The sequence below is a fragment of the Anticarsia gemmatalis genome, chromosome 13 (assembly GCF_050436995.1).
Source record: "Anticarsia gemmatalis isolate Benzon Research Colony breed Stoneville strain chromosome 13, ilAntGemm2 primary, whole genome shotgun sequence".
Classification (NCBI taxonomy): Eukaryota; Metazoa; Arthropoda; class Insecta; order Lepidoptera; family Erebidae; genus Anticarsia; species Anticarsia gemmatalis.
In genome coordinates, this window is record NC_134757.1 from 9,184,328 (window position 1) to 9,415,405 (window position 231,078).

At 33.4% G+C, this 231,078-nt stretch overlaps 3 protein-coding genes across 4 annotated transcripts; 2 read left to right on the plus strand and 1 right to left on the minus strand.

Annotated features, from left to right (window-relative positions):
• Nucleotides 1–58,220: 58,220 nt before the first annotated feature.
• On the minus strand, nt 58,221–217,141 carry LOC142977806 (potassium channel subfamily K member 18-like). The gene is made up of 7 exons (XM_076121900.1): nt 216,813–217,141; nt 209,919–210,322; nt 61,631–61,819; nt 60,562–60,749; nt 59,477–59,696; nt 59,058–59,286; nt 58,221–58,983 (listed from the first exon to the last, which is right to left on the minus strand). Exons 2-7 carry the CDS (start codon nt 210,151–210,153, stop codon nt 58,506–58,508), a joined length of 1,539 nt encoding a protein of 512 aa, XP_075978015.1. The 5' UTR covers nt 210,154–210,322; nt 216,813–217,141; the 3' UTR covers nt 58,221–58,505.
• Nucleotides 217,142–217,510: 369 nt separating this feature from the next.
• On the plus strand, nt 217,511–227,636 carry 128up (GTP-binding protein 128up). The gene is made up of 7 exons (XM_076121903.1): nt 217,511–217,707; nt 217,876–217,996; nt 218,515–218,690; nt 219,178–219,417; nt 219,880–220,048; nt 220,850–221,102; nt 226,072–227,636. The coding sequence occupies exons 1-7, from the start codon at nt 217,666–217,668 to the stop codon at nt 226,172–226,174; spliced, it is 1,104 nt and encodes a 367-aa protein (XP_075978018.1). The 5' UTR covers nt 217,511–217,665; the 3' UTR covers nt 226,175–227,636.
• A 382-nt stretch (nt 227,637–228,018) lies between these two features.
• On the plus strand, nt 228,019–230,794 carry LOC142977762 (uncharacterized). Of its 2 annotated transcripts, none has more exons than XM_076121851.1 (4): nt 228,019–228,159; nt 228,791–228,948; nt 229,146–229,212; nt 230,396–230,794. In XM_076121851.1, the coding sequence occupies exons 2-4, from the start codon at nt 228,878–228,880 to the stop codon at nt 230,777–230,779; spliced, it is 522 nt and encodes a 173-aa protein (XP_075977966.1). In that variant the 5' UTR covers nt 228,019–228,159; nt 228,791–228,877; the 3' UTR covers nt 230,780–230,794. The 2 variants fall into 2 exon arrangements, with proteins under 2 accessions (XP_075977966.1, XP_075977965.1); XM_076121850.1 differs by lacking the exon at nt 228,019–228,159 and adding an exon at nt 228,302–228,520.
• The last annotated feature ends 284 nt before the right edge of the window (nt 230,795–231,078 follow it).

Sequence of the window (231,078 nt, forward strand, 5' to 3'; positions counted from 1 at the left end):
AGGGCTTAATAGGTAACTTGACGGAATAAAATAATAATTTTCAGATACAGGTAGGTAAATATTTTTGTAGGCTTATTGATTTAGTATCTAGCTCGTATTGAATTATTTACCTTTGTCTAGACCTGTATATCTGTTCCAATTTAATTATTTGTTGTCTAATTAACGACAGATATTGGAATAGATGTAATAAAACATAAGTTATACCTTAAATGAAAAGTTTTAATCAACATTCCGATGAAAAGTTTTTACGGTTGGCTGCAAAAAATTCACACATCCAAAATATTTTTGTCGATGTATGTAATAACGAGTCACGACTTTTCCACTGGACGTGCAAGTTAATAAAACGATGTCCATTGGATACTATTGAGCTATTGATAAAAATTGCGCTGCGCTTTTTGAGCCGGCTGGGGCCGACCGGGGCAGTCGAAAGAGCTGTAATTTGTCGCTTCTCCAGTTTATTTTCACTTAATATCGGATCTCAATCCATGCTGATTGCTGACTAGCAGTTTTATACGATTTCAAAGAGAACTCGAATAATTTTCACGTAGACGGAGACGTAATAATTTGGGCCCGATATGAAATGTTCAATTCTTTTTTATTTATCGTTACGTTCGCGAATGAATGCGTTGAATTGGTGCTATATTTTCAACGCTGAATGTAAATTGTGAGTTCGTTTATTGTGATTATGATCGATGATCTCTTTTTATTTGGAAACTCTATTGTAGAATATATATTTTATTTTTGGCTGTAAAGGCTTAATTACCATTTTTTGCTTGATTAGTTGATACGCGTAAATTACTTTTATTGTTTTAGGTAGGTACATATCAATAATAATATATTCTGAAACTAGGATTGTTATGTCTGTGATAGAACGAGAAAGTCAATACGACCGTTAGTGTCAGACTAATTGAAGTTTTTGACGAACTTTTGACCTCTCATAATTAACCAGCTACTATATTTCTAAGAGAAAATACTTTAATATAATTTCAGCTTATAAAGATCGTACCAAGTGGCGTTCTCTGATCTCTACCTACCTCTATGAGAGAAAGGCATGATTTTATGTATGTATTACTAGAAAACACCATTACATTATTAATACTATATAACAACATTTGCCACATCATCTCTTCACCTAAACAGAGTTTGTTACCTTTCGTAGGTGGAACTAAGCAGCATCACGTACATAACCGTTGCATAAATACCTCACGGCGCGGGGGCGCTTCAGTAACATCGGTAACAATGACAAATACCTACGTACGTGAGTGCTGAGTACGCCGTGGGCGCGTAAAAACCACTAGTCTAGGAGATAGAACATGTGTACTTGATTATGAAAAATTTTGCTTAAAGCTTGTAAGTTTTTGGAGAGAATACCATGTCTGCTGCTCGCTTCATGTAAAACACTGGTATTCAGCTCCATCCGGTGAGACTGGAAGCCGACTCCAACATAGTTTGGAAAAAGGCTAAGCTGATATACCATGTCTGTTGGTAATTAAGAAGCTTAAAAATGCGGACCTGATATTATGTACCCATTTAATCAATGTAGTAATTACTCAGTGAATATAATAAATAACTTAAATACTTACTAAAATTTATGATTCACATGCTAATAGATTTATGATGATTCCGAAAGTTGCCATAAAAAGTGACAATGACAATAAAGTTGTTGTTGTACTAGTTTTACCTCTTGTAGGTAAATAACGCGATAGCTAAAGAAAAATATGTGTAAATTCCGCAATTCAAGCTTGTTTGGCTTATGTCTATCTAGAACCTAATCTTAGTATCTAAAATGCCTTTAAATTGTTTGATTTATTATAGAAATCGTTACCCATCTTCCACACTAGCTCTTGTCCTACACGCCACAACGGTACAAAATGAGTGTTACTCTTCATTTGTGGATGTTAATAGATGTCATAATTCTTTGCTTTATTACTCCAGCAATGGTTTATGTACTCCGCAATACGATGCTCCAATGTATTATTAAATCTAAGTGCCGGTTGTTTGTTACGACCAATAACACCGACGTTAGTGTTAGTTCAATTTTGTAGTACACTTGGTTATTTTTTCATATAAATTATTTTCATATTGGTTGAGTATTTGAAAAATGTTGCGATTTTTTTGGTTTTATATCTACAGTACGAGCATTGCTACTTACATAGCGTTTCTTTTAAGCAATAAATTTTACTAATATGAGTGAACTTAAGCTCTAACTTAACCAAGCAATGCGAGGTTCAGTGATTTCTACTGCTTTGCTTACCTTAACTATTCAAAATTGCTAAGCAGAAAAACACTGATCTTAAGTTTAACGACAAGTATAGTCAGAAGTAAAAAATAACGTATAACGTATAGAAATACGTTATAAAAATGTCTTCAATGTGTCTCATGCAATGTATTATACGAAATACGTGTACCATTTGAGCTCTACTGCAAATTGTAGACTCACCGAGAACTTACGAAATAGCACTGTAAATCTGTCAAATGTAGAACTTTGCATCCATAATACAAAGTTACTTACTACGCGAAACTAGGACTTAGAAACGTTTGAAATATAGGTGCGACTGTGCGAGTTTAGTTTACGTTTCAATTATTGTCTATTGAAAGTGTATATTTTGTTACGAAGCTAAGAGTTTGTAAGTTAACTCAACTAACTATTCGTATAGGATAGATGCGAAGTATGTATAACGTCCAAGAATGTGCAAAAAAGTTAATAAAAGTATCTATGGAAAGATCGTTACAGGTTTCATTCTGTAATATCTGAAAAAGTTATCAAAATTAATCAAAATCCATCACTCTAATTTGGTCTAAAATTAAAGTGGCCTTTTAAGTTTCAATGTAACTAATAAGCACTTCAATCTTCTAAAATATCTGTACCTACTATATTTCAACGCATCTATCAAATGAAACGTTTTTACTAAGAATAATTTTCAAACCGTCAGCGAATCATATCTGTATTTAGTGAGATTTTCTTTCGTACAATTTACTGAGACATCAGACGGGAGCAAAACAGCTGGTAAACTGAATTTAATACTTTTGAGCTTTCATTTGAAGAAAAACTCGACGCTCGTGTTAATAAGATTCTTGCTACGATTTTGTATAAATTAAAACTGAATCTTCCACTGTAAGATATTTTTATTTCTTATTTAAAATGAATTGATTCTTAATCTATATACGTATTTTATTTTGCCTTATTCAAAGCCTCCCTTCCTAGTAATTCAAACCTATGCCCAGGAGTAGTTCTTTAATTCATTTAATGTTAGCTGTTGCAGGTGTTTCTCAGTACAAAATTTTAGCAGTTCTAAAAAAGATATATAAACGTAGTCTACCTCTACGATAGTTATGTTTAGAACTGCACCCCATACATCAACGTTTCAAGAAAAATCCCAGGATCGAGTTCCGTTCAAATTAAAGCGTGTAGCAGTTTCCAGAAGCACAATACCATTTCAAGTCGGTACATAATGTCTAGTATACACTTATATCGCACAGGCAAGTTTAAATTGAATCCATGAACTACTCTCGAACGATATACTAGCTGATCTCGATTGATCCCATGAACTCTCCCCGAAATATTCGTTTAAAATCTTTGAAAAGTAATCTCATCGGAAACTTTACCTAATCTGTAAGCTTTTCGGCAGAGTAGAGGTTTTTCGTTCTAGGGTTCTATACGAAAATTTAGTTCGATAATGCAAAAGTTTGAATTTGTTATAAGATGGCTTAAGTTTGGTAATTTAGTGCTTCATAAATTATTATTAGTCAATTATTATAGATAAAAAGTTAACGCTACATTTTACACTTACTGTCTACTTCTATGAATCTTACCCTAGACAATTTGTGATGCAGGAACGTATTAGAAGATCAAAGTTTTTAAACTATCACGGTTTTTGCACATAATATTATATTATACTAAAGTTGAAAATTGGCATTTCGATCAAAATGTCCGCCAGTAAATAAGGCATTGTAAAACATAAAGTTCCTACCACGATTAAAATCCGTTAAGTAAGAATTATTTTCAAAGATCATTAAAGTATTTTTATTTTGACAATCCATCCGCTTTCTTTGTCCTCAACTAAGTAACGAGTGAGTAGTTAATTAGGGAAACATACAACATTTGTTGTTCGATATTTCGGGCAATTATTCAAGCATTTCCTCCAACGTTACATTGTCATGTTCAAAGCAAGAATTAGCAAACATTCGCCTCAATATTGCAACCACCTCAGACATAACTTACTTGCTACTACGTCGGAACACTATTGCAGTTTCACAACTCCGCAACATTTCAGTGTATTTGCTGTAAAATCCTTGCAGGGAATGGCGTAGCTAAATTGTTAGTGTGAAATCAATCTTGCTGTGTTCCTCGGTACAAATAATAAAATTGAGAAACGTTTTATAAACTCGAGCAATTTTGCTTTTCGGGTTACGATCTAAAGTTAATTAAATTATAAACTTTTAAGGCTCTTTTTGCAATGCTAAAAAAATTATAGTAGCAATAATGGAGCATTGGTTATTACATACTTTTGTCAAGATCATTCCCGTAACATAAATGATTAGCTTGTAAAGGAAGCCCTACAACATACAATTTGTTGTATTTGTGAACTGCAACCAGATTGATTCAAATTAAATTCCATCACATTTTTTTTTGTTGGCGTCCTAATGGTATCTGGTGCATGCGAAACGTGGCTACCAAAGTCCTTTCGAGCCTACAATTCATTATTATTTGTGATATAAAACGCCTCGATGACCTAAAAAGGGCCACTACAAATTTAAAAACGTAATCTATATTAATTAATCATTATAATAATCCATACTGAATGTACAGTTCGTGCCAGCGTTGGTTCGGCGGAGATTACACGCCGGTAGGATCCACAGTAAGCCTCGGACATTCACTAGTAACGCCGTACTAAACCCACGATTAGATGAAACCAACGAGAAATTGTTGTCTCCCAGATTTATTAAATTTAAATCTTTTCATCCATACTCTTTTACAAAAGCTGGAAATATTTAAGATTATTATCTAAACGGTAAGTGCCTTGACATAAGAAATTATTGACTAGATAGACTATACTGAAATGCATCATCTACAAAATGGAGTACAGGGTCGCATCATACACAAAACACCTTCCGATTTTCCGGCATTTTTTCTCAAGATGAATTTAAAGAGATCTTCAAATACACTTCACATCATGCCTTTACATTAATAAATCATCAGAATATCTAAGAACGCTACATTAGAAGAGAGTTTGTAACACAAAGAATTACTTACCGCCGCGTCTCTGGGGTGGAGCCGGATCATCTCTAAATTATACATTTATATTCCCAGAACAAAGTGCTTACTGGGAAAAATATAATTTTTGATATTTGCTGAGAGTTGGACTAGCAACAACTGAAGTCTGGCCTGATGGCTTTCCTCAAGAATACATTTCATAGACCTTCTATGACAGAAATAGTTCGGCATGCAAATGGCTACAGAAATGCAACTGTGGATAGCTAACGAACAAACTAGCGATTAAGTAAACTGTTTGCGTAAAGTTCTAGCCATCTTACCTCCATACCTACTTACTAGGTACTTATACTTTATCTACCTCAAGTTATATGCAGTCATTTCTATTATATACAGAAGGTGCTTTGCAAGAAAATGTGATGTAAGTGTTATAAAAATGTAGACAAGTTTATTTTAGACTCCACCGAATATCTCTAAAGTAAAGCTAAAATTCATAACTATTGAAATACTCGTAAATTTTGTGAACACCAAAAATGAGCTCCTTCCGACAGTCTATTCACTAAAGTGTAAATTTTACCTCGATTTAGTGAAAATCGCTACGAAATTTGTTTTAAAGGTATCTCGTTCGTTGGATTTTGGGAATGAAAAGTGGCTGTCTGTAGTTAATTAATTTTATTTATCAAACTTGACATTTTCAGCTTTCCGATATAAAATATTGTACTAAAACTGCATATATAGTTATGAATCTAAAGTCTATGAATGTAGTACCTACGCAAAACAAAATTAATACGTGCAATAGGCAAGCTCGTACATTCACGCTTGAAATAACACTACACAAGGAAATGCTATGCAACGAATAATCTCATACGATCTCGATCAGCTGCGCTCTCACGCGTAATATAAGCCTCTTTAGAGACGTGTTTTATACCATCCGATATCTCAAGCTTAAACGTTTGAACAAAATGTACATGTAAGAAGAAGTAATTATGCTTTTTATGTGATTTATTCATAGTTACTAATATCGTAAACGTAGAATTAATATTGTTTTTTCGACTAAACGACTGAACCGTAATCGATCATTTTGAAGAGTATGATGGATTACTTTAAGTAAAATACATTTACTTATTTATTTTTAAACCAGTAAGAAAGTCAAAGTATCATCACTATCGGTTAACTGGTTTAGCTGTACAAGCGAGATAGGCAGACAGACAGACTATTGGATTTCTAATATTAGTATAGTAAGGATTATGTTCACAAAACAATCTTACCTGAATTCTCCAATACCTCAAGGAGTGGCCGTCGTTCGCAATACCTTGTCACTTATTCAGTGATAATTTGTTCTCACAAATTGAACCGCGTATTGGTATCTTCAGGGAGCGGTTGCATTATCCCCGCTCCGAATCTATCTTTGTCTTCTCGAGCAAATACTCGAACATTTGCAGTAGTAATTGAATTGTTCTATTATGTTGTTTAGTTTTTGATATCGCTTGGATTTGTAGGCTATTAGTAAAAGTATCATTCTATAGTATAGACTCTCATATCTTTAGAAAAAGCAAGCAAGCAATTATACTAACACAAGTAATTTTTCGACTCTCCAATCCAGAAAGGCTCGGTCTTAAATATCTTTCCTTGCAAGTAGTAGGATAATTCTCGGCGTTCTTGCTCAAATTCCAGCGAAGTAGTGTCCGTAGAGTGAGAGTCGTACTGCGGTCATAAATCTACGAGAGGCGACCATCTCATTTATTCCCAACGTGATTGCAAGCTTAAGTGCAAGTTGAAAAGTGGCAACTCAATCTTAAGACGAAAGAAAAAGTTGGTGTGTTTATTTAACTGCATCGGAGATACGTGTATTAGATAGTTATTACGTAAATAATTATCTACGTTGATGCAGGTGTTAAAAGTGTTGAAAATTACGTAAATATTCATCTATTATGAAAGCTCTAAATCTACTATATATACTTAAAAAATTATATTCTTTTTAATTTAACAACTCATAAATCTTGTATTTTTGTAATTTTTACCATACATTTGTCTCAAAAAATTCCTAAGTTTTCGACATTCCTAAGGGAATTTTGATTCTGTAATAACAGGAAGTCGGGACCACTCAAATCTTCATCATCTAACTTCATTAAACTCATAACTGGTACAGCTAAATGCCATTTGTTCTTAGCTTACAGTCTTTGAAGGTTTAAATTCTTTATTTTGTTCCCCGTTTCTTTACCTACTTAAACATTATTGAAGCACGTTACTTAGCTGCTTAGCTTACAGTTATCATTTCAAACATTTGTAATAAGTATAACATCCATTCCTTTATCTTTGAAATCGGGAATAACTGAGGACTTCACAAATCTTTGCATAAAATACAAAGCTACAGAAATAAAAACAATACCCAAACTATTTTCTCGTTCCATCTCAAAAAATATTAAGTTTTACATAACCGTATAATTTGTCAAACAACAAGATAAAACCAAAAACTAAACAAACAAGTCAATACGCAATCGCATCACCAAATCTACGAAGCAAAAATAAAATTTATAAAACTGCATCCCGAACTTCAAAAGTAAAATCAAATGGTATAGATTTCCCCAACCATTGTACAAGTTTGTTAATTAAAAATGTTAGGTATTGATGGCACTGCGAGTGTCGGGTGGCGATGTTAATTAGTGCTACGACTGCTATGAATCCCGTCAGCAGTTCGCTACTGACCAACACGATCGTCTTGCAAGTTCGCCTTTCTTGAGGATTCGAGTTTACGGAGTAGTGGTTCACTGGAAAAGACTGTCGATGTAGAATACTCTAGTTTTTAGTATTGGTAAAGCTAGTTTATTCTCATATTCCAAAAAACCTGCGAATTTAAATTTGTAAATTTGAAGTTGATTAAAACGTGCTGTTAATTTTGATATAACTTGGTTTTTTGCCAAGTAGGTAATTTTATGGACATATAATAATAGGTAAGAGCTTTGTAACAAAATTGTACTTACAAATCTTTTTTTGAATCTATTACTGCAAACTCTCTGATTAAAGCTTTTGTGTTTCATCACTAGTTTGTAGTAAGCGAACCTTTTATCTTTTTAGGAGTATTTTTCATAACCACAAATTACTATCTGATTTAGGATTGGGACTTTCGCAAACATCAACAGTGTACCTAATACTACCGACTAAACTTCGTAAGTGAGTAGTCCTCCAAGTTTTGGAACAGCAACTTCTATCCACTATCCAGAAGGACTCTAGATCTTTGTACGAAGAGATAAGTTTTGAATAATAATCGTCGGTCGGGGCATTCGCCGGACGTCCAAGTTTCGCGGATATAATACCGACGCTTGTGAATTTGCAAGAATTTGCATTATTAATTCACATCCGTTTATCGTTCGTATATTTTATTGATATCTCTATTTTCAATGCAATATGCAATTTGAATGAAGAAATATGATTACTGTTTGTTATGTAAGATAAGATCTTTTTCTACTGCTCTAGATATAATTGCTTCCAGAGAAGTGTCTCTGAAAGCACGCCGTAAAATAATAAGTACAGCACATAGTCAGTGGACTATGTGCTGTACTTATTATTTTACGGCGTAATTTCAAAAGAGTTAAATAGTTTTTATACGTTACGTTACTTTTATTAATAAAATTTCTTCGTATTCTTTAATACATGTTAAAATAGAGTACATTTCTTTATAAAATATTAGTTCATAACTATGAAAAAACAACTCATCAACATAAAATATTTCATCTTAAACCCTAATATTCTAAAATATGAAAATAAATAAGAGCAACTTTGCAAATTACTGGATTTACAACCTGCAAAGCGTAAGGGCGTTTACACGCTAGGCTTATTCTCAACGTGGTTATACGATAATGTACGGGCATGTAAGTTTGTATTAACTAGAATATTTTATATTAAACTAGCACTAGTATACGTGTTTGAAAGCTAACGCTCTTCGTTAGCAGTATAATCCGAGTTTTTTATGTTCCTCATTACGTCACCTAAGAGAATGAGTCAAAATTATCCCCGTTTTTGTAACATTTTTCGTTGTTACTCCGCTCCTAATTACCGTAACGTGATGTTATATAGCTTTGATATAGATATAGAGCCTTCCTCGATAGGCTATCTAACACTGAAAGGATTTTTCAAATCGGACCAGTAGTTCCCGAGATTAGCGCGTTCAAACAAACAATCAAACAAACAAACTCTTCAGCTTTATAATATTAGTATAGATTAATGCTTTTAGTTACGGTTTACGTGTTGAGATTTACAAGCTCAAGTTTTTCACAAGTTTGTTTTACCTTTATAGCTCAATTCTCTTCTACTATTGACTGCCGACAACCGGCTTATCATCGAGAAATTTTGTATGAAAGTCTGATCAGCGCCTCTGTCGGGCGTCGTAGGAACTATTTTGGCAGTATATTCTAAATGTCGATACTCGACAGTACAGAATGGCGCTACTGTTTACAACTAGAAAAACATGTAACACGTGGCAGTTGCAGGCATAAATTTATGACAGCGTAGCATAACGAGCATACAAGTGGCGAAAATAAGCTCTACGTAAAACGGTCTCAACTCGCTCCGTCGTTCGCAAAATCCCGCCCAAAAGGCAAAACGACTCGCAATAAATCTAAGTTCTACAATGGACTACACAAAAAAACGCCCATAGATTTTGTGTACCGACAAAAATACACCGAAAGTGGAAAAGACTGAGACATTTTTAACACTCGTGCTAATCTCCCAACAGGCATTCATCATTCCTAAAATACTCACTCTTTGTGCGCACTTCTGTACAAGTTCTGAGCAAAAAAGTTAAACACGAGGTGACTATGTTCATGTTACACGATATTTTTTTGTGTGCGATATTATGTCTCTTACTAATGTGCGTAAGCGATGAATCTAACAACCACAAAGGTTTTATATAAACACTGCAATTCCATCTAATCCAACAAAAGATTCTGAGACACAGTAGTAAAATTCTACAGACCTTCTTGTAGAGCCACAATAATCATACGAAAATGCAGTGTCTCCGTAATAATCTTGTGTATTCGTGGCTTAAATTTGTGGTCATTGTTAACCGAATAAAAGCATACAGAGACAACCATATTACAACAGTACAGGCAAGCAGTAACTGGTTTTAAATGATGCAAAACATGACCATTATTTTAGTTAAGTGTTGTTTATTCATAATTTTATGAACGAATGCAAAAATATCGAGTGTTTGACTAATACTCTCATATTCGCAGTATTACAGAATACGTTCACCACAAAGTCTGCATCCGTGGCAACTTTGTTTCCCATTTCCAGTTCGCTTTTTATTTCACTATTTCCATGTGTAATTCATATTGACGTGAGTTGGAGGTTTGTACGATACATTTGAATACTTTTAGCTGTATTTTTTACTTGAAATAAAGGGGTGGAAAGTAAGCACTTAGGTGTATGAAAAGTAGCTAGGCTAGGGGTTTTGGGCTAGACTAATACGAACACTTATTTAGATGGATATGTTCGCATTTGAGGTCTTTTAAAATGTTCTCTATCAGCGAGTTTTGGGAAAGGCGTTTATAAATTGAATGAGCAGATTATTACACGTCTGTTTTAAAAGCGCTTATAAAATGTACTTTAAAAAATTATCATGAACTGGAAAAAAAAAGCGTTCAGCGTTAGTATATATATAAACGATTTCACATCATAAATCATTACGAACCACAACTCTATGAAAAAGGGTAACTACACACTACATTTACAAAATTTCATGAAACGAATATTGTAATAATACACAAACGGTCATTTACAATCCAATTCACAGCCACCACAGAAGTATACTAAAACCAAAACATCTAGTTCTTTACGTGTGCCCTTTGAAACACTAGTGTATATTTTTTCTTTGTACGCGGCATAATGACGATAGAACCGCAAGCGTCCGAGCCATGCCGTTTCATATCTTTTCAAAGTTTTTATTCATTTAATATTCCTCTTATTGATTCTGCTTTCTGCACGAATCGCGGTGTAATTTCTAGAATCCTTTTGACGACATTTTATTGAATGGTCTAGTTTTTTCAATGTTTTCTTTGGCACTAATTAATAAAGGTTCTTTATAGATGGAACTAATTGATAAGTCCGATGTTGAATACGACTATGTTCTTTTTGTTAGGAGTGAATTTATATTAGAAGGAAGGCCTAATTACATTAAATAACAAACAACAGTTTTGGACAAATGGTGTCCAAAGTATTCAAATCATGCATTCCCTTAGTTGTTGATAGCTAAAGAAATTTCACACATAGTTTGGTTGTAAAGCTCCACGTTTGCCTGTATACAATTGGATACCACAGAACTTTTAACCATAGTCACTTTTCTCTGTGGACATAAATATATAGTTTTCACAACAAACAGATAAAGCGTAAGAAAACTTGGATAATAAGATTAAAATTTTCCATCTAGTAATTTAAACACGTTACCATTCCAAAGAACTAAGTAAACATAAAATCAATAAAGTACCAAATATTTAATTAAGTAGCTTTTAGTACTGAACAAATTAATCTTCTTTAATACTTACGAAATCTTTTCTAATTGAGATAAGGCGAGGCTAGAAAATTCCGACGGAAAATTTACAATTCACAAGTTTTGTGTACTTGTTTAATTAATAATAAATATATAAGAAAGTTAGAGGAATTATTGATAATTAAGTTTGTTTAGTAAAATTGTGTTTGGACAAAAATGAAGGCCTAATTATAGCATAGATACCTACTAGTAGTCGTAAAGCTATTTTTGTATTATATTATTTAGGTACTTATTTATAATATTAAACATACAATTAGCATTAGTCCCATTGGAGCTAAACGGCCTCACTTTAATTTTACCACGCGTTTCTGACATAAGCAACTGTCTGCCTCTATTACCTGAAGCGCGATTCTCTACCACTACCGACTACCGACTATTAGCATCCCACTACCTATTTTGTATGAAAATTTGATTAATGCCTCTAGCCCGCTAGATGCATTGATTGCCATAGGAACTATTTCTGAAGGTAATTTTATATTATTTCGATACTCGACGTTATATAGACTGTAGAGAATCACGCTACGGGACGAATTACATGACAATACATAATATGTACATTATTGTACATATAGACCCACGTCAAGAATAAACCTGGGAACCGTAATTGATAAAGCGAGTTAAATTATAATAATTTTATTACTAGCACACTATTTTAAAATACAGTTTGCGCGGTAAAACCTTGTATACCACAAATTAGTCAGTTCAAGGAAATAAGGCTTTTATCAAAGGCTCAATTCTACAAGTACCCTGTTGATCAAGTCTTAAACAGTTTCAGTTAAGTCCCACGGTTGTTAGAACTGAGAAAATAATTCCTTTATTTATACTAAATTAACTCGTTTACGGGATTAATATTTGTTTCGCGTCAGGGGGACTAATGGACACAATTAATATTCAATTCACTGAATATTTCACAGTTTACACTTAATAATCGATGTTATTTGGCTATTATTTGTATAATGAGACGTCGTCGTTGTCTTTACAAATTATATTTACACGAGTTTATTAAGATTTCAGGACATAAATCAGGAAATAATCTCAGTTTCAAACCACGAATAATGTTTTTTTTGTCAGTAGTAAATAAAGGACTGTTCCAGACACTTTAACCAAACAGATGTCTACAAAACTAATGGACCTCGACGCACGGTACAGGAACATTTGATAACGGTATCAGTGACATCCTATATGATACTATCTATCAAAGTCAAAGTGAAAGTCAAATATGCTTAATTTCATAAACTTTAGCAAGTATTAGAAATCGTCATAGTATTTTTTAGTTTCCACCTTTTCGGAAAGGCTGTTGCTCGTGAGAAAAACGGCAAGAAAATGATTTATGTACGTAACATTATCATTAGCATATATTCAATTATGTTCGTTGTTAAAGCTTTAACAGAGCAGTTTGAAAAGGCTGTAGAGTTACGAGTGTTTTATAGTTGTCCTTAAAATCTAAACAAAATATCACCTTACCTTGTTGCACCTTTTCTCAATAAGCACAAAACATGTCGTCGTAAAATACCTATATAATATTCACGTGATATCTAACGAAATGCTTGACTTCCTCATCAAAATCTTGACTATCTTTGTTCATAATAAACAAAGTTTCTAGTACCTTCGACAGGATGTGAGGTGGTAAAAGTTTTATGCAGAAATGAACCGGTGCATCCAGCATTCAGTGCGCAGTGGATGAAGACGAATCGTAAATGTGATTTTATAACAGGGATCATATATGCAGGTCAACTAGGAAACAACAAAGTTTGCTAAACCTACAATCTTTATTAGAAACCCACCTGCGCAAAGCTGGGAAGAATCTTTAACCCCCGTTTTCGGAGGTACATTTAGTCCATCTAGCGGTAGTTTATCTATACATAAAAAATAGTATATATAATGGGATAAACTACCGCTAAATGTACTCGGAAACTGGGCATAAATCAGTTAAAAAAAATTCTATGTTCATAAGTTACTAAATCGTTAGGATATATTCGTCGTTCACATCGTCGGGATAATAGGTAATGAAAAGCTCTAATTTTAACCGACATTTTAACGTGACAGAAGCACGTACTACGCCTTTTAATTGTAGCTATTTTGTCATGTTTAATAGTCTAACAATGTATCGTAACTTAAGACTCAGAATTGTTAATTAATAACATAGTCATAATAATATGACGGCGCTAAACAAATTAACCCATCACTCAAAATCTCAACATGTTAGATTTAAAATCTATTCTTAAAGAAGTTAGATTTTCAAAAATAATTCTATAATTACCAGATGAATGAACAAAACCAAGAAATAAGATATTAATCTTAATTAGCGGGCGTCTTAGTCAAAGCCGATTAATTTCTTTCCGTCATAAAAAACTGGATCGCGGATCCTTGAAAGATGTCTTTTTGTATAAAAAGTATTTTGCATTGTGATAATGTAACGGCATTGTGTTCTTGTAAGACAGCCCTTGTCTTGAAGCAACATTTTAAAATTTTCATCGCTGAGATTTTTACTTAACGACATAAATGGGGTAGTAGGTTTATGTATTTTTATGAGGGATATTTTAAACGATGCTTTTATGCACTGATTATTAGATGACAACGTTTTATGCGTACCTTAGTAATTTTATTTGGTAGCCTTTTGTGCGATGACATGTGTCTTAGCTTTTAAAGCGCTCTCATCTCGTTATCTTGTTAGAAAATAAAGAGGGCAACGGATTTTTCATGATCAATTTAACCATTACCTATGTAATGAATCATTGAAATATGCCAAAATGTGTTTTAAAGCTGAAAGTATTCTTCGTTGTGAAAATGGACGTAGTTATGAAAGAACGTTCCAATCCACAAGGTGGTCAAAATTGAGTTTTTGAGCCCAAGCTAGGTATTTTGGATCGTCCTATCTAGTGGTGAAGACACTGACTCTTTTACGACAATAACTACTGAAATAATTACACGGTCTAAATGATAAAACGTACCAAAAGATCTAAATTGTAATCGTATAACGTGACATTACATTTGGATCGTACTATTTTTATTTGTTTTGGACTGAATGCAATACAAATAACGATCCAATCCATCTTGAAACGTTTTAAAATAAATAATTTTAAATCTTAAAAAGTGACATTCCATTTGGATCGTTATATTTTATTACATTTTGGACTGAATAAAATAAGAATAATGACTCAATCAACTTGGAAGGTTTTTAAAAATAACAATTATAAATGACAATTCATTTGGATCGTACTGTTTCAATACGTGTTGGACTGAATAACATAAAAATAATGATCCAATCATCTTGTTTGTTTTTCTTCTTCTTACTATCTATTTCTTCAAAACATTCCATGTAGGTACTTTATATATAACGTGACGATAATAAATTCATATTGGTAAAAGTAAACCTTAGTCTACCTATGACCCCAAACGCTGTGGGTTAGTCTCTGAGTACCCCGATCCCCGAAACCCCGTCCCGGAGTACCCCAATTTATTTTTGTCTTGATAAACGACTAAAAGTCAGTTTAGCGTAAAAGTACCGTCAGCAAATGCTATGTTAAATAAATTTTTGTTAGTTAATACTTAACTTTAAGGATTAGGAAAAGATTATAAAGTCGTGCTTGGTTAAGGAAAATATGGTTGGGGAAAAAGTTTTTTCGCATTATAGTATGTATGAACTTGTAATAAAATCTCTTTGGCTTCAAGAATCACAAATGAGTACACGGTTCATTAGGTTTCTTTCAGTGAGCTCGTGAGGTACCCAAATATTAATAATATATAATATTATTAATACCCAAATAGCTTATTTGCGTAGAGAAAAGATTTTATTACAAGTTCATACATACTATAATGCGAAAAGACTTTTTCTCTGACCTAATATTATAACCAGAGAATATAATTTAGAGCCTCCTAGAACAATCGCAGGCTTTAATTACTATCACATTAGTTCCTTTTTCAATACAGAAAATCAAAATACGAACTCAAAATGGAACATCAACATCATCATCATTGCCTTAAAACGCAAATTGTCTTGTGCCGTATCGTAGGTTGCTTTATCAATCATTATCACTGTTTTCCATTATTGCCAATCAACCATCTTCTATTTCATGTGACGGAAGACATGCGAGACAGATGCACATTCGCACAGATGATAATATTATGTAATTAAGGCCTGTCATTGCTCTAGGAGAGTACTCTGGATTGTATTCTCTGATTATAATATTTACCTTAACCAAGCACGACTTAATTATGTTTTCCTAATCCTTAAAGTTAAGTATTAATTAATAAAAATGTATTCTACATATCATTTGCTGGCGGTACTTTCACGCTAAACTGATTTTAAAGAATCGTTTATCAAGACAAAATAAATAGGGGTACTCCGGGACGGCGGCCTCGGGGATCGGGGTACTCAGGGACTAACCCAAAGCTGTAGTGTTCAAAAAGTCAATTCACATATTTCACATACATCACATGTTATCTATATTAATATTATAAAGCTGAATGAAAAGAAGAGTTTGTTTGTACGAGCAAATCTCAGGAACTACTGGTCCGATTAAAAAAAATATTTCAGTGTTAGATAGTTCATTTATCGAGGAAGGCTATAGGCTATATATCATAACGCTACTACTAATAGGAGCAGAGTAGCAATAAAAAATGTTAGCTATACTAATATTACAAAACTGAAGAGTTTGTTTGTTTGTTTGAACGCGCTAATCTCAGGAACTACAGATCCGATTTGAAAAATCATTCAGTGTAAGATAGCCCATTTATCGAGGAAGGCTGTAAGCTATATATCATCACGCTACGACTAGTAAAAGCAGAGTACCAGTACAAAATGTTACTAAAACGGGGAAAATTATGACCCATTCTCTCTTATATGACGCAAGCGAAGTTGCGTGGGTCCAGCTATGTATGAATATTTCTTAAAAAATATGTTTCAATAATGTTTCATTGTTTTACTTATGTTTTAGAAAATATATATATTAATTACCAAAATATAGCAATTGTAACATATTGGAACGTTTTTGCAAAATAAGTTAAAATCTACTTCCATACATTAAGCCTTTTTTAAAAAACGTTCCAAGTGCATTTCTTTCATAATTTGTATGAGAAATATGAATAAATTTTAGTGACAAGTATATTTAAAAATAAAGATTATTTATTTAGTTGCAGTGATACATACTACTTAGCTGTACTCGCTACCAAAAAAAAGCGTACCACAAAATTACAAAAAAGCGATTTACTCATTTCGACCTGCGTGTGGATTGGAACGTTCTTTCATAACTACGTCCAAATTATCTGTACCAATAAATTTATAACTAAAACTATTTTCTGCTTACATTTATCGTACAAAAGATACAAATGTATTTTGCTTTTTTTTAAATAATCCTTCACATAGTATACCAATCGTAATTCACTATTTAATAGTTTGAAATTGAAACAGATAACTAAATTATGAGTTATTACATACAGTTACAATATCCGTAATAAATTATATTATTTGAACTAGCTCTAGATAGTAGGGGTCGGAACAAAAACGTTGATACGGTGTATGAAACCCTCGCAATTAGGATCACTATACAGATTGTTTATCTAGCTGTAAATATGAATTCAATTATACTTGTACATATAAAATTATTATTTAATGTACTTATTAATTTAATGTTTAGTCGAAATTATCATTCTTAAAATAGATTATGGCGTAAATATAGTAATTAAAAAATATATATTTAAAAAAAATATAGTTGTTATAATATTAGTGTGTATTGAACCCTTTTCACCCAATTTTAAGTTGACATTGTCTAAGGATTTGAATACTTACTTCGTCTATGTTTCTTGAAATTTTATGCCATTTTTTATAGTAATAGTTCAATTATTACTAATAGAATAAATCAAAGCAATACAATGCACTATTTTAAGCTATAATTTGAAATAGTTTAGGAAACTTTTCTTTTACATTTCCTTATTAAAATCCGTCACGTAAGTACAAACCGGCTAACGTCATTTCCGTTGCGCGAGTTCAACGAACTTTTGACAAACGATCTAAAATCACACCTGTGACTTCAACGAACCAAAACAAAGCGGACTTTTGTCCAAAATTCTATTGAACAACACAATAAGTCGCGATATTAATTCTGTCGTCAACTCGCCCTTTAATCATCTATTCATAACTGAAAACAATACGTCACACTAATTAAAAGTTTCAATAAAATTCTTTGATATCACACTTTTATTTACTATCTAAACTCGACTCTCAGCCTCTTGATGTAAGGTTCAATTTGCCTTGTTGTGTTAGGTTATTATGACAATTCAAGTTCCCCAATTAGCAGAGATAGCGCGGATCACGAGGTGTTGCCTAATTGTAGCTTTTCATTCAACTAACTAGTGGATATTTGTAATGCATAGTTACAATTTACATATTCGACGATTTATGTAGAATGGAATAGTACCTAGGAATTTTGAGTTGCTACACACTTATTCGGTTCCACATTTATCGGACCAGCCGGGCGGGAAAACCGAATATGTGTAGATGAACCCGATTGGCGCAAGCCGAACAAGTGAGTCGAGTCGGTTTTGTTGTTCGATAAATATTGTCGAACTGATCATGCCGAACCGAATATGTGTGTAACACTAAGATGCCTTATTTGATTACATCTATAAATCTCTCAATATTATTATCAATAAGAGCTATTTAGCCTTTCTTCACAGTTGTGCTAATACTTATCTTTAACACATGGGTAAAGGCTTTCATTCCGAACTTAGAGTAACGTCAAAAAGGCATTGTAATATAGTATCGTGAGAGAAATAGAGAAGTCAAATCAATATAAAGTTATTGTAAGTAGGTTTATTTTTAATTTATCGACCCGTATTTTTCTTGGAAGTTATTATTATAATAGAACGAACGGTAAATGTAAGGCAGTTTTACAGCTAGTGAATGAGTCTCAGATAACTTTTCTGTAAGATAAAATGACAGCAAATGTGTTAATTGAAAACAGCTGTCAATATTTTATCTGAATGGGCCTAAAACATTTTAACGTGATTTTTTATTTGTTTTTTTTTTATTAAGACTACTCCCGCACTAAGAATTGCTCTTGTGTCGCGGGGACTTTTACAAACATACAAACAACGGTCACAAAGCACAACCAGACCCGAAACAATTATTTGTGGGTTGCACAAATAATTGCTCCGTGTGGGAATCGAACCCACGACCTCCTACTGCAGTGGTGTTGGCGTGGTGACCTAAACCACTGCGCCACTGAGGCAGTCAAACAATATGAGTTGTTTGTATGAATAACTATTAATTGGTTGCAATCAATTAATAGTTTATAAGCGTATATAGATACCGTGCAACATTGTATACAGAAACACACGCTTGACTAATGAGTAATAGCCTTGTTACACATGCTATGTATTAAATCAAGCAATACATTATGTATGTAGCTCGACCTAGGGCATTGTGGCCAAAGATTAATAACTCAAATTATGATTATTGATATTAATATGTATAATAATTTTCGCTTTGCTAGCTACATTTACGGATAATAAACACTTGTTGCAGTATCTAAATTCTAGTCGTATATAGTTCCAAGCATTCGTAAGTTAATTGTTTCGTATTTATTGCAGAAAGAAAGACATTGAAATAAATTGTAAGTTTTACCACCTGTAAGTTTTACATTGTCTTGTAAAACTTACAGGTGGGTAATAACTTTTAGCCGTTGGCCATGCATGACAAGATGTAAGGATGTGAATGAAGCAAGGGGAGTTTGTAAGGATCGTACCAATTGGCGTTCTCTGGTTTCTGCTTACTTCTATGGGAAGGATGCTTGCTTTTATGTACGTTAGTATTATTTAAAAACAGTTTCTTATAGACTCTTATCATATTATCATCCTATCATTACTGCAGTTTACTCTACTTTTACTATGAAGTCCATTATCCATATTCTTAACACTATAATCAGCCTCATTAATCCTTTTTACAATTCCAAACTAGGTGAGCGCAATTTTCTCCATACAATTAAGAGTAAAAAAGCCGCCGTAACAATTATAAATCAACAATACGGTTAATACAATGGAGGCTCGGCTCCCTCCAACTTTAATTATGTTTAAACGCATTGTTGTGGATCCAACTTATTAAGGTGACTGTACACTTCGCTGCATGCTTGACATGCGAGCATGAATAATCTCTGAGGATTTCAAGCGTTTGGTTTGTTTTCAAGATATTGTAATGTCGCTGAAGCACTTTTATCGATGTTCTTGTTTAAAACCAGTTATTTTTTATTATATAAAGAAAGGCTTTTACTCGTTAGTTTTATATTTTTAATAGCAACTATGCTATCTTTAGTTCACTTTAAAAAACTTGTATGATATCACTTTTCAGTCGCAGTTTCTTACCTGCAAATTTATGAGAAATGTAATATCACTATAACTTTGTGTAAAAAGAGAAAATGTTTGTCAACCAGATTTTTCACAAAATCGCTTAATACTATTGCTTAAACATGCATGTTAATACAAAAAGTATGCAATAATGTGTACTATCTCCTTTATATCGTAAGGAGATTTAATGCGTATGAATGCGTCAGAATAATTCACGCTAAGCGGTAATGATTAGTCTTTGTTGTCCAAGTTTTTGTTTTGTTCTGCAATATAATTGAGTTTTAAGTCTCTGTAACTCTAGCCGTTATTTATGAGAGTAAATGAACGTCGATTGTACAGCGTGAGGCTAAAAGAAAGCAAAGTGCGCAGTCACTTGCGAAGAAATAAAATAGTTGAACAAGAGTAGGATTACTGAACAGTTTGCATTAATGTCTAAGTGTTTTCTGAGTCGCGTTCAAAGGAAATACTTAGTATAATTATAGGTTTTTCTTATCTTTCATTACTTTTGATGAGCTAGTTCTTTTGTATTAGATTCTAATGAAAGTATTATCTCTGCAATATGCTTTATAATTCAACTAAGTATAAGTGCACCCGATGTTACATTTATGCAGCTAACCCATTGGACTCAACACCATTAAACTTATTAAATATTATTATAATTATGTTTAATTATTTCTAAAAATAATAATAAATTCACTCTCTCTCTTCCGTGCTAGGAATCCCATATAGAAATGGGATGAGCCTTCCTAACCTTTCTTTTCCACTTCGCTTCTCGACATCGCGTTTCATTTTTTCATTAATAATTATAAATTCATATTAAACTAAAAGGAAAACTTAAGTAATCTCACAAAATATTCAGCCAGCTTACAGTTATTTGCAACACTCGAATACTGAATCAAAAAAATAGCCGTTAGCGTCTCACAACTCTGTTTTTATTTCCAGTCCGGTTTGAAAAATTCAATGCTTCGGATTTCTAAAAGCTAGAAAACTGCAATGAAGAATTCTTTGCTTGTATATTCAGCTGATTTCATCTCGTAGTTATTCGAGCACAATCTCGCCTGAATCTGGCAGCTTTCGAGACGTTGATTAAGCCTTAATCAGGCGACGGAGGGATATTATACGATATACTTAAATAAGACTTGTTTTACAAGCTATACAGTTTTGTTTTACATGATGTAGTCTTATACATACATAAGATCGCGCATTCTTCATTTAGGGGTAGGTAGAAACCAGAGAATGCCAGTTGATATGATCCTTACAAACTTATTTGCTTTATTCGCATCCATACATCTTGTCATACATGACCGCCTGTTACGAGTACTACGTACTTGACCTTTTTGCAAAATATCACTGATATTATCTGTGTATGTCTTTCTTTTACAAGAAGTTTGTTAAAAAAGTCACAGGACGAAGGTTAAGGTGACATTAGTGTAGGTCACATTAGTGTTTAAAATAAAATATGCTAAATTTATTTTCATTTGTGTTTTGCATTATATTGAAAAATGCCATCGTCATTCATGAATAATTATTAAAATATTGTATTATTATTTCAATAATGAATGGCAGGGCAGCTTTTTTAAAATAAATGTTTAAGCCATTTGTATTTTCCCAGAATATATTGATTTAACGTACTGTACCACACAATTAAAGTTATTATAGGTCGTTTAGCACTATTTCTACGAAAAAATAATTACTACCTTAAAAAGTGTCTGTCATCGATGTTGGTACGAATATAGTTTGTATAATTTGGTTCAAATTTGAATAACCCTCATTTGGACTGCAGAGTCGGGTAAAAAAAACTGTCTCAATATATATACATAATACGTAATAATATATACTTCTATATTTAATTAATGGAGAAAATAATCATCGTTTCCCCCGTACTCATCAACGTATTAATTAGTACTGAGAAATTATTAACCATACCTACGGATAGTTTCCTGATATCAAAATCTATACAAGTTCAGTAAGTCTCCTTTACTAATTCCACAGAATCACAGCGAGAAAACACTTTGCCAGTACCAAATGAACCGGCAAATGGCGATCCCATCGAGGTACATTCATAAGATGAATATTTCATTTAATTACACAATTACCTTCACATTCACTAACAAAGGTTTCTTACCTTGTACGTGAGGAAAGTGTCTCATTGCTAGCGGACGATTTAGCGATTAGTACGCTACACTTACATAATAGGTACATCGTAAATGTTTTGTTGTTTAATAGTACTTCATACGCTTATAAAATAGAACTCAGCTATTTAATTATAATCTATCAAAAAACAAAGTTTTTTCATCAATATAATGCCCTCTATATTATAATAATAAATCATACTAAGACTTCGTCGTTGAGTGGTTTTGCTGTGGTAAAAGAAGAATTCAGTAGATGCTTGAAATCGTAACAAACATATCCATCGTCACAGACTTTCACGTTAATAAAATTATAATAGTAGGAATATGATGTAACATCTACATAATCAATAGTAAAAGAAACCAAGGATTGTAATATGACAATTACCTAATACTTTACTTGTGAAATACTGTACGCATTTCATATGTACATAAGTATAATACGCTATAACCAGACATTGTTATAGTGAAGTACTGAAATCGCTTTCCGCTCTCAATGACACTTCAACTCAATACAAGGACAGCAACAATTTTTGGACTAATGAGTTAATTAAGCTAAATGGCATAGCCCGGGATCCCAGTAACGTCTGCTTTATATGTGCTTAGGTCCTTTATTGAGCCTTGAGATTGCACTGATGCCCTTAAGATGTAATAAATTGCGTTTTTCATTTGAACATGAACTGGGAAGAGGTTCGTAGTAATTAATTTCGGTGTGAAGTAAAATTGAGAGAGTATTTATTGCGGTAGTCGATTTTAACTGGGCAAGGGTTAATTTTGCTACGTTCGGTTTACTTTATTTGAAGAATTATTTTGATATTTTATTTCAGTATTGTTGCCAATATTTTTTGACTGCCTCCGTGGCGCAGTGGTTTTGGTCGTGGGTTCGATTCCCACACGGAGCAATTATTTGTGCGATCCACAAATAATTGTTTCGGGTCTGGTTGTGCTTTGTGTCCGTTGTTTGTATGTTTGTAAAAGTCCCCGCGACACAAGAGCAATTCTTAGTGCGGGAGTTGTCTTTAAAAAACTAAGAATAAAGTCATAATTATTTTTTGATTCAAGTTATTGTTAAATAATCAGCTTCTAGTATATTTGTCTTGTGTTGAGTAGTAAAGATCATATAAAAAATGTATATCATAGATTTTTGACATGAAATACAGAACTTTAGCTCACAAAAAGTTCTCGCATTGGAATTGAAAAATAGCAATAGTGGACGAGAAAAGATGCCGCCAAAATAAATATTATATAATAATGTCTGCTACTAAAATAACGTCTGTATTTTGTTATTCTAAGACTCAGCTAATTAAGTTTGGCCTAAAAAAGTTTCTGAGTAGCGTAATGAGAAAAATACGCTCATAAAATAATTATATATTTCATCTAGTCAAAGAAAATACAAGCATAAAGAAAGTTAATCAAGGCCCAATTTCTATTAATTCGAGTTCATTGCTCCTAACAAGACCTACTTAAATCGTAATTTATCATCTATTTCAAGGGGAAACTTCCTGAATCACTAGGACGGCTATTGAAACGAAAGCCTTACAGCTTTACTGCAGACTTTATTAGAAGGCTGTTCCTAATTTCTTTTGTGAGAGCTTCGTAAAAGTCTCAATGATCGTAGAATTTTATTTGCATTAGTGGTATAGCAGAATGCTGGTTTGTCGAGAAACCATTTTGTATGGGAAAGAGATATTTTTACTTACCAACATAATTAAGTACAACTTTAGTATGATATGCTAATCTTGACACCGGAAACATACAAAATGCGGTCCGGTAGCCCCTACTTGTTGATAACACTTTAAATTATTGTAGGAAAGCAAAATAATCATTGATGGCAGTAGACCAAACACTAAAACCACCGTGCCATACACGCCGCTTTAATAATGCAAGCCTAAACGTATTTCACCAGCAATATAGGTTTCTATGTTCAGCATAAAGGCATTACCGACGGGATGAAGTTTCATAAAATTCCGTGGAACAAACTCAATCTGAACCCCCCTCTCTTCATTCATTTCCCCACCCCCGCTGCCTCCTCGCTCACGAAGGCTATAGATTCTGATTAAAAATTAATTAACGGACTAACTCTGCATAAAAGGCAACATTTGATGTCTTTGATAGCCGTTTTCAAGTTGTAAGGAAAATTTGGTTAGAATACAGTAGAGTCATTGGTTTATTTTTGGGAATGACTTCTTAGGGATTCTGATTTTTCGTTAGATAGTTAATTAAGCTAACACAAGGCCAATAGAGTGTTATTAAAGAAAAGTTTCTCAAGTATGTTTTAAGATGAATTAGGACTGCAGTGGGACATTTGTTAAAAATTGCGATTTTATTGGCAAAATTCAATAAAAACTAATTCATATCTGTAATTCTGTACTGTACAATTATAATTTATATTTCTCACATACTAGATCAAATGGTATCCAAAGTGTTTGTCGTATGGTTAGTGGTCAACCTAGTGTCAAAGTTGTTCAAGCCGCCCGAGAGGCCTTTGACGTGGCTTAACGACTGTTATCTTAGTAGACAACAACCGGGACCGACTTTTAACGTGCCCTCCGAAGCACGGAGACGCCCAGTTCAAATACCACTATGCGGTCACCCATCTATGGAATGACCGCGCCAATGGTTGCTTAACCCACAGATCGTTTACCGACCGGTGAGCGCAACTGGCTATGGGCGCCTCCAAAGTGTATGGTACATTTTTTTTGGACAAAGTCTCTTTAAAAAATATTTTTTCTTATATAAAACGTTATAAGAAAATGAACAATGAACAGTGAGTAGCTTCATGAACATACTCGTAAGATTAACGTCTCTTTATAGTCAGAAGCTAATAAAAAACTATTTAATCAGGAACCCTAGTAAAATTCAACATGGTTGCAACGTATGTGTTATGCATGACTCTGCCGCGGTCGCCACTCTACCTACTTCAATAAACTCTGATTAAAATTTAATCAACCGTGTAACTTCCTAAGCGTTTTTGCGAACAGCGGCTGCAATCTTTGACTTGTGCTAACATTGTACTGCATATATTATGGCTTCATATTTTAAGGATGAAGGTGAAGGGTTCTGTTGCTTTTAACTTGTGTTTATGTACCTACTTATGATCACAGAAAAACTGAGAACTTTGTTCACTATTTTGATGATCATGACGATAATTAGTTGACCTCTATTAAGTATCATTGCCTTTGTTAGTTAGTGTTGACAAGAAAATGCAAGTATAATAAAAAATAAGCGATTGTTTAAGTCAGCGAACGACCTTACGCCATATTATATTATTTATTTATATAAAATTTTGTGAACATTTTTTTCATAAACAAGGTACAATTGTACCAAATCTTATACAAAAATGTATGCGAAATAGTATAGTATCACTGTATCAATAAATAGTAAAACTGGCCAACCATATATTTATTTAATCCTTTAATCACCAAAGGGTGAAAAGGTACAAAGACTACAATTCCGCATTTCATCTTCCGTACCTCAAGTCACCATAAATTAGTTCCAGGAAGGAGTATTTCCTCAGGTCACTACACATCCAAGGTACAAAAATATAAATTATATATGTTCGTACAAAGTGGGCCTGTGGGGTCCGAAAGGACTTAATGACCCGTGAACACTTCGACTGTGCGACTAATCGGGGACGAACTCGAAACGCACCGTTATGACGGGTTGAAGGTCCACCAAAACTTAGGACTTGGTAAAAAATAAATAAGAGTAATGCTTTTCTAATTACTGTTCAAAATTCTTGTGAATTGAGACTTTAGCTCGACACACGGGTCATGTGAAAACTAAGGATAATGCCTTAGAAAAATAGGTATTTTGGCTACCCCGTTTTTTATGTTTTTGTATATTCAAAACTTAATTAAAGGACTAGGCCTCTGAAATGGGTCACAATGATTTGGTCTTTCTATATAATTTCCGTTAATGACGTCAAAATATATTTAAAACCCATTATATTGTAAACAACCGAAGTGCTCCTCGCAAGATCATCAATTAGGTCTGTAATACGTCCGTCGTCCGGCCAATTACATGCTGATGTTGTATTAGTAGCAGAACCCAAGAGCACTTAAGAGCTAATGTCAAAATAATTGACAATAGTTGCTGAAGTGGCTTGTAATAGCATCAAAGCCAGATTGACAATGTGTAACCATACCAATAATACCGATGTTATGTAATCTGAGGTCTTATTAACATGGAATAGATGACGGTTCTCGAAGCGTAATTGCTTTAAATATTGACCATAATAATATGGTTATTCCTTGAAAGTGAACTTGCGTTTGTTTTTGAATAATAATAAATTAAATTTTGTTTTCAAAGATTTTTGATATATTTAAAAAAATCGAATGGTCCATGTCATTATTTATTATGAGTCTTCGAATATTTTTAAATCAATTTTAAGTTTTCCCCTGTGGTCATTTTATTTCATCCTGTAAGAAAATAATATGTAGAAACTCAATGCAAGAACAATTAATAACTTAAAGTCCAGTGATAAGAGGTATTTCAGCAAAAAAATATTTGTTTTAAAAGTCGCTAGTGTTCGTAGTCACATTAATGGAACGTCGTAAAGTCAAGTTTGGGAAATTCGTAGCTTAAGATATCGCTTTGAAGTCGTAAAGTATGTGTGAAATTGGTAAAGGACACAATACTTACTGCGATATTGTTACAAAATCAAACCTTGCGCACATTTATTTATTTAAATAAGTATGAAGAATTTACTTTCTTTAAAACTTGTTCGAGCAAAAAATTCGTGGATGCAACGCATAGTCTTGAAAATTATTCTAAAATTGGATAATTATCAAAGCCTTTTTACCCGACTGCGCGACGCAAAGGAGGGTAGTGTGTTTTTATCATGTGGGTTTTAAATCTTAGTAAAATACTTTAGTGAAATGAGTACTTTAACTTTTACATCGTACGTGCCGTTTATGTAAACTTATATTCTTACTAAGTCCCAACATCTGCTGTAGAAATTGTGCATGAACGTTGAAAGTTATTCATGTAAAACTTTGTTACTTATTGTTTTCATAAAACTGTTATTTGACAAATTTTGTATTACACGGGAACTTTGTTAAGAAACAAATATGCAGAATAGTTCATGGTAAGTAAAATGCATGGATGTCTTCAAGGTTTAATATAAATACATTAATTAAATCGAGTTGTTATTTCCGTTTTCATAACATTACATTAATTGTAACAATCCTAGAAATAAATCACATTATTAAATGCAAGAGAGCTACAGAAAAAAGTATACGGTAGTCGGTTCAAGTTTGTAGTAGTTTGTAGATAATTCTACAAACTTCAACCAAAATGATAGAAATATTATGCAAATTGTATTTCTTACTCCTTGGGGTGTGTAAATACGCTACAGTTTTCTATTGACTAGGACCCAAAAGCAAAGAGATTCTAAGAATTTCACAGCTTTGCAGTCATATCTAGATCAAAGTAAGATGGTCTATAGATGAGCTATGTAACGCAAAGGAAATTGTTGAGGATATGCCAGTCGGATGGGAACTTCATGAATGGCTATTAGAGCATCCGGGAGTATACAAACATTATAACATTACGTAGCTATATTGATACCGTGTACAAAATATTCGGAACGTAAAAACTTATTTTTGTTAAACAAATGAAGATAAACAAATAAATATTTTACATAGATTTTTCTCAAAAACATTTTTTACGGGCATTTGCCTGATAATTGTACAATCGGCTGCCTAACATTACGTCTACCCTCCTTGGGAATCAATCCGCGGTAGAAAAATAAGTAACAAAGTAATACACAACTAAATTCCGTGCAAACTACAAAAAATTGTTCCTAATACTTCCTTTCCGAATCCACTGATCCGCAAACAATTATATGAGTTGTTAATGTTTTTATATACTTGTACAGGAAGCTATTTACTTTGATTAACATCTTTCAAGCGCTCGTTCAACGAACGTAATACGTTGTGGCCGTATAAAATACTGTTATAGGGTTATAACTAATATTGTTACAAGAAAACAAGGAGGTTTATGAAAAACAAACTGTAATTTAAGTTTGGCGTGTCTAAGGAAGTTATTTTAAGTTAAGTTTGTTATTTATATGGTTCGCATTAAATGGATAGCGGTTTTATAGCGATGAGTTGTGCTTTATAAACTTTGCAATGATTGTGTATTATTTTTAGATTGTATCGAGCATCTACATATTTTATGTGCTGTTAATGTGTGTATGTAACCGGTTTTATGAAAAAACTTTCATTAAGTTGTGATTAACAGTATTTTAAGACCTTTAAGCAACTTCATCAGTCATTATTTTTTCTACTACATTTGCTCGAGGCTTTGCATGCCTTCAAAAACTGTGTCAAGATATATTCTCCCTTCTTCCAGGGGGAGATTTGTGCAGTTAGTCATGAGACAAAAATGGTTCTTTTTAAATCTCCTTCTTCAGCAATTTTCTCTAAAAACAAAATGTCTTTAGTCATCACTGATGTCAATTGAACCCATTTGATGGCAGATAGAACGTTTTTAGGTCTAATACTACTGCGCTGTTAAATCTAAATGTCTACCAAACTTTTTGTATTTGATATTGTGATTACAGTCGGTAGTTTTCAAAACAGAAAAGTTTATCTAACCATAAAGCCATACATCGCTGTTCTGTATCTAATACAAACTCGGACGAACTAGTCGCTGCGTTAATAAACAGAGTCGAGCAACAGTTACTGCAAGGATGGCAGACGAATGTTTTTATATCGTAATACTGTAAAATATTACGAGTGAAGAAAATTCTTTGAAGTAAGATTTGTTTAGAGATATTGCATGAGCTTTCGTGGAAAGTTGTTGATTAAAAGATAAAAAACATGTATATTCATGTACATATATTAATGTATAACCAGTCAACTCAGGTCTAACAGAGTCTTCTTGAGTGCATTCTAAGAAAACTCTTCGGGTCTGACAAACAGTTATTTGTCTACACACTTTTGACTCGAATTATTTATAATTCGTAGTAATTTTGACAATTGTATTGCTTATTATTTGCATAAAAGAAGCACTATCACTAGAGCTTAGAGCCATTTTTCAACGCAAATAAATTTTATACGAGACTAATTTTCCGAATTGCGCAGATTCTCCAGACTCGTCTGTTAAATCGGTAAAATGATCTCTTTTTAGTATTTTAGGATGAATTTCCCGTCTAATTTACGTTCTGCAAACCCTATAAACAAACGGTGTAACAAACAGGAGTCCAGTTCGTTATCTGAACAACAAGTTGTCTCTCGTTTCCCGCGACAACTTAGATAATACAACTGCTATCTGTTGTTTTGCTTTTAAATAACCTTATAATAGCAGTGATGTTGGTAAGCTTTTGTTAGTTTGTATATGAAATGAATCCTATCTGACCACATGTTGTGGTACCTTTGTGAATGAAACTGCAATGGAGACGCAGAGGCTATCACTTCAACTCTGTTATCGAATACCGTCAATATTTGTATGGGAAAGTTGGCAGACGGTCAGTGTCGGTCATAACACTGTTGATTTAAATGACCATCAACTTTTGCGATTCAGAATAGCATGTGCATTGTGCAATGCTTAGGAAATACCACAAAATATATAACAGTTTAAAAGCAATTCTATGGATAGGTGATCGCATATTGGTATTTGAGCTGATCGTTTCCGTGCTTTGGAGTGTGCTTAAAAAACCAATCCCTGCTGTGGTCGATTTAGATAACGGTTTATAGGTTATATCGAAGGCATTTTGTAAGTCGATTCTCCACAGTCGGTACTGTTGAGTAGGTATCGTAAGTTTGACATTTTAAATTTTCTGTCAAAATTGTTCCTACGCTGTCCGTTAGAGGCGCTGATTAAATTTCCATCAAAGAAATTTTCCATAGCTTTTCATAGCCGGTTGTCGATATTTGATAGTGGTTGAGAATTGAGTTACAGGTGGTTTGATTAACTTTGACACTAAGTTGGCCACTAACCGTTTGATGACTGAAAGAAAAATAGGACTCGTAAAAAGTGAACGTTCAATTGTTTTGATGGCTACAAGCTTATGAAAATTATAAAAGCACATGTTATTTTCTAATTAGATAAAATAAGTGGCACCATTTGGGAAGATAATATAAACGATGGTTAATGAATAAGGAAACATGAATAACTCAATATTTTAAGACAAAAATGTAGATCATTACTTTAAGAATAGACTTGTAATTATGGCGGAAACGTATAAGTTTTTGCCTTCCATTAATCACATCTGAGCCACAATCTATTAAGTAATCCCGAAACTGTGGAACTAACTTTGATAACAGTCACAAACTGACGCTAGGAGTATAATTGGCGTGGCCAAAGCCGTCTCGTAGTCGACACGTCGTCGGCACGACGGTTACCTCTGTAATTGGCAGCTCGGAATGACCCGATTATCGACGCCAGGGGGAAACTCTCACCTCAACCCGATACCGATCGAAATTTCATTGACCATTAACGAATTTAAGTTTCGGTGGATGTCACCACAAATCGGGATGTTTTTGCGCTGGTCATTGCGCTATGGGAATTGGAAGTTCAACTCCCAAGCCATTACGGGCCATTGGATAGCGACCGCAAACCGCAAGCGACATTATTTTTAAAGCTATAGAAGTGTCAGTATTGCCACAATTGAAATCAATTTTTTTTTTTTTTTTTTTGAAAAAAAGACAACTCCCGCACTAAGAATTGCTCTTGTGTCGCGGGGACTTTTACAAACATACAAACAACGGACACAAAGCACAACCAGACCCGAAACAATTATTTGTGGATCGCACAAATAATTGTCCCGTGTGGGAATCGAACCCACGACCTCCCGTTGCAGTGGTATCGGCGTGGCGACCTAAACCACTGCGCCACAGAGGCAGTCAATTATAATAAGTCTAACATTATTTCGTTAAATCATTTCTAATTTAAGGATAATGAATAGTCTGGAGGAAGACAATTTCCGACAGCACTCAAAGATCTAACACTACGAAACAGATAATTACTAACTACCTTACTAATCAGATAGATAACTAACTAAGTACATTACTTATAATGTAAGTAATTCGTTTTCGTTATCATTAGGATGGCACTTATCCATTTATCAATGTTTCTGGTGCCATTACCTTTCATCTTTCGTTTAAAGACCTGAATTTATCGTTCGTAAAATTAGGCAGATTTGTACTGAAAAATACATCTGCAGAACTGTTCCAAAAGTTAAAAGCTAATTTTGGACGCCAAACGAAGTTGTGTCCTATTAATAAAGTAGGTTGCTCTTGTTGCTTGTAAACTGTTGATAATACAACTAGTTATAACTAGATTCGTAGGGCGTGCGACAAAGTATCCGACGGCGACGTAACGAGTTGCCGACAGTGTGTTCTGTAAAGGCAACGCTGGATAGCCTAGCTATACTATATCGCTTTAAGAATAGTAGATTGTACTTTGGCTCATTAAATAGTTGTTTCAAAAGTTTCTAGTGGAAAAGAGAAATTTTAGTTACTCTTTGGGGTGATTTAACCATATTTTTCATTCAAATTCTTGACTTAGCTCTTGTTAGTGACAGCTATTAATTGGCTATCTTATTTATTCACTGCTATTTCTTCAGATTATGCTTATAGCAATCATTTACCTTGAGAGGTAGTATTAGTGGAAAAGGATTGATGGAAAATTTTATTAACACCTACGTTAAGAAATATAATTTACGCATATAATCATTATTTAACAATCCTTATCACCTCAATATCTTATATATCTTTGCTCCGAAATATAAATGATATCTTTACTTTCAATGGAACTCAATCGTCTTTGAGTAACTTTACGGCTCAATTTGGTGGCTTCAGTTGTTTTAATTTTGTATCGCGATCGTTACAAAGTTGTTTTAGGTCTTCTACGTTTACAAGAAAAATACTTATTGCTTGTTTTTCATCATCTGTTCTTTTTATGTTTTGTTTGGCGTTTGACATTTGAAGGTGACGTTTATTTAAGCGGAGACCTTAGATGTTACAATTGAACGTAAATTATAAATTAGATGTATTGTTTTGTTTTTCTTTGAAGTGGTCAGGAAGGTTAAGAATTGTTCGTTTTGTATTTATTTAAAGCTTTTATGAGAAGCGTTTCCAGTTTTAAGAAAATTATAATTGACAGTTTGGCAAAAAAGTATATCACTATTGCAATTGCAAAAAATTGCAATACTCCTGGTAGTAGGTACATATTTCAAATGTTTTTTTTTTAAATTTAAATGTTATTTCTTTTAAGAAAATATTTTTTTCAAATCCTGCAAAATCTTACAAGATCCGATTTCGTTTACCTCGAGCAAAATATAAGCACCTATTTAATTATAACAAAACAAAGAGATTTTGCCAAAGCTCCTTTATTTACCGCAAGGAGGTTTAAGGAAACAAAAACAAAAAATATGAATAAAAATCTCAAACCTGTCACAGTTAGTTCAAAACAAAACATTAATTTCGTTCGGCAGGATCCGTATTCCTTGGAGCTTAGCGCGAATGATACAATAATCCTATAATCGCCAGTGGATGAGAGAAATACGACTTTGACTAATACCCCATTATCTACTTCTTCGTTCCTCCCATTCTTCGACGCAAAACAATTTTAGATATAATTGCATTGGATCTATAGAAAATCCTGTCACGTTTGTCGCGGGTCTCGTAAATATTGGGAGAGAATGGAAAACGAGCTTGAATTTGTAGACTACTGGATATTTATTTGATAGATTAAGAAGCGTGTGGAAGAAAAGAAAACAGTGTCTGAGAAATATAGATAGCTTTGTGATGGATTGATATAGAAATTCAATAATACGATCGTGATTTTGAAGTAGACACGCGAGTTTCTCAATATAAAAGGATTTGTCACGCCACTCCTAAGAAGAAGAGGCGCGACAAAGAGCCTGCAAAGTTGAAAGTCCATGTCTATTTAGATGACATGTAGGTAATTTTATGAAAAAATAATAATAAGCAGAAAGTACGATTTTAACTTTGTATAGTTAATAATTTTCTAACCAAGGGTCTATTTTATAACGGTTAGCTGATATATCTTCGACCAAAACGTCTACCAAAAACCTTTGTAAGTAAAGCTAACATAGAACATACAAATAAAACAACAATAATAGCTAGTTGATAAGACGATTGAGGCATCGGCCGAGTACCCCACAAATACATCAGGCCCATATATCGGATATATATTGGACCATTTGTCTACACTCGGTGGACTTTCGCTCGATTGCCCTTTGATTGCTCCCTGTCTTGCCGTGTTCAGTCTCGTGGAGTCTTTTGTTTCGCTAGATTAATGATTACAGTCGAATACTGTTGTTCCTCTTGGTTTTTCTACGTGATTATCTATTGCATGGATACTGGGTCGATTGGCCTTTGAGGCTCGGCGTTTATTGTTTCAGTATTGGGCGGCTAAAGTACATTTTCATTATGTGGTTTAGAATCTATGGAAAATGCTTTCCCTGTGTATGTTGTTGCCAAACCGAGTTTAACTAATAGTCAAATTAATAGTCTAGCCTTGTTACCAACTGGCGTAAATTGTACTTTAAAATTTAATCATTGTTTTTCATAAAAACGCATACAATTATGATCAAATTAAACTGATGTTAACATGAATAAGAATGGCGTCTTAAGAAACCTTAAAATTTAAAATGAGTGAGTTTCCTTTTTTAAAAGCCATGTCACAAAAATATAAGGATCAACAGCATTGCAACGCCATTACCACTTCAAATTATTGTCTTCAAAGACACATGTTCTATTTTTCCATTCCATTATTTAATACGAACCAAACAGACACGAAAGCATCTCACGGCTTCATTACCGCGCCTACCAATCTACCAACATATGAGAAAACTTCCAAGTGAGTCGGCGAAGTAAATTCATAACAAAATTTGGAGACAACAAGCGAGTCATTGTGTGAAAAAGTTTTGTTGCGACCAGCGCGGTGGAACGTCTCTACTTTAGTTGTGCAGTTTGTATTAAGGCGTCTTTCTAGTGTAGTATGTTCAGATGGTTGGGATACACTTGTTCTTGAAGTCTAGGTATGTTGTTGGCTCTGTTATTTTTTAGGCTACGAGTTATTTAATTACGACAACAATACGTTAAAGCGTAGTAGTGCAGATGTCATTGTCGTTCGAAGATGGATTTTGAAGATACACAGACATGTGTTGCTGCCATATTGCCGAATTGGTGTGCATAAATGTACAAAGAAAAATATTTTTTTAAAGATCATAAAACATTTGTGACCTTCTCTGGCCTATACTTTGTTGTGGAAAAAAAGGCATGATTTTATGTTTAGCGCGTATTTACCGAAATATTTAACAGTGCGTTGTAAATGCATGAAAACTAACTTACTATTAGCTAGTTATAACACCAAAAGCTTGCAATCGCTATTGTTCTAATACACTCGCATTATTGTTTACTAGTCTTCGCTGGCGGAAAGAGGCGTCTCTCCACAATACTATTGTACACAAGACACTGAATGCTGCATAATTCTAGCTCTCTATAAAGCCAGCGGTATCAGACTGCACCGGCAAGTCCGATATATTTATGATTGTGAGTTATCCACAATGGTATTGTACGCGTCAAATCCATTGATATGTCGATAACTTGTGGACCGTGTGCTCGTATTCGGACGAGTTTTGATGTCGGTATGTTTGTATCGTTGTACTTGATGTGTGATATTGGCCGTTTCGTGAAGTACGGTTTTATTTTATAGCCGTCTTTTTGTTATGGGTTTCAAGACTACATATAATTCCATGTGCATAGGGATAATTGGTATGTGTGGGGACAGGTTGAAGTGTTACTTTTGTTCAAGACTGTGCATCTTGGGTTTTTTTTTATCAATGCTCTTCATATTGTAAGATTTAACACAGCTATTATAAAGACTAAATTTAACTTTATTTTAAAATAAGTCTTTTAAGATTATCGATTGAAGATAGATCCATTTACCATGAGGTACCACGCATAAAAAGTTGTTTGATAGTATGAAAATAAATTGCAATATTTAATCTGAACCGGTTAACCTGTGGATTAGTAACATCGACCACACAACAAAGTACAATGACGGTCGCATAGCGATTATTCTCATCATAGATTTTTTAACTGCACGTTTGGCGCAGTGGTTTAAGCGGTCACCTCGCCGCAACAACCGTAGCGCCGCGTGTGGTGGGTTCGAATCCTACCCGGGACAAATCTTTGTGTGATGAGCACGACTATTTGTTCTGAGCCTGGTTGTCAATTTATCTATATAAGTATATATTTAGAAGTATATAAGTATGTTTATCAGTTATTTGGTTACCATAGTACAAGCTCTGCTTAGTTTGGGATCAAATGACCGTGTGTGAGTTGTCCAATAATATTTATTATTTATTATTTATTTAGATTTTGTCGTGATGCCTTGATGTCCCATTACTAAGTATCATTTCCACAAAATAACTTTAGTTTTAATAATAATCAAAACACTAGTAAGTATATTAAAATATGTGTATCATTACAGTAAACTAGGTGTAACACGTAGTAATAATGCGTTCATCTGTGACCATTTAATTTGCCATACGCGCCGCATATTAATTCAACTCCGATATTAATGTTATTATGTATGCGCTCATTGTCCCATTAACGGCAACTGGTGCACCTTTGAACTCATTTTGACCTCGTAATATAATTATAGAGTATTAATTATATTTGTTATAAAATACCTGAAAATAAATCACGAATTTATTACAACACGTAACAGTAATTTTAACGATTTTTACGAAGATATCGATGGCATATTAGCAGGAGCATTATTTTGGTCTATTTTTTAAAGGATAGAAACTTCTGTCAACTAAACTGCCTTTTACAGACACTGGCGCTAACGTAGGTAGGTGAAAGAAACTAAGTTTAAACGTGGTTTAGGCAGTTTCGGCTTAGTTTATTCTGCTTTTATTGAATTAATCATTAAAATGTTATTATCTAAATAAATGTTTAGTATCAACTACAAAGGCTTATCTAGAAAAATGTGTCTCGAAATTATACGCCAGTAAAAATTAGACAGAAGTTTCAAATTAATAACAATTTTTTTGCTCACAGTGCTTTTTGTATTATGACTGATATTTTCAAGCATTTTTAAGGTCATCCTACTAAAAAAATTACTAGTCGATATTTTAGTACAGTTTTTGAAAACTTTTAAACGCATTTCTATCAAATTACAGGGTTTCCTAAATCTGTTCAAACGAAATTGATACTGCTCATTTCTAATCATGTAACTAATTCTTGTGGTATTAGTTCAGGGCTGGCACGTCCGTATTTGTTAGTTAATTCAATTTATATCAATAATGAACAGCTTTGTTTACCGAATGCGGGAATCATAGAGCTAATTGAATAATACCGTGAATACTATAAACTGCTGATCTATTCAATTGAATTATTAAATTAACGGGAACTAGATGAAAATGGTTGGATGGCGTTTTGGGGAAATTTGAGTTGTGTGTATGAGGTTTCATTAAATATAATTCTGTAAAATATGATTGAAATACACTATGGTGTTGTGGGAATTTATTTATTAATTCTGGAATAAAATTAAATTAATAATATGTTGTAATGCCTTTTTTATGCCTGTACTTTAAATACCTACCCATTTTTTGTCAAAGATCTCTCTAAATTTCCTCCACCGGTTGATTTTTGGCCATTTCATGCCAACTATCCAGATTGGTGTCCACATCGTCCATTCGTCCAATCCGAAGTTTCTTGCCTATCAAATACATTGTTAAAAACGTAAAAGTATTGTTTACTTTGACTCTGCAAATATGTGCTGATTATAACGTATTGCTCCCTGAAGGCTAAACTTTAGTATCATATATGACAAAAACAAATGACATAACTGGATACGCCATCGTACTTATATTAAAACATATTAGGTCCGGGAAAAAGTATTTTCGCATTATCGTATGTATGAACTTGTAATAAAATCTTGTCTCTACACATAAAAGCTCGATATTTGGGTACCTCACGAGCTCACTGAAAGAAACCTAATGAACCGTGTAGGTACTCATTTGTGATTTTTGAAGCCAATGAGATTTTATGACAAGATCATACATACTTTGATGCGAAAATACTTTTTTCCCCACCTAATATATTAAGTACAAAGTATTATGAAATGTCAAAAAAAAACTGTAATTTATCATCTGATCTAAAAAGCATTACTCGGTCATTAGACCTGTAATTACATAGAAACTTTTAATTCTCTGAGGACGGTGGATAATTTGACTGATTGCTGAATTATCCTTCGACTTATAATTACTAAATTACTCAACGCCATGACAGTTGTATGACAATTGTTATAAGTTTTTATATTTGACCTTAACCTTGACCTCAGGCTATTTAAAAGTTAATAACCTTAATTTAGATCTAGAAATTATATTAATTTGAACTGTTCAAAATATAAATTTATGTTCAACCTTGTTCAAGTTCACGTGATATTGCAAACCAATTTATAGCAATTCTGCTGATATTTGATTTGAAGCTTGTATTAAATTATAAGGTTTTTTAACCTCAATTTTACATTCAGGCATTCATTTTACAAAATCCATACTAATAGAAATTATATTATTAATGCGAAATAATTCTGCCAATAGATTATTAGTTTCGCATCTACGTCGCAACAGCAGATATTTATATGAAAATCTTAACTACATCATAGATTAAAGCAGTATAAAGATACATTTTTCGCGTTAAGTCTCAGTCTATAGCTATATTCGTAGAAATCAGTTAAATAAAGTCAGTTTTAAACCGAAGAGCAACCAAAATGAGCATCGTGAATATTTAAAAAGTTTTTCCATTCACAGCCCTATTCCATCAATAATTGATCGTTGGAATTGAGGCGGGAAATAAGATCCCACCTGAAGTATTATCTTTCATGGGCTGATAAACGAAAGGATTTGATATAAAGCCGCCGGCTATTGTATCCCCGCTTAAGTTAGGGTACGCCTTCATTGTTGGAGCACTCGTTTTGTACACCTGATTAATCGGGGTGTCGTGGAGTGGAGTAAATTGATTTTGTATTACAGATTATAAGTATTTTGAGGAGTCATTTATAGAGTTCGTTCGGTTGGTAACTAGATATTTATAGAGTTATTTGATTAACATATCTAATAAAGGCGGAATGGATGTCTTAGACACTTTCTAATAGAGTTGATGACGGCTTCCAAATTTCATTTGAATGTTGATGGTTTTCAGTTGCCGTTAATTTTGAAATTGTCCACAGTACGGTTAATTATATTCTATCCATTTATTCTGTACACCCAGTTTCTTGCCTATAGTTTCATGTTATAAATCAAATCTTCTCCGCCAATAAGCTAAACTTTTACACCTCTAAGTAATCCGGTGCCCTTGAAAAATTATTTCTTTTGAGAAAATTCTAGAACTTTACAAGTTTCACCTCAACCAAAACGCGGTCTTTTATTTATCCGCTAAGAGCCTTTAATTCCCTTGTATTTTAATCAACATTACCTAAAAACTTTGTAGTACTTGTATAATTTATGTTCAAGAGTATCGCGGGGTTTATGCTAATGAATTTTGTACCACAATAAAACAATAAAGGGTTAGTGGACCTTAGATAACACTATCAGTAATTTATATCATAACTTTATTATAATTAATTTATTTCTGTTTTATTTCATGTATATATTTGTTTTAAGATTACTACTTTATTATTTATGGCCTGTCAAAAGCGCTAGTTAAAATGTAGGGCCTGAAATAAAAGCCTATTTTTGCGGTCTCGGGGATTAACTTTTAGGTTGTATGAGCGTTTTCATAATGTAGCACGCAATGTTAGGTGTAGAGGTTAATTATTCAATCGTTATTAATACGCAATTAACTGTCATGGCACCGGTTTATGAAACCGAAATATTATTTCATTATTCATATAAATTAGTGATACATGTCCGATACATAAATATAGTATCATTTTACATCCAAAATATGCACAATTTTGAAGCTGAATGTGTTGTAAAGATAATTTTGTTGAAACAGGTTCAGCGCCGTGTGACTCAAGTAGGATGCAGTGCAAAGTGCAAACATTACCATGATCTGCTAAACACTGTCTGTTCACGTGTATCACGGCACATCCTTAGTATAATGTGGCCATTAAATTAGCGACCTACAATACGTATTTTTGAACTTCGCTGCTGGGAAACATTACAAAATTGCAGCCATACCATTGATAAGATATTAGAAGCGATTGCGTTGACTTGTATGAAAAAATACCTCAAGTGCGTGTTAAAGAAACTTTTTTTTTAATATTTACCGTATCTTAAAACTTTAGCATGATGAATAATTAAAATACAATAATGTTGTATCTGAGCCTCTTTTATCGTTTGGACAAATATTTAGTAATCGAGTAAAAATACTCAAAAAGTGCTTTTAATCAGAACTCTCGCGTTGCACATTTAATATTCAATAGGATACAGGAATTAGCGCGAACACGCATTTTACTTTGAAATGTCTAACGTTTCGGGGCAGGTCGCAGGCAGCCTGTAACCACGGCGAGTAATCTTCCTTACAAATAGCATATGATAGAGTCGAAAGTGTTCCATCGCTCATTAAATAGTCGTTTATTTCATGGCCCCATATTTAAGATCCACAAGTTTTCTAGTACATGGAGAGCACGAATCTGAGACGAGATGTTCACGAACACGTAATTAAGATTATGCAACTTAACTAGTTTGTACGCTGAGTTTCACCTGCTTTTCCGCTTGCGTTATTTTCTTATATCTTATACTGTTAACACACGGATCAAGATACCTCTGTTTCATTTATGCAATTATCAAGTCGATAAAATTTATATTCGATAGATATGAATACTAAATTATTTTTTTGTCTGACGCCATTGACTGTATAAACGTTGTTTTTTTGTCAACGCTTTGCAATGTTACTAGATTTTGGTAAGTTACTGAAATCCGATCTACGGCACTAAGAAGTACAAAAAGCTTTTTAATACGGTAATCAACCCCTTCATACAACGTGTAGGTTTGCCAGAATTCAACTCATAATTTCCTGGAAAAAAGAGCCCCTTTACAAAATTTTCGTTCTCCTATAAATAAGACAATGGATCATTAAAATATTGATACACATGACAACCTTCAAGTGTCAACAATATATCGATGTCACACTATTTTGTACGAAACTATCAAACTTACGACGTAACTTGTAATATTTATAGTCAATAAAGTATAGTTCAGACTGCGATAGTACTGCTATCTAGGGGGTAAGTCGTTAAATGTAAATTGGGGTCAAATACCCTATATAATAAAGGAAATTGGTGAATATTATTATCAATATGTCATAGTTTTAGTAGTATTAAGCCCTTAGGGCGTGAGTTGATTAGGTATCAAGTTTACTACATTTGATATACCTGATCAAATCTGTACATAACTGGCTTGAATTGGCCCTCAAAGTTAGGGAATAAAATTTAATGGGAAAAGTTTAAGCTAGATATAAAATAAGTTGTATATTATACTTTGTCAATCCTTTTTTTCTAATCTCATGTTTAATCAAACATCATACACGGGTCATTTTGTGTAATTCACAGGCTTTATTCAGTTGAAAACAGATGTTTTTTTTTCTAAAGACAAGCAATCTTTGAAACCAATGTAAATTGATCCAAGACATTTTTGATCAGGAAATAATGCGGTTCAAATTATCCGTATTTGAGACACGTCTAAACTCGTGTGAACCTGCCGTAACTTAGTCGAACCGTAAACCTTGAGATGGGATCTCATAAAATATTAATAAATAACTTTATTCCCCAAAACTCCGTCTAACTTTGACAAAGAATACCTAATAAAATTATGAAGATAAACTTTTAAGACGAACGGTATCTACGCAACGTGAAAAAAATCATGGATTTTCCTCCTATGACGACGTGTAGGTACATTCTACTTGTTCTGTGTAATATCATAATTGATGTACGATGCCAAAGGTGGGAGAGAAACAGAGTACGTGGTCAGAATGCTCATGTTTTTCCAGTCCTTTTTCTTTTACTTAGTTCTTAAATGTTTGGGAGCTGTGACGTAAAAGTTACAGGTGTTTACAATTATTTTATCTGCGTATTTACTTGTTTTAATCCATAGACGGTTCAAATTACACCTGAGTCTAATCCACTTTAATTATCAGAAGAAAATTTGCAACATCTGCACGTATTTAAAAATTATTGCGTAGCACAATTTTAAAAATTATTTAAATGTCCTCAGCTACCGAAATGCGGTCAACTTTTCAGACTTTCACATCTCACCTTGTCCGGAGAACTGGTTTAGCTAATTACAGGTAATTTTTTAAATAAGTTTCTCACTTCACTTCAAATTCCTGGAAGCTCTCTATAGCAAATTTATTTTAAGATCAAACAGCAAACTATCCAAAATCTCATTACCTCCCACGCTCCAACCACCACCTAAGTATAGACATTCCATCAAAAATTGTGCTTCGACGATGTCTCATCGAAAATCGTTGAGCGGTGACCGCTTTTGTTGTGTCGGCACGTAGTGAGCCTACGTGTTACGAAAGATATCGTACAACGAAATGAAATGGAGCGTAGTGGATGATAGTGTGGATTCTGCCTTCGTACAAGTATTCAGTTTATTCTTGGCATTCCTATGTGCTAGTTGCTTGAATCTGCACAGTGATAGCGTCTAGGTTTCGTTTTGTTACTTGTATATTTGCAACTTAATCGCAAAATATGTGGCATCATTTTATTTTGTTTACTACTTCTTGTACCAACATTTCTGCAAGTATGTAATTTTGAACTGATATGAACTTGAAAGCACGGTTTGAAGATCCTATTTTAGTATTTCGCCCCAATCGTAGTTTGCCATAGTTGATAACATTACACTCGTGATAAAAAATACCCCAATATTTCAAGATACTTTTCGATTTCTGCTCATCCCTATGAGAAAAAGTCGTAATTTTATTTTGGTCTCTTTTGTACGTATTTATTTATAGTTTTATTCAAAGGTGTAGGCCGAGATATATGATATACACCCACGTTTCACCGTTTACTATGTTAGTTCGAAGATAAGTGGATTTGCTAGAACAGCATTATCCGTACTCTCTTGATTTTTTTTCCAATATCGAAAAAGCCCGAGCTCTGAAGAAATGAATGGTCAGTAGCAAGTCTGATGATTTTGTACAGCAAGAATATTATATTGAATGATGGTTGCCTTCGTGGAAAATATCTTCTTTTAGATAAATGAAGCTTGAAATATTTAAGAAATAGTGCTTTGCTGCAAAGGTAGAAACCAAACAGGAAAAATATTTATTAATCTTGGCATGTTTGTGATGTTTTTACGGAAACCCACAATCAATTTTCTTTTGTATGCAAAGTTTACTACTATTGATTCCTTATATTTTTATTATATTTATTTTACTAAGGAACAATCATACTGAATTACAAATTCACTAAAATAATTACTATTCTCCTGTATTGTTTTTGATCTTGACCGTCCCACTTTTCAACACAGGCAACGGTCGCTTCCCGAACGAGGGCATTGAGTCCAGAAAATATTATGCAAGTATTATAACCGTGTCAAAAAGCAAAAGCCACAAAACAAATATATCAAACATTAAATAAATAATTCTATCCACTTCCTTTTCAAAACTTTCACCTTCCCACGATGCGTACAAAAGTCCTTTATCACATTTGAAGGCTATATTTTACGTCACAATCGTTGTCTTTGAAGAGGCACGTGTTCGCAAATGGCTCGAACAATTTGTGTGTAGTTTGTGGATTGCCTTTGAACCACAATATTGAAGCTTGGTTGAAGCAATATCATGGTGGTTTGGTTGAACGTTTTTGATGGCTTGTGTATGGGTACAATAGGCACGTTTTGGTGGACTTATGTTGAATGTATATGACGTGAAATTCAAGCGGCTGGGACATCTTGCCGGTAATAAAATTGTGTACGCTGCGGAATATGCTTTCGGTTTTGGTAACATTTTAGGATAGAGCCGATTTTGATACTGCACAATCTGGAGGAACTTTTACACTTACAACATGACATATTGATGTCATGTTGTAAATCAATAAACTAAGTTTAATCGAAGGCACAACCACATTGTTCTGTTCCAATGAACCTTAATGTCTTTGGATGTATAAATGGAAAAAACACTGAGTACTTATTTATATACCAAGAGTACATTCTTTTTGTAGATAGAAAACGATATTAATGTTTGGATAATATAGAATTGCCCGCAAAAAAGAGTTTGTATATAGTCATAGTCGAAATCCAAACTAGCCACATAAAACTATATTATATTCTGTTGTTATCTAGGATATTTAAAGGAAATAGCCTATTTTTCATCAAACCAACTATTAGAGTCGAAACAAAAGGTGTCATTACAAACTCATAATTGTTCAACTTACATATAAATGAACTTAATTTTAGTTCACCGTGCATTGAAAACAGCGCTCCTTGCTTATTAGCCATCATTACGTATTATGTTACATAATTTCAGAATACTTTGTATGAGGAAATATTTTAACAATCGTAGTAGAAGTCGGTTATATTAAGTTTATGGTTTTTGTTATCGCTATGTTTGCCGTATCAGCATGTCGTCATAGAAGCATTACTAAAATTAATTGCACGCATAAATGTTCAAAACTCCTGTTTAAAAATAAGAGAAGTTTATCATTCTATTTCAATGTCGAGACCAAAACATTAAACATTTTTAAACCAATTAATTGTTTCTAAAGGCTAAGACAAATTGCAGGATTATTCTTTAATACCTGTTACAACAAGCTTTCATAAGTCCTGCAACTGAATCGATCAAAGTGAAATAGATTCTTTCACATCTAAACAATATCAGTACAGTGAACGTAATCCGCTCATAGAATGAAGGTTCTATTTCAACAAAACTGAAAATATTTGTTTTGAACTCGACTCGTAATACGGTGAAGCCTCATTTTATCGACAATAGGCTTTTGCTATTGCAATTCTTTTGCCGAGATTCCTTCATACGTGTGTTTTTTGTTCAGGCTTTGTGAGAACTTGCATATTGTGAGGAATGTTTGGAGTCGATGGCCTCTACGGCAGCGAAAATAAGGCATTTTTTTAGGCTGTTGATTTAACGCAATCATACGCTTATTTTTTTTGGTTCCACTGTATGTCTTGCAGAATTATTAAAAGGATTTTATTTCTTTAATAAACTTTTTTGTGAAATCGATGACTAGAGACCCATAACACAAAATTTGCAATTTTTTATTCATAACATCGTTTTATGTTATAAACGAGAACACAAAATGAATAACAAAATTCGTTGTCACATTTTTCACCAGTTCGCGCATAGAACTATAAAAGCTTATTACTTATGAATCTAAATCAAAAACATAACGCCGAGACTAATAAAACGTAATAAAAAGGGAGCACCAGCCATTATTTTGTAACCTAAGCCGCAAGATTAAAAAGAAAACAGCACTCGCCACTCTAGAGGCCACTAAACTTATCTTTAAGAAATATATACAATGTTTATACAATCCATTTCCCCATTTATATACTAAGGAAATATTTTTTCAAAGTCCCTTTCTACACCCGAAAAAGTTTCTAAACAGTTTTGCCAACATACACATGCACTTACACTTCACACAGCCGCATAACCTAAACCTTAAAACGCTACACATAAGGTTCATATTTCGGGTGGGTTGTGTATGTGATAGTAAAGTAAAGTTTGTCATCTATCCAAAAGCACAGGCGTGTCTATTTAGTTCGCTGAATGAATACGTGATTGATGTCTTACTGCGTTACCTGTCAGCTGTTGTATTTGTGTAATTATCTTTTGCACTGAAAGGATGTGTTAGGCTTTTTAGTCGAACCCGAGGCTGATGGCCTGTCGTGTTATCGTGTTCATTCAAGGTTAGCTTCATATTTACTAATAATATTATAGTATTAGTTTAAAAATAGAAACAAAATTGTAAAGAAATAGTAATAGTTCATCGACCTAAAAATGCTCGGTAGTTTAATCTTTGCTTTGGTTATAACCTGAACTGAAAAACCTTAAGTACCTGTAATTGTGATCCCAACCGTTCCGCTTTATAACTTCTCCAAGTGTAAACAAAGCCTAACTAACATATAATATTGTAAAGCTGTCATTTTATCAAATGTTATTATTCACTTTATATATTAAACGTCGTAAGCTCTAATTAGTTATACAGTGCTTCGTCTTTTCCATCATATGCACTTTCAAAATTGATTGAAAGTGGCAAAACACTGAGCTTACACGATATTTTTTTGTAAGTCAGTCAATGTACAAGCCTTACAACTAAACAGGCTTTTCACTAATTTCAAATGCAACAAACACATAATTTGAAATACAACTGCCCGATAAAGTAAGTGCATGAAACATGAAATGTAAAGTTAATGTCACGCTAAGCTATTTAAATTAATTTTTGAGGAAAACATAACATAGATTGAAACAAGGCACGACACTTGTTTTACTACTGTTTATAACCCTGCAGTATGAGCTAAAACCATAGAATGCTTTTTTACAATTTGCAGAGTAAACCGGCGGCTGTATAGGATTTTTGGCCAAGGTATCTTGCATGTGATATTTCATAGAACGCCTGTGCACGCGACGTGACGTGGAAATGACTGTGAGTGATGCAAAATCATATACCTATATAGTTTTAACGTGAAATGTTACATATTATGCTTCATAGTTGGTTGAACTTATGCCTAAGTGCTTCTCTCTGTGACAAGAAAACTTTAATGGTTTTCAGGACAGAATAAGTTACTCAGTGACTTTACTCATAAGTTATTCATAAAAAGTTTGACGTATCCAATATATTATTCTTAGATTCAGAGCGTGCTATTTCTATCGCTATAAGTATATTTAGGTACACCGCACACTACGCTGCGGCAAAGCTTTGTGTCAAAATAAAGGAATGCAACGCTCAACATCAAAAGTAAAACATAAAAGAAATTCCATCGTTAGCAAAGCCTTAAGACGATTAAAATATTTTGAAAATAAATGCGTTGCGAGAAAAAACTCAATGAATTTAAACGCACCCATTATTTGGGGATAATCTACTGAATTCATAATGCCTGCTTAGATTTCAAGATTTAGAATTTATGATTTCTTATATTTCGGGGTTTGTATAAATTGAAATTGCACATTTAGAATGTCGGCAAGCAAAAAGCCAATTATTTTTATCCGCTTATGTCTGTAAATCGTTCCTTTTGGTATTTGGCTCCCCTTGGGGATCCCTAACTAGGTACTTACAGTAAAGTTGGCTTATTTATCGTTGAATACATAAAAAGGTTAATGATCAATCCCTCTGGTGCGGGAAATTCGGCCGATAAAACGTTTATATGTAGCTGTTCTATTCGTGATCGGTGAAAATGTATACGGAACATCCGAACACTTTCTGCGATACTATTTTTGTATGTTTTTAGAAATCTTTTCTTAGCCACATTTCTTTGATGAATAAAAACTTTAGGCAACTAGTTAGTTTAAACTACTGAATTCACTGTGATTTAGATATTTTATTTTTATAGTTGACGAATCAAAAAACATGTAAAAAGATATTTACGCGAAGAGATCTCATATCTAGTTCTGTACGATATCATAAATCCTGTGGCAAGGAGAAGAGGTCGTTTCAACAATACACTTGGATCTCGAGATCACGTGAACGGTTGAGAGTTCCAAAACGTACCTGTCGTAATTAGAACAATTAGAAACTTTGTAAATATTGTTTATTGTTTGTTTCTGTTTATTTATGCAGGAGTTCGCTTTCAGAAAGTTCTTGGTGTTATTTTATTCAGCCTGTGATCAAGGGAAAGGTATCCAATTTAGCTTCCATTTGTTGTAATTTTTAAATTAAATATTGCGTTCAATATCTCATATTCGTGCACTGTAATTAAGTGAGAAGTATCGGTAACATTTTAGATAATCAGTTTTTACATAGATAATGTAACGGAAATAATTTTATTTTAATCAATTTTAAGTCCTAAAGTTAAGCTCTAATAAAATCTGTAAATGTTAAAAAGAAAATTATAAAGAGAAATATGTAATAAAAAAGTAGAGTTATCTTACTATATGCTTGTACGAGCTCAATAACCAATTCGATGGAAGTATGTATTTTAGTCACCGGAACCAAAAAGGTATTATTGTTTCAAAAATTTGCTCTCGTATGACTAAAGTAATATGCAAGTACATAATACACGTGAGCGAGGCCGCACGGGTTCACTAGTAGTCATATTTGAGCCATGATTGCAAGGTTGTCAGTTAAGAAAACAGTCTTCGTAGTATAACGACCCTGTTTACGTCGTTACATGATACGTCGCTTTTGTTTGTTTGTTAAACTTCAGTCAGTTCACCTGCCTGTTATTTTTACCTTAAAGTAACATTATCAAGGTTCCAAAGTACCAACCAATGTCAAATTTCACAAATAATAATAAAGTTAAAAAGCACTTTCGTAAGAGTTTAGTGTAATATAAATTTTGTGAATATTAGTTCTGGACCAAATGCTTATATCTGTTTGCCAAACTACCAAAAAATATCGGATCACTGACCAGCAACCAGCATAGTGGGTACTTACTTTATGGTATAGAAAAACAAAATCCTTCAACCTTTTGAATTGAACTCATAAAGATTCACACCATTAATTAAACAAACAAACTTTGCAATCAACTAAAACGGCGAGCGAAAAACAGAAATGGTATATCGGCATTCCATTAATAAACAACTTATAAAAGATTAAAGTTGCGCTGTTTGCTGAAGTTTTGTACCTATCAGAAGTGCACAAGGTAGCGGCCATTAGTATTAATAACGCAAACGTTTGGTCTCATTAAAGCCTGTACCGGCTGTAACGCCTCTAACCCCCTCGACGCCGCGGCCGGCTTTTCATACCACTAGTACAGTTATTGATATCGCTTTTTATAGACACTTGTGCGGCGACTTTGAGAGGAAATGTGTGAGAAATATGGTGTAGGCCGGTTGGGGTAAGGTTTTTCTTTTTATGGATTTGTATTGCAATTTAATGGAAAGAAACTCATTGATTAATTTGCTAAAGAATATACTTTATATTTGCAAGTCGCAAACGGTCTTCAAAGATGCACAAATTCGTAATTTCATTGATTTAAATTGTATGAATGTTCTACTGCTGTTAAAACAAAATAAATCGTACAACATCTTCATGATAAATAAACAATACTATCACTTCGGTAAAGAAATCAATTTGAGTCATTTATTCCGTCTAGCCGAACTCGCCAAGTCAACCCACTTACATCAGGACGTCAATTGAATTCCAAACGACCACGAAAAAAAAACACTTCATTTGTGAAAACACGAACGTCTATTTACTTTGTCCCTTCATGGTTAATTCCATACATGTGCGGCCCTATTACCATGGGCGAAGGTGCACGAAATCACAATTAACATATAGATGTGACACTCGACCCGGCCGGCCCCTTTTAGCAAAATTACAAAAGACACGCTTTTAACAAGGTCTTATAAAAGTTTCGTCCCTACGCTAAATAACACAGATTAAAATATATCGTGTGGAAAATGAAGTCTAGGCACAGCATGACAGTAAAAATGGTCGGGTATTTTTTTTCCTGTGGCGCGTCGGCGTGCAAGGGTTGTCGAAATTGGAATAGAAAATGAGACGGTGTTTGTGCTTTGACAATGGAATTCATTAGCACGCCCTAGCGTGAGAGCGACTGTGACTTGGGTAGGTACTTTTTATTTGGTCCGTTTTAATAAGCAGCTCAACAGTTAATTGTTTGAGAACCCTATCTCGTTGACAATTAAGGGAGCTTTTTGGTACTACATACAAAACTCTGAAAGAGGTAGTTTGATTAAATGATATAAATAGACCTGAATCTAAACTAAAGTTTGTTTATAATAATTTAACTTGGATTTAGGAACAACCCTATGTTTTAAAACTTGATGACAGCTTCGAAAAACTAGGCACAGTTTCATGCCGTCTTATCTTATCTAACCAACTGTTAAAATAAATATGGGTCAAGCGCATAAAATGTATAAAGCATAAGTTTCTTGCCGGGTATTTTTATTTGCTCAAAATTCCGTATCTATTGATACTTATATACCTTTGACTTTAAATACTTACCCAATTTATAAAAGACTAGAAGCCACCCGCGTTTCGCTTGGAAACCCTTCCCGTGTAAATCCGGATCCCTGGGGAACTCCGGGATAAAAAGTATGTGTTATTTACCTATGTGTTATTCTATTCTGGTTCTTCAGCTACCTACATACCAAATTTCATCGTAATCGCTTCAGTAATATTCGCGTGAAAGAGTAACAAACATTCATACATATATACTTTCTCACAAACTTTCGCATTTATAATTAGTACGACAAAAAAAATACGTATACATTGAATTGGTACCATTTTCTATATTAACCTCTCGAGCGCCCCACGTCAAAATTCAAATATACCGTTAAGCGTCCAGGCCAAAAATGGCGCGCGAAATTGAATTGGCGGTTGGCGTTTAAGCGCCGATTCCGTCATATTTTGATACTAACACCCTAGTCATACCTTATATATTTGAAATCTACATAAAATTTGCTATATATTAAAAAAATAAATCACAAATAATATTTGATAGTGGTGGTACAATAGTCGGTTTAATCTGAATATTGTGTGCTTTAGGCATGTGTTTGAAGAAAGTCTAAAAAATATTTTTAGGCATAAAAAATAATATGACGGAAGGTCTTATCGTGTAGTTAATGAATAATGACATTAAAATCCAACTGTAAAATATACTCAAATATTTAAAATTAGTTAAAAAAAGTATTTACAATATTGGTCATAAAGGAACATGTCGTTGGGTCAGATGTTGTTTAAGGTGCTCTCTGGCCTATATCAACCACTTATTCAAGTGTGTGCATTAGATCGTCGTCTCGTTTCATCAGCTTCAATGTCAAATATGTTTGAAAGGGATAAACATAGTTTTAGCATTTAATTTCTACGTTTTTTTAATGTAAGATCGTTTTGCCGTACCACGGTGGCGGGACGCTTGACGGGGGTAGCACATTCAACCGTGACACGGTGGCCGGGCGCTTGAGAGGTTAAAATGTTTTAGCGCCAAAGTGTATTTATTTTCCCGGTCCATATTTGGTAAAGGTAAGAGTCACAGGGTTAATTTAATTAAAAATCCTTCAGGTATTCCGCAGTGAGAACATAACGACTCGTCTAAATAAACGTAACGGAATGGAACATTAAAAATTAAAGTTGCCATTTGGCGAACCTGATTTCAGATAAATAATAAAATGTGTTCTAACTAGTATACATTGTTTTTACCTGTCACATACATTATTTAAGTACTTTGCAATAATGTATTTAGGCAGGAGAATATTATGTATATTATTGTTTAAATCTACTTGTATACAAGAATACATAGTTACATTTCGAAAGGTATACTTAGTTATAATGACTACGTTGAATATTAAAATATTTCAGTCTAGCTTAATCTTATGTTAGTAGCATTATTCCTACTAATCCTTATCTAAAGTTATACTGCGAAATTTTATCTGTCTGCCTCTTCTTCATGTCTAAACCACCGAGCCGATTTAGATGAGATTTTGAGACCCAAGAACATAAGATAAGTTTATCCCGAAAATACGTTAACGGAGATGTATAAAGTCGAGGGCAAGAGTTAGTTTTAAATAAACAAACATTCAAATATTTTTTACAAAAGTTATGAAAATATGGCCTCTAGTCTAACTTTTTATGTGTTATCTAAGTAATATTTCAAATTCACACTCAAATAAAACAAACGTTCATATTTTACGAGCGTTATCAAATAGTGCGGGCTTCGTCAAGGCTCTTTACAAGGTCGTAATAATTTAGTTTGACAAATACGAATGATATTAACTTTAAAAAATACTGCTCCTTTACTAAAAACAAATCTAATACAAAATCTTTAGTAAACAAGAAAATATTTTTTTAGACATTTATATCATTTTTTATGTCCAGTAAATAGATGTATAAAAAAACAATTATTATAACGCGATGTAATATGTATATATATGTAAGTAAGAGCAAATACAGTTTGTAGAACCCAAACGTACGCATAACTGTGAACTAATAGAAATAAAAATAATCTGTATGTGCCAACGAGAAGTTATTTATTTTCTTTTCCTTTTTATTTATCTACAATTAAAACGAATATTTGCCCCATTTACCGCTCAATAAAGCAATTGGTATCATATATTTATATCTTCTCGCCTAGAACAATAATAATTTACTACGTGCTTTCAGTACATTAACCATAACGATTTTTTCACCCTCTATTGGTACAAAAGCTCTAGACTAGTAAGATAAACACCTAAAATGTAATCTAGATATTTTTTATCCTAATTTAAAAAAGCTATTAAATAAAACTACTACTACTATTTAAAAAAGCTATTATTGATAAACTTTTAGATATAGAACTTTTTTTTAGAACAAATTTTGTAATTTAAACTAGCTCGCCCGCGCAACTTCACTTGCGCCACATAAGAGAGAATGGGTCATAGTTTTTACTCCTTTTGGTCGCAGCGTGACATTATATAGCCTACAACTTTCCTCAATACATAGGCTATCCAACAGTAAAATATATTTTCCAATTTGCACCAGTAGTTCCTGAGGTTAGCGCGTTTAACCAAATAAACAAACTACAATATTATAATATTAGTAAATTTTAATTAACTTCAAGCTGATTTCTGCAAACTGCATAATAGTAATGTATAACTTAGAACTTCAATGGGATAAAGAACACCTGTTACCCAATCTTTTCCAACCGGGATAAGAATGAAAACTATCCCGTAAACGTTAGTATAAACGTATCGAGGAATCCCCAAAGATCCCGGGATTATGGCTGACATATTTGAATCAATTTGAAGGATCCGATTAGTGGCGAATGTGGGTATATTGCGGCCCATTGTGAACCTTCCTTCACAAACAGAATTGAGCTCCTAGACTACTTTTGTAGAGGGATTATTCGATAATACGTTTGTGGTTGTATTTTGTAATTGTTTACTTATTAATATTACTGGAGTAGGTTATTGATTTGTATTAAAATATACCGGTATGTTTTAGTTAGTAAATAGTCAATTTAAATGTGACTCTATGGGTGAGAAAAATATTAGCGATTTCGGATTTCGGGGTAATTTTATAAGATAGTGGCCTCTGCCTACATCCTTGGGGAAAAAAGCGCGATGTTACGTATGTATGTATATTTATTAATTTGCTCAGTGGCTATATCTTAAAAGCGTAGAAAACACATAGAATCATATCATCAGAAACATCAGAATGTTTTGTTTTGGTTACCCGTTATTAAATTACTAGGTCATAAATTGTATAGACTGTTGTATAAATAGCGACACCATTACGTCATCGGTTACTATAAATAAATACACAAATTCGTCACAAAGTTAGCTATTTTCATAAACAAATCTATAAACAGTTTTCTTTGAATACAACACCTTTTCCGACTCGACGATTCAGAAAGAACAAGTGGGACGATAAGTATTACACATACATGAAATCACGGTTTCTTCCAATAAAGGTAGGTAGAGACCAGAGAACGACTCTTGGTATAATCCTTGCAAATTTCTCTAACTGCATTCACATTCATGTATCTTGTCACTGCCAGTGACGAGTACTACACACCTCACATTTTTGCAAGACATTACATACATTATTACATTGATCTCTGTAGGTATGTCTGTCTAGGGCGTCCCTGTCCAGCGTTTCCATTTACGTCCACACTGTAAATTATATTCGTCATTCTATATTCAATCACAACATCTCTAGAAGACCAAACTCAATAAATACAATTACCTACATAAATATCCAAAAGCTGTTGTCACAATCTATTTGCGTTTACAAAACAACATCGTACACAACAAAGCAGAAAACAGGGCCCCGACACAGACGCCAATCTCAAACCAAGATAAATGACCGAAAAAATAATGGTCGAAAAAAAAAACAAACAATAAACACGCTAAAACAGGTGTTTATAAAAACAGGGGCACATCGATCAAAGTTTTTGTAACTTGTCTTCGCGAGTAAGACAAATGAAAGTTCGCCAGTGTTCGGCAATCTATCTCGTACGGCGCAGTTTTAGTAAACACGTGAAGAAAAGCAATCTAGAATAGAATTTGTTGTTTTACATGTTTTATTGCTAAAGTTGAATATTTATGAAGTACGAAGGTATTTGACGTGACGCGATAGCTAATGAGGCTGCCACGTTACTACTGCCTACTGTGTTATTAGTTCTCACACGGAATAAAGTTATTTACGATCTGCATTTGGTACTTTAGAATCCAACTTTTTAAATGTTACACTGTTGTTTTATACCTAAAATGACGCCATTCTACCATGGGGGTAAAGACCAAAAAAGTTTCATTTGAAGAGTATGGATCCAGTTTGAGTATGTAAAATATTTTTAATGTTACATATTACATGTAGGTATGCATAATTTTTTAATTATATACAATATACATAATATTATATACATTATAAAGTTCCTTATAAAGTTAAATCAATAAAATATCAGTTAAATATGTACTTTAAAGTAGGTATTGTTGATGCTACACTGGTAATTCTGTTCACCTCCCCCGAAATCAATTTCATGTACTAAATCCCCGCAAATCTCGGTTAAGACCTCCAAACCATTACGTATTCAAATAATACCGATTTGAAAATCATTACTATCGCGATACTAGTTATTTATCTATAACTACTTTAGTTGGTACAAACAGACGAATATTTTGCCAAAATTTCCTTATGAATGTTAATTTGCCATTCTGGTCACGTTACGAAAGTATTCCATTGACTACCCCTACGAAGGTCGATATTCTGGTTTGCAAATTCTGTTTTGTTGTTAAATAACTCAACTACTACTAGTGTAAAATTATTCAAATTAGACGAGTCCATTCCATTAGTAGATTAAGATTAGAGAAAATTTTAATATTAATTAAAGTATTGAGTATCTATTGGCAATATTTAAATAGCAAATTGTTCAGCACCTTGATTGTATTCAGTGACATTTTTCTTTGATGAAGTCTGTAATGTCAGTACGACAGCTGTCGGCAAAATCACATCCACATCTATACCCTCTGTTTGAAAATGTATAGCATTTATGTTAGCTAATACGCAGACGAATTAGCCTCTAAATCGATACTCTGGTAGGGGTTTTTAGAGTACCTAAATAATTTATCGCGATAATGGTGTGTTTCGAGTCTAGGGACCAATAATATTATCCGCATTGCCTTGTATTTAAATTAGACCCGTTTTTGTATCTATTTGAGTAGAATTTTAAGGTTTGTCAGGGGAAATAATTGCGGAAATGTTGGGTACAGTCCGGTGTGGGGATAGGACCACGAATGGACAGTCCAGTGTGCTCCCCAAGGGATCGTAAGACGAACGCTTCGGTTTGTTCTGTGAAGATTAGTAGCCGTGTCCACTTGTTTAATTTGGAGGTACTTTTAAATAATTCGGTTTGTCGGAATGGGAATGTATTTTTTATGCGGTTTTCCTGTGTTTAATTTGTTAAATCTCTTTTGCCTGTGCTTTCTAGAAAATACATGGCTTTTGTATGTACTTATGTAAATTTGTTACTTGGATTCTTTGAAATACAACTTAATTTTTATACCTTTACAAAATTAATATAAATCACTAATTAAGTGGTTCTCAGCTAAATCTGCAAATAAAGCAAAATAAATCGAATAAATACTAAGAGAATAAATTATATCGTAGAGCCTAATAAATAACAGTCTAAAGTAAACTCTCAGGTGTAAAGGAAAAACAATTAAGCTTAAAAGCCTATTTAGGCTCGCCTTAGGCTGATATTCAGTGTCCCAAGAATTGATTAGTCTTTAAATCATTAATCTTATTCACAAAACTAGTCTCGGTTGACGAAACGGTGGATTTAGTTCTCTGAAGGCTTTCTAAACCTTAATCGTGCCATTCTTGATCCACCATGTTTATAATTACCACTTACTTTTATACATCCGCTGCAAAAATAGAAAAGCTAATTATGCAATTAATTATTTAGGTATGCTTATTGTTAAGCGCATTTTTTGTTCAAACTAGGCATAATTGGAATATCGCCATGGTCCTTTATTTATGACAAAGTGATTAAATTGTTGTTGTTGGTTAAATGAATTCAGGTTGCCGAATAAAAAATGTTTTCATAATAATCGCAGCTCTGTTTCTTCCTTTCCTCAACTCTTCACATTTCTAAAAACAATCAGATAATGTCTGAAATGTCTGCTCAAGTAATTTAGTGTCTACATTACACTCGAGTTCTCAACGCGAAAATTTCAATTCAATTTAAACCTACCGTCATTGTTGGCTCATAAATCTTTGCAATCTTTGGACTAACTTTGTACCACCAAAGGTTGCATTCAAAAGTTTTATTAAGTTACCTTCGAGGCGGAAACAGGTGGGGACGTAATATTTACGAATTTCCAACTAGTTTGTATGAGCAAGTTCACGTTGGCGATTGCTGTCACGCCTCGGAACGCTGGTTTATTCATTCTTCTGCACTCGGAAGCATATTTGCTTTGCATTTGTAAAGAATGTGACTATTTTGTTGATGTTGTTGTTTGGTAGTTTGTATGTTGCATACGTAAAAAATACTCTGAATAAGAACAGACGATCTTTCAGTATTTTTTGTGTCATGTCTTTATTAGTACTCGTGGCTTAGTTAACAACAGGTAACTGGGTTGTGAAGGTCAAATAGGCAGTCGCTTCATGTAAAATACTGATATTCAGATGCATCCGGTGTGATTGGAAGCCGTTTCCAACATAGTTTGGAAGAAAGGCTAGGCTAATAATTATATCTTTGTTTGAACTGCTAATCGATTAGGTCACTTGAATTGATGTTGCTGAAATCAAGTGATGTTTGATCAGACCGACTCTTGAATCAGATTTTTTCTTCTTATTATTATTTGTTTTACCATATCCGATTATTTTCTAATAATTTTACGATTTATTCATATACCGAGTATGGCAAACCCGTGCGATACATGCAAATACCGCAGTTAGTACAAAATGTCGTGTAAATACAGTATCACGTAGTTGCGCCAACGACACACGCTAAATGACTACTTGTCCACAGGCTAACGATTATTACTTCGCCCATTTAAATATACGATTACCGTGCGTGGCCAACACGTGATAGAGAATATCGTATATTAAAGAGAAACTACGCATAAAGACTTTAAAGATAAATGTTAGTGTGAAGGTTCCAAAGACGATGTCCAGGATAGAGCGAAGTGGAGGATTAGCAAGGCTGACCCAACTTCCACATGGGATTCATAGCATGGAAGAGATAGACAAAGAAAAAGAGTAACTACGCATCAATGTATCCGATCAAAGGTACATCAGCGGCATAACTTCCTTGAAATAAAAACCCAGCAACATGAAGTAACCAACATGTGTTCGCGTGTTGGTGATTTTGGTGCGTAGACACCATTATCCATACATTTTAGATATTTAGTTTTGTACGGACACCATGTAAGCTTCGTGAGCGCTAGTTAGTTTTATGTCGGTGCTGTTTCATGTAGCACATGGTAAAGCTATGTTTTCATTAAGTCGTTACGGTTAATATATTGTAAAACTATTATCGTCTAACTGTGTCTATTATCTACTGTTCAAAGTATTAAACCTTTAGGCAAGTAAAAAGTAAATCGAAGTTACATGTTCGTGCTCTACTATTTACACCACGTATCTTCATTTAAATGAGCCACGACGTTTCAGACTACACTACTATCTATCATCACGACAAACTTGATCTGGACTTATCCCAAGCTAGATATTAAGAAGAAAATCTACCTTCAAATAGGGACTGCATTATCTCTGGATGTTCCTAGACTTCCTGTCTAGAAAGTGATTTATAGAAGCTCGATAACTGGAAAAGCGAAGATTTGTTTGAGCATGACTAGAGATTTTACTGAGAAATCTATTTTGAAATCGTTCCCACCTTTAGTATCTTGCATTCATAGAAAACTTAATTGACCTACTTCTAAGATAGCTTAGAAACCTATATTCTTGACACGCAAACAAACAAAAAATCAAATTTTTCCTTTTTATTATAATAGATTTTAAGACTACCTTAAGATTAAGATTGAAAAAAAATATGACGCAACTTTTGATAATTGAATTTTGTTCACATTGACTAGATTATCTTCTACTTAAAATAACTAGAGCTTACTAAACTGTTACGCTAGTTTTATTCAAAATGCTTCAAACTATCAACGTTGGCGACACTAATTCAAGGACATTGCTGTATCAGACCGCACGTAATCCTCTGGGGAGGTTTTACGCGGCCCGCTCGAGTTCACTCGTCCAGCTAACTCATGTAGTGTGTTCAGAATTGTTCCAATCCTTTGCGGTACCACTACATGGATTATACTCTATGTCTATTTGTGGTTTTCAATTAGGAAGATTGGATTTGTATTGTAATTAGATTTGAAGATAGTTATTGTTTGATAAACGATTTGCGCAGAATTGTTATTGAATTACGCGTAGGATGCTGCAATGACCAATGCGACCGATGCGATAAGACTTCATACAGAAAACAAAATGGACCAATATGTCGGACTAAAGCATATTTTTTAGTGTGTGATTGTCTTTCAATCAAATTACAAGATTGCAAAAAAAATAATATGTCTTTGCCTCTATGATATTGTCATCAGTGTATTTAATTTTCGAGGTGAACTGTCTACGTCATTGAGTATGAATAATATAATTCTGCCGTAGTGTAAATACCGTAACCACATTAACCATATCAAAGGATATTATTTACGTTCAATACATCACTATGTCTCTTGGCTTGGGTTATTAATTTATTCAAAATGCTACAGATAGTACTTGATTGCTACTGTATGAATTATTATCATACATGTTCAGACGCCTAATGAATAAGGATAGTTTGCATCAGGATTTAGATTGATTCAAATCAAACCAGACCTAGATCAACACAATTTTATTGTTTCATTACAATTTCAGCCTTGCTTTTATAAATAGTTTTATACATTATTTACATCACAAACATCTTTCACTTTTTGAGTACAAATTCCGTAAAAAGTTTTTTATTTTTTTTTCAAATTTTGTTCATATTTAAATTATCATTACAATTTTGTGTAGATATGAGAAAATAATTTATTTATAATACAATGATAACATGGATTACAATAAGTACAGAAATGGATCCAATGAGAAAATTAAATGACGTGGACCCTAAATCAATTGCTTACAATAACGATCATAACATTCTTAAGTGATTGTCTGTTGAGCTACAATCACTCTTCTCGTACTGTCATTGACGAGAGAGGCCTAAACTATTCGCTAACTGGGAACATCGAGTTACGACCTCGTCTTGCAGGAGGCTGAACGACATAGCTATCAATATAAGTCCAAACACTAAGTATGCACAACACGCGATCATTTGTACGTATTCACTTTTGGAGTTCTCTGTGCTTTGTTTAGATGTGAGAAAGCTTGTTGGGACGAAATCCCCGAAGCCTATGGTTGCTAAGGCGATGAAGCAGAAGTAGGCTGCGTCGAGGAAGCTCCAGTTCTCCCAGGCGGAGAATATTGCCGCTCCTACACAAATGTAAGCAAGGAGTAGGAACAGCACGATACCGACTGGTATGTGGCAATGTTCTATGCCGTGATGGATGTGATGCTGGACGCTGGTGGAGGCACTACTGCTGGGCACGGTACAACTCTTCATCTTGTGGCTCTCCTCGTTCCATATCAAAGGCACTCGTGATGGTGTGTCATGGGGACATATTCTGTTAACAAATGAAATAATTTTTAAAGAATTCTTTTGGGCAGAACAGATGTCAAAGTACAAAATGATACTTACGATTCTTCAGGGTCTTCAGAATCATCCAAATCGTCCTGACTCCTGTTCATCTGCAGTTCTCCACACTCCTCAGCGATGAGCTGTTCTATGACGGCACCTCGTGGCCTTTGGACAGTATTTCTGCCTCGTCCTCGACCGGGACCGTGGACTGTCGCCAGGCACTTGGTACTGCCCATCGTCTTCTTTCGGTCCAGCGTTTGAGTTTGGAGGGCTGATGATGTATGGGGTTCTAGAGAATACAAAAATTACGAATATTGAATTTGCTATTAAAGTTGCATTAAGATTCCCATTGTTAATGGGGACTAATCACAATAGATTTTTTATGGCTTAAAAAACTGCTAACAATGTTTTCTCATGACTATTCACTCCATTGAAGTTCTGATTAATATTACTATGTACCTTTTGTTTTCTAGACTTACCATCAGCCAAGGCACTGCGCTTCACTCTTCCTAACGTAGCTGACCGTGGACTTGCAGGGGCTCTCTCGAACACTTGAGAGTATTGACCTCTGTCGCCAGCTCTGGCTTTAACGGTGCCCGGAGATCTGTGGGTCCTCGGCGGGAACGACGTGTACTGGTTGTGTTCAGCTGGCTGTGGTAGGAGACGCTGTTGTTCGTGGAGTTGAAGGTAGTTCTCCGGCTAGAACAATAATGATTGGTTAGTGCTTCCGAAACGATTCCGCGCAAAAAGTTGTAAAAATACGAATATGCCTTAAACTGTACCACTAATTTAGTTTTTAAAACCACTTTTCGATATTAGATATATTTTTATGCAAAAGTTTCAAATAAAAATTAAACGGGATCGATTTCAAGACACAGCAAAAGCAGACAACGGCCTAAAGACAACAAAAAGAAACCAGATATCAAGGGCAGCATTAAACGTTACATAATAACCATTACAGTCAGCCGTTATTAAATATGAACTAACCGAAATGGAGCAAGGAAATCACTGGAACATTTTTGTTATTCGCTCCTTTTACTGTTATTTTATGTTAGTGGCTCGGTGTCCTGTGGCTTAATTACCTGTTTTTAAGACTGAGGGTAGAAACGTGTTTGTATTTTTGAAAGCGACGCTTTGCTGTGTAATTACAAGGGGAACGTTTGCTACGTAGTGATTAAGCCAACTACTCGTCATTGTTCGTGAGTAGAGGTGTGCGGGTTCTATGAGCATATTCATGCGTTGTGACTGCTTCTAGTTGCGTGTTGCTGTTGTTTATGAATATTGTTTATGTTGATTGAATTATAAGGCAAATTATGTTGGTTTCTATAGCGCTTTGTTGGTCATTTCATGAACTTAATTTGTGAATTTGAATTAAAAATCGATTATACATAACATTTCAATTTTCTTTTAAAAAATAACTAGAATAAATAACCATACAAACCAAAATCTTTGCACTAAAAATATAAATAAAATCTCTTATAAATCAACACACTAATTAAATCTCACAAATCATTACAAAAATCTTCTCAATAGAAGTTAAACAGGAAAAGTATAAGTTACTTACTTCCCCATCCTTTCTCCAAGTGTTAGGTACTTTTCTCTTAGTAGCTCTCAGCCAGGCCAATCTTGCCAGCCTGGCAAGTGAAGCACCGAGTCCTGCCAGACATGCCAGCGTGAGTGGCACGCCTGCAGCTGCATACGCGACCGTTGCAGCCCGACCCGCGGCGGTGCGAGGTGACACGTTGCCGTATCCTAGGAAAAGAAAATATTATTGATCTCTCCTTTGACGCAGTAAGGAGTATTGAAGGGTTAACGTGTTTATTAGCGTGTCTGATTGTGGTAACTTCACCCCATAAAGCATAAATCAATTTTGATGGCTATATATTTTGCAGATGGCGTTATTTATCAAAATTATTCGAGGAGCATCAATTATAACTCATACATTCATTTGTAATTTTTTCAAAATCCTGAACTTTCCAACCCAATTATTTCGAGACTCATGCAGTTTTAATAATATACATTTTTTATTTCCATCTCAACTTCGTAAATAAAACAAGAATAACAGCACGTATCTTCACAATTGGAAATCAATACATCTTTCAGGGTATTATTTACTAATTGCAAAGCTGACATTGAAATTTATTTACCTAGGCAACTCGTATATCACAATTCCAATTATTTTATTCTCAGTGTTTTGACATTTTATATTGTTTCAAAGTCGACCTACTCAGAATGTGCCTCTCAAGTTTATAATGTGATGATATGTGCCGTACATAATGGTGGCGGACTGCCAGCATTATTTATGTTCGCATGCACCATAAATTTGACGACAAACTTAGATTACAATATACTGTGTATCCGTTATTTCATTTCGCAAGATTTAAAGTCCTAAAGCAGGTCTATATGAATGCAACAATTGCGCGATTTTCTACAATTGGTACTGTCGAGTATCTAAAGATTTAAAATGTACTGCCAAAATAATAATAAAGTCCCTGCGACACCCGCTAGAGGCACTGATCAGATTTTAATACAAAATTTCTTCATGAGTAACCGGTTGTCAGTAGTCAAGCTACTCTTGTCTCTCTAATCCTCTCACGAATTTCTTTGACCAGTCATGTATCCATCTCACTCACCTATAGTAGTGATGAGCGTGATGCAATATATCAGTGCTCCTGAGAAGGTCCACTTGGAGTCCATGGCGAGTTCAGGTGGTTGTGCGTCGGGCGACTGTCTGGCTGCAGCCACGATGGATGATTCGAACTTTCTCAGCTGCTCGTGGACTAGGCGCGTCCAGTTGCGTTCGTAAAGAACGTTCAGACGTTCTGAAACAAACGAAACAGTCTTTAATTATATTTCTAATAGGTATGTTAAACTGACTCATTAAATCGTACTTGGAATGTTTTTGTTTTTTGTTAATTAAGTCCTTAAATTAATGTATTGTATTTTTATTGTACTGTATACTAGTATTGTCGTCCTGTTTACCGATTTCATAAGAACACAAATTCTGTTATGAAATATTGCCTTGTAGAAAAATCATGCGTTTTTACTTCTAGTTTATACACTTCTCTAGTTCTTAGCTTCTATTAGCTTCCTAGTCAATTAAAGTTCGAATATAAAACTTTTCTAATACCAGGTAGAAAACAAACACACAAAACCAAAGTAATGAGTTGAATCGTAACTCTCTGTTCTAACGGATAAAGCGTGACTTATTCACACAATCGTCAAACGTCTGCCATTTTCTGAGCCGAAGTAAAACCGTCTCGAGCATTTACAATTATTACGAAGATTAACTGTTACCCCCCAAACTGGAATTGGCTATCAAGCACCAAGTATTTGCGATAAGATCTTCAGTGAATAGACTATTATAATTTCGATGGGCCAACACTCAAATTAACGAGGCCCGCAATCAAGCTTTGTTTAGTTTAATCAAAAGTGAAAAGTACCATTTAACTTTTAAGGGTAGGAGTTGGTCTTTGAACAGATATTTTTTGTGTTACTTTGATTATCGGCGTTTGAAATTTATAACAAAGATTGCCTTAATCGATTTAGAGTTCACGACCTTGGGTTGAAGCGATTAAGTGACATTAGCGATCTGACGGCGCGCGAGGGTCTTGTGAAAAACGTCAATATGCAGATTAATGGATTCTTATTGTGTTTTTTTCTTAACTATTAAATTCCACAGAGTTATTGTGAATATTGATAGATGATTACTATGATGCAAATTGTGTTTACGATTAATGATTTTCAGTTACTAATTTACTGTCATCAGCATTAGTTTACACTACTTATGATCGACTTAGAAAAAAATATTTTGAATCTTTCATAAGTCAAAAGACGTGTGGACTAGCCGTCTTTTAATACATTTCATCTAAAATTGTCTTATTAAAATTATGTTGTAATGTTTATGAATACAAAAAACTGAACATAAATTCATTAATTTCCTTAAGGAAATTAATTCTGTATTTCAAGGCAACAACAGAATTTAACAAGAACTGGTAACTCATAGTAATGTAAATTAAGGTCATGGAAGAGAAAAATCTATTTAAAAGCAACATTGTAACATGTTTTTTATAAATTGGATTACTTTGGGACAAGGAACAAGTACCTAATAAAATATCAAACGATTTGTCTCAAGGATAGATAAGATTGTCGAACAGTGTTATTGTTTCGCTTTCTTGCATAAATTTAGTTAAACCGTTGATTGATTGTTTTTATACTATATTTATTAATAGTAGTGACAAGACTCACTCCGCTCGTTACTTATAAATTAGCTCAGTGTACTATTCAATCACGATCACACAAATCGAATTGATTGATTATTTTCTGAAATATATTCACCACCTACATTTTTATGACTGAATACTTGAAAAATAATTAACTAGTTTCAATCTTAGTACAGAGGATTAAGCCACTTACTTAAGACAGGCTTTAGTTTAAATATGAAATATCTTAATTCCCAACCATTAATCTTACAAATCCAAATTTCCCTAAGATCCCAAATATCTTATACAAACCTAATCTATCCGTAAATTCGAATTAAACTCAATTAGCGAATCAAATATTTACAAATACCTTTCATTGGGTACAGTCGCGTCCAGTTACACAAGTTATTTTCATTAAGGCTCAAAATCTTTTGTACGTGATCGGTCTTTGGAGCGGCTAATTTGAATTCCGACTGATTAATCTGTAAACAAGCAAGCACTTTTACTTGGCGACTGTACTGTTAATTGGATTTTTGTTTTTTTGACGTAACGTTAGCTCATTTTGTTTGTACTGAGCTTGCGAATTTGGTGTGGGACGATGTTTGTTAAGCGTGTCTTTTTGTTAGAGATTTTAATAAACTTAGAATTAGAGACATTCAAATCATTCTTTGGGTCATTGTTTCGGCACATTTCCATTGTAGACTCACATAGTTAGATGACATTTTTTTGCGATTTAAAAGGTTATTTTAAAAATTACAAGCTACTTTGTCCCATAAAATTGTTAAAAGATTACGCAAAACGTTTCACAAGGCACAGTACAAAATACTACATACCGACATTCGGTATACACTGCAAGCAGTCAAAACTCCGTTTTTTATTATAATTATTTTAACCTAATTGGAAAATATTGTGTCTCAAATAAAAATTTTAAAGCTTTAACAGAATTTCTCATAAAATATTTCTTTTTTACGATCTCACTTTCTTTCTGTTTACATAATCTCCTAACTCTACGTGAGTTCATCTAAAAATTCAATCAACCGTTGTTGACTCTCTCTAGGAGTAAAAAATCACGGACGTAGGTAGAAAGCATGCGGTGGCAGCCCTATCTCGATCTGTTTACGATCTGTGTCAGAATTGGTTTCGTGTTCCTGCATCGCAGGGGTGTCACGTTACCGGTAATTGATATTGAGCTTCGTGTTCGGATAAGCAGTAAGTGTATTACGAAAAATTTAAGACGTGTTGTACTTTGGTAATCTTTCTCAAATATTTACTAAGTTACCTTCGTAACAAAGGGACTTTTATTACTTACAATTTTTATGTACACATTATTTCCTATATACAATATATTTCTTAAGTCTAAAATTATTGTATTTGTTTCGAAGAAACGCGAATAATTAAACAAGTTATTCATATAATTTATTACTCCTAAATTATTCCATTCATCTTCATTTTCTCATTCAAAAGATATTATCAATAAACTTTGCTGCTTCATCTAAAAAGATACAAAATTATTAGAAAACAGAGTCCGTGGAGGCTATATTTAATATTTTACGATATCCGAACGTAAACTGAAGGCAGGATTATTTCGCTCGTGAATTCGAACGCAAGAACGCCCTATAAACTTTATACCTTGGAGCTATATTTGATATTTTGCGTCGAATAATATATAGAAGTAACATTATTATTAATGTAGATTATAGATACCGGTTCCACTTTAAACTCCTACAATAGTGTACGAGTACATTTGTGATTCTTGAAGCCACCGAGATTTTTTTACAAGTTCATACATACTTTAATGCTGAAAGACCTTTTCCGAGACCTAATATGTGTTTACTTTAAAATACATGTGATGACTCAGTACATATGCTACGGTAAGTTGAACTGTAGCTGATAGCGTAGACTACGTAGCACTGCTACGACAGTAAGTTGTGCTGTAGCTGATAGCGTAGACTACGTAGCACTACTACGCCGCAGTCATTCGTGGCACAGGTCAGATCAACAGATGTATTTAGCTCGTAATAAGTATATACCAAAGTTTTAAATCCTATTTCCAACCAATAGCGGTAAAACTGTGAATTGTTTACTATTCGTAGTTTCCTCCAAAACTACACAGAATAAACTAGCTAACACTTGCAAATAAACCTCAACAAAAGTAATTAAACCAAAGCACATGCAACGTTGACAGAAACTCGATTTCAAAACCGAATTCAAACTCGAAAAAAGGAATAGTTGTAAAAAAGTTTTATCAATTCGGCAATTCGGATATTTCGTCGACGCTAGCGGATGGATGTTCGGATACACATCGGTGCAACTTATATCGCCACCGTTTCGAGATTTATTCACCAACGATTTTTATTTCCGAACCAGTCGACTGTGGAGATACGCGCGCGGGCATTTTGTAAAATGCCACCAATCGCTGAGGAAATGTGGATGAAATATTTCAAAGTGCGCTCCTTGAGTACATTTTAGTGATAGAAATGTGAGATCCAACAGGTGTTACTTACCAAGAATTTGCTTTGAACAATACTTTAGATTTTGTGTTTTGACATAGACTGATCATTTAAATTTACTGAATGTAATTTGTCTTAGAGACCTCCTAAACTTGTGTTTAATTGAGCAGAACTAGGCTCTAATATACTAAAGTAAGTCAGGCTAGTTAGGAATTAGGTAGGTTCATATTTAAGCTAAGTTTCTTAGCAGAATGTGTAGTTCTTTTGCAAAATATTTTTTTCTGTGTCACTCTTTCTCCTTTATTTTCCCTTTCACAGCTAATAAATGTTTCACATACTAACAAAGTATCATAAACCAATTTATTCACGTCCATACTGTTCAATTGAAAACGTAAAATAGTTCGCATTTCGCACGATTACTTCGCGATACTATTTCATGGTCACGCAATACATCGCTCCATCTTGTCTTCCTATTTCCTTGTTTTATTCCACTTTTACAAGGATAATAATACAAAGTTTGTACGTAATTATTGAACATAAAATATTCAAATTGCGCTGGAATATCGAACAAACTAGCTTCATTTATATTCTTTATTGTAGTGAAATGGAATTTACTTAGACAGTTTGGATTGTAAATAAAATAAACTTTGCTTATAACTTTAAGTTATTACGTAGATTCATTAGTGTTAACTTAGTTTTATTAGTATTTCCTTCCCACGCTTGTAGACGAAAATTTAAACATATGAGATGACATTTGAAATTACTTGCATATAAATAGTGTATTATTCTGAAGCAAGTGTGCTTTACAAATGAATAAAAATGTCGTAAGGAAACCTTGTTTGGATGATATAGTTCATTGAACAGTACTTGAAGAAATGCAGTCTTCTACACACAATTAGCTTGCACGGGAAACCCAAGACTTAAACGCTACCTTATTATAGGAGGTGATCTTTGCTCAGCTGTTTGATAGTCGGTAATAGGTTAAAAATCTAATTTTATGATTATTTACTAATTAAAAAGTGAATATCAACATATAGGTCGTGTTATGTAAGCACAGATACGTAACAGTCTGGGTCTCGGTCAATATGTAAACAGCGGTGATCAATCCCGAGCTTGACCGCGGCATCCGATCGTAACCGCACAGATCAATCCACGCAGCCTCTACCTTTAGATAAATACGTGCAAAATGTGCTAAAAAAGGTCGACAAGTGTTATGTAATGACTTTAATTTTGAAAAGTAACATAAATTGATAGTAATCGTCATAAAATGCAGAGCTATTTTTAGATTTTTCTGTTCCTTTTATCGTATGGTTAGTGGACGAAGTTGTTCAAGGCTTATTACTTGCCCTCCAAAGCACGGAGACGCCCAGTTCAAATAACACTATGCAGTCACCGCTCTATGGAATGACCGTGCCAAGGTTTGTTTAACCCATGGATCGTTTGCCAACCGGTGAGCGCAACTGGCTTTGCGCCTTTTCTGTTAAAATTGTTACATAGCTTGTAAACTGAAAATCTGAAAAAAAGAGTGGGCTTACTGTAGACTCTAAGCTTAAGAAAATTGTACCTAAAATTATACTTTGATTCACTGGATATTTTATGCGGAAAGATTAACATTTTTATCATATTTCGCCCAAAACGGCGCTGTAACAGATAGCACGGATAATAGTGTTACCAAACATTTGCATTTCCACATCACTAAATTGCACATCATCCATTGCTTCCACTCCACGACTTTTAAACTAAACAACAAAACAACAAGTGACAAACCGAGCAATGGAACAGCGCAACAAAGAAATGGACAGCAACTTCCATCTGTGTTTCCAACTGCAATCAATAATCCGACCGCTCAGTGAGGAGATTAAGGCATTACGGAGCATTACCTTTGCCGTCCATTCTGACAGATTGCGATAAAAGTACAGACATTCAGTGGATGCGAACTTAAAGATACATTAAAAGGATTGCTGGTGGGGAAACAGATTACCTGGTTTGAACCAGTTTTAGATTTGTGATTTGTAAAGAAAAATAAACGTCTTGGTTCACTGGATGGAAGCTGAGGCTATGCATAGGTTGCAAATAAAGTAAATTGTTAGAAGGAGATATTATTCTGCTAACTTGGTGCTGCTCCCGTTCCGTAACTGTCATTGTTTTCAACAAAAATATTGTTAGCTTGTAGAGGTCAATGTTGAAAAGCTACACTGTGTTACGTGATAGTGGGTTTCAAAGAAATGGGCCTTTATCATCGAATATCCATTAAATAGGAAAACACAACTATGATATCTAACGAAGAGAAATCATGGGAATATATTTGATCAAATAAAAACCATTTGGTTGACTATGACCAGCCAGTTATACAAACTTACTCTTTGACAAAACAATCTAATAAAACCTTATTATACTTACTTAGTTCAGTGGGTTCTTTTACATCATTACCTTTCTTTGTTTTTCTATAAATATTATGTTTGAAAGCATTGTTTAACAATGGTTACCAATTATTATGTTCAAGTATGTTGCGACATAAAAGCCGTGAAAGCCTTTTGATACTGTTTCCATCAATTTGTATCGTTTACAATGAAATTACTATTACCTTTTTGTTTATGGAAAATAAGGAATAGAAACGAAATGGAACTAACAATAAATAAATATTACGACGCTACAAAATTCTATATATCTTTTGGTTTTGATATGAAGCTCACATTTCTACAAATTAAATAGTAAAAGTAAAAACAATAAAAAGTTACACATTGTCCCATTGCTGAGCAAGGAAAGCATAGCTAAATTTATAAAATAGAATTCTGGAGCAGTCAAAGTTGATTAAATACTAAAACATTTCATAAGGCTTAACCAGGAAATGTTCTTTTTTATCAATACGGATTTTCATTTACAGATTTTAACATACATATTTTTCATGAGAATAGATTGCATCCCCGATTCAAAATAAAAAATATTTACACATTTGATGTATCAAAGCCGATGTAACTAATATCCTAGATTGGAAATACTAAAGGCAAAGGAAATCTATGCACGTTTTCCATTTCACTCTGCGCTGATCACAAAACAGCGAGAAACGAGCTTGTGTTATTAAATTGTAGAAACATATCGCTGTCGCTTGCTTTGCTACCGGTTGAAACTTTGACATTCAGCAAATAGAAATGCTTATTGAGATCCGTATCGTTCTCTTTTACAAATTTGTAATTACTTTTTGTATATGGCTCTACCTCAATCGTGGAAGTGTATAATGTCAAAATACCCAAATGTTCTGTAAAATGATTTCAAGAGACTTTTGTGTTATAACATTTTTCTAAAATAAATATCAAATTAACAAAAAACATTTTTATTAAACACGTGTAACATAGTATTGACTGATCCCGTCTAATAGGCATACTTGTATCTCTACATTTGAAAATCAACCATAACGGAACGATTTAAAGTTGAAATTTCTTTGTTTTTCGTGTCAAAACTAGCGTGTTTCGTGTAAACATATACAGGGTGGTTTCGACATGCGGTAATCGGTAAACGTCCGGTAGGGCGCGGCGTCGCCTGATTCCCCAGTTATAAAACCTTTATTAGGGTTCGCGATGAGATGAAAAAAGGGAAAAACATACTTTGATGTTCCATACACATTTTTAAAGGACAGATTTTTTGGTTAACACGTGGTTGCTGAATGTAAAGGGTTTCCCAATTAAAAAATATTTGTAATTTTCTGGGGATCTCAATTATGGATTGGATTTCTTCTTTTTTACAGGTTTCATTTAATGTCATTAATTTCAATCATTTTCATGTCATCAATTTGACGAGCCATAAGTAAACGAATACGATTGAAATCGTTCAAAGATCACTAGGCGATTTGCCAGTTTGACATTATGAAAAAAATTACCAAATGAACAAAATCAGCAGCTCAATTCTCTACGACTATCGACTACCGACAACCAGCTTGTCATCGAGAAATTTCGTATAAAAATCTGATCAGCGCCTCTGACGGGCGACGTAGGTATTATTTTGGCAGTGCATTCTAAATGTCAAACTTTCGATACTTGACAGTAAAGACTGTACAGAATCGCACTACAGGCTTTTCAATTTGGATTTGTATCCTAAAATAAATCGCCAAATCCAGCCAGTTTGGAAGCCTGCGAATTCAGTCCATCAATAATTAAATACCAAATAGATGTGGGTAAGCTTTTTCAAGTGCGATTTTATTAATGGCTTCAAATATTCAAACCTATTGAGCACAATCCAGTGTCGAGTGGAAAAGAGATAAAACATTTAAATCAATTTGGAAACGTTAGAAACCGTTTAGGAGTTCTTTTTCTTATTCGATTTTATCCGAAATACGTTTAGGGTCATATTTTATTACTAACCTCAAAGTGGTCTGTTAAGAATGAAAATCGGCTAAAGTAGCAGCCAAATGTTTCGTTCATTTGCTCTCAACTTACCTATATAGAAAAAATCGATATCAAATTCTACTTAAAATAAATCCAATATCATATTAAAATTTCGGACTAAAATAATATTAGGTAACAATTTTTTCGAATACCTTATTAAATTTGCTGAAATTCAGTTCATTGCACTATTTCAAACTACACTACTCGTCAATTTCATGAGGCAGTTGTATTTCTAGCAAATGAAAACAAAACAAAATAAATGAAATAGTATATTTTATTTAAATTATTCAACGTTGACGACCTCGGCCATATCTGATTAGGAACCCCGAAGATATTTTCCACTTGATATACACTCTACAACATAAAATACAATTCACGAAAACATTTTAAAATGCGTAGGCTTTTTAAAAATAAACAAAAAAATAACAAAATGTTTGTTATTTTTTTGTTTATTAAAAAATAGTTGACGTTGTTCTACGATCAAATGAATTAGGTTTTTGTACGTTTTGTTATTTTTTTATATTTTTCATTACGCTACAGTCGTTTTTGCAACAATTTTACTTCATTTCAGTTTTATGATACACCTAAGGATATTTTGACGAATCGTTCCCGACAATCCAGTTCGTAAAATATGAAAAATTATTTAAACAGAGCAGAATAATACTATCCCCGACTATTTTTTTTAGATTTTAAACGTGAAAAGGTACTGCTATAAAAATATAAGCTTTACTGCTTTTCTTTCATGACATTTTAAACCGTTGTTAAGTAGTCCTCTAAATGTATTTTTGTAAGTCTCATTTTGTAAGTTTCGTTTACCAATATTTTCCGTAATTTACTTATAACGACTTCTATTCTTAACAATTTATTATCTTTGAGGGTTAAGTTTTATTGTTTATTGCTTATCTCAAGTATCCCAGAAAACACATCTTTAAATCTATACAAATCCATTCACTGTTTACTAAACCCATTCAATATCTACCCATCAATCTTCATTCAAATTAAAACGTACGCGAGCAATACCGTAACAAATCAATAGTAGGTAGGCTTGTGGCACCTTGGCACACAGTTCTTGGAGGCACGCCAACTAATTAGTCATGTAAATGGAAACTACACAACGCACTGTTTGGCGACATCAGTTGCCGCGAACTACGGATGATTTGGAAGGTGCAAAGATTAATCATTAGATTCTTTATACCGACATTTTACGCAATATAAAGTATTGCACAATGTTATTTATCGGTGGGGGGTGAAGGTGTAATAAAATTGTAAAAATATATTGCGCAGTATTGTGGTTTGGTCTAGGAACCACTTTAGAAATTAAGCTCTTAAATTTAGCAATTTTCTGTGTCAGAAACTCGTACCATCATGGGCAAAACGTTATTTTAACATTTATAAATTCTGAAGCAGAATTCTGCCGATACGTGCTGAACAATAGATTAAAACAAAAGCAAGACTACTTTCGCAGTATAAAAATAAGAATGTCAAAAGTAAGACATTAAAAAAATTGCTGCTAATTAAGTTCAAACTTTTTGAGCAAACCTATTTAAAGTTTTTGTACCTACTTTGAGTAAGCTAAGATAAAGATTTATAATGAATTTGTAAATGTAGTGTAAAGTAGAAGAGGGATAAAGAACCAAGCGGTCTACATCGATTGCTTTTGTTTACTTAAATCCGTACTCTTTTATCTAGCGAAGAAATATCTAGCGAAGAAATACTATTCGATAATAACGTAATAAAAAGTGTGTAGCTCCTCCATTGGCTCACTAACTCGACGACAAATCGTAATAGACGGATTGCAATCACTGATTAATCCGGAATCCGTGCAGCACATATTTCAAGTCGACTAAGTATCGACAATCTATTAAGTTTGTTAACGTCTCCCTAAAGTTTTCCTAAAGGGAATTCCTGCGAGTACTTGGATAGGAAATATTGGTAGCAAAATATAGATTTTGTGAGCAATTTGGAGTTAAACTTACAATAAGTTTGGGCCTCGCGTTCAATTTGTGGGTACTCGACGGTTAGAGAAAATTAGATATCCATAAAGGGAACTCTTCCCAGGACGACAAAGTAAACATCAAAGTGTATAAAATATTGAATAGAAAAGGTCAAGCAAGGAGTCGTGTATAAATTGATATTTTATTGACAACTTTTTCAAACTAAAAAACAAAGGCGAATTATCGACTTGTTTTTCATCATACTGAAAGCCGCTAAGGTCATCAACTGGCTATAAATTAATAAAACGCCCTTTACTAAAATATTTGTTTTAACAAACTCAATAAATATAAAATGAACAACAATCGAAGTTGAAAATCGTAAAATTTTAACAAGAGAATACACAAAACAAATCTCAATAATTCACGCCGACGACCGACTAAGTTTACAGTTCTCAAACTGATTAAATTATTTGTTGTCGAGTTCTTCAAAAATAAAATACATTTTTAACGAATCAGACGGATAATGAATTTGTCATTTGGACGCCCAACAGAGCCCAACAGACATTTTAATTGGCCTGTATAAAACTCAAACAAAGTTTTTATTGCGTCTCTCTTAATCAAAATTTTCGCCACCCGAAACCGGGGAGTTTTATTAGCACGAAATCTCAAGCTATCTTCAAGACTCATGACTTTTTGTAACTCGGTGTTATAATATTAAAAACTTCGCCTTTGATTTAAACTTTGCACAGTTTCCTTAATAAGAGAGGAGGAGCTTTTTTGCAGAGTTATAGTTTGAATACGTCGAGTGTAATCCGGGCAGGTGTCGGGATTCAGTTTCACGTAAGCCTTTTTATCAAGCCGTATCAGATTTACAGTCTCACATTCAGGGAAAATTTTAGAAAACTTGTACGCTAGTCTCGGACTATTGCTTCAGAATTATTTTTCACTGTTTAATTATAAATGGACAGAGATTAATATCTTGTGGCTTAGTTAACAAGCCGCGCGGATCGATCTCAGGATGGGTTTATCGGAGGGCACGGTAAATGGTGGGTCTGGGCTGTCATTTTCGAAGATCTTCGTTAGTCGTTACATTACATTAGCCAGAAACTTGAAAGTCTGACAACTAGTCTTACCGAAGGGTATCGTGTAATAACCCAGGTAACTGGGTTGTGGAGGTCAGATAGGCAGTCGCTTCATGTAAAACCCTGGTTTACAGCTGCATCGGGTGAGACTGGAAGCCGACTCCAACATAGGTTGGGAGAAAGGCTAAGCTGATATAATTATAATTGAACATCACTACCCAATAGTTTTATAATGTAAGTTAAATTAAATCTGATTCCACGTATTCCTCTACGACAATCGTTGGTTTCAAATGACGGTCGGTTCAGCCAGGCCGAGGCATAACCTATAATCATGCTGATCCCAGTAAATCATGGCAATCTACATGTAACATGGTATACATTATATAATTTAGTTGGTTACTATAAATCAATGAAATTTGTAGTGGATTCTATTAGAAAATGTGCAAAAAATTAATATACTCGGTATCGAAAACGGTATTAGATTGAACGAACTTTACAAACTAGAAAATCAATTTTCTAGTCCAAAACTTGCACCGGAGGGCATGTAAGGTGCAAAAACGTGGTTTATTTTGCATCTGTTTCTGCTTTTGCATAGCAGTTGAAAGCTTTCGAATAGAAAACCCATTTTGAGCCTTTGACAGCCGAAATTTTACTGTTCGAAAATGTTTGTGTTCGACAATTCAGTTAGTGAAAATTTGTAAACCTTTTACTTGAAGAATTTAATTGGTTTTCGTGGTAAAATAAATAGTTTGTATTTTCAAACGTAGCATTTCGTAAAACAAATCTTAGTTATTTAGTCAAAACAAGCTAAACGTGTAAAAAGTAGCCTGCTGGGCGTATATTTTTTGAGCTAAAAAATCTGAATTTTAATCAGACAATATCTAAAATCACTAAGTTCGTATCAAGCAGGCTCAGTAATTTCAGAAACACACAGACACACACACACATACAAGCAACGTAGCTCTTTATAACATCAGTATGACATTAGTTAATGCCTCAGGGAGACGAGTTCCTGTGAACGTCACATATCGATTCTCGTACATTGTGCGACAGTTATGGGACAGCATTATACCCGATCCATTTATAATATCCTCGATACATTCACCCTAGGGTCCAGGCCTACATTAATTAGTTCCGTAGGTAATACCTATTGGGTTATGAACGATAGCTCATTTCGTATGCGTCGTTTATGAATTTGATCATTGTGATTTGAAATTTAACGAGGCGACGATGTGTGGACAATTTGTTGTTTTGATGATAGCTCTGACTAATAACTATTGAACATTTGCTTTGTATGTTCAGTATTTAATCATACGGGAATTGCCCATTTTGAAATCTCTGTATATTTCCTTAAATATTTATTGGCATGTCAAAAATACGTCTACGTATATCAATGTGATGATTTTTTTAGAGAGTTTTTAAAGGATTAAAGTTTTCGGGACCCATGGATTGCATACGTTGTGTACTCTGACCTGACTTCTATTACGGGAGGAGTCCTACCCACAATATTTTTATTATAATGGATAAAATTAATTCTGCACGCTGTTTTTAATTCACTTCCATTGTAGACACTCTGTTGTCTCTGTGTTTGCTTGGTCAGTATTAATATTGTGTGCATTTCAAAATCCTTCTCTTCTTTCGATATTGATAAGGTCAAATAAGGGATCCAATTAAAAACTTTTACTTTAACGAAGGCAGTTGCGTAGGTTTTGTACAGAAGTCTAGGAATGTCAACCGTGCGTTGGCGTGATAATTGTAAAATATTTCACTTGTGTCAATGACCTCAACCATCGTAGGTTCAAAGTACGTTAGTATACGCATTGAAATAGGTTTGAGTAATGGTGAAGAAATGACGAGACACTATTCAAGTTCGCGAACCTAAAGACGTCGTAGATGACCATTCATATTAAATAGTTCTGAATATCATGTCCGTGTATTATTTGCAATATTTATTTGCCCCGGCCGACCCGCACAGCTCCCTTGTCTATCATTTAGTTTAAAATAGGACTAAAAGTAGTCTACATATAGCAGAGTTTTATTACTCACGTCCTGAATTCCATGACACTTGATTTGTTGGTAAGAGATTACTATAGCACTACAAACAGACACAGTCATGAACTTCCGTATTTATTATATCAGTATGGTATATCACAGAAAATTTCACTTTACACTTGCATAGACCAGGTACTTTTTGAAATGATTCGTGTCTACCTTTGACCAGATTATCCGATAGAATCAATAGCCTCTAACTTTCAAAAGAACTCCGACAGATTTCCAAATAAAAGTTCGACAAGTCTGTCACCCATACAATTGTGGGATCGTTTGTCCTTTGGCATTTGTCCGGCGCGGTTGAACTAGTGACGTCACATAACGGAACGAAGTGGGCATGGCTCGGTGGACGGATTCCGCAATCATCGTGTTTGGACTGTCATCAAAAATGAACGGAACTGGGGTTATTGTTGCGTATGTGTTGTGGTTATAATAGCAAGCTTGTTGATTTGGTATATATTATTAGACGGTTTTCTGGTAAAGGCTTTACTTTTAAGGTACAAAACAAGATTTAGGTTTAGGAATGAATAATTTGCTGGAAAGTATTTAGTGGAATATTATAGAAAACTTGATTTTTAAGCCACTAACGAAAATAAACCGGAAAATTACGGATTAAATAAAAGGTAACATTATTACTTACTACACACGTGTAGACTATGTAATCAGCTCAATTAGTAAGAACCAGGAACTTGTATCTTAACGTTAACATCACGTAATCTTCAGCTTAAACTTGTTGTAGTGTTGTAATATAATTTTTATTCAAAATATTAGATTATAAATTATTGTATAACGATTTTATTTATAAGCTAAAGTTGCCACGAGCCTTATTTGAAAAACATAACTAAACAACAAATTATATCATTATAGATTCATTTCTAAATATTTACTCAACTATAAAGCTAATAAACTATTCGATACTTTCATCTATTTTCCACTACGACATCAAAAAGAAATATCAAAGTTAAACGGCAAATCAATTCAATAAAACTACTTTAACCTCGAAGTTTCCTCATGCAATGAAACCGCAAACATAAACTATTGTTACCCAACCATTTATTTGAATTACAAATGCCATTGAAACGATGAAAGCTGACATTTTTCCAACAGAAATCCGTTTCAGATGTAAAGGAAATTAAATCGACTTAATAAATTAGATTTCCAAATCATTGGCTGCCTAAATCCATTATCGTAATGACGTTATTAGTGGGGATTGATACTAGTAATGGAAAAGTGTGAACTGTACGTACTGAGGTGCGACAAATAATTGAGTAGGTAAGTATCAGAATTTTATGCTAGATTTTGGTAATAGAATTATCCGTGAAGATTTATAAATTTTGATCAGCCTTATCGAAAACACTGATGACAATTGATACGATAGTCGCCATACTGTGACTGTGACTGATATGTGCTTAACATGTGCCATTCGAACTGTTTCTATATTTCATAGCCCGAACTACATTTATACCTAGCGAATTGATTCAATAACTGAGGGGAGAAGAAGTCGACGGAGACTTTTAGGCGGGGACCAGTAAGAAAATGCAGAGGTAGAAGGTGGAGCAAATAAGCCCTGAAACTTAAATCTCAATTACTTGCTTTATACATTTGCTTTTGACTGTTGCCCAACCAATATCCGTTCAAAAAGCCAAAACAAGTAATAAATGCGCATACATCTCCTCGAACTAACAGCTTAACTTAATAAACACAATTTGAATCTCAAACACGTTATCTGAGCCACTGAATCTACCGCACAACCTAATCTCCTGAGCCTAACTTTTAATAGGAAACTAAACTTGCATGCAATATCAAGTTTAATCAAACATGTTCTGTATGTTTTTCGTTCATTTTAATTCGAGAACTTTGTATAAAGGTGTTTAAGTAAGGCTACAGAAGTTCAAGAGAAAACAGAGGCAGATGCTTCAAGGCTGCTTTGTTTCGTTCAAGTTTTGAGACTGCTTTAAGTAGCAAGTAACTTGGTAGACTTCTTTAGAGTTAAGGCTTTTAATGTGATGATAAATAGTTTACATTGTAATTTTTAGGTTATCAAAGTGACATCAAAGTTTGTTTAGTCCGCAACGGATTTCCAATGGTGATGCAACGTCTGCTATTTGTACGATTGACTTTTATAATCCTATCCTGCTTGTAACTGTAACTGTGTTATCTTTTCTAAATTAGTAAGATTTTAAAAGTCTTATTCTAATAACTTATTACTTTGTTTGTAAAATTCTGACACAACATTTTACGCCCCACTTGGATTTTTTGTATTATAGACTCTTACCTAGGACAATATATTTGAAATTTAAGCCTACAATCTAATTTCAACAAACTTTAGTCTTCAATTCAGATCTCAAATCACTATTAAACTCTAAAACTAGACTCCAAAGAACAATACATAACAGTCAAACTATCCATTTCATAGCGGTAATAACGAACACTAATACGCGAAATCCTGTACCATCCCACAGTACAATTGTAGCGAAATAATGATCTATCTGTTATACCCTCGGTGTCAATTATAATCCGTGGTTATGAAGCTTTATGCTCGTATTATCATTAGTGCGGATTTCATTTTGGCCCGCAGCCTAATGTTCGCTATCGGAGCATATTTGAACTGATCTAGGATCAGTTATACGTTCTCAGATTTTGGGAAGTATTGTGTATTGGAATTGGATTATTATGATGAGAGGTATAGATTTGAGTTAGAGAAGATTTGAAATAATTAGAATTTTCTCGGAATATAAAGCGACCGTTCATGTGATTAATGATTACAATGTTGTTATAATTCTTGGTATGCTGAAATAATCCCCATATTCGTATATTAAACCAACATATTATACCATTTAATAGGTATATCAATTTATGATAGCGGATAAATGATTACTGTATCAAGTGTTTTTTTATGCAATGAAACAACACATGTCATTGTGCTTAATTTTTTATAATCATAAAGATTTGCATTTAAGTCATACGCTCTATACAACTGCCTAATCTTATTCTTTGATGACTTACAACATGATGTAGTATTCTATAGTATTCAGGATTTAATTGTTTCCGAGTTTAAACCCTTATAATGAAACATGACTCCGCTTTTAAGCATTAAAATTTTAAATGCTCCCGAAACCAAGTGCTTACAAAAATGTTTTATAACAAGAACATTTTGAGAGTATTATTACACAGGAATTAAGGAATGTTCAACCGCTTAAGTCGAAATATCCGAATAATTTTCTCTTACCTACATCCAATTTTGTACCTATTATCCGATAAATAGGTCGTTCTTAAAACAAGAAAAAAACAACACTCAAATGTACCCGAAAAATACCGAATATTTTTCGTTTTCTTTATACACACGGACTTTAAATTAATTGTTCCCAAATGATCCAATTTCCCTTGCCTTAAAATGTACGAGTGAAATTCTCATCTCGGGCTTGCGGGAGTCCACTTTTGTTAGGGTCTCTCCTCTCGCCCGAAGGTCAATCCATTGAATGAGCCACAAAGGTCCCTTCGAGTTAAAATTAGAGTTATTATATGCCTAAATTAAGTAACCATATTGTTTGCTTCTGTCACCCTTTTCGTTTAAATGAACGTGTAGGGAATTTTAAGTGGGTGGTAGGAAGTTTGTTCATATGTTAAAATAATGCGAACAAATAAGTTAAAGTTCAGCTTGTTCTTAGCTAATGTAATTCGTTTTATCAGTTCGTTTTTAATACTTAAATTAATCTTAAGACTTTATGTTACTAGTACTAATGTAGCAATTGTTTGCTGTAGAGTTGAACTATCACAAATCCTGACCCGATTCACAATCGATCTTCCAAATCGAACCTTTTACAAAAATAATGCAAGTTACTATAATAATACAAAATGCTGGTAAATTAAAAGATCGCAAAGTACAGGCGAGCTCAGTCAGACATACAAAGCAATCGTGATTGCGGCCGCAAACAAACGCATCAAAGTTCGCGCCCCGTGTACTGTGCACTGTACAGTACCTACTGTGCACCCACTTTTATCCACGATGCATGAAAGTTGTGCAATATTATCGCATCGTCTGCACTTGTGCGCGCGACTGTATATTGTTCACTGATGTTGGCTTGCTGGATGTAAAATTAAATGTTCTGTACGAAATATGTGAACAAAATTAGTGAATTGTTTTTGTCACTAGAAAAAACAACATAATCATTTATGTTTCTACAGGACTGAATGTATACCTTTTACAAGTCACACTTAACATTGAGATTTCAAGTCTATCGTCGTTTTCTGTAACAAATTCACAGCCAACATATGGAGAAAACATATGAGTGTAAAAAAAATCTAGAAGCCAATTAAATTGAAGCCGACCTCGTATCGGAAAACAATGCGTATATTTTGATTACATTTGAAATAGAATACAGACGAAGTGTGGTGACTGAGGGTTTCATTATACCCTTGATAATAATGCATTTAATTACTTTGCTTAACATCTAATGAAAAGCACCCCACACTTTGTACACTCGCTAACAAAAAGCGTGACGTCACATCATCACGCTGATTTCGTTGGCAAATTGACAGCGAAATCACAATAAAGCGTACTTCGTAAACATACTTTCAGAACCAAATTCTTGCGGTTGGAAATAAACTCTGTGATACACCACTTACCCTAATTAAATTTCTTTCGTAATTCTCATAACAAAATTTCACAGAATCCGTTTATTCGTACATACAGCGTCAGAAATATACTGGCACATTTTAAAAACCTTTTTTATTAATAAAATGAAATGAATACTGCCTAACATGCACTTTTAACGATTTTGAACTTTCTCGACTTAATGAAGTATCCTAACCTATATTTTTAAATCGCCTTTGAGACCCATTACATTGTAATACTATAACACAGACTTCTAATTAATTAAGTAAAACCACTGCGCATTGTTTCTTGAATAATAAAATAATCGAAAAATATATTTTCAATCAAAAAGTTCTCGACGTATTTTGACAAATCTATTTACGGGAATCGTATTAATTTAGAAACTAAGAAAGGTACGAATAAATCAAATTTAAAAGAAACGTGCCAACAAAAAACAATAATACCCAACTCTATTTATAAATCAGCCAATTTCAGTTATAAGTTTGTGTCTATTTAAATCTAAATATTATCTTGCCTTATCATAATATCTAACCTAAGTATTTTCACTTAGGCTTTCAAAGATATTCAAAATCCTTTGTACTGTAGAGAAAATTATTCAGTGTCTTTATTAAAGCAACCGCTACGGATTAAAATAAACCACTTAAAGCTTTGAAAGGGTTAGATTTCAATACTTTTTTCGGCCGTTTTCTATAATTAATTTATCAGTGAAAGATCCATTTTAGATTTGTTGCCTGATAAATCTTGTTAGTTAAAAATAAATAATTATATTCTAAACTAATATAATCATGAATAGATTGCTACCTTATCTTGCTGTAGCACGATTTTCTACAGGTAGGATCAAATAGCAAGCATTTAAAATTAGTTAAATAAATTTTTTCCCATGATTTACACTAGGCGCGCTAATCTGTTTTTCGCTACACGATAATGATAGGAACTCGCTATTCTGCAATTTCTTTCTTTTGTTCCATCTAAGACGTATTGTTTCTAACTAAATATTTAAATAAAGATTAGACAAAACATTTCTAATTAACGCAGCCGCGTCGTTTTTTTCGATATCTAAATTAATTGCTCTGCATTCAGCATTGTCAGTTTTAGTCGCAGACATTTTAGAATACGATAGACAGAGATACGTTATAGACATCATATACGAGACAATCCGTGTTCATACCGAGTTTATTGTGATAGGGTAAAGACAGCTAGATACAAGGTATTTTTATCTCTACATCTTAGTATATAAATACAGAAACCGCAACACTATATCACGTACTAAAACCTAGACAGCAACATATCTTTCGAATATAAACTAGAACAAGTTGTAGTTATCATTTCCAGTCGATTTCAAATCCGCGTGAAACCGGGTCACAGGTACAACTGACTACAGAACTAAGAGCGTGCTCAAATATGATTACCATAGCATTCCGCACTGAATTGTATGCTTATTTTTTCCATTCTATGTTTGAATTTAAGTTGACGCTATGTTCTTTTAAAAAGGTTTTTAGTACTTAATGCCGTTCCCGAGCGTGATATTTGGTTGTAAATGAATTTGTAAATATTTGTGATTGAATTTAGGTTTTTGAACTTTTAAAGGTTAACTTAAGGTTGTATCGTAACATTTTGTTTATCTGATAGAATAATTAGTAAGTAAAAAGTAATTCTGATTGTGATAAAAATATGTTTGATTAAACCGAAAAAAAAAAGTTTAGAAATATCGCACCATCCTACAATCTACCCTTATTATTAAACACCTGAATTATTACAAAAAATAATTTTCCAAGAAGCGTAAGTGATGATTATAGTATTAAAAGGACACTAAATTTTATTTAAAAATTGAAAAATAATATATCAAGGAACAACATTTTAAAATCAATACTATCAAACTTAGAATTTGGAATCAAATATCAAACTGTACGAGTGTCGTTGACAGTACGTTCGTGTTATATTAGCATGCGACAAAAAAGAAATAGCAGAGCAACGGTTATTGCAACGTGAGCCAACGGGTCCACAGATTCTCTATGACAGCGTATTTGGCTAAGGTTTAGAGGAAAATATTAGTTTTTGAAGCTTCAATCTTTCTAAACTAAAATCGTAAAGCTAAAAGTATCAAAATTGTAAAACTATAGTGTTCCTAGGAGGTTATCATGTATCTCAGATTACAACTCGTCGCCACTGTGCTGTACAATGCTTTCTCCCGTAGATTATATAGTGATTTACATGTCACGTCAAAGCAGAAATGTACTGTTTAGTGACCATCAATGTGACGTGCACTTGTTGTCAACGAAGATACATGACACGCATACAGGACTTACAGGACTTTTGATAACCGCTATCGATAAATTTTGTAAGAAAATGTGGTTAGCGCCTTTAACGGACGCCATTAAAACAATATTTTTGCAGTTCATTATAAATTTCAAACTCTCCCTACTAGGTTGTACCGACTCTAGAGAATCGTGCTACAGGTTATTGGGCAGTAATAAACAGTTCCAAACAGAGTGACATTTAGTCAAAGTAACATCTTGATTGGTCCGTCAAACACGTTATTCATGTTACTGGCCGACTCAAACAATATCGATAGTCTAGTTATAGTGACATCATTGGACATCATAGTGATTGATCAAATGCTATGGACACGAACAGTATATTTTAGTAAGTTTCGAATTAACTTTCATATAAAGTGTAGATTCTTGGACACCGTAGAGAGAAAAAACAGAATTATTAAATATTTATTTCATAACAATTGAACAAGCAATCATAAGCATTTTGAAATAAATACCCACTTACACGCTCAACATTTCTAATAAGCGTTCAAACTTTTCCAACTCGTGCGTAACAAAAGAACCAGCACAATAAATAACTCAAGGCCTTGTCAAATTAAAAGTAAATCAGTAATTTTATCATTCGTAGATTTAATCATATATTTTTTGGAGCGGCAACACTCGATATCCGGGTTCCGTACCATCTGTTGTCGCGACACATAAATTCCGTTACTGTCCTCTTATGGCGGGATTTTATAACATAATTTGTGAAAATTAAACCTTATATGCTTTTATTTTTGTGCTAAATTGCTCTGGCGGAACGAATGTAATGGAGGCATTAACTGTGTGGATGTGAATGGAGCTTTATGCGACGCTTTGGTCCAATGTGACTTAGTATCCGGTAGTGGGGAATAAACCTCGAAAAGTGGTGGTATTTACAGGTTGACTTATGGACAAATATCACTGGATGCTGCTAAAATAAATAGTGTTGTGAAATTTTAATTGGTAGAAATGCAGGAGTTTTACAATTTGTAGATTCTTATTTTAAGTACTTTTAATTCTTGTTAAAATTGTGTTAAAATTTTGCAGTTTCGTATATTTTAATTTGGAATTATTATAAAAAGGACCTGAAATGTTCAATGAAAGACGCCGTAATAAGTATTAGTCGTAGAAATGTTTTTGAAGTAAAAAATATCCACTAAAACTAAAAATACCAAAAATATTTATGACCGAAAATAAAAAACACGGTCAGGCATTGAGTGTTTAAAATTCATACAAAATAGGCCACAATAAAATGTTATTGATCAACCGCGAAGCCGACGGATCGTGAAATGTTTGCTGTACCACGGGCGTAGTCAATTAACCCGTTAAATGCGAGTGGCGTGCTCATATTTTTCATTTGTATTATACGGTTTTTTGTTCGCCACGATAAATACATCAAATCAGAATATCAAGGCTTAAAGCTTTTTAACGTAGCCTGCTCAAACGTGTAAAGTAAAGAGATGTTCGTATGTACTGAAACATGACTTGCTAGTCTGTCGTTTCTGGTCTGTTCGGGAAGTGTATAAAAAAAATATTTTAATATCCTTTAATATTTCACTATTTATTTATTTATGTTAAATGTTTTATGAATTCAATAATTTAAAAGCAGGTGGAGTTAGTGGAGCCGAATTTAATAAATAATAACTGATGACCTTGTAAAAAAACTGTGTTTGAGGGGTCTTCAATAATATGTAGGTACCCTTCAAGGCAAAACTGAAGCAGCAAATTTCAAAGTCTGCCAATTCTCATACGGCAAACGTACTAACGGTAATGTACACCTCGCAGAGTAGAGCCGTTGGATTACTGAATAGTCTTAGATAGCGCCGATCTCACTGGTAGTATTCGAAATCTGACAGTAGTTTAATTAAGACCGGGACTCGATACGTCGATGAATCGAATGGCACTGCTATAACCACGTTGGGTATCGAAGCTACATACATTAATTGGATTCCGAAAAACGGGTGTATTTCGCGTCCAATTTACTGTCGATTCACGCGTTCGCATTCGAATATGCTGCGATGTATTAAATCTGAATAATTATGACCGACGTTTTACAATAGTGTAATTCTTCGAGCACATTTTTCGAATACGTAAACTGAACTATCGTTTACAAAAAAAGCACATCTTGGAATCCTCTAAACGGTCTTGAATGTTAAGTTTGCATGTCTCCGTGGTTAAACTATTCAAGAACGCTATCCGAACTTCGGGAGGACTCAATGCAAGTAGCAGAATTACAAGAATAACGAAAAGGGTATGAATAATCCGATGTTATCATAGTCAGTCGCCAGTCAACATCCTATAAAACATAACCCCAACAAAATTATTCGACCAAAAAAAGTAGCACTCACTTTCATCAACTTAGCCGTGTATTTTCATAACACGACACGGTACAAAATACCCTAACTCGATGTGACGTAAAAAATCTTGATACAGGGGACGGGTTATCTGGCTAAATCGGCCTTCAAGGGTAAACCACTTGATGGCCGAGGCGCTTATGAAATATTATTTTCGCACTATTTACCAACGAATGTTTACCCGCATCCAATATACAGTTTAGTAGCTCATTGACCTCTTAAAAAAGGTTGTATTATGACGGTCCCTTTTTTCTGTTGAGGAAAAGCCTTGCGAAACGGTTTCCAAGTAAAATGAACACGTAATACTCGTAAGTCAACATTGTCCAATGACGTTTATTGATGGGATTTCATCAATGTAATCCTAAATCGATGCCGGTTTGAAATGGTATTGGAATTAATAGGTACGATGGATGAAAACAATGCTAAATTCGTTGTTGATGGAAATTATGTTTTCAAATATCCACGTTTGATAAATGGCGAATCATATTTTTACAGAATGAAAATTAAATCAACAAAACAATTTTAATACTTTTAGTAATGCAATACCTGAAAAAAGTCATGAAATAAAATTAACATTTCTCACGATTCATCTTTAAGGTAGTGGGATGTAGTTACAACTACTTAAAAAAAAACTAAGACATATTTACTTCCTTCTTTTTAACACACGATTGCCCTACTGTTTGGTAAGTTACTTCCCACTGTACTGACCAAGTGTGTTGGAAACTTTGTATGCCCATTTTAAAATATCTACCACAATTTCCACCTTTCAAGTCAATTTGAAATATAACCTAATTCTGCACACGTAATATCGGGACTATTACTGGGCAATTAAGGTCTCCTCATGACTATTAATTGCGTCTTAAATATTTGCACCTTATTCCTGTTCGTGACTATTCATTCAATGACCAAATTAGGCCGCTGTTCTTTTTAATAGGACAAGTTTTACAGCTTATCTGTAGAGCCGATAGTTGTTTGTTAAAACGCTCAGACACATTTCACTGTTTTAAACAGTGAGCCAAAACTCGTAGATTTTAATTTTGATGCATAGATCTTTTGCTTTTTATTACTGTTATTTATTTTTTTGGATGCTCCTTTTTGCTTTTACTAACAATATAACGTAATTAGCTTCTTGAGAGTGCTTTTAACAAATAATAATCAAAACCTTAATGAAAGAAACGCAGCGAAAAAACTTATGCGGTCAATGTCTGCGGCATCCCAGCTTATAAAAAATGCGTCGAAAATAAAAACAAACTATAAGTGGCAAGCTCATGGTGGCCATTTCCTTTATACCCACTACTTTAGATTGGTGCTGTCATCCGCTGCTTGACATGTCTACCTTATTAAAGTGTATGGAGACGTTTATACCAAGAAAGGCAGAGCTTGTATTCTTCTTGCAATTTTGTTTAAGCCTGCTTTTAGTTTTGGGTTGTCTTGTTTAAAAGAAAGCCTTTAATTATGCAATTACTACTAATGCAGTATTATCAAAGCACCCTATTCTGTGCTCTCACTAAAAATAATGCTGCATTTCCTGACTTTGTTGGCTTAAGCAGACTTACCCCCGGTTTCTAAAGTGCATTAAGCGGTAGTTTATCTATTCAATAGTGTTAAAACTCATATTATAAAAAACGTTATTGAATTGATAAACTACCGCTAAATGTGCTCAGAAACCGGGGGTAAGTTGACTAGGTTGTGTGGGCTATGCTGATAAGTTGAATATCTTAGCAATCACCGGAATCACAAAAAACTAGATACCTTTAATACAGGCTGTATTTTACAATAGCAGGTAATACTTAATTACGTGACATAAAAGATGTCGTAAACTTTCAAAAAATTTTCGTTCTACCCTCCATGGACCTAAGACGAAGGTGAAAGGGTTAAAGTGAGTGTGCTGTGAATTGGACCTCATAACCATTGTCCTGAATATTACAAGTCATTGAAGGGTTCTTTAGAGCTTACGATATTATTATGTAAAAAACAGGTACGGGAATAGTTCAATGAGCTTTGAACTGTTCCCGTGCAGGTTAATGACATTGTTTGAAATATGGTAGGCCCTATTTTATAGTATACAATAACATGCTTATTTTAGAGCTGCAGATTGTAATCTAACTAGTCATCGAATGCCCTGGGTGTCCATTCTTAAGGCTCACAAGCATCAAAATGGTAATTTCGATTTTTAGTTTGAGAAAATGTAAAACGATAAACGCAATACAAATAAAAATACAAATATAATAATAGATTTTGAATTGTGACTAATTCTCCGGAATAACTGACTAGAAATGTTTGTTATAACAACTACTGCAAATGGTGATTCAGAAAATTACAGTGACTACTGTTCACTGTAATTTTCATACATACGTAGTGATATCTTTTTTATCTACCAAAAAATATTTGTAGTCTGTAAATATTTTTCAAAATATAGGACTCTGCTCCACCTTTATGGTTTTCACGCCTTTTTACAAGTAAAATTCAGCACTATTTTTTCAATTCCGTACTCTGCCAATTGATAACCGTTTCGCTATATTCGGCAAAAAATATTCACAATACGAAAAGGCTGAGGTATTAAAAAATAAAGCTAATATTTTTAGTTTTGTCTATTTCTAGTCGGCTTGGAATAAATTGGGAATTGGTAATATGATCAGAGGAACCTTTTGTGTACTAAACCATTAAAATAAACTTTAATACATATTTATAAAAAGTACGGCAAACGTAAAAATTAGTGCCCTTAGAGTTCATAATTGTTGTAGATGTATTTAATTGTTACGAATAAGCGAAGTAAAAGTAAAGTAAAGTGGTCTATTAGTGCATTCTCCTTATGCTTTTGCGTACTTTATACTACAATAATAAGATTTAGTTGACCATCAGTAAAGATGAAAGCCAAAAAGCCTTTGAATAGCATAGACATGTTTTACATTAGATTTCATTTATACCTAGTATGTTACAAGCGTTTGACACCGCAAACATTTGTTACCACAAAATCTGTAGATTGTATACTAGTAATTTTAGAATGTTTCATCAAAATAACTCTACTGTTAGGTATAATAACCGACATTCATCAAATAAATTATTCGAATACACTGAATTAAATATACTAAACTTAAACATTGTTTCACGAGAAACAATGTTCAAAGTTATTTTAAATTGCAAAATTATCTAACCATTGTTGTTTTTAAGTTTATGATAGAAGTTTCGGAACTGAATTTATTATTAAACTTATCAAAGTGTTGAATGTTATATCATAATAATAACATTAGAACCTTAATGCTTTATTTAATTTATAGCTAACTAGCTGACCCGCGCAGTTCTGCTCACGAATTTTCTCTGCATTTTTTTGTTTTCTTTTCCCTCCATAAAATATCTTTCTCGTGTCTTACAGACAATTGTACAAAAGCAATCAGTCGAATTGTTTCGGCTGTTCTTGAGATTTGTGCTTATCAAATTTGGCGATTCGTTTTATACTTACATAACATGTATTTATTTTTTAAGTCCAATATTTTATGAACTGTATCTGTTTTTTAGAGAAATAAAACCCTTGGAAATTGTGTTGTTTATGTGAGCAACAAGCTGCAACACGACAAAACACTATCATAATTCATAACACGGCCTAGAGCCGACAGTCCGCGACAAGTATTTTGACAAACATGTCATGTTGCGTTCGCTTTGACGAACGTTTGGTTTGAACGATGAACGTAACCATGTTCCAACACGAAAAAGTCTACAAAATTATGTCCTTCAGCCGAATAGCCTTAAAAAACTTGCAATATAATGTTTCCATTCTTAATTAGCAATAATAATGATAATTTGGTGAATAAAATTTTGTTACCGTCCTATCTAGTAGGATTTTAAGGTGATGGTCGCGAAGCTAGTTTACAAATCTTTCTATATTAAATTTTTTTTGGCACAATTTTCACAAATATTACCATAAACATTTATGAAACTTGCTATTTATTGTCATATTTCAAAAATACGTTTGGTGTTGCCAACAACAATAATAGGTACGTTAATATTTTTGCTGTCGATTTAAATTAAGCTTCATTCACCTTGCACTACACAAGTGAGAATAAATTGACTAGTAAAGTGAGGCGTATTATAACCCGGAAGCCAGGAGCAGCACTTATTTACGCGTACCTATAACCGTTCTCGTATAATACAGGGCGGTCCTATCACCACTTATCGAGAACGTTTTCAATCCCGGGATATAATTGAAAATTTTTACCCTACCTGAGTTTCGAACCTTTGGTACCCGGTAAAGAGGTAAGCGGGATTATTTATGGTTTATTTTGGTTTAATACTTTTTTATTGTTAAAAATATATGTATGAAGCAATGAACACGTGAATGAAATCACACTTTTTTAATAGGCAGGGAGAAGAGAAAATTGAATATAATTGAACTTTATGTATAAAATACAAATATTATGCTTTTTATTAGAAAGAAAATATGTGTGTTTTTAAATGTTTATCCAAACTAAGCAAATTAAAGCATTATTTCAACATTGTTTTGTTTAAAAATCTAAACAGACAGCGTAAAACAATTTATTAAACGACTCTTCCAATTATTTTTCCGTAAAACTGAATGTAAAACAATTATTTTCGCGCTTCATTTAGAACGCTAACGATTACCCAAATCTTTTTTCTGACGTTAAACATAGCAAATCCATTAAAAAGTTGAATGATAAAATCTATATAAAGAATAATATGTTACGAAAATTATGTTGCTCAGATATTATATTAAGTATTTTATTTTATTTGTACCCAATAACATTTAAAAAGGATTTTGTCTCTGTTAAGAGCTACGGAAAAAAGCACTTATCTCTCATAGTCAAAAATATATACACGTAGTATTTTTCGTTATTCAGAAATACCGGCGCTGTGTTCCAAATTCATATAATATATTTGTACATTTTAAGCCTTTTGTAAAAAAATAATCCCTTGGATTATTCACTGGATTGTCTGTTACTAAATATTTTTACCAGTTCAAGTTTTAACATGTTTACAAAACTATACTATAGAATTTAGTTCCAATAAATAACAACATTTTCAAATATTTCAAAGAAAAATATTTATATTCTCGATACCCCTTAAAAATCTTTATCAATTCACTGCAATTTACATTAGTTTTCACAGCTCAAAAAATCTTTACGATATTATTTTTCGAATAAATATTTACTTTTATTCAGTTTAACGATAACAAAATTGGAGATTTCTCAACTTTGTTGAAATTTAATAGAAAAAATTGGAGTCGCAACCGAATATACCTCTAGAGTTCATGAGTCTCAAAGGTGAAAGCAGATCACCTTTGTAAACGCTAGGTTTATTTATACAACATATTATATTGTGTTTGGTCATAAAACACTTATAGTTAAAGGTAGGTCTATAAAAGTGTTCTATTGGAATATGCAGTAATATTTACTAGTACTAGTAGAATTAAAAGCGAGCCCTACTTTTTTATATAAAGCATTAGGTAAAATTGTAAGTAATAAATGACTATTTATATAAATCGTTATAAAGATACCTTTTAGGAGATATGATGAGCATTTTATCCAAGTTATATTTATTTTAGAAGTAATTGGCATCAAGAAATCATTTACAATTTAGACAAATACACACGCTTTGAAATACCAAACCATGAATGTATAAAGCATTATGTTTTTTTAAGCTCATCTAATAAAATGTTTGTTTTATATCTTAGAACTTGAGAGGCTTAGAACTAAGGTGTTTAGTTATCTTAAGTCTAGGGATTTACTTGAGTAATCCAGTGCACAAAAGATTATGCTTAAACAGCATTACGGCGAAGGCATTCACTCTTGAGATCTTGGGCTTTTGCTTGACCATTGCTATGCTTATTGTGATCCTTGCTTTACCTAACACCTTTGAAATTTGAATACTACATTATCAAGGTTTCTGTGAGTTGAAATATTCTATTCTCTGTAGAGTCCAGTAGATGCCATCTATTTTTAACCTAATTAATTGCCTTTATTTTTCAAAACATGGATGTGTACAAGTATCACAAACCAAAATATCATATACTGATAAACATTTTAGCAAAACGATAATAAACGTCTGCTAGAACACCATAAAATTTAGACAATAGTATTCAAATGACTAGCCAAATAACGTTACCACAGTAATAAAGCTATCGACAAAATAGTCTAATACCTAAAAATATTCTGTAGAAACCAATGTTCTATTCAGTTTTGTTACAATGTCACGAATCCAGGTGGTACAGGCAAGGCCACGCTTATACGACATTATAAAAAATATCGAGCATCCCCGATGGCATTTTTATTACCCCGCAAAATAATGACGGTACCCTTTCATGGACGGAGACCGACATATATTTTATAAACGTTTATAAATGGAGAATTGTGAATAATGTAATATTAAGATGGTAGCAAAGGGTTTAGATGTGTGTTGGATTTTGGAATCGAGTTTTGTGATCAAGATTGATATCGCTACAGTTTTGTCAGTGATTAAAGTTTGAGCAAGATGAGCAATGCATAGTGCGCCACTTCTTAATTAAAATTTTCATTTTTAATCATGCAATGTTGAAAAAGATAACCTTAAAGAAGAATACGTATAACAGAATAAAGATACACGGTATATTCCTCTTTGGAACATACCCGTACTTGTGTAAGAGAACAGTTCCGCCTGCTTATCGTGAGTCTTTCGAAATTAATACGACGATTAAATATAATTTAAATTGTAGAGAATTAAGACTTAAATTTAGTTACTTAAATCCTGTATTAACTATATCTGTAAGTACACAATTCTAATTACTCAACAAGGCTTCAAATGTCTTCAAAAATAAGCTTCTTTAAGCGCCTTTCAGAACTAAAAGTCTTAAGAATAAATCTCAATAAATTCTTTGCAATCTAGTCTAGCCATCACAAAGCCTGCACCGTCACATCTTTGACTACGATACGTTTGATATCGTGTTGTTTTCTACACTTCAAGCCGCAGTAGGCTCAGGAAGTTTTCCATATTCCTCTTCGATATACTTGTGTCACAGAACCAATCCGTCTGTATATTGCACGTCTTTTGAAATTGATACGCCGGCGTCATTTAAATATCATTCAAATAATGAGAATTAAGACTTAAATTTAGTTACATAAATCCTCTATTAACTATATCTGTATGTACACAATTCTAACTACTCAACACGGCTTCAAACATCTGCAAAAATAAGCTTCTTTAAGCCTTTCAGAACTAAAAGTCTTAAGAATAAATCTCAATAAATTCTTTACAATCTAGTCTAGACATCACAAAGCCTGCACCGACACATCTTTGAGTACGATACGTTTGATATCGTGTTGTTTTCCTTCAAAGACCGTTTGAACGGCTCGGCGGCTCGCATCGCCAGTTGTTATAGTTTAAATAAACATTATGACTTCCAACATTGTTGTTTGAAAACAAGGATATTTTCCTTGACTGTATACTTAGTATTGATCGATATGGATTAGAAGAACATTTTGTGTTAGCATAGAAATACAAACTGTTTTGGCGAAATCAGGAAGCTTTTTTGTAAATGAATACATTTTTATTCTGTATTTTGATTATTTTTTGCAAATTTACCTCACCTCACCTGTTCGTCAACGTTATTTTACTCTTCAAGTATTTTTATAACAAAGACCGTATTCATTGATATTTATTAAATTGTATTGACTAGTAATTGATTTTATCTGCATTGCCATCAACTCTAATAGTAAACAACTCATCTTTGTAATTATCATAACAACAATATTAAAAACACTTCAAATACAACTACTTAAAAATTTCCTCAAGTAAACTGCAAACTAGTGCAAACTATAAAAACACCAGTTCCTCAGTGAATTAAAAAGCCAACAATTCTTCACTGTTTTAGTAATGTTTTATTCAAAGCATGTAACGTCTGCATGCCTGTGACAGTCGGACTCAAGGCTCGCTCACGTTCTTATACTAATATTTAATAGGAGGGACGGCGAGACAATAAGATTTTATGCCTTTGTTGTCAGTTGGACTTCGTGCCTCAGTAAAGATGTCTAGGTTTCTCTTTTAGAACTTTTTGTGTCTATAAGTAGGAATGAAGTTGTAAAAATCTAGGAATAAAGTTGTAGAGCTGCGTGGGGAGTATTTGAATCTGAATTTAAACGGTTTATATTATTTTCACTACAGATTTGCTATTCAGGGTTTCTCTTAAATCACATCAATAGTTCGTCTGTTTAGTTAAAAAAATATATAAGCATTATATAAAATGTTCGACAAAAACATGCAAAAAAAATCTTAAATAGCGTTCGTGTGAAACTTCGTCTAAGGCTTAACCTTGCTAAGTAAATGAGTCAGTGCCTAAAGTATAGGCAACTTAGAGTACGGGTACAAAATATACCTCTACAAAATATACAATCTTTTTATATTTGCAACCCAACGATGGATCAAAACCGTATATTTTTAACCTGGTTTTCCACAAAATCAAATATTTCTCTACACTTTTTCAAAACCGAATCAATTTGTATTCACATCAGTATGATTTAATTTCCTCACGCCAGAAGTCACGTGTGCCTCGACCCTAATATCACCGTATTTTTTGTACAACAGCTTTCGTAGGCATCGCATAACCCAAACCTTTGGGTACTCACATTTCTTTGGACGTTATGCAGACGATATTTTAAGTATATGAATTTTCTTTAGGAATATAAGAACAGGCTGACTCTTGACGTCTGCCAAAAACGTTGAACTAATTTATAGCTTGGTTATAAGTTGAAGAATGCTGGCTAGGGTTTGGTGAGAATGGGAATCAGCCTAGTCTGTAATATTTGAATTTACCAATAAAGGCTGTCTAGTTTTTTCTAGACCCGTAATCCACGAAATAAAAGAAAATGATGCTCAAAAAACGGCACGAGCTAGGTCGAAGTGCTGTAAGTTTTTTTATTTAAGTGAAACGAATGACTAATAATTTTTTACTCAGACGTCTTTGACTGAACTGTATTCAAAGCCTTCCGTGGTAGGCCCGAAAAAACTAAATTCAGATACGATTTTTTTTTACCAGAACAGTAAAATTTACTACTGTACCACACGTTAAAAGTACAATATACGTTAAAGGAAATAAGGCAAGCGCTTAGCAGAAGCGATATCAATTATTTAGCGATTCATAAATTGGGTCTGGCGTGGCGTTTGCCTACAACGAATTTGTCAGAGCAGACAGGGCCGGGCTTGGCTTTATTTAGACCATTTTCCAATATATAATGGATATAAATAAAAGCAAATTCGGATGGTTTGTTTAAAACAGATGAATAATTAAATCGTATGTTATTCATTCGGATATTTTAAATTTTGGAGGAGTTTATTTTTGCTGTGTGGTGTCCGTATTTAAAAGCAGCAAACGCAAGCTAAAAGGAAACAGTGGGAATTACGAACGATTTATTTTTCTAAGTCATTTTTGCCAGCTTTTTGTCACATGGTTTTGTGCGTTTGAACAATTTAATGCAGAGGTAATTTGATCCCGTAACAAATATTACCAATTTTTTTCAGCTATCTGTTTTTGAATGAGTTGTGCTGCGTATTTTTATAGGTCAATGACCTAAAAATCTATGTGTAAAAAGTAAAAGTATTTCAACAACAAAATTATCTGTAAACGTGAAAATATTTATAACTTCCTGTACACAACGGGTTATTGTTCCGGTTTTGCGTGGACATTTTTATGGCATACCTACATTCAGGATTTATAGTGTTCGAGTAAACTATGTTACCGGTGCGTTGTATTCATTAATGACTCATGTTTTCATTAGTTGTGACGTCATTTTACTTTCGATTGTTTGTTTTCTATATGTTTTAGTAGTATAGAGAGATTGAGTGAACAAAATATTGGGAGATGACACTGTACTAAGGCATGCATCGATCATATTGGTGATATTTTCATGCAAGAAAACATCTAATGGCATGTTCCAGCCTAAACCTACGCTAAGTAAAAAGCAGAATGTTGATTTAATCTATGTGTTGGATAGGTATAAATCAACAAAAATATTGAGACTTTACTCACAAAAGTGTTAATAGTTTCCTGAGTTTATAATGTTACGGCAACAAACTGGTTGTTACTCTCGACTCGGGATGTTAATGGATTTTATCGCGAAATTGCAATAAAACATGAAACAAGAGAAATATTATGATACAGCCCATGACACCATAAAGCAAGGTTTACACGGCCCACGGGAAGAAAGTGTGAAGGAAATGCGTGAAATATAAAAAGTTTATGTTAATTTTATTACTATAGCAGACCATATTTTAAATAAAATTATTATATGGTAATGCGGACTTACTCCAATTTTGTTTGTACAGGGTTTGTACATAATCCAGTGAGTATTAAAAGTATGGAGTGGTTTTTTATTTTAATATAAAAACAAAGAAAGGTATTTTAAAAACACATGATATTGTGAGTTTTCTGGTAAGTCAATTCTAACTGATGAAAAAATGCAAGGTGTTATTTTGGAAGCATTTATAAATTTCTAACAAATGTTTTTTTGTCCTTCTCCTTTTATTGTCATTTCATCCTTACAATAGACCAAAAACATTCAGTTTTCCACAAAAGGCTTGTTAGGCAAAGCTTGTAGAAGAACACTCGAAGAATACCAACATTGTACATTTGGCAGAATTACTGTAATTGCTACAATTTCTCCTGCCTCTAGCAAAATGCCTACACATCAATAAAAAATAAGACAGAAAAGACAAAAATCGCAACTTTCAGACCCCAAGTCAATAGGCGTTTTTAGGGTCCCGTAATAAAAGTGTAAAAACGGAACCTTATTACTAAGCTTCCGCTGTCTATACGTCTGTCTGTATGTCACCAGACAGTATCTCATACAACCTAATAGTTAGGGTGCTCAAATTTTCACAAATTATGTATTTCCTTTGCCACTATAACAACAAATACTAAAATTGAAAAATATATATTACGGGATATAATAAACGTGATATTTTAGTATTTTTTTGATACGGAACCTGCGTTCGCGAGTCCGGCTCGCACTTGGCCGGCTTTTTCTTTTATATATCGTCGGTTGAAGTGCTAGAATTATTTATAGAGCCATAAATAATTGTGTGGTTCGTGCGTGACTGTAGCTGAGGAAAGGAGGCGCGATCGTGGTCGCTATCTGCTATCTAAGGTGTTGCGGGTTTATTGGTCGGTTTGGCGGTTTAACTTTTGCTTTAACTCAAAAATTTTGTTTAGGTGGACTCTATCTACGCTACAAAGTTATTTTTATTGTACATCTTTTGTTTTAGTAAATTTCGAACCATTGTTCAGATTAAAATATGGTTAACATAATATCTTGTCATACTTTAAAGTTTAAGCACTTAGTTGATCTCAATTTTATTGTAGCCAAATACGTTTTATTCACGTCCTTTGCAACGCAAAAGGAAGGCGAATCCTCATATATTACGTCCTCAATTTTTTATAATAACATAAATTTGATTCCGATCAATTCAAGTTCTTACGCAATATATTAATAGGAAACTGGTCAATTTACAGATTAACAGCACATCATCTCTAATTATCATCATAATAGTCTAAAGCGTAGTACTGACTAAATCATAGTAACTTTAACTAACACGTACGCTTTCAATTCGGTTCACTTAGCATCAATAACTGAACCAAATCAAACTCCCACAGTACAACCCTTATTTATCGGATTAACAACAAATTCATGCAATTCCGTTACGTTTACAGTACAAATTTCCTAGTTCAAATATCGGGCGAAACTGGCAAATACAACAAAATCTAGTTTGCATCGAACCCCGATACTTGCGTTTCAATATTTGCATTTTCGTATTCGAGAATTCATGGAAGTATAATATTTGTGTAAGTGTTGAATAAATATGGCTCCGTCACCTTAGGCACCGTGTTGTGGATGTTTTAGTTCAATGTAAATAAACATCTCTTGGAGTATACAAACAGGTTATGTTTGTATAAAGAAATTATCAATCAATTTGTTTGCTTCGACACGAGGTGTTCACTGTTCAAGTGTTTGGATTAAATATGATAAATCTTGAGTATTGCTAAATGAGATAAATACATATAGGATTCTTGGTAGTCAAAATATAATATAATAAAGAAAAGTGACTACATTTACATGTTGATCATCTAACAATATAAATCTACAATATTATTATAGCTTTAGCGCAATTCTCAATTCTATAGTCGGTACTATCAAGTATCGAGACTTTGACATTTAAAATATGCTGTAAAAATAGTTCATACGGCGCTCGGCGCCCGTCAAAGGCGCTGATCAGATTTTCTTGATAACTAGCAGCTAGCCTATTGTAGAAATTCGATAGTAGGCAACATTCTTGGCACATCTAATTGATATCATCATAAGTTATGTATATTCTCATTCATTGTTAGTACCCAAACAATTAATTTCCTTAAGCGTCCATTGAGAGTACTACTATGTAAAGATTGGAAAGAGTTATCGAACACCCATCTCACTGTCAGACCTCAACAAATACAGAACCGTAGTTTCAGACTTAGGTTCGGTTACTAAAACTACGAGTAATTCCGTAAAAATAGTATGAAGGATAAAGTAAAATAAATTGAGCATCTGTCGTAAAATTAAGTAGTTTTGGTTTACAGTCAAAAATATAGTTTATGAATACTTCTTGAACTATATTCTTTTAAGAATATAGCAATGAATTTTGCAATATAAATATGCTAAAGCATAGTATAAATAAGCTGTGATAGAGGTTTACTATTTTAGTAGTAGAAAACTGTAATAAAATAAGAATAAATAATTGTCAGTAATTCTATACTTGAGTGCAAAAAGTTCGAAAATCGAGGCAATAACATATTGGTAAATTATATGGTCCATTCTTAATATTTCACATACCACCAAACATTGTACAACCCAGGCCGATTTTAACCGCCCAAATTAATCGGGGCCGTCATAACAACTCATTCGAGCTCCATTAATATTTAGTTTGTTGTCGGACAAGCACAAACTTGGCCGGACACTGTGTAAACGTAATATACAAAGTGGATATGAAGTGTTAACCCGCACTTGTCCACTTTAGTGTACGACAGCTCACTTGACGGGCTATGCAAATGTTTTGGAGTTTAGAAACATGAAGGTTCTTTTAAAAATGTCTTCTACAAATTGCTCGAGTTTGTGGTGATGTTTTCTTAACATTCTAATTATGTGCACCGTTGGTTAATTTTGTGTATGTTTTGTCTTAAAATTTTAAATCAACAGAGAAAGCTCATTTTTAGTACGTTTGTTTGATTTTTGATACAACAATATGATGTCCGAAAAAGTAATTTTCAAATCAATTAAAGTTATTTCAGGATACTTTCAAAATTTATATTCTATAGTTTGCAATATAAAGTAAAAAGAAAATGATTCTTTAATTAAAGACTGTAAGACTAATTATATGTACCTTTAAACCCATACAGACATACATACAAATAAACCCAAACACATAATATCAATTGCAATAACATTCTATTTCAGTGAACGTCGCGACGGCGTAATTTTCGCAAAATGACAACCCAAATCTCGGTTTATTGTCTCAAACGCTATTATTTAAGAGATTAGAGAGGGCTAAGGCTCAGTAGCTTAGAGATTTCAATTTGCAGACTATAATAGGTATACACCCCACGATATACGCGCTCATTTTGACACAGTTCACCTTAGATGATGTGGTATTGAACTGCGAAGGGTCGGACCCGGGTTCATTTCGGATATATTGTTTATGAAAAATTTATTGGGTGCAAGGGGTTGTGTTAAGGTGGTTTAATGTAATGTTCGTGTTTTGGTTACAATATAATTTTGTATCATGGTGTTGCTACTAATGTTATAAACGTATTTAAATGTTGATTTTGAACCTTAATTACCTAAAACAGATTAACCGATTAAGATGTTTGACTCACAAAACTAATTATATTAATTCACTACAACTATGTCATAGTCGACAGTAACTTTCAATCCATAGAGTTTTTTTGTATAGAAATTTGTATTTCTGAATAAGTAAGTATGTATTTTTTGTAAAAGCTATTAATAATTGTAATAATTGTGCCTGGCATAATTATTTTAAACCTAAGTCAATATTTTAGAACGTATTTCATAGTCGTTAGTTAGACCGCTACGACCTACATGTACCTGTATCGCCGTCAATATGATGGATGGACAAAGGCGATACGATCGCTAACTAGAATGAGCTTCAAGTTACAATTTATTAATAAGGTTCCATTTTTTTGGCCTGACGCGTTTTTTAGAAGTCAGCAGAATATTTTGGCGACGGTACTTGATTATATTTGCAGACATCGTAGGCTGTGTATGTCGGATTTAACTGTAATTTCCATACATCCTCAACTTTTTTTTATGCCTGGGAGTACAACTTTTATCCGCACGTCCCTAAATTTCTTTTAACTACAGTAACAGTTCTAAACGTTGCATTTGAGGTATATACCTACTGAGGAAGAGACTATTTTATTTATTAGATTAATTATATTATTATACTCGTTTGCCACATTTTTCTTTCTGATAGAATATCGTTTGTCTTAGAAAGATATTTAAAGCATAAATGTGTCAAAATCGTTATAAATTAAAGTTGTCATCCGAATGAAAAAAAAAGTTTTAAATAGAACTTCAATCATCCGATTCCTTACAAGCTTGTAATGTTTACACTTTTCCGATACGCTAGACCTATTTATTCCCAGAATTAATATAAAACAGTTATATCAAAAGAAACACATTTACTATGTAATAGACAGTACCTCAAAACTCAACAGTGGAATAATTAAATGAGTCTTTATTGAACGAGCCGCGATGTTTCTTCCAATATCATTAGATGTAGGTTTATCGGGAGATTGTTAATAACTCTCTGATATTGATGACAAACATTTTATTGATATTGTTTTGAAATTACGATTGTTTGACTTAATAAAATTGTTTCAGGTACTCTTTGTGATCGATGTTTTGGATGTAAAATATTCGTCTTTTTACTTGAAACACATGTATAATTAATATTTAAAATATACGTATAAACAGGTGAAAAATATAGACTAAAGAGCCGTTTGCTACTATTCTGGCTTGTTAATAACTACAAAAAGTAACCCTCTTTTCGTGTTTATAGTTGTTGTTAAATAATTATAACTAATGTTTTCTACTGTTGCTTTTTAGGACGTACTTCAAAATTGACCAAACAGACTATAAAGAAAAAAAAATATTCCTAAGAAACATTTATTTCTAGTAGAATATTTAAGCAAATTGTATACGCAAGAATTTCCACACTCCATATTCTCTACTACTAAGCATCGTCACACAATCGTCGCTATAAAATTAAATCATATTTATACATTGTTTGTAAAAGCCGGTCTTATTAATATGCGCTGTCACGGTGTCCTGTTTATTTGTAAAGTTCACTGGGTCAATGAGAAATGCTGCACTTAATATAAAGTATAAGTGCCAATTTACTGGCAGTTAAATTAAGTTATTACTTACTTTGTACAAACGCCTCAATATTATTTTAAACGGTAATAATATTTCAATATAATTTTCGAGTAATTTTCTCACTTGTTTTCAACAATTTATATGAATCAGCAATATTGTAAATATTTGTAAGGCGCTGTCTCCACGGGCGAGAGAATCGCGACGAGTCCGCTCTTGTATCGTCGGACAATCTCCACGATCGAGCGATAATTCCGCCGCGTATCGTCGCGAGTCGTAACGGAATCGCAGAGATTCCGCGGCGACTCGTAACGGTATCCCCGCGTTTTCCTTGTTTAAAAAGCTTCTCGAAACAAGAGGCAACATTGAAAATAAATGACGCTGCATTTGACAGCGCGCTCGCTGCGCGCTCGTCGCGATCGCGCGGCGGACCCGCTACTTGTCGCGGCCGACTAGCGTTGCCACTCGTCGTATCGCGGCGATATTATCGCCGTGTGGAGACGGTTTCATAGAAAGTGTATAGAAATACGTGGCACGACGATAATATCGCCGCGATTCTCTCGCTCGTGGAGACAGCGCCTAAGCCTCAATATATGCAAGTAAATCAAAATTAAATTGAATTTATACAAAGATTGATTTACTTGCTCGCTTCGATACGTGACAGGTTTATATAAGAGATAAAACACGAGCTTCTGTTATCGTATTAAATATATTATAAGTGGTAGAAAAATAGGAAAGTAAAAAATTTGCGTATAATAATTAATGACACTAATTATAATATAAAACATAGACACGGGCTGTCAGAGGGTACTTATCATAAACATGAAATTACTCAAGCTCTTAAATTAATCCGTTCTCGCTATGAATCCAGCCTAAAACCAAGCATCTAAGGTGGGCTGTCAGTGGCTCCACTCTGTCAAAACATAAACATATTTGCACACCCTTGTTCATCCACTTCATCCAAGATACCAGAAGTATGCACCTTGTTTAACTGTCAGGCAGACATACAAAACATATTAAACATCAGTTATTTGAATAACAAGTGTTAGCTAGTTTCATATCTGAGGCACGCACCCGAAAGTTTTCGAAGTCTTGTGCATATTAGAAATTAATGGGCATGCTTTAACGATAAGGGTAAACATTTGAGTACTGTAAACCTGAGTCTAATTTGTTTTGAGGCGTATAAATTAACATAGTTTAAAAGGGCATTTCTATCTGCGGCTCAAAGCGCAAATAAGATATCTTATTTTTATGGCAATAAGTTACGTATTACTTTGCTAGTCAGAGATATAGTTTAAATCCTAAGTAGTAGTATAACAAAAAGTTAAAAGTAGTACAAAATCATCGTAATGGGTAGTATAGACAGCACTCGATAAACAGCGGAGCTAATCATAGGCCGACGATTTTCGCACCCCGTAGTAAATATTTTTTGCTTTAAGACAGGAATGTCAACATAAATCTGAGTTGTAAAATACATTACCGAGTAAAAGGTACCATGTAGACCTCCTTTTTTATAAATTGTAAAACGAACGAAAGGTGACGTATTCCGTAAACATCACGTCATCATGAAGCAGGCTTTACAAAAGATTCTTTACAATGGCCTGATTTTAAAGCGTGCTGAAGAAAAGATAAACAAATAGTTTCGGTTCTTTCAGTTCTTTGCATGACATAGTAAATGTTGTATGCCTTAAATAAAAATCAAATTCAATCAAAATCAAAAATTAAATAAAAGTTAAATAAAACTTTAACTAACATTATTGTTGAATATGTAAATTAACCGCATGTAATTTAATTTCTCATAAGTGTAGGAGTCTTAACTACCTAGGTAAGTATGCAAGTTTTTAGGGAAAGTTTACGGTCATAAAGTAGATAATATCTTTTGTGGGTGTTGCATGGTTAAAAAAAAACAGACTGTGGTATACTTAACATGTCATCAAATTGGCGTACTAGTAGTAAGCACTCTCTTCCTTTATAAATAGGTAGAGGGCCTACCTTTGACCTCCACCTCAGAATAAATGACTATTTACCCAATTTACAGAACCTCTCATCCCTTGAACCGTACTACAGTAGTATGCCGTGAACAATAACGTGACGACAGTTTGTTTTACGTGGCGTCACAATACGAGGCTCTTGCAGGAAACGTAGGTAAGTATAATTTTTTTTTTTTCATACACTTCGATTATTCGTAAAAAAACTTGCAGTAGGTGGGGTGGACCCACGGGTCTATAGAAAGAAGAATCGGTAGAATAGAGAAAGAAAACATGCAGATAAAAAAGATAAAGATGATGTTTTTCCTAATTTCCACAATGACTGAGTCATTTTTTTATGCCATTCCCAACAGTATGTAGAACTCTACCTACGCATCAAGTACCTACACAGGTGTCAAGTTTATTTTAGTTTATACAATTTGAACATGGGACAATTCATTTATGCGCCCACTACCCATTTGCCGTAATAAAATAAGATGTTGCGTAGGCGTGAAAAAAAATGTCAAAATATAGGAAAAAACGTCAGGTATAAAACGTAGGTAGTAATAAAGATAATTTCTAACACTCTAAAGTACTTAGATTTAGCCCACAACTGTGTCTCTGCTGGGAAAGGCTTCCTCCCGTATCTGGGAGAGGTTAGGCCTCGGGTCCACTATATTGGCCAAATACGGTTTGAAGGCTTTAAACCGCTTTATTTACCGCTGTTTTCATCAACTATCACATATGCTAGTTTTCAACACAATGTTTAAACTAGTAACCATTTTTTGTAATTGTGCGTATTTCTTATTTTCGAAAAATTTTGCCTCGTGTTCAATCCTTCGATTATTTGCGCGTAAAACTGATACTTAGAATACCCGGCTATCACTATTCAAGAGTTTTTAAATATTTATAGTATTTCCCTCCTCAAAAATACTGTAAACTACATGATCCTTCAATATGTTAGATCACTATGAAATTTTATCTTCACTTTGAATCCTGAACTGCAGAATCGTCGATATTTCCCTCTTACTTTATGTGCGGAGCCCCAGATAGTGTGATTGAGAGTGGTTTTATCTATTCGAGGCTTTTTGGGAACGCCAATTCGGTTTTATTTTGAGTACAACTATGAGTATTTTTAGTAAATTGGTGTTATTTACTGGTTCTGCTGAATTCAAGATTATTCATTGTATATAATCTTCACTCAGATAACCTAAGTTCGATAATTGTTTAAAAAATTTCATCCGGGTATCAAACCCTGAACCTTATATTATCTTCGGTATTTGAACACACATACCTGAGAGGCAGTCACACCCAATACGCATAGAAACCAAATAACTCACTAATACAAAGTTACAAAATAATATAATATTAAAGGAAGGTTCATCAATACATGTTCCTATTAATTGTACCTGTTCGTAACATCTCGTGCCCAATCACAAAACAGGCTGAATAGTTACGTAGACCTTACTTCCAATAAGGTTGTACCTCTAGATGGCAAACAATCTGTGGCTGAAAGTTGTTACTTTCCTGCATCATTTCAATACAAAGTTCAAAATATAGATATGCTTTGGCTTTATGTTTTACTAATATTCTAAATCACGCTAAAACAACAAAACAGGTTTTGATAATATTTGGTAAATTGGTAAATCTATACTAATATTATAAAGCTGAAGCGAGAGAGAAGAGTTTGTTTGTTTGATTGTTTGTTTGTTTGAACGCGCTAATCTCAGGAACTACTAGTCCGATTCGAAAAATTATTTCACTGTTAGATAGCCCATTTATCGAGTCTATACTAATATTATAAAGCTGAAGCGAGAGAGAAGAGTTTGTTTGTTTGATTGTTTGTTTGTTTGTTTGTTTGTTTGAACGCGCTAATCTCAGGAACTACTAGTCCGATTCGAAAAATTATTTCACTGTTAGATAGCCCATTTATCGAGGAAGGCTATAGGCTATATATCATCACTGTACGACCAATAGGAGCAGAGTATCAGTAAAAAATGTTACAAAAACGGGAAAAAAATTGACCCATTCTCTCTTATGTGACGCAAGCGAAGTTGCGCGGGTCAGCTAATATTTGGTAAAAGTGATAGTTAGAAGCATGGATTACCATAATAATGTAGTATTGGTAATTTTTTACACCGAAATCCTTTAAACGTGAAATTAGTGGCAAATAAGGTTTGTATATGGATTAAAGTTATTATGGACTAGATAGCATGCTGGACCCACAGCATAGACTAAACTTACTGTGGACTAGATAGTATGATAGATCGCCTTAGTTTGTGACTAAGTTTAGACAAAACTCGAAGCAGAAACTAACATTCACGAATCTGCGCCAGGTGGCGAAATACTGTAGAAATGGTGACTAAAGTAGCGATGCTTTTTTGTTACTATGACGATGTTTATGTTGAATGCTTTTGTAAAAAATACCTTTAGTTGCTATTAGTTTTTAAAACACAAATAATAATTTTGCGCCTTTTATCAAGTATCCGTTCTGAAACGAAGCCCAGCTTAGTTATTCTATACAAGATTTGCTACACTATCCTTCTCTTCATTCATTACTATATGAAACGTTAGGGATTATGAGAAAATAGCCGCCAACAAATAGTTTGACCAGTGGCCCGGAAGGTCTAATCATAATATCCAGACATTCGATTGCGGCCGCCACATTTTCCAGGGCATAACTTTGAAGATTTGCCTGTGAAAGGGTTAGGTCCGAACCTCAATTACTTTGGGGTCGATTTTGTGTGAAGTTCGTGTTAACCGGACATGTTTGTAATGAGAATTCGTGGTAGTGACACGAGTCAAACTTATGTGAGTGCTGTTTGACGGGCGCGCTTAATACGAACAAACGAAAGTTTTGATTGCTATCTATAATGAACAATACTATTAAAAGTTTGTACAGTTTTGAATATTAGATTTGTATAAGTTGCCACTTTGTTGTACCGTTTTAACCGTATTAGGCGAACGTTTAAAACATCGCGAGATAATGAAGCTACACGGACCCGTATTAAGGGGATTGTTGCCATGGATTATTAGAAGATTATTGATAGGTTTTCTATAAAGTACAAAGCGTCTAAACATAATATTAGAATGTTATAAAATGTTGAATAAAAAAAAGTTGAAGTTGAAGGATTCATTGTAAATTTCTTAAGTAAAATTTTCTTTACATTTAACTAAACTTGGCTAATAGCATTACATGGGAATTATTTTAAAGTCTCTGCAAGATTTATGCGTCGACGACCACTAACATTAAAATTGCATTAAAAATTCTCATTTGTCACGCGACACTTTTAAACGCCTTTTAAAAACATCAGTATTTCCTACAATTTTCGTCGCATATGTTTTTGGTTGAATTGAGGTCAGTTTAACTTGTTTTTGTAACATTTTGATAAAAAGTGTAAAATTAGTAATTGTGATTATACGTATTGGTTACTAGCTAGTCGTTTTGCGAAAAATATATCGATATGGTGATATTCTCAGTAGGACAATTTATAAAAAAAAATAACACATTCAAATTATAATGAATATAAAACGATCGAAAATAGGACATTGTGTGTCACATTTTTGTAACAATTTTGTATTTAATAAAATAAAAATATTTTCTAAGCTTTTTAACATAACAACAAACTAAGCGATTTAACGAAACCGCTATAATTGTGAAACACATTCTGACATGTTATCGTTAACTCAATTTATCTTTCGTATATTCTCTTCCAGTAATGAGTAATCACATTACTCGTAGAAAATATTATAATAAATATTAAATAACAGGACTTATTTCTTCCGCTCTTTTGGCACTTGTCAACCAGAAAGACGAATTACAATCCAAAATTATATTTTAAACAAATTAACTGTAGCTTTTATGTTACATAGTAAATAATCAGAGATATCAAGCAGAAAATCACTTTGAATGTGTTAAAAGTAATTTAACAACAATTGAAGACAACGTGAAATTGAATGTGAATGAGTAAAACATTGTATCAAAATAAAAGGCACGTAAGGCATATTACAAGTAAATGTACATTTTGAACAACAACGTAAATTCTTATGATGTGTGCTTACTTTAAATGAGTAACAGCAAAAGAGAAATTCAGGGTACAAAACATCGGGAAAATTCGGGAACACGAAAAAATTCCGAACACACCCGAGTCATTTCATCAACGATAATGATGATGAAAATCTGTGCATTTCGTACAAGAGTATAATTTCTGTGAATACAAATTGTTTCGCTGTTAATTGTATGTTCTACAGTTATTAGCGCAAACATGTTACAAACCCACATTTTAAGTGTGTCGCGTTTATTTTAGTATAAGAAATATATACGAACAATTTTAAAATAAATTATTTTAGAAGCAATGCAATTATTTTAATTACACTAATAATTACAATTAAGATAAACCCCGCAGCATATATTACTCCGTTTTATAACTAACAGAGTACAAAACCTAAAACAACTTTCAATCGATCACACAATTAATCCACCAATGATCCATATTTACAACCCTTGCACGCAGAAACAAAAGAACCACACGTACAACAACTGTCAAAAGTATACACGTAATGAAAACATATTCAAGCTCATGACAGTAGCAAGTAAACATTATCAGTTGTTCACGGTCCACTGCGTGTAAACTCCAAGTTGTGCAACAAAAGACAAGTTCGGTAGTGAAGTGATAATGACCGTGTAATTAGCGGACCGCTTGTTATTTTGCTATAACATTGTACTGTATTTCCACGAATCGGGAATGGGTGTTTGTATGTATAATATGATTCAAACGTGAGATATGTGTGTGTATAAATTTATGCTCAGTTTATACTTCTGTGGAATAGTGTACGACGCAGCTAACTATTAAATTAGCTGTTCCATTTACGATGTTAAAATAATATGTAGATAAAATACGATTAAACATTATTATATTGCTACCGTTAGTTTGTGTACCGACGACGGTAATAAATATAAGAGATTAAAATAAACCGATCTTAAATGTTTGAAATTCTGGCTTTTGTAGAACATTCACTATGTTCAACTTTAGTAAATAACTTTCTTTTATGAAAAATGTTGGTGTACTATTTTACTTTTATAACGACTGTATACTAAGTGAAAACATGCATCGCAAATTGTAATGTAAGAAACGTTTTACAACGAATTAAGAATACTCTTAGATGTGCCTTTGTCAATTTATAATTAAACTAAAGGAAGATCGTCGCTTACTATTACTATAGTATAGTTATTGTTCAACTTTTAGGAGTAAAAAACGATGCTCTGACCTACATATCTTCTATTAAAGCGTCCAATAACATCGAAAATTGGATCAGTATTAAAAAACACAAAAAATCAATGTAGGTAATATTTGTTCGGTAATGCAGATGTCAGGTGCAACGTGCGACGCCAGCGATCCGCGAGATTGCATCCACATTGCGTTCATATCGATGATAATGCACGATCTACTACCGATAGATGTGTTTAAATAATTGGAATTTGATTTCTGTTTTCGTTTTTATTGAAATAGGTGAGCTAATTTGTTATGTCGTTTTTTCTATGAAACTGATCTTATACAGAATTTTTAATACTTATTATTATGTATGGAAATAAGTCCCTCGACGTCTTCTTTTCATAAAATCTGTAGAATAGTGTTCACGAATGTCTCGACGGTCCCTACGTACATTCCCTCAAGTGGTACTTACGGGATTTGTCTTTTTTGTTTCCGTGACCTTCCGGGGGTCATACACTTTCGATTGATTAAAAAAAATTTAGTAAAAATGCTTTAATTCTACCCTAAATCAACACTCGACAAACCCCAGAACTACAACACTTCCAATGTAAAATGTCACTAGTGAGAGTTAAGACATTTTACATTGGCAAGTCAACAACACCCCCGCGCGCCTCCCCCGTAACTCCCACATGCGGGCTTGTTGCGCTCGCGCAAAAAAGAAAATGAAAAATGTAAAAGATAAAGGTAAAACCATCAAAATATCATAAGGTAAGCTGAATTTGACGTTTTATTTTATTGTACCTTCTTTAAATTTAATTATTAGTCAGTAAAAAGTATGTTTTTAATTACATTATCAACTTAAATTACTTTTTTGGTAATCTAAACAAGCTTTATTCAATTCCGACGTAATTAGTCGCTTTTGGTAGTTATGTTATTTTACTTGGGAATGTTTTGAATCAAAAAGTCTTAAGTGTTACAGAAGTGTTTTTACGTGGGAGAACATATACTACTGTTTTAAATAACTGCCACTTAAGTTATTTTACATCAGGAATATTAAATTAAAAATGTAAGTAATTACCATTTCTGTTATTTTACGTTACTTTTTGTTATTTTTTTCGGGTCCATTTTCGCTAGCATCAAAAGATGAACACTCAGATCTGGAAAAAGATACATCGATTGAAGCTGTGGCTCAAATCCATTCAAAAATGAGTCCTAAGCCACCCTCAGCTCCATTAGTTTCAAATTTGCTCAGTGATAAAATACTGTCAGATTCAGGTATAGTAGAAATACTGGAATCGCCACAACCGACGTCTTCTCTTTGGCTCCAGGGGGTTTCTCAATCACCTTCCAAACATCGTGCTCCTTCATGGACTCCAACTCCCGCTTCATCGCTGCTATCCACTCATGGCTATCAGGTCTTCGAAGGACTTCTTTGTACGAACGTGGTTCTTCCTCTAACTTGCATGTACTGTTGTAGCAATATAGTTCACTTTGTGCGCTACGAAGTCTATTCCTCAAAGGATACCTAGGCTCTTCCTCGATATTCACACTTGCTGTTCTGACTCTTGTATCACAATGTTCAGCATCAGATTCATTTGAATTCACAGGCTCCACAGATTCAACACAAGGATCTGTATCCACATCTGCTGAGTCTGAGCTTCAAAGCTTGAGACTTCTCCCTGAGAAAGAAATTTACAGGTGAAATCGTCTACTATTACGAACATGTTACGAGCTCCACCATAAGAACGTTCCGACATGGGACCACACAAATCAGCATGTAATAAACTGAGTCCAAAGCACCATCTACAATAGCAAAACAATCATCCAACTTATAGATACCTGAGACTTCACTAGCAGTAACCACAAGTTTACTCGTTATCTCGCTTATCGATTGGTGAAACATCCTACAGCCATCAGAATCAAAAATAACTCTCCATCCATTCTGTGCCAACTTAGATACCGACAAAAGATTAACTTTCAAGCCAGGCACAAAGGAACAATCTTTTACAGTTAACAAAACTCCTTTCACATTAACTATAATATCACCTTTGCCTTCACTTGACATTCTATCATCATTTGCACACGTCACAACATTCTTATCAGTAACCTTAAAGTCTCTAAACCACTGCTTCTGAAAACTCATGTGTGTCGAGGCTCCACTATCGAGATAAAACATCGAGGGGCTGAAGGATTTAACGCAACTTTCTTCGACTTCTAGGAAGCCGTTGGTAAGCGTGCACCACATCCTTGTCCAGCATCGGGCAATCAGACTTCTTATGACCTTTCTTTCCACATTAAAAGCACTTGAGCCTTAATACTGACTGTTGTTTCTTCACTACTAAAGCCGAGTTCGACGAGGAATCATTTGAAGAGCTCTGAGCGCTATCTTCTTGTAGAAGCTTTTGCCGAACATTTTGAGAAGTAATCTTCATTCCTGAATGCTCTAGTGCCATCCGTAATGGTCGGTAAACATCAGGCATACCTCGCAAAAGTACCACGGCAACCAAATCGTCATCGAAACTAATTGATTTCTTTACGCTTTTGAGCCTGACTCATGACAGCAGGTCGGTGGTTTTCCAGCTTCTCATCCAAGAGACAATTCATCAGAGTTATGCGCCTATTTATTGCCTTGTCTTCAAAAATTATTGTCAATGCATCCCACACTTCTTTTGCGTAAGTAAGATTTTGAACATACGGATACAGATGAGATTCTAAGTAAAGGCATATTAACGTGTATGCTTCTTGATCCTTCTCGATCTCGGCTTCATCATCCTTCTTTGGAAGTGTTGACGTATACTTGAAACATTTTTCTTGAGAAACCATATTCAACAAGTACCTAATTATGATTGCTCAATATTATTACTATGTCATATTTTATATCTTTATGATGAAGAAAAGGGTTGCCTATTGTGAATTTAATAAAAAAAGTTTTTTAAATGTTTATTTTTATTTTATTATCAGCCCTTACCTCATGGCTCCCAGTATGAAAACACCGTAAATCAATATTATACTCAACGTAAAATTTAGTAAAAGGCAGTTACAATTTAGATCGTTGTTCAATCCCCCATGTAAAGATCAGTAAGTACCACTTAGGTAAATGCTAGTCGGAATGTTTCCGATCTAAAACGACGGTTGTGACCAATGGTACATAAAATGAATATATTTTAACGTTTTTATTTAATTTTCTCATAAAAGACAACAAATAAAGACTTCGTGCAAAATTTCATAGCTCTGCGATTGATAGAACTTGAGATACAAGTGTTAGAAACTTCAAACCGCTCTCCTGTAAAATTTGCGTTTTGCAATTAGGTTATAGTACGTAGGGACCGTCGGTCTCTAGTCATACGTTTGATTTGACAACAGAATAGTAAATGTATTAATTATAGGAAAAAGTTTATTGGAGCGGTTTGAAAAAACGAATTGAAAAACTTTAAGTAAAAAGAATTAAACAACAGTGCCAGGGATAACCTTTTTATATAGCGCAGATTCGAATACAAACTGCCATGGCACGGTAGTGCCTTTGTATGTATGTGACTTTAGAGCGCGGTGAAACCACTGACAGTGAGCGTGAAATAAAAATTCGTAGAATAAAACTAGCTCTACGACAAATACCGTAGCTGTGCTACGCCGTAGCTCAACTACGCCGTCGCAGGCGTCGTAGCTGTCGTAGCATCTCAGGTTACTGACACGCTTATATTATTGAATAATCCTACTACGACGTAATTTCCATAGTAATTGAAAGCATCCTGAGCAGTTGAGGCGTCAAATGAAACACTTTGACTCATCATTGCACGCCAATGATTAAAGGGCATGGAGATTAACACGTGATTATGTAATCAGGACTACAATACAGGAACAATAGAACGTGTTACAACTAGGCTTGCATTAATAACTAGGGTATTACGACTGATTTAGGTTTGTTAGACCCAAGAGATTGAGATAATCGTATAAGATATCTGAGATTGAAGTGAGGTGTTGGTGAATTTACTTTGTTATTTATATTAATGTTTGATACTGTTACCATTGCTTGCGAGTTGTAGATTGTAATGAGAATAATAAATATTACTAGTCACATTTTTTGTTTTTAAGTCATGGTGTTAGTTATTTGAAAATGTCTTATCTAATTTATAAAACGGTAACGATACATCTTACACGCAGTGTTCACTGATGTCTTTTTAATGAATATGTTCGGATAAAAAGTACTTTCATAGAATAGCATGCGTATTGGTGTATATAATATGTATTTATGTAAAGATTAGGTTACATCAATAACGCGAACACGCATTTTACCTTAAAATGCATTTAAATGGCATTTTAAGGTAAAATGCGTGTTCACGTTAATTCCCGTATTTTATTATACATTAAACATGCAACGAGAGAGTTTAGAAGTTAGAATAATGTTCAATTCAAAGACTTATATAAATCTGATGCATGCCTAAGCTGTCTTGTTAAAATCGCTTACGACACTTTCAATATCCCGCAATATTCTTCAACATTGTTCTACATATTAATGCAGAGAATTTTATGCATGAAAAATGTCTAGATCATGCATAATATTCTAGTCAAAGCGTGTGTAGTCGCGTGTGATTGATCACAAAGTAAAACCAAGACGATGCGGTTGACAAGCACTACGTAAAAATATAAGCCTGATGCTTCCAGTTTCAAGATTAGTTTTGATGCAGAATGTAATATTGGAGTGAATTTATTTCGATGTTTTCCATTTTGGTTCTATGATATAGTTTGCAGGGTTGTTGTAGTTTAAGACTACCTACACAATAAACGAATAAATCATAATCGATATAAGTATGTATTATATTTTGTCAAGTTAGTGGAATAATCTGTAACAATACGATAGAAGGTATAGGCTTTACCGTAGCAGAATATTCAGAGCCATATAAAAGTATTCGCATGAACACACTGCTAAATAATCTGAAAGAATGTACACACAAATGTATAATATATTTAAATAAAGCGACACCAAGACTATAATAAATCCCATCGGCACGCTTTCAAAACCACGCAACTGCATTTTATTATTTCACATCGGACACTATTGAATTAGAACGCAGCGAAGCGATTGGCGGCGCGCAGCAATTGTACTGCGAACGAATCGAACACCACAATGTCCATTGTCGCACAGATAGACTCCAGCTTTCTACAGCAGTGAATAACCGTCGATGTATTGTGCACGCCGAGATGGGAACGCGAGCGAGTCCTTCCATTGTTTCGCGAACGTCAACACTTCCCTGTTGTAAATGAATGCAGAACTGGGGCGTTTATTGTCGTTTAGATTGTCGTTGGTTTTTACGAAATGCAAATGCAACAAAAAATTTTGGATCTTAACCGGTTTATAAGTGAGTCTTTAGGTTAATACGGACTTTGGACTGTGTGGGAAATTGGAACGAGAGAACAATTTAGTTTGTAGCAAACGTAAGTATGCTTTTGAAGTAAAAAGCTGTGTGCTATATTTTTCAGAACACAGCTATTCAAACTGGGTTGCAGTTAAACATGCCGAAATAAATGTTATAAAAAATTAACTTTACATTTTTGGTATAATAAGTTCGTAATATTTTAAAAATACCCATACTCATATGTAACTAAAATATAGCTTGTATTTAGTTACATTTTGTGTTAAAAAAAAAGTCAGTCAAATATCTTTCAGTATTTACCTTACTCGACATTTTATGGATCAGTTTTACGAAAATATTTTTACTTACAAAATAGCATCAATGGATTAAAAATATCACCAAATAAATATTTGTATTGGAAATATTCAGTGAATGATTGAACGTGTATACTGTGCTGCAGATTTTGAATTTCATTCCATTCGAAATATCTATTAATATAAATTCAGACTTTGATACACAACGCAGTTATTACGAACTACGTATTTAGCTATTCATATTCAGTATATAAATCTATATATATAAATAGCAACAAAATTGATAGATTTGGTGCAAGATGAGCATTTGAAATTCGTTTTCTCTTCAATATTATAAAGAAAAAAAAAATTATTAATGATATTATTGACTGATTACAAGGGAAAATGACACAAATAAGCATGCGATATATTACTATCTTACGGCCAATGTATTGTATTTAAATATAGAGGTAATATATTATCCTATACGTCTTAAGGCTTTGTTTGCGTAATAAAAGTGCAATAACAGTTAATCGATCCAGCTTAGTACATACATTATGATTCTCAGAAACACATCAATCCAGAGCTCATGTAAGTGACACTTTAGCGCCCTCCCACCGCTTGAGGCACCCCTTACAATAACAGCGGAATACTTACTTCGCACAAAAAGCGTATCAGATTTGCAATGTTCACTTACATCACGTTCCACATTCACTGACTGAGCAAACATTCGTGATTCGATCTTGAAACAATTTGAGTTATAGATAAAACGAACGGTGAAAGGGAATCGTGGTGTAACTCATTTTGAATTTGCGATACTGCGGGATTTGAGATGTGAATGTATTTGTTTCTATAGATTGGTATCTGTGCCATGTCAACCCCTTCTTTGGTGTATGTTTGGCTTTACTGTGCCATCATTTCAATATTAGATTTTATTAAGATATTTAAGTAATTTTATGTGAATGTAAGCCTCGTGCCTATATTTAAAATGTAACACTAACTTAAAAGTTAATCTTTTAACACAGTAGTTATTTTAATAAATAAGTTTTCTCAGAATGTTTTACGACATGAAAAAAAACATTAAGTAAACATTTTTGATCGGTAAAATATTTTCGTCGAAAACAAATTAGACTCAATCAATCTTTTAATTTTTCAAAGTCAGTGACTTATGAAAAGTAAAAAGCAATATCAATGAATAGTTTCGTTAAAGAAATTTAATTATATATTACATTCCAAAAAGCTAATTCGTCAATTTCTTAAAAAACATTTACCAATACAAAGAGAGTCTTTTACATATTGTTTGTAGAAATAAACACTTAAAATAACCCTTTAATTTAACCTTTGAGTAAACAGCCATGTCAGGAAGGTACTTAACTACGTCTTATGTGATGTGACCCTCCTTTCACGGTGTTTTAACTTCTTGAAATTATGTGGGCTTTTTAATTTGTTAGGTTAATATTTATAAGAGATCATCATCGTGGTTTGTTATTCAAAGACTGATTAAGTATTTTGGAGAAAGTATAAGATCACGTCAAATACTTTCACATAATTTACCGTATTTTGATATTTCTGATTTTATTTCTAAAACAGCCATGAGATATCATCGTGGTTTGTTATTTAAAGAGTGGTGATTCACTCATGGAATTGTATATTTCACACACATAGTTTAATATTACATTGATTTCACGACTATGCATGTCAAACATTTAAATCTAACCTTAAAAATAAACTTAATATTTATTTGTTAAATAGGGTTTGTTAGTTAGGTATTAATATTTTCTTGTAACTAATATGTAGTTCCTGTTCCAACAAGACATTTTTTTTCTAAAGCCTTATTGCCAACCCAAGCTTGTTCTCAACTACTGTTGCTATCAATGCCCGAGACTCAAGCAAACAAATATAGAAATAAACAACTATTCTTGCTCTAATACTTCTTCTACTACAAACCCACGCATTCGTTCCTACATAAAATATGCAGAAACGCCAGTACGAACTTACTTTCACGTACATTAGACGTGACTTAACAAGAGGGTGTAACAAATCTTGTATTCATGGCTTTAGCTGCATAATAAATCGAATCGGGAATGGTGATAGAACCTTTTTTCGATTGGAGTTTTGGAACTGGGTGAATGCTGTTGCATTCCGGTGGTAGTATAGCTTTTAGATTTTGCTCTTCAGAAGGCCATAGAAGTATTTTACTTTAATAAAACTCAGTTTCATGTTGCCATTATATTTTTTTTTGCTTATTTTAATAATTTTACATAAGATTCATATATGTTATATTGTTTTTTAGTTGATTTAATCAACTCAAAAATTATAATAATTAATTTTAAAACAATTGCAACGTGAAAATCCAGTAGATAAACCACTTCATTCGAACAAGACAAGTTAAGCAAAGTAGAACCTAATACTGATTTTGTTCATCAAATAAAGGTCCTAAGATATCCGATAGGCCTTAAACATCTTGCTACCAGAATACAAGTTTTCTTGGATTTTTTTCAACACACCAAGAAAGTATAATATTCTGGGAATGCTCCTTAAGTTTAGCGATCGCTTCTAATTAGAGCGAGCGTTTAATAAAGGCTTTCTTTTAAAAAGTTGAGCCTGGCGAAATGTCTCTTTTTCATAATTTTATCATAAGAACACACTAACGCCGGAGTACTGTTGCTAACTAAAACACAACACACTATTACTCTTATACATACAATATAAATACATTATAATACATAAACTTATAATATATAATCAAAGCTCTTATACAATATATACATATATGTACATCTTAAGTACTGCTATAATTAAATGAGACTCGACCGTGTCCACAGACAAACTGTTCAAACAGTTTTGTGGACCATAAGTATAAGTTTCATGTAAGAAACACTGTTTTAATAATAATAAATAAATAATAACCGATTTAGATAGATTGAATAGACTTACACGAACAACATGCAACAAACACCACATACATCACATACACTCAGCAACAGAAAGATTTACTCTCAAAAGAAACTTAGGAGGTAGAGGCCTAATTGATATAAAAAACTTACACAATAAACAAGTATATAACATTCATACATACATGCACAACAAATCAGACACAAGTCCCTTACACAAAGCTCTCACACTAATATCTACATCAGGCACACCTCTCAAACTCAACGACAACACAAGACTAACAGAAGAAATAGTAACAGACGAGCTAAAAATTAATACCTGGAAACAAAAAACATTACACGGAAAATATCCTAACCAACTACAGCAAGAACACATTGATAAGGAGGCTTCAAGTGCGTGGCTATGCAAGGGGAACATTTATAAAGAAACGGAAGGTTTTATGGTTGCCATCCAGGATCAAATTATAAAAACTAAAAACTACCAAAAGTACATTATCAAAGACCCAACAATAGTATCCGATAAATGCAGACTCTGTAACAGTAACCAAGAGACAATAGACCATATAACAGGAGGTTGTCCATTTTTAGCTAATAAACAATACACCGAACGACATAATAACGTAGCAAAACAAATACATACATTACTAGCATTGAAGTACAAATTAATAGATAGAGCAGAACCTTATTATAAATATAAGCCTATAAATGTATTAAATGATGAGCATACTAAACTCTATTGGGACCGAGATATTATAACCGATAAAACAACAACAAACAATAGACCGGACATCACACTAACACTAAAAGATGAAAAAATCACTTATCTAATAGATATAGCTATACCTAATTCCGAAAATATTAGAAAAAAATACACGGAGAAAATACAAAAATATATATTCCTCTCGCAGACGAGATTAGACAAATGTGGCATCAACACACCGTAAAAATCATACCAATCATTCTTTCATCAACAGGACTCATTCCAAAATCATTACATACATCACTGAGAGAACTAGGGCTCCATAAAAATACATTCATTCCATTGCAGAGATCCGTAATTATCGACACATGTTCCATAGTTCGGCGATTCCTCACATCCACTACACAAACACCCACAACATTACACGACGAACCGACCCACTTGGCGTAAGCCCGTGATAGGTTCACACTACCAGCACAAGGCTGAGATAAAAAAATAAATACCCCAAAATAATAATAACAAGAAAAATTTTTTGACAATCTCTGAAACTGTTATTAGTACATACAATATGCACAATATCAAGCCTTTTTTTAAATAAGGGTGGCCAAAGACCAAATATCGCCAGTTGGTACGAACCTTACAAACTTCCCTAACTTTATTTACATCCATAATCTTGTCATAGTCCTTCGATTACAAGTAATACGCACCTGATCTTTTTGCAAGAACTTACCGATATGACTGTGATTACACGTAATCTATACTAATATTATAAAGCTGAAGAGTTTGTTTGTTTGTTTGAACGCGCTAATCTCAGGAACTACTGGTCCGATTGGAAAAAATCTTTCAGCGTTAAATAGTCCATTTATCGAGAAAGGTTATAGGCTATATATCATCACGCTACTGTCAATAGGAGCTGAGTACCAGTGAAAAATGTTACAAAAACGGGGAAAAATTTTAACGCTTATGTAACGCAAGCGAAGTTGCGCGGGTCAGCTAGTTCATCATAAAACGTATGCCTTTACAAAGAAGTATGTCGCATTCAATGTAACAATAATACCACGCGCTACATTCATCACTATAAACCAAGCTTGAACTGTAACAATGCTAATGACCGCAGTAATCCAGCTTAATCAGAGTAAAAATGTAACAAAATAATCTTGGCAAGCATTTATTCTTTAAACACCAATATCACGGTAAACCGCCATTAATAAAAGAGGGAATTACCTCTGTTATAAAGTGTATAATTCACGCAAATAACTTAATCGAACAAAATTTACATAATAACAGGCTTTTCAACGTTTTGTAAGTTATTTTTCACTGACTCCGATGTTAATTCTCACCAGTTTGCGGTGAAGGTTGTAAATTACTGAATTTCAAGTGTTCGTTAACATGAAGGATTTAGAACTATGCGTTTTAATAAACTGTATGAAAGTGGTGCGGAGTTTTTAATACAATACTTCATTAAGATCTGTAACTCACGATTCGTTTTACGTTACTACAATAATTGGAGTTAAAGGCATGAAATATATTTTTCATTGAATTTATTTGAGTACGAATGAAAGTTATGAATTGATATATGAATAAAATAAACTAAATCAATTTGTCCACATCAATATATCCTAAATCAATAAACAATTTTCGATGACCTGCAAGGTGATGATAAAGCATTTGTTTATCAGACGGTACCATCAAAGTTGTACGAACTGGCGCAGTTAGTCAGTTCGCAAGTAATAATTGTTCTTGAGGGATGCGAGTTGCAGCCATGGCCAACTAAACGCTGCTCTATGTAAGCTAATTAATAGTTGAGCTGAATTCGTGTTCCCTTGTTTATACAACGCCGTAGTTTTTGGCGAGTTTGTGTTTGGTTAGCCTTCTCAGGTTTCGATGATGTTGAATGAAAGGTTTTTAACGAGAATATTTGTGTTTAATGTTAAATCAAATCAATATATAACTTATCTTCTCAAATATGGATTTCTGTAGCGCAATTCTCTACTGTAACTAAAATGTACTACCAAAAATAGTTCTTTTGACGCCCGTTAAAGGCGCTGATCAGATTTTCATACAAAATTTATCGATAGTTAGCCGGTTACTATTACAATTACTTGTAATTAATTTCTTATATCAATTATTTTCGTGATATTTTGTCACGGCCTGATTTAGCTCTGGTTTTTAAAAGTATATTGAACGTACGTACATTTTTTAATTCGATTTTACACCTTCTTAGCACAAGAACCATTTCTAAATACCTATAATTTCTCAGCTTAAAACCTATCTAGGATGAATACCTATAGAAATAATCTCGCGAAGGTAATCGTCCTCTAGACAAAGCAAACCATTAATTATCTGGCTATCTTAACGATCATCTTCCTTACTCTCCAAATTGAAACCCTAAATGGTAGTAGGTACTACTAATCTTAACTAATTGTTTTAGTGGCCCACGCAGTGGCGACTGTGGAGCAGATTATTTGTCTCGCAGGCCATGAAAAAAAAATCTGCCGTTACTATAGCTCAAAATACCGACACCAGCTTCGGAGATAAAAGTCGGTACGCGATTATGAGTTTTTTTGATAAAATATGAAGGTAATTCCTGGAACATAAACTCAACATCAGCTTCAACTATACTAATGAGAAGTTAGGTGTCGAATGATTAGTACTCACTCACGCCAAATCTACTAAACGGATTTTAAAGAAATTTTGTACCTGGATACTTTTTAAGCTGGAGTTGTTTCTTAAGGTTAGCGAAGATGCGGACACAGGGCGGTGTTCTATATAATAAATAAAAGTAGTATACTAATTCACCACGACAACGAGGTTGGTTCACAATATTTTAATATTACCGTCCGCGTGAGAGAACTTTCCAGAATATTTGCCGAGGAATTCCATTAAGACGCCGTCCGACAATAATGCAAGTTAATTGACTACCCACTGAAAGAATGGGTGCTTAATAAAAATATGCCAAGATTTTTTATTAAAACAAAAACTTTGTTTAGGAAAATTCGTCTTATAAGAATTTTTTGTTCGAAGGTTAAACTGAAATAAAAGCGATTGAAAGATTAGAAAAGTTTGACGGGTATTTATAGAGAAATAATAGAGTTATTTGATATAGAAAAATGATTAAATATTAACTTTTGAAGAACGCCAATAACGTGAAACTTACTTTTATAATTAAAAAAACAACTTTTTAACCGTTATATACAAATTAAGGACACGATGTGCAATGAAAGTCAACACTATGATCTGTAGCACGATTCTCTACAGTCGGTACTATCGAGTGTCGAGAGATTGACATTCAAAATGTACTGTTAAATAGTTTCTGCGGCGCTCGCTAGAGACGCTGATCCGATTCTCATACAAAATATTATCGAAAACTACCCGGTTGTCAATAGTCGAAAATGGTAGAGAATTGCGCTACTCTAATGAAAATAGTCCCTATAAAACAATCCCTACAGAATATCTGTATGAGACAAGTTTCAATCCGCGAGTAAAGTTAATAAGTCAAGTTATTTTTCAGTTACATCTTTTCATCCCTCATTTATACGTTGAGATATTTCTTCTCACAGAACGCTTTTGCGCAACATTTTTCTACATTAAAATACTTGAAGCTCAAGTCTTCGACGATGGAACGAAGCAATTCATCTCGCCACGTGTGGATAGTTTACATTTTATTTTGCGAAACGTTCTTATTTAAGCTCGACAAGATACAAAGTATGCAATATTGTCTTTTGTATTACTTTTACCTAACTAATTCAAGTACGTTCCAAACGTTTTGATGGTTTGAAAATATCTCAATGATCAATCGCGCTTAAGATCCGTTGCATTTTGTGTGTACAAGTCGCGAGAGTTTAAAATCGTTAATCTCAATAATTTCCTACACATGTAAAAAGTATTTTTTATTTATAGTATTGGGTTGAACTACACGGTGTAATGAATAAAGTGTATTGAAACGCATTCTTAACTTTTCATAGACTGCGGAAACGAACACGAAAATTTATTCATTGAAATAGCCCGTCCAAGTTTGCATAAAATATTGGCCATAGATCTCCAAGTTTAATGAAATTATACGACTTACAACTCCTCTGTGTAAATCACTTGGGTCTCGCGAATATGTTGTGGTCGGCGTCCAATCTGACTTAGCCGGTTGGCTAAGTTCCAACACTTTTGTAAAACCTGCACTGAAATCCTAGATACCTGTAAACCACTGCGAAATCTCTGAAGCGGTTTGCGTATTTTCGTTAAAATTTATATACAGTTTACATTGGATGGTAACTGTTTCTTGCAGTACTTTAACATACGTGTGGTTTGGAGATGTGTTTTCTGTAGAGTCAGCATCTAAACAGAGCATAAAATAACATAAAAATATCTTTACTTTACGATGATATTGTTTGTCTATCTATTGGAAGTAGCCTGCCAAATGTGACGTTTTTAATTCTTATAAAATATACGCACAATAATGTACCTTACGTATATATAATACATGAACGTATCTAAATCTAACTGACTATATTGCTTTGTATTATGAACTAAACCTTGAACAATACTAACCTATGTCGTATTAAATTATGTCTTTGTCCAAACCAAAAATAACTAATAAAGAACAACGCCAAACAAAATCGATCGTACGACAAACTCATTTTCGAACAGTCATAAAGCAAATGATGATCATAAATTGTCGGGAAGTTCCTTTAAGACCAAAAATAATTAATTGGTTTGTGCCTTAACAAAATAAAGCGGGTTAACTCTAGGTTAATTAACCCGGGTATCTCGCAGTCCCTTCCTTGCCTTAATTAATGATATTTTTAGCATTTTTCTATAGAGGTTCAGATGAATTTGTGTTGTCAGCGTGTTTAAGTGGGTTTAGGTTATGGTTTATTTAAGATTACGACTGAGATTTGCCTTTTGAGTTCTTTAATAATAATAATAATAATAATAAGCCCGCAGGGCACCTTGAGGCGAGGTGACGGGGAGTAGCGACCCCGCGGTACCTGAGTGCTCCAGGGGGAAGTCACCCTTCCTCATCTCCGGCTTGCCTTAGTTGGCTGGTCGGAGTGAAAACTGACGAGGAAGCGGTCCCCCGCCTCTGGCTTGCCTTCACTGGCCGTCCAGAGTGGAGTCGCAAGAGCAGAGCTCCCACTCTGTTCGGAGGACGGATGCTGAGCGTAAGTGGCTAGTGGGCCAGTGATGCCGGACCCTCAGGGAGCAAATGATCTGAGTTTAACGTCCAGCGAGGCCTCTCCGTCCTTCAGCCGCTCACGTCCCTGTTGCCCCCTTGTTGCATTTTCAGCGACTAGTTTAGGGGGCCCAGTTTGTGAGTTGGCAAGTCTCCGCCTGCCATTTTTACGTGTTATTTACATTGTTACAGGCAGGCGTCATAGTTCCCGTAATTTCCTAATTTTCCAGTCCATCAGCACCCCATCCCCATAGCCCGAGTAGTTTTTTCCCATTAGTTTTGCCATAGTTCCGCACAGTCCGGTGATTGTCCTTGGGTGCATTTTATTAGTGTAAACAGGGATAATCACCGGATTGTGACACCACACATTATTGATAGATTAAAGCTGTCTAAAAAGGGCCTCTACGTGTTGGCTTCGGCCCCACGCATGCCTTCCAAATGTCCGGGACTCCATAGTCCCGAGATATACAAAAGACATACATAATAATAATAATAATATATTTTATTTGCAAAAAATGTGGTGGTATACAGGTATACAGGTGTTAATTATCTCAAAGAACAATCACATTTTGCCATTATTGGCATGCAAAAACTTGAAGACTAACATTTTAGTTCGATGTCTTAAACTCTAGGAAACTTTTAACATCATAAAAGTTGTTGCTAAGTAACCAATTATACAATTTTTTCTTAAATGCCATTGAATTTAAAGATTTTAAACAAGTAGGTAATTTATTGTACACTTTTACTGACATGACTATGCAACTTTTATTATATTTTGTTAATCTGGGTATTTCATTTAAAATTAACATATTTGGATATCTCCTATTCCTAGAATTAACCGAAGAGGCGGTTTTGAACAATGCTTTATTTTTATGTACAAACATAGCACATTCATAGATGTAGAGCGATGGTAGTGGTAACAAACCAAGCTTACGAAATACCGGCTCGCAGGACTCATCCGGTTGCAAGCCATATAATGCCCGAATACACTTTTTTTGCGCGATGAATGCTCTTTTAATATCCACGCTATTACCCCACATCATAAGTCCATACCGCAGTAAGGACTCAACATAGGCATGGTAAGATGTTACTGCTGTTTTTATGTTTGTTACATTTTTTACCTTTTTTAACGCATAAACAAATTTATTTATCCTGCTACACACACTGTCTATTTGTGCTTTCCAATTTAGGTTTTCATCAATATGTATTCCAAGAAATTTTACATGTGCTACTTCTTTAATTTTTGGTATGTTTAGCTTTAAGTTATGTTTAGTATTATTTGATTTATTGAATTGTATATATACGGATTTATCAAGATTAATTTTTAAGTGATTTGAGTCTAGCCAGTGTATCAATTTGTCAATAGTGTTGTTAATTTCATCTTCGTGATCATGAATTGTGTTACATTTTTTATCTGAGGAAACAACTATTGAGATGTCATCGGCAAACAAGACACATTTATGGCCAGTAATATTAACAATATCATTAATATATAGAATAAAAAGTATAGGTCCAAGGACACTTCCTTGCGGAACGCCATATTTATTGCATTGAAATTCAGATGAATATGGTACCATATCTCGATTTTCGTTCATTTTATTGATTGTAACACATTGTTGTCTATTGCTGAGATATGAAGAAATCCACTGAAGTGTCGGTCCTCGAATGCCAATCGATTGAAGTTTTTGTAGCAGCAGATCATGAGAAACAAGATCGAAAGCTTTGGAAAGATCAAAAAATAAGCCTGTTGTCATATTGTTATTATTGATATTAACTATAATATCCTTGATTAATGAGAAAGTAGCTAATGTTGTTGATTTTTGTTTCTGAAAACCACATTGCTCATCTTTAATAATATTGAATTTACTGCAGAAATCTATTATTCTCTTATACATGCACTTTTCATATATTTTAGATATAATAGGTATAAGTGTAATAGGACGGTAGTTATTAAGATCAGATCTATCTCCTTTTTTAAAAAGTGGCTTAATAATAGAAAATTTCAAAGCGTCAGGAAAAGTTCCACATGAGAATGACAGATTAATTAGATGCGTTAATATCTTAGATAATTCCACAGAAGATGCCTTTATTATTTTTGTATTTATTTCATCATAGCCCTCAGATGATGTATTATTTAGTGCTTTAATTTCCATTAGGACTTCATTTTCTGACATAGGTATTAGAAACATTGAGTTTGCATTGTATTTTTGATTTGTATTATGTGTACTTTGTTTTTCTGATGATTTATGTATGGAGTTAATATAGTAATTATTAAAAGCTGTGGCCATATCTGTTGGATTTGATACAACTGTGTTATTTATTTTAATATTATCTATATTATCCTTAATATTGCAGTTATTTATTTCGTCTTTAATCACAGCCCACGTAGCTTTACATTTGTTATCATTTTTATTTATAAATCGAATGTTTGAGTTCTTTTTTGAGTTATATATACATTTTTTTAAAGTATTTGAATACGTTATATATTTTTTCCTATTATCTAGAGTCTTATTTTTATAATAATTATATCTCAGTATCCGCTTTGTTTTAGAACTTTGTCTTAAACCCTTACTAATCCAATTAAGTTTTTTATTATTATTTACATTTACTTTTATTCTCATTTTAGGGAAACAAAGATTATAAAATAAACACAACAATTCATGAAAACTATTGAACGCTGTATTGGCGTCGTTTTCTGTATACACTTCCGACCAAGACAGGTTTTGAATGCATTCCTTAAACTTAGAAATGTTATCTAAGTTATAATCTCTTTTGTAAATATAGTGTGTAATTGGTTTAAGGTTTTTATGTTTAATCGGAAAATGTATCATTTGCGCTGTTTCATGGTCTGAGAGATGCAGTGGTAAAACTGTAGCAGTTGCGTCGGGAATATTGCTTAGAATATGATCGATACAAGACATTTTACGTGTTGGTACATCAATGTGTATTTTCAAATTGTAATTCCTTGATAAATCTTGTAGCTCATTTGTAACATGACCTTGTTTTAAGGTATTAATATTAAAATCACCTGCAATTACTACACGTGTATTAGTTTTTATTTTTTTAAATAGGTTATGCAATAAATTATTTAGTTTAATAAGAAACTGGTCGGGGTCTGATTGAGGAGTTCTATATAGACATATAACAATTAAATTATGGGACATGATTTCTATACCACAAGCTTCAAACGTATTTTGAGTAGCGTAATTTTTTATTAATAATGCTTCTTTAAACTCTAAGCCCTTTTTTACTAAGATACAAGTGCCCCCTCTTTGCTTGTCCCTGCAAAAGCTGGCGGCCATATTGAAATTACAAAGTCGTACATAGTTTTCATTACCTTTTTTAATAAATGTTTCAGAAAGACAAATGACGTTTGGTTCATTACGAGCTTCGTGTAGTTCCTGTAATGTTAATTCAAGTAATTCTTGTTTTGATAATATACTGGCTATATTTTGATGAAGTATTCTGAAGTTACTAGTTACTAATTTTAGGTTGTTGTTGGGCTCGAAAAAAAATATCTTTTTGTTTATTTAATATAGGGAAGTAATAGGGCATAGTACCTTTATTTATTTTATCAATTATTTTTTTAGATGATATATTTTCTTGAGATATGTTAGGCGTTTATTTTAATTGGTTGTGACGACTTCATTTTATATTTAGGGTTATGCCATTTTTCCTGCTCAACTTTTGCTCTTTTGTGATATGAAGTAAGGTTTTTGTACTAAAATATAAAAAATGTGGTTTTCAAAATGAATATTAACGAATGAATGAATTAACGTCTTTAAAACTGATACCTACATTTTTACAACTTCTTTATTTTGAAGTTCATCTCAAGACATTTGTATTTCAAAAGGAAACTTACATAAAAATATTTTTTTCAATTCGAAAATACATTACTTTCATAAATTACTCTCTTCAAATCGATTGTACATTTACAAAAGGATACCAAAATAAAATACAGGTAAAGCAAACACAGAAAAATAATACGACTTAATGGTTTTCATAATTAACTTACGGCTACCTATTGTTTTTTCCACTGTTTGAACTTCAAACGTTTTGTTGGTCATAATTCCACTTATTTTAATAAAGGTTAATGCGAGGACTTTACCGTAAAATAAGCAATGAGACTTTTGACACGTTATACCTTTGATAGTTGTTAATCTGTATTTTGTGAAAACAAGTTGAAATCTACATCGGTTGATCGTTACAACACTAATTTTATAGGGTCGGGTCTTGCCTTACTCAGGAATTAAACCCGAGACCTCATCATCAGCCTATACTTCCAAACAGACCACAGCAACAGTTCGCTAGCCAACTAAGCTAAGTTTGAGCTTATTTAAATAACATTATTTAGAAAATATAGTTATTATACACAAAACTGCAGTGAAAACAGTAAACACTTTGCATAACGGTCCATCCACAAAGTTCATCCTAGTATCGGTTATTGCATAAGTAGAGGAGCATCGAGTGCCTAGCGCATGAAACATTCATGACGTACATATTTTACATCGCCGTTCACGTGCTATGATCGCCGTGTTACTTTGTACTGAGAGCTACTTTTGAAACCGGAATAGAGTTGTAAGCTTCTATGTGGTGTTGAAAACGTGAATGGTTTTGTTATTAGTTTCTAAGGATTTTGTTTGTAAAATCGAGGTTCTTAGTTTTCTATGGCCTGTTGCATTCCTTGAGTATGTGAATGTACGGTACAGCCGCGCGGACTGATCTTTCAGGTGAAACAACGCTTGCCGAGGTTTGTCAATGAATGGGTGACAATTATGCATGTCTAATTGCTCCGTGTTTCAAAATTTGTTTAATTGTGTATGGTATTCGTTACCAGTATTCAGAAGCTTAAATTGTGGTGAATTGCGGAGATCCAACAGGCAGTGTTTTCTTGTTAAGTTGTAAGTATGAGTATAGGTACATCCGATGAGAATGGAAGCCGATTTCAACATAATTAGAAATCAGCTAGGCTGCAGCTGCTGATATACGATATGCAGCAGAACTGGTTTTCGTGCTGCCAATTCATAAACAAATAACTGTTTTAGTTTTAATTAAAGCTGACACTTGTTTCACATTAAAACAACAACAACGCGCAAATCATCAGACATAAAGCTTAAGACTAAACGTTTAATTCTTGTATTAAAAACCCCCGAGAAAAGATACTCAAAAGCAAACGAAACTAACACCCATTAAAACGCTATAAACTACTCAAATATTCACGTTTTCTCTCCCTTCAAAAGAAGCATTAATATAACACTGTCAAGTTACGTAGGTCGTTGAAAAAAGTCGAAAATTACCGACTATCGCGGATCTCGCAAATTGCCGCGTTGCATTTTTCATGAGTTCAGGAGTATCGGGCGGTATGAATTGTTGATTTAATTATTGAGATAGCCTCGCACTCAGTGTTTCAAGAACGGTTAGGGATCTTTTCAGTTAATCATGAATAAAGTAGCGATCGATAAAGGTTATTTGTTACGAGATGAGTTATTGATATGAATATGAAGATTTTTGACCGAGTAGCCTGGATTCTGCTACATAAATCTGTACCACTAATATCACAGACATCTCCGCCTCCAAATTGACAGCCTCCGTGACACGGTGGTTAAGGTAGTAGCCACACCACTACCAGTGCGTCGAGAGGTCGTGAGTTCGATATTCGTACGTACCAAGTATGTATGCGATCTACAAATAGTTGGAACACTTTGTGTGTGTGAAGTCCCTGCGACAAATCAATTCTTAGGACGGGAGTTGTCTTTGAAAAAATAGAAAGAAGTGGTTCTATTGTTTAACTAACTACATGATTATCGATGATAAGGACTTTAAAAAGCGATTATTCAAAGAAGTTACATCCAATAAGTAATCTTTTAACCAAGTAAAAAATTCAACAGGATCCCGAGGAAACGAACGCCAAAAAACAAAGTAGGTATGTACAAAAAATCCCCGAAAAATGCACACAACAAATTCACTATCAGATAAAGCATTACACAACATTACACTTGTGAATAACATAAACATAATGCTATTCACGATGCTTTTATTTACAAACAGCCGCCATTTGTCCTCAGCTAAAATATGTAATATGGCGACGAGGCAATGACAATAACGCGGTTTTTTTTTCATTCTAGTAATGCGCACAGGAATTACGGTATGCTTTTTTAAAAGGTTTTTTTCTTTTTTTCCTTCAATACGTTTTTTTATAAAATGTGCATGGATTTTCCGCTTTTTTGTAAGACTTGTTTCTTTTTCAATTTTCTTTTAGATATTAGATACGTTAGGAAGTAAGGATAAGATATTTTCGAAAGCGATAAATCTTGTATGATTTAGTGTGTTGCCTTTTTTCTGTACATTATATATTTCATGACTTATAAGGTAGAACCACGAATTAACATAACATTTTACAGGAATTCACATTTCAGAACATGCTGCCTTCATAAGGATTTGTTTCACAAGCAGGTCGTTGACTAAGATAAAATTAGTTATAATGATAATTAGTTGATTCTACGATCTTTATAATTTAGTTACCGAAAAGTTAGTATATAAGTTAGCATACAACTTCTTTTCTTCTACTTTCTAGGTAACGAAAGTTTTATTGTCCCACAATCCTTGGCGGTTAAGCCGGATTCTTTAGCTAAGTTTCCTCTAGTGTCGTGTTAATAAATCACGGTTTATCTTCGTTTCGCACTTGTTCGAACAGCGGTTGTCCCGGATCGACGCTCTCGTAGTTCTGGCACAGATCTGTGGCCAAGGACACTCACACCGAGGTCAGTAGTGATAGTAGATTGAAATTTAATATGTGGACAAGCTTTATTTGCAAAGTTTTAAGCCTAATAAAATAGTACTTATCGATTTTGCATAGTAAAAGACTACCTATGACTACTTCTCAACCTACCGATCTTGTTCAGTACGGTTACACTTTTCTTTGTCGTTACATTTCCAACAACACACTGTCCCTCATAACACTAACGCTACGCTTCTCACATACAACAGTTTTGGATTCTCTAATGGCGTTTTGGTTCATCTTTGACGATATAGCAATATGAAGCAGGTTCTATCTAATCATAAATACGTTTGGAAATGTTATTAAAAATAAAAGTAATTTATCTTATGATCGTCTTAAGGCTAGCTTTTAAATAAAACAGAACATTAAATTAGAATTTTCTACATATAAAAATAGAATGTCTGAATATTCTGACATCAATTCACAAATCTAATATTAGTTTATATTCCTTTATATAAATTATATAAATATATAGACTCAAAGGAAAATTAGTACTACAACACCTTCAAAGGGAATCATTTATTTACATAAGAATATTACTTCCGTTATACAATTAAATATTAGCTGACATTAATTGATAGGGAACTGCTTACTTTGGATCCTTCATGCATCACGGGTTACGTCAAGTAATTAACGAATACGACTCATTAAACGCTTATTTCCCGTTTAAATCTTTTGCTTACGAGATTCTTGGCATTTGACTGACATGTGCTTACGTCATTTTTGACATGTGAACTTGGTTTAATTTAATGAACGCACGATCGTTCATTGGAGCCGTAATAATTATAATAATTATATATTAATCTTATTCAGTGTATTAATTTCTTTGGTTTTATTATAAGTATACGATCATACTTTTTTTTGTACTTCTGCTGAATAATTGAAACTATGTCCACACATAAAACATTAAATACATATTTCTCTACTTCTACTTTTAATTTATTTATCATAATATTTTTTGTTTAAACGAGGACGTTTAAACAAAACTTTATTTATAAATAAATTACTTATTAATAGATTTATAAATTAATTATTCGACACGGTGACATTTTTATTTAAATTTATTATTATTGTATAAGTGACAAAACATTATGAACAAATGACATGGTCATAACAATCAAAAGTTTCAAGTGGCGAACAATTATGAACTTTTAATGTCTCTTTCATAGTTCAGGAAGATGGTGAAAGTTGTAACTATTTAAGAAGTTTCCTAACTGCTTTAACCTCTAAATATTGTGTGTATATATACTTGGTAAAGTTCCGCATGGACACGGAAGTGTCCTTGGGGAGTACTGTCATTGACATAATTGTTACACTCATGCTTACAGCCAGTAGGAAGAAACTGAGGATTATATTTGTTCTGCATTATTGCAGCCTGTTACTCTGAAGTATGCAATATTTAAAACGAAAGTATGCTTAAGTTACAACTCCTATGCAAAAAAATTGTAAACCTTGGTAATGTCTATATACAGATGACTTTGGAGTACTTAGTATTTTGTTCAACCCCTTTTGTAAATTACCGTTTTTTCATTTGTTGCGATGTCACAAATTTATATTCAGACGAATAAATACAATATAAATTAAAGTACTATTAATGCTGATGTTGAGTTTTTCATTAAATACACTGTCATCACATGTTTATGTCACCATGCCAATACCATGTCGTAGGTTCGATTCCCACACGGAGCAATTATTTGTGCGATCCACAAATAATTGTATCGGGTCTGGTCGTGCTTTATGTTCGTTGTTTGTATGTTCGTAAAAGTCACCGCGACACAAGAGCAATTCTTTATGCGGGAATTGTCTTTTTTAAATAATAAATAAATAAAAGTAGTTCTAATCTTGTTTTAATAATTCTATCATTAGCAAATATAACTTAAGCGGCTCTCTATTTCCAGTTTAGCTATAATGAAGATAGTTTGTCTTTTTCAGACATCCATAGCTATTAAGTCGTACGTTATGGCTACAAGCACCATTAACGTCCGTTTATCAAACGATAACTAAATACAAATTATGGCGCTGACAGCAAGACATTAAGTTTACGACTTTGTTAGCCGGTAGCTGTTGGCTGTATAACGTTTCCATCGCTTTCCAATTAAATTTTGTTTCCTTTAATTAAACATCGTTATTTTCTAGTAAATGTCAAAAGTGACAGTACAATCGTGTAATAGCTGTCATTGAAAAATGAGCTGATTTTTTAATGCTTTGAACAATATCTAATCTAACGATTGAAAAGAGTATAATCTGGCGATTGAAAAGAGTGGCCGTGAGTTTCTTGCTAGCTCTTCTCATAAGGCTCTACGAGCTCCGAGCTAGTGTTAGATTCAGTAACTGATTGTAACGAATATCATAAATGTCAATATGTGACCTAAATGAATTAATGATTTCATTTTGATATAAACAATTTCGGCTTGATATCAATCTACCAACCTGGTTAGACGCTTAAAACACAACCAATAATTATTGAACTTATTAACTATACTTATAATATAGTATAAGTTAACATCGCTTATTAGCTTGCATTATAATTAATTTGACATCAAACAAACTGTATAAACATGTATAATGTTCATGCTTTATGTAGAAGCGATGACGTAATACGACGACTACGAAACTACGTTGTGACGTCGCTCATAACAGTAGGTAAGTATATAAACATAATATAGAGCTTCCGCTGATAATAATCTGTATCGCGAGTGATATTAAAGTGAATCACGTACAAGCATCAACTCCCGCGAGTATGGTAATGGATTAAATTGAATTACAATATACTAATCTGTTTTATTAATTGATTAAAGACCCAAGAGTATATTCGATGAGTTTCCTGTTATTATACCTAGTAAGTACTCGATATTCGTTTTTGAGAACAGTTGTGTACATCATTATCGATTTACCCTTTTCAGAACTCATTACAGTAAAATGGTTGTACCTTCCGCGTATTTTAACAAATAATATACTCGGGGCAAATTATTGATTCATAGAATTTTGATTTCGAATCATTTCTAAAACATTGCATTGCTATTATTGCCACGTTCAACTCCTCGGAAAATAGAAAGCTCTGGTTACAGTCAGTTGCCCCACAATCTCTGAAGACGTTTCAAGTTCCAGACAAACATACAAAATAGGTACACTGGAGACCTTTTTTCAAGATTACAAAGGACTCTAGCATTGTAACACAAATAGTCTAGGAGACGGCGGCGAGTTGACAAAGTATTTCCGATTCGAATTCAATTTATTCAGAGTACACTTCAAGTGTTTATTCGTACACAAGGGGGGCCTTAACACGGAAATTTTTCACTTCTTTTAGACAAATTCCTGTACAATGTTCCCTTTGTTGTGTGTTCTTTGTAAAGGACGGGTCTCGGTGAGACGTCGTCTCGTTTTGTTCAAAATTAATGACATTACAGACGGTTTTCATTTTGTAAATTGTGTAGACTTACCGATCTAGACTCGCGATGATATTACCTGCAAAACAAATGTTTGGTTAGTATGAATAATATTTAGATCGCTTTGGCACCGGCTATGTTTGTACACTGGAATTGGACGGTGACATCAATGTAATGCGTAAAGGCCTGTAGATTTTGAGACCTCGTTTAATGGATATTTACGTCACTCGGATTTGTTATTAATGTTTTTCGGAGTTTGAGATGACAAGAAAATTGGTGTTTAATATCTTCAAAATTAATTTGGATATTAAAAGTTTTTCAGGTTTAACTTAATAATAATCATTTAACAATTTATATTTGGATTAGTTATAAATTTAACTTAGCTTAAAATAATTGTAGGTATTTATTTTCTTTACTAAACACTTTTTTCGAAGTCAAAGTCACCTCGTGAGCCTACTGCAACACGAATGATATCATAATGTTTATAACGTATCTTGTTGATTTTCTATTTTATTCTAGTAATACTTATCTAATTTTAGTTCTTCGAGTAAAGTTTTACTTTTGGTGTACGTATACTAATTGCTTAATATCTTTTAAAATATGTCAAACCTCCTAAGGCCACAAGATACATTCTCATGGTAACAAACATTTTTTTTTACTAAAAAACGTAGATCTTTGCACCGTTACAACAATCCAATATTTACAGCAGTACATACAATGAACACTTACTGAAATGATTGTCGCAAGCCCAGAAAGGTCTGCTCACAGGCCCAGCCATGTGGAAAGGATGAATGAGAAGCGATTAACGAAAAGGTTTATCGAACAAATGCGACAGGAACTGACGCGGGATCTTAAAAGGACAACACTGGCCGAATGGATAACGTCCTTCACAAAGGTCAAATACCTATGTCTTTTTGGTAAACCACAATGTTGACCCTCGAGCGAGTTTTGTTAGTGTGATTTAAATGTAACCGTTTTGAATGTACATTATGTTTTTGATTTTAGTAGGATTTTTTATGTTATTTTTAGAGACTTTTCATGAAGTTGAAACAAACAAAAAACTAAAAGACGAAGATATGTATACAGTGTATTTTTTTTCTGATAAATGTCTACCCCTAAGGAAAAAGTGTGTTTCTTTTTCCAAAACTTTAAAGACATGTTTGAACTATGGTTGCCAGTCGTGAGGTTTATCATAATAATATGTCAAAATTCAGTAATTTCTAGCAGTGATAAATAACAATAGACGAACAAAAATCGTCGAAGGATTTAAAGACAAGAACGTTTTCGAACTAAGCGCATGCAATGCATTTCCAGGTCTAAAACAGTAACATCCTAAATATAGTAGAGCACTCAACGATTACTGTCAATCTGTAGCCGAAAAGATATCTTGTAGCGCCCAAAACGTTTTCTACTATGCTTTGTGTTCATAACAAAGGCTTTTGTAAACGGAGACGATATAACTACGTGAATAAGTGAACGTTTTTGTTCATTCTATAAAATGTATTGTCGTGATCTTTATTATTTTATGAGTTTTAAATTAGAAGTGCTAGTCATTGCTATTTATAGCTGAAGTTGCGTAATATTACATTTTTAATAACTTGAAAAGTTTTATTCACGAATAAATTATTTTTGGTTCAATCGGTATACTCGTACTCAATGTGTAGAATAGAATAAACCTCGTCCTAGTTATTTGAATGTCATGAGTTTTATTGGATAAGGCATAAGATGAGCATTTTGTTGTAGATAATACCTAACAATAAATAAAATTTATTATAAAGCAATAAAATGCGCACATACATAGTCTATTTAACATAGTGGTAGATGTTGTACAGTAAATCAATTTTAGAAATTGGTGCATAAAAAGTTCAGCATACAAATGTTTAAGAGATCAATCAACAAAGCTTTCTAAGGACAATGTTATTAGGTAAAGCCATGTCTAAGAACTGCAGGCGTCTATAGAACATAGATATTAGTTTAACGTAGTTTCCAAGCTCCAATAACACGTGTACATGGACAGAATACAAATGTTTCTATATTATCTACAAACGCACACTATCAAAAATACAGGAAGCATTCTTCCTATAATGTGCCTGAGAACGGGAACATTTGCAGGACCATACAATTTTAGTGATAATGCTCACCCACACGCGATCCACATTATGCTAACTAGATGTTTATGCGATTCTTTCTCTGGATTCAATTCTTTCGAAATGTATGGGTTAGATGTGTTTTGTGATACTAACTATGAAAATAAAATGGGTCAGTTTATTTATATATTTCATCGTACTCTCTGATGGTTCCGTTTGCATTCATTTGCATAACTTATATATTATTAAATCCTAGTAATAAGGCGTTCAAATCCTAGCCCAGGTTAATTTCTGAAATGTCCATAACTTGTCATTATTTAGAATTTAATCAAGTGATATCAACTTGATTAAATTCTTTCAAGTATGCGCAATCCTCAAAAATACCCCGTCGCTGCAATGATGGCTTAATACAAAAAACTGTGTCGTGTAATACTTTGAATAAACGCTTCAAATTAAAATTAAATACTAAATGCAAGATTACATGCATTTTGTATTTAATTTTTCTTACACATTCTAAAAACATACTTCCGTGACACAGAACACATGTTTCGATAACAAAAGCCTCGTTTTTCTTGCTCTAGTTTTTTGTTTATGCCCATAAGTCATACATCATACCGCAGATGTGACCAATCCTTTGACAATTTATAATATCGAGGAAAAATAGAAGACCTGCCTTTACTCCGTCAAATTGTTACACAACATCGACATGACTTAACGAAAAAATGATTTATTAAAATCTATACTAATATTATAAAACTGAAGAGTTTGTTTGTTTGTTTGAACGCGCTAATCTAAGGAACTACGGGCCTGATTTGAAAAATTCGCCCATTTATCGAGAAAGGCTATAGGCTATATAACATCACGCTATGGCCATTTGGAGCAGAATACCATTAAAAAATGTTACAAAAGCGGGGAAAATTTTGACCAATTCTCTTATGTGACGCAAGCGAAGTTGCGCGGGTCAGCTAGTAATAAATAAATGTTTCAGACAATCGAATAACGTATTGTTGAATTGAAAATTTATAGAGACTTTCATATTCCCAATATATACTCTTATGAAATCGTTCGTCAGGATTTTGTGTGTAAGTCCAGTGATTTTTTTTCTGAATTAAAAAGTCAATAACAAATACAAATAATGAATTGTAGGAACCAGTTCTGCAGGTTTTTGGATTACCTACTTCTTTTACAGTATATTTACTGAAAGCTAATTTTATATTATTGCTACTATTGACAAAATGCTAGCAAAGTAAAAGCAATATTTTCAGCCATAAAGCGTGACAAAGTTGCATCGTAGATCAGCCTATAAGCCTACAGTCTGTCTACAGGAATAACAGTAAACCTGTCTTTAGTCGATTTTTACGACTTTACCCGGTAGTGCATAAATGCAGAGAAGAAAACTATTTCTAAGAGAGTTTATACACGTTTCATATTTTTAGTGCATCATATAACCTCGTTACATGGTTTCTCGTGAATACATAGGCCGAATTGGTGGTGTAATTTCATGCAGATCTCGAATGTCCGTAGAATCTCGCAGAGGTTCGTAGACACACGTAGGCGTTCGTAGACGCACGTAGATATTTGCAGATGTTCGTAGATCGGACATACAACATTCAAGTGTACCAAACAAATGCTACATAATAGCGAAGTCTTTTGCATTGTTTGATAACTTAACGTATTGAAAATACATCTTTACGTTAGCGGTAATTCAGCCCAATACATAACAATTTCAATTTCAGTTGCAACCCCGACTTTCAGTAATTAGAGTACCAACTGTAAACCTAAGTCTTAACAGTTCTTTAGCTATCAACTGACCAGTGCAGGCGTTGTTGAGTGTTATATATTATATAGAAGTACACTTTTCACTTTAACACGTTTCCTTTGTTGCTCATGTGGGTCAGTGCTATTTGATACTGAGTGCAGAGTGCAGAGAAAATAAGATGATAGTATCTTATATATATTACAATTATGGTAAGAGATGTCAAGGGATTATAAGAAAACAACGGAAAAAATCAGTAGAAAGAAAACTCACTCTATGTACATTTTAAGAAAACTACAAAGAGTCAGTTATGATGAGTTTTTAAACAAGTTTTTGTTTTATATGCAGCGTATCTTTAAAATACAACGACGTCAAACGTCAAGAATTAAAATAAACTATGCTCTTGCCGTCACCTTGATACTTATTACGTACTACATTTTCGTTATATGCACTAAAATATTGCACAAAAAAATACAGTTTATTAGCAATTTATTACTATTCTGCAGTTACATAGCACTAAAAATGGCACGTTTACTTCCATTATAGGCTATAACGAGACCAATTAGAAGACTATAAATAGGCTTTATGTAGGCCGTATCGTATATTTTTTCAACGGAGTAATGCCACCATAAAATATGTTAATAGTTCATAAAGGAACGCAGTAATAAAGCACTCAGGACGGCGATAATAATCTTACCTGTTACGTTGTGGAAGCTACAAGTAAATGTACAGAATATTGTACGAGTATGTAATTGTCCGAACATTACGTTAATGAATAGAGGGTTTATAGGCTCAGTTTTATCGATGAGATTATCTTTGTAAATAGCTTTTTTCCGTAGCACAGAAAAATCGATATTTTGTTGTAAAAAAATACGAATCGTTGAAAATATTGCACTTGCATTTTCATTTTATCGAGGGAATAAAGATGAATGATAAAACAAGATTGCATACATACCCGTAAATCACGTTCTTATCTGTTTAAGACTTAAGCCGTATTGTCATAGACAAATACCACAAGCTAACGCACCGATAATCATTGTAAATAAGAACCAATATAAAAATTTGTTGCGATAATATTTTAGTCCTAAATATTTCATGTTAAGCATCATAAAAGTCTTGACTATTATTCAATTTCAATCGGATCAATAATTCTCCTAACTTCAACAAATAAACTGGGACAAACTTTTTATATCGATATTCATAATTGGCACTTTCATTGACCACTAAGGAGAGACAGCAAAAAGCTAATTGTTTGATGTCTTTTGTGGTTTCTCCGCCGCAGCCTTCGAAGATGACGCTTATAAATTGACAAAGTTTATTGGACCATATTTATTGGAAAATTATTGCCGCACTTAAAAGATGGAAGATATTAATAAATGAAAATCAATTTGTTTGTCTGTGTCTATTTTACTAAACTAAAAAGCAAAAGCTACAATATAATATACAGGGTGTGGCGTAAATAATGGATAATCCTTTACCAGCGGCAGGGCGACTTCCCGACTGATCTAAAAATTAAAATTTATCTCTGGCACAAGTCTTTGAGATTTTGGCTATTTTGTGTGTTTTTTAAGAAAGCGATTTACGCTCGTTCTTTTTGATGATGTGATCACAATTGAGCACTTGTGGTGAAAAAAAAATGTATGGTGGCTTTACTGCCCACGCCATAAATAATTTTTAAATTTTATTAGAATTCTAAATTGGTATAACATGCAGCATTAATACCGATTATTGTCAAAATATTACAAAGAACTTAAATTATTAACACTTTTGCCGGTCGACTTATTTTATTTTTACACACCCTGTATTATAGGACTTTTTAAGGCTAAAAGTGTTCTTTGCTCACGCATGCACGTCGATGTGTAACTCAGTTCTAAAGCAACTATCCCATACTATATTTAGTCTATAATTAGTCTATGCTATCCCAGACTATAATTAGTCTATGCTTCCTACTTGCTATGATCCCAATCCCAATTTCCAATTATAAGTTGCAGTTCCTAAAACACTATTAGGCTCTTGTATCACAATATTTAGAATTTAGTCCATGTTTGACTAATAGCCTACTAACCTTACTTAGCTCCACACAGTATCAAATTATCTTGCTTCAGTTGCGAATAAATTGCTTTCATCAATATTATCCAACATCAGGCCAAAATATTGAGGCAACATTGACATGTTAGTAATATCCTGCCGTGTCATCGTTATTGATGAGATTCCAGGTGTACTCGCATTTATAACTAGGGACTAGAGGACGTTGACATTTGAAGTATTTACTTTTAATTATGATGTTTCATGTTTGATTGGATAGGTAAATCAATCATTTTATTCTCAGGCTACAATAATCATATTTATATATTACCTGAACACTAAATTTGCAGTTGGTGTAGAGTGATTTCGAAAGAAAGACAGCTCTTTGCCCGGCAGTGGGGCAGTCAATTAATCTCATAAAAAAATGAGATCACTAGATTTGTATATGCTGTCAGTGTAAAATTGAAATTGAAACAATAACTATAATTTGCAAATCTTCACTCATTTTTTCTTCCTTAAGTATCGAACCTACCACAGCCGGCACAATAATCACTAGCTTGCTAGGTATACCTTTTCACTAACCTAATTTGACACAGTAATTAGTCCCAGCAATTCACACCCAATGTTCTAATTCTGACGCGATAGTAAAGCAACAATTAATGCTCGTTCTCGACTGAGCATAATTATGATAAGCTCGAGTTGTCAGCCTGAGTGGTTGCCGTCAACACAGCGTTACTACGCTCTATTTGTAGTTTAACAAGCACCGTTACTCGTTTATATTGTGGAAAATTATTGCTGTAAATTATGGTGGAAATATTGTAAAAAATTATCGTTAAGTTTGTTTTTTCTTAGGTACTAGGCAAAGGATTTCATAGTTTGTGTAACTACTGTATGAAGGTCAGTTTTGTGCATAGAAGCTAATGCACTTACCCGTCTTTTAACAAGATGTAAGCCCATAAAATCATCCGAAATCATGGCCTAATTTTGTATGATTTTCACGCTTCAAATATAGTCCAGAATTACGACATCACCGAAGCTGCAATTGACAATAAACTGGATGACAGAATAGCCAATAATTTAGCTTGTCGAACTTGCATCCTGCATCAAATTGCCGTCCAAAACACACACATACACACCTACACAAAGCGCGATCTGCTATCTCATTCCACTCTTATAGAATTTATCTGATCTCTCGTTCCCGCGTGGTACAAAAGTGAATGCAACTCTCAGCTCTTCCCACAGTTGCCACGCATTACGTACATACGTTTGCAGTGATTTAGATGCAACGTTTTACACAATTAATCGTGCATGATTGTCTCGGCGAGTAATAGCTAGCATTGTGTGGGATTTATATGACTATCTGGTAGAGAGCTTTATCTGTAGGAATTTCCTGATTACTATCTCTGCGGGAAACTACTCGGATTGTATGGTTTAGGCTGCTTAAATCTCTGGTATAGTATTGTTTGCATTGTTGAAAATGCAGGCTGGAATAGCCACTGTACGTCCTAGTTTCATTAACATATATTAATTCAATAAAATAAAACAAAAATAAATTGAACCCAGTGATGTCCCACTGTTGATCAAGGGTTTCCTCCCGTAATGAGAGAGGGGAAATGGAAACTCTAATAAACAAACTGTTCTATTAAATGTACTGCGATCCTTATATTATTATAAATAATCAAAAAACATGAATACCAGAAAAAAAATAAATGTAAATCGTTGTCATATTTATATTTAAGCTATTCTTAGTCACGCGTCATTGAATGCTTTTATGTAATTAAAAACCGTTAATTTATTCGTAGAGGCATCATCTGCATTCTGGTAACAGGTGTTATTTCAACAATGGCACGGAGCCAATTAAATACAAATGAATTGATGTAAACACAGGTAACGCGAAAATTCACGATTAATGAAAATGTTCACGGAAATACGCGGCCATTTCAAATGGAATGCTCCGGAATGAGGGATTTCAACTTTGGAGTGTTTGAACTTGTTCGTATTATAACTTCTACGCAATGTTTACCTGCTGCCACTCTAAAATGTTTATGTAATTTACTTTTTTTTCTTTTCAGCCTTATTTTTTAAAATTTTAGTGGCAGGTTTTAGTCGTTAAGGGTTGGTGTCATGAATTAAATAGCGGGGGTATTTTGCATTCACATGAAGCTCTAGTTATCCTATGACGGCCAGAACCATTCAGTAAAATGTCTTTCACCTCAAAATATCGGTAGGTATATCAAACAAAAGTTTACAGTCATATTACGTAGTCGCATATAGTGTATAAGTTTAAAAACACTACGGAAATCGAACCGTACTTCACATATTTTATTTCCAGAAGGTCGATGAAAACAATGACGTCATTAGATCGTCTAACCGGCGGCAATCGTGGAAGCCTTAACAAGGCTCAACTGAACAGTGCAGACATAAGTCATCGTCGACAAGAGTCGTTGAACTCAAAACGACCGACTAAAACGCTCGTAAGTCGTCAAGGAAAACGGGGAGATGCCATAAAATAATTGTGTGATTCCTTCCGAACATGAATACTGTTTACGGTTGTAGAAATGATGGTGTAATGCGGTTTATGGGAAATAAATAATGCAATCCTACATTGGAGTCACGGGTAAAATACACGTATTTATCCAGTACTATACTCGATTCTCTACTACTATCGACCACCGACAACCGTCATCGAGAAATTTTGTATGAAAATCGGATCAGCGCCTCTGACGGGTTTCGTAGGAAATACATTCTAAATGTCAAAATTTCGATACTCGACAGTACCGGCTGTACAGAAAAGCGCTACTGATATGCAGAGATTAAACATTAAGCTTTAACTACATTGACCATCATGAACTACTTGGACTGTCTTTTTATCCTTTTCATCTTGGTCTACACTACACGGATGACTTGTTAACTGTGATTTCAACTCTATAGACTTGAATAAAATAACATGATGCTTTTCAAATTCGTACAATGAATACAGCTGTGGCATTAATGCTGTATTATGTGATAAAAATCTCATTGTTATCTCAAAAAAAGGATAAAACAAAGCATCTTACAAAAACTTCTACAACATATATAAACAGACGTTTATCAAATACTCGGATCGGATGGTACCTTCATTGGCAGAACAAACGTATTACGGCGGCAATATTCAACAATACCGATGTCCCTGAATACGTTTTTATTGAAACGTGATCGTAAAATAGCGCTTCGAATGGCCGAACCGATCCTGGCGTATCGTATCAACTTTTTTCTTTATACCCAGTAAAGATACCCTTAGAAAAGATATGATGTCTAGCCTTTTTGAAGGGCAGATGACGGGATATGTGCTGTTGTATTGATATTCGGACCCAGTAAATGTTTACAGTTTTGTCGTAAGTATTTGATAGATGCGTTTAGATATCGAATGTTCTTTTTTTGTTTTATTTTTCTTTGAGAATTGAATGTGAAAGTGCCGTTTATGAGAATAAAAATTGTTCGTCCGTTCCTTTATTTCGTTTCTGTCGGACTTATTAATCTTTTGGGATCGTGAGTGAGTACCTACTAAACTTACGAAACGTTCTAATATTTTAATACGTAGTTAAAAACTGACAAAAGATGTAAAAACGTCGTAAATATTTCTAATCAAAAATTTTACAACTCTTCAATGCTCGTGTTTTACATCGACGACTAGAGTCACATTAGAAAATACTTATTTTTTACGTAACCCACGTTGAATTTAATCAAAAATGAGAGGGCACGGGGAAAAACCAGCTTTATCATGGCATACAGCTGTTGTCATAAAACAAGTCCAAACGTCCTGTACAAAAAGATATCAAACTCATTTAATTTTCCGCCAAAACAGAGTAATGACCAAGAGGGGTCTCTTTAATAAGACTGACGAGATTTTCTTGTGATTTTATTGCCCACTCCTGCGAGTAAATCGCTCGTTTAGATGTAACGACCAACAATTTACAGATCTCTTCATGGCTTGTCCTAATTTTCTTTGAGTTTTTACGCGTCTTTAGGATTTTTAAAAGAAAATAGTTTGAGTTTATTGTTTCAAGTCGGTTTTATCTGTAGGACACTTGCGAACATAATCATTTGAATGCAAATTACTTTGTTCTGAATACCGAGTCTTATCGATAAAGCCTTGATACGCTTCGATTCTGTTACGTAATATAAACGAATATTGAACTATATTAAAGTTTGGAACTACGAAATCGCGTTTCTATTCAGCCATTAGCTACAAGGTTCCGTTATGCACAATGCAGTAACAATAATTACATGAATAAATAAACGTGACTTATACAAACACAAACAGAAGCAAGGACTCGAACGAAATTAATTACAAGAGTCACGTAAATATCCAGCCTTAATACTCACTACAAATAACAATATTAATTTCATTCGTTTGAAGTACTTAGGTAATCAATTTGACCCGTAGCACGATAAGACTTACATTACGACTTTTAATATTTAAAATTGAGCCATGCGGGCGTTTATCAACAAAAGCCTTTTTCAAAGCCCCCGGCGACCGACGGGTTAAACAAAAAACACTCGGTCCTCGACAAAAACCACAACTATCATTTTCCAAATCTTTTGTTTGTTTAGATCCATTGTTGAAATTAAACTGTGGCTTAGCTGCAATGTGAATAAATGTTTATTGTTTCAGCTTCAAGTCTCACTTTTAATATAACGTAATATGTCAACGTTGGTTATAATAGCGTGAGCACATACAAATACATTCATCACTATCGTTGCACCTTTGTGTTGGTGTTTGAAGATGAGAAATCTTTTAAAATAGCTAAAAGTTTTTAGCATTTACTAAACATGCGAAAAATTCAATTGGACATCTATCCTTTTTTTAAAAGTAATGTGTACACGTGTGTCTGATTATATTTCACAATTACTCTAGAGCAGCAATAACGACCCGCATAGTCTAACGAGTACAAACACACAAAATAACGAATCTATATTTCAAACGAATACTTGATGACATAATATTTTCCACTTCCTAAGACTGACTTTCGCTTTGACGCTACAGTTCGTGTAATGAAGCAGCCAGCAAACACAGAAAAAGAAACATAAAAGTAAGAATCAAAAGCTTTTCGTTCAGTAATACATGAAGCTATATTCGGACATCCAAATTAAAAATTTGCTTTCTGGCATCTGCCTCTGATCTGTGAGAGCTGTTCGGGGAAATTGCTTTTTAAATGCCGATATACTGAAACGATTTCGGAACGCTTTCATATTAAAACGTAGACTTTATCTGTACTTAAATTTGAGATGTATTAAATTATAAATAGATTCTAATTACTCATCCAGACAAGTTTCAAACTAAAATATAATTCAATACTTAAAGTAATTCGTGAACGTTTATGCCCTAATTTTGTTATTAAACTTAATTAGACTTAAAAGTTTTAACTTCACGCCTCTTTATTGAACTTTAATCGGTTTCGAGACGAATAAAAACGTATTAAAAAGTCGTTGAACAACTTTTACTTCGCCTTAAAAAAGTTTCTCAAGAAAACGTGCTTTAACTTAGTTAGAATCTTCAGCGAAACTATAAAATACTTTTGCACGGGTCATTAATACTAAAGCTATTGGTAGTATTTTAAAATCTAACCTTATTTTACGATGATCGTTCGGATTTCCTTGGAGTCGAGTAAGGTAAAGCGAGTAAGTACTTACCGATGTTTTTAGAAGTTCCCAAACAACTAAAGTGTATTATTTGACAATTGTAAAGCAGCTTTCAGCGGGTGATGTATAGCGGAACCTTTTTTTGACATCCTATTATTTTAAAAGCCTTGAATACTTTGTAATAACAACGTGAAAAATATTTCCTTCAGAGTTACGCAAGCAATGACAGCAAAAAAATATTTTTTTTGTATAAGAAATGTTCATCTTTGTAAAAACAATCTGTGAAAATCATCTCATTATACTATCGCGGGAAACGTTTGCTTCAACTGCAAAAGATTGCATCTTTCAATTTAGAAAAAGGTCCCCACTATTTTGGAAGGTTTTGGAAAGAGCAACAATATCCCGTTTCGGTTCAGCACCAACACGGGAAAGCAATTTCGTTTTCACAGTCCGTCGACTTATTATTCAAGTTGTGATTGGAACCAAACCTAAACCATTGCAGTTGGATAAAGAAAACCTGATACAAAAGAATTTATGAACCAGATGTCTTGATAAGTCTTGTGAAATGTTGCCAAATGCAATTCTTTGTTACAAAGTTAGAAACGCGGATTGAGTTCTAGAATCCTAGTATTTCTATTTGTAAGTTTCTTTCTTACTTGGGATATGTTGTTCGTAGTATGACAAACACAGTTTATCCAGACTCAAATCAACCCTTCATGTAGAAGTCGAATTCTCTACAATACATCAAAAAATGTAAGTGAAAGTAGTACTAAATTAAGCCATCCGGGCTTAATTTCGTACGAGTACGAGCAATTATTATTAACAAAATAAAGAAAAAACACAATAAAAAAGTTAATCGCAACTTATATTTATTTATACGGAGCACTTGTGCTCGACGAAAAATACTTTATCTCAACAAACGTAGTAGAAGAATGATCTAATAGGTAGCTTAAGTGCCAATATGGCCAATCCATTGCCCACGGGAATTCATTGTTCAATTTCGCAGAAAACTATTCAGTCTATTCTATTATTCTTAGCCAATACTAAGTCAATGAGGAAATACATGAAACACATGATTTTCATAATAAGTGTAGTTAAGATGATAGACAGTTTTATTTGGCCATCTCTTCATCTGTATTGAAAAAAATCTCGTCACTTTCGAGAAATTTTAATTATGGCAGCATAAATCACATAGTTGTTTTTTATAATACAAGAATATATTTTGGATTTGCTTCATTAGTTTTAAAGATTACTTAACAAAAAACACAACACCTTTTTATAACATTAATATAAAAACATACAAAAAAAAACGAAGACAAATGTTAGGCTGAAAACCGCGAAAGTTTATTGCCAGTAATAATTCGCGGGGCTTTTCAAGACATTTCTATGTTGTTATTAAGGATCTGACTAGACACGACAAATTCAAAACATTTGTCAGCAACCTGCTGTGGGCAGACGGAATCATTAATTCACGAAACTCATTTATCTTGCCAATTCCGAAGTAGACAATGAAAATGGAGTGATCAATAAAAAGACCTTTCACAGATCGCCTATTGTCATTGCGAAAAGGTTTTAATAAATATTGGGAAGGATTTTCCGTTCGTTTCCGTAAGGAGGCCAATTTGTTGAATACCCTACCGCCGTTACTCGGTGCCGTTGATCTTAAATTGGCTGAAATATTGATTGTGGGCACTTGTTTCGAATTACAAAGTACAAAACAGATAGACTCGAGGCTTAAGACAGTCAACTACTCATGTAAAATATTTGAAAACATTAATTTTGCTAACACCGATTCATTTGAAGTGCTTAATCAAATATTCTAATAAATAGAAAAAAGATACATAAAAGTGAAACTACAATTCACGCTCTAGATTATTTTAAAATAAACATAATTGTATGTTAGTAGAAACATTGAAAATATAAAGTGCTTCTTGTTCACTTGTCAAAGTAGAGAGGTTTTCTCAACCGTTATTGGTTTCCTGTATCAAAAGGGACATCGTGTTTGTCATTCTTACAAACGATTCACAATCCACAATCAGTCTTACAAAGCAAATATTGGTTTGGGGAATGAACAGGATCAACATGAATACGAACAGATTTCTCATGAAATTTTCTTTACTCATAACAGTATGTGCAAGTATGTAAGCTATTTTTATCGGAACGTGTTTTTTAGCACGCTGGCTTTTCTAGTTCCAAGAAGTTTGTATGTAGGTGTTCTATTCTCTGTCGTTCTTAGAATTCTTAGTTGCTATATTTTATTTTAATAAAGCCGCTGACTTTGATACTTTGTTATATAAATGAGCAACAAACGTTCTTCGACTAACAAAATTTAGCACTTAATAAAATTACTACAACAATTTCCTTTAAAAATGTCCACGCCAACTTTTTTAATAAAACTACAACCTAATTCCGTTAGCAAAACATCCTACTTTTATAAATGACAAAATTTTATCTTCAACGAAATTATTTATATTTTCTTCGTGATGGCCATTTTTCACGCTGTGCTTTTGAATGGAGGCCCGAATATGTCAAAGTTCAGTCATTTGGCCTACCGCTGCCGTGAAGACGTCTGCTTCTAAATTAATGATGGCACGTCAGATAGATATGATTCAGTGTGACGTCACGTACGCTCGGATTTATGGCTCTGATATATCCTCGTTAGAAGAATATTATGGCGTAATAGGTTAAACGGATATGAGCTAAAACGTGCGTGACTATGTTTGCATGCAGAGGGAATATTTACGAATTTTTATGTCGATTTAAATGTTTTCTATTTCAACAAAATACAGGCCATTTTTGGTAGACAAAACTAGTGTGTTAGAACTTGCCTACGTATTAGGCTTTCACCTTAGGCCCCTACTAAATCTAATTTCTAAAGTCGTTTTCTCAACCTTTTAACTCAAGAAAAACGGCTCTCGAAAACGAACCTCTCGAATCTATTTCAAGAAACCTACTTCAAACTAAAGCGTCTTGACATATTGTTAGAATTAATTGCAACACAAACTATAGTACATCAAAGTCTAAGGATAAGCGCTTTTACGAAATAAAATGTCGTATTTTTTTCCATTAAAATCTTTCTTTATCCGTAGTTTGCAGAGAAAGTAATTTTCTGTAAATGGAGTCTCCGGACCAGGTTAATGGCTTTAGACCGTTTCGAATCATCCCCGACTGTTTGACGAAATGAACCACACTCGTCATTAAGTGGGGCTGTGAGTTCAAAATTGCGAGTTTAGAGCGCTTTTGGTAAAATTTAAAAGAACTTCGTTAACAAAAATATAAAACTTAATGTAGCTAATCCACGAATCCTTAATACCACGATAAATAATCTACAATTTTTATTGCCGTAATTTGTTTAAATATAAAACGTTTAATCATATAAAAATATGCAAAACGAAACTCCTATCGCAGGTAAATGTAATTCGTGAATTCGATGACCTGTTTCGTCATTTTATGGATGACATGTTCACAGTCCAACTAGCATCAAACTGGTGACAGTTATGCACACTGCACAGTACACACACAAACTAAACAAAATACGACCAAAAGGCTCACCTGTCAAGTCCCACTCCGTTATATGTTGTTTTTGGTACATAAAATTGATAACGTTACATTCGTTTTAGTCACTCTAAATCCCATACATTGTTAACAAGACACTCTTGACAAAACAGTGGAGCCAAAATAAATGAGTATTTATTTTCTCAGTGAACAGCTTCAAGCAATTGCCGTTTTAAGCAACGCCGATCCGAGTAGATTGTAAAGAATTGGATAAAAAGTGAGATTAGATCTTTTCATTTGAGGAAAGGTCCGAATATTGGTCCGCTGAGGCAGTTACTAAGAAATGGTGGATTGAGTTTCGAAACGTCAACATTCGGAACATTTAAAGTGGAGAAAAAACATTTGCTGAATAGATTCGAGTCGGTCCCCCGGGCGGTACAGTATTTCGTATGTATGACAAAGCTTTTCTTCAATATCTTGTTATTTTGTTGCCTGCTGATAGGATCAAACGCCGGCGGAAAGTATAAAAAGGTATAGTAATAAAACTCGAGACCTGAATTTCTTTGAGTACCGTACCTGACGCGACGGTGGATTTATAAATAGTGTTAAAGGATGAAAACATTTTATCTGACGCCGGGAAAATGTTAAGATATTTTCAACGAGCATCTGTAGCTTACATAAAAGTGGAATAAAACTATGCTACTAGCTTATAAATCGGATAAAGATACGGAGGCAGTCCTTTTCTATCACTTTTAAATACGGTCGCATGTCAATAAATTCCCACGCACACTTGTGTGTACAATTTATTTACAAGCGAGTTTAACGGATGCAAATGTGTGAGTGAATTTATTTATTTGAGTCCGTTTTTTATCGGTCTCTAACGAAAAAATAGGGTTGTTTGACGCTCACAAACTATGTTGTTAGCCTGTAGGTTTACCCGTTATATAAATATTAGAGAAGTGCACATTTGTTTGCCACACATTGTAATCTATTGCTTTGAAAATAATACTAAAATACGAACCTTTTATTTTAAATTCTCTTAGCAGACATAACAAAACATATTGTTTACATTCATATATTATTATTATCATAATCTGCTTTTGTTTCAAGACTATAAAACTCTGACTCTCAGAAAAACAATTAGCATATAATATTTTAGCAACAGACAGACAGACTTTAGAAGTTTCAGTTCCTACCCTTTACATACGAAATCTTTAAAACAATGTAAAGTAGATATTACATTATAAAAACATAAGCGAATACAAAAGAATAGAACACAAGATATTGTTAAAGAACATTGAAGAGAAACGTCAAGTGAGCATGTAAACAGATTGCTTTATTATTTTGAACGTGTAGTCTTGTGGGACACCCTGTAACCTATACGTCGTAATATTTCAGCAAATAATTGTATACAAGGTTTCCGTGGTACAAGTTGTAAGCGTTAACGGACATTGTTGAAATGTGTCAAAATATTTTAATGAGTTTTTCTAAAGAAAACGTAAATTGCGATAAATAATTAGTAATCTACTGTATTCACTTTAAGTTACATGAATGGTGGTAATAAATTGATTGATTCGAGCCTTTTAAAAAAGAATATAATTAAAATATTTATAAGGAATTTTAATGACAATAACATAAAAAATGTGACAAAATTGACATGCCAATATACAGATGCTTATTAGTACGCTACTAAATGTGTTATGTGTTCTGTCTTTGAGACCCAAGCATTTGATTCTCATTAAAGTTATAAAATCTTAAGAAATAAATAAACTTTTTGTTGTAAAAACTTTCACATTACACGTTTTTCTTAACCGCTCGTCACTTACACGCTCTACCCCGAAGCCTCAAGTTTCATCTACAGGCTGTTTGATAAATGAGCCACAGGCTGCTCATTTTCACGCTACTCCTGATTGATTAGTTCCAATATTGAAATTTGCAACGCCCTGTATCGCGAAGGAAATGCTAAGCAAGGAGGCTGGGCTAATGAAATCAATTTCAAAGTCATCTCGATATTCTGTGAGGACAATCATTTTCATTTATCCGGTGATAATGGAAAACGGAGTCTTCTACTGGCTTTTATGAAAGATTCAAAGGGTCGCTGTGTACAAGGTAAGGTTTTTAAACGAATCAAATAATACTGCCTTAAAGGAATTATATTTTTACCTCGTAGTAACCATTTAGACAACACAAATTTTAGTATCTAGAGATGTAGTTTTAGAAGAACTGCCGGTAAATCATTTTCATTTTAAGATAAATACGCAAAAACAGACGCTCAGTCAATATTATAATCAAACATATGACTGATAATAGTTATTCTACAAAATTCACAACTAAAACCTAGCCTAAACTTATTTATCTTCTTTTTCGAACTAATATTGTAGTATACATATAAGTACTTATTTGAAATCCAAACACAGTACATTCTAAACTATAATAATGTAAACTTTACTACGTCAAGACGTTAACTATAACTCAATGACCCAATTAATATGAAGCAAGTTTAAGTAGCGGGCACAGATGGTGTACAGTGACGTCACTGATTGATTCCCACTACGGACCCCGCATTAATCATGTTTGGGACAATCTATGTTACTATGCTATTGTTGCTAGGGGCGTGGTCATACATTTGTTGGTAACCACACGATGTTATGGATAGGGTAGAGGTAAAGGCTTCGGAAAGGAAATTTTAAGATTTCTTGCGAAGTGGCGGTAATTTCATTAAAAGCAACTTTTTTCAATCTTACGTGTAGTATTTGAGTTATATGATTTTGGTTTTAAATAGATTACTTTTTGCGCTGTTTACATTATTTTGCGCAGTGATAAATTAGGTTTAATGTAAAAAATATATGTTAGGTACGTATTTCGGTGCAAGAATGTCAATATACAAATAATGCTGATGTGGATCATTTTTAATACCAATCAATATCCTATCACCGTTAAGTAGGTAATATTATACTTTCAACCAATCTGATAAAAAAAAGAAGTGAACAGATATTTCAAACCTCTCAATATCAATACAAATTCCCACTACACTTTCGCCAACAATAACTAAAGAACCTTGAAAAAGCGATTCAACTTTACTTCTCGTATACGGTCCACACGTCAGCCTGTCAGAACTTCGTCCGGTACAGAACTGTACAGTAAACAACCCGACCTAAGTGAGTACAATTAAATTGAAAAATGTTCCACGAAATCGATCTAAATCTTTAATTTAAAACCATGTACGCACTTCAGAGAATCGGGGTGATTTTTAACTAATTTTGTTTGCTGAGTTGACTCTTTGCGTGACAGTTAATGTAAATGAGTAAGTGTTAATGTAATTGAGTGTCCTATATAAGTATTTTTACCTTTGAGTTTGGAGAAATGCAGAGAGAGAGAAACTTACTTATGTCGTTACTATAAATAAATATAGTTTTTAGGCATAGTTGTAATGTTTTGCTAATGCAGACATGTTATAAAGTAGTTATTTATGTCTTGTATGTATACTTTCTTCGATCGACTACAAAAATATGCTTAAATTGCCTACCTTGTGCTACTTGAGTGCTAATTGTTTACCTTGTGATTTTTAAAGCTACTTGAAGCAAAATATTTTAGACAAAATCATTCAAAGAGGTCTTAAAGAATACTCCTATAAATAGCTCAACGATCGACAATTCTATCACAGATTTCTTGCTATAACCGCTATCACTATTTAACAAGAATTCTAGCTGTATTACTATCCTCTCAAGCGCCCGGCCACCGTGTCACGGTTGAATGTTCTACCCCCGTCAAGCGCCCCGCCACCGTGGTACGGCAAAACGATCTTACATTTAAAAAACGTAGAAAAGAAATACTAAAACTATCTTTATCCTTTTCAAACATATTTAACATTGAAGCTGATGAAACGAGACGACGATCTAATGCACACACTTGAATAAGTGGTTGATATAGGCCAGAGAGCACCATAAACAACATCTGACCCAACGACATGTTCCTTTATGACCAATATTGTAAATACTTTTTTTAACTAATTTTAAAGATTTGAGTATATTTTACAGTTGGATTTTAATGTCATTATTCATTAACTACACGATAAGACCTTTCGTCATATTATTTTTTTTGCCTAAAAATATTTATTAGACTTTCTTCAAACACATGCCTAAAGCACACAATATTCAGATTAAACCGACTATTGTGCTAGCACTATCAAATATTATTTGTAGTTTATTGTTTTAATCTATAGCAAATTTTATGTAGATTTCAAATATATAAGGTATGTCTAGGGTGTTAGTATTAAAATATGACGGAATCGACGCTTAAACGCCAACCGCCAATTCAATTTCGCGCGCCATTTTTGGCCCGGACGCTTAACGGTATATTTGAATTTTGACGTTGGGGCGCTCGAGAGGCTATTCGACTTGTGACACAAACATGAACAGAACATTGTATGCAAAAGCCGAGTCAAACTGATGCGAAGTGAGGGTGCAACATGTTCCTGGAAAAGCAAAATAACTTCACTCGTACATGTGGTATAATCAACCCGTTATATTTACCAAGTATTTACTAAATACAAAACACTGTGTTTCTAACTTAGATACTACTTCCAGCTTGGAATGCATTACCTACTTTAAAAAAAGTTAATAGCAATTAGCTGGTAGTATATAAGATCGAATGAAATAATAATATGATCGTTTGTTAATTGATGATCGAAATACGTAAAGAAATTTGTTATCAGTAGACTTTGATTGACTGTGGCCCCATAAGAGTGATAAGGTGACAAGGGTCAGTGTGATCTTTAGTGAAACCTAATACATAATATGTACTCTCTAATAAATGTCAATTAAGCTCTGATGAACAATGTACCTTACATTGTTTTCAGTGTTTTGTATTTTCCACTCATATACAAAAATTTAAAGATTTCTCTCTCCCGCTTAAAGACACTCTTTTCACAACTTTCACTATTAGCTTCTTGAGTAAAAGAACAAATTAATTTTAGTTTAGCATGACGTCACAATATTGATTTTGACTACACCAATATTCGTTATTGGTTTCAGCAGGGTCAACGTTAAAGGTTAAGTTGCTCTCAAAAAACAAAGTATCGACGGCGGCGGCGTTTTAAAAATGCTTATTAAGCAGATATTAGGCTTACAACTGACTACAAGATAAAAGCGAATACAATACATTAACTTTTAATTTTTTAAACGTAATACTATGTAATAAGCTTTGAAAGAAACTGTAATATCACCTACTAATTATTTTAAATCAAAGTTAACGACCGTCAAAGTAAAAATCTTTTCACAGACCTTTTAGACATAAAAAGTAAAACTTTTGTTACATAAAATACATGACAATATTAAGAAAATATTTGTCAGAGTCACGTACATTAATCTACTAAGTGAAAATAACTAAAGAAATAAGTATTTTTTAATAAAAGATATTGTTGAAAATGGTGACAGCCGATTGCGTCCCACGCAAAAGGCTCAGGTTTAGATCCAAGGCACATGTTTGACCTTTAAGAAAGTGATGTTTGTATTAGAAATTGACTGTCGACTTTCTTAGATTAAGAAGAAAAATATTACAACAAAATCCATCAAGCAATAAAAAACTTACCATGCGTGGGATTTATGTTTAACAACGAAATAAAACACGTACTCTAAGTTGAGATTTGTACAAAATATCAATCAATCCAGCTCAAATTTCAGTCTAAATAAAGATGAAGAGTGAAATTTTAATAGCAATAACCTCACATTTCAAAGACCTGAGAAACTGCGCATCACAGTCACACCTCTACCAAAGAGACCACAAGGGAACAATCACCAAGACCACAAAATCAATCGCGTTATGAATATTTTAAACTGAAATCATCTCTGTGCATTCTGTCGACTTTACGTATCCTACAAAAATAACGTCCCTAGTCCCTACCTTATAATCAAAGGAATGAAAGCTAAAGAAATCTATAAATAGGTGTACAAAAAATCTGTCAATATAGACAGAAGAAGGCGATACGAGGCTAATCTGTAGTCTAAGGCTTACCCGGCCATCAGAGCACGCGAAACTGACATTTATGTGTCAGTGAACGTCCCCCGCGTCGTAATAAACCGCCTACGAGGCGATTGCTAAATATTACAGAATAGACAAGCGATTACGTTGTTTTTGTATACTTTAGGAATGGGTTAAAGAATTACGTAGTTTTGGTTCGGCAATTTTATTTAAATTTTAATGATTGTTATTTGAGTTTTGTAACGTTGTAGGTAGTCATTTACACCTAAATGATAGTACAATTATACTATCATTTAGGTTTCGTAGGTAGTTGTGAGTCGAATAGAAAGTGAGAAACAACACATGAAGACTGAAAAAATAAAAGATGTATAGACAGAATTGATTATTATGAACACTACAGTTTAACGTAGTTTGCCTAAAGGAGAATGGGCAAAATAGTATGGAGCCTGGGCGATCCGCGGCCAAACTTGATTTTTTGTTTTTTTAATGTAGTTTAGTCCTATAATTACCGTGTAGAAGTTTTATTGCCGCGACGCACTTATATGACGAACAAAATACATTTTTGTTTTTGAGCACTTTTAATAGTATAAAAACATATTTTTGGCTTATATTCGGAGATTAAATAAAAAGTACTATTTATATTATTGCATACAAATGTAGACATTATTAATATTCGAACAATCATAACATGTAAATATAATCGTAACATGTAAACATCTTGCTCTTCTATAATATATTCACTGAGACGACTTATCTGTCTTGAATGCTCAGCTTAAAAACGAGGCGTTCATAGCCAGTTGCGCTCACTGGTCAGTAAACGATCTGTTGGTTAAGCAACCGTTGGCGCGGTCATTCTATAGATGGGTGACCGCATTGTGGTATTTGAACTGAGCTTCTCCGTGCTTCCGAGGGCACTTAAAAAGTCGGTCCCGGTTGTTGTCAACTAAGATAATATTCGGGCGGCTTGAACAACTTTGAAACTAGGTGAACCATATGATAGATAGATACGAGTTACGATTATTGTTCATTTTGATGGCATTGCAATCGTTATAAGAAGATGTAACGTTATTACACAACATTAAATGCATTACAGACACGAAATAATTGTATTTGTTCTATGAAATTCCATTATATTTACATGTCAATATATTGTTTCCTGAAAGGATTGCAGCGAAACGTTCTTAGTAAAAGTTGTTCCTAGTTATCATTACTTTAATTTGACACTACTTTCATTAATGGCCGCCGACCGCCCAGGAGTGCCCATTCTCCTTTAAGCTTCATAGCTTGAAACGATTTTAAAATTTATTAATAAGTTCAACATTTATTTTTATAGAAGTCTACACAAACTCAGCTGATTTGTAAACTAACTTAATTACCTTATACACACCTATAAAGAAAACCAATACGTATTTTGCCTTTAGTAAACTCGGTTGTTCACCTGTCTGCAAGTTCATAACTAAAATTACTTATTTCTGGTTGATTGACTGTCGCAATCAAAATGAAAAGCCATAGAAAAGTTTATTTGCTTTCAAAGTTATCTCAAAGACTTCCAAGTTAAATTAAATGAAATATTAAAGTCATTGATTGATTTATTTGATTTCATTATTCGATCAAAATCAAAATGGTTCATTCAAATTTTGTTTTGAACAACGTTTTCATTTAAAGTTAATATTAATTAGCTTTTACTTGCGGCTACACTCTCTAAGGAGCTCGTTCGGCTTAGTTTACAACAGCCGCACGGATCGATCTCTTAGGTTAAGCTACGCTTGCCGAGGTTGTTCCGTGGATGGGTGACCATCTTATACATATCGAGTTCCTCCGTGTTTCGGAAGGCACGTTAAATTGTGGGTCCCGGCTGTCATTTTCGAAGATCTTTGACAGTCGTTAACAGTAGTCAGAAGCTTGAAAGTCTGACAACCAGTCTTACCGAAGGGTATCGTGTTAATACCCAAGTAACTGGGTTGTGGAGGTCAGATAGGCAGTCGCTCCATGTAAAACACTGGTATCCAGCTGCATCCGGTGAGACTGGAAGCCGACTCCAACATAGTTTGGAACAAAAGGCTAAGCGAATATATATATATACTTGCGGCTACACTCATTTATTCTTATTGCTAGGAATAGCCGCTTAAGTCCTTTCTGAGACTTTTTTTCTTTCTATACCACAGATTAAAATAATATCCAAATAGGTTTATCCGATTTGATATGAATAGCACAAAGAAACAGACACAAATTCACATTTTTAACATAAGTACGGATACCAATTTCGTGATACAGTTAATTTCATAATCTTGATTTATTTTAAAAATGCTAATTAATTACATTTTCTTTGTAATTTAAGGTAGCTATTTGTACTAGTTGTTTTAAGAACATAATCAACCTTCTTATTCATGCAAATATAATCATGTACCTACTCAAACACGAATTTGTAATTAGCAATGTTAATTAGAGCTGATTTGTAAGTCTTATTGTAAAAGTTTAATGTTATTTTTGTACTATGATGTTGATAAGTTCTTTGAAGAAATTATTTTATGTTTTTTTGTTTTTTTACTTTATGGGCTACGAAAGGTTAAAACAATATTTGTACGATTTCAGTGATTTCAATAAAAAGTATATTTTATACCTAGCTACTGAAATCAACTTATGTCAGAAAATCTGTGTCTAATTTACAAACACGTTTGAAAACTGGAGATTGTTGATGTATTGTCCATATACATGCTGTTTTTATTTAAATGCAAGCAACGAAAGATGTACTTCCTTTAGAATCAAATGACTGTATTTTGACTTATTAATCTCCAAAGATAATCTGAAAATGTTAACTTTTAAATAAAATACAAAGATTCAACACTACAAAACATTATATTATACCGTAATTCGTAGCATTAACACACGGGGCGCGTACGAAAAAAATGTTAATACAGCCACACTGTTTGAGTCTGTGCAAGTCAATCGCCGAAGTGGTCGGAACCGGGTCAGTGTGGGAACTGGAGCACTCGACGCGATGACGACTTGTACCGTAATGACAACTCGGCTAATGATTTTAAGGGTTTTGGATTTTGCTGTACGGGTTTTTGAGCTTAGGGTTTTATTGGTAAGTAATTATTGACTGTGTTTAAAGCCTTAGTAATAGGGCGTTGGCAAACAGCTGCGTTACGTATTAATTTTAGTTTTGAGACAATAATTTTGTTCTTTTAGTAATGTAGTAGTAATGTTATCAGTAGGGTCAGTGTGGGAACTGGAGCACTCGACGCGATGACGACTTGTACCGTAATGATAACTCGGCTAATGATTTTAAGGGTTTTGGATTTTGATGTACGGGTTTTTGATTGGTAGGTAAGCATTAGGCTATTTTAATGGTTTAGTAATCGTTTCATTGTACCGGGTTTCCGCAGCTTTACATAATAATATTAATTTTTGTTTTGGGAGAATGATTTTGTTCTTTTAGTTATGTAGTAGTAATTTTATCTACTTGAATATCGTAGACAAAACGATTTGTATTATATTTTCAACGAGAATCTTTGCTTTTTTATTCAAAACTTTCTTCAGAATGAAGCCCTTTTACGTTAGATAGAACCATTAAGAAACCTCAATCAAAGAAACAACCTTACTAACTACGGAAAACAAAACAGATATAAAGACACTAGCTACTGTAATTATAAATCATACTTATAGGAAAACTTTACCCAAGAAGAAAACATAAAATAGGATTCCATATTACAAATGCAAGGAAAACGGCGACTGTAGCAAAAATAAACAGCGCTATGCAGGTTTATCCTGATGCAGCAAACCTCAGACAAAGCACAAACTGTTATTATTTAAATGGTTAACCGCATAATTTTGAATAACCCTGCTATTTATTGTTTCAGAAACAAGTGCTCAGCTCTCACGGTTGCGGAAAACCAAATGTTTTGTATTTAGTTTATTATAATTTGTGTTAACATTATTGCAACTGTGGTTTATCTCGGTATTTGTTGATATTACACATATTCCTCAATCTTAACTAAGAAAGTAAAATGTCAAGTTCATACATTTATTTCTACAAAGTTGGGACCTGTGACTAGAAAATCGTTTAAACCAGAAGAATCTTATCAACGTCTTATAGTGCATTCGTTTCCTATAAAAATAGGCAAAAGATCAAAGCCTTTCGATATTATGTATATGTACATATAGTCATATATGAAAATAGATTCAACAATATTTAGTGCTGTACGCTGACGCAGCTCTTGGTAGACTCAACCTTATCTTAATTTATTTTATTTTATTTTTATTTTAAAAAAGACAACTCCCGCACTAAGAATTGCTCTTGTGTCGCGGGGACTTTTACAAACATACAAACAACGGACACAAAGCACAACCAGACCCGAAGCAATTATTTGTGGATCGCACAAATAATTGCTCCGTGTGGGAATCGAACCCACGACCTCCCGTTGAAGTGGTATCGGCGTGGCGACCTAAACCACTGCGCCACGGAGTTCAGAAAGAGTAACTTGCGTAGCACGTTATTATGATTGAAATCTTACAAGTTGCGTTTGTTAGTGAGTACTCGAATTATTTCTGCAAAATTCTGTTGACTAAAATATATGTGGCAAACTGTAATATTTGAAACTTTATTTTTCTTTTATTTACTTTTCTTCCCACAAGCAACGAACTTTACACTGCACTCTCACATGATTAAACTAGTCTTAAGTATGATTTAAAACACTTACATTTCTTGTAGACACAGTGTTGGCAAACTTGAACATTTTCTAGAACTTTCCGTTTCATTAATAAATGTTAGTTTATTGTTAAACTAACGTACTTTGTTCCCTGAAGATGTTTACAAAAGAAAATGTTATAGTTTTAATGTTAAATACTAATATCCAAAATATTTAATACTTATTAAAAATGTCTGTCTGTTATCCTTCCATGGCTACAACAGTAGAGCTGATTTACATGAAGAGCATGTAGATAATTAAAGATCCGGGGTCAAAAATGTAGCCCTAATTTTTTTATCGTCATAGTACGAAGTCTATTTCAGAATCTATTTTGTACAAGCAAATCCATCTGCATCATTTTCTTTATAATCCGTATGTTATATTTGATATTTTAATAACAATTTGCTACGAACAAACCACAAATTCAAATCAAAATAATAATTACGTCAAAATAACAATGACATATTCTATACGTGTGGAAAATATACGTGAAATAGTTCTGCTATTTCCTATTACTAATAAATTGTAATAATGTCCAATGTACCGTGAAGTGTGTGGTCACGATGCAACGAGTCGTTTGATTTTATTTGCATACGGAACCAATATTTGTGTTTAGTTGTTTTAGATTTTTGTACTGTTTATTGAATTGGCTTGCTTGACAAGTTTATGAGGTAAAAGATTGAGTATGTCGCTGTTGTATTACTAAATACATGTTCCTTTAAAAATATTTTTATTGTGCGAGTTCTAATTGAAAATTAAAAATATAGGAGTAGTGTATTAATGAGAAATTGAGTGTGTGATTTGAGAATGATTGGACCACGGTCCATTCAATTGCTGCCTGTTGGAATATATACAAAAAAAGGAACACTGCATGATTACATTTTCTCAATTATGTTAAATATCTCTGAATTTCAGTAACCTTGGCGAATTTTTAGATCTAATCTACCGATTTATAAAGCGCAAGTCATCATTCTATATTTAACGCATTCATTATTCAATCCGTAGCCTTACATTAATACACTCGACATTTGTCTCTCCCATTAAATATTCACAAGTATATAAAACAAAAGTTCTCCAATTAATACAATTATACTCTTGTTACCGATCTGGGTTACACGAACTAAGGTTAATTGTCAAGTAGAAAGTCGAGCTGACATCAATCACTGAAACCCGCGTGGGTAGATAACGTTGATATCGCTTTGGATATTGAAACTGTGTGATATCAGATGGTATAAAAGTAATTGGAAAGGTTAAAATATCGCGCCTGTAATACTTATTGATGTTGATAGAAGTTTTTTCTATATGACTTGTTATGATTTTGGGTCCACGAACCGCCAAACAAGGGATGTGTCATCTACATCTTTTGACTGCCTCCGTGGCGCACTAGGTCGCCTCGCCGATACCACTGTGTTGAGAGGTCGTGGGTTCGATTCCCACACGGGACAATTGTTTCGGGTCTGGTTGTGTTTTGTGTCCGTTGTTTGTATGTTTGTAAAAGTCCCCGCGAGTTAGGAGCAATTCTTAGTGCGGGAGTTGTCTTTAAAAAAAAAGTCTAAAAACAATTAGAAAATCTTAATGATATTTGATCTAGCAGGAAATCAAACCTAGAAAAAATTTATGAAAATCTATTGTATGATGTACTTATCTATGTTGGCATTTTGAAAAATTTTACGTGGTTGTTTTGTATCTGATTCGATGAATCGAACGACTTTAGCATACGACAGTTACTAATCCCACAAATAGATTTTTGCACATACAAAAGAAACGATTACCGTTAAACCTCTAAGTTATAAGGAAAACTGTGGCTTTGACTATGACTTGCCGCAAAGAAAACGCAGATTTCCTTCAATATAATAAACATTGTTACTGCAGAAATCCGAGGATTTAGTATAGATGTTTCCTTTTCTGTCAATGTGCAAATAGAAAAGTGATTTGCCTTATCATAATCATACATTAAGCCATATTATTGCATTTGCGCGTAGAGAGATATTACAAGATGTGTTTGAAAATAGTTTTTTTGAAACAATTGAATACCAACAGTTACATAGGGAGAATGTGCCCCAAAAAGACGAACACGGATCATATCGGTGACGTCTTACAAAAAGGACAGGTGCTCGTAACTAGCAGTCCTGTATGACAAGATGTATGGATGTGAATAAGGCAAGGAAAATTTGTAAAGATCAAGCGGTGTTTTTTGGCGTAGAATGTAATTTTTGTATGATTACATTTTGTATGATAAACAAAATGAATGTTTGTATCAACAGTTACAAAGATGTCTGAAAATCATGTGCACTTATTGGTAAAGGTCACATCCACTTATGTTTAAAACCATGACACAAATGTCACTATATTACAGACAATCAGCTGTAAAATATCAGCGTAACCTTGTTTACAAAATGTTTGTGAAAATACTTGTGTGCGGCATAATAATATGTAAATATGTAATACAAACCATCCGTCATCAGTCGAACTAATTTCATCACGCAAGATAACAAGAATTTGAATAATTACACGCATTTCCATATCCGCACCCTTAAATAGATTTATAGTACGTACGTTTACGAGGAAACCTTGCAACTTTGTGAAGATAAGACGAGGATGAGCGAGGAATGAGCGAGGTTCACGAAGTCAACTGTTTATTACAGTTTACTCATAAACATCTTGTTTACTTAAGTGACAAATAGTTTATATGGGAAGGGCTAGTAAGATCGACCTGAGAATACCAACTTGTAAAGCTTTGAGGTGACAGCTGAGTGGAGGAGTAGAAATGAGCAATGATCTCACATATTTCGAAATCTTCGTACATAAAAAAGAAATTGAAGATAAAGATGCAGTGAAAAAGCATGTCAATATAATATGGCGTGGAAGAAAATACCTAAAAATGTGCTTTAGAGTTGCATAAACATGACCCCACAGGGCTAAATCTGGTTTAGTATACCTAATCACCTTCTGTCCTCTGCGTAAGATCTTACTTTTTCAACTGACATGCATAATTACAAAAGTATATAATAATCCTTATACAAGTACATAACACAATAACGGTAAAGAAATGAGCTAAGCTAGCGCCGTAACGTGGAGAGTCGGTTCAGCTCTGAGTGTGGCTTATCCTTTGTTCCTACACTCGGGGCTAAGCTCTTATGTCCCTAAGTTTTGAGTTACGACCACACAGCGCGCCACTTTGAATGAATACTGTAACAATTCTTAATTTATTTCTTAGTATTCTCTATGTATTTCTACTGAAGTCATTGAACTTAGTATCTCGAGTGATGAAGAGTTCGTCGAAATACAATTTCATAAAGGTTTTGTTGACATGTCACTGCTGCCTAAGTAAAATATTATCACGATAGCTATATGGTAAGTTCAAAGATTCTTAAAAATCTAAAAAGCAAATCCAGAATATCAACCTAAAACTTGAACGGAATTCGCATTAATTACCACCCGTATAAATTATTTAAACTATTATTTCTTACAAATCATTTACTACTGCAAATAAACATGCGAGATGTAGGACACCACGAATAATAGTCAGTAAGTTTACACAACAATATACGAAATATCAACAATGTAGTTTACCAGGAAACAGCCTCGTGTTAATTGAATAAATCACACCAATCCACATCTATTAATCGGAAAACAAATACAAACGGAATCCATATATGTATTTATTCACTTACATTGAAGGTAATCCAATCAGCAAAAGGTAAGTTTGGTCAAGGTGACACTCCAAATAGCCACATTTGGCGAAATCAAATTTATCGCAGCTGTGAAACGAACCGAACGGTGTCGGAACCTAATCCTCGCAACCAACTTTTGGGTCGTCGTACGACGCACCGAAAGTACCGCCCCGAATTGTTTCATACTGAAATTTATACATATTATTTGAAACGTAAATTTTCTAAAATAAGAATACTTTGGCACTTGCGGTTTTGTTTTAACACACGTGTGAACAAATGTGTGAAAGGGATTTTATTTTTAAAACCCACAGTGACCAAAATCCTGCCCGTCCAAACTGTGGGTCATTGACCTAGAGAGAAGCAATGTCAATATTTAATGTGAACCGATCAAATAGAATATTTTTATCCGAGCTATTTTTTATTCATTGCAATAGGGAGAACTGAAATCGTTCTCCACAGTATTATAAATAATTAGCTGACCCGCGCAATTTTTACTGCTCCTATTGGTCATAGCGTAATGATATATAGCCTATAGCCTTCCTCGATAAATGGGCTACATGAAAGAATTTTTCAAATCGGTACAGTAGTTTCTAAGATTAGCGCGTTCAAACAAACAAACAAACTCTTCAGCATTATAATATTAGTATAGATAACAAAATAAAATGTATCTAGTACTAATGAAATCTGTTTTGACCACATCTTCGGCAATATTAAATAAAATATTGTATCATTACAATAGTTTCAAAGCGAGTAATGTAACCATTATGTAAATCACGTTATTACGTAATTTACGTATGTAGTCTTGTAGCATGACCATCTGTCGTAAGGGTCCAAAATGAAAAGATTAAGGTCTTATATATGTAACTTGTTTGTATTCTACAATGATAGAATCACGTTTCGTATGACTAGAATTAAATCTCAATTTGATATCAAAGGTTGGAAGTAACGCATGTAGGACTTAGACGGACATGAGGAGAATAATGTGAGGCTTTGGTGGCTTATGTATAAATGTAAGTCATTTGGGTAGCTTTCAATTTACAAATCATGTAAGATGAAATTTGAAGCGCTAAAGAATTACAAAGTACGTAATACTTTGTAACTGTATTTATATTGTGTACTTTTCCCTTAGGATTAGGCAGAGATCAAAAACGACACAACGCGTTATACGTGGCGTAAGGATTGCAATCCTTACAAACTACCTATGCCTCATTCACATTTTTCAAGACATCGCTATACTTTTAATACAGGAAGAAAATTTGTTACAACAGTTGTAGGAGCCCGATTTTCTAATGCGGATTATAATATCGCATTTGGAATAAAAAACGTTGTAGAAAGAAATTTTAACATTAGTATAGCGTGTGTCCTAGCACTAATTAATACAGAATACAATATTATAAACACTTATTATAGATATAATATATTTCACGCTAACTACTTTTTCGGAAGCAGAAAATATAATATGATAAATCTAGTATCGAGTGCGAATTAATTATAAATCATGGTAATATTAATCAGGTTACCGAAAATGAAATACGCGAAATGAAAATAAATGGGTGCAAATAATGAGGTGTAAATTTTCTGTAAATATTGAAACAGGAATAAATTTATACCACTTACGTTTTAATTAATTTATGAATATATGTTTTTTCAGTGAGTTTAATAATTTGATATGTTAAAGGCCTAACAATAAATATTTATGTTCAAACTACTTATGGACCGTACATTACTTATGTAAAGTTCTTCAGTAGTCAAGTAGAGGTATCATCTATTAAATATGAATCCCGGGTTAGGCCAAGATTTTTCTTCCAGGAAATTTCGTACAAGTCAGCCATAAGTATAGCATATGTACTTAACTCTTAGTATAGGTGGACCTTTTGAATACGAATCCCAGGTTAGGCAAGTTCATACAATAATGCTATACCTGTAGTTCAGTAAGTAAATGCTAATACTAGTAACTTTAGAAATAGTTGAAAATCGTATCTTATAAATAGTACTAGAGAAAACCTGTTCTAAAAATTTCAATATTTATATTAAACCTTAAATTACAGGTTCCAACCTAAAAGTTTCGCGCATATTTGAAGAAAATATGATTAGACGCAGTCTTCACAGGTGTAATAAGAGAGTAGATGTAAATTATATACTTAGGTTTATATTACAGACGAAACACAGACAGACCTAGACGCGACGTAATTTCTAGAAAATGTGCTCAAATAAAAGAGATTATTGTTTATTTTCAACAGTAAAAGTAAACTTGATTGTATTATTTACAAAATAAAGATTTTTGAGAAAGTGATGTTGGCAGCTCTTTTTACGTTGAATGAGAAAGTTTTTGAAATTTATTTTGTAGTTGCTTTTTACTTAAAGTTTTTATAAGTTATCACTCACGAAAAGGCTAACTACAACAATTATTCATTTGCCAAAATGTTGGTATACTTACCCTAAAACGAATTTTAAGTATGTAAAAAAAAACAGTTAATTTGAAATGTTTTTTGTTCCCGATATCATTATTTGGTTAAATACGTGCATAAATTCATACATACATAAAATCACACCTTCCTCTCCCATAGGGTTCCACAGAGCCCAGTCGACTAAAGCGAGATATTTGGTTAAAATATTACCAATAATAAAACTACAGCTCAAATACCGTTAAACAAACAAGTATATCAGAAATTCAATAAACATACAAATATTGTTCCGCCGAGTTATTTCCAGTGCAATGTATTGCATTCATATTAGTTCCAGTGGCAATATGCGCTTCCTCGTACAGAATCACTCTGGGGTATTAAATTGCCTGTGTTGCGGTATGACTAAGTAAGTCAATATAATACGACGTAATCGAGGTTTGATAGCTTATATTCTGAATATTATAAGCGCATAAAGTGATTAAGGAGTGCTACCCAATTTTGAAACATAGGAGGCATTGTTGAAATAAATTGATGGAGCCAGGATTTTATTCGCCTTATGCGAGTAAAAGTGCAACACATCATGCGACGGGCGATTTTAAAAATTAAATCCAAAGAGTTCTGCCATTAAATTAATTTTATTTGAAAATATTCTAGCTATTTAATCCATAATAATATTATAAATGCGAAAGTAACTCTGTCTGTCTGTCTGTTACTCAATCACGCCTAAACTACTGAAAATGCCAAGTATAGGAAAAATCCTCAAGACTCCAAAAAATAAAACGGAATATACACAATAAAACTGTAATATGCAGATAAACTTAAAGCTAAACTCCATAACTCTATATAACCTAAACTCCGAAATCTAACCACTGCCACTGCACCGGAATGAAACAAGTGCAGATAAAATATTATTATGACCTAAATGCGACTGTCATGCGGGCGTTCAGCTTGCATACTATACAAGTATACCGTCCTATTGTAGCAATCATATATTATATGCTAGATTCAAGTGACTGTAGTCTTTAGGTAACTTAGATTAAAGACTTGAAAACTTCCACAAACTTATCCCTCAATATAAATATATGGCGTAGTACTTCTGTTCGAAATAAGAAGATATTTCTGTCCCTGAATATTTTTAATTTGTGTTATGCTCTACAAATGGGCAGCCCACTTGATACGAATCATGTACCAAGTAACTTCGATCGCTTGAATTGTAATAACATCAGATACATAGATTTGATGAAGTGCGATTTAATTCACGTTTTGGTTATTTTTAGAGTACACGTCACCTTCAGTAGGAATGCGAATTTTGAAACTAAAATCAGCCGCATTGTAAATGTCAACACTACTTAATACCGCTATCGCTATGCTTTACGATCTTACCCGAACTTGGCCGAACGCCAACGGAACCGCGTAGGCTTTTTCGAATATCAAATGTGTTCTAAATTCCAAATTGACTATCGTAGAAATCAGTTTGGTATCGGAACTCGTAAAAGCAAAATAGATGTTTTTCCGTTTAGTTTAGGGCGGCCATATTGCTAAATTGGCTTACCTTATCGCAATAAAAGTTATGTTACGGATTACTGCGGGTTCTTGTTATAAAACGTGGAGCTAAGTGTAATAATCCATGAAATAAGGTTTTTATTTCGCGAATGATTGTGGATTACTTTCTAAGTACATTTAAGTAAAGGGATGTTACTTTTTACGCTTTTAGGCGGAGTACGTTTTCTTGTTAAGACATGTTACGTTTTATTAGATTTGTTAAAATACGACTTCCTTTATGTTAATATTTGACTCCCTTGAGATCGGATACACGTGGAAATATACAAGACGAACGCAATTATACAAAAACACACAGCTAAAATAAAATCAGCATAACGACTAGAATCATTAAATTACTACCTACTAAACTACTTCAGACAAAGTATTTAAGATTGTTCGAGGTTCATTAAAGCTAAACAATAATAAACAAAATTGTTTTTAAACTGCGCTCAAGCACTTAGAACATAATACATTTTTTGCCCTCTGATTCCGTATCCACCTCAGAATGGATGAACTTTTATTACTCAACAAAGTTTACCATAACTTTGTCTAGTTCCTATTGTCTTGTGGACGAGGAAGCCTTTCAAATGGCTTTTTAATTATATTTATGGAAGTTAGTAGAAAGAAAAGAAAAAGTTTGAAATACTCGTAATTATTCACATTTCTGGAACCACTATTTGTTTAGCTTTGTTTGCGGAAAAGCGGTTGAAGTTTCGGTCACTCACTGCTATTTATAGAAAGGTTCTATGGTCACTTGTGTCAGTCCTCTATTCGTGGAATTCGTGTTACGGATAGCTAATAAATTCATATATTGTGTTAGCTCTGCAGAAAGTTATGAACGATGCCTCCTTTTTCAATTATTGCGGTACAATCATAAGCTGAAATTAAATGTGGTGAAAACATTTACGAAATAATGTGATCTCACCTTACATGCATTTAAAAAGGCCATGGACGATTTACCTGTAAAAGAAAAATAAATTGTTTTAAAATTTTTCATTGGCAATGAGTAATATTCCAATTTACCAATTTATTTACCAAGAAACATAATTACATAAGAATGGATTAAGTACAAAAGTTTCTCAAATTCCAAAGTTGACTTGAACTAAATGTTTTAAGTTTGTGATAAAATTGGTCATAAGTAATTAAAAGTAAAAAATCTACAAAATCTAATTTGAAAAAGTCACGTTCACTACGATTTCCATTAACGAATAATTTTAAAAGTCTTTTAGTCATATGTTCGTAATTTGTTGATTGGTTTCTTAAGTGGCTATTACCCTCTAATAGCCTACAAAGGCACTAAACTAAAATTGTTCGTCATGACCTACATTACTTGAAATCTGAAAATTATAACAATTTTATGCCGTAATAGTTTGGCTAAAGCGATTAGTTTTATGAATTTGGTGAGCATACTTTTAAGCACTTAAGTTTGGTTCGTTTTTGCAGCATTTAGTACTTAAACTGTATTTTACGAGTTCTATCCAGTGATATTTGTATGCATTTTATGTGCTCAAATTTACTTTATATTTAATTTAATATTACTTTTACCGTTAATTGAATTTCAAAAATAGTAGTGTATATCGTTTGTTGTTGTTATTGACGCAGTCCATATAAGGAGCACACCAACTTTAATAAAATATTTAGAAACGACTCATAAATATAATACCTATGTTTCATTTCCGGCCGTACGGCAGATTTATCTCATCACCTTATATCATTTCTTAGATATGGCACAATAGTCGAGACTACATCTCTTTCACCTCATACAACAATAACCCATTTATCCTTTCCACCTGTATCACCCTTATCCATTCCTTCCAGCGAGTTCTTGAGAATTAGTCCAAGTGGCTCAACATGCCTAATTCGCGACATGTCAACCAGTGGAGGGCCCTCCAGCCGGCCTGAGCTGGCCTTGGCACGCTGCATATAGCACAATGGAACCTTGACATGACCTTGTCTTTGTTGCATTTGAATAATAGAAACTGGAGGACAGTGGGTTTGAAATGGTAATTTGTTTTGGTTCATTCTTTCTTGAGGAGTTGGCATAATGGGTGCTTATTCTTTCAAACGACCTTCAGCTGATTCATTATCAAGTTGTGTTGAATTGGAACTAAAAAAGCTTTACATAATACTGCTACCATATTTGGCAGACCGCAGTAGATGCCGTTCTCAACAGCTTTAATCGGTTCCATAAAAAATAGTACTTTGTTTACAAATAATTAAATGAAAGCAACCTCGCAGAAACTACTTTAATTGGAGTTATAACAAATTGAACTACTAAAACTAAATACTTACTTTAGTTTCTGCGTGTTCAAAGCAAATAAAGTTCCCTAGAAACTTCTCAATAAAACTGACTATAAACTCATAGTAACAATTTGTGCAATCGTCCGGAACTTAACTTTGATTGACCTAAAGACATATCCATTTCAACATGAATATTTATCAGGGCAAGATCAATAATTGGACTACTTTGTCGTTGACTCACAAACTACGCATGTCAAACAACAATCGTTCCAATTTATCATAATATTATAACCTATATTGGGAAGTAACTGTAGGCATAGTAGAATTTAATTTTAGAATAATGACTGAATAAATAACATACCATTTTTTCACTACCTTGTTTGTATACTTTTGATTATTTCCCTTAAATGCTGATCAATATGACAGGATAGTGTATCGAAAGCTTGTCTCAGATTGGTCCAAGAATGACACCTTGCAGTACTCCCAAACCAAAACATAACACTATTGAATATTACCTGACCTTCAAAATAAAAAATGAACAAGATATGCAAAACCTAACAAAAGGTCGAGTTCATTATTTTGAAAAACAGTAGGTGAAGTACATCAACCTGTTTTTGATAGAACAACCAATGATCGATGTACAAAGTTCAGTTGAACGATGCGGACACGATGACAGGTCCATCAATCACATTGCCGGTACCTACATAATTGAATGTCGGCAATTTTTCCTCTGAATTTGTTCAAGAATTATGGATGAGCAAATAAGAATAGAATACTAAGGTAAACAATGATTTAGGTATTCTTAGAAAGAGAAAGAAGAAGAAACGGAGGTGCAGATTTGCCTCAATATTTAAACATTAAAATGCTTTAACACTATTCGGCTTGCTGTAACTATTGCCAGTTCTCTTGAGCCAGCCCCCTTTCTTCTTTTTTAGTTACTTGAGAGTAGCAAACCGATTTCTATATTTAAAGTAATCATTCAAGGCCAGGACGTGGAAGTAATAATTTGAATCACTGCAAATGGACCTCTGCGTAAATGGTTCCTGAATGTAAAACACGCAACTTTCCTATAAATAGAATATCGTGCCTCAACCTTTTTTGCAAAGGACCTTAGATGGATAGCTTTACACAAATTGGAGCCAATTTGTTGACGTAAAATTCAAGGACAGATAACACAATTAACTGTAAGAGATGAGGTTCTGGATACAAATTTGATTTTTCTTTTTAGCTGGCATATTTGCTGTAAAAAATGTTTGGCTTTAGTACTCCGCTATCTGCTTAATGATATTAGACTCGGGCTGGTATTCCATATTTTTATCTTATAATTCCTGATATAACTTATAGTACAGAAATATCACTGTTCTTAAAATACCCTTCAGCAGCCGTTTAAATAAGTGACTTAGATATCAAAACACTTAAATCGAAGTCTATAGTTATAATTATTACCAGCCTACGCCGTCGATACGTCTGGCAAACGCGTCCACGAAAGCCTCATTGTAGCTTGACTAAAATCTTTTACAAAATAATGTAAATACTGATGAACGAAACACAAAATTCTCATTCTTAAATCTTCTATTTATTACTAACCCTACAATTTTCTGTATTGCTATTCAACACAAGCATTGAAACAACTTAATTCAAAAGCATTACAGCTTCTTCTATTCCGTCCACAGACACTTAATCACTCTGATCAAAAGATCTGTAAACAAGTCACGGGAGAAATTGTGTCGTGCAGTAATTAGGGCACTATGTCTCTAATACACTGCCTATAATGTCGTTACATGGCCCGTAGGACGCTTTAATGGACTGTTAGAACGTTTATTACTTGAAATATTGTGGGGGATTTGATTTTTGTTGTTCTGTTTTAGTCGCGTTTGTGATATAGTCCGATAACTTAGTAAAAAGTCCTACCAAGACTCTCTACTAAATTATTTACATGTTATTTAGATTATAATAATGATTTCTGTGTGTTTCTACGGTAAAGCCGCCTGCAGCCGCATAAGCTTCCGGGTAGGTAAAAAATCTTAATTTAGAATATCTATTGAAAATCTAAATAAAAAATTTGGTTACACGGCATATATTATTGTACTTTGGGTATTAGAATTTAGAATTTATTGTTTTTGCATTTTCAAGAACTAGATGAAATTCTATGAAAAATAAAGATTTAGATTTATCGATCTCATTTTTACTGATAAATAAAGGTCTTACTTCAGAAAATTAGAAAGTTTAAAGCTAGCAAGATGCATACTTATTACTCTCGGACATTAAACAAGTTGTGTTGCTGGCACGGTACCAAAACTGATTACTATCGACTATGCAGGCGTTAATGACACTCTCGAACCACTTGCTAATAATAAACTAATATTACTTTTAAAATAGAGCCGCTTTTATCGTACTTTATACATTTTTGTATTGGTTATGTTAGTCTGCCATCTTGCAGCTTCGGTTAATTTTCTGTTCGGTCTTTAAAATTTTGACAAACTGGTGGGAAGACATTAAAAAAAAAATATTTGCACAAAGATTATATAAAGTTCAAAAATAGTAATAAATTACCTAAGTACCTAGTGGCCGGAGAAAAGTATTAAAAACAGAAACTATAGGTATTTACAGTTGCTGTAGACCTAGCTTACTGCGTGTACTTACAAAAACCAAAAACCAAACGAAAATCCCAACCAAAAAAGATTTCCAATCCAATTTCAATGAATATTTATTCAACCGTCTATCTCACGAGCAATAAAACCTAACAACATTAAACAATTACTAACCAATCACACCACAGAACCAATTTGCCACTAAGCTAGAAATTCATTTCACAAATTGCCTACATTGTGACACCGAACACTTTCAGCTAACTATCTACGTCGCAACTCATACACCGAATAATTAGCAGGTAAACTAATTTTAGGCGTTAATGCACGCCTTTAGGAGCGGAGTAAGCAACCCGAGTGTTAGCGTAATTGTTATGATGTAGACAGGTTATATCGTAGGGAGAGCATCCGTTCGTCCCGTCTCCGGAAACGTCCTACTTTCCAACAATGAGAACGTTCTGGTTAGTTTTTAGGCGTTTTACTTGTGTGCGTAGAATATGTGGGATGTTGCTAGGTTCAGTTCTTTAGCTTTTGTTGTTATGGTAGAAAAGTTCTGATTGTCAATAAAAAAGTCAGAAGTAGGTAAATATATTTATTTACTCAAAAATGTTTATGCCCGAGTCTCATATATCTATGGGGATGAAGTGTTTGCAACGTGAAAAGAATTTAATAAAATACTCATTTAAAGAAACTTCACCTTCACAAGACTCATACTGTAATAAGAAAACAATATAAAAACAAAAGTATTTTACCCATGTGACGCAATACCTTCAAATAATATTTCATCTAAACATACTCGGGTACAAGGAAAACACGCTTCGGGACTCATTATCCGGTATTAGCGATCCATTGATGCGCGGCGTACAAGAGGCTGACGGGAATTCTAATGTTTGTTTTCAATTACACCCTCTCTCGTAACGGAACAGTTCTTGGTAGAAAACGTGCAAAGAAAACAGCTTCGAAACAATCATTTTCAGGTAAAGGTTTTTCCGAATTTAACAGGATAGTGCTTTAAAACGCTTTCTCATTTTGGGAAATTACTTGAAAACTTCGTGTTTAGCGAATAATGGGTACATTGTGCTAATGTCTGTTACTTCTAGATTAAGGTGTTACGTAACAAAAGGTCTTTTGTATCTGAGAAAAGCGTTTAGACCTAGATTACTGAAGAAAATTGTATTAGGTAGGTAATTACTGCGAAAGAAGCGAAATAAGTGTGTAGGGATTTTAGCAGGTGGCATTATGTCTTCTTGAATTAATCTTGTGACGGTATAAAAATATGCAAATTAGGGACACATTTTCCAACCTCAATGCCTTGAAATTGTCAGTCCTGTATACTCTGGTACATGTGTGGACACTGTATTATATCCGGGCTATGTTTGATGAAATGACACCCACTTAACTTGTTTACCTTACAAGGAAAAGTAAACAATTATTATTTTAATAGACCAACCCGTAATCATTTGTTATTCGTCTATTATGGAGAACGAAACCACCCGCAATATTCCTGCATTATTTTTATTGGTACTTGTGGGTTCATAATATAATATGGTTTTAGCAATATTTGGCATTTCTTTTTCATAACATTCTCTAACTTCTCTATTTTTTTAATAATTACGTAGCGTAGGCTTACTTACCCCCGGTTTCTAAGGTAGATTTAGCGGTAGTTTATCAATTTAATAGCGTTTAAAGTCATATAAAAAACAGTTTAAATAGCTAATTAATGTTTCTGAAAATGTCTGTAAAATGTAACAGAAACTAGGCATTAATTAAGTACACACCAAAATCGCTATGTGATATGACTTGATATCGGTGACACTTTACTTCACCGGAATCATCATTGACTTGAGGGATTCCTATGTAATAATGCAATAAAAAGAACATAAGTGACCTTACGGAGTCTACACACCGATGTTGGTGGGTCGGCGACATCAGTGTGTAGACTTCCTACAGTCCTTAGTACTCTTTTAAACATGATCAAAAACTCACACGATACTCCGATGTCAAATAAAAAGGAAAAATAAAATGTATCGCCAAGGCAACGTGCAAGCTTACAAATAGTGAAATTTGACTCAACACAATGGAGTGTCGTATTGCGAGGACGACTAGTGATTTGTTAGCAAGCCCGGCACTTTGTTCAATAAGATTGTTACAATGAAGAGTTCAATGAACTGTACATCAGGGGGGTCATGCTCCTATTTAAGGTTCATGCATATCCTTATCCCTTGAAATATACCTAAACGCTTCGGGTTTCATAAAATTGGGTAAAATGGCTTAATTGCATCCAATAGCGACATATATGTATAGCATTTCATATATCAAAGAATATGGTGTGCGTGATCAATAGGTTCTTTAATTTAAAGTTTTAATTCGATTATATTATTTTTGTAACAGTGTACCTACCCAATATTATAGAGTCAATTTAAATGGGTAAATAAAACTGCAAGAAAAGTCGCAATAACATATGCTACGGTTTTATTTGATAAAAACGAACAAAGATGTAAATGTAACACCAAAAAAAAGAACACAATACATCCTTCCGAAAATTTCGTAATTACCTAATTTAACGCGAAAAAACGTATCACATCTTTCCAAAAAATCCTCATTACCTACTTTAATATTTAATTCATAGAAAGATAATGGAACAATAACAGCAAGATATAACGTAGCAACAGAGCATCTTACAAGAAAGTTTCCTCGTCACAATTAATGGATACGAAGGTTCTTAGTCGATAATCGTTGGAGCGCCAGTGACTGATGGAGCGTGATTTCTGCTTGAAGTGACACGTTATTTGTACCGCTCATTACGTCTACTTACTGCCGTTTACTTAGCTCAATAGTTCTTGTACTATTTAACGCTTTTTGTCAACCAAGTTGGTTATAATTTGGTACTAAACAAGTCGAAATTACAATTGTTTTTCTCAAGCCTAAGGTGTGCAGACTGGTTATCAATAAAGATTCACCATCAGGTTCCAAGACCAGTTCAAATATAAGTCCACGGTTCTCGCTTTTACAATACATCGGTCTCATTGGTAAATTTCGGGACGTTCTTAAGAATATGCCAATAAAAAAATACAAAAGCACAATTTAGCACACCGAAAAAACATAACAAGCAAACTGAAGCAAGAGAAAAGTATCAAATTCAATAGACTGTGAGACCCAAACGTAGATTTAGAAATCCCGCAACAAATATTTTCGCAAAATCATCCAACCGTATTCAAATCCCTAGTCATCTACAGCTTAGTGTTAATACAAAACACGTGTACGTAGTGCGTGGAACATTAAAACGTAACATTCACACATGACGAGTAAAACTTAAGTGTACTGTAAGCCGTCGTCAGCTATGATGAATGGTGGATGCCAGCTAAACCCGCTGCGGATTAGTCAATTGCGGCCTCGAATCCACCAAGTCATAGTCGATGGGGATGGTACAAGGTAGGAGTGGACTGCGTGGTTATAAGCTTTTTGTGGTGAGGTTGGTGTGGTTTTGATAAGTAAAGATGATTGCAGGTTTATGCAGCAGAAAAAATAGTACTTGCTTTTACTAACTAGTACAGCATTTAATAGAGATGAATATATTATAATAGTGCTTTTACTTACTGGTAAAGCATTTAAACTAAACTAAGAAAAGCAAAATCAGTGGTAAAACATAGTAACAGCGATAAGGTGCGTGGGTTAATCCGGGAGATGTCTTAAAACACTAAGCCAGTGGCACAAAATGTGTCTAAAATTAAAGCCTTTACTTTTATGTGATCAGCTATCAACTACTATTTCGTCTAAGTTCAACTATTATTACTAAACCTATAGTTCTAATTAGCTATCATTCGAACTGTCAAGAAGGTTTAAAAAATCATGAGGCTTTTATTTTGGTGATGTAAAATTTTCACCAACCGAAATATATTTTATAATCGCTTCAGCTTATATTCCACGGCTGAGCGACGCTCCGGAAATTGTCTGGTTAGGCGCGGGTAAACAACTGTCTGCTCCCACCGTTTTGGGTAAGCACTTGTTATCGACTGAAGTAATTACAACCGAATTATTATAGACAACCTGTTTTCATTATCTACGACAGTTCTGTTAAGTAGTTCTAATTAATGTAATAAAGGTACTGTGTACTTTTGCGAGTGACTTGACTATTTTACAAGAAATTTCTGAATTTTACTCTAGCTGTTTCTGGATTGTTGTTCTCACCTTTTTGTAACTGCTTTATAATTTAATCATTATCGACACTCAAATCTTTTTTCTACACCATGCAAGAGATATAATATTGTTAGTATTGAATTGACTTATTAAATTTGGTCTAATCAGCAATACTTGGAATCAAGTGAAGTACACTATTTTAGTATATTGTTTGAGACATAGTATTAGTCACAGTTGAATTAATTCAAATAATTATAATAAATGCGGCTTTGAGTACACGTGAGCAATGCCGTAATGAGAAAGAGCTTTGAGGCCACTACCCTGACCAAGTGCAATTGGCCAAAACTTCAGTAAAATATGGTAAAGATTTAATCTAACAAACATGTATACATCTCTTATTTGCTTCAGTTTACGCTGCGTAATGCAAAGCTACTACCAAAATCCATTACACTACCATCCACACACATTTAGTCGGTCAAATATTCTCAAACTGCAAGCGGTCATCGTATAAGCGTGCCGGTACTAAGTTACACTTGCGTTTAGTACTCGGGCTTGCAAACTATGCACTGAATTGTAATGAAGGACGTCTATCCTGGACATCGAAGCTTACGCGCTCAGCTCATGTTGCTTTGTATTTAGGTGTTCTGCAAACGGCAGTGGATGATAAACAGATTGCTATTTACGCGAATGCATAACGATGTTGTCAGTTGTTAAGAGATATTTGGTATTTGTACACATACATAAGAAATTATGTTCGTTTGAAAAGGAGCAGTAGTGATGTCTTTTATAAAGTTTTATGCTAATACCAGTTTATGGATGAAAATTACATCAAAAATTTTAAATCCTTAAACAACGAAAGACGCATCAATAGTTGTCCCTCATATTATTATATGTAATAGAAATTAAAAGACACCATTCTATGAAAAGTTAAAACCATTGCTTCGAAAAATCAGAAAATAACCCTCAAATTTCGTGTATTCCAATGCCACTAACAAACTTTTGTACCTAAATACCTTGCCCTACATTTTAAACCGAATCTATTTTTAAACTAAAACATTCAACGGATTTCTCGCAAACCATTTACCATCATTCCAGCCTGACCACCCAAGTTGTAAACTATCGCGCTTAATATTTCACTAGAGCCTTCCTACCGTCATCACAGCGTTAATTGCCGTGAACGGGAAACAGATCAGACACCATCAATCTCAAGTTGGGTGATAGAGGATAAAAATGACGTGACAAGCCATTATATTAATAAGTTAGATTCGTCTTGTAATCGTGACGTAATAAGACAATGTTTTCGAAGAAGAGTGAAAGAGATGGAACGTTTTATTAGAAGGTTGGATAGAGAAGAAGCTGTTGTTATTAAATCGTTGTTTTATTTGACAGCAAAAGTTTCCTAGGAAGTTATTGTGAAATGAATTGATATGACTGTGACAAATCTTTTACAACAATTTACAATGTCATGTCATTTGATTCAGCGATTTAATAAGATTAGATTTTTTGTATGAATGTGCTGACTGCTCGTGTTGAAGTAGTTTAAGGACAATGTAAAAACTGCAATACAAAACTCTCTATTTTATCTGTAAATACAGTAGCATACACGGTACGTATCGGTGCATTTATATCTGTTTGTAACTATTAAACTACGCATTTTTAATCCCCGAATAGATTCTCATAAAAGCCGAACCCATGATAAAAAAGTAACATTAAACGGAACTCTCAAAAAACAATTTACGGCAAAGTATTCATTGAAATGAAACTAGTTTGGCGGATTATTTAACTTTTTACATTTTCCGTCGCTTCAAACATTTGCAGTGAGCTCGGTTGCGATGGGATCATGAGAATATTATACAATACGGACCTCCGGGATTGTTTCTAACTGAACTTTATAGTACCCACCTCTTCGGACGGCCGTAATTGACTATGTGAATCAACGTGCGCTTGGGTGTATTAACTATTGTATTTCTGAAAGATCATACATTATAGATTTCTTTATTTAGAGTTTATATTGTTAAAATTGAATTGATATTTAATAAGACAAATTAGATACTTAAATGTCTCAATAAAAATGCATAAACTATAACTGAATACGCTTATGCTGGTGAATGGGAAGATTCGATATATAGATTATTAAACATTATCTGGCATTGCAATGGCTGTAACAGTCCTTAAATATTATTCTTACACAAGCTCTAGACCAAAAAAGGTTCACTGAAGAACAGTATTATAAAATTACCCAAAGCTTAGTACTAGTACAACGTAGTAATACGATCGTAAAGCAAGTACTTAGTAGAGCTACAAAAATTACGTCGTGCCCACGTACAGCAGTAAACTGGGAAAGATAAAAAATTACAGCCGCCGTTAAAAAGAACCCTACAGCTTATTTCTTCTACTATTACAATTATCTACTAGGAATTAGGGACACGTTTTAGTAGAACAGGCGGAAATTGTTTTATCTGTACTGTAATAAAAGTGTTTGTTGCGTGTTTGTCAGTACATTGCGTTTTACATATGGCAATGTGTCTTGGAATTCAACTAAATCGTCAATGTAGACTCAATTTAGCATTGTCATCTTGTCATCCATGACTGATTACTGGATATCAGGTTTTACATTTAGGCGTCAAAGGCTCTATTTTATTGCATTGAACATTCAAGTTTACTCTATGTAATACATTTTAAACTGTAAATCAATCTTTCAGAAGTGCGATTCTCCCCAGTTGATACTAACGAGTATCAATAATTTGACATTTATAAATCATTTTTTCATTTTCATAAATCACTGAACAATTAGTTCATACGGTATCCGCTGGGGGCGCTGATCAATTATTCATGCATCACACTTCTCGTTAGCTATCCAGTTATTTCGTATATATAATCGTTCAGTGCTCACTTTATAACTTCCAATTTAAACCAACTAACGAAGATAACGAAGGGTGCTACAAAACAATAACACAACATGTTATAAAAAATAAAAGCGAGAGAGAAACATTGCCCCGTGACACAGAAAAGCCTTGACCGGCAAGGCGGAAATAGGTTGAAGAGGCTCTCGTGGCCTGCCCGCCAGTTAAGGACTGATTTCATACTTATATGCGCTCTAATCTGACCCATAAATAGATTAGATTTCAGTAAAAATGTTCAGCGTTTTAGTGGAATGTGACCTTTCAACTTTGTTTATTACTTTACGCTGATAGCAAATATTGAGTATTTTATATTGTAAGGCTTTAAGTGTTTCAGTTTGGACGACAGCAGCGACTTTGTGTCACTGGTAATCTTATAAAAGCACAATAATAACATTATACGTTAAACCAGAAAAAATATATTTCCTAGTACTTACGTAAAGATTTGCACGTAAAAATATCAGAAAATATTAAATGTTTTTCAATGTTTTTGACATCTATCTTACGTCAATTTTATTTTTAAAATTAATTAAATTCAAAACGTACCTTCAAATTTTTCATCACAAGTCCAAAAAAATAAAAAAACTGCACATCAATCTGAAACTTCATAAACAGACAGTATCACCCTAAACTCTGACATCACCCTCCTTAAAATAAAGCTAATCAAATCAAAAAACCGGGCTCGTTTTATGACGGAGACCTTAAATGAAGCTCCTTTATTCCACTTGGAATTGATGTCAAGTGCAGACCGGCCGGCGGAAACAAAAATCTCTTGACAGCGGTATCAAGGCAAGTTAAAGTGTTTTTGCCGCGTTCTCAAGCTCTTATTCCGAGTGTTCGTGTGGGATTTAGGCTTTAAACGCGAAAGATTATTTTGTTTATGAATTTATTAGAGTGTGTGGCTTTGAGCAAAGTGCTCTTGTGTGTAGTGTTCTTGTCGCTAGTTAGACAAGATAGAAAATTACGTTGAATACTTTGTAGTTATTTTTTGTAATGGGTAGGATTCAAGTTTTTGAGTTCCGTACCTAGATTACTTCGTATAAGAATGTCAGAAGCAGTTTTGTAGCAAATATAAAAATAAACAAACCAACTGATACTATAATTATACTCTTAAGCTTAGGATGTTGTTTTTAAATGTACTCATACAATTCAGTTTCAATAATAAATATTTTTGGAGCTTGAAATATAAATTGTACCTAAATAATAATTTTGTTGAACCGGTTTTACCCGCACCAACACAACACCAACGATAGCGCAATACGTTGAAAAAAGTGCATTATTATAAAGTATTCCCGGGCTGTAGGTCAAAGTTGAAGTGCTAGTATATTACACGACTTACCCGGGAAACTTAACTTTTCTACTTTAACTTACAACGTTTACTTTACAAACTTATTCTTAGTGCCAGCTTTGAAAACTTAGTTTTATCGCCAAAGCCTCCATTGCACAGATAACTATATATTTTTTGAATTGTAAAGTCCAATAAGAAGTAACGGGAAGTACGAAAGAATGCAATTTTAAACTTAAATTTGTCTAAAAGTATTTAAAATTAAGAAAAATAGTGAGAAATTTATGTTAGATTATAGATCTAATGTTAACACGATATATCGATAAAATACCATATATCAACCTAAGTAGAGGATTTTTACAGAAATAATTATACCCTTTTAGTAAATTTACCATAAATCATGCGTTGTTATGCAAATCGTTACAAATCTGATAAATTCACAGGTTCAGAATCATTTCAACATTCACAATTTAATTATTATCAAGATAAAAAGGGAAATCTCCGGCTCATTTTCCTGTAACAGACACCTAAAAAAGCAGGGTGGCAACAAAATAAATGTGGTTGCTTTCACACAAACGCATACATAAAAAAAATGTTAATATGAGAGTCCCGTGTTATTTTTTTTAATCCCGCCTTTGAAGCCATTTTTCTTTTGTTTTTAATTTGGCAGAAGCGACGGGTGAGTTACCCTTAAATATATTTTTTGGAAGATACTTATACCGTGGCGAAAGCCGTGTTAATAACGTCGCTACGTATGGCTTTTAAAATTAATTAAAACAATGTTTTTCCGTTATATATTATATTTATTGTTTAATACATTAAAGCCCTCTTTATATGCCGAGGTACGTAATGAATTAAAGTGCTGCTTTTTGATTATAAAGAATTGCAAGACTTAAAGTAAAAACAAAACATAAACGTGATACTTTACCACATTCGACTATCAACAACCAGCTGGCTATCGATACATTTTGTATGAGAATCTGGTCAGCGCCTCTAGCGGGCAGCACTGAAACTATTTGCGTAGTAAATTTTAAATGCCAAACTCTCGATACTCGCTAGTAGCGATTGTAGATAATCCCGCTACTTTTCTACCCTGTTATTAAAAAAATATCCAATAAATAAGTGAGCATATATGACCTAATTAAAACTGTTCTTATTTTTAACAAACTGTGCTCGTAATACTTGTTTTAAAACGTAATAATATAAATTATGAAGTTACCGTATAAAATGTAGAAAGAGCCCACATTGGCATTTCGTAATGCATGCCACTTCTAAGTTCAAAGCAGTATGACGAGGTGTATCAAGTTTGCATGCTAGGGTTGTGAAATATATATGTGATATTTATGTGAATAAAACTTTAACTCATGTCTATGATATAACTTGGTGTATCTACTCCCTTCAGAATGGAGGTGGGGTTAAGTCCTCTAAATGTTATATAAAATGCGTAAATATTACATTGAAATAGTTTCGATTTATCAGTATTAGCAACGTGAAACTGAAAAAATACAAAACTATTTTTCTTTGAATATACATATCTTTTAGCTCTTTCCCACTTTTTAGTATTCCAAACTTATTTTTGTTCATAATCCTTTATTTCAGGGCCAGAACTGAAACTACTACAACATAATTAAACCGCTCTGTATGCGGCCAGTCATTTCGTACCTAACTGCAACGTATTGAGATTGACACCCTTTGTAGTTCGGCGACGGTCCACGCATGACAATCACCGTACTGAATACGGACAGTATTTGGGTTACTAGGTATTTTGGCTCACCGGCACTTAATACCTTCTGTTTGTAAGCTACTATCATTCCAGATCAACTTTAACGGATTTCGTGGCATGTTTTGTTGTGAGTAGTAAATTAAAAACGACTTAAGTACAAAATTGGTCTACTTCTAGATCAAAAGTTGTTTGAGAAATACACACTTGGTATTATTAATTACAACTCCTGTTAAAAGTTTCATTGCTTATTTCAATTTCAAAATAACAAGTTGGATAAGCATGATCCTGTTTCTTTAAAATTATCTGTATGCTACATACAAATTTCACCATTTAAGTAAATATTTCTCGATAAAAAATACTTACTCAAAAACGTAACGAAAACTAGGTCACTTCCTCTACGATTTTAAAGCAAAACAAACCATTTGTCTAAATAATTTATAGTAACACATCTACACGTAGACAGCCCTGAAATACTTAAATATTTTAGCCTACATCTCATAAAGTAAAACACCACAAAGGTGAATGCAGAATAAAACGTTCAAATATTTCATATAGCTCGAGAACCCTTGGTACAGTCGCGAGCAAAAACATGGACTCGTTGAGAATATACGATGTCAGTGAAAAGCAGTAAAACTTTATAGTTTAAAGTGTTTTATAGAGAAGAAAATGAAATGTGTCAAAAATAATCATATCTACTGTTACAATGCTCGATCACTGTATTGGTACATGTTGAAATATTTTGCTATACAGCGCTATAATATTGAGCCCCAAGATTCCTTATGTAACAAAATCAAACTTATTATTATGTACGAAAACCACCTTAAAATATCACTTTAACTTACTCGTAACTATGATAAAACAATAGTAGAAAGATATTTTTTAAATCTACTATCTGCTATAATCTCACTGTTTCATTGACAATAAATATGAGATTAAAATTGTGACATACACTTTTGCGTGTAACTGTACTCCCTGAACGTTTACCAAACAGCCATTCAAATACCATTTTACGAGTTTCAAGCAATAATGATAAGGAATTTCATGAAAATACACAAACAGTTTGAAATGTTTTATTTAACATGTTTTAATGTCGACTTGGTTGCAATTGACCTGATTTTATGTCGTTTTAAACCAGGAAGTTGGTCTCTAACCTGGAAAAATGTACATTCAACTTGTGCGTAGGACTATTCAGATTTAGAGAGAATTTTAATTTGGATAATGGCAATTTTTTTTTACGTAGGAGACGCATTTTTTCCCCTTATTGTAGGTAATATAATCATTTTAAACATTGCGTTTCGAAATGTAGCGTTCTGCGAAATTGATTTCTTCATATATCCTTTTAAAACTATATCAATTGGTTATAGTAATTATAATACATGATTACTATATATTTGCGGCAAAATTGTTTTATTGTAGTACTGTCTTTCAAACGTCCCCATTACAGAAACGGTTCGTAGAATGCGAAGAAAATATTTGTAGAAATACTGTCTTTCAAACGTCCCTATGAATAAAACGGTTCGTATAAATCTAATTATAAATTCAATTTCAAAAGAAACTAATTTCTAGCACTGATATTAATCTAATTTGAAATAATTTTCAATAACGCTTAAGCATTATCACGGGCATTAAACGAATAGAACAAAGTTTTGAATCAAATTATATCAGAGAGATGGAACTAGGCCGCGTCCGTCAAAAACTGTTACAGTTTAAAACTTCTACAACATCTGTTAATACAATAACCTCTACTGAAACTGATTTCAAAGATTTATTATAACAATATTTAATATTGCTATCTATTTAATCTCTTATTAACTTTAGGTATTAAAATAATAAGACGATATTTTTAGCAACTTATATCTCTTTACATTTGTGTAATAATTCCAAAAATGGCACAGTACAGAAAATCTCATTAGTATGAACATATATGTTAACTAAATCTCAATTCAATTCTTTTAACATTTTAAAGATATATTTATTGATTGAGATTTTAAAGATTTTTTACTTTTTATGTAGGTAATCTTTTTCCACTGAAATCAAAAACCTCATACATAGTACATTTAACACTGTATTACAATCAATACTTCTAAAACCTCATACATAATATATTTCACTCTGTATTACAATCAATACTTCTACGCTATTCGTGTTTAGTTTCTCAACTACAAAACAAAAAACGAGCGATTATGTAGCTAATACCGTTGTAAAACAAATCTAAGTCCACCATGACCTGTCATGTCAAAAACATAATTACTTCAAAATACTTTGTGAGGTTAATTTCCTAAGCCACTAATTTACATCAAGCTTAACCTTCTATATAATTATAATCACGTTAAAAGTAACAAAGCTAAAACAATTAATCATGTAATAATTAAGCTATTAAGTTTAAAATTTATCTGGAATTTGATCGTTTGTATTGTCCATTTTTATTATGTGGTCGACCGCACTGACCTCTACAAAGCGGTGGAGTGCGGAGACTGAACAATGTAGGTATACAATTTTAAATTAAATACACTAATCCGTTTACACACATAATACCACGAGTGTCTATCCGAAGGTGTAGACAGAGGTGTATGAAATATCCACGTTTAGCCGTTAATAATGTTAGTCCCATGTAATAGGGTTACAATTCTTATTTGTATTTGATATCATATTCTGTTAGTAATATGTATTAAATATGAAAAACACTTATCAGTATTTTACCATAAACTTTAAAAATAATTCTTTTTTTATTGTTACATAAATAACGAATAAACAGTAGTTTTGAAATTGTTATGTCCATTATTTTATTCTTTTAATATTCGTCCCTCTTAATTTCTCATACAGACATGAGAATATGCTCCATAACAGTCGTAATTATTAGCAATTACCTTTTTAATGAACTTTACAGCCTTTATTGAGACCGAAAACTTCTAAGTTTCCGGTCAAGTGGTTAGATATTTCCTTTTAAGCCTATTTGTAAATAAACAAGCAATATTTTCTATTAATAACATTAAATTATCTTTGTAAGTTATTAATAGACTCTTAATAAAAGGGAAATGCTTTGATTTTAAAGCACTTGAAGTGTTATTACGTAAAATTTATTAAATGAGTGGTGTTCTTAGCTCGTCGATGAGTAATAATCATTTTGAAATATCGAGTGGTGAAATAACATTATTAATTATTATTCAAATTAATTATTACGTTGTAATAATTGTTGGCAATTGGCAGATCCGTCAAAATTAAACTGAAACATCTCAAATAAAATAACAACACCTAGTTGTTTAAATTCAAATTATATTTATTTATAGAAAATATGGTACTAAAATTGGTCAATATCATAAGAGTGTATCACATATTTTGTCATTAAGTTGACTTACAAATTCTTAGCGTACATTAAGTAACACGTGATTAATAAATCAGGCAGTAAAATTATAAATTAATTTTAAATTATTTCTATCGCAGAAGACCTGCGTCGTCTAGACCTACAAAACAGAAGACCTAAATAAATCTATGCGTATTCCAAAAAATATACTAAGGGCATAAAAAAATATTATAAATAATAAATATTCATGAAAAACACAACTGAATACGATTATTCCGTGTCCACTGATGCAAAGATAAGCCGATTTTACGTCTATACATTTCAGTCCAAAATTCGATGTAAAATTCTACTTAATAGGCAAAAAGAGCGAGCATTTTTGCACTACAATAAATGGTTGAAATAAAAAAAATAAAAAATATTTAATAAAAGTATTTTGTATTGTATGTACATTTTTGCGATGGTATGTATATGGTTACCGTGGATTGTCCCGAAACAATGGTAAACTTTTAGTAAGTTTCTAACAAACAACTTTAAAAAAAAAAAAAACCAACAAAATCTTATCTTCCAATAAAGATCTAATTGAAGTCAATTTTATGTGTGAAAGAATATCATACATAAGCACAAACTTTCAAATTTATAATAATAGTAGGTAATACATATAGGAAATCGGATAAACCCACGAATTCGGAAAAGGATCATCATAACACTATAGTCTAGTATACAAACTAGATTTAGCTCCTAAACACATAGCTGTCTCTAATAAATTTACCTAAAGTTTATCTAAGCCTTCCGATATACCGAAGTTAGGAGGAATCATCCCATCCAACATGATAACTTATCAAATTAATCTCTTCGGAGCAATGTTACTTAATCTTGTATTTACCTACACGTAGTTACTTGTAGTTACTTAGCTTCGATCTGAAGGTGTTTATCTGTATTAAGTAGTCTCTTGTGGCTTTGAACATAGCTAATCACAGACGCAACAATTAAAAGCGTAACTTAATGAAATGTAAAAATACATGCAGCTAATTTAAATTACGTCATCAATCTATTAGTATTATTTTCTTATTATGAACATAATTAACAGATCTGTACTAGTAAAATTGCAGTTATTCTTCCTTTGAAAATGATAAGCCTTGACTGAGTGCACTTATCCGGTTCTACTCTATAGGCTTCTTTTTTTAGTATTACAAGTACAAGAAATAATGGGCGTGAACTAGTTATAAATCAATCAAACTGTACCCAACCAAACAAACAATCAAAAAGACGCAACAAACTTGGCAGCAAGACTTCAAGAAAAATATATATCAAGAAAGGCAAAGCTCGAAAATGGAGAAGAAAATGCGATGAAAATTATACCAAAATATAATGGCTCACATATTGTGGTACAGTACAATGTGGTAAATTATTTTCCGTCCCACTCTGTCCTAGTTTCTTAATTGCTCGCTCTCTGAGCACCTTAATGACTTCCCCAATTTTCGACAGGATTTTGTTTTAAAATGACTGTTGGACTTCTGGCCATTGTGCTGAAATGCCATTGTAATGAAAAAAACTATGAAGTGTTTGTTCGCATTGCTATTTCAATTTGAATTTGAAATTTGAAAAGTAAATTGCCATTGTTCGAATGTGGAATATTTCAATTATTTTTTGTGAAAATTAAAAAGGTAGAGAATTAATCTATGTACGCTGGTAAATTTTACAATATTTATTTGTGAAATGTTACCTGTTTTTAACTTGACCTATATAGAATAGCGTTGTTTCGAATATAAAAGTGGATTAACTGAAGTACCTATCCATAAAAAAATAGTCATAAGTTTTATGTGTGTTTGCTATGATATCAATATAACCTTTATTTTGTAGGTATTAGGAATGTCGGTGTAGTGTCGCCAAATATAACAAATCATAGTGTTAATAAAACCTTAAAGTTCGATCATTAGCCGAACAGACGACTGCACTGAATATAAACCGCACGCAAAACTTTCTGTCCCGAATTTTTATTTCGTCGAGATAGTATTTCAATCCGAATTTTTAGGCCTTGCTAAAAGGGTTTTTGGAAACCTATTATTTTCTGGTTCTGGTAAAACATGACGCATAGCGGCTGGTTTCAATGTGAAGAGATTTTGCTAGAGTAGAGAGGTTTTAAAATCTTGAATTCGTATTGCCACTAACAGGGGAATTTAATGTCCGTTAAGTATCTATCTGGACTTTCCACTTATCTCGCTTCACGAAGAATGAAAGAATGTTATACATATATTTGTTTCACGTAAAAACTTCTAAACGGATTTTCACTAAATTTGGTACGTAGATAGTTTATGGCCAGGATTAACACATGGAATACTACCCAACAATCTTTTGTCACGGAATGAGCCGCAGGCAGAAGCTATATATTTATAATATAAATGTTGATACCCAAAACAATGATTTACTTATAAAGATTCACAGCACAAATTCCAACGTACCTTAAAGCAGGTTGTACATCAAAATTACACCGTTATATGTGTCCTCTATCTTAATGCACCAATAGAACTGACCCTATCAGTCAGATAGTGATCCATTAACTGAGAGGCTTCGCTTTCACTAGTCCGTTCTCTTTGCTCAATATTTATAGATCAATCATCCTTACGTCACAACAGTAATGGTAGAACAGATTGAATTTACGGGGTGCAAACATATTATTGTTCAGTAAAGTTATTCTTATATGAATTAAATAAATGCGACCATTATATAAAAAGGTTCGAAGATATGATTACATTATTTATAGAATCGGTCACAATGTGGCTTTCTAACGTTATATTAAATTGTCCTTTGTTGTATTTTTAATTTTTTAGGCTTATTTTTATTAACAGAGCCTTTGAAGTATAATGTATTCAATAAAATATGGTCGGCTATTTTAATTCAGAAAATCACAATTAAAAAAAATATCACATAATTCTATCCGAACGTTTTGATATTTTTCTACATTACAATTTTATTGTTCGGTATATTTATATACGTCAAAACCAATGGACGGTCATATTTAATTTTATTACGTAGCGGTTTGTGGACTTGTAAATTCGTTCTAGTCATGCAATGAGGTTGCATATAATGGCTTTATTATCATAATTTCACACAAAATAAATGGACTCCATTCGTGATTTGCCACCACTAATATTGTGGAAAAACGTCGGTGAAGTGATGTGACATAGGTACATAGTCTTTAGCTTTATCGATAAACAAAATATTTCGTAAATACAATCGGGTCGCAACTGAACGTGTATCTTTATATGATACTAGCTGACCCGCGCAACTTCGCTTGCGTCACCTAAGGGAATGGGTCAAAATTTTCCCCGTTTTTGTAACATTTTTCGTTGCTACTCCGCTCCTAATGACCGTAGCGTGATGTTATATAGCCTATAGCCTTCCTCGATAAATGGGCTATCTAACACCGAAAGAATTTTTCAAATCGGACCAGCAGTTCCTGAGATTAGCGCGTTCAAACAAACAAACAAACAAACAATCAAACAAACAAACAAACTCTTCAGCTTTATTATATTAGTATAGATGACATATGTAATGTTTCAAATAAAATAAATATTACAGTAAATTTCAATTTCTTTCGCCATCCTGTTTACAAAGTAAAACTTAACGGTAGGTCTTAACACTCAACGATTGTACTATTGCTTACAAATCATTAAATAAAACTCACGATACTCACCGCTACAACAACTCGACTATCGTTTTCAAGCCGCAAATTTATCGACAATATCCCACCCCTAACAGCCACTATAACTATCGGTAGATTTATTATTTGTTTATTCACTATTCGCTTCCTTTTACTGCAGTTATTTAAACTAGAACTCATTTAGTTTATACCCTGTTGTATTCGGTCTACTTTATTTACAGGCAAAAAGTATTTTGATAGCTATAGTAGATTTCAACCATTTTTTTTCGTCATAAAAATGCATTACTGCGTGTCCCGCTCCAGGGAGGCAGCGGGGGTCTGTCGGGCTCTCCGGCCGGCTAGGCGTTCCGGCTTTTAAATTTCGGCATACTGACTAAAAACCTGACCGTGTTCCTTCAACAGTCACCATGCACCATGCACACACTTGGTCACTATAAACAAAGTCCTGCACAGTTGGCTGGTTTCAATAATACTGGCCGCAGCCGAATATCCAGGAGGACATTAGAAGATTTAAAAAAACATGTATATGGTATTTTAAACAGTACATGACGTGTTGGATGTCTCATTAGTGGTCTAAAAATAGAGAATTCAACGTTTAATGGACGATCAACGTTTACATATAATTACGCGCTCTGACAGAAAATAGGTTAAAAAACGACACATCTAAAATGTGGCACTAATGTAGTAAGACTTCATAAATGCGTACATTATGCCGTAGACTAAAATTAGTATTTACAATTTATACAAATAGTTATAACATGTTTGACTGCATTATTGGTATTTTAATGTATTTGTATTAAATTGATCACTACTGACGCTAAGCTGAGAGTTGCAAGTTCTATTTACAAAACAAATACATGTTTATTTTCATCATCAATTCTGCTTAAAGGCTTACAATATTTAAGAAGTTAGATAAAAGAGAAGAGAAACAATTCAACCAGTGCCTTTCGGCACAATGGCATGTTATATTGCTAAATACAATAACCACACGTTCCTACTACAGCTTGCAAACTACAAACCAGTCCAAATATTCGCAGCACACAATATTGGCATGATACAGACAGTTGTGGTTAGTTTTACAAGTTGCTTACCAATCGCCTAAGTGCACTACAAGTTTGTATCTGCTCTTACAAGTTCCGCGATAAACTCAATTTGCGGTTCTTTATTCCCAGATCGGTTTATTTTCAGTTTAACATAATATTTTATGCACGAACTAGTTACATTCAACAGTTGTAGTAAGATGCAATAGAAATCTAAAAAGCGAAATTGATAATTATTTGTGTAATTGGTTCGTTATGACAACGTAGTGTTTCGGTCTCTTTGGTTTGATGACGGAAGATCTTCTATGCTTACAAGCAGTACTGACTTTCTACTTCATAAAGGAAAACTTTTATGTTTTATAAGCTGTCAGTTTCATTATTAATTTATATGTCATTTTTTCTGTTCAACAACAAAATTGCTACGGTGTAGACTCTACGCCGTAGCATATATGGTCTACGCCGTAGACCGTAGACTTGTATCCGTAGCGAATTCCGTACCAACTCAAATCACTTAATATTAATACATCAATCAGTTCTGTACCTATTTAAAAGTAGTTTATACACGTAATGTACTACCTAAGTTTGTACACAACGTAAAAGCACGCGCTGTAACATAATATTTATTTGTAAAACATTAATGTAAAGTACATTAATCGTTGCTCTAGAAACGTACTAAAAATATTTACACAAACAAATGAAAACATACTTAAGAAACGCTAAGAAACGTTTTCTAAGGCTGTGTCACACGACAAATCCTGTTTAATAATATTTTTTTAAATCAGGTATGATATTTTATTTAAAAAAGCACATAATGAAGCTATTTCCAAGTATCCTTTAATATTTATAGGAAATGCAGCCTTTAATTCTTTCTATTCTCTTCTAATTTACGTTATTACCCAACATACGTAGCACAGAGACTTTAACTCGCACTTAGTATTCAAACGAAATTTTAAATGCACTGTATGATTTACACTGTAGATTTCGATACGATAGTATTCAAATGACAAAATAAATCATATTATGAATATTTTACGTAACGTTTTCTTTCAAAACACGCCCTTATTTACAAATCATACGTACACATTAAAACATACGAAATTTACACTAATGTACGTGTATCAAAGTGAACGAAATCAGGGAGTTTATTAATTTAAAAGTGCCTTAACCTTTGATTTCGGGCAAAAAACATTTCAAAGGACTTCCTGCTTTAATAGTACAATTTAGGGTTTAATTTTGCCTGTAAGTGTGTCTCCAGGCGGGTTGTTAGGTATGTCAGTTCACGCGTCCTCATTACTGACTAAGCGTAGGGTCTAAGTGCTGCCACATACCTATACTTTCATATAAAGGGACAAAAATTACAAAGGTTCTCGTTTTGGTCATACTTTACGTTACATTTTTCGTAGTACGACATAATATTTTGACACAATAAATACATATCGTAAATTAATTTAAACAAATATAGAAGTCTAGTCGACGCGCTCATAGCTAATTGTGCTCACCGGTCGGCAAACGACCTGTGGGATAAGCAACCGTTGGCGCGGTCATTCTATTGATGGGTGACCGCATAGTGGTATTTGAACTGAGCGTCTCCGTGCTTTGGAGGGCACGTAAAAAGTCGGTCCCGGTTGTTGTCAATTAAGATAACAGTCGATAAGCCATGTCAAAGGCCTTTCAGGCGGCCTGAACAACTTAGCCCTCTAACCTTCAAATCACTCCTTAGTCTAACTACTGCTATCCGCTTCGCTAAACGCTCACACTAACACCGTGAGCAAAGTTTTGAGAGCATTGCGTGGTTTCCTTTACATGAAGTAGGAAGTGTGGCCGACATTCTTTCATTGTGTTCCCACGTCTATTCTCATAGTGAAAGTGATACAGGGTGTGTTGTAACTTAATGCAATCAAATTCATCCTTTGGTGGTGATTGTTAGTATTGTAATAGGTAAATTGATTTTCGTACTTTTAATGACGAGGAAAATGTTTTTGTGGGCATCAATTTGTATTTAAAAATATAAAATAAATGTTAAGCAGAACCTTGTTTATATATTTATGGGATTTTTTTGTAAGAAAGAATCGAAAGAAATACACAATATCATGTATTTTCTTTCACCCTTTTCATAAACATTGCCTCGCCTACAAATATTTGTATATTTGTATAACCTAAAGAACAATGCATTTCATCTTTAATATAAAAACTAAACTTTAGACTTTAGGCAAAAACTACAATGCATATCAAACACAATGCAGGTTTCGAATAATTAATTATTAGTTCTTATTCGGTTTACTGTATTAAACTCAACTAACCACTCAGACAATAGATCCCTTTATTTGCAAAAAAGCTTGCAAGAAAACTACAATAGAAGATATTATAATAATATCATGAATTTAATAGAATCTAGTGTATTATTCTTTCGTAATCGAACACAAAACTCAAAACGTATAACAAACTTATAACAAAGCTTATTTTAATTAAATTATAAATTAGAATGTGTCTTCATAAATATAACAATGTAATAGTGTCCTTTTATGCCGGCTCCTATTTATGAAATCATGACTCAAAGGAATAAAAAAAATGCAAGTACGGAAGAAAATTAACTATTATGAAGTAATCCATTCCGTTCTCTGTGTACATTTAACCCGAGGCAGCCCTCTTACTATTACACCAACAATCTAAAAGTAACTCTCTTGTTCTCTATGAAATCAACGACTAACAAAATTAATTTAAAACTGCCAACTGAAAGCCCTTTGACAAAGAAAAAACTAAAGAGGAATCTTGTTGAAACTTCTACCATTTTAATCTCAGCGAGCCTCGGTTATAACAATATTTCATTTATTTAATACATTCATGCATAATATTATTGTAGCCAGTTTTGAAATTTAAAATCATTATTCAAATCACATTCAAAGTTTCGCAATAAATATAAAAGGTTTTTTAGTCTTCCGTACTCCCCTGCAGGTTTAATTTATTCGAGTCAAATAAGGATTAAGTTGACGTACATTTTCGTAGTTGGCAACTCTAAGAATTTGAGACAACATTAATCACGCTTTATTTACGTACTTGTAATGGCAACACAATCGCTACTGTCAAGTTTTCGCGAATGATGTTGTTTGAATCGTTTTTACGAAGTATAAAAAATTTTTTATGTCCTTTTTAATCCATACTAGTTGTTTCCAAAAATCTTATATCTTATAAAAAGTAGTAATTTGAAAATTTGCATTTAGTAAGGATAGAATTTTGCTTTATAACCCATACTTAATATACGCTACACCCGTTAGGTAGTGCTTGCATAGACAAGATAGCAGTCGGAACTGTTAATAGGAGTTCAAAGGTATCGAGAGTGCTATAAGCTGATTGACGGAGACCACTCAGGTTTATTCGAATTCAGCCAGCAACTGATAGGTGTGTGAGCTCGTAGACTTATCTCATATACTATTAGTAGATGCTATGTAGGTATCAGTCAAGATATCGGAGGCAAACGCAAATCTAGAGCCAAGTAAGTATACTCAGCTCCGCGATATTTATTCGCACAAAATTACATGAGTCCCTTCACATATTAAAAACTATTTTATTTAAATGTCTCAAAATTACGAAAACTTCGTTACTAGCAACCACTCTAAGAACTACATAAAACACTTTCTATCATAAATCAAAATTAAGTAACACATAAAACTCATCTTATCATGTACCCGAAGACTGAAAAAGGCTTACCCGCGAAATATAAAACTAACGTCAAAGAAGTACGTATAGCCGACAATAGACCTACAAATCCAGGATAATGCCGAGGCCGAAATCTAAAAAACAATACCGAACAGACTCGACTGAGATTTATGTAAAATCCCCGCTTATTTTTTACGGTCGGAAATAATTTTCGCGGTCTACCCTCAGTTTGTTTCCTTTTGTTTTTATGCAAATTCTTTACGAAATAATAATCAGTGTGTATTACGGTGCGTTTACGTTTTTTTATTTGTGTTTTGTATTGGGAGCTGTGTTTTATCTAGAACATTTTGTAGCTATAAATAAAATGGAAATTGGTTTTAGTATACAAACGTTGAATGTTTTAGTATGTAACTCCTAACTAATTTTAAGCACTATAGAGTACTTACACCTTTTTTATTACATAAAAACTTGACTACATTGCAAAGCAACTAAATAATTATAATCTATTGAAACTCTTTCCTTCCCTAAATCTATCAGTTCGATGTTAAAAAATTGAAATTAATCTGCTTAACATTTGATTTTAACTCTATCGCTGAAAAATCGTGAAACCTTTTATATTTTCCTTCCTTATTACAGACAAATTTTCCTTACTTGTATTCTCTAGTAACGTAATCCGCTAAACTGCTCGGAGTAAACTGAAAACATTTGAAATGGTCAATGACGGTTACACTACGTGACTACATTCAGATGTAAATTCCTTACTTCCCAATGTTTGAAATTGGAGACAGTATTTCCCACGCCTGCTATTTTTCCTTCTGATTAAATTTGTTGGGGAATCCAAGAGGACTCGACTTTCCATGGGACAATCAATGTATTCAGAGTCACGGATAACTCGTTTCCTTAGAGATCGGCCAGAAATTGAACAGCCTTGCCTCTTTTCACGTATTTCTCCGGCCAAAAGAGACCTCCGGGATAGCTCGAAATTCCGCAATTGAATTCGATTTTAAATGTCCCTTTCCTTTAAAGTAGAGGTTCGGATTACTGAAGGTACATGTTTTTTCTTCTCGTTCCCGAAATTAAATTATATTAAGAGGTCGTCCTGTTTTTCTTGTACAAGGAAATTGTGTTGCCAAAACATATTTCCGGCATTTATTAAATTTGGGAATTTCTTATTCGTATTTAATTTTCAGAACGACACCTTATTAAAATGCCACAAAACCAAGTGGTTATATTAAACTTTTTAAGTTATTACGATACTTTGGAGTATTTGAGGCGTTACGAAAAAAATAATTCGCTTTACAGTTGTTTAATTTATGAGGGAACTTGCAGCCATTATATTTATTGAAGCTATATACAACATTTCATCTCCGAGAATAATAGTGAAGCTATGACAAGAACAAAATCTTTTCGGCCTGCTTTAAAAGAATCAGAGACACGTGCGTAGAAGTATCAACAAGTGAAAATATTTCGCTACACGTCAAGCGAAGGTAACATAAAAAGAGCATTACTTCTCAAGAACAGGATAAAGTTTCTAATAAAGAATTATTGGAAACCTTCGTATTGTTCACAAAGAAACCTGTAGTGTCATATCTCTCAGCTTTAGCGTGATCCACTCGTTTGTAAGTAAAGAAAGCGCTTTCTTCAGAAAAAATCACTTGAAACAAGTCGCATTACTTCCAATGTCTTTTACCTAAGTCCCTTTGTAAATCGCTAAAGGATTATTCTTTTAACAAACTACATGAAAAGTAGACTTTACTGCTAAAGACTTAAGTATCAGTTTCAGTTAATAGTCACTAAAGAATGCGCCGTTAACAAGTTTTGAACAACTGTTACTCGTTTTACGGTAACAGTATTTTGGGATATAAAACAGGTGGTGTAATAATGTTAGGATGGAAGTAAATGGATTGAAAAATATGAGGCTGCGAGTGCCGGCAGTAATTTGTTTCACGTTCGCATAAAATAATATGATTGATCGTTTCTCCGGGTTGTTATGGGCACTTACAGGTGCCAGTTTCAATAACAGACAGTTGAACAAGCTTACTTTTCTCCAAAGACCCACATTAATATTTTTTTTGAAAATACCTGTTCTACCAGTATTTTAACGTATTTCGCCCGATTTAACGAAAATCAAAACAAGTTATTTCATCGACATAACCTCAGTTGAATTCAAGGATCGTTTCAAAATTGAAACACTAACTCAGAATTTGAGCTCCGAATCACAATATGAAGTCCCTCTACAATAATAGGACAATTTATAGGCAATAGAGGTGCTCCCAAACAAAATTTCTATTAGAATCCCCAAACATTTTCGCTGATAAGTAAAATATCTATTTCAATACAGGTACGGTTATTACACTCTGTTAACTGAAATTAACAAGGGTATCGCAACGAATCTTAAAAGGGCAACGGCAATTATTGTAGAATGCCTCTCCAACTTTCCCAACAATTTCATTTTAAGTCTACCTCTATAGTACTTCAGTTTTTTTTCTCTTGTAAACCTGAAGTATGTTTAGTACTTACTTTAAGTGTGTAATTAGATGACGATTGATGATGTTTTTTAAACAAAATAATGAGATTACAGATTTAAAGTGCAGATACATAAAAAAATAACATAGAAGAACCAATTTTCTGGAAACGCTTTTAATTTTTTTGCGAAGTTTGATTAAAAACAGCTGTCGGTACAAAAATGCACGGGGACGAAAATATATTTTACCTTTGTCAGCTAAACACTGTAAAAATGCTAACATCATCATTATGTCGCCGAGCACTGAATATAAAAGGTAAATTCCCGTCTAAAGCATTCTGCGTGATGATTCTAGATCATTCTAGAAAATACTTCGAGTAATGCGAATCAAATATTTAAATTTATACACACACAACAGTAGAATAAACTTGATCCAATTACAAAACGTGTTTCATTTAATCTGTATAAAGGAGCAAAGTGTTAAACGAATTAGGCTCACCCTCTATAATTCTTCATTTGAAATGAACACGTTAGTTCAGAAATCTCGAAATAAAAATGTACGCCTGTACTGTTTTATTTAAACCCCTTTATACACGTTACGGAACCACGACGAGTGTAAACGAAAGGTCTTTCCCATTTACATTTTGACTACGCATGTTTGTTTGCGTTTTTTACATTTTTTAACGTGTGTTACCGGGTTTTTTTGGACGGGCTGTTACAGCTGAAATAGCTTTAGGTTGGATAGGTAGCTGAAGACTTTATTGTTATTTTATACAAAGGTCTCGGGTGGTATTACAAAACAACAACAGCTTAGAACGTTATTATATTGGTTAGCTCTCGTTTTTGTTGTGGCAATTTTTCTAAATACTCATTTTAGCCTCATCTTTGATTGTTTATCAAATTTGCCTGTAATATCTGTTAATAATTACATTTGTTGTTTGGCAGATAAACCAACAATAGGTTCAACTCTTAAATTATAATGAATACCGTTTAAATACTTTTAATTGAGGGACATACTGATTAATTTAATTCCAAAGTATGTCAGTAATAAAATTATCTGAATTAAAACGCAAGTTTCTAGTTTACTTTATTCAGACTATAGAAGCTTAAAAATTCTCATTTTTTCTACAAAATCGTACATTCAAGTCTTCAACTCACATAGGTACATAACAAAGGAGGTTTTGTTGGCAGAGGTGTATCAGTTTACGGTATAACGATTTCAAATTTATTCCCGAAGCCTTCAGATTTATTCAGGTTCTTTACACTAAAGGTTTTTCAGGACAATGATCGTGAAACGTCGATTTCAATTTGTTTCCAATTTCCGAGTTATTGAACTAAATTGGTGAAGCAAGTTTTTTTACTTACGATATACCGGTGGTATTTTTTGCCAACCAAAAATTAGGTACGATCCTATTTTGTTTCTTTTATTCGTAGAATAGTTATTTATTGTTTCCTTTTTACTTGTGGTAGCAAAATTACATTGTGACGTAGGTTATAACACCACCCCACGGTAAGACTGCTAGTCAGATTTTCGAGCTTCTGACTCCTGGTTACTGGTTTGCTTCCAATAAAATATTTTGTTTAAAAATAAATACTCTGATGCAAAATGGGACTTCATTATAACGTTATCTCCGTAAATGAAAATATTACATATAGTCATCTTTTCAAGTCCATAACAATCATAAAGCCATTATAAAAACACTGAAAACTTAATGTGATAAATATTATTAAGTTCGCCTTTAAATCGGTAAATATTAATTAATGTATAACTATGTTTAATAAAATTACGAGCGAAATATAATTTGTAATAATTTAATTTATTTTTTGAGAAACTATGAATAAAGGTTTTCATGCAAATTTAATGTTGTCGTACTTAAATTATTATTTGCGTGAAAATTGCGAATTTATGTTATAAAATGTGAAAGTTTTTCGTGTAAATAATCGACTATTTATGATAAAATTTACATGAATATACCGTCACTGAATATATTTTGTTTACAAAACATTAAAATTCAGCACGCTCATTTCAAGCGTATGCATGCAAAAACGAAAAACATATTTTAAAATGTTTGTTAAATCTGCTTATCCTAAATTTACATGCGCGGTTACACCTCGCTAAAATCGTCAATATTTACACATAATCGGAGAGGCAAACATGTTCCTATAATAAATGAGTGATCAAGTTATCGTTAACACTAATACGTAATTTAGTTGATTGATTCCAAGTCGCTACGATAATATCAAAAATGAGGACGGTGTGCTACGAATAACGTAGCATGGCTGTAGCCTACACAGAGTGTAGGCAGTAACAATGTTACCAGTGTGTTTGGTCAAGAAACAATAAAAAATTAAGTTAACTAAACTAAAGCTAAGAATACAGTTAACAAGATCTTGGTATCGGATATTGGAACAGTAACCTACTTATTAATGTAGTACCCCTGACTGCACTTAAGAGAGTGTCGTTGTAAAAAAACATCGCTTACATAAACACATGCATGATATCACACCTGCTAAACGGTTAGGCAGATGCGTTTGAAATACACCCATGTTGTGTGAGGAACCTGAATCACATTACTAAACTCCGGGATACTCTTGAGAAACATTCTATTCTAAACTTAGAAAAGAAGAATAGTACTTTGCCACACCATTATGCCTAGCGGTCGGACACATTATCGACCATCACAAAGGCAGTCACTTTATCATGTACACCACAGTTTCATCGAATACTTAAACTCTATCGTAATTCGTATCACAACACAGGACCACTAGTATCGATCTACTTGTGGATAAGCTCATCTGATTGCTAGTCCGATGTTCACCGCACGTGCCGCAGGTCATTGCGACTCATTTCCTACGGTTGACCTTTTATCTACACGCTGTTTACTGCAACTGAGAGCAATGTTGTTTAGATCGATTGTGTGATACAGTTATCTGCAGGAAAAGTTGTTTTGATTTTGTTTTTAGTGAATACTAGCTGACCCGCGCAACTTCGCTTGCTTTACATTAGAGAGAATGCGTCAAAATTTTGCCCGTTTTTGTAACATTTTTTACTCGTACTCTGCTCCTATTGGTAGTAGCGTGATGATATATAGCCTATAACCTTCCTCGATATATAGACTATCTAACACTGAAAGAATTTTTCAAATCGGACCAGTAGTTCTTGAGATTAGCGCGTTCAAACAAACAAACAAACAATCAAACAAACAAACTCTTCAGCTTTATAATATTAAGTATAGATATCTGCTTATGCAGTTTGAGTGCTGCGGTAGAAGCCTGTTGATCAGGGGGTTTTGGGTTAGATTCTTAAGCCCAGCAAAGTGCTATCCAATTTGTTTTGGAGTTACTCAATAGACTGGGGTTTAGTCACAGACCCGGTATATTTGCCAATTTAAAAAAAAAATACCTTTAAAACAAATAGATCGACTTGGTCATCGCAAGAAAACACAAATTCGCCATTAACATTTCAGAAGCATTAACTAATCAAATCATGCGATGACCAAGTCGGTCTATTTGTTTTAGAGGTATTTTTTTTAAATTGGCATGATAATAACATACATAATAACTTAAGACAGAAAGTCCTTTAAGTAGAGACTAAATAGATTAATCGACTTGGTATTATATTGATCTCACAACTTTTTACGGCGAGACTTGAGGTTTTTACAGAATGTTTTTGATGGCATTACTTTTACTTTAGTAATGTGTATTAAGTTTTAATGAGAACGCATATTATTTTTCGGACTTAGTTTCAAAATAAAATTCTCCCTTTAACGATTTTAATTAATAAATCCAAACAAAGCATTACTAATATTTTAACCAAATTATTTTTAATACATCACAAAATCCCAACGCACATTACATCATTATGTATAAGTATCGTGATTAAAAACTTTTTTTCACCTACCCTCGCAATTTATCTTACTGTAACAGTCGCGTATAGAATTATAAATAGGCCTGTCGGCTGGTCACGCGAATTTTCATTTGTATGTACTGCTAAATAGATTGAATTAATAAAGTTGACATCGTTAGTCTAGAGGTGATGAGGCAGTGAGTTTTTAAGGTTAATTTCAGTCATTATATAATATATTTTTGTTTTTATGGTAGAAATTATACCAAAAAGGTAAAGTGTCATTACCATCAATTTAATATGCCCATGACCATTTGGTACTTATGGGTAAAGTTTTTAAAAGGAAGACCATTTTGAAATTTTCAATTAATTATAATCGCTTATCGTCTATCACTTAAAATGTTTAGCCACCGTACAAAGATTAGCGACCTATTCCTATTTAATACCAAAAAACTAATACCACTGCGTCCACTGGTATTAGTTAATTATCACAGTTAATTTCTATTCCGAACGAATACCACTCATAAACGAATCCCAAAATTTGTAAAATGGTATGAAGGTAAACAGTCAGTAATAAAAATGCTGTGAAATATGATTTTAAGTAATGTATGTTTTCTGTTATGTTTTGGTATTCGTTGGGAATAGATCAGGTTACTAATTTTGGGATACGTTTGAGTGGTATGCGTTCGGAATAGAAATTCACTGGGATAATTAACTAATACCAGTGGTATTAGTTTTTTGGTATTAAATAGGAAAGGGTCAGATTAGCAACAAAGTAAAATATGCGTGACTAATATCTACAACTTAGAGAATTCTAAAACTATTAAATATGTACTAACATTAACTGAGCAATTTAAATGCTGGCCTTTGGGACTTTTTTTTTATTTAAGGGTTACAAATGATGATGGTATGATGTGATACAGTTTAATTGAAGCTGAGCTTTAATCCAGATGGAAGCCTTGCTCATTAGATGTCAATGTGATTCTTAAGAATCTTAAGAAGATTCTTAAGAATCAATTCAGATTATCCCGAAAAAATAAAAAAGGAATTTTATTCCAAAAACAATAATTGTCTACATTTTTGTCATTATGAGTGCCAAAGTTTGTATCTCGAAAACTACAGAATGCATTTGATTAAGAATGCAATAGTTTGTGATACGAAAACTTTGATATAAACAATGGAAACATTCTTAGATAATATAGAATTACTTTTACCCTGATAAAGTAATTTACACTGACGTAATTGTCGGTAATAACCAGCTTATAACATTTCTACCTTAGATATAACACATATTTTTATTTATTAATTTACTTTTAATAATATATTAAACACATGTAAACAACAAATTAATTAATAATGTATAAAACAAATAGCTATAAACTATCCGAGCGAGGCACGTACACCATTAATCACGGCAGCCGAAACAGGCTTCCATGATAATTGTTCGGTCCACAACAGCTGCTACTACACAACCATCGCTAAAAATACAAGAACGATTGATTGATGGCTGATTACTACTAGTTTCCTATTAACCGTGGAATTAGAAAGTTTATGTTTGTTAGGTTTATATACAAAATAGAGCGAATGTAAATTTGCAATTAGTTGCAATAAATATGCAGTATTTGTGGAAAGTAAATTAGAATTAGTTAAGAAATGAAGGAGAACTTTGACCAGCAGTGGTAAAGTTATTCTTAGAGCTTTATACCTTTGTGTACTTATACTTTTTTGTGGTGCAAGCGATATAATATAGTGACAATTTGCTAATAACCACAAAGTAATGGATAAGTCAGTCTAAAACTGCAAGTACCTACTTTTTCATGCACTCAGTTGGTTTTTGATTCTTTTTATCCTATTACATAATGATTACTATTATAATAATCTATTATAATCATGCCACAACTCCTTCCTTTTAACAATTTAAATATAATATGTTTTAAATTAGCGTGGTCAAAAGAACACCACAGGTTGCGAGCATAAAAATTACATTCGTTAATTATACTTAGTAGAACCCAACTTTTTCGCATTTCATAGGTATTCACAGTATATAAAAACAAACCCGTATGGCCACGCAACTATAATAAAGTTGTTCATAAAACAAAATAAAGCCGTTAAAATAGCATTTCCACATGTCGAGTTGCACGATACAATGTAGTAATTACATTAAAATATGACGTATTTACAAGAATTATGTTGACTTGACATAGTAATGCGCAAGCAGTACGTGAAAATAGGTGAATTAAACATGTATAATTTTTATGACTGGCGACAAAGAAAAATAAAATAAGGTGTTTGGATTTTAATGGACTTCCATGCCTTTTGTAACTTTATTAGCTGACAAAGAGACGAAATCAATACCATAGCCTCAATTAGAGAATTACATTAGGAAAAAATCCTATAGTGGTCAACTAAGCTTCACCACAGGATAAATCAGTGGTATATAACTTTGGACATTCAGTAATAGTCGGCTAAAGCATACCCGAATAGTAGAGCACTATTTATACATTTCATTCTCAGTATTTGAGTTACAGTCAATATGATATTTGATGAAATGGCGAAGTCTACCAGCCATAAAGGGTACAAACCTAATAATTTAGAGACATTAAAACAAGGGTCTAAACTAAGGAGCTATTTTGCAGTGATTAGTTGAAACTCAAGTGTGAAGCAAATATTTAAATGAAACATAATCCGGAAAAATAACTTTTATAATAAAGTAACTGAACTACGTTTTATACAGTTGTCTTTGTATACTACCTAAGTAAGTACCTACCTATGTTAATTACTACTACTTTATTAAACTCTCTTTAGCCACGCTTTCCACAATATACATTTTTCTAGTCAAAATAAATTATCATATATTTTATCATTATATACCGCGACCATTTTCAATATTAAATATTTAATAGTATATATCTAATTTCGTTGCAAACTTAACATCCCGAACGCAAATAAATAAAACTTAAATGCCATTTTCTAGAAATTTTCTCGAACAATAGTCTTCTTACTGCCAACGCCTTTAAAAAAAGGTCTATTTAATCTTCATAAAATGGAAATCCAATTACTCGGAAAATGAAGTTCAAAAACTCTGCGAGCCTTTACCGTTCTCTTTAGTAACTAGTAACAATTACTATGATGATTTTATCGTCCCAAGTTAAAGAACTAATATTGGGGAAAAGAAAAAAGTTTATCAAAAAGCCAGTCTTTTTAATTTGATTTAGGAGATAGTAAATTTATTTAGGCATTTGTTTAGCCTTTGAAATTTTAGTAAAGGAGGTATTGCTTTGTCCTGTCTGAATTGGAGCTTATTGTTTACAGTAAGTACATTGTATAGTATATATAAAAAATTAGAGCAATTTTATGATTAAAATCAAGGATATTTAAGAGTGATTACCAGAGGTTTCCCAGTAGATTCCATAATCACATTCGACACAGAAAAAACTAAAGGCAAATAACATAGTACTGTTATATTTTGCAGCACAACTTACTAATAAATAACGCGATAAAATAGAAATCATAAAGTACTACCCTTTCAGATTTGTTCTTTACAAATTCGTATTTGACGAGGCAAGTCTCTATATTTTGCATCTGTGCCCTAATAACTATAGTCACGTTATACGATCGTGTAGAGAAAGAAAAAGAAGCTAGGAAAATGTCATATATCATAGATTCTTCTATTTGACTACATAAATACAAGTAAAATTGTTGTCTAGAGTGCTTTACAAATCATTCTGGACTTTGTGATACTAAATGTCACGCAAAACGCTTTAGTTTCGATAAAACGCAATTAGTTCACTCTGCTTTCACCGTATAAGGAACATGTTACCTTGAAGGCGTGAAATATATTACGTCTTTCTAAAAACGTTCAAATGTCGTGATAGTATAAAGTTGGTTTCAAAAATAAACCGTTCAAAATGCCTTCACGATATCCACCTAATTTGTCATAATTAACACAGCGTTGCTCCAACCGTAGCTTATACCCAACACATTTACTGGCTACAATTCATACCGATGACGATTAAATTGGACGTATTTTCAATTATAAATTCTCTTTGTATACCCCCACCTTATCCGTTGGTATCGGAATGATAAATTGCACTTGATGTGAATATCGGTAACAATGAAACAAAATGGGCGAAACGGGAAATATGCGGATAATTTCGTCATACACTGGCCGTTTAAAACATTGGTCAATTGATTGTTATGACGCTTTAACCGAAACCTGATGGAATGGATGCGAGTAATTTAATATGTCAATATTTATTAAAATATTTTCGAATATGTATTGATCAGCAACCGTAAATCGTCATCGATCTGTATAAAACGATTCTGACAGATTATAACAGTAACTGTGATACTTTGGCGCGGTATGACTATTAATTATTCCTTCGCATCGCTGTCCACGAAATAAGTAGCTTGATCATTTTACTTAAATACCATTTGACCCGTGGACGCTAGCCGTGAGCGTAAGTTAGCGACCACAATAACTGTTGGGTACCTATGCCGAAACGAAAAGCTGCATCTACGCTAGGAGAACCGAGCACGAGCGGAGGACGAGCAGATCACAAATTTCTTCAAAAAACATGCTCGTTCGACGCTCTTAAGCCAGTCCACATTACACAAATTGTGCTCGTGCTCGGCTCCTCTAGTATAGACGCAGCTTAACACGATCAAACAAATCATTAAAATGCACAATCGTTTCAATCCCATATAATATTAGAATAATATGACATCAGTTAATGACACTGCTAATGAATAGGTACCTAGAATTGTCACAACGTGACCGTGTCGGATATTATTCATATCCGTAGAATTATCTATTAAATTGTTTCCAAACGGATTATCAATTAACACATGAGCATTTTAAATACGATTTAGAATTATTGTCTACTAGATTCTGCCCGCGAATTCATCCGCGTGACAAGATTTGACTGCCTCCGTGGCGCAGTGGTTTAGGTCGCCACGCCGATACCACTGCAACGGGAGGTCGTGGGTTCGATTCCCACACGGAGCAATTATTTGTGCGATCCACAAATAATTGCTTCGGGTCTGGTTGTGCTTTGTGTCCGTTGTTTGTATGTTTGTAAAAGTCCCCGCAACACAAGAGCAATTCTTAGTGCGGGAGTTGTCTTTTTAAAGAAAAACAAAAAGATTACCCGGGGTTAAAAGTATGTGCTTATCCAGGTTATAGCTTTATAGTTATAGCTACGAGCGTACTAAATTTCATTAAAATTCGTCAAAATAACAAACCTTCATCCATCTACAATTTTGCATTTATGATATTTGTAGGATAGTCAGTAGATTGTAGTTAATTTATAGTAAATGCTAATCCAGTGGTTCACGTTGATTTATTTGGTCACGTTGATTATTCAGATTCCCATTTGAACGGTAATGTAGCAGCAGATATTGAAATTGAATTCATTGATGTTAGTGATTCAGATATCCACATAACTACGTACCTATTTTAAATAGACTCAACATTTGCGTAAACAGTAGAAACTACTGCGTACTAGATATTTTATTCATATAAATCTCTCATATTTGAGTACTTAATATCAAACATCGTTAACCTAATTGCAAAATTGAGTGTATGTATACCTGTTCCTTCGTTATTCAGTGCAACAGAGAGATTATTATTAGATCTTTTTTACCCATTTAAATGCGCGTAAAATCACGCAAAAATATAAGTAATTACACCAGCGCATTTAGAAATGTTTTGATTCCCTAAAACTGTATTTACTCCAATTCTTCATTTACAAAGACAAGTAGTAAATAAAAGTAACAAACTTACTGCTCTTTGAGACATAACATCCTACACAACTAACTGCCTATTCCATTTACTCCCACAAATTTCTCAGAAGCCTACTCTAAACATAATATACGTTCACAACACGCAACTTTCAGTGTTTTCTCTCATCAAACTTTGTTCAGTCCCTCGAGAACTGCTTACCATAGTCTTCGCGAATCAATACAAAATACTCGACAATATCGGCAACTTACAGGAAATTGAACAACCCCCGTAAAATTGTACGAGTAAGTAAAAAGTTGTATAACTAAAATTATATTTCGTGGAATGTAATATTAAAGAATGTAACTTATACGTGTATAAAATACTTTACAATAAATTAATATTTGAGACATTATTTTTTTTTTTACTAGTGGACGTCTGACATTTTGTTTTTCAGCTCCGTTCCTATTAATCAAAATGCGATGCTTTAAAGCCTACCCCTATTATATGGACTACTCGCCACAAAAAAGTAGTTACAGTAGTTAGCGCCTTCAAACATAGAGACGCTTCAGCTTTATATTACGAGTAAGATTAGCAGTCTAGCTTATAAGACATAACTTGAAAAACGTAACGTCACTATCTCATCTTCAGTATAACAAACTTACGCCCTATCGCCTCTACTACTGGCGTCACCAAACCTTCCCTCCTATTTTTATAAGTAACCTTTAGCAGGACCTCATAATACACCATTACCGTCCTCATTTGAACCAAAATCAACATTTTAAATTGAATAATCCTTACCCACATTTGAGTAGAACGATAAAATACGAACAGATTAAATTATTACCCGTGAGGGGTGGCCTGAAGGGAATCTTATTAGACCTTAAAATATCGTTGGTGTATACCAAAGAGGTTTTCGTGGATGATTTATGGCTGCCCTGTGCGTTTGGGTTTCGATTTTTGTTAATTACCCTATTTTGTATAATGGTAATTGAATAAATGGGTCGGGAAACTTTTAATTAGGGATTTCGGTTTCGAGTACTGATGTGAGCGGTTCGGAGTTGTAATTTGATCAAATTTTTAATAGGATTAAAGTAATTAAAGTTAAATGCTTGTATATTGTTTATTTTTTGTTCATTTATACATTAAAACATAAATTCATGAACATAAATATAAAAAAGCTTTGTTCCTCTTTCGTAACCATAAGAGGTTTAAAACCATTTATAAATAACTCGTAAAACCATTCAGTACAGAGTAAAACAAAAGTCTTTTTTCCTTTCTCATAAAACCTCTAATTTCTGATATCTTTTTGTAAACATCGTTTGGCGCTACCCTATTTACCGCATCAGATTCACAACACAAATTAACTTTCTTTTAGGCACGCATTTTAGGTTCCATTTTGTAAATGGATCTCATTTTAGATACAAAATTTGCTGTTTTCAGCACGTTTTTTTTACAATTTAATACAACAGAATTATGCTGGGTCATGTCCCTTTATTTGTGATCCATTGAAAGTATAATGTATGCAAGCAATAATAATGAAACCTAGGTAATATATTACAATGTCTGACGTGCAATTTTTCAAAGCTTTTGTAGCAATAGCGGTAACTAAAACGTAGACAGGCATACAAAATAGGTGTTTCCATTAAACAAACAAAAGCTACGTAATTTAATTTCGATATAAACTGCTTTCATTATGAGTTCGAGGAAAATTTGCCTTTTTATTAATTATCAGAATCTAAAATTGAATAAACAAATTAAGTATTCCATTAGCAATGTGGGCAATGTGCTATTGCTTGCTTTGATCCTGCCTAGTGGGCGTGGTACCTAAAAATGTTTCAGTACACGACCACGTAAGCCCGACATACGATGAATTCTTTCATGACTTTGTGCTAGGTTTCCGTATAGTGCAGGTTCAATGCAACAGCCGGTATGCAGTTACTATCCCATACAGGTACGGTATTGGACTAACAATCTTATGCACGCAGGTACATATAGGGAGTTAGAAGTAATCAGATGTCGAAACCAAATAAGAATTGAGCAAACTAACAGTAGTTAAATATTTATTTACCACTCTACAGTTATATAATTACGAATGCGAAAGTTTGTAAGGATAAGTAAGTAGGATTGTTACTCCTTTATGCAAAAACTACTGAACAGATTTACAAATTTCTGAATGATGAATGACTCTGTACACAGTATTTCATGACCTGGATTTACACATTGAATACCTGGGAAATTATCATTGAACGAGCAAAAACTAGTAGTATCTACGTTAGTATCTATGTTATTTAATATTCATTATCTCATATCCAACATAAAGTTTAATATTTACTCTTACTTTTATACATTTCATATAAAATACATTCACATAACAATACTCGAATAGGCTCTTGTGTGTGAGTAAAGAATTCCCTCAGTCAAATTATAACCACTTCTTGTCAAGAGAAAAATGTTCGCTCCATAAAGGCAAAGCGAAACGCCCAAGTTTCTTTGTGAGCCAGCACTTTGAAGACAAAAGACAGTTTTGTAATACTCCATTGTTTTGTAGCTAATAAATTATGCAGTTCATAAGTTATTGTGTATCTATTGGGAGCTGTTACATCTGTAATGAGGAAGCATTCTTTGTTCCAGCTTCTTTATATTTGAAGAGTATTGGACAGACAATCGAAGGTATAGTAATTGAGTCTTTAAAGGGTAACTTTACAGTTTCAGTACAAACAGTTTGTATTATAGGATATGTGTAAGTCTTTGATGGAACATTACGTAATGTTGAGACCTGTATCGTGTTAGTACATGTATATTTGAACATTGCGATAGGGTTCAGCTTTAAAACTGTTTTATATATTTTATAGTTATGAACTCTAAGTAATTATAATACACAATCATCGTTATGAAATCTTTGACAGTAGTTAACAATAGTCAGAAGCTTGAAAGTGTGACAATCAGTCTTACCGAAGGGTATCGAGTTATAACCCAGGTAACTGGGATGTGGTGGTCAGATAGGTGAGATTGGAAGCCCACTCCAACATAGTTTGGAAGAAAAATTAGGCTGATATAAACATCGTCATGAAATAGTGATTTATCTCGTGGGAATTAAAACTTCAGTGAACAGACTCTAGTAATCATTCCTTCATTCAAGAATCTATGAAAACGTGGTTAAAAATGATACATTCGTCTACTCAATAGTATTACACCTCATACATGCGACATGAATATTAAAAATCCTTATTATAGCCGAGGAAATTGCTTTTAAAGTGAAACGCGCCCCCACCGTCACAGTGTTTTAATAAAAAATTACAGTTTACATAGCCACTATCGATATTCTGTTTGTAGTTGACGGGCTATATCATTTCTTTTGACGTCTGTCCGTAATTTGAGGTTATTGAACTTTGAAATAATGATGAAATTACTTTCGATTGAACATTAGGGCAGAGAATGCTATAACTCAATTTAGTTACTTAGAAAGAAATGGAACTATGTGGTTTTATTATTTAAATAATAAAACAAAAAAAATGATTTTATGCTGTTAACTTACATCTGTAGGGCGATTCTCTGCAGTAGAAACAATCGACTATCGAGAGTTTGATTAAGTTTTCATACAAAATATTTTAATCATTATTTTTAATTGTGTTGCTTTTAATTAGTGTTGATATACTAAAATATTGAATATTCATATTGTTTCCAAAAAACACTCTCAAAATAGCCACGGTATTCAGTTTTTGACATAAACAAGACAATCTCCATCCAATTATTCAAAAACAAACCACAATGTTTAATTGAAACAAATTAATAAAATCTTGATAAGCGACATCTGTTGATCACAATTAATAACTTCGGATGCGAATTGTTTCCAATCAAATTGAATGTAGAATGCAATTAATTTAAATTTTGTTACGGCACGCGTTGACCTGTCAGGCAAATTCGTTCAGCGAAACTACTCGTATCTATGAATAAATAAAAATGCTGCTGAAATCTATTCCCTGTTTTACGGTTACGTAAAGACTAGTTCAAATTGCTTCAAACCGTTCATACCTAACTCATTACTAGATGTTTAAGAATATAAAAGTAAAAACAAAACATTTTATTTCAATATACTATAAAGTTAACAATGATAATATCATTTGGGGCCCCTTTTCAAGCAAAATCTTGCTTGTGGTAAGGAACTCCGCTCTTCCTTGTTTTACATTAACGTGTATTAAGTCAATACTTACAACCAATCTTCGTGACGTAGGTACTGGTATATTTATAAAATCTTTGATAAGTACTTATGTTTGTAAAATAATATTCTCCAATGAAGAAAATTTAATTACGGGATGAAAATAACTGGCATGTGTTCCGTGATTACGCCCACTAAAGACCTTTTTTATTGACAAACCACATTATTACCTTCAAAAACGATCGCACCACATTGTTTTTCCTTTTCCTCAAAGATATATAATAATAAACATATAATATTAAAGCTCTTACGTTCATTATCGAGGCCTGTGCCACCATCTTCCAATAAGTGCCTATTATTGCTTAACGACGCGATCAATGCCGTAACAGATACCTTTATGATATTCTAAAGACCTTTAGAAGCAAAATGTCGCTTCCCGGTCTGATACAAGATAAGAATTCATAATTTATTTGGTGAATTACATTACGCCTTTATTTGCTAAGTTAAGAATAAATGGGTTATAAATACGGTTTGTTGTGTAATACAAACTTTCTTAATGATACTGGAATAGGTTCAGCAGTTTTGTAATGCAAAACCACATGTATGCTTTCAGTTGGAAAATATATTTAGTTACGTTGAAATGTTATCAGCTTAACTTATTTATATTCTAACTTGAAATGACTTAAGAAAAAATAATGTTTTATAACATCATCATCAGCCTATGCTTTCTTCCAACTACGAAATCGGCTTCCAATCTCACCGTATGCAGCTGAATACCAATATTCTACATGTACAGACTGCCTAAGAGACCTCTACGACCCAAATTCTCTGCTATGGAGTACACAATAAAACAAGTAAAATACAATGGATGGGCAGTAAATAAAATATTTCAGAGATCGTACGATTTCATTCAGACAAAACGAAAAGAACAAAAATACAAAATAAAATATAATAAATGTCATAAATTCCATAATCGTATTAAAACAACTAAAGTATACATACAGAATTCAATATAAAAGTAAAATTATTGGATCTCGCTTAAATCCCTTATAAATAAAATAAAATTGTGTTCACATTCTTGGTAAACTACTAGAACGATTACTTTTCAATTGAAAAAGACTAAACAAACTGAAATACAAATACCAATAACAATAATGTCCGAAAATCCTCTGTAATGCGATTTTATTTCTTTCAATGATATATTTTGTTCGTATCAGTACACCGGGGAAATTACTTGTGTGCAGGATTCGATGTCACCTTGTAGGTCAGATTGTCAAAGGGCAGGAAAGATTCAGCGTTTATTTGCACCAGTAGTTTTGTCGAACTAACGGAGAATGTCAAGCGATTTTTGTTAATCTGTGTCAATTGGAAATTATTTGAAAAGCAACGAAAAGAAAATTGACACGGGTTTCGATTTTTTTTTGGCTTGGTCGTTTCGGAAGACCCCTTGATTTTAGATAGAGTTAGAAAGAAATTCAAAAATAATATTGTAGGTTAAAAAAAATATAGCGGCTACACATGCTTGTTACCTGTGCCTCTTACGATTTACCTATTTGGGAATAGATGTAATTTAGATCTCCAGGCGTTTTGCAATCTGTTTAGATGATCTAACCTGTACATCAAAATTTTCCAATTGACTATTAAAGGGGTTTTAGGTTGCATAAATATCGAAAGTGTCAAATTACTGCCTAATCGTTTTGGAAATGTCTCAACACCACTTTATCTCGAATATCATATTCAACAACTGACAATTTAAGCCACTCAAAGCTATTCGAATTCCTACTATAATAATTACAAAGGGCTTCTTCCTCAGTACAAACACAAATTAACAGTAGTTTAAGCGATCAATCAATCAACAGTTAAGTGTGTCTCGTATTAACAATAGTTAACAAATGAGTAATCAACACGTACTTCTACTCACGTTTGAACTAAACCCGATATTAATATTAAACCAAGTTTATGTTGTACACGTATTAGCTTTATTGTGTGTTATTGTTACGATTAGTAACACTTTGAGCATTAAATAACTGAATGGCGAGAAACGGTTAACAAGCTCGAAGCTCAATTAAATTGAGGTCACTTTGTAATTCATTGCTTAGTTAGTCTTGAACCTTAATTTTCCACAGATTAATATTTCTTTCCAAATAATTATAAGCATTTTACTGCCTTCATGGCTTAGTGGTTTAGGTCGCGTTACCACTGCATCGGGAGGTCGTAAGTTCGATTCCCAAACGGAACAATTATTTTTGCGATCTACAAAGAGTTGTTTCGGAACTGGTTGTACTTTGTGTCCGTTGTTTGTATGCTTGTAAAAATCCCCGCGACGCGAGCAATGTTAGTAGCGGGAGTTGTCTTTTTCAAAGAAAAAATCAAGAATTTCCTGAAATGAAGTTATAATAGTAATATGACTTTCGTACCTGTTATAGCCCAAAGTTCTTTCAGGCACTCCTCTCTCGACCTCTGTATTGCGGACCTCTTTTGCACCTCCGGTCCCGACTCGAGGTACTCAAAGAGTACGGCACCAAGTAGTACGTAAATAACCACTAGAATCACTAGGCCAATTTGCGAGAATGCCGCTCGAGCACACCCGCTAGCGGCCCGCCGAATAAATCCTGGCCGCTCGTGTCCCTCCAACGACACTTCCGAAGACATAATTATTCGATTTTCAAATTCAAATTAAAAATTAAACATTTCACTTTTGGTTTTTAATCTCATTGTCTGTGTTTCGTTCATTGTTTTTAATCACCATTAAATATTTTCTACACGATTATTGAATTCTATTTTTAAGTTAGCGCTACATTTTCTAAACAGCCATTATAATCTGAAACAAGAAAAAATATATAAATATTAAAATTTAATGCTTATATTACTGCTACTTAAATTCTACAATTTGCTAGACATACAAGGAAGTGACTCCTTCAAGTGCCGAATTATGTCGTTCCCAATATTTTCTTGGAAGGATTGCGAATTCACAATAACTGGGTAAGTTCCTACTTATCTCATTCATTCACCGTTATTTTTGGAGGTGATATTACTATCGGTTGAACCAAGAAAATCCCTATCAATCACAATTAAAACTATAAATTATTAAGGATGATTAGCAAATTTATTTTAGAAACTATGTATGTATATTTTTAATGAAATAAAAATATACTAATCTTCAATTGTAATATATTTTTTACATTGTCTAACTTCAAACCCTATACGACTTTATGCTACAGTCCAACTGTTCGCCGAAACGCTTTCACAGTTCGAAAATCGAAGGACATAAACTTTCTCGCCCCAGTTAATATAACTTTTCTTACTTATAGTGGCTATTTATGGCACTTATTGTCAAAAGAGCTCCATTTTTATCGCCAGTACTATAATACCTAATTGGAATTCAAGTAAGTACGTGTTAGATCTAATTAGATGAAACTTGAAATTAAATACTGGTATTTTGAATTTAATTAGTCGTTTAGTATACGGCTTTGTTCTAAGATTAATCAAGATTCGAATTACTAAAGTAAATACAATCAAATCATTAGTTTAAAAGTAGAGTTTGAAACTGAAACGCTTCTGTGTAATGTTTTCGCTGATAAATAATATTATAAATTCAAAAGTGTCTTAGTACTAGTTATACCGAATATAAAGAAATATTACTTTTTAAGCTAAGACGATTGAATATAGAATTAAAAATATAATTTATGCAATATCTATGGCAGCTATTCTTTTTTCAAAACATATCTAAAACTTTCAAAAACCACCACACATACCAAATTCAAAAAATATAGAACACGCCACACGGACATCAAAAAGGAATGCATTCCTTTTCACGCATCGATTAAATGGTGACACAAAAATACCTGTCGCGTTTCTACCGGACCACCGAATCTATCAAAGCGACATTCGTACAACTATTGCAGATATTCGCGTCACGTACAAACACAGAATTTAATGATTCCTTCCCTTCTGTAATGGTACTTAATTGAATGATGCCACCCTTGGGATCGAGTTCAGGATGTGGATTATGATAGGTTTGTTTTAGTTATGTTTGATCGGAGAACATTGGTGCGGTTTATGGTATCGCGACACTGTTTGTACTTTATGGGTATCGTTTTACGTTGTATTTATCGTGTCTTAGTTTATTTGGCTGAGTATAACATTAAAATTATTGTAATTATGACTGATAGTTTTGGTTTAATTTATTAATTCTGTAAATATAACTACATAACAAGGCGTCAACAAATTGTGGTGAATTTTCATGAATGTATTGGAGAGTTTCCTAGCAGTTCAGAGTAAAGACAAGCAATACTTTTGACGGTATCGTTAAAACTCCGCCAGACTGTGCATCTAAAAAAATGAAAACTAATATGGAAATCTCTTAACCTAGAATCTTGTTCTTGTTCAAATTCACCTTAAAACTTTTTAACAGTAAGTTTACTTGGTGAAATGTAGAGTTTTGGACAACGAAATTACCAATTTTTACTATCTAAGCCAGTCGTTTAGATATTTCCACACTGTAAATTTGGTTCGTTTGTCCTTAAGAAAAAAAGGAATGGGCATAGACCACTTTTTTTAAGTTACCGAACACAAGTGAGAAAAAAATTAGTATTCTATTTTTGTAGCCATATCATTACTTGATTCATTTTGAAAAGAAACTTTAATTACTTATCCATAAAAAAGTGGATTTATAAATTTTATTAAAAATTTATCCTTTGGTTGAAAGTTATTCCAATAACGGTATCCGATTGCAATGTCCATCATATTTTTATTTCGTGATGGGAAAAGCTTGTCTGTATGAGGGGCATTAATAAATTATTTTCACAAGTTTACAACCTCGTAGAGATAGAGTTTGATATTTACTTTGTCATGTAGTCTCTGGACTCTATTTTTTATGTAGCTCTGTATCTTACCTATCTATATAATGTAATGTTAAGTAATTAATATATAAGTATCTACATTTCTTTTTATTAATAAATGAGTTAGAATCTTATCATTTAATTACTCACGAAAATGATTTGCACTGAGAATATAATAAAAAATAATTGAAGATAGAAATACCAATGTAAGTTTCTTAGACAAAAACGACATCGAAAAAGCTTATCACCGAAATTAATAGTTTAGGCGCTATTTATTACAAAGTTTTAAATTAAAAATTCTCTTCAAAAAAGCTTGTTAAACTAAAAAACATTTAATTAAATATCTGTCCTATTATTTTAAATCAGAGTACTGATAACATAAACTCATTATAACACGCTAATGACAGATTAAGAGAGCTCACGCACACGATTTGTCATTGAAATGTCAGTAATATTTTTTCCAATGATTAAAAATCCGATACAACACAGAAATACACGCAATCAATTAATTAGACTGTCTTTTTGACGAAAATAACTGTAATTATTGATCGAGATGTCAATTAGGAGGCAATAACCTCTTTAGAAACAAGTGACGTCTGTTGACAAGGTAAAGACAAGGTTTTAAGTCAATGATGTCTTAATTTCTTCAACCTACTCAATTACAGAGGTTTATGAGTTATGAATTTAATAATTGAAATTGACATTGTAAATGTTGAAGACGACACCAAAACAGGTGATAATATTAGGTCAATCAACAATTTTAATTCATTAATTTGTCCCCTAAAATATTTACAACCAAATAAAATCCCGACCGAAGACAAATAGCAAGAAAAGCCAATGACTTTAAAAAATCGGATAGAACTGCGTCGAAAATACCTGTACCTAATGATGATGACGATGATGATAATAATATAAACGGGATCAATTAAATGTCCAAGATTTTTAAGTGATGACGATAAAGCCTTAGCCTGAAAAACTTCATCGCGCATTTTTAAACTTACGGACTCTTCACAAAAAGACTTGAGGATATACATATTTTGCAAAAGCAGAGACTAGGATACTACGAAAAATTATATTTCACTGTTTATATTAGTTTGAATAGTTATTTGTATCATGTCTTACAATACCTTGTAGACGAATAACCCGCATAGTATTCCGGTAATATCCTTATCGGATCATTCATTGTCACGCTCAGCGGTAGACAAAGGCGGTGTTTTGACAAGTGGACCATTAGGGAGTGTTCTCACTAATTTGATTGATTGGCCGCAATTTGCGCGCACTATAGAATCTCTAAATAGTTTCGTCGGTTTAACATCCGCTTTCATAACGCCCCTTTATAATCAACTGGATCTGGTGCTGCTAGATTTATTGGCTTTTGAAATTGATGCCACCACAGCGAGCTGGCTAATTTAGGATTTTATCTTCGATGGTATTTCGCATTAAGAAGTATAGCAGTTGATTTTCGAACCATCACTAATTAAGGTCGATATAATTATCCGATTAGATGCGTTATTCTCTACAGCCGGCATTATCGAGTATCAAGAATTTAAAATTAAAAATGCATTGCAATAATAGTTTTTGCGACGCCCGCTTCAGGTGCTGGTCAGATTTTCATTCATACTCGATAGTTAGCCGATAGTCGATCGTGGGAGAAAATTGCGTTTCTGATATTATTATAGTAGTACTAATGTTTTCTCGTGTTATCCTCGTCTGAAATGTAGCCCCACACACTTAGTGATTTAATGATGCGTAGATGATGTACCGTAGGTGCCATCGTACACATTATTTTGATTAAGTTCAGATTAAGGAGATACCAAAATATACATTATGTAAGAAGATATTTAAGCGAATTCCTGCGGGTCAGTTTTTCAGTAACTTCAGTAGTTAGTTTGACCTATATTTTTACATCCCTCCAATTCATTCATTCCATTCAACTTTACCCTAAACCTTTGACACCCTTTACTCCTTAAGTTGTACCTTCAAAACATTCTATAACTTGTAAGTAAGGTATCATCGATCGAATTACAATCAACCTTGGTTCCGACGCCTCTTTGTTCAGTTCTTCATCAAAGACGGTAGATAAACGACGGATACAACCCACGGTAAAGGATGTAAATAAAGTTGCCTTGAGAATTATGTATTATAAATAACAAAGCGTTAGGTGATCGATGTATTGGGAATATTAAGAAAATACAGTTAGGTAGGGCCAAATTCGAATTAATAATAAATTGGATAAGATAAGGTTTCCTGTGATACAAGACTACGACCAAGATACGGTACTGTTTTTTAAGTTTGTAAGGCTTTAATTTCATTTTGTAAAAAAAAACTTTGTACTGAATGGATACTACATTCTGACGACCAGTGAATAAATCTGCTAAAATTCTAAATTATAATTTCTATGATGTCGAAATTTTGAAGAAGTAATTTTATTAAAAAATCGTCCTTCTACTTGTGAACACTCTCTCACTTTGAATCTTCGGTTCAAACAACTATTTTGGTAAATTTAAACATAAATGTTACCAGTTAAAACCGTTTTCAAATTTAGTTTCCTATGTCTCGGTAGTCTCGTGAGACGCACGCGAAGTTTCGGCGAGCTTATTTCGTCGCAACTGAATCGATATATTTCCTAGCTCGCTACCGGTTGCTTAAAATACGAGTACATTATACAGGTAAATATATTCTACTGACTTAATGTAGCTAGAAGTTTGTAGGGATTGTAATAAGTGACGTTTTTTGGTCTTTGCTTACCGGAAAAGGCATTATTTTATGTAGATATGTCTTATTGTAGTTATTATGTCTAGAATGCTTTAGGATTAACGCAAATCACAGTTTAATAGTGGAATCAGAATTTTGTTGTTGAAGACGTGTGCAATTAAATACCCTGGACTTCACCACGACGCTATTTAAAATAATGCAAGATAATAATAATATATAATGTTATGTTTTTGAAGCCGGCGCTGCTCTTCTTTTTGGGGATTCGTCTTGGACAAAGTGGATAAAGCTAAAAAGATGTTCATTTACTTAGTTATTCAATTATAATAGAATGATGACTTCACAGTTAACATACGGTTCATATAACTGTTGTAAATAAGTAAATTTTACTATGCTAACTCTATCAAAAAATTAGAAAATTTATTCAATTTTAGGGGTATAATTGAAAATATGGATTTCATAGTACATAGTCGCTCTTAGTCTTTAACATAATTTTGAAAACGTGACGCATTGTGCGATATGAATAATAGTTCATGACATAGAGCTACACAGGTACACACTGGTGTGTCTACATTCTGGAATGAATAGACAGCTTTACATACCTCTTAGGAAATAACACTCTATTATGTTATTACCAACGCCACCGCAAATAATTCCTGAATTTTCCTACATATAAATTATTTGTCTTCTACATTTTATATACCTAGTATACAAATTCTAGGTCAATAAATCAGGCATAGTTTTGCTAACGTAGGCACAATGAAATGATGCCTTTGCCCATAAATCCGTAGCTGTTCGACGTTGACATTGACAACTTGCGAACAACGCAACCTTACATGAAGACGTTTGATTTATTTGTTAGTAAGTTCGTGTAATAACTGACTTCATTTATTTTTAGAATAAGTTTTTTTTTTAGAGTTTACGTACATAATATCACGCCTGTTACCTATACCCAATGGTGTAGGCAGAGGTGTATGAAATACCCACATTTCGCCATTAACAATTTCAGTCCCATGTAATAGGGTCGAGGGCCTCCATAGCATAGCGCGAGTACTTCGGGCTACTATTGAGAAATACCGTACCTGAGACCTCATGACCATCAGTCGGATACACTACCGACCACGCCATAGAGGCAGCCAAGAGTTAATGTTAATTTTATAATATTTAGGTTTATGAGGGCATGCAAAGTGCCCAACTCGCATTTAACCAGCAGCGTGGTGGACTCAAGGCCTAACCGCTCCCCATCGTTTGGGAGGAGACCCTTGCCCTGCAATGGGACTCCTCGTGTCATTATTATAGTACCTTCTATGATAAGAGAGCCTAACACTTGCCGTACCTAAGTCTCCAGAAATTATTGACATACATTTTATTTAATCAAGTATTTTCTAATTTAGTGCACCACAAAATCGATAAAACATTAATAAATATACAAATTCGTGTAGACATAATATTTTCAAAAAAACATATTTAATTATGATTCCAAAAAATCAAAAATTTTAGAAACACTCCTACTTTTTTCATATCATTAAATACTAATAATAACGTCTTTTTATGGAAACTAATTCATTATGTGGCAGGGGTAAATACCTACCTATAATCGTTCTCTTTAGGATAAAATAATTTATTTATAAAATAAACAGTTGGAGCGAGAAGTAAGGGCACTCTTTCACTTTGTTTTAGAAATCCTATTTACTTATAATAAAACGGCAAATAGTTTGTGGTAAAATTATTCTTAAGTATAACAAAAATATAACTTACCAAAAAGTTAGTAAAAGTTGTTTAAGATACTTTAAAATCCTCTTTAGTTACTAATTTACTATTAATATTATATTTATATCACACAAGAATTCTAAAAACTATTTACAGCAACTATTTACACGAAAAACTTACAGACTAAGCGAAAATCCCTAAACATCACATTGAGTACGAATAAACCACATTAAACTAGCGAAAAACATTTTTCCCGACTTGAGTTTACGTTCGTAACTTATCAAGTCAGCCCGTGAACGACCGAGCCAGCAGGACTTCGCGACGCCTAAGGTAATACTGAGGCACGTATCCAACATACCCTACAAACAGTTTTCCACTGTTCCTTTCCTTACGATGCGCAAACCTGCGGGAGAAGCATTTCCACGTGATAACGTTCGTGTTTAAAATATGAGCATAGTGCCATCTTGTGAGTGGTGCACAAAGTAAATCTAGTGTTACACAGTGACATGAGACGTTTTGTTTCAAAAAATTGATCATAGATGGCGTTATGTAGACGGGAACTACAAACTCTGCATTCAACATATTTTATTATTTTCCTAAATATATTTTTTATTTTAATACCATTTACTAAACAATAAATTTACAAAATAATTGTGAAAAATAAATGCGGAAAATATTTATAACTACATCAGACACAGATGGCGCTTACCACCAAAAATAATCTGTCACTTGTGAAGTTGGCCGGATCTGTCAATTTCAAGTTCTGGAAAATTGTACACGAACTGAGATTGACACGCTTACCATCTATTTTTGTATTAACTGTAAAAACTAATAACTTATTTAATAACATAATTGTTGTTCCTGTTGTAATAAGTGAACTCGTAAAAAGGAAACCGCAAAAATGAGTACTATACTGGAGAAAATTGCCGCTATAGAGTCCGAGGTTGGTTGATGAGGTTATGATCTAAAATAAGGATGATTTTTATGAAATTACAGCAAAAATACAATACAACTAAAATCATTCTTTTAATATTTTACAGTAGAATCTATATAAATGTTTTGTTCATAAATAATTGGCCACGAAACTAAAAAAATATTTTTTACCTTACAGATGGCTCGGACGCAAAAAAATAAGGCCACTGCATTGCATTTAGGTATACTAAAGGCTAGATTAGCTAAGTTAAGACGTGAACTGATCACTCCCAAAGGCGGCGGCGGGGCGACCGGCGAAGGTAAATAAAAACTTTACATCTGTTAACCTTTCTTTAAAATATTGCTCTTACAAACAGTACTTGTAATAAATCGTGTATTTTCACTGTTAAATACTATTTCTAAAACATTTGTTAAACTATTACTGAGATTAGTTACTGTTAACTATTAATACTTGATAATTTATTAGACTTTGACATTTACTTTGTTGTTACTAATGCAGTAATTTAAACTTCTCAAACTTAAGACTATAGCATAAACCTCATTGATTATAATGCTGCCATTCTTCAAAACTTCAATTTTTTAATCATAGAATTCCCACCTCTATCTATTGAACAAAATCCAACCAAGTTGTAAGTGTTATAAAACTACTGAGTACCTAGTCCACTTCTCTAAACACTAAACAGTCTATATAATTGAAAATAACTGGCAAAAGCTCACCACCAAAATTATTTACCCCAAAAATATTTCATTTGTACTATTGTTTCATGGAGCTGAAAATAAAGGGTTATTGATTTACTTAATATTGTCTATGTTCCAGGTTTCGACGTCGCCAAAACTGGTGATGCCCGTATCGGGTTTGTAGGCTTTCCCTCTGTAGGAAAGTCAACACTACTGTCCAATTTAGCAGGAGTGTACTCTGAGGTGGCAGCGTATGAGTTCACAACGCTGACCACCGTGCCGGGCTGTATTAAATATAAGGGTGCTAAAATTCAGGTAAACTTTATGTTATAGAATAGATTTCATACTGCTGCTGACCTATTTTTCTTCTTAGTGTTGTTAGTAAAAGTTGAGATAATTAGACTACTACTATATTATAGTGGCTAGTTGTGTTTAATCTAAAAAATCTGTAGTAAGTTCTAAGGCTAAACTATGTTTAAAGCACTGGTATTTTCTTTAATCCTTTGCATAATGCTAGAACACTGGTGAAGAGTCAAAGTTCATGACTTTACTCACTCTTTAACAGATGTCTATGAATGCCACTTGCATACCCTACGCAATGACTCGAAATTTTACTGCACAGAAGACTCAAAATATCGAATTTCCGCCTCACACAAGATTGTTTGAGGCAGAAATTCGATATTTTGAGATCAAACAATGCGATCATTGTTACTGTATAGATGCAAGCAGTAATACAAGTTAATATGCACTATAAAATAATCACATACATTATACTTAACTTTTCCAATCTTCCTATTTCCAGTTGCTAGATCTTCCCGGTATTATCGAAGGCGCGAAGGACGGCAAGGGTAGAGGTCGTCAAGTGATAGCCGTCGCGAGAACCTGCAGTCTCATCTTCATAGTACTAGACGTACTGAAACCTCTACAGCACAAGAAACTTCTAGAGCACGAGTTGGAAGGCTTCGGCCTGCGGTTAAACAAACAACCACCAAACATACACTTTAGGAAAAAAGATAAGGGTGGAATCAATTTGAATACTACTGTAAGTACTGGAACCATTGTTACATTATTTATTTTTATAGTTTAGCATTAAAAGCTAAGTGTTTTCAAATTTGCCGTTTATGTAGGTGTGCTAAAAATGTAGGCAGCTCAGCAATGATTATTGAACCATTGTTTATGACGATAATAAAATTATTTTGTGCATTAAATACAAGAGAGAACCTGCACGCCTAAAAGCTCTTCAAGCTCTTCTTAATTGCAAATCTAACTTACATTTGGCCTGCATACACCCAAGGCGTAATTATAATATTTAAAAAAAAAACAAAGCCTTGCCCATGTATGTGTGTAACAATATCACCGCTACAAAGTGTTAACATTCGTTTGTATGTCATAATAAACTAAGATATTTAAATGTAAGATACTATTTTTGAGATTAATTCTTTGAATATAATATAATTTCTTCTACCACGTAACTTGTCATTATCATTGTTTTGTTCCCATACAGTGCCCACAATCAGAGTTGGACATAGAAACAGTGAAGACAATTCTATCGGAGTACAAAATCCACAACGCGGACATAACGCTGCGGTACGACGCGAACAGCGACGACCTCATCGACGTTATTGAAGGAAACAGACTTTACGTACCCTGCATCTATCTGCTCAATAAGATTGGTATGTAGCTATTGCCATTTCCAATATTATACCTTCTAATAGGGATAGATTGATAGATTTACCACTCTTGTAATCTTCGATTGTAATTCTTGTATAAGATTAAGGTTTTGAAGCCTAAACAATGAGAAATATCAGATATTGTTGCCAGTATATAATGATTAAAAAAGATATGACAATTAATGACTGACAATATTGATTTTTTTGTGTCGTTTCTGTAACTCTTCGGAATACTAATTAATATTTTTAATCTAGTTATGTATTAATTGCATTTCAATTTATACATTATGTGGAAATAACATTTAGCAACCACAACTAAACAATTCATAAGATAGCATTATCTAAGATTACATCATTTTAATACATACATAAAGCAGTGATTACTTTTAAAAATCAGGTCACTTGTAATTATAGTTTAAGTAGATTATCACTGAAACAATGTTTGTGATTTACAAAAAAGACCAGTATTGATGTGCAAGGCACATACCTTTATCATATCACATCAATGTCCATTTAGAGTAAAATAACTCACCTGGGCGTCTACTAACTAAGAACCTGAAAGCACCACCCAATTCAGAAATTATTCTTGACCATGTAATCAACACCTCTTACCCCTGGTTTCTGAGTACATTTAACGGTAGTTTGTCTATTCGATAACGTTTTTTTGTATGAGTTTTAACACTATTGAATTGATAAACTACCGATATAGATAAATGTACCTCAGAAACCGGGGGCTAGTCAACAGTCAATTACAGTTAATCTACTATTAAAATGTACTCAATAGAAACTATATTACAATTCCAGATCAAATTAGCATAGAAGAATTGGACGTAATCTACAAGATTCCCCACTGCGTGCCCATCTCGGCTCACCACAAATGGAACTTTGACGACCTACTGGAGAAAATGTGGGAATACTTGAAGCTCATCAGAATATACACTAAGCCTAAGGGCCAGCTCCCTGATTATAATGCACCGGTCGTACTGCACGCGGACAGAACGAGTGTCGAAGACTTTTGTAATAAACTGCATAGGTCTATTGTTAAGGAATTTAAATAGTAAGTACATATTCAAATAAGATTTATTTGCGGAAAATATGGTTTACAAAATATTTAATAGGTATTACATATTTTGTCATGAAGCTTACTGTATTGTATTTAATAGTTATTGGTTTATGCGCATACGGATGACGAGATATCCATGCGCGCGGGTGTCATGGGCTCGATTCCATGACACCCGCGCGTACAAATATTTTATATGGATAACTTTAGAGATTAATGTCATTTTAACAATATGGGGTTGCTTTTACTAAGTTTAGAGAAATACTTACGTAACATCACACCTTCTTTATCCGGGAGGAGACCCGCGCCCAGCAGGGGATAGTAATAGGATAAAAGAAAATAAAATTATCACACCTGTTACTCCCAAACGTGTTGGCAAAGATCGATCACAAACATCCATGGTTTGCTATTAACAATGCCATGCTTAGGAAATTGGCTGCTTTAAACACCTATATATGATAAGAGTAGTAATGAAACAATGAAAACGGTTTTAAATATTTAATTAGGCACTTGTTACATAAGCACTGCTTTCGACTGTTGTCATGAACACAATGACAGAAGGCACATTCGTTGCAACTCATACCAAAAGTGTTTTAACCATATTTCAACAATACATCCACAACATGCGGATACAAAACTTTATAAGCATTACGTCCCCACACAAAATCTAGATGATTAAACTTTTCATCACTAACCACATGATATTTGACAACATTTGGCAAAACATCTCTCAACCTTTCAACATCTTTAATACCTAAGATCTTATCACCTTTACCAGTAAACAAAGCCACTTTAGTCGTTGTTCTAGTTAGATTATAAACAGGCGGATCCGGGGACCCGTATATAGCATTATTGTCAACTCCATAATCAAAATGGACAAAATTATTTCTTTGAAAAATATGCATGTAGTGTTCCAAATTCTTTTTACTTGTACCGGCCGGGAAATGCCCTAATATTGTTAAAAAGAACTCTGGCTCGATATTTTCTCGGTTATGGCCAGCAATCATTCCTAATAAAGTCATACATAAGTGATACCCTATTATATCTTGAGTGCACATTACGTCTATTATCTTCTTTAATGGCGAATCGTATCCTATAAATTCCTCTATGCCTAAAGCATCAAATAAATCTTTTATGATTTGTGCAGATTGTAATAGACCATTTACAACTGGACCAGTATGTGTTAAGAAACAAACAGGTGATAATCCGACGAAAAGCTTAACTTTCTTATTATATTCCGGTAAATCAGATGTCAAAGCGAAGAAAGCTGAAGATCCTTGCGAATGTCCAATAACACTAAGTTGGTTTTGACCAGTTTTGTTCAAGATGAAGTCTATAGTAGATTTATAGTCGTATACGGCCATTTCGTGCAAACTGTATTTCCAAAACTGCTCATCTTTATCTGGATTCAGTGATACATGCCTTCGGGAGTATCTATTCCCTCTAAAATTCATGGCCCACATATCGAAACCTTGTTCTTCAAGCATATAAATCAATGACGTGTTTCCTCGTAGCATAAAATCATCAGACGTTATAGTAATCCCATGGCCTATTAAAACGATTTTGTTTGTCTTTTTTGGTATTCGAAATAATTTCAATATGTACCCATCTTCGGTTAATACGTCGTATTCTTCGGCTTGTCTTATGTACTTTGCGGCTAAGCCCTTGAAGTCTAGTAAACCGTCCGATGTCCGCCGTATTTGGGTAGAATCCACACTTAGAATATTTAGGACACTTTTTTCACTGACTGCGTAACCGTTTGATCGGGCACTTATTAAAGGAATTATTTCTACGCATAATACACAAAGTAATATAATCTTCATATTTTAATTATAACTTTATATTATGGACTATTTTTAGATTATATAATATACAAGACGAGCGTTTAAAATAATGGTTTATATGAGACTGATGCGAATTGTAAAGATATAGGACTACCGGATAAAATATACTATTGTAAAATGATTTACGATCGTAACTTAAGGTACTAACATAATGATATGTAAATTAATTCCTCTATACTTCTTAACCTATTAAGAAAAACAGTTAGATAATTAATTACGTGCTACGATAATTGTGTAGTAACGATTATTCTTTATGGAAAAAAATATTTCAATAATGATGTAAAAACAAAAACGCGGAAAAACTTGTTATCATTGAACAATTTTTTTTTATTTAGCCATTGATGCTTAATCTACCCGCCTTTTACGAGAGTACTTTTATGACTCGTCTTTGCCTTAAAGTTTTATTTTTAGATTATTTTATTATTGTAATAAATTATAAAACACACTTTTTCAAGGTATCAACTTTATTGTAACAACTTTTAAATCATATTTAATCCATGTACACGCACCGTCATCGTGTCAATGCTATGTCGTTGCCATAGAATTTTTTTCTTATTTATTTCCACATCCATTGCTGTGGAAGTTGGCTAGTATGATAACAATGTAAAGTCAACGCAGTGATGGTGCACGTACACAAGCTCTTACGCTGAACATTTTTTTTAAATATTATTTATATTTATTCAAAACATCAATAACACAAGGATATAAAACAATATGCGCGTTCAAACCCCACAAGTAATCAGAATGTGTAAATTTATCATCACTCACTGTATTATACACTACATTAGGCAGATCATTCTTCAATCTTTCTGTATCTTTTTCACTTTCAATAAGGTCGTTTTTTGCACCAAATAACACGACATTACATGTTACATTCTTTAAATTATATAAAGGAGGATTATCTTGGCCGTATACAGCATGATTTGACTCCCCATAATCGTATTGAGCGAACCTATCGTTGTTCCCAATTTGCACATAATGTTCTAGAAGTTTCCTGCTCGTGCCCGCTGGGAAATGTCCCAATATAGTATGAAGGGTCTCTTGGTCTATATTCCCATATTCATATCCACTTATTATAGCCACTAATCCATTGACACACAATTCGTATCCTACAGCACCTTGAGAACAGATCAATGCTGCTAATTTCTGACTTAAAGAATTATATCCGAACAATTCATTGATGCCAAACAGTTTTAGTACATCTGCGACGGCCGGTCCTAGTTTGATCAACGTTTGTAGTCCTTTACCACTGTTCGCTACATAACAAGCCGGTGCCATAGCTATATAAACTTTAATCTTTTGATTATATTCCGGCCTCGTTGATGTTAACACAAATCCTGCGGCACTGCCCTCCGAATGTCCAATAAGCCGTAACTGCTTTTCACTAGTTTTGTTCAAAACGAAGTCTATTACAGCCGCTAAATCGTAATACCCATGCTCCTGAACGCTAAAGTCCCAGTACGATGGGCTTAGATCAGGATTGAGTGTTTTGTGTCGTCTCGAATATCTCGTGCCGCGGTAGTTTATCACCCATATATCAAAGTTTAACTGAGCCAACATATAAATGAGAGAAGTCTTCCCGAGTAGCAAGAAATCGTCTGACGTACTGAAAATCCCTGGGGATAGTAACACGACACTACCATTACCTGGTATTCGGTATACTGTAAGTATACATCCGTCTTTGGTAACCACATCGTATTCCTCCGCTGGTCGCACGTATTTGATCGCTAATCCTTTGAAATCCAGCAAACCGTCTTCAGATATTTTCGTAATGTTAAAAGGATCGGGTAATTTCACAATATTAGCCAAGTCTTCCAACGGCTTAAGTTCGGCTTTCACAACGTCTTGAAACAGTGAGCCGAAAAAATCGGCTTGACTTCTATGGCAGAATAAAATTATAGCCAGTATTAACGAATTCATGGTTGTCGTATATTTGATCCAAATGTTTAGTTACAACCATGCTACAGCTAATAAATACTGAGTTAGAAATTAGGGCCAAGTTGTTGGAATAATGAGTTATTTAATTTAGTTATTTTATTCGAAGTGTTGTCTTATCAATTGAAGGCATACAACATTTAAAAACAATTACAAGTAATTGTTAACATAACATTAAATCATGTAATTGTTAGTCATTTTAGTCAATGATATTTCTTTGATAATACATACATAATATCACGCCTGATATACCCGAATATGTAGGCGAAGTAGAGGTGTATGAAATACACACACGTTCCGCCATTAACAAACGAAGCCCAATTTAAACGATATAATTCTGTTGGTATTCTGAAACCATAATTGTCTAGTTTTGATAAAATAATGCACATTAGAGCATTAAATGAAACCTATTAGAATATAAACAAAAACAATCCTACTGAGTTACTTTTCATTAACTTGGCTCTAACACCATCCCGTAACAATCCTTTAATATAATTTACAGATATTACAAAATAGATGACAATATTTATTCAGCTTTATTCATATGTTTACAAGTAATATTCATATTGTGATATTAATAGCAAATAATTATATAAAAACAATAACATATACCTGGCCTATAACCACATATAAAAATAGCATGAAGGTCGTATTTTTTGTCATAATTATTCATAGCCCTATTAACCTTTTTATATCATCAAAAGGTACCAGTTTCTAATTCAATTTTGTGATAAAATAAAAACGATAATTTATTCTCAATTCATTAGTTGTTTGCGCAAATGGGAACATTATTAACATAACAAGCAAAAGTACGTGAAATATTTAACTGAACTATGTCATTCCTTTAAATGTTGGAGTTACTATGAGTTGTATATACAGTTGGTTTAAAGAAAAACATTCCTAAGTACTTTATATTTTATATTCTGACCCTTTAAGGTTTAAAGTTAGATAATCTGTTACAATTTTGAAATACTAGTATAAGTTGGAGTAAAGGCTTTTGCCCAGCATTGGGACACATAAAGGGCTCACAAAAAAAATACAATTATTTTTATTTTAACCAAATTAATTGCCTAAAAAATAATGACTACTGACACTCGTATGCTTGAATTAAAACATTTTTTACCCATCTGCCTAATAAAACCTGCATGTTTCTACATACATTAACCATGTCTTTCTTTCTTCCACAGTGCCCTTGTGTGGGGATCCTCCGTGAAGCATCAGCCACAGAAAGTGGGCATTGAACACGTACTAGCCGACGAAGACGTCGTCCAAATCGTCAAGAAAGTCTAACTGTCATTCTGTATACTGAATATATGAAGATATATATTTTTGCGAAACGAATAAGAAATACAATTTTAATATTTTGAGTATCTGAAAAATGGTTGTGAATTTTGAATAACATAGTATCAATCATTGACCTAAATTGAAGAACCTTTGTTTGCCTAATCTAGATAATTAATTCATGTTATTTATTCGAGTAACTAGGTACCTACTATGTTAACGATTTGGTACACCAGACTTTTCTTATCTTACTTATTTTATAAATACTTTACTTTTCGGATCTTTAAATGGAATGTTTGGGTTCTCACATAGACAAAAATGTTGTAAAAATTCTATGACTCGCTAAATAAGAGCGTAATACATTAACAGCATTACAGACACAAAACATATGTATGTGAAAAATGCATTGCTTAGTTGGTATGTTAAAATTGTATATCCTACCTTAAAAAGTGCTGTTTGAAGTTACCTAATAGCGTCTTGCAACCATTCTTCAGATACTCAAAATTTTGTTATCGTTGTAAACGAAAATTCTATCTAAGGCATACGTTTTTACTTTGTTCTTAACACTTTTTGTCTTGCATTTAACATAAGCCAAACTTCGAGCCTCAAAACGAAATATTTCATAATAATACAATGTAAAGTACTTTATTTATGTATGGTAATGTATTGTTTTATATGACAGTGAAAAGGGGCATCCCAATTACGTATAAGTTTATGATTGTTTGGTTTTTTGCCTGTGAAATTGATATGTTAATTAGTTCAGTGAAACCTGTTACCTCCTTTCTATTATCATTAAAAGCCGGTCCCGCTCATTTCGATCTGAATGAAAAGAGACCTAGATATTGCCTCGCGAGGCTGCTCGGTCGGTCAGGACCCAGCTAATGAGGCGCCCATGGCCAGTTGTGCTCGCCTCACGGTCAACGGTCAGTTAAGGCAGCAATGTTTAGCCAGGAAAGATAGATGGATCTATACTGGCATTGAGGCTGACTGTCTCAGTGCTTCGAAGGAAAATCGGACCAGGATGTTAATAACTAAGATTACTGTCAGGGAGCCATGCCAAAGGTCCTCTTTAGACTTGAATTACTTTTTCATTAACCATAATGAAGTGGAAAAAATGACAATATCTTTAATGGGCAATTTAATAATTGGGCAAGGCAATAAAATAATTTTTCTTTTATGGGCAATTTTAGTTGTTATTGTAACTAAAAATTAATTTCAACTGGCTGTTATAAGGTTCCTGGTTTTACTGAACTCTAAATTGAACATAAAAACAACCTTGTTATTGCGAACTATAAAAAATATTTAGGACATTTGTATTTGTATAGTTTATCGAAGTAATATGCTAGTGATATATCCGATCGTTCCTAAATAGTTAAGGCGAAATCCGACCAGTCTAGATTTATGCTGTTTGTCAATGAACTGGGATGTTTATCTTGTGTTGTACAGAATGCTCATTATAAATATATTTAAAATCAAATGCTGTTTTATTATATCCTCTTATTCAGTGTGAAAGACTGCCTGTTACGCTTTCACACCTATATCAAACAGTCGATTTTGATGAAAATGCAAGGAAACAGTTAAAGATCTGTTCTGAAGCAGTCAAAAATGTAGGTTGTTTTAATGAAACGCAAGCATATTAATATTGATATTATATAGGTTCATAACTAACTAAATCAAATAATTTAATGCATTCTAAGTTTTATATACACCTACCTACCAATGCAGGAATTGCACGGCAACTTGAATGGGAGAAGTTTAAGCAGCAAAACCCACCTGTTATTGACCTATTCATTCACTGAGATTGGGAGACAAATAAGGAATTATTTTTATTGGTTAACTATTAAGTGGATTCGATCAAATTTGCGCTAGTTTGGATAATGAGATTAACATTCACTTTAACCTAACTCAAATGCATTTGAATTCGAAACTGTCGGTCCGTGGTCGGGAGTAATAGTAGGAATAGTGGGAATGGCACCGTAAATAAAACAAAATCGGTAAGTATTTGATTTTAATATTCAATAGAACTTTCAGAACACAATATTCTTTTGATGTATATTTAAAAAAAAACACAGTTAACAAAATTTCAAACAAGGATGAATACGTAAATGCCTTTGCCTACAAACCTACTAAACGTTTTTAAAGTTAGGTTAGGTGTCAGTTAGTTAAGATGTAATAAATACAAATACGTTTTTATTTAATTGTGTAGTGTAGTCTTTTTGAGTTATTGTGTAACTGTTTAGCAAGGAACCTAGTAAATAAGTATTTAAACCTATAAATATTGTGTAAGACCAGTTGTTACTTGAACAGTGTTTGTTTACAAAAATGACATCTTTCGAAAATTTGACGTCTAGTCAAGTAAGTAGGATCTATTTAGCTGCAATAGCTGATTGATGATATATTATTTGAATACATTGAATTATTTATATTTGAGATCAAGATGTTTATTCGGTTTATTATTGTATTCCGTTATTTTTGTTACTAGTAGCACAGCGCCATCTATTGATCAACCAGTGAATTTCTTGTGGTAGTTAGCTCGTTTTTCAAAGATAATGTCAGGTGCTGTTATTCATACTAGTAACAATGAGATGTTACAGATGGCGCTTTGATCAAAATTATATTTTTCAGAAATCTCGCGCCGCTTTGCATCGAGATGTACGGGCTATTTGCACGGAAACCTGCCATTTCCTTGGATTGGAAATCTCAAAATCCGCTATGGAAATTGTAGCGGAACTTGTTTACAAGAAATTATCTGTCTATGGGACAGACTTGGAGGCTTTTGCAAAGTTAGTTCCGTTATAGCAAGTACTTGTTTCAGGCTGTTACTGAACTTTAAAAGCAGATTAGATTTAAAAGTATATTCTGTAAAACGCTTATTATTATAGATTATTATTTTTAATTTTATTTTATCGCAATCCTCACAAAAAACTGCATCGCAGTCGATCTTTATAGTTCTATTTAATAAAAATGTTTTTTTCCACAGACACGCAAAACGAGCGTCAATCACTTCTGAAGATGTGAAACTATTAGTTAGACGATGTCCTTCTCTGGTAATATTTATATTTTAGTAATCATCTGTTATTAAATTTAATAATCATTGTGAAGTTCATTAAGAAAGTTTAAGACTAAGTAAACCCCTTATATACCCCAAAAGCAAAATGAAGTGTGTAAGTTTTTTTTGTGTGCGGTTATTGGTCTGTTTGCACCGTTTAAAAAAATTGCTTAGGCGCTTGTAGATCGTGAGTTGCCTGCTATCATATTTGAATTGCAATCGTTTTAGTTGCCCCTTTATCACGCAATAATTTAAAAGCAAGGAAAAGGGTTCATGATCTTTTCTTTACTATTCTCGTGAATTAAAATATTTTTAATGTATCTATTTCGATTTTAAACAGGAGTATTTAATCAAAAACTAAGGACTCTAAGGGGCTTCAGGAATTCAGGAGTTCTGTTGCTTATAACCTATGCCTAGCATTTAATTCTCTCTATGCAAAATATTATTAAAATCGGTTCAGCGGTTTTGCTCTGAAACCGTAACAGACAGATAAACAAGCAGACAGACTTGCGTATATACTTTTATATTTACTTACTTTATACAATTAGTATAGGTTCTAAAGTAAAACAGGATAATACCAAACTACAAACCAAAGCTGAACAAAAAACCTCACCTCATTAAAACATCTCACTTATAAATCACTAAAAAGCCAACGTGCGAAACCCATGAATCGGATTCCAGTTATATTAACAACGATTTTAAATTTAAATTCAACGTTGAATCTTTAAATAGCTGTGTGATGGAGCCGTTTATTTATGCAATTGATGTTTTCGCGACCAAATGATATGCCTAATTGACTTCGAATTACAGCACGTACAATTTGATGAACTAATCGGTGGCTGTCACGATTTGAGCCTTGTGTGTGCACGTTGTCAAATGCAATTGGAAATAGTATTAATAATTTACGATATTTTGTATTGATTATGATTGTTATTTACTAAAGGATGGATAGTGCTGGTGATGAAATATCGAAAATTGAATATTGGAAGCGCTTTCTAAAATCAGCTAAATATATTTTTCTTTTTTTTTGGATCCTTAATCATTATTTGTATCCATTTCTCCTTCGTCCTTTTTTATCTGGCGAAGTATAATACGCTACAACTTAAATTATATCGTAACATAAGCAATACGAACTATTTTTTTTAACATATAATACTTATTCAATCATTCGTTTATTCCAGAAAACCCATCTAAACTCAATAGCGCCGACTGCACCAAACTCAAAAGAGAAGAAACGCAAGACTATAGCGTCACGGCAATCAGAAACACCGACTCCAAAAACAAGAGAACCAGAAAAGTCTACAGAATCAGACAATACAATATCCAAATCCAAGAACACAGACATTCCGACTTCAAAGAAAAACACAGATATACCGACTTTAAGTAAAAACTCAGATATTCCGACTTTAAGCAAAAACTCAGATAATCCGACTTCAAAATCGAAAGAATCAGAGTCGGTGTCGAGTTTAAAAGAAGATAATATACGACGTACGAGTACATACCGTGAAGAGGTCGACAGTTTGTTCATTGATGATGATAATATGATTGATTTGACTTTTGATTAAATAAGTTGAACTTTATCCTGCTTTTTATTCTTCCTTGAAAATTAAGTCCCTCTTTAATTTCTAAATCACCCTAACAACGAGTGACTTTTTTTTTAACTCAAGCGAGGTTTAGTTCCAGTGGCGCAATATTCTGCTATTATCCACTATGAACAATCGGCAAAGTTATTTTATTTTTTTATTAATGTTCAACCTGATAATACCTGCTGCCTCTGAACGCGCTACATTACTCAATTCATTTAAAACAAAAAAATATATGTTCTGTTCTTTCGAAGCAACTGTGTAGCACTTACTAGGATCAT

Bases quoted from the DNA above. Each gene is read 5' to 3' on its own strand.
- 128up (XM_076121903.1), top strand. From the start codon at position 217,666: ATGAGTACTATACTGGAGAAAATTGCCGCTATAGAGTCCGAG. The intron at 218,691-219,177 runs GTAAACTTTATG...TCCTATTTCCAG, and splicing joins ATAAGGGTGCTAAAATTCAG to TTGCTAGATCTTCCCGGTAT. The intron at 219,418-219,879 runs GTAAGTACTGGA...GTTCCCATACAG, and splicing joins GAATCAATTTGAATACTACT to TGCCCACAATCAGAGTTGGA.
- LOC142977762 (XM_076121850.1), top strand. From the start codon at position 228,488: ATGACATCTTTCGAAAATTTGACGTCTAGTCAA. The intron at 228,521-228,790 runs GTAAGTAGGATC...TATATTTTTCAG, and splicing joins AAAATTTGACGTCTAGTCAA to AAATCTCGCGCCGCTTTGCA. The intron at 229,213-230,395 runs GTAATATTTATA...CGTTTATTCCAG, and splicing joins TTAGACGATGTCCTTCTCTG to AAAACCCATCTAAACTCAAT.
- LOC142977806 (XM_076121900.1), bottom strand. From the start codon at position 210,153: ATGTCTTCGGAAGTGTCGTTGGAGGGACACGAGCGGCCAGGATTTATT. The intron at 59,697-60,561 runs GTAAGTAACTTA...TTATTGTTCTAG, and splicing joins CTTGGAGAAAGGATGGGGAA to CCGGAGAACTACCTTCAACT. The intron at 58,984-59,057 runs GTAAGTATCATT...ATTTGTTAACAG, and splicing joins TCTGAAGACCCTGAAGAATC to AATATGTCCCCATGACACAC.